Source organism: Callithrix jacchus, chromosome 8 (assembly GCF_049354715.1).
Source record: "Callithrix jacchus isolate 240 chromosome 8, calJac240_pri, whole genome shotgun sequence".
Lineage (NCBI taxonomy): Eukaryota > Metazoa > Chordata > Mammalia > Primates > Cebidae > Callithrix > Callithrix jacchus.
Genome location: NC_133509.1, coordinates 65,661,318 through 65,937,282, shown reverse-complemented (window position 1 = coordinate 65,937,282; position 275,965 = coordinate 65,661,318). Strand labels below are relative to the sequence as shown.

The window sequence follows — 275,965 nt, the reverse complement described above, 5'->3', positions numbered from 1 at the left end:
CCAATCGAAAAGTCAGCAACTACTCAGATGACAGGTGGATAAATCCACAAAGATGGGAAGAAACCAGCGCAAAAAGGAGGAAAACACCAGAAACCAGAACACCTTGCCTCCTACAAAGGACAAAAACTCCTCACCAGCAAGGGAACAAAGCTGGATGGAGAATGACTGTGATGAAATGACAGAATTCGATTTCCGAAGGTGGGTAATGGGAAACTTCTGTGAGCTAAAAGAACATGTTTTAAATCAATGCAAAGAAACTAAGAACCTTGAAAAAAGATTAGAGGAAATGATAACAAGAATGGATAACTTAGGAATATGAGTGAATTGAAGGAGCTGAAAAACACAACACGAGAACTTCGCGAAGTATGCACAAGTTTCAACAGCCGAATTGACCAAGCAGAAGAAAGAATATCAGAAGTTGAAGATCAACTCAATGAAATAAAACGAGAAACCAAGATTAGAGAAAAAACGCAAAAAAAAATAAAAAAAGTCTCTAAGAAATGTGGGACTATGTGAAGAGACCTAATCTACGTTTGATAGGTGTACCAGAAGGGGACGAAGAGAACGAATTCAAGCTGGAAAATACTCTTCAGGATATTATCCAGGAAAATTTTCCCCACCTAGCAAGGCAGGCCAACACTCAAATGCAGGAAATACAGAGAACACCACAAAGACACTCTGCAAGAAGAGCAACCCCAAGGCACATAATCGTCAGATTCACCAGGGTTGAAATAAAAAAGAAAATACTAAGAGCAGCCAGAGAGAAAGGTTGGGTCACCCACAAAAAGAAGCCCATCAGACTCACAGCAGATCTCTCGGCAGAAACTCTACAAGCGAGAAGAGAGTGGGGGCCAATATTCAACATCCTTAAAGAAAAGAACTTTCAACCAAGAATTTCATATCCAGCCAAACTGAGCTTCATAAGTAAAGGAAAAATAAAATCCTTTGCAAATAAGCAAGTACTCAGAGATTTTGTCACCACCAGGCCTGCTTTACAAGAGCTCCTGAAAGAGGCACTACACATAGAAAGAAACAACCAGTACCAGCCATTCCAAAAACAAAGAACCTTGAAAAAAGATTGGAAAAAAGATTAGAGGAAATGATAACAAGAACGGATAACTTAAAGAGAAATATGAGTGAATTGAAGGAGCTGAAAAACGCAACAACTTCGTGAAGTATGCACAAGTTTCAACAGCCGAATTGACCAAGCAGAAGAAAGAATATCAGAAGTCGAAGATCAACTCAATGAAATAAAATGAGAAACCAAGATTAGAGAAAAAAACGCACACTAAATGCTAAAGAGCATCAACAAAATGAAGAATCTTCATCAACTAACGGGCAAAACAGCCAGCTAGCATCAAAATGGCAGAATCAAATTCACACATAACAATATTAACCCTAAATGTAAATGGACTAAATGCACCAATCAAAAGACACAGACTGGCAACCTGGATAAAAAATCAAAACCCATCAGTGTGCTGTATCCAGGAAACCCATCTCACATGCAAGGATACACAAAGGCTCAAAATAAAGGGATGGAGGAAGATTTACCAAGCAAATGTACAGCAAAAAAAGCAAAAGTTGCAATTCTCATCTCTCATAAAGAAGACCTTAAAGAAACAAATAACAAAAGAGACAAAGAAGGGCATTACATAATGGTAAAAGGATCGATACAACAAGAAAAGCTAATCATCCTAAATATATATGGACCCAATACAGGAGCACCCAGATACATAAGGCAAGTTCTTAAAGACTTACAAAGAGACTTAGACTCCCACACAATAATAGTGGGAGACTTGAACACTCCACTGTCAATATTAGACAGATCAACGAGACAGAAAATCAACAAGGATATCCAGGGCTTGAACTCAGACCTGGAGCAAGCAAACCTGATAGACATTTACAGAACTCTCCACCCTAAATCCACAGAATATACATTCTTCTCAGCACCACATCACACCTACTCTAAAATTGACCACATAATTGGAAGTAAAGCACTCCTCAGCAAATGCAAGACAACTGAAATCATAACAAACCGTCTCTCAGACCATAGTGCAATCAAGTTAGAACTCAGAATTCAGAAACCAACCCAGAACTGCACAGCTTCATGGAAACTGAACAACTGGCTCTTGAATGTTGACTGGATAAACAACGAAATGAAGGCAAAAATGAAGAAGTTCTTGGAAACCAACGAGTACAAAGACACAACATGCCAGAATCTCCGGGACACATTTAAAGCAGTCTCTAGAGGAAAATATATAGCAATAAGTGCCCATATGAGAAGAGTGGAGAGATCCAAAATTGACATCCTATCATCAAAATTGAAAGAGCTAGAGGAGCAAGATCAAAAAAACTCAAAACCTAGCAGAAAACAAGAAATAACTAAGATCAGAGCAGATCTGAAGGAGATAGAGACCGAGAACCCCATCAAAATATCAGTAAATCCAAGAGCTGATTTTTTGAAAAGATCAACAAAATAAACAGACCACTATCCAGACTGATAAAAAAGAAAAGAGAGAACAACCAAATAGATGCAATAAAAAATGATAAAGGCACCACAGATGCCACAGAAATTCAAACCGTCATCAGAGAATTTTACAAACAACTCTATGCACATAACCTAGTAAACTTTGAAGAAATGGATAAATTCCTGGACACGTGTCCTCCCAAGCCTAAACCAGAAGGAAGCCAAAACTATGAATAGACCAATAACAAAGTCAGAAATTGAGGCAGCAATTAAGAGCCTACCACACACAACAAAAAGTCCAGGTCCAGATGGGTTCACAGCCGAATTCTACCAGACACACAAAGAGGAGCTGGTATCATTCCTTCTGAAACTATTCCAAATAATCCAAAAAGAGGGAATCATTCCCAATTCATTTTATGAGACCAACATCATCCTGTTACCAAAACCTGGCAGAGACCCAACAAGAAAAGAAAACTTCAGGCCAATATCCATGATGAACATAGATGCAAAAATCTTCAATAAAATACTGGCAAACCGATTGCAACAGCACATCAAAAAACTTATCCATCATGATCAAGTAGGATTCATCCCGGGGATGCAAGGCTGGTTCAACATAGGCAAGTCTATAAACGTAATTCACCACATAAACAGAACCAATAACAATAACCACATGATTATCTCAATTGATGCAGAGAAGGCATTCGACAAAATTCAACAGCCCTTTATGCTAAAAACCCTCAATAAACTCAGTGTCGGTGGAACGTATCTCAAAGTAATAAAAGCTATTTACGACAAACCAACAGCCAATATCATACTGAATGGGCAAAAACTGGAAGCATTCCCTTTGAAATCTGGCACTAGACAAGGATGCCCTCTCTCACCACTCCTATTCAATATAGTACTGGAAGTTCTAGCCAGAGCAATCAGGCAAGAAAAAGAAATAAAGGGCATTCAAATAGGAAAGGTGGAAGCCAAATTGTCTCTATTTGCAGACGACATGATAGTGTACCTAGAATACCCCATTGCCTCAGCCAAAAAACTCCTGAAACTGATAAGCAACTTCAGCAAAGTCTCAGGATATAAAATCAATGTGCAAAAATCACAAGCATTCCTCTACACCAATAACAGACTTAAAGAGAGCCAAATCCAAATTGGATAAAAATCCAAAACCCATCAGTGTGCTGTATCCAGGAAACCCATCTCACATGCAAGGATACACAAAGGCTCAAAATAAAGGGATGGAGGAAGATTTACCAAGCTAATGGAAAGCAAAAAAAAGCAGGAGTTGCAATTCTCATCTCTGATAAAATAGACTTTAAAGCAACAAAGATCAAAAGAGACAAAGAAGGCCATTACATAATGGTAAAAGGATCGATACAACAAGAAGAGCTAACGATCCTAAACATATATGGACCCAACACAGGAGCACCCAGATACATAAGGCAAGTTCTTAATGACTTACAGAAGGACTTAGACTCCCACACAATAATAGTGGGAGACTTTAACACTCCACTGTCAATACTAGACAGATCAACCAGACAGAAAATCAACAAGGATACCCAGGGCTTGAACTCAGACCTGGAGCAAGCAAACCTGATGGACATTTACAGAACTCTCCACCCCAAATCCACAGAATACACATTCTTCTCAGCACCACATCACACCTACTCTAAAATTGACCACATAATTGGAAGTAAAGCACTGCTCAACAAATGCAAAACAACTGAAATCATAACAAACAGCCTCTCAGACCATAGTGCAATCAAGTTAGAACTCAGAATTCAGAAACCGACCCAGAACCGCACAGCTTCATGGAAACTGAACAACTGGCTCTTGAATGTTGACTGGGTAAACAACGAAATGAAGGCAGAAATAAAGAAGTTCTTCAAAACCAATGAGAATGAAGACACAACGTGCCAGAACCTCTGGGACACATTTAAAGCAGTCTCTAGAGGAAAGTATATAGCAATAAGTGCCCATATGAGGAGAATGGAGAGATCCAAAATTGACACCCTATCGTCAAAATTGAAAGAGCTAGAGGAGCAAGATCAAAAAAACTCAAAACCCAGCAGAAGACAAGAAATTACTAAGATCAGAGCTGAGCTGAAGGAGATTGAGACACGAAAAACCCTTCAAAAAATCAATAAATCCAAGAGCTGGTTTTTTGAAAAGATAACAAAATAGACAGACCACCAGCCAGATTGATTAAAAATAAAAGAGAGAACAACCAAATAGATGCAATAAAAAATGATAAAGGGGAAATCACCACAGATTCCACAGAAATTCAAACCATCATCAGAGAATATTACAAACAACTCTATGCACATAAACTAGTAAACCTGGAAGAAATGGATAAATTCCTGGACTCCTGTGTCCTCCCAAGCCTAAACCAGGAGGAAGCTGAAACTATGAATAGACCAATAACAAGGTCTGAAGTTGAGGCAGCAATTAAGAGCCTACCTCACAAAAAAAGCCCAGGTCCAGATGGGTTCACAGCCGAATTCTACCAGACACACAAGGAGGAGCAGGTACCATTCCTTCTAAAACTATTTCAAACAATCCAAAAAGAGGGAATCCTTCCCAAATCATTTTATGAGACCAACATCATCCTGATACCAAAACCCGGCAGAGACCCAACAAGAAAAGAAAACTTCAGGCCAATATCCATGATGAACATAGATGCAAAAATCTTCAATAAAATATTGGCAAGCCGATTGCAACAGCAAATCAAAAAACTTATTCATCATGATCAAGTAGGATTCATCCCAGGGATGCAAGGCTGGTTCAACATACGCAAGTCTATCAGCGTAATTCACCACATAAACAGAACCAAAAACAAAAACCACATGATTATCTCAATTGACGCAGAGAAGGCATTTGACAAAATTCAACAGCCCTTTATGCTAAAAACCCTCAATAAACTCGGTATCGATGGAACGTATCTCAAAGTAATAAAAGCTATTTATGACAAACCAACAGCCAATATCATACTGAATGGGCAAAAACTGGAAGCATTCCCTTTGAAATCTGGTACTAGACAAGGATGCCCTCTCTCACCACTCCTATTCAATATAGTACTGGAAGTTCTAGCCAGAGCAATCAGGCAAGAAAAAGAAATAAAGGGTATTCAAATAGGAAAGGTGGAAGCCAAATTGTCTCTATTTGCAGACGACATGATAGTATACCTAGAAGACCCCATCACCTCAGCCCAAAAACTCCTGAAACTGATAAGCAACTTCAGCAAAGTCTCAGGATATAAAATCAATGTGCAAAAATCACAAGCATTCGTCTACACCAATAACAGACTTAAAGAAAGCCAAATCAAGAGCGAACTGCCATTCGCAATTGCTACAAAAAGAATAAAATACCTTGGAATACAACTCACAAGGAACGTAAGGGACCTCTTCAAGGAGAACTACAAACCACTGCTCAACGAAATCAGAGAGGACACAAACAGATGGAGAAACATTCCATGTTCATGGTTAGGAAGAATTAATATCGTGAAAATGGCTATACTGCCCAAAGTAATTTACAGAATCAACGCTATCCCCTTCAAGCTACCATTGACTTTCTTCACAGAACTGGAAAAAACCACCATGAACTTCATATGGAACCAAAAGAGAGCCCGCATAGCCAAGTCAATTCTAAGCAAAAAGAACACAGCGGGGGGCATCACACTACCGGATTTCAAACTATACTACAAGGCTACAGTAATCAAAACAGCATGGTACTGGTACCAAAACAGAGATATAGACCAATGGAACAAAACAGAGGCACCGGAGGCAACACAACATACATACAACTATACAATCTTTGATAAACCTGACAAAAACAAGCAATGGGGAAAGGATTCCATGTTTAACAAATGGTGTTGGGAAAACTGGCTAGCCATGTGCAGAAAGCAGAAACTGGACCCCTTCCTGACACCTTACACTAAAATTAACTCCAGATGGATTAAAGACTTAAACATAAGACCTCGCGCCATAAAAACCCTAGAAGGAAATCTAGGCAAAACTATCCAGGACATAGGAGTAGGCAAGGACTTCATGAACAAAACACCAAGAGCATTGGCAACAAAAGCCAAAATAGACAAATGGGACCTAATGAAACTCCACAGCTTCTGCACGGCAAAAGAAACAGTCACTAGAGTGGATCGGCAACCAACAGAATGGGAAAAAATTTTCGCAGTCTACCCATCTGACAAAGGGCTGATATCCAGAATTTACAAACAACTCAAGCAGATTTACAGGAAAAAAACAAACAAGCCCATTCAAAAGTGGGCAAAGGATATGAACAGATACTTTACGAAAGAAGACATATATGAGGCCAACAATCATATGAAAAAATGCTCATCGTCACTGGTCATCAGAGAGATGCAAATCAAAACCACATTGAGATACCATCTCACGCCAGTTAGAATGGCGATCATTAAAAAATCTGGAGACAACAGATGCTGGAGAGGATGTGGAGAAAAAGGAACACTTTTACACTGTTGGTGGGAGTGTAAATTAGTTCAACCATTGTGGAAGACAGTGTGGCGATTCCTCAAGGCCTTAGAAATAGAAATTCCATTTGACCCAGCAATCCCATTACTGGGTATATATCCAAAAGTCTATAAATCGTTCTACTATAAGGACACATGTACACGAATGTTCATTGCAGCACTGTTTACAATAGCAAAGACCTGGAATCAACCCAAATGCCCATTGATAATAGACTGGATTGGAAAAATGTGGCACATATACACCATGGAATATTATGCAGCAATCAGAAATGATGAGTTCGTGTCGTTTGTAGGGACATGGATGAATCTGGAAAACATCATCCTCAGCAAACTGACACAAGAACAGAAAATGAAACACCGCATATTCTCACTCATAGGTGGGTGATGAAAAATGAGAACACATGGACACAGAAAGGGGAGTACTAAACACTGGGGTCTATTGGGGGGAAAAGGGGAGGGCCAGTGGGAGGGGGAGGTGGGGAGGGATAGCCTGGGGAGAAATGCCAAATGTGGGTGAAGGGGAGAAGAAAAGCAAAGCACACTGCCATGTGTGTACCTGCGCAACTGTCTTGCATGCTCTGCTCATGTACCCCAAAACCTATAATCCAATAAAAAATTTAAAAAAAAAAAAGAGAGCCAAATCAAGAACGAACTGCCATTCACAATTGCTACAAAAAGAATAAAATAGCTAGAAATACAACTCACAAGGAACGTAAGGGACCTCTTCAAGGAAAACTACAAACCACTGCTCAACGAAATCAGAGAGGACACAAACAGATGGAGAAACATTCCATATTCACGGTTAGGAAGAATTAATATCGTGAAAATGGCTATACTGCCCAAAGTAATTTACAGAATCAACACTACACCCATCAAGCTACCATTGACTTTCTTCACAGAACTGGAAAAAACCACCATGAACTATGGAACCAAAAGAGAGCCCGCATAGCCAAGTCAATTCTAAGCAAAAAGAACACAGCGGGGGGCATCACACTACTGGATTTCAAACTATACTACAAGGCTACAGTAATCAAAACAGCATGGTACTGGTACCAAAACAGAGACACAGACCAATGGAACAGAACAGAGGCATCAGAGGCAACACGACATATCTACAACCATACAATCTTTGATAAACCTGACATAAACAAGCAAGGGGGAAAGGATTCCCTGTTTAATAAATGGTGTTGGGAAAACTGGTTAGCCATGTCCAGAAAGCAGAAACTGGACCCCTTCCTGACACCTTACACTAAAATTAACTCCAGATGGATTAAAGACTTAAATATAAGACCTGGTACCATAAAAACCCTAGAAGAAAATCTAGGCAAAACCATTCAGGACATAGGAGTAGGCAAGGACTTCATATCCAAAACACCAAAAGCATTGGCAACAAAAGCCAAAATAGACAAATGGAACCTAATGAAACTCCACAGCTTCTGCACGGCAAAAGAAACAGTCACTAGAGTGAATCTGCAACCAACAGAATGGGAAAAATCTTTGCAGTTTACCCATCTGACAAAGGGCTGATATCCAGAATCTACAAAGAACTCTAACAGATTTACAGGAAAAAAACAAACAAGCCCATTCAAAAATGGGCAAAGGATATGGACAGACACTTTACAAAGAAGACATATATGAGGCCAACAAACATATGAAAAAATGCTTATCATCACTGGTCATTAGAGAGATGCAAATCAAAACCACATTCAGATACCATCTCACGCCAGTTAGAATGGCAATCATTAAAAAATCTGGAGACAACAGATGCTGGAGAGGATGTGGAGAAAAAGGAACACTTTTACACTGTTGGTGGGAGTGTAAACTAGTTCAACCATTGTGGAAGACGGTGTGGCGATTCCTCAAGGCCTTAGAAATAGAAATTCCATTTGACCCAGCAATCCCATTACTGGGTATATATACAAAGGACTATAAATCATTCTACTATAAGGACACATGCACATGAATGTTCATTGCAGCACTGTTTACAATTGCAAAGACTTGGAACCAACCCAAATGCCCATCAGAGATAGACTGGATTGGGAAAATGTGGCACATATACACCATGGAATATTATGCAGCAATCAAAAATGATGAGTTCGTGTTGTTTGTAGGGACATGGATGAATCTGGAGAACATCATTCTCAGCAAACTGACACAAAAACAGAAAATGAAATACCGCATATTCTCACTCATAGGTGGGTGATGAAAAATGAGAACACATGGACACAGGGAATGCAGTACCAAACACTGGGGTCTATTGGGGGGAAGAGGGGAGGGACAGCAGCGGGGGGTAGCTGGAGAGGGATAGCCTGGGGAGAAATGCCAAATGTGGGTGAAGGGGAGGAAGGCAGCAAAACACACTGCCATGTGTGTTCCTAAGCAAATGTCTTCCATGTTCTGCACATGTACCCCAAAACCTAAAATGCAAAAAAAAAAAAGAAAAAAAAGTTATATCTTCCACAATGTTAACTATAAAACAGTGTCAGCTTTGAACCCTAGTTTAAGGAAATTTTGAATTTCGAAGGGAATAAAGAGCATGTTTTTGAAAAAGGCTACATATTTTTTCCATGAAAAGTAAAACATAAGGGCTAGGTGACAAGCAACTTTGTCTGTTATAGTGGTTCAGCTGTATGATCCCAGCTCTGCGTGTTACAGAGGCTGATTTGTCTTCCAGTAAACAAACTGCTTATCAACCACTCAGTATCAGCAGAAATAAAACCATCATCTTCCCCAAAAAACCATTGTTTCACTTTCTCCACTGTTTTTTTTTTTTTTTTCAGTATTTATGAAGCAATGTTTATTCTTCTAATATAGTGTAGGAAGAGAATGTAAAAGTCTTGCAACACAAGATATTGTTCTCACAAATCACAGGTTTGTGAGATGGATGGCAAAAATCTCATTGTTTTTAAAAAACCAAGCTGTTCTTCATGAGCAAGAACACTGAATTCCCTGGTTTTCTTCTTCTAGTCGCTACACCCCTGGCATCATAGCACTGCTGTCAGTCAACTGCATCCAGAAGGTGGAATAAAATGCCAAGTGATACTTTCGGCAGAATTCCAGAGATTTTCAGATGCTTTTTTCTTTTCCCTCTTAAAAACTGTGCCATATGAGTTAGGTTTATTTTGAAATGTCCATGAAAAAGAAGTCAGATATTTCTTAAAATTGGCCCCTCTTAGAGATTAAATGTTTCTGGAGAAGCTTCATATAATTCCATTTGTTTTTTAAACAAACCACACCACCAACCAGTCAGATGCAAAAAACAAAAAAACAATTATCCCACTTTAGCCACACAAGTAGCTGGGACCACCAGTGCATGCCACCATGCCTGGCTAAAGGAAGCATCTTTGATTCCTCTCTCTACATCACTGCCAATGTATCTCTACATACATTCCATCAATCCTCCATGGAAATGTTTCTCAAACTCCACTTTTCCTCTTTCTTCATGGGACACACCCTAATGGGTTAGCTATCATTTCACACAAGACTCCCATGGGTCTGCCCAATTTTCCCTCTCCAATTAATTCTCTATACTACTGCCACATGTATGATATCATGGCTGAATTATGTTTCCATAAAATTTGTATGTTAAAGGCAAGTACCGCAGAATGTGACTGTATTTATACACAAGGCCTTTAAAGAGGTGATCTTTAAAAATGAGATCATGGAGGGATCTTAATCCAATGACTGGTGTCCTTCTAAGAAGAAATCCTTATAAGAAAAAGAAAGAGACATTAGGGGCTCACAACACAGAGAAATGACTATATAAAGAGGCAGCAAGAGGGAGGCCATCTGCAAGCTAAGGATAGAGGCCTCTGAGGAAACCAAGTCTTCAATATATTGACATTGGACTTTCAGCCTCCAGAACTGTGGGAAAATAAATTTCTGTTGTTTAAGCCAACCAGTCCACAGTATTTTGGCAGCCCTAGAAAATTAATATATATGTTGTCTTCCCCCTTCCTGTCACCCTTAAAATAAACTGCAAGATAATTAACATGGCTATAAAGCTCTAGACAATTTGGTCCTATGCTTCATTAGGACCATGATTTGGTCCTAATCTCTTGCTTCATTCCTTTCCCTGGCTCTCTGTCCCTAGCTGTGCTCAACTTCTCCCAGTTCTCAAAGATACCTGGGGCCTTCTCACAAGGTGCTTCCTTTGCAGGGAGTACCAGCCCCCCACCTCCATTACCCACTTAACTTCAGGTCTCTGCTCAGAAGTCATTTCCTCAAGGAAATCTCCTTCACTCCCTAGTCTAGGTCAATTTCCTCTTCATATCACTAAATATGTTGTTATTATCTGCCTCATGTCTACTGTTTTTTCCACTAATTAGGAAGCTCCACAATAGCTGAATCACTACTGTCTGGTTTACTTTTCTATCTACAATGCCAGCACAGTACTTGGCACATAGCAGGCCTTCAACAGCATTAGTTGACCATAAGACTGATGCTCTTTCTTTTACTATCTACAGCTACTTCTGCTGAGAAATTGAGACATCAGTTGGCTTAGTTGGAGAAGTTACTGGGACAGAATCATAAGATGCCTAATATGCAGCTATCCTTCCTAGCAGACTCTATTTTCACTGGCACCCATAGTTTCCCAGGAAATGTAAAAAAGAAGAATGGCTAATAGACCTCAACATTCCTCTGTTAGGCCCTGCCCCATATGAACAGGGGGATCATGTATGCTGAGCTCTAGAGATATGCCTGTATCACAGGCTAGCTGAGAACACTTCTGTAAAATGCTACTCAGAGGAAGACTGTGAACTAGCCTAGCAAACACCACAGTATTTTGAACTGCAGCCAAGATCATCTACAAAAGTCATTCTTGGAATGTTAAAGAGGATAATTTAAAACTAAGAATGTAGTAGGAGGAACACATATTTTCAAATAGGAATCTGGAATGTTCTGCATGTTCTGACAATCTCACTGAAGTGAGAGGTCATTAGCTGAGTTTTATTCCAAAAGGAAGGGAACAAACAACTCCAGGGTGCTAGAAATGAAGGACTTCACAGAGATATAAGTTAACTCTCTTCTCTGAAAAATCATCTCTCAGAAGTTTTTCTTTTCTTTGGTGTTGCCTGGATCTTAAAATAGAGTAGTATACCTTTTCTCTCTCCAAGGAGCCCCAATATTCTATTATTTGCCATGAGAGAAAATCTTTGTGACCTACATCTTCTATGCAGGTCCCTGAGCCACCTTCTTTCTGGTGCCTACAGTGACTGAGACACAGGATTCCTAGTCCTAATGTATGAAGCAATGCCTGCAGAGGTCTTGCTTTAAGACAGGAGGAGACTGCCTTCATGCAAGATAATGGCTGGTTAGCAAACATAGGTGTGAAAAGGTCAACCAGTAGGTTGATTCTATGAAATCTGAATTTCAGTACCATTTCTCTTAATAGTTTTAAAAATTACTATATGCCAGTTATATTCATATGTTTTATCTCTTTAATCCTCATAACACTTGCAATGGAATATTAGGGAACTAGCAAAATGACAATACAGGCTGGTTGTGGTGGCTCATGCCTATAATCCCAGCATTTAGGGAAGCCGAGGTGGGCAGATTGTTTGAGCGCAGGAGTTTGAGGCCAGCCTGGGCAACAGGGCAAAACCCATCTCTACAAAAAAAATACTGAAGAATTAGCGAGGCATGGTGGCACATGCTTGTGGTCCCAGCTACTCAGGAGGATGAGGTGGGAAGACCATTTGAGCTAGGAGGTCGAGGCTGCAGTGAGCCATGATCATGCCACTGTACTCCAACCTGAGAACAAAACCTTGTCTCAAAAACAAAAAAAGATAATACAGATGTATATTTGTTAACATATTAGTTTATTGATATTGAGAATACTTAAAACAATTTTTTTTGAGACAGGTCTTGCTCTGTCACCCAGGCTGGAGTACAGTGATACAATCATAGCACACTGCAGCCTTGACCTACTGGGTTCAAGTGATTGTCCTACTTTAGCCACCCAAGTAGCTGGGACCACCAATGCATGCCACCATGCCTGGCTAATTTTTTAATTTTTTGTAGAGATGTGGTCTCAATATTGCCCAGGCTTGTCTCAAACTCCTGGGCTCAAAAAATCCTCCTGCCTTGACTTTCCAAAGTGCTGGGATTATGGGCATGAGCAACTCTGCCTGGTCAGAAAACATTTAAAACATATTAAATGTTAAAGGTTACCAAACAGAATGCATAGAGTGGGCCCATTTTTATAGAAATATACAAACATATTTAGATTTATATACCACAGCAAAATGTCTAGTGAGTCAAGCACTTTTTAAAAATCTCTTTAAGATAAATGGGGTATACCTGAAACAGGGACTCTAGTAGGACTGAGGCCATAACTTATAAAAATAGTAAAGCCAAGATTTAAATCCAGGTATTTTGAAGCCAAAGCTCCAAACCTATTTTATACTTTGCTAGATTACTCCCTCGGTCAATCTTGAAGCAGTGACTAGGCTTCTTTAGGGGAATGCTTTATTTATAAAATAAGGAAACACCCCACAATCCCTAAAGGTCTCATAGAAATGAGGTTCTGGTACCCAGATAGTGAACATTTTATGTCCAAATTGGGTATGGCCATAAAGACTCCTTACCTTGGTTAAGCCACAGTAGGCCTGAGTTGCCTTAGTTTTTATATTGTCCCTATGCCCAACTTAGGAGAAAAACAAAAATAAGCCACATTTGACAATGGCTGTCATAAAGATATCTTAGAGGATGAATATTTTTAAGTATAGGAGTATTTTTAAATATTTAATCTCATTCATCTGAATAGCTCTGGACCCTTGATAATTAAATCATAATCTCAAAGACCATTTTATCATATTATCTTAAGTTATTTCACATAGCTAGCCATATAAATTTCTCACATCCATCATACAGATTGAAAAAGAAAAGGGCATGTGATTCATAAAACAAGGGGCTCTGCATTTCTTTTGGCAATTGTGTTTTGAAATAAGGAAAGGGAGTTCGCTGGCAAGATGGCCAAATAGGAACAGTTCTGATCTGCAGCTCCCAGTGAGATCGACACAGAAGGTGTGTGATTTCTGCATTTCAAACTAAGGTATCCCATTAATCTCACTGGGACTGGTTGGACAGTGGGTGTAGCCCATGGAGGGAGAGTCAAAGCAGGGTGGGGCATCATGTCATCTGGGAAGTGCAAGGGGCCAGGGGATTTCTTTCCTCTAGCCAAGGGAAGCTGTGAAAGACTGTACTGGGAAGAACAATGTATTCCAGCACAGATACCATGATTTTCCCATGGTCTTCACAACCAGCACACTAGGAGATTCCCTCGTGTGCCTACACCACCAGGGCCCTGGGTTTCATGCACAAAACTGGGCAGTTGTGTGGGCAGACACCAAGCTAGCAGCAGGAGTTTTGTTTTTTGTTTTTTTTTTTCTATACCATAGTGGCACCTGAAACGTCAGTGAGACAGAATCCTTCACTCCCCTGGAAGCAGGGCTGCAGCCAGGGAGCCAAGTGGTCTGACTCGGCAGGACCCACCTACACAGAGCACAGCAAGCTAAGATCCACTGGTTTGAAATTCTCACTACCAGCACTGCAGTCTGAAGTTGACCTAGGACACTCAAGCTTGTTGGGGGAAGGGGTGTCCACCATCACTGAGGCTTGAGTAGGAGTTTTTCATTTCATACCACAAACAAAGTAACCAGGAAGTTTGACCTGGGCAGAGCCCACTGCAGCTCAGCAAGGCCTCTGTGGCCTGACTGCCTATCTAGATTTCTTCTCTCTGGGCAGGGCATTTCTGAAAAAAAAGGGAGCAGCCCCAGTCAAGAACTTATAGATAAAACCCCCATATCCCTGGGACAGAGCACCTGAGGGAAGGTGTGGCTGTGGATACAGCTTCAGAAGACTTAAACGTCCCTGTCTGACAGTTCTGAAGGGAGTAGTGTATCCCTTAGCACAGCATTTGGACTCTGATAAGGGACAGACTGCCTCCTCAAGTGGGTCCCTGACCTTCATGTATCCTGACTAGGAGACACCACACAGTAAGAGCTGACAGACACCTCATGCAGAAGAGCTCTGGCTGGCATCTGGCAGGTGCCCCTCTGGGATGAAGCTACCAGGGGAAGGAACAGGCAATAATCTTTGATGTTCTGCAGCCTCTGCTGGTGATACCCAAGCAAACAGGGTCTGGAGTGGACCTCCAACAAACTCCAGCAGACCTGCAGCTGAGGGTCCTGCAGAAAGAAAACTAACAAACAGAAAATAATGACATCAACATTAACAAAAAGGACATTCATTCAGAGACCCCATCCGAATGTCACCAACATCAAAGGCCAAAACCCATAAAGATGGGGAGAAACCAGTGCAAAAATGCTGAAAATTCCAAAAACCAGAACGCCTCTTCTCCTCCAAAGGATCACAACTCCTTGCCAGCAAGGGAACAAAACTGGATGAAGAACGAGTTTGATGAATTGACAAAAGTAGGCTTCAGAAGGTGTGTAATAACAAACTCCTCCGCACTAAAGGAGCATGTTCTAGCCGAATGCAAGAAAGCTAAAAACCTTGAAAAAAAGGTTAGACAAATTGCTAACTAGAATAACCAGTTTACAGAAGAACATAAATTACCTGAAGGAGCTGGAAAACACAGCATGAGAACTTCGTGAAGCATTCACAAGTATCAACAGCCATATCAATCAAGCAGAAAAAAAGTATCAGAGATTGAAAGTCAACTTAATGAAATAAAGCAAGAAGACAAGATTAAATGAAAAAGAGTGAAAAGAAACAAAGCCTCCAAGAAATATAGGACTATGCAAAAAGACCAAATCTACATTTGATTAGTGTACCTGAAAGTGATGGAGAAAATGGAATCAAGTTGAAAAACATTCTTTAGGATATTATCCAGGAGAACTTCCCCCAACCAAGCAACGCAGGCCAACATTCAAATTCAGAAAATATAGAAAACACCACAAAGATACTCTTCAAGAAGAGCAGTCCAAGACACATAATCATCAGATTCACCAAGGTTGAAATGAAGAAAAACATGTTAAGGGCAGCCAGAGAGAAAGGTCAGGTTACCTACAAAGGGAAGCCCATTAGAGTAACAACAGATCTCTCTGCAGAAACCCTACAAGCCAGAATAGAGTAGGGGCCAATATTCAACATCCTTAAAGAAAAGAATTTTCAACCCAGAATTTCATATCTAGCCAAACTAAGCTTCATAAGCAAAGGAGAAATTAAATCCTTTACAGACAAGCAAATGCTAAGAGATTTTGTCACTACCAGGCCTGCATTACAAGAGCTCTTGAAGGAAGCACTATATTTGGAAAGGAAAAACTGGTACCAGCCACTGCAAAAACATAACAAATTGTAAAGACCATTGACCATCTATGAAGAAACTGCATCAACTAACAGGCAAAATAACCAACCTAGCATCATAATGACAGGAGCAAATTCACACATAACAATATTAACCTTAAATGTAAACAGGCTAAATGCCCTAATTAAAAGACACAGACAGCCAAATTCGATACAGAGTCCAGACCTATCAGTGTGCTGTATTTAGGAGACCCATCTCACATGCAAAGACACACATAGGCTCAAAATAAAGGGATGGAGGAATATTTACCAAGCAAATGGAAAGCAAAACAAGCAGGGTTGCAATCTTACTCTCTGACAAAATAGACTTTAAACCAACAAAGTTCAAGAGAGACAAAGAACGGCATTTCATAATGGTAATGGGATCAATGCAACCAGAAGAGCTAACTATCTTAAATATATATGCACCCAATACAGGAGCACCCAGATTCATAAAGCAAGTTTGTAGAGACCAACAAAGAGACTTAGACTCCCACACAATAATACGGAGAGACATTAACATCCCACTGTCAATATTACACAGATCAACAAAAAGTACAGGACCAGACAAATTCACAATCAAATTCTACCAGAGGTTCAAAGAGGAGCTGGTACCATTTCTTCTGAAACTATTCCAAACAATAGCAAAAGAGGGAATCTTCCATAACTCATTTTATCATCTCTTCAGAGACACCATCCCTCAGAAACAATGTGACTCCCTATTTCTGGGTATATACCCAAAGGATTAGAAATTATTCTATGATAAAGACACATGCACATGTATGTTTACTGTGGCACTGTTCACAAAAACAAAGATTTGGAACCAACCCAAATGCTCATCAATGATAGATTGGATAAAGAAAATGAGGTACATATACACCATGGAATACTATGCAGTCATAAAAAGGATGAGTTCATGTCCTTTGCAGGGACATGGATGAAGCTCAAAATCATCATTCTCAGCAAACTAACATGAGAACAGAAAACCAAACACTGCATGTTCTCACTCGTAAGGGGCAGTTAAACAATGAGAACACATGAGCACAGGGAAAGGGGCATCACACACCAGGGCCTGTCTCGGTGTGGAGGCCTAGGGGAGGGATAGCATTAGGACAGATACCTAATATAGATGATGGGTTGATAGGTGCAGCAAACCACCATGGTATGTGTATACCTATGTAACAAACCTGCATATTCTACACATGTGCCCCAGAACTTAAAGTATAATTTTTAAAAAATAAATAAATAAGGAAAAGAAGAGATGACACTGGGATACTGCCTGAAAGACATGAAATGTAAAGTGAGCCATAAAAATAGGCCGATTCCAATGTCTAAAACTGATACTTCCTGTCCAACTGGAAAACAATAAGAAATATTCATTTTCAGGAAGACCCCTTACTAATTTTGTTTTTTTTGTTTTTTTGTTCGTTTTGGTTTGTTTAGATATGGAGTCTCACTATGTTCCTCAGGCTGGTCTCAAACTCTGAGGTTCAAGCAATCCTCCCACCTTGGCCTCCCAAAGTGCTGGGATTATAAGTGTGAGCCTCACTGCACCTGGCCATTAGTTATTTAAGGTCAAAACAGTTTGTTAAGTAAATTATCATTCTAGTCCTCTTGTTATCACTACGAGAAACCCACACTAAGTTTACAAATTATGTCTTCCACTTGATTTGCAGTGTCAAAGTAAATACCATAATTAGGAAACTCCTGTTTAGAAACTCAAAACCATGCTAATATTGCTTCTTCCATTTTAGTTGTAACATTCCATACTTAAATGCAAACTATTTTTCTTCTACTAGGTAGCAGCTATATATAATACACTGTGAAATAAGGTCTATCTCTTGAATCATCCATTAGACCTGCATTCTACGGTGACTATTGGGCACTTGAGTGTGACTTATTGAAATTGATGCATACTCTACAGATAAAATACACATTAGATTCTAAAGCCTTAGCACCAAGAAGGATGTAAAATACCTCAATATTTTTGTAATGATTACATGCTGAAATTCTAATATATTGATATATTTGAATAAAGAAGTATAAAAAATATGTACTATTAAAATTAATTCTATCTGCTTTTTACATGTAACTTCTAAAGAATTTTTAATGTGGCTCACACAGTATTTCTATTGGACAACACTGCTTTCACTTTTCACTTTACTTCGTCACACTCTAGAGACTTTGCCGTCACTCAGAACAGCTAAACCTCAAAGATTTTCTATTCCAACATCCCACACCTGACCATAGTCTTCTGTGTTTATACAAACACTACTACTCTGCCTGCACTAAGACCTCCAGTCCCTCCACCCTTTCTTTTCTCACCATCTCGCAAGCTCATTATGGCCTTGGACATCCCTTCTTCACCTAAACCCCCAGCAACACCACTTTTACTACTATCCGACTAGCACTCTCAAGCCAGCTGGCCTCCTCTCAGGGTAGTATTAACTTAGAAACCATCTGCCCTGAATATTTTGCAATCTCCTGCCCCTAAATCTAGGCTGGAGTCAAATGTAACAGAATGAGCAGCTCAGGATTTAAAATTTTCCTCAGGAGGTATTTTCTGTCTTCTCAGGATAGGGACCATAAATAAGTGGTCCCTAATCTCAAACAGATACTTAATACCACAGAATAATTTTTAATGTCTCATTACTTTCCTAGGAAATTCTACACCTTAATCACTCTCCAACATCCTGTGTCTGTTTATTCTCAGCAGATTACCTCGGGTCTGAATGTGCAGGGAAGCAAATCTATCCAAAGCCTTAACTCTTTTGCTCCTGCACAAAACTGATATTCTCCTCTTGTGCTCCACAGCCCAACCTTATCTCCTGAGACTGATCCTGAATCCAAGTCCTTTGATAATCAAGATCTATGTCAACTTCCCAGCCTCACCTTCTGCTTCTCCTCCAGGTATATCCTGCCTGCAGTTCTGGGAACCCTGTCCAGACGTGCAGAGGATCTGAAGCTTAATGTGGTGGATCATATCCAATAAAGTCACCTGCTGGGAGCAGACCCCAGGAAAGAGGCTCCTGAACAAAAACTGAATTCCCATTTCTAAGAATATTTTTGTAACAAGAACCCTGCCAAAGAGGAGAACCCAAGCCATAAACTGTGAAAGAAAGTTGTAAAGTCAGAAATAGACATGAAACAAGATGTGAGTTGGGGTCAGAGTGCTCCTCTTCTTGATCACCCCACAGCTGGCTCCTTGGTAGCATTCCAATCCCATTAAGTGTTACCCACAGAGAGGCCTTTCTGGACCACCCTCTCTAAAGTAGCCACTTCATTACCCATCACATTTCTATGTTTTGTTTTTTTTTTAAGTCCAACAGTGTATTTTTTTTTCCATAGGTGACTGGGAGGCAGGTGGCATTTGGTTACTACATGAGTAAATTTTTAGTGGTACATCGTAAGATTTTGATACACCCATCACCCAAGCAGTATATGCCGTACCCTATTTGTAGTAGTTTATCTCTTACCCCCTCCCATTTCCCCAAGTCCCCAAAGTCCATTGTATTATTCTTATACCTTTGTGTACTCATAGCTTAGCTCCCACACATCAGTGAGAACATGTAATATTTGAACATTCCTGAGTTACTTAGAATAATAGTCTCCAATCTAATCCAGGCCACTGCAAATACTGTTAATTCATTCCTTTTTATAGCTGAGTAGTATTCCATCATTATAGATAGATATAGATATAGATAGATATAGATATAGATATGGATATCTTACAGTTTCTTTATCCACTAGTTTATTGATGGACATTTGGGTTGGTTCCACAATTTTGCAATTGCAAACTGTGCTGCTATAAACATGCATATGAAAGTAACTTTTTTGTAAAGTGACTTCTTTTCCTCTGGGTAGATTCCCAATACTGGGATTGCCGGATCCAATGGTAGTTCTACTTTTATTTCTTAAAGAAATATTTTTCCATAGTAAATGCATACTAGTTTACATTCCCACCAGCAGTGTAGAAGTGTTCCCTGATAACCACATCCACACCAACATCTACTGTTTGGTTTTTTTATTTTTTCATTACGGCTATTCTTGCAGGAGTAAAATGGTATCGCATTGTGGTTTTGATTTGAATTTCCCTGATCATTAGTGATGTTAAGCAGTTTTTATGTTTGTTGGCCATTTGTGTATCTTCTTTTGATAATTGTCTATTCATGTCCTTAGCCCACTTTTTGATGGGATTTTTTTTTTCTTACTGATTTGTTTGAGTTCATTGTAGATTCTGGATATTAGCCTTTTGTCAGATGTAGAGATTGTGAAAATTTTCTCCCACTCTGTGGGTTGTCTCTTTATTCTGCTGACTGTTCCCTTTGCTGTTCCAATGCTCTTCAGTTTAATTAAGTACCAGCTATTTATCTTTGGGGTGTTTTTTGTTTTTGGGGTTTTTTGTTTTTTGCATTGGCTTTTGGGTTCTTGCCTATGCCAATGTCCAGAGGAGTTTTTCCAATGTTATCGTCTAGGATTTTTATAGTTTCATGTCTTAGGTTTAAGTCCTTACTACATCTTGAGTTAATTTTTGTGTAAGATGAGAGATGAGAATCCAGTTTATTCTTCTACATGTGGCTATCCAATTATCCCAGAACCATTTGTGGAACAGGGTGTCCTTTCCTCACTTCATGGTTTTGTTTGCTGTGTCAGCTATCAGTTGGCTCTAAGTATTTGGGCTTATTTCTGGGTTCTTCATTTTATTCCATTGGTCTATGTGCCTGTTTTTATACAAGTACCATGCTGTTTTGGTAACTATGACCTTTTAGTATAGTTTGAAATTAGGTAGTGTGATGCCTCCAGATTTGTTCTTTTTGCTTAGTCTTGCTTTAGCTATGCAGGCTCTTTGGTTCCATATGAATTTTAGAATTTTTTTTCATTCTGTGAAGAATGATGGTGATATTTTGATGGAGATTGCACTGAACTTGTAAATTGCTTTTGTCAGTATGGTCATTTTCACAATATTTATTCTACCCATCCATGAGCATGGGATGTGTTTCCATTTGTTTGAGTCATCTATGATTTTTTTTCTCAGTGTTTTGTGGTTTTCCTTGTAGAGTTTTTTGCCTCCTTGGTTAGGTATATTCCTAAGTATTTTATTTTATTTTATTTCTAGCTATTGTTAAAGGGCTTGAATTCTTGATTTGCCTATCCGTTTGGTCACTGTTGGTGTACAGAAGAGCTACTGATTTCTGTACAGTAATCTTGTATCTGGAAACTTTGTTGAATTCTTTTATCAGTTCTATGAGCTTTCACAGTAGCCTTGGATGATCTTTTGTATTTCAGTAGTGTCAGTTGTAGCATCTCCTTTTCGTTCCTTATTGAGCCAACTTGGATTTTCTCTATTCTTTTCTTTGTTAATCTTGTTAATGGTCTAAGAATTTTATTTATCTTTTCAAAAACAAACAGCTTTTTTGTTTCATTTATCTTTTGTATTTTTTGTTTGTTTGTTTGTTTCAATTTCATTTAGTTCTGATCTGGGTTATTTTCTTTCTTTTGCTGGGTTTGGGTTTGGTGTGTTCTTGTTTCTCTAATTCCTTGAAGTGTGACTTTAGAATGTCAGTTTGTGCTCTTTCACTCTTTTTGATGTAGGCATTTAGAGCTATCAACCTTCCTCTTAGCACTGAGTTTGCTGTATCTCAGAGGTTTTGATAGGATGTGTCATTACTGTCATTCAGTTTAAAGAATGTTTTTTTCTTTTATAGAAGCTTTTTAATGATAATTTTACTTATATTTTTATTATACTTTAAGATCTGGGATACATGTGCAGAATGTGCAGGTCTGTTACTAGGTATACATGTGCCATGGTGGTTTGCTGTACCCACCAACCCATCATCTAGGTTTTAAGCCTAGCATGTATTAGGTATTTGTCTCAATGCTTTCCCCTCTCCTTGTCTCTCACCCCCTTATAGGCCCTGGTGTGTGATGTTCCCCTCCCTGTGTCCATGTTTTCATTGTTCATCTCCTAATTATGAGTCAGAACATGTGGTGTTTGTGTTTCTGTTCCTTTGTTAGTTTGCTGAGAATGATGGTTTCCAGCTTCATCCATGTCCATGCAAAGGACATGACCTTATTCTTTCTTATGGCTACATAGTATTCCACAGTGTCTATGTGCCACATTTTCTTTATCCAATCTATCATTGATGAGCATTTGGGTTGGTACCAAGTCTTTGCTCTTGCTAACACTGCTGCAATAAATATACGTGTGCATGTGTCTTTACAGTAAAATATTTTTTTTTTTTGAGACGGAGTTTCACTCTTGTTAGCCAGGCTGGAGTGCAATGGCGTGATCTCAGCTCACCGCAACTGCTGCCTCCTGGGTTCAGGCAATTCTCCTGCCTCAGTCTCCTGAGTAGCTGGGATTACAGGCACGTGCAACTGTGCCCAGCTAATTTTTTGTATTTTTAGTAGAGACGGGTTTTCACCATGTTGACCAGGATGGTCTCGAACTTTTGACCTTGTGATCCACTCGCCTCAGCCTCCCAAAGTGCTGGAATCACAGGCTTGAGCAACCATGCCCGGCCAGTAAAATAATTTCTAATCATTTGAGTATATACCCAGTAATGGGATTGCTGGTCAAATAATATTTCTAGTTCTAGGTCCTTGAGGGATCATCACATTGTCTTCCACAATGGTTGAACTAATTTAAACTCCCACCAACAATGTAAAACTGTTCCTATTTCTCCACATCCTCTCCAACATCTGTTGTTTCCTGAGTTTTTTTTTTTAATTTTTTATTGTATTTTAGGTTTTGGGGTACATGTGCAGAACATGCAAGACAGTTGCATAGGTACACACATGGGAGTGTGTTTTGCTTCCTTTCTCCCCTTCACCCACATTTGGCATTTCTCCCCAGGTTATCCCTCCCCAGCCCCCCCCCGGGCTGGCCCACCCCTTTTCCCCCAAATAGACCCCAGTGTTTAGTACTCCCGTCCCTGTGTCCATGTGTTCTCATTTTTCATCAGCCACCTATGAGTGAGAATATGCGGTATTTCATTTTCTGTTTTTGTGTCAGTTTGCTGAGAATGATGTTCTTCAGATTCATCCATGTCCCTACAAATGATACGAACTCATCATTTCTGATTGCTGCATAATATTCCATGGTGTATATGTGCCACATTTTCCCAACACAGTCTATCATCGATGGGCATTTGGGTTGGTTCCAGGTCTTTGCTATTGTAAACAGTGCTGCAGTGAACATTCGTGTGCATGTGTCCTCGTAGTAGAACAATTTATAGTCCTTTGTATATATACCCAGTAATGGGATTGCTGGATCAAACGGAATTTCTATTTTTAGGTCCTTGAGGAATCGCCACACTGTCTTCCACAATGGTTGAACTAATTTACACTCCCACCAGCAGTGTAAAAGTGTTCCTATTCCTCCACATCCTCTCCAGCATCTGTTGTCTCCAGATTTTTTAATGATCGCCATTCTAACTGGCGTGAGATGGTATCTGAATGTGGTTTTGATTTGCATCTCTCTAATGACCAGTGATGATGAGCATTGTTTCATATGATGGTTGGCCTCATATATGTCTTCTTTCGTAAAGTATCTGTTCATATCCTTTGCCCACTTTTGAATGGGCTTGGTTGTTTTTTTCCTGTAAATCTGTTTGAGTTCTTTGTAAATTCTGGATATCAGCCCTTTGTCAGATGAGTAAACTGCAAAAAATTTTTCCCATTCTGTTGGTTGCCGATTCACTCTAGTGACTGTTTCTTTTGCCGTGCAGAAGCTGTGGAGTTTGATTAGGTCCCATTTGTCTATTTTGGCTTTTGTTGCCAATGCTTTTGGTGTTTTGGTCATGAAGTCCTTGTCTACTCCTATGTCCTGGATGGTTTTGCCTAGATTTTCTTCTAGGGTTTTTATGGCGCGAGGTCTTATGTTTAAGTCTTTAATCCATCTGGAGTTAATTTTAGTGTAAGGTGTCAGGAAGGGGTCCTCTTTCTGCTTTCTACACATGGCTAGCCAGTTTTCCCAACACCATTTATTAAACAGGGAATCCTTTCCCCATTGCTTGTTTTTGTCAGGTTTATCAAAGATTGTATGGTTGTAGATATGTTGTGTTTCCTCCAATACCTCTGTCTTGTTCCATTGGTCTATATCTCTGTTTTGGTACCAGTACCATGCTGTTTTGATTACTGTAGCCTTGTAGTATAGTTTGAAATCTGGTAGTGTGATGCCCCCCGCTGTGTTCTTTTTGCTTAGAATTGACTTGGCTATGCGGGCTCTCTTTTGGTTCCATATGAAGTTCATGGTGGTTTTTTCCAGTTCTGTGAAGAAAGTCAATGGTAGCTTGAGGAGGATAGCATTGATTCTGTAAATTACTTTGGGCAATATAGCCATTTTCACGATATTAATTCTTCCTAACCATGAACATGGAATGTTTCTCCATCTGTTTGTATCCTCTCTTATTTCGTTGAGCAGTCGTTTGTAGTTTTCCTTGAAGAAGTCCCTTAGGTTACTTGTGAGTTGTATTCCTAGCTATTTTATTCTTTTTGTAGCAATTGTGAATGGCAGTTCGTTCTTGATTTAGCTTTCTTTAAGTCTGTTATTGGTGTAGAGGAATGCTTGTGATTTTGGCACATTGATTTTATATCCTGAGACTTTGCTGAAGTTGCTTATCAGTTTCAGGAGTTTTTTGGCTGAGGCGATGGGGTCTTCTAGGTATACTATCATGTCGTCTGCAAATAGAGACAATTTGGCTTCCACCTTTCCTATTTGAATACCCTTTATTTCTTTTTTTTTTTTTTTTTTTGCCTGATTGCTGTGGCTAGAACTTCCAGTATTATATTGAATAGGAGTGGTGACAGAGGGCATCCTTGTCTAGTGCCGGATTTCAAAGGGAATGCTTCCAGTTTTTGCCCATTCAGTATGATATTGGCTGTTGGTTTGTCATAAGTAGCTTTTAGTACTTTCAGGTACGTCCCATTGATATCGAGTTTCTTGAGGGTTTTAGCTTAAAGGGCTGTTGAATTTTGTCGAATGCCTTCTCTGCGTCAATTGAGATAATCATGTGGTTTTTGTTTTTGGTTCTGTTTATGTGGTGAATTACGTTTATAGACTTGTGTATGTTGAACCAGCCTTGCATCCCCAGGATGAATCCGACTTGATCATGATGGATAAGTTCTTTGATGTGCTGTTGCAATTGGTTTGTCAGTATTTTATTGAAGATTTGTGCATCTATGTTCATCATTGATATTGGCCTGAAGTTTTCTTTTCTTGATGGGTCTCTGCTGGGTTTTGGTAACAGGATGATGTTGGTCTCATAAAATGATTTGGGAAGGATTCCCTCTTTTTGGATTATTTGGAATAGTTTCAGAAAAAATGGTACCAGCTCCTCTTTGTGTGTCTGGTAGAATTCGGCTGTGAACCCATCTGGACCTGGGCTTTTTTTGTGTGGTAGGCTCTTAATTGCTGCCTCGACTTCAGACCTTGTTATTGGTCTATTCATAGTTTCAGCTTCCTCCTGGTTTAGGCTTGGGAGGACACAGGTGTCCAGCAATTTATCCATTTCTTCCAGGTTTACTAGGTTATGTGCATAGAGTTGTTTGTAATATTCTCTGATGATGGTTTGAATTTCTGTGGAATCTGTGGTGATTTCCCCTTTATCGTTTTTTATTGTATCTATTTGGCTGTTTTCTCTTTTCTTTTTTATCAATCTGGATAGTGGTTTGTCTATTTTGTTGATCTTTTTCAAAAACCAGCTCTTGGATTTATTAATTTTTTGAAGGGTGTTTCGTGTCTCTATCTCCTCAGTACAGCTCTGATCTTAGTTATTTCTTGTCTTCTGCTGGGTTTTGAGTTTTTTTGATCTTGCTCCTCTAGCTCTTTCAATTTTGATGATAGGGTGTCAATTTTGGATCTCTCCATTTTCCTCATAAGGGCACTTATTACTATATATTCTCCTCTAGAGACTGCTTTAAACGTGTCCCAGAGATTCTGACATGTTGTGTCTTCATTTTCATTGGTTTCGAAGAACTTCTTTATTTCTGCCTTCATTTCATTGTTTATCCAGTCAACATTCAAGAGCCAGTTGTTCAGTTTCCATGAAGCTGTGCGGTTCTGGGTTGGTTTCTGAATTCTGAGTTCTAACTTGATTGCACTATGGTCTGAGAGACTGTTTGTTATGATTTCAGTTGTTTTGCATTTGCTGAGGAGTGCTTTACTTCCAATTACGTGGTCAATTTTAGAGTAGGTGTGATGTGGTGCTGAGAAGAATGTATATTCGGTGGGTTTGGGGTGGAGAGTTCTGTAAATGTCTATCAGGTTTGCTTGCTCCAGGTCTGAGTTCAAGCCCTGGATATCCTTGTTGATTTTCTGTCTGGTTGATCTGTCTGTTATTGACAGTGGAGTGTTCAAGTCTCCCACTATTATTGTGTGAGAGTCTAAGTATCTTTGTAAGTGGTTAAGAACTTGCCTTATGTATCTGGGTGCTCCTGTATTGGGTCCATATATGTTTAGGATCATTAACTCTTCTTGTTGTATCAATCCTTTTACCATTATGTAATGACTTTCTTTGTCTCTTTTTTTATTTGTTTCTTTAAAGTCTATTTTATCAGAGATGAGAATTGCAACTCCTGTTTTTTTTTGCTCTCCATTTGCTTGGTAAATCTTCCTCCATCCCTTTATTTTGAGCCTTTGTGTATCCTTGCATGTGAGATGGGTTTCCTGGATACAGCACACTGATGGGTTTTGTTTTTTTATCCAATTTGCCAGTCTGTGTCTTTTGATTGGTGCATTTAGTCCATGTATATTTAGGGTTAATATTGTTATGTGAGAATCTGATACTGCCATTTTGATGCTAGCTGGCTGTTTTGCCCGTTAGTTGATGTAGATTCTTCATTATGTTGATGCTCTTTAGCATTTAGTGTGATTTTGGAATGGCTGGTACTGGTTGTTCCTTTCTATGTGTAGTGCCTCTTTCAGGAGCTCTTGTAAAGCAGGCCTGGTGGTGACAAAATCTCTGAGTACTTGCTTGTTCGCAAAGGATTTTATTTTTCCTTCACTTCTGTAGCTCAGTTTGGCTGGATATGAACTTCTGGGTTGAAAGTTCTTTTCTTTAAGGATGTTGAATATTGGCCCCCACTCTCTTCTGGCTTGTAGAGTTTCTGCCGAGAGATCTGCTGTGAGTCTGATGGGCTTCCCTTTGTGGGTGACACGACATTTCTCTCTGGCTGCCCTTAGTATTTTCTTTTTTATTTCAACCCTGGTGAATCTGACGATTATGTGCCTTGGGGTTGCTCTTCTTGTGGAATATCTTTGTGGTGTTCTCTGTATTTCCTGCATTTGAATTTTGGCCTGCCTTGCTAGGTGGGGGAAATTTTCCTGGATAATATCCTGAAGAGTATTTTCCAGCTTGGATTCATTCTCTTCGTCACATTCTGATACACCTATCAAATGCAGGTTAGGTCTCTTCACGTAGTCCCACATTTCTTGAGAGACTTTGTTCATTCCTTTTTGTGCTTTTTTCTCTAATCTTGGTTTCTCGTTTTATTTCATTGAGTTGATCTTCAACTTCTGATATTCTTTCTTCTGCATGGTCAATTCGGCTGTTGAAACTTGTGCATGCTTTGCGAAGTTCTCGTATTGTGTTTTTCAGCGCTTTCAAATCATTCATATTCCTCTCTAAGTTATCCATTCTTGTTATCATTTCCTCGAATCTTTTTTCAAGGTTCTGAGTTTCTTTGCAATGATTTAAAACATGTCCTTTTAGCTCACAAAAGTTTCTCATTACCCACCTTCTGAAGTCTAATTCCATCATTTCATCACAGTCATTCTCCGTCCAGCTTTGTTCCCTTGCTGGTGAGGAGTTTTGGTCCTTTGTAGGAGGTGAGGTGTTATGGTTTCAGGTGTTTTCCTCCTTTTTGCGCTGGTTTCTTCCCATCTTTGTGGATTTATCCACCTGTCTTCTGAGTAGTTGCTGACTTTTCAATTGGGTCTCTGAGTGGACGCCCAGATTGTTGATGATGAAGTATTTCTGTTACTTGGTTTTCCTTCTAGCAGTCAAGCCCCTCCACTGTACGACTGCTGAGGTCCACTCCAGGCCCTGCTTGTCTGGGGTGCACCTATAGCGGCTGCAGAACAGTGAGGAATGCTACCAGTTTCTTTTTCTGCTATCTTTGTCCCAGAATGATGCCTGCCAAGTGTCAGTCTTCTGGATATAGAGGGGTCAGGGACCTGCTTGAGGAGACAGTCTGTACTTTATAGGAGCTCAAGTGCCGATCTGTGAGCTCTGTTGTTCATTCAGGGCTGTTAGGCTGCTACATTTAATTCTGCTGCAGCAGCGTTCATTAAAAAAAAAAAACCCTTTTTTTCTCAAATACTCTGTCTCAAAAGGTTGGGGTTTTCTTTATGAGTGTCCGTTGCACTGTCCTGCCCAGCTAGGAGGCAGTCTAGTCACAATTTGCCTGCCGAGGCTCCACCCTGCTGGTGTGAGGTCCGCCCTGTTGCTGTAGGCTCTGCCCTGCTGCTGCAGTCTCTGCCCTGCTGCCACGGGCTATACCCTGTGGCGGAGTCTCTCTGTTCTGGTGGGTTGCCTCGGCAATGGCAGGCTGCATCAGCAATGGGAGTGTACTTCAGTTGGGGTGGGTTGCCTCGGTAATGGCAAATGCCCCTCCCCCACCGAGCTGCACCGTCCTGGGTTCAGCTGTTCCTGCAGTGAAATTCTCCACCCGGAGCGTTTGGAATCGCTGTTTTGTTTGTCCCACTGCCCTGGCCCAAACGCCGTTTCCCTGGAATCTCCTGGCCTGGCTCACTGTCCAAGTCCCATTCAACCAGATGGATATGCCAATCTACCCTCTCAAGTCTCAGACTGCCGGTTCAACAGGGCACCTGGACCAGCGCACATTGTGCGGAGCGCTGTGGAGTGCCACTGCACTGCAGTGCCAGCTGCCGGCTGCACCAGCCACCAGCGGCACCAGCCAAAACCGCTACACTGGCGTCCCACGTCTCTTTTATAGCTTGGAATTTCCCCTTTCTGTGGGCAACAAAGATCCGTCTGGAAATGCGGCCGTGACTCACCCTCTGCGTGTTCACAGAGAGCTTCAATCCTGGGTTGTTCTCACCGTGCTATCTTGAGTCGGTCTCATTTCCTGAGTTTTTAATGATCACCATTCTAACTGCTGTGAGATGGTATCTCACTGTGGTTTTGATTTGCATTTTTGTAACGACCAGTGATGATGAGCTTTTAATCATATGTTTGTTGGCAACATAAATGTCTTCTTTTGAGAAGTGTCTGTTCATATCCATCACCCACTTTTTGATGCCGCTCTTTGCTTTTTCTTATAAATTTGTTTAACTTCTTTATAGATTCTGGATATTAGAACTTTGTTAAATGGATAGATTGCAAAAATTTTCTCCCATTCTGTAGGTTGCCATTCTCTCTGATAATAGTTTCTTTTGCTGTGCATAAGCCCTTTAGTTTAATTATATCCCATTTGTCAATTTTGGCTTTTGTTGCAATTGTTTTTGGTGCTTTAGTCATGAAATATTTTCCCATGCCTATGTCCTGAATGGTACTGCCTAGGTTTCTTCTAGAGTTTTTATGGTTTTAGGTATTACGTTTAAATCTTTTTTTTGTTTGAATCGGAGTTTCACTCTTGTTGCCCAGGCTGGAGTGCATGGTGCAATGTCAGCTCACTGCAACCTCCGTCTCCCAGGTTTAAGTGATTCTCCTGTCTCAGCCTCCTGAGTAGCTGGGATTGCAAACATCTGCCACCATGCCCGGTTAATTTTGTATTTTTTATTAGAGTCAGAGTTTCTACATGTTGATCAGGCTGGTCTTGAACTCCCAACCTCAGGTGATCCACCCGCTTCAGCCTCCCAAAGGGCTGGAATTACAGGCATGAGCCACTGCACCTGGCCACATTTAAATCTTTAATCCATCTTGAGTTAATTTTTGTATAAGGTGTAAAGAAGGGTCCAGTTTCAGTTTTCCGCATATGGCTAGCTAGTTTTCCCAGCACCATTTATTAACTAGGGAATTCTTTTCCCATTGCTTGTTTTTGTCAGGTAAGTAGAAGATCAGATGGTTGTAGATGCATGCTGTTATTTCTGAGGTCTCTGTTGTGTTCCATTGGTCTATATATCTGTTTTGGTACCAGTACCATGCTGTTTTGGTTACTACAGACTTACAGTATAGTTTGAAGTCAGGTAGCATTATTCCTCCAGCTTTGTTCTTTTTGCTTAGGATTGTCTTGGCTATACAAGCTCTTTTTTGGTTCCATATGAAATTTAAAGTAGCTTTTTCTAGTTCTGTGAAGAAACTCAATGGTAGCTTGATGGGAATAGCATTGAACCTATAAATTACTTTGGGCAGTATGGCCATTTTCACAATATTGATTCTTCCTATCCATGAACATGAAATGTTTTTCCATTTGTTTGTGTCCTCTCTTATTTTCATGAGCAGTGGTTTGTAGTTCTCCTTGAAGAGGTCCTTTGAATCCCTTGTAAGTTCTATTCCTGAGTATTTTATTTTCTTTACAGCATTTGTGAATGGGAGTTCACTCATGATTTGGCTCTCTGTTTGTCTATTATTGGTGTATAGGAATGCTTGTAATTTTTGCACATCAGTTTTGTATCCTAAGATTCTGCTGAAGTTGCTTATCAGCTTAAGGAGATTTGGGGCCCAGATAATGGGGTTTTCTAAATATACAATTATGTCATCTGCAAACAGAGACAATTTGACTTCCTCTCTTCCTATTCAAATACGAATACAAATACGAGAGACTTCCTCTCTTCCTATTCAAATACAAATACGAATTTATTTCTTTCTCTTGCCTGACTGCCCTGGCCAGAACTTCCAATACTATGTTGAATAGGGGTGGTGAGAGAGGGCATCCTTGCCTTGTGCTGGGTTTCAAAGGGAATTCTTCCAGATTTTGCCCATTCAGTATGATATTGGCTATGGGTTTGTATAAAAAGTTCTTATTATTTTGAGATATGTTTTACCAATACCTGTTTATTGAGTGTTTTTAGCATGGAGAGGTGCTCAATTTTCTCTATGGCCTTTTCTGCATCTATTGAGATAATCTTGTGGGTTTTTTTCTTGGTTTATGTGATGGATTACATTTATTGATTTGCATATGTTGAACCAGACTTGTATCCTAGCGATGAAGGTGACTTGATTGTAGTGAATAAGCTTTTCACTGTGCTGCTGGATTTGGTTTTCCAGTATTTTATTGAGGAGTTTTGCATCGATGTTCATGAAGAATATTGGCCTGAAATTTTCTTTTTTGGTTGTATCTCTGCCAGTGTTTGATATCTGCCCTCTTAAAATGAGTTAGGGACGAGTCTCTCTTTTTCTATTATTCGGAATGGTTTCAGAAGGAATGGTACCAGCTCCTCTTTGTACTTCTGGTAGAACTTGGCTGTGAATCCATCTGGTCCTGGGTTTTTTTTTTGATTGGTAGGCTATTAATTGCTGCCTCAATTTCAGAACTTGTTATTGGTCTATTTAGGGATTCGACTTCTTCCTGGTTTAGTCCTGGGAGGGTGTATGTATCCAGGAATTTATCCTTTTCTTCTAGATTTTCTAGTTTATTTTCATAGAGGTGTTATAGTATTCTCTGATGGTAGTGTGTATTTCTGTGGGATCACTAGTGATATCCCATTTATCATTTTTTATTGTGTCTATTTTATTCTTCTCTCTTTTCTTCTTTATTAGTCTGGCTAGCAGTCTATTTTGTTAATTTTTTTCAAAAAACCAGTTCCTGGATTCATTGAGTTTTTTCTTGTTTCTATCTCCTTCAGTTCTGCTCTGATCTTAGTTATTTATTGTCTTCTGCTAGCTTTTGAATTTGTTTGCTCTTGCTTCTCTAGTTTTTTTTTTTTTATTGTGATGTTAGGGTGTCAATTTTATATCTTCCCCAGTTTCTCCTGTGGGCATTTAGTGCTATAAATTTTCCTCTTGATATTGATTTAGCTGTGTCCAAGAGATTCTGGTACGTTGTGTCTTTGTTCTCATTGGTTTCAAACAACTTATTTATTTATGCCTTAATTTTGTTATTTATCCAGTAGTCATTAAGGAGCAGGTTGGTCAGTTTCCATGTAATTGTGCAGTTCTGAGTGAGTTTCTTAATCCTGAGTTCTAATTTGATTGCACTGTGATCTGAGAGACTGTTCATTATGATTTCCATTCTTTTGCATTTGCTGAGGAGTGTTTTACTTCCAATTATGTGGTTGATTTTAGAATAAGTGCTATGTGGTGCTGAGAAGAATATATATTCTGTTGACTTGGGGTGGAGAGTTCTGTAGACATTATTAGGTCCACTTGGTCCAGAGCTGAGTTCACGTCCTGAATATTCTTTTTAATATTCTGACTCCTTGATCTGTCTAATATTGACAGTGGGGTGTTAAAGACTCCCTCTGTTATTGTGTGGGAGTCCAAGTCTCTTTGTAGGTCTCTAGGAACTTGCTTTATGAATCCTGGTGCTCCTATATTGGGTGCATATATATTCAGGTAGTTAGCTCATCTTGTTTCATTGATCCCTTTACCATTATGTAATGCCCTTCTTTGTCTTATTTGATCTTTGTTGGTTTTAAGTCTATTTTATCAGAGACTAGAATTGCAACAGCTGCTTGTTTTTTGCTTTCCATTTGCTTGATAAATATTCCTCCATCCCTTTATTTTGAGCCTATGTGTGTCTTTGCAAGTGAGATGGATCTCCTGAACACAGCACACAGATGGGTCTTAACTCTTTATCCAATTTGCCAGTCTTTGTCTTTTAATTGGGGCATTTAGTCCATTAACATTTAAGGTTCATATTGTTATATGTAAAGTTGATCCTTTCATCATGATGCAAGCTGGTTATTTCGCATATTAGTTGATGCAGTTTCTTCATAGTGTCATTGGTCTTTATATATTGGTGTGTTTTTGCAGTGGCTTTTACCAGTTTTTTCTTTCCATATTTAGTGCTTCCTTCAGGAACTTTCCATATTTAGTGCTACCTTCAGGTAAGGCAGGCCTGGTGGTGACAAAATCCCTCAGCATTTGCTTGTCTATAAAGGATTTTATTTCTCCTTCACTTATGAAGCTTAGTTTGGCTGGATATGAAATTCTGGGTTGAAATTTATTTTCTTTAAGAATGTTGAATATTGGCCCTCACTGTCTTCTGCCTTGTAAGGTTTCTGCAGAGAGATCCACTATAAGTCTAATGGGCTTCCCTTTGTAGGCAACCTGACTTAACTGACAGGAGTTGTGATTTGCAGGAGAAAAGGCATCCTGGTTTTTGGAATTTTCAGCATTTTTGCACTGGTTTTTCCTCACCTTCATGGATTTATCTACCTTTGATCTTTGATGCTTAGGACCTTTGGATAGGGTTTTTGCATGGGTATCCTTTTTGTTAATGTTGATGTTATTGCTTTCTTTGTTAGTTTTCCTTCTAACAGTTAAGACCCTCTTCTGCAGGTCTGCTGGAGTAAGTTGGAGGTCCACTCCAATCCCTGTTTGCCTGGGTATCACCAGCAGAGGCTGCAGAACAGCAAAGATTGCTGCTGGCTCCTTTCTCTGGAAGCTTTGTCCCAGAGAGGCACCTGCTTGTTGCCAGCCAGAGCTGTCCTATATGAGGTGCTTATCAACTCCTGCTGGGACATATCTCCCAGTTAGGGGGCACAAGGGTTAGCAAGCCACTTAAGGAGACAGTCTGTCTCTTAGCACAGTTCAAGAACTGTGCTGGGACGTCCACTGCTCTCTTCAGAGCTGACAGGCAGGAACGTTTAAGTCAGCTGAAGTTGAGCCCATAGCTACCCCTTCCCCCAGGTGCTCTCTCCCAGGGAGATGGGAGTTTCATCTATAAGCCTTTGCCTTGGGCTGCTGTCTTTCTTTCAGAAATGCACTGCCCAGTGAGGCGGAATCTAGAGAGGCCATCTGGCCACAGCTGCTTTGCCACCCTGTGGTGAATTCTGCAAAGTCCAAACTTCCTGGTGGCTTCTTTAACACTGTGAGGGGAAAACTGCCAATTCTAGCCTCAGTAATGGTGGATGCCTGGCCCCCCACCAAGCTCAGTGGTCACTGGTCAACTTCAGACTGCTGTGCTGGCAGTGAGAATTTCGAGCCAGTGTTTCTTAGTTTACTGGTCTCCATGGGAGTGGGACCCACTGAGCGAGACCACTTGGCTCCCTGGCTTCAGCCCTCATTCCAGGAGAGTAAACAGTTATGTCTCACTGGGGTTCCAGGTGCCACTAAAAAAAAAAAACCTTCTGCAGCTAGCTCAGTGTTTGCTCAAACAGCCACCCAGTTTTGTGCTTGAAGCCCAGGGCCCTGGTGGTGTAGGCACATGAGGGAATCTCCTGATCTGTGTGTTGCAAAAACCATGGAAGAAGTGTAGTATCTGGGCCGGACAGCACAGTCCCTCATGACTCCCCTTGACTAGAGGAGGGAGGTCACCAGCCCCTTGCACTTTCCTGGTGAGGCAGCGCCCCACCCTGCTTCCACTCATCCTCCGTGGTCTGCACCCACAGCCTAACCAATCCAAATGAGATGAACCGGGTACCTCAGTTGGAAATGCAGAAATCACATGCCTTCTGTTTTGGTCTCACTGGGAGCTGCAGACAGGAGTTGTTCCTATTTGGCCATCTTAATTAGACTCCTCAAAGAATTTTTAAATTTCCAATTTGATTTCATTTTTGACTCAATGATCATTGAGGAGCAGGTTATTTAATTTCCATGTATTTGCATGGTTTTAAAGGTTTCTTTTGGAGTTGATTTCCAGTTTTATTCCACTGTGGCCTAAGAGAGTGCTTGAGATAATTTCAATGTTCTTTAATTTATTGAGGCTTGTTTTGTGGCCTATCATATGGTCTATCTTGGAGAAAGTTCCAAGTGCTGTTGAATAGAATGTGTATTCTATGGTTGTTGGATGAAATGTTCTGTACGTATCTGTTAAGTCCATTTGTTCCAAGGTATAGTTTAAATCTATTGTTTCTTTTTCAACTTTCTGTCTTGATGACCTGTCCAGTGCTGTCAGTGGAGTACTGAAGTACTCCAGTATTACCATATTGTCTATATCTTATTTCTTAAGTCTATTAGTAATTGTTTTATACATCTGGAAGCTCTAGTGTTAGGTGCATATATGTTTAGGATTGTGATATTTTCCTGTTGGACAAGGCCTTTTACTATTATGTGATGTCCCTCTTTGTCTCTTAATTGGTGTTGCTTTAAAGTTTGTTTTGTTTGATATAAGAATAACTAGCCCTGCTTCCTTTTGGTGTCCATTTGCATGAACTGCCTTTTCCACCCTTTACTTAAGTTTATGTGAGTCTTTATGAGTTAGGTGAGTCTCCTAAAAGCAGAAAAATAGTTGGTTGGTGAGTTCTTTTATCCATTCTGTAGTTCTGTATCTTTAAAGTGGAGCATTTTGGCCATTTGCATTCAGTGTTCTATTTTTGCTCTGGTTGGTCTGCTACTGAGAGGCAGTGCTTTCCAGAGAGCATCAACTGTGGTAGTATGAAAAGGAACCAGCAGTGATCAAGGCCCTAGAACTCCCAAGAGTATATGCCCTTTGTCTTCAGCTACCAGGAAGGGTAGGGAAGGCCCATCAGGTGGGGGCAGGGCTAGGCGTGTCTGAGCTCAAAATCTCTTTGGGCAGGTTTTGCTGCAGCTGCTGTGGGAGATGGGGGCAAGGTTGCCAGGTCAATGGAGTTGTGTACCTAAAGGGATTATGGCTGCCTCTGCTGTGTTATGCAGGTTGTCAGGGAAGTGAGAGAAAGCTGGCAGTCACGGGACTCGCCCAGCTCCCACACAATCCAAAGGGCCAGTCTCACTCCCACTGTGCCATCCCTAACAGCCCTGAGAGTCTGTTTCCAGGCAGTGAGCCAGCAGGGCTTGAAAACTTGCCCTAGGCTACCCACCTCCCAGCTGCAAAAGAACCAATTATTTCCAAGTTTAGTTGGAGACTTCTTTCTCCCTGTGGGGTCCCTACCCCCACACACCACCCTCCCACCCCCCCACCCCCACACACTGCCCTCCCACCTCCCCACCCCTACAAACTACCCTCCTACACCCCTACCCCCACACCCCTACACCCCTACACCTCTGGCTGCCCTTCCAAAATGATCCCTGTGGTGCCAGGCAGGAAAGGCCTGCGTGAAGAACCAATGAGTTCCCAGGACCTTTTCTGCTCCTCTACCATGGCTCTCTAAATTGCCTCAGCACCAGGTAAGGTGTGAAACTTTTCAGCAAACTAAATGTTCATTTTCCCCAGTGTGGGTGTGTGTTCAAGAGTGGAGGGTCTCCCTTTCCCAATTCCACAGTTTGGGCACTCACAGTATTTGGGGTCCTGCAAGACCCCAGGTCCCTCTCCCAGGTCCTGCAAGAGCAGTCTGCTTCCTTCAGAGGGTCTGTGGGTCCTCTTGGAATTCCTGCTTTGTTCTTCAAGTCATTCTGGAGTTAAAATCCATGATGCGAACCTCCACATGCTGCTCTGTCCATCTGAGTTGGAGCTGCAATCTAGTCCTGCCTCCTATCCACCACAATGATCTCACATTTCTGTGTTTTAATATTCTGCATAGCACTGTAATGCTAGCTGATGTTTCTCTTCTTTATGTGTTTATTTACTGGTTTAATGCTCAGTTCTCCCCACTAGAATGTAACCTCCATAAGAACACAGCTCTTATCACTGACTGTCTATACCCAGTGGCAAGAATAGCACTTCAAATACAATAAATACTTGATTCAGTATTGCACGAATGAATGAAATCTCAGGTATGCCTTGCATTGTTTTTAACAATTTCCAGGTGAGTGTGACTTCAAACAGTCTAGAACTCACTGGAGTGATAACCTGCATTGTGGCTGTCACTACGCTGGAATATGGAAGGTGGTAAGAAGTGACCTTGAAAAGTACAGAACCAGGCCAGACAAATGAAGCATTGCTCTCTTCAGCTTTGCCTTTAAGCACTCTGTTTCCAAGACCCAGAATATGCTCTCCCCAACATCCCTAAGCTATTGAGTTCAGGTATCATCTTTAATAACTACAGACATTAAGGGCAATTATTTTGAATTACTTATTTTATTTTCCCCAGTCTCAAATACTGTCTTACATACAATAGATACTCAGTAAATGCTTCATGAATTGCATTGCTCAGAGATTCACTCTAGCCTGCTGGACTTGCTGGTGTTCTCTACTACAACTTACATAATGCTAATATTAGCTGAGGAGAGAAAAGATCACCTGGTGGTCAGCAAGCAGACCATCTGGAGGCAAAACTCCTTTTCTGAGGAATTCAGAAGTAATTACATGTTCTTACTCCCTAAAGCTGGCATCTGGTACCAAGCTTCTTTCCCAAAAACATATAAGTAACTAGAATTTCTGTACACCTTCAGACTGCATGCATGTCAAAACTCATTGTGCAATTCTTATTGACATTAAGGCACCAAAATATCCACAAATGTAATTATGTATCATGACCTATGTGACTCATATCATCCAAATTACCCTTAAGCTCCTGTTTGAAGGTCCATAAATACCCCTAAGGAAAATCCCCTGCAGCACCCTCAGTCCTCTCTTGTTGAAGTCCTCACTGCACTCTGCTACAGTGTTCTTTCCATCTAATACAACTTTCCTTTTCAAACCTATACTGTTGTTGGTAAATTTTTTTTATCACCCTCATTTTACAAGCCAACACTTTTCATGGTGAGGCTCTGACATCTTGCCTGGCATTAGCTATTAATACATACCACGTGCCAGGCACTATGCTAAATCCTTACCTATAGGGGTTTGGGCCACAATCCCAAATGTTGAAATCCCAAAAGATCAAAATTCTGAAAAAATAGTTCTAAAAAAAATTTTTTTAAGTTCTTTAAAGGCATTTACACTTTCTTTTTTTCTTTTTTTTTTGAGATGGAGTTTCGCTCTTGTTACCCAGGCTGGAGTGCAATGGCGCGATCTCGGCTCACTGCAACCTCCGCCTCCTGGGTTCAGGCAATTCTCCTGCCTCGGCCTCCTGAGTAGCTGGGATTACAGGCACACGCCACCATGCCCAGCTAATTTTTTGTATTTTTGGTAGAGACAGGGTTTCACCTTGTTGACCAGGATGGTCTCAATCTCTTGATCTCGTGATCCACCCGCCTCCGCCTCCCAAAGTGCTGGGATTACAAGCGTGAGCCACCGCGCCCGACCGGCCTTTACACTTTTAAAAGATTTATTTGTGAAACATATTAGCGAGGTGCAGTGGTTCAGGCCTGTACTCCCAACACTTTGGGAGGCTAAAGCGGGGGAAATTACTTGAGCCCAGGAGTTCACTATCAGCCTGGGCAAAATAGTGAGACCTCATCTTTGCAAAAAATAAAAAAATAACCCAGTGCAGTGGCATGCATCTGTAGTCCCAGTGACTGGGGAGGCTGAAATGGCAAGATCGCTAGAGCCTGGGAGGTCAAGACTGCAGTGAACAGGAGCAAGACTGCACTCCACCACACTCCATCCTGGAGGACAGAGAGAGACATCGTTTCTTAAAAACAGTAACAATAAAACAAACAAACAAAACAAACAAAAATGATAGAACACTTTATAGGCTACTTTACACAGTAAAATAGGCAATAATAATGAAGTGGAAAATTTTTCCCAGGATTTTGTCAGCACGTACTCAGCAACTGTCCCTATTTTAAAACTGCCCATTTTTGCTAGTAACTGCCTTTTTCTGCTTCTGTACCTCAGCTTATTGCTTACTAACAGAAAAGCCTTAAGGAAAACCTGCTGCGCTGTCTAAAGTTCTGAGTTACTTCCCCTGCCCCTGTACCTATAAAAATTGTGTACTTTTCTTAGCTGGGATCTAGATTTTGGGGTATGAACGCTTCTGGGCCTGCCAGCCTAATAATTCCCTGAGTGCCCCTTGGGTTTCTTGTCAGGTAAAATTTTCCAGAACATTAACATACATATTTTTGCAAGCATAAACACTCAAGTATACTAAGGACAGTCACACAGGTACAATATTTATAAGCAGACAAATTATGTTCATAAAGAAGTAACCTATACAAATGCCGTCATCTGACATACTTACAAATGGGAGTTAGATGAAATTAACTCCTTGGTCTCATCCAACTATAAAAATTATATGCATCTATGAGTTTCACACATTTATTCAGCAATACCATCTGCTTCTGCATTTCTACGTATTTCAAACTGTGGTTATATCAAAACAACATAAAACTGTTTCCATTTCCATAAGTTCTTTTTTGAAATCACATGACTTGATTTGAAATATGGGAAGTAAGCTGAAAGAAGCCACATTACAAAAGCCACAGAAGAAAATTACTTCCTCAGATACACTCTGTATATTTCCTAACATTGTTTATATCATTGGTTTAATTACCTCTGGGAGGAAAATACTCACCATTAAGAATATTTCTGAGGAGAGTTATACAATAATCAAAGTTTAGGCTATCTAATGGTGGTACTAACCCTAGTATATATTTGAGGAGAAAAGTTAAGCACTAGTCCCAAATATATTTGTTACTTATGAATTTTAGAAATCATAGAATTGAGAAGCAGAGAGTGAGGGGAGAAGAGGAAAAAACTGGTCCAAATTCCTTTTTTTAATTGATAAGTTAGCATAGGAAGGAGCCCTTGGCTTTTCTTGGTGAAAACCTTTTGCAATTCATTTAACCTCTCTGAGTCTCAGTTTGCTAATCTTCAGAATTAGTGTGTTTGGACCAAATAATATCTCAGATTGCTTCCAAATCTGTGAATTAACCGCAAGAGTATGAAAGCCTGTCAAAATTCCTTTTAAAATGCAGTAGCAGGTTTGAAAACTCATCCTCAATCTGCAAAGATCAGTTCTTAGGTTGAAGGTAACAAGCCACAAATGAATTAAGAATTGAAATTTAAGCCTATTTTTAGTAAGGCTGCAATCTAGCAGTGAAAGCTTTAAAATTCTAAGTCTAACAAAGACTGGGTAATGGTTTTGATTCCTAAACTCGTCACCACCAAAGCTACACAGCGGTTCTGATATGTTTTCTCCATTGGTAATGAAGAGATGAAGAGGAAAGCAAGCAGGAAAAAAAACAGGACACTGAAGTCAGCACAGAGGAGGATCTAAAAAAATTTCACAGGTGAATTAGAGAGAGAAATATAGGAAATGTAGAACTCAGTCAGTAATTGTTCATAAATGCATTACCTTTGTTGGAAGATTTTTTTATAATGAGATCCTCTTCTAGGATGTAGTGACTAATTCTGGTTTTTTCCAACCATTCTACAACCATCATACAAATGCAGATTATTCTGCCTGTCAGTCTTCATCACTCCAAACTGAATATTCCAAATCTCTGGGCTGTCCTCATAAATTCTACTTTAGTGTGAAACTCAGTATTTAAGTTTTTCCTTCTAAGTATTTTCTCTCCAGCAAGATTGGATAGCTCATTTCCAGATTCTATTCCGGTCCCTGCCTGATATTACCACCTTCTTATGTGCCCAACACCATCCACCCATATGCTAATAAAATATCCTAGAGTTGAGGCAGAGTGGGTGCCTGGCAGGATGATCCAATAAAGGGAATTTTTAAAATCAGTGTTTAACAACTGAAACAAGCTTATTAACCTTGAAAATAAAATGACTTTGCTTATGCGATTCTCTCTCTCTCTCTCTCTCTCTCTCTCTCTCTCTCTCTCTTTCTCTCTCTGTGTGTGTGTGTGTGTGGGTCTCCCTTTAGAGATAGGGTCTCAGGCTGGAATGTGGTGACTATTCACCACTGTGATCATAGCACACTGCAGCCTCGAACTTCTGGGCTCAAGTGATTCTCCTACCTCAGCCTCTCCTCCCACATAGCTAGTGCTACTACAGGTGTACACCACCAAGCCTGGCCATTTTTTTTATTTTGGTCTCTAACTCCTGGCCTGAAGTTATCCTCCTGCTTTGGCCTCCCAAATCACTGGGACTACAGGTGTGAGCCACTGCACTTGGCCACTTACAAATTTTTTTAATGCATCTCAAAATGGAGAAATTATTTGAAGAAGTACTTATCACTCTTACTCTACCTCTATAGCAGTAAATTCCACAGAAAAAGGAACCAAAAAGAGGAAAAGACCTTACTGAGTATTTAAATAGTTCAAGCTTGGGGAGTAGCATCAGCAAGAAAAAAGACAGATGAGATGAAGGCACAGTGTCACTGATTTTGACAGCTGTTCCTAGAGAGAAGATTGATGTGTAGAGTCACTTTGGCCTGCTCAAGACCAATCTGGCATGAAGATACAGCTTCAAGGTAAGATTCTTTGGGCTAGCACGTTTATCCTAGCACTATCATCTGAATTGATCCTCTAGGCACATTGTACATCAGCTTCCCAAGGCTCCTGTGGCCTTCCCCTGCAGGAGTAGCTTAGTGTTTTCAATTGAACGTGGGGTCTTCCTGAAAGCCCTTTGTGCCAAAGGTACCATTACATCAAAGCCACAAAAATAACTATAAATCGGAGCGCTTTGGCCAAATAGATGGACATTTAGATTTTTTCAGAAATTCCTGGAGGTACTCGAGAGTTCATTACAGATGCTTTAGGGAGGAAAGAAATGTAGCCTGCAGCATTAAAAGGGGGCAATGAGGCTGTTACTGGACTTAATATAACAAGGTGAACAAAATAATAGGCAGAAAAATTATTGAGTACATAATATGTACCCTGAAGAAAGCTAAGTAATTTATATACATTATCTCATTTCGTTCCCATAAAAACTGAGGGGCTTAGCAGGAGAAAAAGTCTTAAAGAGTTAAGTCTAAACTTGCAGAGCTGGTAAGTGGTAGAGGTAGGATACAAACCCAGGTCTGTGGGATGCCAGAGTCTGAAATCTGCCCCGTTTATTTATTCTCAATTACTTTACAACCATTTTAAAGGTGTTTAAGGATGAAGAAATTTCCTGGTTATGTGCAATAAATCAGAATTCCTAGGAAACTTTATATGATATTCAGAATCACTACCAATGTTGATCAGAAACGTTTTACTATGATTTTGCCCATGTTCTACATTACTTTCAGATGTCCTTCTAGAGCATAGATGCACAACTGAAAAAAACAAAATCTTTCATATTCAGGTACCTAGTTTTTCATATGCACATACATAAAGAAACCACACACACAGAACACAGACACACAAATACTATACATAGACACATTCCACAGAAAAACAAACAAGACCAGAGACAGATACATACACAGAGATCACACAAATACATCAAGATACACATACATTGATCACAAACACACCTCTACACACAAACTCTGTGGATAAAAACACCACACTGACTTTGATTCCCCAGAACCAACATCAACACAAGACAGCTATGGGTTAATGGGAAAAAGGGCCATTATACCATACCAGAGTATAGCAAATAGATTATAATTATTAGACATTTCTATTTTTAAATCCCCTGTGTCATTTCTGCCTCTTGGAATACTTCATTGACCCTTTCTCCTCTTTAGAGCTCCTAACCACCTGCTGAGTTTTTTCTGTGCTGCCTGTCTTAAAATCATCCTCATTTTTCCACCCTCTTCTTAAGGCCCCAGGGCCTTCGCATAGCCTCTCTCTCAAGTTTTCATTCTTTCATTTGCCATTGCCTGTCCATGTCATACCCTGTAGACTCCACTTTTTATTCCCAAAGAAGACTATTAGGGTATTTTCCTGTAGAATCATTTTTCTATTTTAGAGAAATAGTTTGCAACTCCCTTAGAAGGCAGAATTAACTTAGGAGGTTGTCATTTTAAATAGCAGTTATGGCTGGGCAAAGCAGCTCATGCTTCTAACCTTAGCATTTTGGGAGGCTGAGGTGGGAGGATCACTTGAGGCCAGGAGTTCGAGACCAGCCTGGGCATCACAGCAAGACCCTTTTCTTTTCAAAAAATTTTAAAATTAGCCAAATGTGGTGCTGCACACCTGTGATCCCAGATATCTGGAGGCTGAGGTGGGAGGATTGATGAAGCCCAGGAGTTCCAGGCTGCAGTGAGCTAGGATCATGCCACTGCACTCCAGCCTGGGTGACAAAGAGAGACCCTGTCTCTAAAAAAAAAATAAATTAAAAATAAATAGCAATTATCTTACTTCTCTGTATATGTTCTTAGAATGTTTTTGTTTAGTGGGGAAAAAAGCATCATTAGTAATTTCCATTGCTTTATCCAATTTATCTAAAACCAATTTGCTGATATGACTGTTATAATAGTTATTTTCCAAAATTTTCTCAGGTTTATATTTTTGATAACATGGTATCCATTATTCAAGAAATTAGATATTTTAGATAATAAAACGCTCTGATTCATGGAGCATTATTAAAAACACTACTTACGAATTGCCAAGTTTCAAGGAAGTAATATAAAATAGTAGTAGAGTTTCCCACCTGGTACAAAGGAGGCATGGTAGGAAATATTGATGGATAAGACATGTAACCCTACAAAACCTCACTTTCCCCTCTGTTTAAAGATTTGCTTTGTAGGCTTTGCAAGGAAAAACAGAAATGATTTTTATAGAAAGCTCCTGCCATACCACAAATATTATATAAATATGAGTTTGGTGACTTTTCTCCCTTTTGTCCCCTCAAGTAACAATTAATATTACTGTTAATATTACTATATCTGGCCGGGTGCAGTGGCTCATGCCTATAATCCCAGCACTTTGGAAGGCTAAGGCAAGTGGATCACCTGAAGTCAGGAGTTTGAAACCAGCCTGGCCAACACAGTGAAACCCTGTCTCTACCAAAAACAAAAAAATTCGCTGGGCGTGGTGGCAAGTGCCTGTAATCACAGCTACTCAGGAGGCTGAGGCAGGAGAATTGCTTGAACCCAGGAAGCAGAGGTTGCAATGAGCTGAGATCACACCACTGCACTCCAGCCTGGGTGACAGAGCGAGGCTGTCTCAAAAAAAAAAAATTACTACATCTTACAATACAGTTCCCTTTTTGGTTGATGAGGCACTTCACAATTTTATGGTGGCTTAGGGCTCACATATGAATTGTAGTTCTTACTGTTACGTGCTGAATATAAGAATACTAGATAATGGTAGTTACTATATATAATTAGTTCATGAGGGAAATCTAATTTAGAACCCATGACTATTAATTTTTTTTTTAATTTTTTATTGGATTATAGGTTTTGGGGTACATGAGCAGAGCATGCAAGACAGTTGCGTAGGTACACACATGGCAGTGTGCTTTGCTTTTCTTCTCCCTTTCACCCACATTTGGAATTTCTCCCCAGGCTATCCCTCCCCACCTCCCCCTCCCACTGGCCCTCCCCTTTTCCCCCCAATAGACCCCAGTGTTTAGTACTCCCCTTTCTGTGTCCATGTGTTCTCATTTTTCATCACCCACCTATGAGTGAGAATATGCGGTGTTTCATTTTCTGTTCTTGTGTCAGTTTGCTGAGGATGATGTTCTCCAGATTCATCCATGTCCCTACAAACGACACAAACTCATCATTTCTGATTGCTGCATAATATTCCATGGTGTATATGTGCCACATTTTCCCAATCCAGTCTATTATCAATGGGCATTTGGGTTGATTCCAGGTCTTTGCTATTGTAAACAGTGCTGCGATGAACATTCGTGTACATGTGTCCTTATAGTAGAACAATTTATAGTCTTTTGGATATATACCCAGTAATGGGATTGCTGGGTCAAATGGAATTTCTATTTCTAAGGCCTTGAGGTATCGCCACACTGTCTTCCACAATGGTTGAACTAATTTACACTCCCACCAACAGTGTAAAAGTGTTCCTTTTTCTCCACATCCTCTCCAGCATCTGTTGTCTCCAGATTTTTTAATGATCGCCATTCTAACTGGCGTGAGATGGTATCTCAATGTGGTTTTGATTTGCATCTCTCTGATGACCAGTGACGATGAGCATTTTTTCATATGATTGTTGGCCTCATATATGTCTTCTTTCGTAAAGTATCTGTTCATATCCTTTGCCCACTTTTGAATGGGCTTGGTTGTTTTTTTCCTGTAAATCTGTTTGAGTTCTTTGTAAATTCTGGATATCAGCCCTTTGTCAGATGAGTAAACTGCAAAAATTTTTTCCCATTCCGTTGGTTGCCGATTCACTCTAGTGACTGTTTCTTTTGCCATGCAGAAGCTGTGGAGTTTGATTAGGTCCCATTTGTCTATTTTGGCTTTTGTTGCCAATGCTTTTGGTGTTTTGGTCATGAAGTCCTTGTCTACTCCTATGTCCTGGATGGTTTTGCCTAGATTTTCTTCTAGGGTTTTTATGGCGCGAGGTCTTATGTTTAAGTCTTTAATCCATCTGGAGTTAATTTTAGTGTAAGGTGTCAGGAAGGGGTCCAGTTTCTGCTTTCTGCACATGGCTAGCCAGTTTTCCCAACACCATTTGTTAAACATGGAATCCTTTCCCCATTGCTTGTTTTTGTCAGGTTTATCAAAGATTGTATAGTTGTATGTATGTTGTGTTGCCTCCGGTGCCTCTGTTTTGTTTCATTGGTCTATATCTCTGTTTTGGTACCAGTACCATGCTGTTTTGATTACTGTAGCCTTGTAGTATAGTTTGAAATCCAGTAGTGTGATGCCCCCCGCTGTGTTCTTTTTGCTTAGAATTGACTTGGCTATGCGGGCTCTCTTTTGGTTCCATATGAAGTTCATGGTGGTTTTTTCCAGTTCTGTGAAGAAAGTCAATGGTAGCTTGATGGGGATAGCGTTGATTCTGTAAATTACTTTGGGCAGTATAGCCATTTTCATGATATTAATTCTTCCTAACCATGAACATGGAATGTTTCTCCATCTGTTTGTGTCCTCTCTGATTTCGTTGAGCAGTGGTTTGTAGTTCTCCTTGAAGAGGTCTCTTACGTTCCTTGTGAGTTGTATTCCAAGGTATTTTATTCTTTTTGTAGCAATTGCGAATGGCAGTTCGCTCTTGATTTGGCTTTCTTTAAGTCTGTTATTGGTGTAGACGAATGCTTGTGATTTTTGCACATTGATTTTATATCCTGAGACTTTGCTGAAGTTGCTTATCAGTTTTAGGAGTTTTGGGGCTGAGGTGATGGGGTATTCTAGGTATACTATCATGTCGTCTGCAAATAGAGACAATTTGGCTTCCACCTTTCCTATTTGAATACCCTTTATTTCTTTTTCTTGCCTGATTGCTCTGGCTAGAACTTCCAGTACTATATTGAATAGGAGTGGTGAGAGAGGGCATCCTTGTCTAGTGCCAGATTTCAAAGGGAATGCTTCCAGTTTTTGCCCATTCAGTATGATATTGGCTGTTGGTTTGTCATAAATAGCTTTTATTACTTTGAGATACGTTCCATCGATACCGAGTTTATTGAGGGTTTTTAGCATAAAGGGCTGTTGAATTTTGTGAAATGCCTTCTCTACGTCAATTGAGATAATCGTGTGGTTTTTGTTTTTGGTTTTGTTTATGTGGTGAATTACGTTGATAAACTTGCGTATGTTGAACCAGCCTTGCATCCCCGGGATGAATCCTACTTGATCATGATGGATAAGTTTTTTGATTTGCTGTTGCAATCGGCTTGCCAATATTTTATTGAAGATTTTTGCATCTATGTTCATCATGGATATTGGCCTGATGTTTTCTTTTCTCGTTGGGTCTCTGCCGGGTTTTGGTATCAGAATGATGTTGGTCTCATAAAATGATTTCGGAAGGATTCCCTCTTTTTGGATTGTTTGAAATAGTTTTAGAAGAAATGGTACCAGCTCTTCCTTGTGTGTCTGGTAGAATTCGGCTGTGAACCCGTCTGGACCTGGGCTTTTTTGTGTGGTAGGCTCTTAATTGCTGCCTCAACTTCAGACCTTGTTATTGGTCTATTCATAGTTTCAGCTTCCTCCTGGTTTAGGCTTGGGAGGACACAGGAGTCCAGGAATTTATCCATTTCTTCCAGGTTTACTAGTTTATGTGCATAGAGTTGTTTGTAATATTCTCTGATAATGGTTTGAATTTCTGTGGAATCTGTGGTGATTTCCCCTTTATCATTTTTTATTGCATCTATTTGGTTGTTCTCTCTTTTATTTTTATCAATCTGGCTAGTGGTCTGTCTATTTTGTTGATCTTTTCAAAAAACCAGCTCTTGGATTTATTGATTTTTTGAAGGGTTTTTCGTGTCTCAATCTCCTTCAGCTCAGCTCTGATCTTAGTTATTTCTTGTCTTCTGCTGGGTTTTGAGTTTTTTTGATCTTGCTCCTCTAGCTCTTTCAATTTTGATGATAGGTTGTCAATTTTGGATCTCTCCGTTCTCCTCATATGGGCACTTATTGCTATATACTTTCCTCTAGAGACTGCTTTAAATGTGTCCCAGAGGTTCTGGCACGTTGTGTCTTCGTTCTCATTGGTTTCGAAGAACTTCTTTATTTCTGCCTTCATTTCATTGTTTACCCAGTCAACATTCAAGAGCCAGTTGTTCAGTTTCCATGAAGCTGTGCGGTTCTGGGTCTGTTTCTGAATTCTGAGTTCTAACTTGATTGCACTATGGTCTGAGAGGCTGTTTGTTATGATTTCAGTTGTTTTGCATTTGTTGAGCAGTGCTTTACTTCCAATTATGTGGTCAATTTTAGAGTAGGTGTGATGTGGTGCTGAGAAGAATGTATATTCTGTGGATTTGGGGTGGAGAGTTCTGTAAATGTCTATCAGGTTTGCTTGCTCCAGGTCTGAGTTCAAGCCCTGGATATCCTTGTTGATTTTTTGTCTGGTTGATCTGTCTAGTATTGACAGTGGAGTGTTAAAGTCTCCCACTATTATTTTGTGGGAGTCTAAGTCCTTTTGTAAGTCCTTAAGAACTTGCCTTATGTATCTGAGTTCTCCTGCATTGGGTCCATATATGTTTAGGATCGTTAGCTCTTCTTGTTGTATCGATCCTTTTACCATTAAGTAATGGCCTTCTTTGTCTCTTTTGATCTTTGTTGCTTTAAAGTCTATTTTATCAGAGATGAGAATTGCAACTCCTGCTTTTTTTTGCTGTCCATTTGCTTTGTAAATCTTCCTCCATCCCTTTATTTTGAGCCTTTGTGTATCCTTGCATGTGAGATGGGTTTCCTGGATACAGCACACTGATGGGTTTTGGATTTTTATCCAATTTGCCAGTCTGTGTCTTTTGATTGGTGCATTTAGTCCATTTACATTTAGGGTTAATATTGTTATGTGTGAATTTGATACTGCCGTTTTGATGCTAAGTGGCTGTTTTGCCTGTTAGTTGTTGTAGATTCTTCATTATGTTGATGCTCTTTAGCATTCAGTGTGACTTTTGAATGGCTGGTACTGGTTGTTCCTTTCTATGTGTAGTGCCTCTTTTTAGGAGCTCTTGTAAAGCAGGCCTGGTGGTGACAAAATCTCTGAGTACTTGCTTGTTCGCAAAGGATTTTATTTTTTCCTTCACTTCTGAAGCTCAGTTTGGCTAGATATGAAATTCTGGGTTGAAAGTTCTTTTCTTTAAGAATGTTGAATATTGGCCCCCACTCTCTTCTGGCTTGTAGTGTTTCTGCCGAGAGATCTGCTGTTAGTCTGATGGGCTTCCCTTTGTGGGTGACCCGACCTTTCTCTCTGGCTGCCCTTAGTATTCTCTCCTTTATTTCAACCCTATTGAATCTGACGATTATGTGCCTTGGGGTTGCTCTTCTTGCTGAATATCTTTTTGGTGTTCTCTGAATTTCCTGCAATTGAGTGTTGGCCTGTCTTGCTAGGTGGGGGAAATTTTCCTGGATGATGTCCTGAAGAGTATTTTCCAGCTTGGATTCATTCTCTTCGTCCCCTTCTGGTACACCTATCAAACATAGGTTAGGTCTTTTCACATAGTCCCACATTTCTTGGAGACTTTGTTCATTCCTTTTTGCGCTTTTTTCTCTAATCTTGGTTTCTCGTTTTATTTCATTGAGTTGGTCTTCGACTTCAGATATTCTTTCTTCTGCTTGGTCAATTCGGCTATTGAAACTTGTGCATGCTTCGCGAAGTTCTCGTATTGTGTTTCTCAGCTCCTTTAATTCATTCATATTCCTCTCTAAGTTATCCATTCTTGTTATCATTTACTCGAATCTTTTTTCAAATCTTTTTTCAAGGTTCTTAGTTTCTTTGCATTGATTTAATACATGATCTTTTAGCTCACAAGAGTTTCTCATTATCCATCTTCTGAAGTCTAATTCCGTCATTTCGTCGCAGTCATTCTCCGTCCAGCTTTGTTCCCTTGCTGGTGAGGAGTTCTGGTCTTTTCTAGGAGGCGAGGTGTTCTGGTTTCGGGTGTTTTCCTCCTTTTTGCGCTGGTTTCTTCCCATCTTTGTGGATTTGTCCGCTGGTCGTCTGCGTAGTTGCTGACTCTTCGATTGGGTCTCTGAGTGGACACCCTGAATGTTGATGATGAAGTATTTCTGTTGCTTGGTTTTCCTTCTACCAGTCTCGCTTCTTCGCTGTATGACTGCTGAGGTCCACTCCAGACCCTGCTTGTCTGGGGTGCACCTCTAGCAGCTGTGGCACAGCGAGGGATGCTACCAGTTTCTTTTTCTGCTATCTTTGTCCCAGGATGGTGCCTGCCTAATGTCAGTCTTTTGGATATAGAGGGGTCAGGGAGCTGCTTGCGGAGACAGTTTGTACTTTATATGGGCTTAATTGCTGAGCTGTGAGCTCTGTTGTTCATTCAGGGCTGTTAGGCTGCTATGTTTGATTCTGCTGCAACAGAGCTCATTTAAAAAACCCTTTTTTTTCTCAAATGCTCTGTGTTGAGGGGTTTGGGCTTTATTTTTGGATGTCCGTTGAGGTCCTGCCCAGCTAGGACGCAGACTAGCCACTGTTTGCCTGCCGAGGCTCCGCCCTGCTGTTGTGAGGCTCGCCCTGGCTCTGCTGTTTTGCTGTTCTCCGCCACACCCTGCGGAGGAGTCTCTCTGTTGTAGCAGGTTGCCTCGGCAATGGCAGGCTGCGTCAGCAGTGGGCGTGTATCTCAGTAGGGACGGGTTACCTCGGCAACATCTGGCTGCGTCAGCAATGGGCGTGTATCTCAGTTGGGGCGGGTTGCCTCGGTAATGGTGGCCGCCCCTCCCCCTCAGAGCATCTCGGGCCGTCTGCACGGGGCTTGTTTGAAATCGTGGTTTTGTTTGTCCCACTGGGCCAACCCTAACGCTCTGTTCCTGCAATCCCCTGGGCTGGCCCACTGTCCAAGTCTAGCTCAGTCTCAAGTCCAGCCCTCTCACGTCTCCGGTTGCCGGTTCAACGGGGCACCCGGACAAGCGCGCCCTGTGGGGAGCGCTGGGTAGGGCTGTCCGCCGCCACCCCGGCTGCCGGCTTCGCCAGGCGGAATATCTGCCTGGTGTCCCGCGTCTCCTCTTCACTTGGGAATTTCCCCATTCCGTGGGCAACAAAGATCAGTCTGGAAATTTAGCTCAGACTCACCTCTCCGCAGACACAACGAGAACTCCAATCCTGGGTTGTTCTCACAGCGCCATCTTGAGTCCTCCCCGACTATTAATTTGCAACACTGCTATTATTTTTGTTATTCAAGTTCATTTCACTTAGCAACTTTTGTCCTCACCAAGTCAAATAAGACTTATTCTACATTGCCTTATTCAAGAAGTTTTGCCTATCAAAAAGGGTCAGACTTCTGGTTAATGTCCAACTAGAAGATTTTTGGCCACATGAAGTGACTCATACCTGTAATCCCAACACTTTGGGAGGCCAAGTGGGAGAATCACTTGAATCCAGAAGTTCAAGATCAGCCTGGGCAACACAGTGAGACCTTGCCCCCCACCCCCCCAAAAAAAAAAAGACAAAAAATTTAGCAGGGCCTGGTAGTGTGTACCTGTAGTCCCAACTCCTTGGGAGGCTGAGGGAGGAGGATTCCTTGAGCTCAGGAGGTTGAGGCTGAGTGAGTTGCGATCACTCCACTGCACTCCAGCCTGGGTGACAGAGTGAGACCCTATCTCAGAAAAAAAAATTGACTTTTATCTACCTAATTATTGAACAATTGTCAAAATGTCACAACATTTCACTTCTTTTTCACATTTATTTGGTCTGTATATTTCTACTTTTGATGCTCAGATTCATCTGGTCTTAATTCCTCATGAAAACATAAAAGTGGGCCGGGCACGGTGGCTCATGCCTGTAATCCCAGCACTTTGGGAGGCCGAGGTGAGTGGATCACGAGGTCAAGAGATCGAGACCATCCTGGTCAACAAGGTGAAACCCTGTCTCTACTAAAAATACAAAAAATTAGCTAGGCATGGTGGCACGTGCCTGTAATCCCAGCTACTCAGGAGGCTAAGGCAGGAGAATTGCCTGAAGCCAGGAGGCAGAGGTTGCAGTGAGCCGAGATCGCGCCATTGCACTCCAGCCTGGGTAACAAGCGCGAAACTCTGTCTCAAAAAAAAAAAAGAAAAGAAAACGTAAAAGTGTAGACCTTAGAAAAATATTTGATTTGAAGAAATATTTTGCTTAACACTGTTAAAATATGATCATTTGGACTAGAACTATCACTATGTAAAAAATTACTTTTCAAATTTTTACATTTAACTTTTTCTTTTGCTTTTTCTTGTTATTTTCACTGTTTCTCACTCCACAGGTCACTATGGATCTGATCAACTCTACTGATTACCTGATCAATGCCTCTACTTTAGTAAGAAACAGCACTCAGTTTCTAGCCCCTGCATCAAAAATGATTATTGCCATTACTTTGTTCATTTCAACAATAATTGGTACCATCACCAACGGCCTCTATCTATGGGTGCTAAGATACAAGATGAAACAGACTGTCAATACTCTCTTATTTTTTCATCTCATTCTCTCATATTTTATTTCAACATTGATTATACCATTTATTGCCACCTCTCAACTTCAAGACGATCACTGGAACTTTGGAACTGCCTTGTGCAAGGTCTTCAACAGCACTTTGTCTCTGGGGATGTTCACCTCTGTTTTCTTTCTTTCGGCCATCAGTCTTGATCGTTACCTACTCACTCTTCATCCAGTGTGGTCCCAGAAGCACCGAACTCCACGTTGGGCTTCCAGCATCGTTCTGGGAGTCTGGATCTCAGCGGCTGCCCTCAGCATCCCCTATTTGATTTTCAGAGAGACACATCATGACCATAAAGGAAAGGTGACTTGCCGAAATAACTATGCTGTGTCTACTAACTGGGAAAGCAAGGAAATGCAAACATTAAGGCAATGGATTCATGCAGCCTTTTACATCAGCCGCTTCTTGCTGGGCTTTCTTCTGCCTTTCTTCATCATCATCTTTTGTTATGAAAGAGTAGCCAGCAAGGTGAAAGAGAGGGGCCTGTTTAAATCCAGCAAGCCCTTCAAAGTTATGATGACTGCAATTGTCTCTTTCTTTGTGTGTTGGATGCCCTACCACATATACCAAGGCTTAATTCTCATTAAGAACCAGTCACTACTTTTAGAGTTGACTCTGATACTTACAGTGCTAACCACTTCTTTCAATACTATCTTTTCTCCCACACTTTACTTACTTACTGGGGAGAACTGCAAAAAGGTCTTCAAGAAGTCCATTCTTGCTCTGTTTGAGTCAACATTTAGTGAGGATTCTTCTGCAGAAAGGACACAAACCCTAAATTCAGGAACCTATGTTTAAATTCTAGATTCTTAAACAAACATGCACTCTGTCAATTATACCACTAGAGATATACCTTTCGCTTTTGTATGCTGTAGTACCTGTATTAGAGAGATACCTAGGCTGTACTGTAGTTAGATCTCTGAGCAATAAAAGGGCTGCAAGAAACCAAGCAATTTGCAAGATCATGTTGCAAATGTAATTCTTTTTTTTTTTTTTTTTTTTTTGAGACACAGTCTTGCTCTGTCACCCAGGCTGGAGTGCAGTGGCACAATCTAGGTTCACTGCAAACACCACCTCCCAGGCTCAAGTGATTCTCATGCCTCAGCCTCCCAAGTAGCTGGGACTATAGGTGTATGACACCTTGCCCAGCTAACTTTTTTGTAATTTTACTAGAGACAGGGTTTCACCGTGTTGGCCAGTCTTGGTCTCAAACTCTTGTCCCCAAGTGATCCGCCCACCTTGACCTCCCAAAGTGCTTGGATTATAGGCATGAGCCACTGCGCCCGCCTGTGACAATTTTTACTCATTTTTTATTGTGGAAAAAATATGTGTAACATAAGATTTACCATTTTCACCATTTTTAGTGAACATTTCAGTGGAATTAATTATATTCATGACATTGTACAACCATTACCACCATCTATTTCTAAAATTTTTCATCACTCTAAGGACAAACTTTGTGCCCATTAAGTAGTAACTCCCTATTCCTCCTCCCCCAGTCCCTAGTAATCTCCAGTCTACTTTCTGTCTCTATGAATTTACCTATTCTAGATATCACATATATGAAATTATACAGTATTTACCCTTTTGTGTCTGACTTACTTTACTCGGCAAAATGTTTTCAAGGTTCATCCATGTTGTTACAGGTATCAGAACTTCATTCCATTTTTACAGCTAAATTATATTTGATTGTATATACCATAATTTTTAAATCCAGCCATCTGTTGTGTTGTTTCCACCTTTTGTCTATTGTCAATAAAGCCACTATTATTGTGAATAAAGCTACTATTAACATTTGTATATAAGTATTTGTGTCAGTCCTTGTTTTCAGTTATTGTAGGTATATACCCAAGGGTGGAACTACCGGTTCGAATTGTAATTTTATGTTTGCCTTTTTGAGAAATCATAAAGCTTTTCAATTTGTATCATGTTATATTCCAGCAATGTATAAAGGTTTTAGTTTCCCCACATTCTTGCCAAAACTTGTTATTTTTCTTTTTTTAATTACAGTATAGTCATTCTAGTGGGTTGAAGTGGTACATATGATTCCTAACCTTTGATGGTTTTTTTTTTGTTTTTGTTTTAAGAGTCGAGATCTTACTCTGTCACCCAAGCTGGAGTACAGTGGTACGACCTTGGCTCACTGCAGTCTCAAATTGCTGGACTCAATCATTCCTCTTGCCTCAGCCTCTGGAGTACCTGAGACTACAGGCACACACCACCATGTCCAGCTAAAACTTTTTATTTTTGAAGCTAGGAATATCAATTGCCAAATATCAATAATATTCATGGATTTGAATTTTCTGTCACAGAATCTTCTAACAAACAGACATTTGGACAAAGCTCCCTCATTATTTAGTAACAACTAAATTATTTAACTGGTATGAATAAAACTTAACATGGAGATGACAAGGCACTCATCTTGTTATATTCATGTTAAAGTAAAAAGACACTTCTACTTTAGTGTTTTAATTATTAAGGCATCTAAAGTGTCTTTTTCTAATATTTATAGAGTAAGCTATCTCCAAAATTTGGGGCTAAGATAATGTTCAAGAATCTACCTATTGTACTAGACTTAATTGTATAAATGCAATAACAATATTAATTTGTATTCTCTGATTTTTCAAGTTATGCTTCAAGATTTGTGTACTAAGTGACAGCACCTAAGTTATGTAGAAGCGCATAGTATCGCTCACCTATTATCTTTGTATTTAGTTCATCTATCCATCAATCAATAGATGTCAATCAGTAGGTAGTCCTGTCTATTCCAAATCAACTGAACTATCTAGTTAGTTTAACTGATACAATATGGAAATATTTAGGTTATCGTCATCCCACACTCAGTCCCTGAATATACCAGCATGCTTTGTACAAACCATCCCAAACCACAAGCATACAGCCTTTTATGCAGAAATCCCCAAAATGTAAGATATTATTAATTACATGGAGTTACAAAAAGAAGAAAATTAATCTTCATGACTAACTTGTCATAGAGAAAGTTAAAAGTAGTTTGATGTCCTAGAAGCCCTGCTAATTGACATGGTATCAGGGCTCCCCTAAGCAATTGGGGGCTTGGTCTCTCTTACTTGGAATGACAAAAAACTTTAAGTAGATGAAATTTTTAATTGCTGGCCCTATTATCAAGCTTTTTAAGCTTGAACAGTTATGTTTTGTTTTTTTCTTTTTTGGAACAGGAGAGGTGACTTGATGACCAGGCTGTGGCTCTGAGTGGAGCCGCAATGAGAAGGGGATGGTGCTTTTTCTGCCCCACAGTCTCCCAGGTCCTGACAAACCCACTGAAGTTTTATGCTGCAAGATTTAAGAAAGAAAATTATTGAATGGAACATAGGATTCTTTGAAACAAGATTTGGATTTTGGAAATCAAGCAGCTACAGAGAGTGCCTTTTGTCTACCTCCTCAGGCCTGCTACAATAGTCAACAAGGAACATGCCCTGGAAAGCATGGATTTTTGTGGTGTTTGTAAGCCATATGTTGTCATTCCTTACAGCTATCTATGTATGCTTTAAATTGGCTTTTTCATGAGACCTAGTTCGGGGGCTCCTTGAGGTATTTTTGCCATCTTTCTATAAATTGTAAACTCCTTGGGGACAGAAATAATCCTATCAATTATAATGTTTCTTTTCTATAACATTACACACAATTGATAACCAATAAAAGATATTTAATAAAAGTTGAGTTTTCACAATTATAATATGTAAAGCACTGTATAAATATAAAATACTGGGTTTTTTTAAAAAAGTCATTTTAAATGTAAGAAAACTGGGTATAATTAAAATTATTCCCAAATGTATTTTTAACTTACCAGAAAACTGGTTAATTTTTAGAAAACCTACTCATTATAGTTGCATTGATCTCATCAACTTTCTCGCTATTTTGAATTCTCAGGATGCAAGAGGATTACAAACAAAGAGATAGTGGCTTTGCTCTGTGGAACTGGTATACAGAGACAGCGTTTCAAAACAATGTGCCTATTAGCACCTAATTATACAAAGCTGCTTCACTATATCAGTATCAAACTGGTTCAAGAACAAAACACAAGGTGATTAGAGACACATTTTAATGCCAGCCTAAGTTCTTTCCTCAAGAAGCGGCTCTTTGCTTTGATGAGAAGGATGGGCTGCTCAGATGCTAACATGCATGAGAGGGGTTACAGTATAAAGTAGAATGCTGTGTACAATACAAATCTGGTTCCATATCCCTGAGAAATTAGGGGCAACAGTCATTTACCAGTATAGTGTACATACCTGACACTGTGGTAGGCTCTGGGGAAACAAGAGCAAATCTGACACAATCCTGTCCTAAAGAAGCTTGAAGTCTAAGGCAGTGGTTCTGAATTGGCTCCACATCATAATTATCTGGGATGCTCTTTTAAAATACCAGTTTCTAGGCCCCTTACCCAAACCAGTTAAAACTAAAATCTCCAGGGTCAGGACCCAGGAATCAGTATTTTTGTTTGTTTCTTCAGACAGTCTCACTGTTGCCCAGACTGGGGTGCAGTAATTCAATCTTGGCTCACTACAACCTCTGCCTCCCAGGTTCAAGCGATTCTCATGCCTCAGCCTCCCTAGTAGCTAGGATTACAGGCATGCATCACCACGTCCAGCTAATTATTGTATTTTTAGTAGAGATGGGGTTTTATCATGTTGGCCAGGCTGGTCTTCAACTCCTGACCTCAAGCAATCTACCCACGTTGGCCTCCCAAAATGCTGGGACTACAGGCGTGAGCCACTGTACCCAGCCAGCAATTTATTCTTAGATTAAGTCTAAAGTACAATCATGTTAGGAAACTTCAGTTTAGTAGAAAAGAAAAAGGAGTAAAATGGTAGTTGCATCCTTCACCAGTCAAAAAATTTTCCTGGATAAGGGACTGAGTCCTGCAGAATCGTGTTAGGCATATAAAGAAGAGGAAGACAGTTCCTTCAAAGAGAGGAAGCAGAATGATAAATGATACCAAATGCTGCTGCTGCTGTTGAGCACAAAATACCAGTAATTTGGTTTTCCTAAAACTGCTACTGCCACTGATACCATTTCTGCATTAGGTCTTGAACCACCCTGTTCCTGAAAGCTCTGCCAACAGGACAGAAGTCTCATGCAGAGCTTGCTTATTCACATTGCTCACTTCCAAATTTAGTCTTGCACAAGGAAAGAGGGGAAGCAGATAGTTTCTTCAAAGAGAGGAAGTAAAAGCCCTGGAGGGAAAGAGAGGACACTGCTATAAAACCGTACTACCCAAACTTCAATATGCAAATGAATCACCTAATAATCTTGTTAAAATGCTGATTTGATTCAGTAAATCTGACTTCAGTAAGTCAGAGTCTGCATTTCTAACAGGATCCCAAGGGATCCCATTGCTGCTGGTCCAGCGTAAGCCAAAAAGCTAATTGCAACATAGGTGTGAGAAGCAGGCTGGAAAAATGATCTGGAAAAGTCAACCAGAAATAGATCCTGATAGCCTATAAGAAGGAATTTGGACTTGATCCTAGACTTTATCTTGAGGGCATTTGGGAGCCAATGAAAGACCTTAAACCTGAGAGTGATAGCTTGAGATTTGCATTTTAGAAAGAAAGATTGCTCTGGCTACTACAGCAGAAAGGTCAAAACTAGAGGTGGGTAGTGAAATAGGACAGTGCCAAAGTAATCTAAGTACCAGATGATGTGGCCTACTAAGAAAATGTGTAAGGATCAAGAAAAGTCGAGTTCTATAAATTCTATTGGTTGAGGGGGAAGTTGGACAATTCCTGTGTCAATTACTGTTCGTGGTTGCAAACAGTAACTTTAATTCTGGCTGATTTAAGCAAAAACTGATTTATTAAAAGACATTAAGTAAATCACAGAATTATTAGGATGGCTGGAGAAACATTCAAGGCTCAGCTCTCAGAAACAATGCCCATAACATGCCACAAAACTATCCAAATCAGGAATTTGTCACTGGTGCTCCCTATTTTAGTAAATGATACCAAATGCAGCTGCTGCTGCTCTTGAGCCCAAAATACCAGCATTCGGTTTTACTAAAACTGCTAATGCCAGTGATACCATTTCTGCATTAGGTCTTGAACCACCCTGTGCCTAAAAGCTCTGCCAACAGGACAGAAGTCTCATGCAGAGCTTGTATATTCACATTGCTCACTTCCAAATTTAGTCTTGCACAAGGATATCTAGTCAGCATGCCTGTATCCTAGCTGCAAACGAGGCTGAGGAATTTAAGTTTGATTTCTACGTGGGTGAGAAGGGGTTACTCAAAATGTAGAAATTTCCCCACATACAAAAGCCATTCAAATGGTAGACTATGACAAATGTGCACATTTCTGTATTGGGAGACACCTGGTGAGTTCCACTTACAGAAATAAGAAAGAAGAAAGAAAGGAAGGAAGGAAGGAAGGGAGGGAGGGAGGGAGGGAGGGAGGGAGGGAGGAAGTCGCCTCACCGAGGAAGCACAAGAGAAAATGGAAGTCACTCTCCTAGACAAGGGAAGCCATTAGGGACTGTACTGTGCACTCTGGCCCAGTTACTGCACTTTTCCCATGGTCTTTGCAACCAGCAGACCAGGAGATTCCCTGAAGTAGCTACAACACCAGGGCCCAGGGTTTCCAGCACGAAACTGAGCCACAGGAGTTTTCTTTTTCATACTCCAAAAGTGCCTGGAATGCCAGCAAGACAGAACAATTCAGTCCCCTGGAAAGGGAACTGAAGCCAGGGAGCCAAGCAGTTAGTCCCACTCCCACTGAGCCCAGCAAGCTATGATCCACTGACTTGAAATTCTTGCTGCTAGCACAGCAGTCTGAGCTCCACGTGGGATGCCCGAGTATGGTGGGGGGAGGGGTACTAACCATTGTTGAGATTTGAGTAGTTGGTTGTACACTCACAGTGTAAACAAAGCCACTGGGAAGTTTGAACTGGGTGGAGCCCACCGGAGCTCAGCAAGGCTGCTATGGCCAGACTGCCTCTCTAGATTCCCTCCTCTCTGCACAGAGTATAGCTGAAAAAAGGCAGCATCCCCAGACAAGAAACTTTTAGATAAAACCCCCACCTCCCTGGGACAGAGCACATGGGGGAAGGGGTGATTGTGGATGCAGCTTCAGCAGACTTAAATGTCCCTGCCTGGCAGCTCTGAAGAGAGCAGCAAATCTCCCAACACAGTAATTGAGCTCTGATAAGTGACGGACTGCCTCCTCAAGTGGGTCCCTGACCCCTGTGTATCCTAACTGGGAGATACCACCCAGCAGGGCCTGACAGACACCTCATAGAGGAAAGCTCTAGTTGGCATCTGGCACATGCCCCTTTGGGACAAAGCTTCCAGAGGAAAAAACAGGCAGTAATGTTTGCTGTTCTGCAGCCTCAGCCAGTGATACCCAGGCAAACAGAGTCTGGAGTGAACCTCCAGCAAACTCCAGCACACCTGCAGCAGAGGGGCCTGACTGTTAGAAGGAAAACTAACAACAACAACAAAAAGGAACAGTATCAACATCAGCAAACGGGACATTAACTTGGACACCCTGTCCAAAAGTCACCAACATCAAAGACTAAAGGTAGATAAATCTACAAAATGGGGAGAAACCAGCAAAAAAAGGCAGAAAATTCCAAAAACCAGAACGCCTCTTCTCCTCTGAGGATCACAACTTCTCACCAGTGAGGGAACAAAACTGGATGGAGAATGAGTTTGATGAATTGACAAAAGTAGGTCTCAGAGGGAGGTAATAACAAACTCCTCCACACTAAAGGAGCATGTTCTAATACAATACAAGGAAGCTAACTAGAAAAAAGGTTAGAAAAATTGGTAACTGGAATAATCAGCTTAGAGAAGAACATAAATGACCTGAGAGAGCTGAAAAACACAGCACTAGAAATTCGTGAAGCATATACAAGTATTAATAGCTGAACTGATCAAATGGAAGAAAGGATATCAGAGATTGAAGATCAACTTAATGAAATAAAGCAAGAAGACAAGATTAGAGAAAAAAAGGGTGAAAAGAAACAAACAAAGCCTCCACAAATATGAGACTATGTGAAAAGACCAAATCTACATTTGATTGGTGTATCTGAAAGTGACAGGGAGAATGAAACCAAGTTGAAAAACACTCTTCAGGATATTATCCACGAGAACTTCCCCAACCTAGCAAGGCAGGCCAACACTCAAATTCAGGAAATACAGAGAATACCACAAAGATATTCCTTGAGAAGAGCAACCCCAAGAAACATAATCGTCAAATTCACCAAGGTTGAAATGAAGGAAAAAATATTAAAGGCAGCCAGAGAGAAAGGCTGGGTTACCCACAAATAGAAGCCCATAAGCCTAACAGCAGAGCTCTCTGCAGAAACCCTGTAAGGCAGAAGAGAGAGGGGCCAATATTCAACATTCTTAAAGAAAAGAATTTTCAACCCAGAATGTCATATACAGCCAAACTATGCTTCATACATGAAGGAGAAATAAAATCCTTTACAGACTCACAAATGCTGAGAGATTTTCTCATCACCAGGCCTGCCTTATGAAAGCTCCTGAAGGAAGCACTAAACAGGGAAAGGAACAACTGGTACCAGCCACTGCAAAAACATACTAAAATTGTAAAGACTATCAACACTATGAAGAAACTACATCAACTAATGAGCAAAATAACCAGCTAGCATCATAATGGCAGAATCAAATTCTCACATAACAACATTAACATTAAATGTAAATGGGCTAAATGCCCCAGTTAAAAGACACAGATGGCCAAATTGGATACAGAGTCAAGACCCATCAGTGTGCTATATTCAGGAGACCCATCTCATGTGCAAAGACACACATAGGCTCAAAATAAATGGATGGAGGAATATTTACCAAGAAAAGAAAAAGAAAAAAAAAAAAACCAGGGGTTGCAATCCTACGTTCTGATAAAACAGACTTTAAACCAACAAAGATCAAAAGAGACCAAGAATGGTATTACATAATAGTAAAGGGATCAATGCAACAGGATAGGCTAACTATCCTAAATACATATATACCCAATACAGGAGCACCCAGATTCATAAAGCAAGTTTTTAGAGACTTACAAAGAGACTTAGACTACCACACAATAATAGTGGGAGACTTTAACACCCCGCTGTCAATATTAACAGATCAATAAGACAGAAAATTAACAAGGATATCCAGGACTTGAACTCATCTCTGGACCAAGCAGACCTAACAGACATCTACAGAACTCTCCACCCCAAATCAACAGAATATACATTCTTCTCAGCACCACATTGCACTTATTGACCACATAATTGGAAGTAAAACACTACTTAGCAAATGCAAAAGAATGGAAGTCATAACAAACAGTCTCTCAGACCACAGTGAAATCAAATTAGAACTCAGGATTAAGAAACTCACTCAAAACTGCACAATAAACACATGAAAAAAGGCTCATCATCATTGGTCATTAGAGAAATGCAAATCAAAACCACAATGAGATACCATCTCACATCAGTTAGAATGGCAATGATTAAAAACTGGAGAGGATTTGTAGAAATAGGAATGCTTTTACACTGTTAGTGGGAGTGTAAATTAGTTCAACCATTGTGGAATACAGTGTGGCAATTCCTCAAGGATCTAGAAATAGAAATACCATTTGATCCAGCAATCACATTACTGGGTATTATACCCAAAGGATCATAAATCATTCTACTATAAAGACACATACACACATATGTTTATTGCAGCACTGTTCACAGTAGCAAAGACTTGGAACCAACCAAAATGCCCATCAATGATAGATTGGATAAAGAAAATGTGAAACATATACACCATGGAATACTATGCAGCCATAAAAAATGATGAGCTTATGTCCTTTGCAGGAACATGGATGAAGCTGGAAACCATAATTCTCAGTAAACTGACACAAGAGCAGAAAACCAAACACTGAGTGTTCTTACTCATAAGTTGGAGTTGAACAACGAGAATACATGGACACAGGGAGGGGAACATCATACACCAGGGCTTGTCAAGGGGTCGGTGGTTAGGGGTGGGATAGTACTAGGAGAAGTACCTAATGTAGATGATGGGTTGATAGGTGCAGCAAACCAGCATGGCACGTGTATACCTATGTAACAAACCTGCACATTCTGCACATGTACTCCAAAATTTAAAGTATAATTTTAAAAAAGAAAGAAACAGAGAGAGAAAGAGAGAGAGGGAGGAAGGAAGGAAGGAGGGAAGGAGGGAAGGAGGGAAGGAAGGAAGGAAAGAAGGAAGGCAGGAGGGAGGGAGGGAGGGAAGAAAGGAAGGAAGGAAGGAAGGAAGGAAGGAAGGAAGGAAGGAAGGAAGGAAGGAAGGAAGGAAAAGAAGTTCAGTCTTGGACATTGATATGGCTTGGCTCCATGTTCCCACCCAAATTTCATGTCATATTATAATCCTCATGTGTCTAGGGAGGGACCTGTAATCCCCACGTGTTAAGGGAGGAAAATAATTCAATTATGGATGATTTCCCCTATGCTCTTCTCACAATAATGAGTTCCCACAAAATCTGATGGCTTTATAAGGCAGTTTTTCCTGCTTTTGCATGCTTTTATCTCTCCTGCTGCCTTGTGAAGAAAAGTGCCTGTTTCACCTTCTGACATGATTGTAAGTTTCCTGAGGCCTCCATAGCCATGTGGAACAGTGAGCTAATTAAAACTCTTTCCTTCATAAATTACCTAGTCACAGGCATTTTTTTTTTTTGGTAGCAGTGTGAAAACAGACTAATACAGACATACTATGTTTCAGGTGCCTGCCAACTAAAGAATGACAAGGCTCATAAATTTAGAAAGGTGAACTTTATTTCTCATAAAAACTTGCAGCCCTCAGGATGGTCATTGTTGACAGGCTTTGAAGCATAGTCTCCAGCCAGAAGCCAGAAACAGGCACTTTAAAAGGTTGGAAGAGTAAGACAGGGATTTATGCTGAAAAGAGTAGCCAAATATACATTATTCAATAAGCTATAGGAGGAGTCCTGACTATTTATGAGAGGGGAAATATGTTCATGTGTAACTGAGCTTCATGCTTCTTCATGGAACCCACATTTCAAAAATGACGGCATTAGCATCATCTGAAAACTGAGTTTTAGGCCTCCTGATGTCAAAAAGTGAAGCAGAGGACACAAAAGCCCACACTGCATTCTCCATAGACTGGCCAAACCACTCCATGGTTAGTGGTCTCTTATCAGGAAGAAATGCTGGTTGGTCGTTTTGTTGAAACTGCAAGAGAGGCTGTGTTCCAAACATTGGTTGAAATCAAGGATGGAGTCTTTTGAAAGGACTAGTTTCTGTTTAGTCCTAAGTGAAGAAAGCCTAATGGCAGTTAGTGTAGGGGGTCATATAACAAGGTATGTCTGATCTCCCATCCCATCATGGCCGAGAAAGTTTTCAAGGTTTCCCTAGGGTCCCCTTTGCCAAGAGGGGTTCTGTTCAGTCAGCTTCGAGGCCTAGAATTCTAGTTTTATTTCTCATGCCTGAGGGATATTCAAATGGACTATCTGATAGGTACTGGATATCAGCAGCTAAAGTTCATGACATACATTTGAGCTCACAAGCATACGGAGCCTTTATTTCATTCAGACACCACTCAATTGTCACCTCTCCAAGAGGCCCATTGAAAACTGCTCCTTTTCACTGCTCTGTTTCTCTTTATAACCCTTTCAGTACGTGACATTATATTAGATATTTACTTGTGCATTATCTGTCTTTTCACTCCTTATAATATGCTTTATGAGCATAGTGACTTTATAGTTTTGTTCACTGCTGTATCTTTACAACCCTATTTGGCACATTTGTAGGTACCCAGTAGCTGTATTGAATTGGCCAAGCATGGTGGCTCATGTCTGTAATCCCAGAACTTTGGGAGGCTGAGGTGAGTAGATCACTGAGGTCAGGAGTAAAGACCAGCCTGGCCAACATGGTGAAACCCCATCTCTACTAAAAACACAAACAAATAAAAAATTAGCCAGGTGTGGTGGCAGGTGTCTGTAACTCCTCAGCTACTAGGGAAACTGAGGCAGGAGAATCACTTGAACCTAGAAGGTGGAGGTTGCAGTGAGCTGAGATTGCACCACCAGACTCCACCCTGGGCAACAGAGTGAGACTTGGTCTCAAAAAAAAAAAAAAACACATATTGAATAGATGAATGAATGAGCAGTAATTAAAGCCATGGGGATAGAGCCCTAACCTCTTGAAATCACCAACTTCAAAGATTAAAGGGAGATAAATGTATGAAGATGGGGAAAAAACAGCACAAAAAGGATGAAACTATCAAAGAACAGAACACCTATTCTCCTCCCAGGGATCACAACTCCTCACCATCAAGGGAACAAAAAAAGACAGAGAATGAATCTGACAAATTGACAGAAGCAAGCTTCAGAAGGTGGGTAATAACAAACTTCTCTGAGTTAAAAGACCATGTTCTAATCCAATGCAAAGAACTAAGAACCTTGAAAAAAGGTTAGATGAAATGCTAGCTAGAATAACCACCTTAGGGAAGAACATAAACAACTTGATGGAGCTGAAAAACACAGCATGAGAACTTTGCGGGGCATACACAAGTTTCAACAGCTGAATCAGTCAAGCAGAAGAAAGGATATCACAGATAGAAGATCAAATAAATGAAATAAAATGAGAAGGCAAGATTAGAGAAAAAAAAGTCAAATAAAAATGAACAAAGCCTCCAAGAACTATGGGATTATGTGGAAAAAACCTAATCTACGCTTGATCTGCATACCTGAATGTGACGGGGAGAATGAATCCAAGTTGGAAAACACTCTTCAAGATATTATCCAAGAGAACTTTCCCAACCTAACAAGGCTTCAACAGAGAACACCACGAAGATCTTTCTCAACAAGAGCAACCCCAAGGCACATAGTTGTCTGATTCACCGGGGTTGAAATGAAGGAAAAAATCCTAAGGCAGCCAGAGAGAAAGGTCGAGTCACCGACAAAGGAAAGACCATCAGACTCACAGCAGATCGCTTGACAGAAACCCTGCAAGCTAGAAGGGAGTGGGGGCCAACATTCAATATCCTTAAAAAAAAGAACTTTCAACCCAGAATTTCATATCCAGCAAAACTAAGCTTCATAAGTAAAGGAGAAATAAAATCTTTTACAGACAAGAAATTGCTGAGAGATTTCATCACTACAAGACCTGCCTTACAGGAACTACTGAAGGAAGTACTAAAAAGAGAAAGGAACAACTAGTACCAGCCACTGCAAAAACGTACCAAATGGTAAAGAATAACGACGCAATGAAGAAGCCATGTCAATTAACGAGCAAAAAAACCAGCCAGTAACAAAATGGCAGGATCAAATTCAAACATGACAATATTAACATTGAATGTAAATGGCCTAAATGCCCCAATCAAAAGACATAGACTGGCAACTGGATAAAAAGGCAAGACCCATCAATGTGCTATATTCAGGAGACCCATCTCACATGCAGACTCACATAGAATCAAAATAAAGGGATGGAAGAAGATTTACCAAGGAAATGAAGAGCAAAAAAAGCAGGGGTAGCAATCCTGGTCTCTGATAAAATGGACTTTGAACCAACAAAGATCAAAAGACACAAAGAAGGGCATTATAAATTGGTAAAAGAATCAATGCAACAAGAAGAGCTAACCATCCTAAATATTTATGCACCCAATGCAGGAGCACCCAGATACATAAAGCAAGTTCTTAAAGACCTGCAAAGAGACTCACACTCCCGCACAATAATAGTGGGAGATTTTAACACTCCACTGATAATATTGGACAGATCAACAAGACAGAAAGTCAACAAGGATATCCAGGACTTGAGCACAGATTTGGACCAAGCAGACCTAATAGACCTAACACATTCTTCTCAGCACCACATTGCACTTACTCCAAAATTGACCATAAAATTGGAAGTAAATCACTCCTCAGCAAATGCAAAAGAAGAGAAATCATAACAAACACTCTCTCAGAACACAGCAGAATCAAATTAAAACTCAGGATTAAGAAAAGCACTCAAAACCATACAATCACATGGAAACTGAACAGCTTGCTCCTGAATGACGAATGGTTAAACAATGAAATGAAGGCAGAAAAAAAAATGTTCTTTGAAACCAACAAGAATGCAGACACAATGTACCAGATCCTATGTGACACATTCAAAGCAGTATCTAGAGGGCAATTTATAGCAATAAGTGCCCAAATGAGAAACAGGGAAAGATCTATAATCGACACCCTATCGTCGAAATTGAAAGAGCTAAAGAAGTAAGATTTTTTAAAAAACTCAAAAGCAAGCAGAAGACAAGAAATAACTAAGATCAGAGCAGAACTGAAGGAGATAGAGACAGAAAAAAATCCTTCAAAAAAATCAATAAATCCAGGAGCTGGTTTTTTGAAAAGATCAACAAAATGGACAGACCTCTAGCTAGACTAATAAAAAAGAAAAGAGAGAAGAATCAAATAGATGCAATAAAAAACAATAAAGGGGAGATCACCATTGATTCCTCAGAAATACAAACTATCAACAGAGATTACTACAAACAACCCTATGCACATAAACCAGTAAATCTGGAAGAAATGAATACATTCCTGGACACTTACACATTCCCAAGACTAAGCCAAAAAGAAGCTGAAACCCTGACTAGACCAATAACAAGGTCTGAAGTTGAGGCAGCAATTAATAGCCTACCCACTAAAAAAAGCCCAGGTCCAGATAGGTTCACAGCTGAATTCTACCATACATATAAAGAGGAGCTGGTACCATTCCTGTTGAAACTATTCCAAACAATATAAAAGAGGGAATCCTCCCTAACTCTTTCTATGAGACCAACATCATCCTGATACCAAAATTTGGCAGAGACACAACTAAAAAAGAAAACTACAAGCCAATATCCGTGACGAACATCGATGCAAAAATCTTCTATAAAATACTAGTAAACCGAATCCAACAGCACATCAAAAAGTTTATCCACCATGATCAAGTAAGCTTCATACCAGGGATGCAAGGCTGGTTCAACACATGCAAATCTATAAACGTAATTCACCACATAAACAGAACCAAAAACAAAAACCACATGATTATCTCAATAGATGCAGAGAAGGCCTTTGACAAAATTCAACAGTGCTTTATGCTAAAAACTCTCAATAAACTAGGTATTGATGGGATGTATCTCAAAATAATAAAAGCTATTTACAACAAACCCACAGCCAATATTGTACTGAATGGGCAAAAATTAGAAGCATTCCACTTAAAAACTGGCACTAGACAAGGATGCCCTCTCTCACCACTCCTACTCAATATAGTATTGGAAGTTCTAGCCAGAGCAATTAGGCAAGAAAAAGAAAAAAGGCATTCAATTAGAAAAAGAAAAAGTCAAATTGTCCCTCTTTGCAGATGACATGATCATATATTTAAAAGACCCCATCATCTCAGCCCAAAACCTCCTTAACCTGATAAGCAACTTCAGCAAAGTCTCAGGATACAAAGTCAATGTACAGAAATCACAAGCCTTCCTATAGAGCAATAACAGACTTAAAGAGAGCCAAATCATGAGTGAACTCCCATTTACAATTGCCACAAAGAGAATAAAACACCTAAGAATACAACTAACAAAGGAGGTAAAAGATCTCTTCAAGGAGAACTACAAACCACTTATCAAGAAAATAAGAGAGGACACAAACAGATGGAAAAACATTCCATGCTCATGGTTAAGAAAAATCAATATTGTGAAAACGGCCATACTTTCCAAAGTAATTTATACATTCGACACTATCCCCATCAAGCTACCAATGACGTTCTTCACAGAACTGGAAAAAAACACTTTAAACTTCATATGGAACCAAAAGAGAGCCTGCATAGCCAAGACAATCCTAAGCAAAAAGAACAAACCTGGCAGCATCACATTACCTGACTTCAAACTATACTACAAGGCTACAGTAATCAAAACAGCATGGTACTGGTCCCAAAACACAAATATAGACCAATGGAACAGAACAGAGGTCTTGGAAGCAACACCACACATCTATAACTAACTGATCTTTGACAAACCAGACAAAAACAAGCAATGGGGAAAGGATTCCCTGTTTCATAAATGGTGTTGGGAAAACGGGCTAGCCATATGCAGGAAGCTGAAACTGGACCCCTTCCTTACACCTTATACAAAAATTAATGCCAGATGGATTAAAGATTTAAACATAAGAACTAACACCATAAAAACCCTAGAAGAAAACCTAGGCAAAACCGTGCAGCACATTAGGCACAGGCAAGGACTTCATGACTAAAACACCAAAAGTGATGGCAACAAAAGCCAAAATAGACAAATGGGACCTAATTAAACTTAAGAGCTTCTGCACAGCAAAAGAAACAATCATTAGAGTCAACCAGCAACCAACAGAATGGGAAAAAATTTTTACAATCTACCCTTCAGACAAAGGGTTATTATCCAGAATCTACAAAGAACTAAATCAGATTTACAGGAAAAAAAAACAAACCCATTCAAAAGTGGGCAAAGGATATGAACAGACACTTTTGAAAAGAAGACAAATATGTGGTCAAGAAACATATGAATAAATGCTCATCATTGGTCATTAGAGAAATGCAAATCAAAACCACATTGAGATACCATCTCATGCCAGTTAGAATGGCAATCATTAAAAAATCTGGAGACAACAGATGCTGGAGAGGATGTGGAGAAAAAGGAACACTTTTACACTGTTGGTGGGAGTGTAAATTAGTTCAGTCATTATGGAAGACAGTGTGGCAATTCCTCAAGGATCTAGAAATAGAAATTCAATTTGACCCAGCAATCCCATTACTGGGTATATATCCAAAGGATTATAAATTGCCCTATTAAAAAGACACATGCACATATATGTTCATTGTGGCGATGTTTATGATAGCAAAGACCTGGAGCCAATGCAAATGCCCATCGATGATAGACTGGACAGAAAAAAAATGTGGCACATATACAACATGGAATACTATGCAGCCATAAAAAACAATGAGTTCGTGCCCTTTGTAGAGACATGGATGAATCTAGAAACCATCATTCTCAGCAAACGAACACAAGAACAGAAAACCAAACACCACATGTTTTCACTCATTTGCAGGTGATGAACAATGAGAACACTTGGTTCCAGAAAAGGGAACAACACTCACGGGGCTAGTTGAGGGGGTGGAGGGGAGGGAAGAAGGGTCCAGTGGGAGGGGGTGGGGAGGAAGGGGAGGGGAAACACCGGGAGAAATGCCTAATGTAGGCAACAGGGGTTGGGGAGGGATGGAGACAGCAAACCACCATGGCATGTATGTACTTATGCAACAATCCTGCAGGATGCAGGATGGGCACATGTACCCCAGAGCCCAAAGTACAATTAAAAAAAAAACTTCTCAGGTTATCCTGTTTTATAGAGTGTTATTTGCTGTTGATGGGATCCTGACTGATACGGTCAATGACTATAATAATATTTATTATTTTCTTTTTAAATGAATGCATTTGTGTTTGTTTTTTGTTTGGAGACAGGGTGTCACTCTGTCATCCAGGCTGAAGTACCCAGGCTGGTCTCTAACATCTGGGCTCAAACAATCCTCCCATCTCTGCCTCCCAAAGTGGAATGCATTTGTGTATAGCATTTATCCATGGATTTCAAATTCAAAGAACTCTATAAGAAATTATTCCCATAATGTTTATTGATAGAAAGATATGGAAAAATAAATTTTAAGAGATTAAAATCAAAACTCTCATACAAATATAAAATCAATATTTAACAACTTTTTTCATTAATATTTAACTCAAGGAGAGAACCAGAATTAGAATGACCAGTTCAAAAGAGAACTCAAAGTCTGGGCATAGTGGCTCACATCTGTAATCATAGTACTTTGGGAGGCCAAGGTGGAAGAATTGCTTGAGGCCAGGAGTTCAAGACAAGCCTAGGCAACATAGCAAACCTTATCTCTATAAAATATTTTTAAAATATTAGCCAAATGAGGTGGCACACACCTGTAATCCTAGTGACTAGGGAGGCTGAGGTGGGAGGATCACTTTACCCCAAAAGCAGAGGTTGCAGTGAGCTAACATTGTGCCACTGCACTCCAGCTCAAATCTTTTGTAATTAAGAATTTCTAGTAATCTATATAGATAATCCCTACATAAGGAGATAGATTTTAACTTCTTGCGCCTTCAGTATGAGCTATGTTTACTGATCTGCTTCTAACAAGTAAAGTATGAGAAAGAGGAGGTGTATACAGGAGAAACCTTACCAACACTATCTTAGCCAGGTGATCAAGGGCAACATCATCAGCAGTAAGACAGTCGACAGCATGTACTCTTGATATAATGTGTTTAAAATGGCACTTCACTTCCGTGATCTTCCCCCAAACATCTATAATCTCTATGTATTTATAGAGGTTTTATATATATGCATATATGTAGTATATATGTATATTGAAAAAAATCCAATTCCAATAGAGGGGCATCGTACAATATGCTTGACCAGTGTTCCTCAATCTTAAAAACAAGGAAACTCTGAGAAATTATCACAGCCTAAAGAAACACAATGACGAAATGTAATAATGTAATGTTGTTACAGTAGCTAGTCAAACATGAACAGGGCGGAAGAGAGCTCCCCCGACCAACCAAACCAGGAATGTCAGATGACCATCAGCTGATGGATCAGACAGTCATTACACTGTAACAATAATAAATTAATAATAGTAGTAATAATTGGCTGCAGCCAGTGCCAGGGAAACGCAGTCTCCCTAGATAGAAAAAACCTGAAACTGGTGATCAGCAGCTTCTTGATAAAATCTCACAGCAGGAAGCTACCTTGGGGGGAGTTTTCAAGATGGCGCAGTAGGAACAACTCGGGATCGCAGCTCTCAGCAAATGCTCAGAGGGTGAGTCAAAGCCGCATTTCCAGACAGATCTTTGTTGCCCACAGAACAGGGAAAGTCCCAGGTGTAGGAAAGACATGGGACACAAGCGCAGCCGGTGCGGCTGTTGCGGCCGCTTCAGCCGGCGCCGCAGCGCAGGCACTCCCCAACAATCCGCACAAAACACACAAGCCCGGGTGCTCTGCTAAACTGGCAATCTGAGATTTGGGAGGGCAGATTAGCATATCCATCTGATTAAACGGGACTTGGACAGTGAGCCAGACCAGGAGATTCCTGGGAAGTGGCATTTGAGCCAGCACAGTGACTAGCTGCACGGGAAATCACACAGATCCCGGTGCTCTAACACCGGGCAACCGAAACACCTGGGAGAGAGCCATCCATTCAACCTAAAAAAAAAAAGAAAGGCGCTCTGAGGCAGGGAGCCAGGTGAGCGGGCTCGGCAGGTTTCACCCCCACAGGGACAAACAAAATGGCAACTCAAAATGCTCCACGTGGAGAGTTTCACTGCAGGCACAGCTGAACCCAGGACGGTGCAGCTCGGTGGGGGAAGGGCATTTGCCATTACGGAGTATATCCACCCCTATGGAGGTACACTCCCATTGCTGATGCAGCCTGCCATTGCTGAGGCAACACGCCATAACAAAGAGACTCTGCTGCAGGGCAGAGCTGGTGGCAGCAGGGCGGAGACTGCCGCGGAGCCCGCGGCTGCCGGGCAGAGCCCGCAGCAACAGGGCCCACAACACATCAGCAGGATGGAGCCTCGGCAGGCAAATAGTGACTAGACTGCTTCCTAGCTGGGCAGGATAGTGCCACAAACACTCATAAAGAAAGCCCCAACCCCCCCGAGACACAGCATCTGAGAAAAAAAAGGGGTTCTAAGAGTTGTGCTGCAGCAGAATTAAACGCACCTGCCTAACAGCCCTGAATGAACAATGGAGCTCACAGCTCAGCACTTGAGCTCCTATAAAGTACAGACTGTCTCCTCAAGCAGCTCCCTAACCCCTGTATATCCAGAGTCACCTCAAAAAGGACTGATCAGACTGACATTAGGCGGGCACCATTGTGGGACAAAGATAGCAGAAGAAGAAACTGGTAGCATCCCTCACAGTTCTGCAGCTGCTACAGGTGTACCCCAGACAAGCAGGGCCTGGAGTGGACCTCAGCAGTCGTACAGCAGAGGGGCTAGACTGGTAGAAGGAAAACCAAGTAACAGAAAGACCTCATCATCAACAATCTGGGCATCCACGCAGAGACCCAATCGAAAAGTCAGCAACTACTCAGATGACAGGTGGATAAATCCACCAAGACGGGAAGAAACCAGTGCAAAAAGGAGAAAAACACCCAAAACTAGAACACCTCGCCTCCTACAAAGGACCAAAACTCCTCACCAGCAAGGGAACAAAGCTGGACGGAGAATGACTGTGACAAAATGACAGAATTCGATTTCCGAAGGTGGGTAATGAGAAACTTCTGTCAGCTAAAAGAACATGTTCTAAATCAATGCAAAGAAACTAAGAACCTTGAAAAAAGATTTGAAAAAAGATTTGAGGAAATGATAACAAGAATGGATAACTTAGAGAGGAATATGAATGAAATGAAGGAGCTGAAAAACACAATATGAGAACTTCGCAAAGCATGCACAAGTTTCAACAGCCGAATTGACCAAGCAGAAGAAAGAATATCAGAAGTTGAAGATCAACTCAATGAAATAAAACGAGAAACCAAGCTTAGAGAAATAAGCGCAAAAAGGAATGAACAAAGTCCGAAGAAATGTGGGACTATGTGAAGAGACCTAACCTACGTTTGATAGGTGTACCAGAAGGGGACGAAGAGAATGAATCCAAGCTGGAAAATACTCTTCAGGATATTATCCAGGAAAATTTCCTCCACCTAGCAAGGCAGTCCAGCTCTCAAATTCAGGAAATACAGAGAACACCACAAAGATATTCCACAAGAAGAGCAACCCCAAGGCACATAATCGTCAGATTCACCAGGGTTGAAATAAAAAAGAAAATACTAAGGGCAGCCAGAGAAAAAGGTCGGCTCACCCACAAAGGGAAGCCCATCAGACTCACAGCAGATCTCTCGGCAGAGACTCTACAAGCAAGAAGAGAGTGGGGGCCAATATTCTACATCCTTAAAGAAAAGAACTTTCAATCAAGAATTTCATATCCAGCCAAACTGAGCTTCAGAAGTGAAGGAAAAATAAAATCCTTTGCGAACAAGCAAGTACTCAGAGATTTTGTCACCACCAGACCTGCTTTCCAAGAGTTCCTGAAAGAGGCACTACACATAGAAAGGAACAACCAGTACCAGCCATTCCAAAATTATACTAAATGCTAAAGAGCATTACATAATGAAGAATCTACATCAACTAACGGGCAAAACAGCCAGCTAGCATCAAAATGGCAGTATCAAATTCTCACATAACAATATTAACCCTAAATATAAATGGACTAAATGCACCAATCAAAAGACACAGAATGGCAAACTGGATAAAAAAACAAAACCCATCAGTGTGCTGTATCCAGGAAACCCATCTCACATGCAAGGATACACAAAGGCTCAAAATAAAGGGATGGAGGAAGATTTACCAAGCAAATGGACAGCAAAAAAAAGCAGGAGTTGCAATTCTCATCTCTGATAAAATAGACTTTAAAGCAACAAAGATCAAAAGAGACAAAGAAGGTCATTACATAATGGTAAAAGGATCGATACAACAAGAAGAGCTAACGATCCTAAACATATATGGACCCAATACAGGAGCACCCAGATACATAAGGCAAGTTCTTAACCACTTACAAAGAGACTTAGACTCTCACACAATAATAGTGGGAAACTTTAACACTCCACTGTCAATATTAGACAGATCAACCAGACAGAAAATCAACAAGGATATCCAGGGCTTGAACTCAGACCTGGAGCAAGCAAACCTGATAGACATTTAAAGAACTCTCCACCCCAAATCCACAGAATATACATTTTTCTCAGCAACACATCACACCTACTCTAAAATTGACCACATAATTGGAAGTAAAGCACTGCTCAGCAAATGCAAGACAACTGAAATCATAACAAACCGTCTCTCAGACCATAGTGCAATCAAGTTAGAACTCAGAATTCAGAAACCAACTCAGAACCGCACAGCTTCATGGAAACTGAACAACTGGCTCTTGAATGTTGACTGGATAAACAATGAAATGAAGACAGACATAAAGAAGTTCTTCAAAACCAATGAGAACGAAGACACAACGTGCCAGAATCTCTGGAACACATTTAAAGCTAACTCTAGAGAAAAATATATAGCAATAAGTGCCCATATGAGGAGAATGGAGAGATCCAAAATTGACACCCTATCATTAAAATGGAAAGAGCTACAGGAGTAAGATCAAAAAAACTCAAAACCGAGCAGAAGACAAGAAATAACTAAGATCAGAGCTAAACTGAAGGAGACAGAGACACGAAAAACCCTTCAAAAAATCAATAAATCCAAGAGCTGGTTTTTGGAAAAGATCAACAAAATAGACAGACCACTATGCTGATTGATAAAAAAGAAAACAGATAACAACCAAATAGATGCAATAAAAAACGATAAAGGGGAAATCACCACAGATGCCACAGAAATTCAAACCATCATCAGAGAATTTTACAAACAACTCTATGCACATAACCTAGTAAACTTTGAAGAAATGGATAAATTCCTGGACTCCTGTGTCCTCCCAAGCCTAAACCAGGAGGAAGCTGAAACTATGAATAGACCAATAACAAGGTCTGAAGTCGAGGCAGCAATTAAGAGCCTACCACACAAAAAAAGCCCAGATCCAGATGGGTTCACAGCGGAATTCTACCAGACACACAAAGAGGAGCTGGTACCATTCCACCTGAAACTATTCCAAATAATCCAAATAGAGGAAATCCTTCCCAAATCATTTTATGAGACCAACATCATCCTGATACCAAAACCCGGCAGAGACCCAACAAGAAAAGAAAACTTCAGGCCAATATCCATGGTGAACATAGATGCAAAAATCTTCAATAAAATATTGGCAAACCGGTTGCAACAGCACATTAAAAAACTTATCCATCATGATCAAGTCGGATTCATCTTGGGGATGCAAGGCTGGTTCATCATAAGCAAGTCTATAAACGTAATTCACCACATAAACAGAACCAAAAACAAAAACCACATGATTATCTCAATTGACGCAGAGAAGGCATTAGACAAAATTCAACAGCCCTTTATGCTAAAAACCCTCAAAAAGCTTGGTATCGATGGAATGTATCTCAAAGCAATAAAAGCTATTTACGACAAACCAACAGCCAATATCATACTGAATGGGCAAAAACTGGAAGCATTCCCTTTGAAATCTGGCACTAGACAAGGATGCCCTCTTTCACCACTCCTATTCAATATAGTACTGGAAGTTCTAGCCAGAGCAATCAGGCAAGAAAAAGAAATAAAGGGTATTCAAATAGGAAAGGTGGAAGCCAAATTGTCTCTATTTGCAGACGACATGATAGTATACCTAGAAGACCCCATCGCCTCAGCCCAAAAACTCCTGAAACTGATGAGCAACTTCAGCAAAGTCTCAGGATATAAAATCAATGTGCAAAAATCACAAGCATTCCTATACACCAATAACAGAAAAGAAAGCCAAATCAAGAACGAACTGCCATTCACAATTGCTACAAAAACAATAAAATAGCTAGGAATACAACTCACAAGGAACGTAAGGGAACTCTTCAAGGAAAACTGCAAAACACTGCTCAACGAAATAAGAGAGGACACAAACAGATGGAGAAACATTCCATGTTTGTGGTTAGGAAGAATTAATATCGTGAAAATGGCTATACTGCCCAAAGTAATTTACAGAATCAACGCTATCCCCATCAAGCTACCATTGACTTTCTTCACAGAACTGGAAAAAACCACCATGAACTTCATATGGAACCAAAAGAGAGTCCGCATAGCCAAGTCAATTCTAAGCAAAAAGAACATAGCGGGGGGCATAACACTACTGGATTTCAAACTATACTACAAGGCTACAGTAATCAAAACAGCATGGTACTGGTACCAAAACAGAGATATAGACCAATGGAACAGAACAGAGGCATCAGAGGCAACACAACATATCTACAATCATACAATCTTTGATAAACCTGACAAAAACAAGCAAGGGGGAAAGGATTCCCTGTTTAACAAATGGTGTTGGGAAAACTGGCTAGCCATGTGCAGAAAGCAGAAACTGGACCCCTTCCTGACACCTTACACTAAAATTAACTCCAGATGGATTAAAGACTTCAACATAAGACCTGGCACCATAAAAACCCTAGAAGAAAATCTAGGCAAAACCATCCAGGACATAGGAGTAGACAAGGACTTCATGACCAAAACACCAAAAGCATTGACAACAAAAGACAAAATAGACAAATGGGACCTAATCAAACTCCACAGCTTCTGCACGGCAAAAGAAACAGTCACTAGAGTGAATCAGCAACCAAGAGAATGGGAAGAAATTTTTGCAGTTTACCCATCTGACAAAGGGCTGATATCCAGAATTTACAAAGAACTCAAACAGATTTACAGGAAAAAACAAACAAGCCCATTCAAAAGTGGGCAAAGGATATGAACAGACACTTTACGAAAGAAGACATATATGAGGCCAACAATCATATGAAAAAATGCTCATCGTCACTGGTCATCAGAGAGATGCAAATCAAAACCACATTGAGATACCATCTCACGCCAGTTAGAATGGCGATCATTAAAAATCTGGAGACAACAGATGCTGGAGAGGAAGTGGAGAAAAAGCAACACTCTTACACTGTGGGTGGGAGTGTAAATTAGTTCAACCATTGTGGAAGACAGTGTGGCGATTCCTCAAGGCCTTAGAAATAGAAATTCCATTTGACCCAGCAATCCCATTACTGGGTATATATACAAAGGACTATAAATCGTTCTACTATAAGGATACATGCACACGAATGTTCATTGCAGCACTGTTTACAATAGCAAAGACCTGGAACCAACCCAAATGCCCATCGATGATAGACTGGATTGGGAAAATGTGGCACATATACACCATGGAATATTATGCAGCAATCAGAAATGATGAGTTCGTGTCGTTTGTACGGACATGGATGAATCTAGAGAACATCATTCTCAGCAAACTGACACAAGAACAGAAAATGAAATACCACATATTCTCACTCATAGGAGGGTGATGAAAAATGAGTACACATGGACACAGGGAGGGGAGTACTGAACACTGGGGTCAATTGGGGGGAAAAGGGGAGGGCCAGCGGGGTGGGGAGCTGGGGAGGGATAGCCTGGGGAAAAATGACAAATGTGGTGAAGGGGAGAAAGGAAGCAAAACACACTGCCATGCGTGTACTATGCAACTGTCTTGCATGTTCTGCACATGTACCCCAAAACCTAAAATGCAGTAAAAAATTTAAAAAAAAAAAAGAAATCTCACAGCAGGGTGCAGTGGCTCACTCCTGCATTCCCAGCACTTTGGGAGGCCAAAGCCAGCTGATCACCTGAGGTTAGGAGTTTGAGACCAGCCTGGCCAACATGGTGAAACTCTGTCTGTACTAAAAATACAAAAATTAGCCAAGTGTGGTGGCATATGCCTATAGTCCCAACTACTCAGGAGGCTTAGGTGAAATAATTGCTCAAACCCAGGAAGCAGAGGTTGCAGTGAGCTGAGATGGTTCTGTTGTACTCCGGCCGGGGTGACAAGAGTGAAACTCCAGCTCAAAAAAAAAAAAAAAAAGATCTCAGGAGCTGGGCAACTGGGCTCAGGCATGTGCACTAAAGAAGCACAGTAGCAGTGTTTAACTGGTACATGGCCTTCTAGGAACATTTGACTGGTAAGGGAAGAACACCTCAGGTGAGCATGCATACAACTCCAGTAAACACACTGTGCATGTGGCCCCTTCCAAGAGCAGGCAGGCCACTGCACATGCGGACAGCCCATCCCAAGGGAAGAATCGGGGAGAAAGGACCCAAGACTCAGGAAGTATGCCAACATATAAAACCCTATGTCAAAGGTCAAACGGTGCACTTGCCTCTCTCAAGTTTCCTGCTTGGCCCTCTTCCAAGTGTACTTTACTTCCTTTCATTCCTGCCTTAAAACTTTTTAATAAACTTTCACTCCTGCTCTAAAACTTGCCTCAGTCTCTCTCTCTGCTTTATGCCCCTCGGTCAAATTCTTTCTTCTGAGGAGGTAAGAATTGAAGTTGCTGCAGACCTGTATGAATTTGCCACCACTAAAACATGGCATTCTAGATGGGATCCAGAAAAAGGACTTAAGGAAAAAACCATTGAAATCTGAATAAAGCATGGAATTAATTAAAGTATCGAGTGGTTGTGACAAATGTACCATAGTAATTTGAGGTGTTAACACTAGGGAAAACTAGGCAAGGAGTATATGAGAACTCTCTATCATCTTTGCAACTTTTCTGTAAATCCAAATCTAAACCTACAAAAATAAAAACCTTTACCAAAAAAAAGAAAAAAGAGAGAGAGAGAGAGGGCAGGACACAGGGGCACAGGCCTGTAATCCCAGCACTTTGGGAGGCCAAGGCAGGTGGATCATTTGGGGCCAGGAGTTTAAGACTATGCTGGCCAACATGGCAAAACCCTATCTCTACCAAAAATAAAAGAAATTAGCCAGGCGTGCTGGTGTACACCTGTAATCCCAGCTACTCAGGAAGCTGAGGCACAAGAATCACTTAAACCCAGAGGTGGAAGCTGCAGTGAGCCAAGATAGTGTCACTGCATTCCAGTGAGACGCTGTCTCAACAACAACAACAAAAAATAAAGAGAGAAAGAGAGAGAGAACTATATATTTATAGTCAGGTAAAGAATGCTGAAATGAAATTCAAATGGATGCCAATATCCACAGGGTAATAATCAGTTGCATTCCACTAAAGACAATTTTACATTTTTATAGACAGGAATAATTTGAAGACAGAAGTTTACTTCTATCTCTGCTGAGTTGTAAGACAGCCTGGTCAAAGATAAATACTACATAGCCCTATAGGACCAGGTAATTCCCAGAGTCTCCAGCATTCCGTTACAATAATATCTAGAAATCTCTTTTGCCCAATTCAAAATCTGTCACAATTTCTTTTTTAAAAGGATACAGGGCCCAAATTACAAAAAGCCCTTAAAACAGACTGGCCTGACTTGGCAAAAAGGCTAACAGACATACACAAATATTCAAAATGTCATGGAAAGCATTGCTAAGTTATTACAACACTATAAACTGAAAAATAACCCAAAGATCAAGATAATTTATCAGCCTCCCCTGGGATACCCTACAAACTGCCAAAAATATATATCATTGCCTTAGAGTTAAAAGCATTTGTTTATGTTACCTAGGCAACACACTAGCAAATGGTACAGTAATAAAATAAGAATTTAAAAAGCAAATTGAATAAAAGAACAATCAATATTAAGTTTCAATCTAAAATCCATCTCCTTCCTGGTTATACAAACTATTCATCTTAAAGACAGAGTCAGCTATTAGGTGGAAACTCTCATTTTTCCAGGCCTTATATTTTCATGTGGAAGGACTTCTACAAGACTGATACTCCTGGACTCAGTCTCTGCCTATGGTAAGAAACAGCTCCATGACAATATACATAGTTGTGGCCCAGTTGAGGTGGCTCATGCCTGTAATCCCAGCACTTTGGGAGGCCAAGGCAGCCAAATCACGTAAGTTCAGGAGCTCAGGATGAGCCTAGCTAGGCAACATTGCAAAATCTTGACTCTACAAGAAATGCAAAAAAACTACACTTTTACAAATGTAGTTTTGTTACCATTATCTGTTCACCTCAGTAGATAACTGTCCCATATTCTTAAACTAAAATAACTGTTCTTGAATACACAGTTCCCTTGTGGGCTAGAAGAATGTGATGACAAAACATTCTTTCTTCCCAGCATGTACTGTCAGAATGAAGACTATTCTCAGCAATCAAACTGTTAACATTCCAGAAAATGTTGACATCACTCTGAAGAAACAGTTACTGTGAAGGTCCCCAGAGGGACCCTGCAGAGGGACTTCAATCACATGAATGTAGAACTCAGTCTCCTTGGAAAGAAAAAGAAGAGGCTCCAGGTTGACAAATGGTGGGGAAACAGAAAGGAACTGGCTGCCATTCACACTATTTGAGGTCCTGTACAGAACATGATCAAGGGCGGAACTCTGGGCTTCCATTACAAGATGATGTCTGTATACGCTCACTTCCTCATCAACATCATACTCTGGGAGAATGGGTCTTTTGTTGAAATCCACAATTTCTTGGGTAAAAAAATACATCCACAGGGTTCAGATGAGGATAAATGTTGTTTGTTCAGTATCTCAAGCCCAGAAAGATGAATTAATCATTGAATGAAATGACACTGAGCTTGTTTCAAGTTCACTTGCTTTGATTCAGCAAGCCATACCAGTTAAAATCAAAGACATCAGAAAAATTTTGGATGTCATCTATGTCTCTGAAAAAGGAACAGTTCAGCAGGCTGATAAGATCTAAGAGTTGTCCAGCTTCAGAAACAAGATGCCAGATGAATCCTAAAACTGATTTGTGATTTTTTAAAAAAGAGTGTTGCCCTGTCACACAAGCTGGAATGTAGTGGAACAATCACAGCTCACTGCAGCCTCAAACTCCTGGGCTCAAGCAACCCTCCTACCTCAGCCTCTCAAGGAGCTAAGACTACAGGCACGCACCAACATGCCTGGCTAATTTTTTGTATTTTTTTGTAGAGACAGAGTTTTTCTATGTTGCCCAGGCTGGTCTCAAACTCCTGAACTCAAGCAATTCTTCCTCAGCCTCCCAGGGTGCTGGGATTGCATGGGTGAGCCACCGCACCTGGCCTTATTTGTGATATTTTTATTATGGAATAAAACACCTATTGATTTGGGCCTTTTTCTTAAAATAAAATAATTATTCTTTACAACTATCACCCAAAATGTAACTGTTTCATAAAATAAGCCCTTATAATTAGAAAACTGGGTATACAGATGAGGGGCATATTTTGCCACTAAATTATCCTATAGAAGGTAAGTATTGATATTTCTCTGTCCATAGAAGCTGGAAGTAGTTATTGCCCTGGATCTTCTCCGTGTGTCCTTTCAGATCCACTCTCCATCTTTCCGTATCCTATTCTCTGTTCCAGGAAACTGTTCTGTCTGTACTGAATCAACCCTTACTCTAACTTCCAGCTGGGTGTAGCCAATGAGAAATGGCAATCAAAGGTAGGAGGAAAGGGAAAACAGGCTGCAGTTTGGCAGAGGCTGCATTTCTCTGTGGAAGGTCACAGGTCCTGTCAAGTTTGACCCACGGTTCTTGCTGGTTCTTGAAGAAACTTATTCCTTCCTCTTACCCCTTCAGAATGATAACTGCTTCTTCTTGTTGGTAGCCTTTGGTCCCTCACTATCCCCTGATGGTTTTCCTTAACCTTTTACATACCTAGTTAATTATCCCTTCATTCAACCTTCATCCAACTCTCTTCACTTTTTCTTTCTCTCTTTCTTGCTGTTTTTTTTCTTTCTTTCTCTCTTCTCTTTCTTTCTTTCTCTTTCTCTCTCTCCTTCCTTCCTCTCTCTCTCTTTTCTTTTCTTTCTTAGAAAGAGTCTCACTCTGTCACCCAGGCTGAAGTGCAGTAGTGGAATCTCAGCTCAATACAACCCCCACTTCCTGCGTTCAAGCTATTCTCCCAGCTCAGCTTCCCCAGTTGCTGGCATTATAGGCACACACCACCATGCCCAGCTACTTTTTGTGTTTTTAGTAGAGACGGGTTTTCACTATGTTGGCCAAGCTGATCTGAAACTCCTGAGCTCAAGTGATCCACCCACCTCAGCCTCCCAAAGTGCTGGGTTTACAGGCGTGAGCTGCCACACCTGGCCTTCTTTCTTTTTTCAATAGAGATGGGGGACTCACCATCTTGCCCAGGCTGGTGTCAAAGTCTTGGGCTGAAGTGATTCTCCAGCCTCAGCTTCCCAAAGTGGTTGGATTACAAGCAAGAGCCATCACCAAGCTCAGCCTCTCTATCTTTTGAAAGTGGGCCATCTGTTTTCTCTCAAGACAGCAGCTTTGACATTTTTTCCAGGCCAAAATTATATCCACCATTGTATAGAACTTTAGGAACCTATTTTTTTATTTATATGTTATAGTGGATAAAAGTGCTTCTTCAGAAATCCTAAAATCCACCTTCATATATAACCAGTGATTCATCCAAATACATGTCCTAATTTGCCCTTTCCCCAGTATAACCTCCCCGTTTGTTCTTTTGATCTCTAAATCACAGTGTCTTGGTAAATAATATAAAATACCCTACTCCACAAGCCCTTGCCATGGACTAAACCTTGAACAATCCCAACATTCAACACTTCTCAAAAGCCCAGTTGAGAAAATTGATTAGGATTAAGTGAAGTATACAAAGTTCATATATTAATCTCTAGTAGAGTAGGACTGTCACATTAGTATATTTTGACCATATTACATCTGAAGACTTGCTTTTATTTTGGGGTTATATCAAAGATTCTGATTTTATCAAGGAATAATTAAAGAAATTGCCCGATAAAATTTGATACTACATCTGCTGTAGGGACATCGTTTAGCATATTTTTCACTCTCTCCTGTGTTTAGTACTTGGGGTTGTAGTTCAGTGTCTTCCACAAAAAACTTTTCTCGCCCTCTTTGTTCTTAGTTCTCATTTGCCAAGCAACATCCTGATTTCTTTGTTACTCTCTACACATAAAAATAATATGCTGGTCATATCGATTTTGAGTATTTCTCATAGTTAATAAAGAGACTTGTGAATATGATCTAGCTCCTATGCTTAACCACAGGGGGAAGCATGCTGACCATGCCCTGTGTGAGAATTTCTACTCCATGTCATGGCAATATTTCTTTTTATAAATGACTAAATTAGTATTCTGGTTCCAACCCAATCTAATGTGCATTTTAGTTAATGTTAACCAATTTCTCCTAGTCATCTCCCTAAGCAATGAAAAAAATATATATATCTGGGCTTTGAACTAGAAGGCTAGATCCAGCCTTCCCTAAGATAAAATACCTACTTCTTCCAGTTGCACTTGTATTTATTAACATATCCCTGTGTAAAGTCTCAGGTAAGAGGCTCAGTTTAGAGCTAAATTTAAGAAAAATCTCTGCTTATCCCTAGAACTATGAAACAGATTATACTTCCCTTCCCTATCCTCTCCTATTTACAATCAGGAAGCTTAGCATCAACTCTAAGGCATCTTTTAGAAGTGGTTCTCAAACTTTTCATGTTTGTGAAATACTTTGAATGTCAGAGTTTAGGGCAGCCAACTTAAATGAATTAAATAAGTTAAAATAACTCTAAATTAATTATTATACCATCTCAGATGACCTAGAACCCATCCACAATTATCCCCTATCCATATGGCACCCTTTCAGCATTGCAAGTGTTTCAGAATTACCTCTGCTCAATAATTTCCCATACAATCACAAGGCAAAGCTCTCTTACATTCCAGTGAACCACTATCTCCTTCTAAAGCCAAGTTAATGATATGCTTTGCCTTTAGTTCCAACTTGAATCAAATTGTACAACCTGCAGCACCTCAATATTATACATAATGAACATAACTGTTTCATAACAAAAATTAAAGTTGTATATTTGTAAAAACTTTACTGCATACTATATCATTTCAGCACTCCAGTTGAGAACCACTGCCTTATCTGTTTTCAATTTCCCCCATTGTGGCTTACTGACATAATTCTATTTTCTTTATTCCTAATGCTTTAATTCACATTTTTACTATTTTATTGCATGCATGTCCTTCTTAAATTGTGTGTAGAATGAAAGAAAGTGTTCAAAACATAAAATACAGAAAGGAAATGCTGTCTTTGGTGGCTACTCTCTATCACCTTCTGCAAATAGAAGTAAAGAGTAAGTGAGCCACAGCCTATTACAGAACCTACAGCAATGTCCACGAGATCCTCACTCAACAGGAAGGTTTAAAGTAATTGGTCATTTTTGAGAAGCTAACCATTATCATCCAACTCCATCTATTCTACTCACAGGAAGGGTTTCCCAATTTGTTAAAGACACCCTCACTGTAGAAAGATCTCTGAGAACCATATACCCTATTTTCAATAGCCCTCCCTATTTCCTGCATCCACATATGAATGGACACCAAAGTCTTCTCTTATTCTGGGACATAGCTAAGGGTCTGTATGTCAAAGTTTCCTCCAGGCCTGTAAAATCAGAATCTGAGACACGGAGAGAAAAGAGACCCAATTGTTATAATGACATAAAGGTGCAGACATGAAGCAATTCAACTTGTCTGTGCTTTGCAGACAAATATCAACAAATGTTGGAACCCCTGCAACGCAACAATCAGAGATCATGTGAGATTTTCCTTTCTGTTTTTACTAAAAGTGTAAGCCTGGCTGCAAGATAACCAGCAAACAAGCAGCTTCAATTTTGTGTACAAAGGACTGTTGATTATGCATCGATTATTTTCTCCAGTCACACTACTTTGTATGGATAGCAACACTGTCAGTGATGTCATCTTTTTAAACAACAGACCAGAATGTATAGGCACATTGTGCCAACTGAGCCCAAATCAATGACCTGAGTAATGCAATTAGGGTAACGCTTTTATTCCTCATCTAAATCATCCAACCCCATAGAAAAATAAATGCTAATCTGATGCATGTTCACAGAATACGTTACAAGGGAAAGAAAATCAAGACCTTGTTTAGTTTTACTTACATTCTAATATGTACTTCCAGAAAATGCATCACAGAAGTTACATGAAATACATCAGAATAAGCTGTTTAATTTTTGTATTAGTAGCGGGCTAACTCATTAACAATTATACTTTCTTGGACAAGACTATTTTTAACAAGGATATCTTCTAAAAAATGATCTAAAGAATGTGTATTCATATAGCACAGCAATACCTTGGTATATCAACACCATGATTTGAATTCATATAGCATACAAATACCTTTTCACAACTGTGGAATGAGAATGATTTATGGCATTCTCAGTAGAGGAGGCAACATTTTTTATTGATTGGGATAAGGAAAACTTTGAAAGATGTGTATACAGAGCTTTTAGTTCCATCTCTGCTTGCTTTCTGATTTGTTTACTTACCTTCATAATGGGCATAACATGAATTTAAATACAGCAGATTTAAAATGTTTCAACAGTTGGAACTTTCTGAGTTGAAAATTTTCTTAAAAGGTGTGTAGGAAAGAGATCTAACGAGTCTTTTCAATCATTTAAAGTATACACGGAGGGCCTGCTACAAACTCCAGCAGATTCTGCGAGATTAGCGCTACACCGGCCTCAAAACCGCACATCCGGGACATCTGAGACTTAGGAAGAGGCCCCGCCCCTAGAAGGAGGGGCCCCTGAGAGATTGGAGCAGTCCCTTCATCGCGCCCCGCCCCGTCTGCCGCGTCAGCGCGTCGCGGGAGGGGCCTGTGGCACTAGGCCTCGTAACTGTCCGGAAGCTACGGCGGCTTAAACCATGGCTGAGGGCAGCCGTATGCTACAGGCCCGGGCGCTCCTGCAGCAGTGCCTGCACGCCCGGTTGCAAATTCGCCCAGCCGATGGGGATGCCGCGGCCCAGTGGGTGGAGGTAACGTCAGCCCGGCCGCTCTCGTTACCCTCCGGCGTGGGAGGCGGGTTTTTTCCCCGTTATCTCGGTAACTCGTCCCCTCCGCGTCTCTCTCTGAGACCTGCGGTCAGGCCGCGGAGTTGCCAGGTCAGCCCGACGCTGCCCGCAGTGGCCTGACTGGCTGCGCTTGCCTTTTCGGTCCTGCACCACCGTTCTCCAGCGCCAGTCGTAGCCCCCGAGAAGAGCGCGTTTCCCTGCTTGGGGGTACCACGAGGATATGAAACTTAGTTCAGTGGACTTTATGCCTCATGTCCCAGACAGCTTGAAGCTCGTGGGCTGTGTTGGTCAGGGGCAAGCTAGTAGGTCAGGTTTGATGCAAGAGTTCATGATCTGCTTTGACTTATAGTCCTCAGATCGTGTCGAACTCCTCCTTAGTTTGACTTGGTCTTAGCATAGAAATGAGATTTCCTTAAAAAAAAAAATTCTATTTCAAGAAACCTTTTTAAAATTTTGATCTATTTCCAACTGAGATACAAAGACCATTACTGTTATAACAATGTTACATGTCATCAAACACATCTCTCCAAAGAATTTAAAACATGTATGTCACTGAATTCCTTCGACTCTCATACATCCTTTACTTTTTAAGACAGCCTGCCCCCACTGCATACAAAAACAAAAATTTTAAGGCCTCTGACATATTTTTGGAGTACACTGAAATGTAAGAAAAAAATTAGTTCATAATTAAGACTTTTGTAGGTACTCACTTCAGTGTAGCAAAATTTCATTCGCTCATCTTTTCTGCTGAGTTTGGTCCTAGATCTAGCATTTCTTAAAACAATTTCAGTTATTATTTGATATTCATTTTATTTATTTATTTATTTTGAGACGGAGTCTTGCTTCATCACCCAGGCTGGAGTGCAGTGGCAGGATCTCAGCTCACTGCAACCTCTTCCCCTGACGCCTCCCCGCCCCCGAGTTCAAACAGTTTTCAAACTACAGGCGTGAGCTACTACGCCCGGCTAATTTTTGTATTTTTAGTTTTGGCTTGGCTGGTCTCGAATTCCTGACCTCAGGTGAGCCACTTGCTTCAGCCTCCCAAAGTGCTGGGATTACAGGCCTGAGCTACTGCCCTTGGCCTACTTATTATTTTATAAATAGCACCCGTGAATTGTATGATGTGTGAGCAATTATTCTAAAATCAGAATCGGTTCCCCTGTGCTAATTTGGAAATATAACCATAGAAATTCCTGTATTCTTACCTCTTTCCTTTCCCAGAAATTCGTTTTTCTTATTTCTTATTTTTGTCATGATTTTTTTGAGGTCGTGATTTCTCTTCTTTATTTGAAATTTTATTCTTTTATTTTGCAATCCTATCTAAAGAATTAACTGGCCAGGCGCAATAATCCCAGCACTTTGGGAGGCCAGTGGATCACTTTAGGTCAGGAGTTCAAGACCAGCCTGGCCAACATGGTGAAATCCCATCTCTACTAAAAATACAAACATTAGCTGGGCGTCATGGCATGCACCTGTAATCCAAGTTACTCAGGAGGCTAAGGCAGGAGAATTGCTTGAACCCAGGAGGCAGAGGTTGCAGTGAGTGGAGATCACGTCATTGCACTCCAGCCTGAACCACAGAGTGAGACCTCCTCTCAAAAATAAATAAAAGAATCATCCATTTTTATAGCTGCCTCCAGACATCATAAATTCCAAAGTATCAGTCATTTAGTTTCCTTCCATGCTTATTTATCTTTTTTATGTTCTTCAGGCTACATCTCCTTATGCAAAATCACATACATTATTGCAGGCATCCAAACTATCAGTTTGTGTTTATAAACTTAAAAACTATTTTAAAGCCTTTCCCTTTGACTCCTACACACATGACTAAATTAGTTTAAAGAGGTGACAAGTAATTTAGATGGTGAGAAAAATATAAATTCTTTTCTCTTACGTCTTTTCTACTCCGCTCTATTATTAAAAGTTCTTGTGTTTTTAGAAACAGCATTTTTATTGTCAATATTTGAAGGTTATTTTCTTTGCTTGTTCTTAGTTTCACTCATTTTAGAACTTTGCTGTCACAGACTAATGTTTTTCTTCCTGGTAAGTGAACTTTTTAAAGGTACAGTGAGAATTCTCTGTTTTTTTTTATATATTTGAAATGTTTTATACCAAAGAAGTTACAAGGAGAGTGATTTTTGACTTGAAGTCACAACTTAAGATCTGTTATGGAATAAATGAAAGACAGATACCTTAATGAGGAGATAATGTGGTAAGTGGAAAGAACAGGTATCTTTCTGCAAATGATTAGGTATTTAATTCTGACATTGCATGTGTCTGAATATAAATATGCTTAAGATTAAGGGAGACCTGTGGGGATCACTCCTGTGTGAGGCCCCTAGAAAATGGGCCTCACCATCTGGTGAGCTTGAGCCCGGACACAGATCCCCGGTTGGGGGAGTCGAGCTGAGGGAAAGCAGGAACCGAGAGAGGAACTATATGTTATTCAAAATAGTCAACAGTCATTACTTTATGGATATGAGGACTTGGGAGGCATTGTGGCTACTTTCGGCTTCTCATGGTTTATTGTCTCATTGTGTTCATTTTGGACCCCTGTTACCTCCATTGCAAAATATTAACTTAAATATTAACACTTGGTAACTTACTTACCGTAACTTACAGGGCATAACTGTAACTTACCATGGCTTACAGGGCGTGACTGTAATCTACTTACCTTGACCTATTGGGCGTAACCTACTTACTGGAAGTAACCTACTTACTGCGCTTAACTTACTTACTGGGTGTAACTTGCTTACTGTAACTTAAGTACGTTAATCTGGTGTAAACAACTTTAACTTCAGAAAAGTATATAATGAAACACATTGCAAAAATAAAATTGCTGCATGAGCATAGCGCATGTAGCCCTCCAGACCTCGCCTTTTCTATCTCCTTTTTTTTCTGGCACGCGCTCTCTTCCAGGTTTGGGACCCTCTCGCTGGATGAGATTCCCGGGCTCGCGTTCAGTTCACAACATAAGATTTTGATTCATAATGAAAACAATACTAGTGGAGAGGCCTGTGACAGTAGTGCAAATATCTGTAATAACTTGCCAGCTTCTCATGGGTATACAGTGGAGGCCCTTGCCTATTGTTTCAGTAGCACAATTGCATTTTTTAAAACTCACCTATTTTCCAGGTTGATAAATCAAGTGTGAGTGCAGAGCTGCATTTACATTTATCTAGAAAATTCTTTAGATAACTCATAGAGCCTGGAACATATAGTTGAATGTTAATGTAATCAACAGATAAATTGAATCCCTATCATATACAAAACAGCCTGTAAAGCGCTTTGGAAGTTAAAATGTGAAATAAATTGTGCCTCTGCCCTTAAGTTTATTTTTACATACTCATTTAATAAACACTAATATAGCAATTACTATGAACCAGGCACTGTTTTTGAAGTACAAGTATTAAGTCATTTATTCGTCCTAATAGCTCCTGGAGTCAAGGTTAATTTACAGAATCAAAAAATCTAATGATTCACTCAGAAGCAGAATCAAAGTCACTATTCAAGTGTCTCTTTTCTGTATAGTCTCTGTCCTACCTGATCTAAGAAATATCCAGGTCATTATGTAAAACAAGTAAGTCTATTTTCCTGATAACAACCAACCTTTTAATGTAGACCTTATTATCACAAATGCAGTTTTCAAGTCCTACTCATGTTTATTTAAAGAATTAACAACAACAACAGATAATTGGACAGTTTCCTGGAGTTTACAGAAATAGAATCAGACCCTTATTTTCATTATCAGTAAGTAAGTGGATTAGGGGAAATACAGATGATGTCAAAAGACATCAGTCACATGTTGTTTATAATGGGGTCCACCAAACAAAATGTTTCTTAGTCTCAGTCTGTCAGCCTTACTTACTGATGAAATGGCTGGTTGATAGTCTTAATGATGTTGAACGTTAACTTGTCTTCACTCCTCTTGGCTATATTTTAAACTTAATTTTTGAAAAAATAACTGAGATGATTGGAACTTGAAAAATATTTTGTTTTTTTCACATGAGAAATCTTTGGTAAAGTTCATTTTCTGTGCTTTTAACCTCTCTGTCTATAGTATTAATAGCTGTGAAATTTTACTCATTTAGCCCTGTATCTTTGTAGATATCGTTGTAATCTGAGTTTACTGGTGATTTCTTATAGGTTCAGAAAGCATTGGTGATCTACGTATGCTTTTTCAAGGGAGCTGATAAAGAACTTCTTCCCAAAATGGGTATGTGTTTGATTTTGTTGCCCTTTTTTTTTTTTTTTTTTTTTTTTGAGACAGAGTCTCGCTCTGTCACCCAGACTGAAGTACAGTGGTGCAATCTAGGCTCACTGCAACATCCGCCTCCTAGGTTCAAGTGATTCTCCTTCCTCAGCCTCCCAAGTAGCTGGGACTACAGGCGTGCACCACCACGCCCAGCTAATTTTTTGTATTTTTAGTAGAGACAGGGTTTCGCCATGTTAGCCAGGATGGTCTTGATCTCCTAACCTCGTGATCTGCCTGCCTTGGCCTCCCAAAGTGCAGGGATTACAGGCGTGAGCCACTGCACCCGGCCAATTTTGTTTCCTTTTTCAGAGTGAGAGGTCAAGTGCAGTGGCTAACACCTGTAATCCCAGCACATTAGGAGGCCTAGGCAGGTGAATTGCTTGAACCCAGGAATTGGAGGCCAGCCTGGGCAAAATAGTAAGACCTCTTCCCTACAAAAAAAATACACATAATTAGCCAGGTTTGGTGACCTGTGCCTATGGTCCTAGCTACTTAGGAGGCCGAGGCTGGAAGATTACTTGAGACCAGGAGGTCCAGGCAGCAGTGAGCCAAGATGGCACTACTTCAACCTGGACAACAGAGCAACACCTGTCTCAGAAAAAAAAGTGAGAAAGAATAGTAATGGACAAATGAACCAGAAGGGACAAGAAGCAACAGTCTTTTTTCCTCCCCTTTTATTTATTTATTTATTTATTTTATTTTTTTATTAAAGATGAGGTTTCTCCATGATGGCCAGGCTGGTCTTGAACTCCTGACCTCAGGTGATCCATCCACCTCGGCCTCCCAAAGTGCTAGGAGTACAGGCGTGAGCCACCGCGCCCAGCCTTCCTCCCCTTTTATTTTTAAAATAATAATTTTACACATTTGTGGGATACAGAGTGATAGTTTTATACTGTATACAATGTATAACAATCAAACCAGATAAGCATTATCCCAAACATTTGTTATTTGTGTTGTGAACATTTAAAATCCTTTCTTCTAGATTTTTGAAAGTATACAATAAATTATAGTTAGCCATATTTATCTTACAGTGCTGCAGAACACCAGAACTCATTCCTCCTATCTAGCTATAATTTTGTATCCATTAACCAATCTCTGCCCATCCTAAGAAGCACAATCTTAAATTGTGCTGATTAAGTTATTAATTACTTAGCTCTGTCAAGTGTTTTTGGCTTTAGCTATTTGCTTGTTTCAAAGTTTAAAGTAAGCAAGTATGGTGGAATTCTTTTGAAACATCGCAGCATTTCAGATGACTTACAAATTGATTTAGAAGAGTGTACACACATATGCATACACGCAATACACTTCAGCCAAGGATACAGAAACTTCTTGGAAATAGGGTGGTCACATAGGGAGAAACAGATGCTGCAATTCTTAATATAGTTTCCTTTATCCCCCAGGGTCCCTAACAGAGGAAGTAGATGATGTAGTATATATAAGATATGGGTCTCATCAAATCTGGACAACTCAAGCTTATATCATTATTATGGAAGAATTTGAATTAGCCATGTATGCACTTCTTTGTGGAAATAAGTATAGATATAAGGTTCTCCTGAATCTTGAGCCAGATTCATTGTCATCTTAGCCATACCTCCTCCAAGGACATAGAAAACAGAGTCAATGTTCAGCAGTCTCTGAACAGTAATTTATCTACCTGCAGCTTTCTAGTTTCCTGGACAGGCAATAGCATTGGACAGTGATATATATATATATACATACACACAGTATCTCACATGGCTATAGCATTTCAGGTGATAATTACCTAGGTTCAGATATACCAAATCAAATCATATACCCTCTCAAGACAGTATTTGGATATAGCAATTATGTCCAAAAACAAACAAACATCCAAACCTGAAATAAAAGAAGGTATCCTTAAAGATGGGAACAGGTTGTATTCTCCTCATTAGTAAAGGACAGCATCCATTAGTTGGATTAATAAGAATGACTAATTATACAAATATGCAGTTGAAGCCTACAGAAGTTAACCTAGAAGAATGTCAAGGGCAAATAGGGCAATGAGGAAGAGCTTGGACATAAAGCTAAAACTCCAAGAGGGAATTTTATACTGATATATCAAACATGTCTGACAACTTTGTCAAAAGATGAAAACCAGATTTAAGAGACTTTGATAGGTGAGAATAGAAAGCCAGTAACTGCAATAGTTTGAAATTTGAATCTAGAAGATAATAAGGAACCTTTGAAGGGTTAAGAACATAATGTTCTGATCTGAAGAAGAAAGTAAAAAATGAAAAACAAAGAACATAATGTAATGAGGACTCCTATTATAGAGAATAATTTGTCTGATCCTAATGCTAGAGTGTTAGACATTCTGTCCACTTTCCTAAATTAATATTTTGCCTTGGATTAAATCTTTTTGGGCCATAAAAAATGTAGAAATCTTCAAAAACAGGAAGTTTTTGTCATTCTGACTTAAGATTGACTTCCTAAAGTTGTCTTATGGAGTCTCAAATGGTTCTTCAGCATAATAGGATGAAATATGCCTACCACATCCAAACTGCATGTTGTTTTTTTAGTGATTAAATCCTGTGTGCTTCCATATCTGTCTTTGTGAGTTAACTTTAAATATATGCATAAGATTGTGGTAAATTTAAAACACCAAGGAATTCCACCCTAACTCTTGTAGCAGATAGTCTAACAATATCTAACATGATTTTTTATATCATGATTCTTAGTAAAGAAATATATGACTCTAAGAATCACATTCTGCTCATTTGACTTGTAAGCAAAATAAGTGCATCTATTATTGATAGCATTAGCTTGTACTTCCCTCTATTCCAGTAGGTTAAGTAAGTCAATGTGATGGGATTCTCTTAAATTTCACCTCATATTTATTACATAGATTCAGATATTTCCAATCAAAGCATATATCCCTTGAGAATATAATAATCAGTTACATCTATAAAATCCAAAATAGCATAGCTAACATAGAGATGTGTAGAATCTTCCTCAATTCATCTTCAATATAATTGGACTGAGAGCCAGAGACATGTCAAAGCTTAACATCCCATATACATCATTAAGAGATACTTGATTAATAACCTGTTTTAGAATATTTGAGTTTCCAACATGCCATTAATTCATTGTCTCGTTTTAATTCTGCTTACTGGTTCTACATTGTATTTATGTACATACTGATATTTGTATACCAACAGCATTAACTGAACTCTCAGGTATAGCCAGTAGAGGGAGGTACGTGGAAATTAATATATCGTAGCATTACCTCTCAAGCCTGTTATTCCAAAATTGCCTACTTAACTCTCACTAGCCTGAGGCCTAGAGAGCTAGATAGTGATTTCCAGTGCAATGTAGTGCTCCAGAAAGTTAAGTTTCCTTACAGGCAGTCAATAAAGACTGCTGGCTAAACAGCAAAGTCCTATGTGTAATAGAGAAAAACTAGAGGTATTAAAAAATAAATGTTAGTTAAGTGAAAATTGATGATGCTTAATGCCTAGCTTAGGAATTCATTTGAGAGTTGACGTTGGCAGGTATTTTCCAGTTTAATTCTATGATTTGTAGAGAGGGGCAACCACATGAATATTTACTACAGACTCTCTATTAATTAAAACCATTAATTACCCCAACAGAAAGCATGCCTTTTAAAACCTAATTTGAGGGCAGGTGTCTTGAGGTTTGTATAGTTCCTTCTACCATTTGTCCTCTCAGGACTATTCTTTGCAAACAGAGGTCAATTTATACCTTTATAGAGGTAGGGAGACCCTAAGTCTCTTTATATTAGATACTTCTTTTGCTTACTGTTTTGAAAATGGTTAATGTTAAGGTATAAAGGTGTTCTAAGTTTAGGCTTTTAGCTATACATGGATACTTACGGCGGTTTCAACACTTTTTATTAACTGTAAGAAATATCGGCCGGGCGCGGTGGCTCAAGCCTGTAATCCCAGCACTTTCGGAGGCCGAGGCGGGTGGATCACGAGGTCAACAGATCGAGACCATCTTGGTCAACATGGTGAAACCCCGTCTCTACTAAAATTACAAAAAATTAGCTGGGCACGGTGGTGCGTGCCTGTAATCCCAGCTGCTCGGGAGGCTGAGGCAGGAGAATTGCCTGAACCCAGGAGGCGGAGATTGCAGTGAGCCGAGATCGCGCCATTGCACTCCAGCCTGGGTAACAAGAGCGAAACTCTATCTCAAAAAAAAAAAAAAAAAAAAAAGAAATATCATAAATGCTATAAAAATAATATCACATTTTTATATGTATAGGAAGATAGTATAGGTAGCTTTATATCTTTTAATTTACTTTTTCAGTTGTACCAATGAATTTCTGATGATTCCTGCTTTCACCTTTACCCTTCTGTCATGGGTTATATTTATAAGATGATTAGTCCATATATTTATAAAATGATTAGCCATGTTAATATTGCCTTTAAGGTTATTAAACAACAAAATTAAGTGGTTTATAATGGGATTGAACCAGGAACCTTTGTCTCCGCTTAAAAGTCTTGGCAGCTAAGTTTAAAATAATAACTGCACTAAAATTTTTATTTGATATCCCACTATAAAGCACAATTTGGTGTGAGGAGGATTTATCCTCGTCTTTTTCTGTGGAATTTATTTATGAAATAAAAGGAACAGGAAGGTATAATATTCTCATGTATTCTCCCAGGAGAACAATATTTGAGGTTCCAGTGTAAGTTAATTTTTTAGACCTCTCTGGATGAATTTATTGTTAGGTGATCTTAACTGCCAAGTCAAATTTAAAATATCATACCATTTTCTGCATGAAATTTCTTTATTTTTCATGCTTAGATTATTTAGCTTAGTGAAGCAGTATTTTAAATCTAGAGACTGGGTTAGAAGTATGAGCTGACAAACTGAATTTTAAACATGAAATTTGCTGACTAATTAAAAACTTGATGGCTTTCTTCATCTTTGTTTTTCACTTTAAAATGTTTTGCCTTTCTTCCTTACCCAGTTAATACACTGTTAAATGTGAAATTAAGTGAAACAGAAAATGGCAAGCAAGTCTCTATATTGGATCTACCTGGCAACATTCTTATTATCCCTCAAGCTACCCTTGGAGGAAGACTAAAAGGAAGAAACATGCAATATCACTCTAACTCTGGAAAAGAAGAAGGGTTTGAACTTTACTCTCAATTTGTTACTCTGTGTGAAAAAGAAGTAGCTGCTAATAGCAAGTGTGCTGAAGCTGGAGTTGTAGTGGAACATGGCACTTATGGGAATAGGCAGGTGTTAAAGCTAGACACCAACGGACCATACACACACTTAATTGAGTTTTGAAAATGAAAACCTAGTTTCTATAGCTGTTTTCTGGTATGAAATGATCTAAAGTATAATTAGATTTTATTACCCTTCATCTTGAATATACTAATCTTCAGCATTTTTAGCTAAGAAAATCTTGGGTTTCATATATAATTCTATAACCTGCTTATCGGATGACTTTGCCAAGTCACCTAAACTCTGGATCTCAGTCGCCTTTTGTCCTACATTCCTCTACCCTTCTACTTGAAAATTTGAAATATGCTGTGTATTCACTTCATAGTCATTAAGGAAATGTTCTTAATTGTGTTTTGTTTTGTTTGAGACAGAGTTTTGCTCTTGTTGCCCAGGCTGGAATGCAATGGCGCGGTCTTGGCTCACCACAACCTCCACCTCCCAGATTCAAGCAATTCTCCTGCCTCAGCCTCCCGAGTAGCTGAGATTATAGGCATGCGCCACCATGCCTGGCTAATTTTGTATTTTTAGTAGAGATGAGGTTTCTCCATGTTGGTCAGGCTGGTCTTGTACTGCCAGCCTCAGGTGACCTGCCCACCTCAGCCTCCCACAGTGCTGGGATTACAGGCATGAGCTCCTGCACCCAGCCATCTTAATTGTTTTTAAAAGATTATGTGCAGTTTTAGCATTTTGCAATGTCTTATACCATCAAATTTGTATAGCATGTAATAAAAATAACAATTTCTATTAAAATTAGGTAAACTTCAGTACAGCCTAATTGTAAATTTGTTAATTTTATTTACTACTGCAGTTCTCTATATTTCCATATGTGATTCACCATTTCTTTTAATAATACACATGCAAATGTAATATAGATCTCCTCCAACCATCCTGTCCCACAGCACCCCCGAGTGAAGGTGGCTGTTTACAAGCCAGAAAGAAAGTAGTCACCAGAAACAGACCCTGACACCCTTATCTTGAACTTCTAACCACCAGAACTGTGAGGAAATAAACTTGTGTTGTTTAAACCACCCAGTCCTATGTTATTTAGTTAGGGCAGTCTGAACTATGACAGTGTTATAAGATAGACAGCTAGTAAGGTAAACTTTTCAAAGGCAAGAGAGGAAAATACACAAGAAATTGAAAAAATAATTAAGTCAATAAGAGGTAATATTCAGTTTTGGCAAACTCCTCTGACTTGGTTTGAAAAGGTGTTTTTTTTTAAAGAGTAAAAACCAAATAATTCTCATTGACAAAAAAGGTAAATAAATAAACATCCTAAGTAGCTGCTGAAATTTTTGTTGTGTCTAATGGTTTCTTTAGGTCTGTCTTCCTAACATACTTAAAATTTTTATCATGAAAAAATTCTATTTTCTCTATACCCTTCCTGTACTATTCTATTTTGGAACTAGAGAATCAATAACTGGCTTAGTAATTAGCTCATTGTCCTTAACTTTTGCTTTATTGATTCATGATACACTTATTAAAATGTAATAAACTATTCATAAACTTGCAAACTCCAGCTGTCTCACAGCTTCTCCAAAGAGGTATGTATGTCTTTCAAAAAGATTATGTTACCTATTTTAAAACATTTTGATTTTATTTGTAGGTGAAATGCTGACTCATAGCTCTTGATTGCTGTTTTAGAGTTCAGGCAGTCCTCTCTAAAAAATGTTCTTGAGGTACCTGGGAAGAGTAACAATTTCAGGTACATGAAGGGTTATTAAGCAGAAGGTCATAGCCATCTTTGCTTAATTTCCAGGGAGACTACAGCAAGGGAAAAGGCAAATGAAGTCGTGGATATGAAAATAGCTATACCTTGGTTTTTGTAGCTCTTCCAGCCCAATGTGTTCAAAGAATCTTCAATAGATATTCTACTTTCACAGTATATGTATGATGAGGATAGCACTGTGAAAAGTTAGACAATGCTTAAGGAATTTTCCCAAGGTCACACAAAGGGGAGGACTAATTTCTATTTTCTTGACTTTCTTGTAGTGAGAGTTGTTAAAAATTGAAATTGATCTTGATAAATTCCTAGCATCTCTCAATTTGGAACACTTGAGAAAGAATGGCCAATAAATTGGTTTATCTACTAAATTAGGAGCAGACAGGGTTGAACCTAATTTAGGCACTTTCCGCCTTTGTTTTTCTAAGATTCTAGAATCTTTCAAGTAGAATATCTAAATACAGGTACTATTTTATCTGCCAATTTAGAAACCTCTGGATTCAGTTATAGAAAATAATGTGTATAAGACACAATGGATATGGTTTAATAGCTTGAGTACCTTCATATAAAGTAAAATCAAATATACTTTTACCATTCTTTCATGAGTTCAAGTCATAAAGTAAAGTTTACCATTTATGAATAATATTGTACTAATGATGATTTCTTGACTCCATAATGAAAACTTATCAATATTATAAAATCCTTTGTGCCATTTGTTTTAGAAAAGAAATCACATTGATGTTATAATAGAACAATGTCATGTCAGATTTTTACTATCTGATTAACATTGCAGAGGACCTGATTTCTTATAATATAGTTAATTATATAGCAAAAAAAGATAATGAAATTCCAGTGTACTTAGAACTGTCTTGCCTATTAATTTATTGAAATAAGGCTAATTTCTTAAAGGGAAGAACTACTAGAAAAGTAACATTTTCATTCTGAAGTCATCCCTTGATGACTTTAAACAGTTATTTTGGTGGTCTTATAGTTATTCTCCCTACCTCCTGTTTCTCCTATGCCTATTCCTTTTCTGTAGACCATCTCCAAGGTTACATTCCCAGAACGTCTTTCTCTATGATATTCTACTCTTAGAAACTTTCATAACTCCTGTTTATCTACAGGACAAAGTCTAATCTTCTGAGATTGGTATCAGCATTCTATATGCTCCTTAGGAGTGAATGAAATAACTCAGGGAGATCTGTAGAGGACTAAAATCAAAATCTTATGAAATAACATGTAAAGAATGGGCAAAGTATGAGAGGCCAGAGGAGAAGATAGAGAGTCAGAGAGAACCAGAAAAGCGCATTGTTAAGCACATTCACTCAAGATGTAAACAGTGACAAAGTCAATGCTAAATAACAAAGAAAAATTGGATGAAATTAAATGTTTTCACAGCATACAGGGAATTGGGGTATTTGCAACAGTTAATAGTAGAGTTTCTTAATCATTTGTCCTGGGGTGGAGTGTCTCAAAGAGTGTCCATGTACCGGAATCACCTGGGGACCCTGTTCAGATGCAGTTTTTTGGGACCATCCCAAACATGCTAAATTCGAATCGCAGGAGTTAAAATCTGTCTAGTCACCAGTCTTCCCCCCGGGATGATTTTTGTGTACACTGGACTCCCAGAACCACTGTTACCCAGAATGAAGCCCAGATTTCTAAGGCTAGTATCATGGTTTATAATGTGGCTCCAGCTCACCTTTCTAACCTTTTCTCCCACTACTCCTCTATAAAAATTCTCCAGTATAGCTCTATTTGTACTTTTCTTATTGTTTTTCTTTTCTTTTCTTTTTTTTTTTTTTTTTTTTGAAACAGAGTTTCATTCTTGTTGCCCAGGCTGGAGTGCAATGGCACAATCTTGGCTTAGCGCAACCTCCACCTCCAGGGTTGAAGTAATTCTCTTAGCCTTCCCAGTACCTGGGATTACAGGTGTACGCCACCACACCTGCCTAATTTTATATTTTTAGTAGAGACAGGGTATCTCCATGTTGGTCAGGCTGGTCTCGAACTCCTGACCTCAGGAGATCCGCCCCTCTGCCTCCCAAAGTGCTGGGATTACAGGTGTGAACCATTGTGCCCAGCCTATTTTGTATTTTTCTTAGATCGTGCCCTTCTCTAACTTGCTCTTTTCTCTACTCTAAATTCATTATTACTCAGTGTCTTCTGACCCCATAATTTATTCTGCCTCTATCACCTTTGGCATTATGATTGTGCCAGTCTTGATACTTGTGATGTATTTTATATGATTAAGTTAATCATATGACTTTAATTTTTTATATTAATGTGTCTTGACCGCAAGAGTATAATATTGGGCATAGACAGTATAATGGTAGGCAGAGATAGTACAGTGTGTTAGTGTACATAATACAGTGTGTTTACACTATACTGTATCTTCCTACCATTATATCGTCTAAGCCCTATCTCTACTAAAAATACAAAACTTAGCTGGGCATGGTGGCAGGCATCTATAATACCAGCTACTCAGAAGGCTGAGGTAGGACAATCGCTTGAACCTGGGAGGTAGAGGTTGCACTGAGCCAAGATCACGCCACTGCACTCCAGCCTGGGGAACAGAGCAATACTCTGTCTCAAAATAAGAAAAGAAAAAAAACCTGTATTTGAGTCTTTTCATAAAGCAAACTTTTTTTTTCTTGCAAAACACCTCAAATTTTACTCATGGTACAAAAGTATTTAATAAGTGACATCAGTACAGAAAAACACAGAGCTTATAGCTTTTCCTTTAAAACCAGAATGGCCAAGTGAAAAGTCAGTACAGATTCTTATTTTTACTATTAAAAAAAGTCAAAGGGACACACTGGGAATTTGACTACTATGTTTTTTTCTTTCTAGAGATGACATACATGTTTTCTGATAAGTCATCTAACACACATTGCACTACACCAAAGCAGACAAACAGCCAGTAAAGCTGTGTTCTACCTGCTACTCATGCTGGGCTGGACAGTGGAACACCATCTTGGTAGGAGAAATTTTGACAGGAAAAAACTGCAGTCCCTACCTAATCCAGACAACCTAACAAACTGGTTTATACAGAAAGGATTTTCAGCAAACATGCATGCACACTAACATGCTATAAGAATATGTTTTAGTCTATTTATAGCACACTGCATACATTCATCGGTGCCTAGTAACATAGGAACGAACGCCAATGTAGAAAGCAGTTTTGCCTTCACAGCACTAATAACTAAAAAGCTCACCGCATATAATACTTTGATCTTTTACGTGGATAATCATGGAAGTTCCAAGATCACATCCACTAGGTTAGCCTGAGTATTCATGTATAAAAATATTTTTTTTTCAAAAATAATGCTTAAAAGAGACTTCTAGAAACAGTGGGGAATAAATCAGAACCAGAAGACAGTGACACTAGGACTGGAAATGTTAGGACTAGGGGTGGCTTTTCAAGTGGAGCTTTTATGCAGAAGACGTCTCTTTCTGTTGATTCCTACAGCCGAGAAAAGCTGTAATCACAGGAGAGTCCAAAATCTCAAGATAAGCTAGAGTAACACCCTAGATAAATGGGAACCCCACTGAGGCTGAAGTACGGAAACCATGACCCATGTGAAAAAAGGGGTGCAAGTGCACAAAAAGATTCATGCCAAGCCTGCTGGGACAGGGGGTGGTGACGACAGGTTAGTCCACACACACCAGCATGTATGCTAGGGAAAGCCTCCCCGCACCCCCCCGCCGCCCCAGGAGGAGTGCCTGACATGGGCTCACTCCAGAAGCGTGTGACTCAGAAGCTCCTGAGAGAGGTGACTACTTGAGGAGGAGAGGAGTACTATGGTAAATGAATTCAAGAAGGTGTTTCAGGAGAAAGAGGTCAAGGAGAGGTTAGGTCATTTTGGTTTTGACGTATCAATAGTTAACATACACGAAGAGTTACATAACAGAGTCAGTCTTTTTAAGATGTATTTCTGTCATCATGAGCTGAGCCTATTGGGCCGGTGATATCCAGAATGATCCCATTCATTGGCTGGAGGCAGGACCTAGTGCTGCAGATTGTTCGCAGAAGCTGGCACAGATGATGATTTGCACAAGGATGTCAACACTAAGCCACTGCTTAAATCCAGTCCTCGGCTTTCTTTTTCTGCTCTGTAGTCCAAAAACATTTCTTTAAAACTCTGAAAATCTGTAAAGGTGAGCAGCATGTCAAATATGTCAACAGCTACTTCATCTTTATGGTGCTGTAATGTTGTGGTGAAAGCTGCCATGTTGAATCCAGGAATTCGCTCCAGCAGCTGTTCTTCAATATATTTTTCTACCAGAGAAATGTATTCATTAAAAACAGGTGTGTAAGTGAGTTTATTCTCTTCCGTGTCTTCAAACTCCAGGTAGTACTTGTCCATGAAATTTCTCTGTAATCACTGGAACTCGTCATCCACGATAATGTCCAACCACAGCATCAAATTCTGCATCAGAGGCGGAAGAGAAAGCGCAAAGCTCTCTTCTTCTAAGGCATCCATCGCCCCCGCCCCGCGTAGGCTCCTACCCCGACCGCGGCCCAACCTACAAGCAGGGCGCGGCGGCCGGCCTGGTTAAGGCCTCTGAGCCAAGACCAAGACGGCTCACTGCCCGGTCGGGTCAGCGCCTGCGCGCCAGACCTGTCCCTGGGTACTCGGCTGCCGCCACGCGCCAGCCCGGCCTCTAGGCCCCGCCCGGCCCTCTGCAGTCGTCGACGCCGCCGCAGGTCCAGGCCTCGGTGACTGCTCTAAAGTAAACTTTTTATGACACAAAAATGTCTTAATTTATTTGGTTTACAAATCTGAATTTTGATGAAACAAGCTTTATTAAAACTCTTCTATATTTAATCACAAAATAAAGCAGTTATGTGGAATACATCACAAATAGCCAACTTTGAGATAAATATGACTCTACTTTTTACTGGACTTTTCCATGTGAATGAATTCTTCACACTGGGTTAGTCAGCATTTTTCTCTAAAGAAGCTTAATAAAATTTGACCTATTACATCAGCCTTTTATCTGAATGTGAAAAGAAGACTTTATGTGGAGAATGCCCCACACCCTGTACAACAGTATCTGAGAACCATTAGCTATTATTGCTATAAACATTTGATGTTGGGAAAGTAATTGTGGGCTTTTTTTTTTTTTAAAGAGAAGGTATGGAGTTTTTTTAGAAAATGTCTGATCATACTAGCAGAAATGTAATCCTTGGCTCCAACTTTCAGATACTGTTTACTTCAGCCTTGTACTAATGTAGACAGGCTAAGGCCACTTTCTATTCCTGGCATTCTTCTGATTTCCTTAGCAGCCCCAAGGTATGTCTATGAGCAAACATGATCTTTAAAGTTTAGTTTGCTCAATGCCTGCATTATCTTTTCTTCTGATTACATTCTGAAAGTCCTCAGGGCTTTTATTTCTTTTCTTTTCTTTTTATATTTTTTTGAGACAGTCTCACTGTTGCCCAGGCTGGAGTGATCTCAGTGTGATCTCTGCTCACTGCAACCTCTACCTCCCAGGTCAAGTGATTCTCCTGCCTCAGCCTCCCAACCAGCTAAGATTACACGTGCGCACCACCACCCCTGGCTGATTTAGCATTTTTTGTAGACAAAGGGTTTCACCATGTTGGCCGGGCTGGTCTCTATCTCCTGACCTCAAGAGATCCACCCACCTCAGCCTCAAAAGTGTTGGGATTACAAGTGTGAGCCACCCCACCCATCACAGGGCTTTTATTTCTTTCATTATATACACATTCTCCTTTTAAAACCCATATGTTGAAAATGTTCTAACACTTGCTTAATACTGCATCATAGATAGTTGCTTTCCACTTAAATGATGTAATCCTTATAAAGTGCAGGTTATCAGTGTAGCTAGGGGCTGTGTGAAATAGTTTAAAATATGACCACTAGCCCCAAGGAATTTACCATCTAGTAAGGGATATATTAGCCACAAAAATGCACTAGGTAGTATATGGTCTCTGATGTATAAACAATGCTATCAGTGAGTTTTATTAATAAAATTGCTGTGGAAGGAGAAGACACTTTTGGCTGGGGTAGTAAATCTCCATTAAAAAAAGGCATTGCTGGCCAGGTGTGGTGGCTCATGCCTGTAATCGCAACACTTTGGGAGGCCAAGGCAAGAGGATAGCTTGAGCCCAGGAGTTTAAGACCAGCCTGGGCAACACAGTGAGAACTTGTCTCAAAAAAACAAAAAACTGGATCTTTTATTTGTCTGTGTGTGTTTATAATCATTCTTTTCTTTATTTCTTATAAAATAGGCAAGAGATATTAACATCACTCATTGTAAAGAGCAATAAAAAAAGCCACAAGATTTAGACTAGGAGAGAAGATAGGTATTCACAGCTCCCATGAGATTTATACCACATTAAATAGACTTCAATGAGATTGTGTTTTAGTCTTGGACATATCCAAAACTGGATTTTTTTTTTTTTTTTTTTTTTTTTGAGACCTGAGTTTCGCTCGTTACCCAGGCTGGAGTGCAATGACACGATCTCGGCTCACCACAACCTCCGCCTCCTGGGTTCAGGCAATTCTCCTGCCTCAGCCTCCTGAGTAGCTGGGATTACAGGCACGCGCCACCATGCCCAGCTAATTTTTTGTATTTTTAGTAGAGACGGTGTTTCACCTTGTTGACCAGGATGGTCTCGATCTCTTGACCTCATGATCCACCCACCTCGGCCTCCCAAAGTGCTGGGATTATAGGGGTAAGCCACCATGCCCGGCCATGGATCTTTTAAATTAGAAGGAATTGGTTAGACTTTAATCAGATGAACTGAAAAAAATGTTTAGGTTTGTGCTCATTTGAACTACAGTTTCTTTTAATTCAACTAGTTTATGAGTTGTTCATAAAAATAACCACATTCTTCTCTCTTGAATTTTCATTTGGTTTTTAAAGGCTGAACCAAAAAGCTTCAGGATTTTCACACAGCCTTTTGCCATTTCATAGCTACATGTTTCCTTGGTGATTCCAGTGTTCATAGTCTGCCAGGTCCACTTGGAGCTGTTGCCACTCTGCATTCCTCCTCCATTGTTGGTAATATCCTTTTCTTCTTCTTCTTCTTCTTTCTATAAAGAAAGTGACTTATTTTCTCAGGATTCTGAGTTGGCAGAAGTTACTGCACGTATTAAATCTCCATTCACTAGTGAAAGAGAAGTATCTGATAATCTTTAAGCAATGATTAAATTTTGTGTCCTCAGTCACATTGATGTTAGATTGCATTTCTTCCTTTATAAATCTGGGCTGAATTTTAGTTTCAAGATGATTTCAGAATATTGTTTAAAATGTTACTCAATACCCTTGCTATTATCTCATAAGTAATATTGAGTGTACATATGCTTCAACAAGGTTTTTTTTTTTAAAAAAAAAAAAAAACCTCCCCCCTACTCCCGCCAGTAGTGGTATAAATTTGCTATTTGCTACAGTTTTCTAAAAATTTTGGCCAGACACAGTGGCTCACGCCTGTAATCCCAGCACTTTGGGAGGCCGAGGCGGGTGGATCACGAGGTCAAGAGATCTAGACCATCCTGGTCAATGTGGTGAAACCCGTCTCTACTAAAAATACAAAAAATTAGCTGGGCATAGTGGTGCATGCCTGTAATCCCAGCTACTCAGGAGGCTGAGGCAGGAGAATTGCCTGAACTCAGGAGGCAGAGGTTACGGTGAGATGAGATCATGCCATTGCACTCCAGCCTGGGTAAACAAGAGAAAACTCTGTCTCAAAAAAAAAAAAAAAAAAAAATTATCAGCATATTCTATTTTACCGAGATTTTTTTTTTTTCTTGAGATGGAGTCTCACTCTGCTGCCAGCCTGGAGTGCAGTGGTGTGATCTCGGCTCACTGCAACCTCTGCAGTGAGGTAAGTAAGGGCCTGAAAACCCTAGTGTAGAGCCAGCGGAATGTCAGATTATGGCAAAGAGGTCAAAGGATTGTTAAGAAGAGGCTAGGAGTATAGGTAAATTTATTAACGACAGGATGATATTTTAGAAGATAATACAAGAACAAGCTGATTAAGGGCAAACAAAAAGAAAAATGTGACTAGAGGTACTTATGAAGGAGACAGGGCATTGAGAAGTAACCAAAATTTTCAGGGAGATGAGAGATACAAGGAATATGAATGGAATTATAATGCTAATTTTTAGCTGAATATTGTCTGGGAGAGACAAAGCAAAGAAATTGAGAGATAGAAGAGATGCTAATACAATGAAAACACCAATTATGGCTGAAATTTTGTTTAAGAAAGATAAAGATGGTGATACAAATCAAACAAAACCACTGAATTTTGTCTTCATATTGTTTAGGGGAGATGAAGCAAAATTGAGATGATCTGGAAGCCACATGTAACATTAATGCAGCCTCTCCTTTAAAGTTTTTTATTTCAGGTTTAAACATTTTGTTGTGGGGAAAACAAATGGGCATCTTCTTCAACCCCAACATTCTCCAGTTATTTATCTTTAGGAATTGGAAATACATTAAGTGCCTGATCTTGGATATTCATACATTCAGTTCTAGTGCATCCCATTGTCCCAGCTTGGTTATTTATGTATTTATTTACTTTTTATTATTTTTTTAGTCAGTTTTCTGGGGAATATTTATTTTTAATATATAATTCCCATGCTATAAAATTCAGCACTTTAAAAATGTATAATTTAATGGCTTTTAGTATATTAACAAGATTGTACAATACTGTCTTACTGCATGATATTGCAAAAAGGTTGTAGAACGTTGTGCAACACCACTAATTCCAGAACATTTTCATTATTTAAAAAGAAACCCTGTACCCATTAAAGTCACTCCCCTTTTCCTCCCTACCTTCAGCCCCTGGCAACCATTAATCTACTTTCTGTATCTATTGATTTGACTATCCTGGACATTTTATATAAATAGAATCACATAATGTTGTCTTTTTGTGTCTGACTTCTTTCACTTAGCATAATATTTTCAAGGTTCCTCTATGTTGTAGCATGTATGAGAATGTTATTCCTTTTTGTAACTGAACAATGTTCCATTGTATGGCTATACCACATTTTGTTTATCCATTCATCAGTCAATATAGGCATACCTTGGAGATATTGTGGACTCAGTTCCAGACCATCAAAATAAAAGGAATAACATATATTTTTGGTTTCTTCGTGTATACAAAGGTTATATTTACACTATACTGTAGTCTATTAAGTGTGCAATAGATTATGTCTAAAAATGTACATATCTAAACTTAAAAATACTTTATTGCTAAAAAATGCTAATGACCATCTGAGCCTTCAGCAAGTTGTAATTCTTTTGCTGGTGGAGGGTCTTTTTGCCTTGAAGTTAATGGCTGCTGACGTATCAAGGTAGTAGTTGTTGAAGGTTGGGGTTGCTGTGGCAATTTCTTAAAATACGACAACAATGGAGTTTGCCATATCAATTGATTCTTCATAAAAGATTTCTCTGTAGCATGTGATTCTGTTTGAGGACATTTTACCCACAGTAGAACTTCTTTCAAAACTTGAGTCATTGATCTCAAACCCTGCCACTGCTTTGTCAACCAGTTTATGTAATATTCCAAATCCTTTGTTGTCATTTCAACAATGTTTGCAGCATCTTCACAGAGTAGGTACCGTCTCAGGAACCTACTTTATTTCCTCATCCATAGTAAGCAACTCCTTATTTGTTCAAGTTTATCATGAGGTTGCAGCAATTCAGTTCTATCTTTATCTTTAGGTTCCACCTCTAAATCTTGTTCTTTTACTATTGTCACCACATATGCAGTTACTTCCTCCACTGAAGTCTTGAATCCCTCCACATCATCCATGAGAGCTGGAATCAATTTCTTTCAAACTTATGTTAATATTGACATTTTGACCCCCTCCCATGAATCACAAATGTTCTTAATGGCATCTAGAATAGTGAATCCTTTCCAGAAGATTTTCAATTGACTTTGCCAAGATCCATCAGAGGAATTATTATCTACTACAGCTCTTTTTCTTTTTTGAGACAGAGTTACTCTCCGCCACCAGGCTGGAGTGCAATGGTGTGATCTTGGCTCACTGCAACCTCCACCTCCTGGGTTCAAGTGATTCTTCTGCCGCAGCCTCCTGAGTAGCTGGTACTACAGGCACGTGCTACCACACCCAGCTAATTTTTGTATTTTTAGTAGAGATGGGGTTTCACCATGTTGGCCAGGATGGTCTCTATCTCATGACCTTGCGATCCACCCGCCTCAGCCTCCCAAAGTGCTAGCATTACAGGCATGAGCCACCACTCACAGCCAAGATATATTTCTTAAATAAGACAACTTGAACGTCAAAATGACTCCTTGATCTATGGCCTGCAGAATGGATGTTGTGTTAGCAGATGAGAAAACAACATCCATCTCCTTGTACATCTCCATCAGAGCTGTTGGGTGATGAGGTACATTGGCAACAAGCAGTAATACTTTGTAAGGAATCTTTCATTTTGAGCAGATCTCAACAGTGGGCTTAAAATGTTCAGTAAACCATGCTGTAAACAGATGTGCTGTCTTGTAGGTTTAGTTCCATTTATAAAGCACAGGCAGAGTAGATTAAGCATAATTCTTAAGGGCCCTAGAATTTATGGAATGGTCAATGAGCATTGGCTTTCACTTAAAGTTACTGGCTGCATTAGCCATTAAGAGAGTGAGGCTGTCCTCTGAAGTTTTAAAGTGAAGCATTGAGTTCTCCTCTCTAGCTATGAATATCCTAGGTGGCATCTTCTTCCAATAGAAGACTGTTGTGTCACATTGAAAGTCTATTGTTTTGTGTAGCCACCTTCATCAATAATCTTAGCTAGGTCTTCTGGATAACTTGCTGCAGCTTCTATATCAGTGCTTGTTGCTTCACCTTGCACTTTCATGTTATTGGGTCCAAGGATGGCCCTGAAGGGCCTTTCTCCATGTCCAGCTTGGGCTCCAGGCTTAGGTTCTTGGCTTCCCTTGCTCAAAGAATTAGCAGAGAGCCTTACCCCACGGTGAGTGTTACAGTTCCAAACGAGTTCGCAGACCGAGAGAGTAAGCAGCAATGCAGTTTATTGAGCAAGCTAAGATAAAGCTTCTGCAGCCTGGAAGGGGACCCAAGAGGGTTGCCGTTGTTGGTCAGGGCTGCCTGGGCTTATATCCCTAAGAAATTTCCTCCCTTTCTTGATTTTTGGCCAATGGAAGGTGTATATTTTCAATCCGCCCTCCAAATGGTGGGTTTTTGGATCCTTTTCACTTGATTGGCTTGGCAGCTGAAGACTCTTGAGTTGCTGAGTATTTGCCCCCTAGTCCTGAGTGGGGAGAGGGCTTGTGACCATGAGTCACCTAATTTCTCCTTTCTGGTGGTTGTTTGTTTCCTAGTTTTCAATTGAACTGGCAGGCAGTATCAGGATGCAGTTAAACAGTAAATTTCGGTTGCTAACCCAAACTCTGAACACAACTTCCCAATGTGGTTGAAGTACCTTCGTTGATCTTTTCCCATGCTAGGGTTCCAGAAATTTCTCCATTGACTCAAAAGATTTTATTCCCTCATTATGGTGATAGGTTCTTTCCTTAAACTTCAAAAGCCAACCTCTGCTAGCTCCCAACTTTGCTTCTGCAACTTCTTATTTCTCTTAACCTTCATGGAGTTGGAGAGAATTAGGGCCTTGTTTTGAATTAAGGGAATGTTGTGGCTGGTTTGTTTTTTCATCCAGACTACTAAAACTTTCTCCATATCAGCAATAACATCATTTTGCTTTCTTTTATTTTTTTCCTTTGAGACAGGGTCTCACGTTGTCAACCAGGCAGGAGTACAGAGGTATGATTGCAGCTCACTGCAACCTCAAATCCCTGGGCTAAAGTGGTGATCCTCCCACCTCACCCTCCTGAATAGTTGAGACTGCAGGTACACACTACCTTGCCTAATTTTTTTTTGTTCTGTATTTTTTTGTAGAGACAGCTTCTTGTCATGTTACCCAGGCTCATCTCAAACTCCTAGGCTCAAGCAATCTACCTGCCACTGTATCCCAAAGTGTTGGGATTATAGGCATGAGCCACTGCATCTGGCCTCTCTTGCTTTCTTATAATTTGTCTTCACTGGAATAGCACTTTTATTTTCCTTCAAGAACTTTTTCTTTACATTTCATAACTTGGCTGTTTGGCCCAGGAGGCCTAGCTTTCAGCCTGTCTTGCTTTTTTTTTTTTAAATTCTTTTTTTTTCTTTTTTATTGCATTTTAGGTTTTGGGGTACATGTGCAGAAAATGCAAGATAGTTGCATAGGTACACACATGGCACTGTGTTTTGCTGCCTTCCTCCCCTTCACCCACATTTGGCATTTCTCCCCAGGCTATCCCTCCCCAGCTCCCCCCCCCCCGCTGTCCCTCCCCTATCCCCGCCAATAGACCCCAGTGTTTAGTAACTCCCTTCCCTAAGGTGTCCAGGTGTTCTCATTTTTCATCACCTGCCTATGAGTGAGAATATGCAGTATTTCATTTTCTGTTCTTGTGTCAGTTTGCTGAGAATGATCTTCTCCAGATTCATCCATGTCCCTACAAATGACACGAACTCATCATTTTTGATTGCTGCATAATATTCCATGGTGTATATGTGCCACATTTTCCCAATCCAGTCTATCATCGATGGGCGTTTGGGTTGGTCCCAGGTCTTTGCTATTGTAAACAGTGCTGCAATGAACATTTGTGTGCATGTGTCCTTATAGTAGAACGATTTATAGTCCTTTGGATATATACCCAATAATGGGATTGCTGGGTCAAATGGAATTTCTATTTCTAAGGCCTTGAGGAATCGCCACACTGTCTTCCACAATGGTTGAACTAATTTACACTCCCACCAGCAGCGTAAAAGTGTTCCTATTTCTCCACATCCCCTCCAGCATCTGTTGTCTCCAGATTTTTTAATGATCGCCATTCTAACTGGCATGAGATGGTATCTCAGTGTGGCTTTGATTTGCATCTCTCTAATGACCAGTGATGATGAGCATTTTTTCATATGTTTGTTGACTTCATGTATGTCTTCTTTTGTAAAGTGTCTGTTCATATACTTTGCCCATTTTTGAATGGGCTTGTTTGTTTTTTTCCTGTAAATCTGTTTGAGTTCTTTGTAAATTCTGGATATCAGCCAGATGGGTAAACTGCAAAAATTTTTTCCCATTCTGTTGGTTGCCGATTCACTCTAGTGACTGTTTCTTTTGCCGTGCAGAAGCTGTGGAGTTTCATTAGGTCCCATTTGTCTATGGTGGCTTTTGTTGCCAATGCTTTTGGTGTTTTGGTCATGAAGTCCTTGCCACTCCTATGTCCTGAATGGTTTTGCCTAGATTTTCTTCTAGGGTTTTTATGGTGTTAGGTCTTATGTTTAAGTCTTTAATCCATCTGGAGTTAATTTTAGTGTAAGGTGTCAGTAAGCGGTCTAGTTTCTGCTTTCTGCACATTGCTAGCCAGTTTTCCCAACACCATTTATTAAACAGGGAATCCTTTCCCCCTTGCTTGTTTTTGTCAGGTTTATCAAAGATTGTATGGTTGTAAATATGTTGTGTTGCCTCTGATGCCTCTGTTCTGTTCCATTGGTCTATATTTGTGTTTTGGGACCAGTACCATGCTGTTTTGATTACTGTAGCCTTGTAGTATAGTTTGAAATCCGGTAGTGTGATGCCCCCCACTGTGTTCTTTTTGCTTAGAATTGATTTGCCTATGTGGGCTCTCTTTTGGTTCCATATGAAGTTCATGGTGGTTTTTTCCAGTTCTGTGAAGAAAGTCAATGGTAGCTTGATGGGGATAGCGTTGATTCTGTAAATTACTTTGGGCAGTATAGCCATTTTCATGATATTGATTCTTCCTAACCATGAACATGGAATGTTTCTCCATCTGTTTGTGTCCTCTCTTATTTCGTTGAGCAGTGGTTTGTAGTTTTCCTTGAAGAGGTCCCTTACGTTCCTTGTGAGTTGTATTCGTAGGTATTTTATTCTTTTTGTAGCAATTGTGAATGGCAGTTCGTTCTTGATTTGGCTTTCTTTCAGTCTGTTATTGGTGTATAGGAATGCTTGTGATTTTTGCACATTGATTTTATATCCTGAGACTTTGCTGAAGTTGCTTATCAGTTTCAGGAGTTTTTGGGCCGAGACGATGGGGTCTTCTAGGTATACTATCATGTCATCTGCAAAGAGAGATAATTTGGCTTCCTCCTTTCCTATTTGAATACCTTTATTTCTTTTTCTTGCCTGATTGCTCTGGATAGAACTTCCTGTACTATATTAAATAGGAGTGGTGAGAGAGGGCATCCTTGTCTAGTGCTGGATTTCAAAGGGAATGCTTCCAGTTTTTGCCCATTCAGTATGATATTGGCTGTTGGTTTGTCGTAAATAGCTTTTATTACTTTGAGATACATTCCATCGATACCAAGTTTATTGAGGGTTTTTAGCATAAAGGGCTGTTGAATTTCGTCAAATGCCTTCTCTGCGTCAATTGAGCTAATCATGTGGTTTTTGTTTTTGGTTCTGTTTATGTGGTGAATTATGTTTATAGACTTGCATATGTTGAACCAGCCTTGCATCCCCAGGATGAATCCTACTTGATCATGGTGGATAAGTCTTTTGATGTGCTGTGGCAATCAGCTTGCCAATATTTTATTAAAGATTTTTGCATCTATGTTCATCATGGATATTGGCCTGAAGTTTTCTTTTCTTGTTGAGTCTCTGCCGGGTTTTGGTAACAGGATGATGTTGGTCTCATAAAATGATTTGGGAAGAATTCCCTCTTTTTGGATTATTTGGAATACTTTCAGAAGGAACGGTACCAGCTCCTCTTTGTGTGTCTGGTAGAATTCGGACCTGGGCTTTTTTTGTGTGATAGGCTCTTAATTGCTGCCTCAACTTCAGACCTTGTTATTGGTCTATTCATAGTTTCAGCTTCCTCCTGGTTTAGGCTTGGGAGGACACAGGTGTCCAGGAATTTATCCATTTCTTCCAGGTTTACTAGGTTATGTGCATAGAGTTGTTTGTAATATTCGCTGATGACGGTTTAAATTTCTGTGGCATCTGTGGTGATTTCCCCTTTATCGTTTTTTATTGCATCTATTTGGTTGCTCTCTCTTTTCTTTTTTATTAATCTTGCTAGTGGTCTGTCTATTTTGTTGATCTTTTCAAAAACTCAGCTCTTGGATTTATTGATTTTTTGAAGGTTTTTTCGTGTCTCTATCTCCCTCAGTTCTGCTCTGATCTTAGTTATTTCTTGTCTTCTGCTAGGTTATGAGTTTTTTTGATCTTGCTCCTCTAGCTCTTTCAATTTTGATGATAGGGTGTCAATTTTGGATCTCTCCACTCTTCTCATATGGGCATTTATTGCTATACATTTTCTAAATGTGTCCCAGAGATTCTGGCATGTTGTGTCTTCATTCTCACTGGTTTCAAAGAACTTCTTTATTTCTGCCTTCATTTCATTGTTTATCCAGTCAACATTCATGAGCCAGTTGTTCAGTTTCCATGAAGCTGTGCGGTTCTGAGTTAGTTTCTGAGTTCTGAGTTCTAACTTGATTGCACTATGGTCTGAGAGACTGTTTGTTATGATTTCAGTTGTTTTGCATTTGCTGAGGAGTGCTTTACTTCCAATTATGTGGTCAATTTTAGAGTAGGTGTGATGTGGTGCTGAGAAGAATGTATATTCTGTGGATTTGGGGTGGAGAGTTCTGTAAATGTCTATCAGGTTTGCTTGTTCCAGGTCTGAGTTCAAGCCCTGGATATCCTTGTTGATTTTCTGTCTGGTTGATCTGTCTAATATTGACAGTGGAGTGTTAAAGTCTCCCACTATTATTGTGTGGGAGTCTAAGTCTCTTTGTAAGTCGTTAAGAACTTGCCTTATGTATCTGGGTGCTCCTGTGTTGGGTCCATATATATTTAGGATCGTTAGCTCTTCTTGTATCGATCCTTTTACCATTATGTAATGACCTTCTTTGTCTCTTTTGATCTTTGTTGCTTTAAAGTCTATTTTATCAGAGATGATAATTGCAACTCCTGCTTTTTTTTGCTCTCCATTTGCTTGGTAAATCTTCCTCCATCCCTTTATTTTGAGCCTTTGTGTATCCTTGCATGTGAGATGGGTTTCCTGGATACAGCACACTGATGGGTTTTGGATTTTTATCCAATTTGTCAGTCTGTGTCTTTTGATTGGTGCATTTAGTCCATTTACATTTAGGGTTAATATTGTTATGTGTGAATTTGATACTGCCATTTTGATGATAGCTGGCTGTTTTGTCCGTTAGTTGATGTAGATTCTTCATTTTGTTGATGCTCTTTAGCATTTAGTGTGTTTTTTGAATGGCTGGTACTGGTTGTTCCTTTCTATGTGTAGTGCCTCTTTCAGGAACTCTTGTAAAGCAGGCCTGGTGGTGACAAAATCTCTGAGTACTTGCTTGTTCGCAAAGGATTTTATTTTTCCTTCACTTCTGAAGCTCAGTTTGGCTGGATATGAAATTCTGGGTTGAAAGTTCTTTTCTTTAAGAATGTTGAATATTGGCCCCCACTCTATTCTGGCTTGCAGAGTTTTTGCGAGAGATCTGCTGTGAGTCTGATGGGCTTCCCTTTGTGGATGACCCCACCTTTCTCTCTGGCTGCCCTTAGTATTTACTCCTTCATTTAAACCCTGGTGAATCTGACGGTTATGTGCCTTGCGGTTGCTCTTCTTGCAGAATATCTTTGTGGTGTTCTCTGTATTTCCTGGATTTGAGCATTGGCCTGCCTTGCTAGGTTGGGGAAATTTTCCTGGATAATATCCTGAAGAGTATTTTCCAGCTTGGATTCATTGTCTTCATCACATTCTGGTACACCTATCAAATGTAGGTTAGGTCTCTTCACATAGTCCCACATTTCTTGGAGACTTTGTTCATTCCTTTTTGCGCTTTTTTCTCTGATCTTGGTTTCTCGTTTTATTTCATTGAGTTGATTTTCGACTTCTGATATTCTTTCTTCTGCTTGGTCAATTCGGCTGTTGAAACTTGTGCATGCTTTGCAAAGTTCTCATGTTGTGTTTTTCAGCTCCTTCAATTCATTCATATTCCTACGTTATCCATTCTTTTTATCATTTCCTCGAATCCTTTTTCAAGGTTCTTAGTTTCTTTGCAGTGATTTAAACATATTCTTTTAGCTCACAGAAGTTTCTCATTACCCACCTTCTGAAGTCTAATTCCATCATTTCATCACAGTCATTCTCTGTCCAGCTTTGTTCCCTTGCTGGTGAGGGGTTTTGGTCCTTTGTAGGAGTCGAGGTGTTCTGGTTTCGGGTGTTTTCCTCCTTTTTGCGCTGGTTTCTTCCCATCTTGGTGGATTTATCCACCTGTCGTCTGAGTAGTTGCTGACTTTTCGATTGGGTCTCTGAGTGGATGCCCAGATTGTTTATGATGATGTATTTCTGTTACTTGGTTTTCCTTCTACCAGTCTAGCCCCTCCGCTGTATGACTGCTGAGGTCCACTCCAGGCCCTGCTTGTCTGGGGTACACCTGTAGCAGCTGCGGAACAGTGAGGGATGCTACCAGTTTCTTTTTCTGCTATCTTTGTCCCAGAATGATGCCCGCCAAATGTCAGTCTGATCAGTCCTTTTTGTGATGACTTTTTTGATATACAGGGGTCAGGGAGCTGCTTGAGGAGACAGTCTGTACTTTATAGGAGCTCATGTGCTGAGCTGTGAGCTCCATTGTTCATTCAGGGCTGTTAGGCAGGTACGTTTAAGTCTGCTGCAGCAGAACTCATAAAACCCCTTTTTTTCCTCAGATGCTCTGTCTCGGGGGGTTCTGGCTTTCTTTATGAGTGTCCGTTGCACTGTCCTGCCCAGCTAGGAGGCAGTCTAGTCACTATTTGCCTGCCGAGGCTCTGCCCTGCTGGCGTGGGGTCCGCCCTGTTGCTGCGGGCTCTACCCTGCTGCCAGCTCTGCCCTGCTGCCGCAGTCTTCGCCCTGCTGCCACAGGCTCCACCCTGCGGCGGAGTCTTTCTGTTATGGCAGGTTGCCTCAGCAACGGCAGGCTGCGTCAGCAATGGGAGTGTACCTCAGTAGGGACAGATTGCCTCGGTAATGGCGGACACCCCTTCCCCACCGAGCTGCACCATCCTGGGTTCCGCTGTGCCTGCAGTGAAACTCTCCACATGGAGCGTTTTGATCACCATTTTGTTTGTCCTTGTGGGGGTGAAACCCACTGAGCCTGCTCCCTGCCTCAGAGCGCCTTTTTTTTTTTTTTTTTTAAGTTGAGTGGTTGACTCTCTCATAGGTATTTCAGTTGCCTGCTGTTAGGGCACTGGGATCTGTGTGATTTCTCATGCAGTGACCCACTACACTGGCTCAAACACCACTTCCCAGGAATCTCCTGGTCTGGCTCACTGTCCATGTCCCGTTTTATCAGATGGATATGCTAATCTGCCCTCCCAAGTCTCAGATTGCCGGTTTAACAGGGCACCTGGACCAATGCATTTTGTGAGGCGTGTTGTGGAGTGCCGCTGCGCTGTGGCCTCGGCTGATGCAGCCGCACCAGCCAAAACAGCTGTGTTGGCGTCCCGTGTCTCTCCTACACCTGGGAATTTCCCCGTTCTGTGGGCAACAAAAATCCCTCTGGAAATGCGGCTTTGACTCACCCTCTGCGAGTTAACTGAGAGCTGCAATCATGGGTTGTTCTTACCGTGCCATCTTGAATCTCAGAACCCTGTCTTGCTTTTGATATGCCTTCCTTACTAACCCTAATTTATTTCTAGTTTTTGGTTTAAAGTGAGAGATATGTGACTCATCCTTTGACTTGAACACTTACAGCCCATTGCAAGGTTATTAATAGGCCTAATTTCAATATCATGTGTGCAGGGAACAGTGAGGCAAAAGAAAAGGTAGAAAGATGTGGGAATGGCTGTTTGGTGGAGCAGTCAGAACACATACAAAATTTATTCAGTTTGCCATCTTCTGTGGGTACAGTTTGTGATGCTCCAAAACAATTATGATAGTAACATCAAAGATTAGTGATAACATATCACCGTAACTGATAAAATAAATTTTAAAATGTTTAAAATATTGTGAGAATGGCCTAATTGTGATACAGAGACACAAAGTAAGCACATGCTGAGAAAATGGTGCCACTAGACTTGCTTAACACAGTTGCTACAACCTTCAATTTGTAAAAAAAAAAAAAAAATGCAGTATCTGTGAAGCACAATAAGGTGAAGTACAATAAAATGAGGTATGCCTGCAGACATTTGCATAGTTTCCACTTTTTGGAGTAATTCTGCTATGAATATTCAAGGTCAAGTTTTTGTTTGAATACATATTTTGAATTCTCTTGGGTATATAACTAGAAGTAGAGTTGCTGGGTTATATGGTAACTGTATGTTTAACTTCTTCTTAAACTGCCAAAATGTTTTCCAAAACAGCTGCATCATTTTATACTTTTGCTAGTAGTACATGAGAATTCCAGTTTCTCCATTTCCTCACCAACACTTATTTATTTTCCAGTTTTGAAAAATTATAGCCATCATAGTGGGTGTTAAGTGGTATCTCACTGTGGTTTTGCTATGCAGTTGTTTCCTTAATGACTAACAAAGTTGAAAACATTTTAATGTGCTTATTGCCCATTTGATATATATTCTTTGGAGAGATGTTCATTCAAGTCTTCTGCCCATTTTTAAATTGAGTTTATTGTTGCTTATAAGAGTTCTTTGGGGCTGGACATGGTGGTTCATGCCTAAAATCTCAACACTTCAGATGGCCAAAGCAGAAGGATCACTTAAGGCCTGGAGTTTGAGACCAGCCTGAGCAACATAGACTCCATCTCTACAAAATTAAAAATAAAAAACCTAGCCAGATGTAGCAGGATGCACCTGTAGTCCCAGCTATTCAGGAGGCTCAACTGGGAGAATCCTTTGAGCCCAGGAGTTTGAGGCTGTAGTGAGTTATGATTGCACTACTATACTACAGCCTGGGTGGCAGAATGAGACCCTATCTCTTAATTAATAAATAAATAAATAAATAAATAGAGTTCTCTCAGGCTGGGTGTTGTAGCTCACACCTGTAATCCCAGCATTTGGGAGGCTGAGGAGGACAGATCACTTGAGGTCAGGAGTTTTAGACCAGCCTGGTCAACAGGGTGAAACCCCATGTCTACTAAAAATACAAAAATTAGCTGGGCATGGTGGCAGGTGCCTGAAATCCAGCTACGTGGGAGGCTGAGGCAGGAGAATGGCTTGAATTCAAGAGGCAGAGGTTGTGGTGAGTGAGCTAAGATCGTGCCACTGTACTGCAGCCTGGGTGACAGAACAAAAAAAAAAAGGGGGGGGGTTATTTCTATATTCTCGATATTAGACTCATCTAATAAATATTGAAAATATTTTATTCTGTTTTATGGGTTATCTTTTAATTTTTTTGATAATGTCCTTTGAATTACAAAGGTTTTGAATTTTGATGAAGTCAAATTTACCGTTTTTTTTCCCTCTGTAGTTGCTTTTGATTTAGGTGTTATATTTAAGAACCCAGCAGCATGTTTAATAGCTCTCTTCTTGCTCTAAGTATACCCACAGACACTAAAACCTCCTAATAAATCTCTAATTCCAGTCAAAGAAGCAAGGATAGGCAATTAGAGGCCCCTGGCCATGTGGATGAGTAAATCCTGACTTATTTTACCCTCACTTAACCATGGCCAGTGCCATCATTTGGTTTCTCCCTAAAGGAAATCTGCCAGCAATTTTAGTTGCCATTTTGTATACTTACTCAACAAGTTTACATTGAGCACTTACTATGTGTCAAATACCTTTCCAAAGGAGGAAAAATTGCATCAGGAAATTACAAAGAGAACACTTTAAAAAATGTTTTGCCCTTTTTCTTTTTGTAAAAAAAAGCAATATAACAATTACAAAAATTGAAAAGATAAAAAAGCTACTAATCTCATGGTTCAAATACAATTATTTCATTTTGATTTATTCTCTTATAATTGTTCATAACCATATACATGTTTTAATATTAGCATAAAGGAATTTAATATTTTGCTTTTTAAAAACTTAATATTTTATTGTATATTAAAAAAATGTCTTTCTTGATTTTGGCTTCAGACAATATAAGGGAAAGGAAGCAGACAGCAGGAGAAAATGTGTAAGTCAATAAAATATTATTAAGATAAGCAAGTATGTTTTATAAGTAGATTTGTGCTCTGGTCTGTGAATGCTTGTAGGCTGGCAAATTGAATTCCAGAGTATATAATTTTATTCCATATTATTAACATTTTTCTTTTTCTTCCTGATCTATGACTCTGGCTCCAGTGATTACCTTAACCACATTTAATTTCTAGCTATTGTTCATGCTGGCCAGTTAAATATTTGCATCTAGATAAGGTTTTCTCCTTTAAGTTTGTAGCTAAACAACAAGTTTGATATATTAACTAATTTTTTTTTTTTTTTTTTAGAAACAGGATTTCACTGTGTTGGCCAGACTGGTCTCGAACTCCTGACCTCATAATCCACCCTCCTCGGCTTCCTAAAGTGTTGAGATTACAAGCGTGAGCCACTGCACCTGGCCTATATGAACTAATTTTTATTAGAATTTGCTTAAGAATAAGATGTCCCGAAGAAGATAATAATAGATCTATGATACATGAACATAGTAACTGATAATTTCTATAGGTATTTTTATAATATGTATATAGTTATATATAAAATAATTCAGCAAGAAAACTATTTATCAACTATGTAGCGCCATTTTGCTGGGTAAGTTCAATTTCTTGAATTAGACAAATAATCCTAAATTATGAATCTTATTACAAATTATTTAGGTCTTAATGTTATCTTGTGTGATTAATAGTCTGACATTTACCTTTTAAGTGGATGATCATCCATCATTAGTTTTCATAACAAATATATCTCCAACTGGTGAATAGCATTTCTGTCAGTATGGCGGGGGGGCTTATATGCTACTCCTAAAGAATGAAGCAACCCTAAATGAAAGCACTAACTGACTTTCTTAAGTTACCTATTAGCATGTAAACAGGCAACTTTACTAAAGAGCTTGCAGCTGAAGTTGAGGGTTTGTGTAATATTTAATTTAACATGGCTCTCCTCCTCAGTTCTAGCTCTGGCTTGACCTATCCCATTCTCTGGGTTTTGGCTCATTTTTAGAACTGAGCTGGAAGGTCATTAACTTTTGCTTCTTCACCTTGATAGATTAACTTTGTGATTAATTTGGTTTATGATAGTGTTTCCTGTGGTTCCCATCAGGGACTTTCTGGCAGGGGAACATGGACAAGCAGACCAAGGACTTGCTTTTAATTCCTTTTAGCCTCACTTTTATTGATTCCCCACAAATACCTCCTCCTTCCCACTTGTTAAAGTCTGCTATGGATCCCATTATCTAGAGCCTGCTGTCCCTGGCCACTGCAGGTGTGTTGCTGCTTGACCCTCCCCCTCTCCGTTGGAACCTTCCTGTCCTGCTGCTCAGTCTTTCAGGGTCACATCCTTCCTGCCTACCAAGGTGAAAACTATATTAAAACAATAGCCAGAGGAGATACACGGGGTTTTCTCTCCCACCCCAGGTTACAGCATCTTAACACTGACTTCCTGAAGTCTCTATCCCTTTTTTATGAAAACCAGAAGAATGATTTTCCTAAAATCAGAGGATAAAAAAGACAAACAACAACAAAAAGATAAAATCAGAGGATAACCCCTAAAAGACCCCCTAATACAACATGCTCATTTTCCATGGGAAGAAAACACAGCCCAAAGAGTTTAAGTGGCTTTCTTATAAAATATTACAGCAAGTTTGGAACAAAACCATAAAGTTTACGCACATGTAAAGCACTGTATTTCTTTATCTGATCAGAGAATGAGGATTTGGAAGGGACCTTTGGAGTCCTTACTAGGACGAACACAATTGCAGTCATTTCTACTGTAAAATGTTATCAAATACATAGTTGCAGATCTACCTTTGTTAAGTATTCCTGCTTAGAAATGCAGTCCTGAGTTTAACAGCTTCCTTCCAGGTTAAACTTGCTAAAAACTGTAGCAAGATCTTACCTGCCATCATAGGTGAAGATCTTGCTACTGTTTTTAAGTACTTCTTGAACTGAATATTTATAGTGGTAGTTTGCTACTGTGGGAAATCCTACCCATTGCCAAAAGTTCTCATGAGAAATTTGTGCTAAAAGCTGTCACAGATTACAGCAAGCTCAGCAGAATATTGACAAGTAATGCTTGATAGACCACAATGTGGAAAGCTGTATCACAAAGGGCCACAGATCTTTTGTTAGAGTAGGGTATCACTGTCATCTCAGGCTTCAGATCACATTGAAATCAACAGAGTGGAAGCTGTGCCCAACCCATGAGTTTTGTGACATGAGCTTGCCAAATGTAAACCCTAGTCTCCTCAGTGGTTCCATCGACAATGAGCAACCTGGCATGACTGGAGTAGATCACTAATAAAAAACTTCCAGAGCTGCATTTTCCAAAGTCTGATCCCAGGACATTAGTTCTAAAAGTTATTAATATGCATTCTTTTTGTTTGTTTGTTTGCTTGAGACAGAGTCTCGCTCTGTCACCCAGTCTGAAGTGCAGTGGTGCAATCTGGGCTCACTGCAACCTCTACCTCCCTGATTCAAGCGATTCTCCTGCCTCAGCCTCCTGAGTAGCTGGGACTACAGATGCATGCTAACACACCTGGCTAATTTTTGTATTTTTAGTAGAGATGGGGTTTCACCATGTTGGCCAGGATGGTCTCAAACTCCTGACCTCAGATGATCTACCCACCTCAGCCTCCCAAAGTGCTGAGATTACAGGCATGAGCCTCTGCACCTGGCCAATATCCATTCCTTTTTTTTTTTTTAAAGATATTGTATTCCAAATAAATTTGTGAACCATTGCATCAAATGCAGCCCACAAATATACATACTGACTCTCTAAGAAATGGCTGTAATATATTAATATATAGTACTTCTCAAAATTATTTAAGAATGTCTTTTTCAAAGGAACTCCTATTAACCTCTTGAGGGGTACAATCAAGAGGAGGGCCCTAGAGTTCCATGGGAACAATAGAATTCTATTGTTGGAGCAATATTGTTCTACCGTCATTGAATTTTACAATTTCAGAAATAGAAGTAATCTATCATTTTCAGTTTCCCAAATGTATGCTATTTGGAATCTAAAATCATCAAACTGGTTATATTTGAACAATAAATTGCAGCAGGATATCACAAAGCAAATTAAATGGGTAACCACTGGATTGCTTCATTGTTTTTACATATACCATTAAAATACCAACTGTTATACTTCTAAGAATGTTTAATTTATTGGTGAGAAAATGTTTCTGTTATACAAAGCCTAGAAAATGCAGTATAATGCTTTATAGTGATTAGTATAAAATAAGTAAGAAGTATATCAAATTCTCCATTCCTTCTTCAAATATCTGATGAGCATATTCCGTATGTTCATCAGATATTTGTGATGCATTCACAAGCTAAAGTTGGGAGTGGGGAGTTAAGTGCTTAATAATTCTAGCTATCATTTCACAGTGGAAAACATGCTAGTTATATATTATATCTCAAATCCTCAGAACACCTCAGGGAAGGAGATGGTATTCTCATGTTATAAGTGAGGAAGTTGGGCTTCAGAATATGAAGTAATTTTCCCTAGGTCATGCTTACTAAGTGGTGTAATTTGAATGTAAGTCACCAATTCCAAAGCTATGTTCTTTCTGCTACCCATAATACAGATTCTTTTTTGCGACTCAAAATTTCAATTTAAAATTAAACAAAGTATAATTAAAGTATAATAGTAGTTGAACAGTGGGACACATTTCCATTTGGTTAAGATAATAACCCTGGTGTTTGTGCTGCTCTTGTTTTTTCTCATTTTTTTCTCTTTCATTATGTCAGTTGTCAGCACCAGGTGGAAAAATTTGGATTCTACTTCTCTAGCTCTGACCCCTCTTCTCTAGCTCTGACCCCTCTTCACTAGCTCTGACCCCGCTTCACTAGCTCTGACCCCGCTTCACTAGCTCTGACCCCGCTTCTAAGCTGTAGTCCCTCATTTCTCCTTGGATGCCTTACTGTCACCTCAAATGTGAGGTGACACATTTAAGGTGACAGTAAGGCATCCAAGGAGAAATTAAATAATTTAATTTAAAATTAAACACATTATTTCCCCCTCCAACTTCTACCTTCTAAATTCATTCTTAGTCACTTAGCTTAAAGTCTGGAGCCATCTTTGAATCTTTTGTAAAACTAGTGGTTGGACTCAATGATACATAATATCCCTTCTAACTCTGAAATTCTAATGTTGTTATTCTTGTACCACATACTCAAGCAAAATGAATTTCTTTCTCTGCTTTAAGCCCGCTAAAACTATTTTCCAGAGTTTTTTCCATATCTAATGGCATATATCCTCCTCATCCATCCTTATGTGTCCTTCAAAGCCCACTTTAAATGTCATCTCTTTCTTTAAACCCTTCATGAGCCTCCCAACTGTACTTCACAGTAATTGTTCTCTCCTTCAGAATCCTGTAATAGTTTTGTTCCTTTTTTAGGGTACTTTGCAATACCCTATATACATGCATACAATATATATCTTGCATATTATTCTTTACCTATGCATATATACTGTATACATACACACCATATATATACATACATATGATAGACACACACTATATATATATATGATACATGTTTTGGGTACTACAAATAATATATACAACAAATATATATGATATATAACATATACTGTGTGTATATATAAGATTTTATAAAAATTAATATATAATAAATATAATATGTAACTAAGCTATATATTAGATGTATGTATGTGTATATAGGGTGATGTAGAAAATATATAATATATAACTAATGTATATAGTGTGTGTGTATTTAATCTATATAAAGTGAGTTAAGGGGGATGCTTGGCATGGGATGATTGGGTCTGAGCAGGGTGGGTAGGGTTTATAAGCTAGGCATGATCACAGGGTATGGGAGGGATGGTAAGGAAAGAAAGATGAGAGTGGGGCTTGAGATGGCTAATTTGGGGCTTTGAGAACCTTAGTGGGGTAAGGGCAGTATCTTCCAAAGGAAGAGATGGCACCTATGGGTGATTGCTCACATACAGCAGGGTTATTCAAAAAAGTAAGTATCTCAAGGATAATGGGAGCCAGGCTTCTCTCTGTAGGAGAAAGTAGTTATAAATGTGGAAGAGCAGAAACTAGAATGAACTGTATAATGCTGGATTGGAGGTTTTACTATGAACACATGATTTTTCAATATCTATTGTTAGACAAATATAGCTATAAATATGTAAGGATACATATAAAGATGTACTGTGTATGTGTATGAATGTATAAAAATATTTCCCAACTACATCCACTGAGACAGCCTGGGCTATGGATACCTTAATAGCAGTGAGCATACCTAGTCTGAATACCATTTTCCACTATAAGGAATCAGGGCTCTGCATAAATGGCTACATCCAAGGCTGGAGCAGGATAAGCCTGAAACATCTAATTGTGCTAGTAACTAGGGGAGTGCTGAAAGAATGATGGGGATGTATCAAAAGGGCACAGAATAGTAATCTGTTAATGTTGAATCTGGACAATGTGTATATGGTATTTAAAGCTCTTATAATTATTCTATATTTTAAAAATATTTTACAATAAAATGTTTACAAAATTTAAAGCCAGTACAGCAGCTCACACCTGTAATCCCAGCACTTTGGAGTCTGAGGCAGGTGGATAGTTTGGGCCCAGGAGTTCAAGACCAGCCTGGGCAGCATGTCAAAACCTTGTCTCTATAAAAACAAAGATACAAAAAAAATTAGTCAGGCACAGTAGTGCACCCATTGTCTCTGCTACTTGAGAGGCTGAGGTGGGAGAATCACCTGAGCCCAGGAGGTTGAGGCCACAGTGAACCATGATCAGACCACTGCACTCCAGCCTGGGTGACAGAGTGAGACCTTGTCTTCTTTTATATATATATATATGCTGCCAAAGCAGCACGAGACCATATATATATATATATATACATATAATTGCACTTTAGGTTCTGGGGTACATGTGCAGACATGCAGGATTGTTGCATAAGTACATACATGGCAAGGTGGTTTGCTTCCTTCATCCCCATCACCTATATCTGGCATTCTCCCCATGTTATCCCTCCTCAACTCCCTACTCCCTGCTGTCCCTCCCCTAGTCCTCCCTAACAGACCCCAGTGTGAAAAATACAGAACGCTCCACAAATTTGCATGTCATCCTTGAGCAGGGGCCATGCTAATCTTTTCCGTATTGTTCCAATTTTAGTATATGTGCTGTTGAAGTGAGCACGAGACCTTGTCTTCTTGTCTCAAACACACACACACACACACACACATGCACACAAGCACACACAAAACACAGAAGCTAGAATGAATGTGAGACCATGTCTTCTTGTCTCAACAAAAAAATTTACACACACATCACAGAAACTAGAATGAATGAGACTCCTACCCACCAAACTTGGGATAATTCAGCATCAAAATAAATAATGATAGAGACAGAATATTGGCTGGGTGCAGTGGTGTGCATACCTGTAGTCCAAGCTACTTACTTGGGAGGCTGAGGCAGAAGGATTGCATGAGCCCAGAAGGTCAAGCCTGTAGTGTGCACCATGATTGCACTATCGACATATGAATAGCCACTTAGTCCAGCCTGGGCAACAAAGGAGGCCCTATCTTAAGAAAAACAAAAAAAAGAGAAAAGAGAGAAAGAAAGAGATTATAATTCATTTAACAAAATAAAAACCTGTGTATCCATACTAATATAAATACATTAATTGAAGATTTGATGAGAACAAGATATTTACAAATATCTTGAAAGGAGAGTTTGAGTCTCCCTCACAAAATACTTATTAATTTACAAAGGGGAAAAAGAAGTAACTACACTGGAGAAGCCTAGCAGGCACTACTTTATTAAACATCAGTAATGAGAGAAGTTAAAATTGTGCCACCTGATAGGGTGCAACAAGAAGAAAGCAGCAACATTTCTGGAGTCCTGTCATACCTAGCTGAATGTAATCATGAGTAAATATCAGACAGACCCAAAGTGAAGGCCATTCTACAAAAATAACTGGCCAGGAATCTTTTAAAGTGTCAATAATATGAAAGTCAAGGCAAGACTAAGAGTTCACGTTCCAGCTTGAAGAGTGGGAAAGATACATGGTAAGTAAATACAATGCTTGATTCTGAACAGAATCTTTTACCATAAAGAACATTATTGGGACAATTGGCAAAACGCTGAGTTACATAAATGTTTTGATTTTGGTGGTTATAATGTGATTATGTAAAAGGTGCTTAGGGACAATGTGGCTTGGGGTCAGCAATTTAAATCTCAATTCTGGGAAAAAAGGTCTTTGTATTATACTTGCAACCTTTTTGTAAGCTGGAGATTGATTCAAAATAAAACTTGAAAAATGACATTCAAAACGCTGAGTGTAGTGGGAAAACGCATATGACCCGAGCTAAGAAGCTGTTAGTCTCAGTTCTGCCACTGACTTCGTATGTGACCTTGAGCAAGTCACTTTACCTCAGTCCTCAGAATCAAGGCTCTCTAGGGTCCCTTCCACGTCTAACACTACAGCATCTACACCCACAGCACTGGCCCCGCCTGAATTTCTCCAGGTCCTTTAGATGTCCCGGAGCTGCACCCAAGGACTCTGACTTGCGATAAAAACAGACAAAAATAGCTGTGGCCGGAATCGCCGGACTGAAAAACCGCTGTCCTAATCCTAACTTGGGCCGCTGTCTCCATCGTTCTATCGACGGTGAAGCAGTTACGCCTGCCAGAGTGGGCGCTCGATGGCTCGGCGGCCAGCTGGTGGGACGTAGGACAAGCGGCGTGGCGCAGGGCGCGCTCCCAATCGCTGGCTCCCACCGTGCTAGCTGCCGCGAGCTTTCCGGCCACGCCCCGCGAGCGCCCCTCCCACCTCACTGCCTCGCTGTCGCCGCCGCAGGCAAATGCGACTCTGCTGGGGTTCGCGGAGCAGCCGGTAGGGTGGCGGAACCCCGACGGGCGCTGAGCTGAGGAGGACCCCCTCCCTCCCCCAAAGGCAAGCAGTCGGGTGTCCGCGGAGCGGGGGCAGCTCCGGGCGCGAGGGGGCGGTATCTGGACTGCCTGTTGGCTGGGAGGGAGGACGTACCAGGGCCAGCAATGTGAGTTGAGCGCTCTGGGATCCCGAGGGTGGTCGCGGCAGCGATATAATCGCGAAAGAAGCCGGTGGGGGATATCGAGCGCCTAGGTATCCTGACCCGAAAGGCCGGACCCCGCCTACGAGGGGCTGACTGGGGCGCGGGTTCAGCGGATGGGCAGTGCGGTCCGTCCTTCTTCCTGGGCTCCGGGAGAGTCTGGCTTCACCTAAGCACAACAGGTAGGCGTGGACTCCAGCCAGCGGGAGCCCGGGACGCCCGGCGTGTGGGGAAGGTCAGGAGGTCGGAGCCCGCCTAGCCCGCGCGCCCCTCCCGGGACCCGCCCTGCGGGGTCCTCTGCGCCGCCAGTGGTCAGCGAGGAACGGGGTCCCGGCCTGGCCTTTGGGCGAGCTTCCTCAGAGGCCTGTTTGTTTTCTGCGGGAACCCTCAGGGAGTTCCCTCTCCAAGAAGGGAGTAGTGGAGAGTGTGGATATTTGCCTTCTAAGTGGAGAACTATTTTAGTTCTCTCCAGGAAAGAAAGCTTTTGCTGGGGTAGCATTTGCTTAGCGTGGGGAAACATTTTCTTTCACCCTACTCTCGGCCAACACGGCGTTATTTCGAGTGATTATAAAGTCTTTATAAACTTTATGAAGTGTTGTATAGCCCTTTGTTTATCACAATAATGGATACCTCTGGCAAGTTAGGATAGTTTTCTTGAATGTCAGGTCACATAATAGTAAAATGGCTTGAACCCCTATGTTAAAGGTCATAATTATCCATTGTTTTTTTGTGCATTCATTTATTGAACACATTTTCAGCACCTTTTTTGTGCTAGACACCCTTAAGGAATTTACAGCCTGAAAGAGATGTTAAAAGTTTAAGGAGAAATAAAGGGGCCCACAAGTACAGTTAAGAACTTAACAGCAAAAATACTAACTGAAATTACTTAAATTGTAGGGAAAGCAGAAGTGTAGTTAAGCATTAGATGTTAAGCATTAGATGGATGGGGAGAGGAGAATTTTATTTCATTTTCCAAACATTTTAGAAAGTATGTCTTTGAGAACGTGATTTTAGATAAAAGCATGGACGCGGAGGTTTATGTTACATTTTAATACCATTGACTTTTTTTTACTTAACTGGTAAACAGGCAGGATTTATAATATAAGAATAGTGACAGCTGGAGAATACTGGAGTATGAATTTGTTATGCCTTGGAATGCAGTTGTTTTACCTATATAAACTATAGAATAGGAAAAGACTCCTGAAAGTCAGGAAACATGAATTCCTGCTTAAGTTCCCTCCACTATTTATAGATGTTAGATTAGGTCACTTTTTCTCTCTCTCTTTTTTTTTTTAATCGTTGTATCTGACTTTAGTTACAGAAAATACATGACTCCAAGGTACCTTTTTAATTCTTAAATTATTAATTACAATTAACTACATTAATGAATATATTCTCTACAGAAAAAAATTACATTTTTTGTACTTGTTTGTAAGTAATGCACTTACCTTTCTTCCTGCTTTATTTCAAAAAGGTTGAGGCAGTTTAGAATAATCTTTCTTAACTATGAGTAGGCCTGTCGCGGTGGCTCACGCCTGTAATCCCAGCACTTTGGGAGGCCAAGGCAGGTGGATCACGAGGTCAAGAGATTGAGACCATCCTGGTCAACATGGTGAAACCCCATCTCTACTAAAAATACAAAAAATTAGCTGGGCATGGTGGCGCGTGCCTGTAATCCCAGCTACTCAGGAGGCTGACGCAAGAGAATTGCCTGAACCCAGGAGGCGGAGGTTGCGGTTAGCCGAGATCGTGCCATTGCACTCCAGCCTGGGTAACAAGAGTGAAACTCCATCTCAAAAAAAAACAAAACAAAACGATGAGTAACATAAGGGTTAAATTCTGGATTTTTTTTAAATTCTAAAATTATTTTTTTCTAAATCCTGGTTAGGCAATTTAACAACATTGCGTTTTTTTTTTTTTTTTTTTAAAGCTGTATTCGGTTGGATAAAAAAAAAAAAAGCTGTATTCAGTCTTACGTGGTTCATTAATTATCTCATAGTGTAATTGAAGAGTTTGAACAATCCTTTAATGAGACCACAGTCCTCATATAAATAACACTTCTGCTTTTTCAGGAGACATTGAGAAACTGTTATTAAATCTCATTTGAGAAATCAATTAACTGGGGCCAAAAAAATTAGTAAAGACTTGCCTATGTCACTTAATTAAATCCCTTATCTAGTTTTAGTGTTAAATTTTTGAATTAGAATAGTGCTTAGCAATCTATAGCCTATGTGTCAAATCTACATTGCTGGCAGCTTCATAAAAGTTTTGTTGAACACAACAATGCTCCTTTGTTTATGGTTGTTCAGTTATTGTTTTTGAGTAGTTGTGATAGAGGCTCCCAAAGCCTAAAGTATTTGTTGTCTGGTCCTTTACAGAAAAAAATAAGTGGACCCCTGAACTAGAACTCTCAATGCTTAAACACTAAATCTTTTGTAGGAGGAAATAGATTAAGTTCAGTTTTAATTCTTTTATTTTTATTTTTTTTTAGACAGGGTCTCACTCTGCCACCCAGGCTATAGTGCAGTGGCACGATCTTGGTTCACTTGCGGTCTCCACCTCCGGGTTCATGCGATTCTCCTGCCTCTGACTCCCAAGTAGCTGGAAATACAGGCATATACCATCATGCCCGACTAATTTTTGTATTTTTAATTAGGACAGAGCTTCACCATGTTGGCCAGGCTGGTCTCAAACCTCCTGACCTCAGGTGATCCCCCTGCCTTGGCCTCTGAAAGGCGCCCGGCCTCAGTTTTAATTCCTAATCTTGTTTTATCATTATAATGTCATGTAATTGTAGGATTCATAAATGCTTTTAGATCTGCAGTATGTAATGACAGAGGAGGGGAATGGTTTTGCTGCTCCCTTACCTAGTATAAAATTTTATAATTTCAGCAACTCTAGCCTTTTATAATCCATTTGCAAAGAGGAAGAGTTTTTATATGTTGCTCTAGCAACTCTCTAATTTTCAGTTTTCATTTAGATCTGGTATAGGAAATTTTTTTCATTTAGTAAACTTCTCTTTTTACTATGTTATTCATGGACTTTATCATAAGCAGCCGTGAGGTACCTTTACTCAAAACAGTTTTTTGTTTTTTTTTTTTTTTTTGGAGACGGGATCACTGGAGTGGAGTCAAGCAGTCCTTCCACCTCAGCCTCTGAGTAGATGGGACCACAGGCACATGCCACCATTCCCAGTTAATATTTTGTATTTTTTGTAGAGATGCAGTTTTGCTATGTTGCCCAGGCTGGTCTTGAACTCCTAGGCTCAGGGAATCTCCTCACCTCAGCCTCCCAAAGTGCTGGGATTAAAGGTGTGATCCCATCTGGCCTCAAAACCATTTTTTAAGCTGGAATCTAGTGATAATTCTAGTGGTTCCTAGTTGGTCATAAGCTCAGACAGAGTATTATTGGAAGTGTAACTGAACAAGAAATCAAACATGTTTACAGTGAGAACCAAATGGAAAGTTAGAACTTTTTAAACAGATACCTAACAGATTGAAATTGGAGTATATATCGTGACTCATGCTTGGGCTTTTTTTTTTTTTTTAAATAGTAGCAACACTGGCTGGGCATGGTGGCTCAGGCCTATAACGCTAGCACTTTGGGAGGCCAAGGCAGGTACATGACAAGGTTAAGAGATTGAGGCCATCCTGGCCAACATGGTGAAACCCCGTCTACTAAATATACAAAAATTAGCCAGGTGTGGTGATGTACACCTGTAATCCCAGCTATTCAGGACGATGAGACAGAAGGATCACTTGAACCCAGGAGGTGGAAGGTTCAGTGAGCTTAGATTGTGCCACTACACTCCAGCCTGGGCGACAGAGCTAGACTCTGTCTCCAAAAAAAAAAATTAGCTGGGCTGGGCACGGTCGCACACACCTGTATTCCAAGATACTCTGGAGGCTGAGACAGGAGAATTGCTTGAACTTAGGAGGCAGAGTTTGCAGTGAGCCAAGATCAGGCCACTGCACTCCTACCTGGCGATGGAGGAGACTCTGTCTCAGAAAAAAAAAATAGTAACAACACAAAGATACTTCTTTCTAGAAAAGAAGCATAGTATAGCCATATTAAAGCACTGTATTAGTTATCTGTTATTATCTGTATTAGTTATCCTAAGAAATTGGAGCTGGTTGTGTGACAAAAATGAAGGAAAACTTGGAGAAGGTGATAATTTTAAATATTTAAAGCTGTACATATACTTTTGCTAATCTTAAAACCATCAGCCAGTTGTGGTGGCTCATGCCTGTAATCTTAGCATTTTGGGAGGGCAAGGCAGCCAGATCACTTAAGTTGTCAGGGGTTCGAGACCAGCCTGGACAACATGGTAAAACCCCGTACCTACTAAAAAATACAAAAATATCCGGTTGTGATGGTGTACACCTAGAGTTCCAGCTATTTGGGAGGCTGATGTGGAAGAATCACTTGAACCCATGAGTTGGAAGTTGCAGTGAGCTGAGATCCTGCCACTGCACTCCAGCCTGGGTGACAAGAGTGAGACCCTATCTCAAAAAAAAAAAAAAAAAAAGATAAAAGATAAAAATAAAATAGTATGGTGCTAATTTTACTAAATTGTTTTATGTATATATTTTTTTTCAATAACTTAGTTGTCCTTTATTGCCCAAGTAATGCTTCTCAATGGGTAAATATGCAATAGCATTTATATACTTTTCTGTTGCATTTGGTGGTTTCTACATGTTGAATATATGCATATTTGTGTGTGTGTAAACAAAATAATACCTTACTCAAAAAAAATTAATCTTTTTTATGTAAATGTAATTACCAGAAAACTGAAGTTACCCATTGAATCACTAAAACTCTTTAAAAAAATATTTTGGGAGGAAATCGGAAAAAAGCAAAGCAGATATACATGTGTAAAATCCCTTAGTCCTAGTTCTAGAGACTAAAAGACTCTGAAAAGCTTTTTCTTAACTCATTTGGTACCAAAACATGGCCTGAACTGATGCAAAGGTATTTACAGTTATTATTTATCCCATCTTATGTGAATATGAATCTTCCTATCTTTTGCTGCAGAAATATCAGTTAGTTTGATTTATAGAGTGCTGTCCCAGACACATGTGGGGATTTGATGTAATGGATGATATGTCTACCTTATTCCATGGGTAGGACATGAAAGTGGCAGTCAGAAGGCAGAATAATACGGAGTTATTCCAGGGATCTGTACTCGCAAAGTTAAGAGCCTAGCTGGACATCTAGCAGGGAGTACGAAGCAGTACCTGCCAAGGAAAACCCTCAGGTAAGGCTCCAAGAGGTTAGAAAGTTAGCCAAATTTTAGGTTAGGTAGCTAAATTTTAAGAGGTAGGTTGTGAATTAAAAGTAGGAACCATGAGGAAGAGCCAGGATGTTAGACCATAGTGTGGATTAAGGGTGAGTCTGTGAATTCTAACTGGGATGTAAGAGACATGAACAATTAGAGGAGAGGGAAAATGAGGATTCTGAAGCACGTAGAGTCTAATGGCTAAACTTGGGAGTCCTAGGTAGCAGATTACACATGCAGCAGATCTAAGGATTGACTCATTTTGAAAATGGAGCAAGAATTTCTGGCCTTTCCTATAAATCCTGATGTGCCAGAGGAATAATGGCATCTTACACACTTTGCTCCTGTATTAAGTAGCCCGATACTGCTCTGCTTTTAAAAATATCTATATTAAATATTTGTCTCTTCCATCTGTTAGTTTCCTGCTCTCAGTGGGTTTGCTCTTTTAATGTGTTTCTCTGTTCTACTCTATCTAGAATCCAGATAACTGGATTATTAGTCATGTCTAAGTACTAAGAATGAATCGGCTTTGATGGATTTATGTCAGTAAAATCCATGGGTTCTGAAACTTGCTCTGTACACTGTTTTTTTTACTTCCTGTTACTGGAATTGCAGTTAAAGACCAAGTAGTGCAATTGCTAGCTAGTGACTTTCAGAAGGGTGTGGTGGGAGATACAAGAAAAGTAAAACTTTTTAACTTAAAATCTGCCTCTGGCATTCGTAAAGGTCCAGAATGAAATCTCCCTTCCATGTAGAGATTGGAGAGTTGGTGTGTGGAATGAAACATAATAAAAATAGTCAAGAGTAGCCGAAGTGTAAACTAATACTTTTAGTACTTATTTATTTACTGTCTAGATGGAAAGGGCTCTCTGAAAGCTGATGTCTCTGGAAGACTGATAAAGATCCTCAAATTACTGGAGACATAAAAGTGAAGTGAAGAGAAAGAACAACAAAATTAGAAGGATTGAATGTTTCAATGACTATGGCAATAGCTGTATTATAATACCAGTGATTACTGTAGAGACTATATGAAGTAGTTGAAGGAACATGGACATTAGACAGACATAGACATTACTGTCTTCTTCCACTTAAATAGCATTTCGGCCTTGGACAAATTTCTTAGCTCATTATATGTAAAATGAGAATAATAATATCTTAAGTTTCAGTATTATGAGGATTAAATGAGATAGTGAATTAAAAGGTTTTAGTAAGTAGATCTTCCAGAAATAAATACTCATTTTTCTGTCACTGACATATTAAAGTTAGTTCCTACTCCTCAGTCTTATCCCCCCCTCACTCCCCAGAACACTTCCTTTTACACTTCAAGGGTGTTCTGTTTCATCATCTGGCAGGAGAATTGCCAGAAGCAGTTATAGTCCAATTGGGGCTCCAACTGGTAGTCTCGCCATCCTGGAATCCAGCTTCTGCCATTTTTCTCATTCCTCACAGTAACGTGAAGTATTTTGGAAAAACAAAAAGAGGGCAGAGTAAATTCAGCCCCCCACCTATAACTCTTCACCCCAACTTATAAATTTCTTGTCCTGGTGTTAAATTCTTTGTCTTGGTAACTCCTGTTTTTTTTTCCTGTTCCACCCTGACTTCTCTATCCTAATAGGAAGTGCTCCCCATCAGATCTTAGAGGGGTGTGTATTTGCTGTTCATATTGCCTTGTATTATGCAGTGGTAAGAGGCAGCATTCTTCCTGTTCCTACCAAGTTTGCAGGCAATATTCTTGGCATCTTGGTACACTGAATATGTTTTCATTGTATATTAAAATTAGGTATTAGTGCTGTGACTGAGTGTGTCGTAAGTTAGATTTTATGGTATGAGTTAGAAAACATGGATTCATTTGACTGTGGGAATTCATCTTTCGAATTTCAGAAATCAAAATTTAAAATATATAGTGTAACAAGTGATTTTTAGTTTGTAAAGAATGTGTATATGAAAGTTACTTAACAGTATAGAATAACACAAATTTTTAAGTGAATTGATAAATCCTAATTATACAAAGTTAGAACTTTGTATATTTGTCTCACTCTATCATCAGGCTGGAGTGCACTGGTGCTATCTCTGCTCACTGCAACCTCTACCTCCCAGGTTCAAGCGATTCTTCTGCCTCAGCCTCCCGAGTAGGTGGGACTGACTACAGGCACATGCCACCACACACAGCTAATTTTTTTGTATTTTAGTAGAGACAGGGTTTCACCACGTTGACCAAGATGGTACTTTTTGTATTTTTAGTAGAGATGGGGTTTCACCATGTTAGCCAGGATGGTCTTGATCTCTTGACCTCTTGATCCGCCTGCCTCAGCCTTCCAAAGTGCTGGGATTATAGGAGTTGTGAGCCACCATGCCTGGCCATCTTCTCTCTTCTCTTTCCGCTCTCCTCTCCTCCCCTCCCCTCTTTCTTTTGTTTTGAGATGGAGTTTCACTCTTTTTGCCTAGGCTGAAGTGCAATGGCGTCATCTCCGCTTACCACAACCTCCACCTCCCAGGTTCAAGTGATTCTCCGGCCTCAGCCTCCCAAGTAGCTGGGATTACAGGCATGTGCCACCTTGCCCCGCTATTGTGTATTTTTAGTAGAGACCAGGTTTCTCCATCTCGGTCAGGCTGGCCTCAAACTCCCAACCTCAGGTGATCCACTTACTTCAGCCTCTCAAAGTACTGGGATTAGAGGTGTGAGCCACTTAGCCCAGCCTCATCTTCTTTCTTTCTTTACATCTTTATGAGAAAATTCTGTTTATATAGCTAATTTGATCCAAAATATTAATCAAAAATGGCCTCTTTTAAGTAGAAATATGACATTGATAGTCATTGCTAGTAGACGTATGACATTATATATCCTTCTACTAATAATAAACATTTCAGGCCAGGCACAGTCGCTTATGCCTATAATCCCAACACTTTGGAAGGCCAAGGCGGGTGGATCACTTTGAGAACAGCCTGGCCAACATGGTGAAACCCCATCTGTACTAAAAATACAAAAATTGGCACACACCTGTAATCCCAGTTACTTGGGAGGCTGAGGCACGAGAATAGCTTGAACCTGGGAGGCCGAGCTTGCACTGATCTGAGATCACACCACTGCGCTTCAGCATAGACAACAGAACAAGACTCTGTCGAAAGAAAGAAAGAAAGAAAGAAAGGAAGGAAGGAAGGAAGGAAGGAAGGAAGGAAGGAAGGAAGGAGAAAGAAAGAAAGAAAAAGAAGAAAGAAAGAAAGCAGGGAGGGAGGGAGGGAGGGAAGGAAATCATTTTATAGTATGATCAAAAAAGAAATTTTTTAATTTTTTTGACCTATACTAGTCTTTAATGATTAGTTTTTCAAATATTGTGCTCTATAATACACCAATTCTATGAGATTTTGGGCTGGGATAAAAAGAAAAAGATAGGGAGTAGGAGAGAGGTCTATAGTTAAAAATGTTTAGAAACATCAAAAGCTTTATCTGCACATCCTCTTGGCAGTACGTAGTGCACATTACCATGTTACATGTATGGAGAAACTGGTGAAGAAAACTGATAACTTGGCATTTCCCAAAACTGTTTCAACTTGGATTTCCCCCTCTTCCCACAGAATACATGTTGTCATTCTTTGGCAGTATTCCACAAAGTACTCTTGGTAAACACTGCTTTAACTAAAGGTTTCTCTTAACATGTAAAACTTCTGCACTTGTAGTTTTCTTTACTTTTTTTCCCCCATTAAGCCTTTTGTACTCCTGTGCATTTGTAGTTTTCATGACAGGCTAGTATTCTTTTGAATATGTCAAACTTTAACCATTTCTCTAGTGTTGGGCTTGTAAGTTCTTTTGAATTTTCACTGGAATTACAGTGCTGTCATTAATACTTTTATACTTACATTTTCCTTTCTCTTTTTTTTATTTGAGATGAAGTCTAGCTCTGTCACCAGGCTGGAGTGCAGTGACACAATCTTGGCTCACTGCAACCTCTGCCTCCTGGGTTCAAGTGATTCTCCTGCCTCAGCTTCCCGAGGAGCTGGGATTACAGGTGTGCGCCACCATGCCTAGCTGATTTTTGTGTTTTTAATAGAGACGGGGTTTCACCATGTTGGCCAGGATGGTCTTGAACTCCTGACCTCATGATCCACCCACCTTGGCCTCCCAAAGTGCTAGGATTACAGGCGTGATAGGATTACAGGCGTGAGCCACCATGCCCAGCCATATTTTCCTTTGTCTTATAAATTTTCAAAAGCTGGATGTTTTTGTCAAATGGTTTTGATACTTTTATAACCTCTGATAAATAATATTTTTTTCCTAAAGAGTTGAACCATTTTACTGCCACTATTCATATTAAACTATCAGCTTTTCTAAAATCTCAGCATTGGCTGTAAAAGTTTTTGCATTTTTATATTTAGATTTAATATACAGTTTTGAACCATTCAGCTAAATTATTTCCTATTGAGCTTAAATCATTATATTGTTAACATTTCAAATTTTTAACTGATAGCCAATTTACTTGTAGAGTTGTTATAGAGAATTCGAAAGACTAACGTTAAGTTCATACACAATAATACAGTAGGTTTGAATTTCATTGTCAAAAGATTTTTCTGTTTTCTCAGGGAGGTGATTTTTTTTTTTAGCCAAATTTTAAAATATGTTAGAAAGAAGGAAGCAAGATATTTTAGATTCAAAGATGGAATTGTTACAGACAAGATTTTATATTACCAAGTTATAACTGTGTTAAATAACTCTAACATTATAAATGACTTGCTTCTTATCTATTTACCCTAAAATTAGTAAAGTATACAAGTTAAGTGTCAGCAAACCAGCTTTAGGATCCTGCCTAGAGATATGTAAAGTACTGTAACAAAGGACTTCATCTTCTTTATACCAGGGCAGCCTTCTTTAAGCAATATCTCAAGTATGACCTAATGCTCTGTATAACTTGTGAGTTCCTATTTTTGTAATGTATAATTTTGCAAAGGCTAAATCACAAATGAAAATATGAGGTCAGGGTAGAATAATCTAGCTTCCTTCTAGATGAAAGGTAATTACTATATTTTGGGGAAAGATTTGGATTTTAGGATATATCTATATTTCTTGAAGTATGGGAGTTCTTGAGAGTTTGGTTTTTTGTTTACTTTATGCTTTTTGTTCAGAACTGAGGAACTAAGACAATAGAGTGAGTTGAAGCTGTTATGGTGTCTTTTAGAGAAGTAAAAGTCAAAGAAAAGTAATTGAAATTTAAGTATGAGACATGTCTCAATACTTCAGGCACTTCATACCTTCTGGAATTAGTTTCATTTACTGTTTAGTGACTTTGTCGTTTTGTGAATTATTTTCATGATCCAGAAGGAAAACACTAACAAACCAATCCAATAAGCCTGTCTTATCTTGTGTCCAATGTCCTCTTTGATTATTGTGATTTTTTCCTTTTCCCTCCTTGAAATGATATAATCATTTTAAGAAACTAAAATGGCCGAGAAGATTATGAATACTTTTTCCTTCCAATAAATTTCAACGTATGTTTCCATCTCTACCAAAATAGATCTGTAAACTCTAGAGAGAGAAAATTATATTAACACTTTCTATCAGGACTGGAATAATCAGCAGCCTGTATGTTTGTTTGTTGACATTGTTGGAGGTGCTTACACTACCTTGCCTAAATAAAACTGAAGTTAACTCATTTTCAGTTGAATTAAAACCAACCCTTGTTGATAATACAGTTAGTTTTGTTTGTTTTGAGACAGTCTTGCCAAGGTGGAGTGCAGTGGTGATCTGTGATCTTGGCCCACTGCAACCTCTGCCTCCCGGTCTCAAGGGATCCTCCAACCTCAGCCTCACGAACAGCTGGGACTGCAGGTATACACCACCACACCCAACTAACTTTTGTATATTTTGTGGACACAGGGTTTTGCTATGTTGTCCAGGTTGGTCTTGAACTCCTGGGTTCAAGTGATCTGGCTTCCCAAAGTGCTGGGATTACAGGCGTGAGCACCATACCTGGCCTGATAATACAGTTGTTAACTGCTCTTAGAGATGATTTTGGAGTAAGTTACTTCAGAAAAGAAAACTCTGACCCTGGAATATTGGTGACCTGCTGGTTCTTTTTTCTGTCAGTAGTCAATAATATACATAGTTGTTACTCTAGGCTAATAAAGTCACTAGGCTTAATACAGAGCCATTTGAAAGAAAAGAATACTATGCAAAGTGCAAACATTAGTACAGACATGCGCTGTGTCTGATATTTGAAGACTGGTACTTAAGTTGAATCGCATAAATTGTCAAGCCAGCCTTTTTTGACCTATAAAAATGGCAGTTTCATATAGTTTAACTTACTCATAGCTTAGTGGTTCTTAAAATTTTCCATTAAACTAGTTATTATCAGCAGAAGGGAGTGATTTTTGTTAAAGGATGTCTAGAAATGCATTGTCATTCTCAGGATTTCTTGAAGTCTCACATTTTATCTTGAAGTGTTTTATTAATTTTGCTGTTATGCATTAAATCTGTGTTTTAATATAACATAATGTTAAAAATTAATGCCTAGGGAAAACTTTAAGTAAAATTTGACCATCTAGTCTAAATTTGACCTCTAACATAGTAATATGCATCATAATCTGTTGGCGCACTGCTGGAATTATCCCAGTTTGAAAAGCATAATTTGGATGTTACCTTGGTACTTTAGATCTAGTTCACAGTGCCTTCTTTTCTCAATATAAAAACCTGTTGGATGAAAGTAGTGACGGAGTAACTAGGAATATCTATCGTATATAAAGTACAGACAGTTTTGAAAGAAGCAAATAGTGCCCAGAGAAATATCTAGTCTAAAAGCATTTAAGTACCTTTATAACTTAGTTCAGTTATTGGCTTTAGCGTAAGCATATAAAATGTTTGGCTGTAAAGTAATGGAATTAACATTCTTGTGTACCTTTTAAAAATATATTAATAGGGCCGGGCGTGGTGGCTCATGCCTGTAATTCCAGCACTTTGAGAGGCCGAGACGGGTGGATCATGAGGTCAGGAGTTTGAGACCAGCTTGACCAACATGTTGAAACCCAATCTCTACTGAAAATCCAAAATTAGTTGCACTCGGTTGCACATGCCTGTAATCCCAGCTACTCGGGAGGCTGAGACAGGAAAATTGCTTAAACCCAGAAGGTGGCGGTTGCAGTGAGCTGAGATCGCACCATTGCACTCCAGCCTGGAGAATAAGAGTGAAATTCCAACTCAAAAAACAAAAACAAAATATATATAGAGAGAGAGAATAAGTGATCATAACAGTACATATTAATATTTCTCCTTGGAACAATTTGCTTAAGTCTAGAAGTTGCTAGGTGCTAACAGCATTTTGACTAATACTTAATGCTATATTACATTCATGGAGAGGCATAATATACATTAACTTAATTAAATACCCTGAGAAATCTTGTAGGTAAAAATTCCTAACTTTGTCTTAATGCAAGATTCCCAAATTTATTACCAAGGAGCCTGATTATACTGTTTGAGTTCCATATATCCACAAATTATGTACAACATGTTTCTATCTCTACCAAAGTAGGTCTGTAAACTCCAGCGAGAGAGTTTTTAAAAAATGAGTGGCTTTGGGTTTTTTTGTTTTTTGATCATGGCTCACTGTAGCTTCAATCTTCTGGGCTCAAGTGATCTTCCTACCTCAGCCACGTGAGTAGCTGAAACTGCAGGTGTGTACCACCATGCCTAGCTAATTTTTTTTATTTTTATTTTTTTAGAGATGGGGGTCTCACTCTGTTGCCCAGGCTGGTATTGAACTCATGGGCTCAAGCAACCCTTCCACTTTGTCCTACTGAAGTGCTAGGATTATAAGTATGAGCCGCTATGTCCAGCCCCACTTCTCTTTTTTTTGGAGACAGAGGTTCACTCTTGTCACCCAGGCTGGAGTGCACTGGGGAGATCTCGGCTCACTGCAACCTCTGCCTTCTGGGTTCCACACCCCAGCCTCCTGAGTAGCTGGGAATACAGGCACATACCACTAGGCCTGGCTAATTTTTTGTATTTTTAGTAGAGATGGGGTTTCACCATGTTGGCCAGGCTGGTCTTGAACTCATGAACTCATGGCCGAGATGGGTGACCCACCCATCTTGGCCTCCCAAAGTGCTGGGATTATGGGCGTGAGCCACCGTGCCTGGCCTAACTTCTTACATTTTTGAGGGGCTTGATTACATGAAAGGGTGGCAGCATAGTATGTTGTGGTTAAAACACATATATCTAAAGTCAGATTGTTTAAGTGCACACCCAGGTTCTGTGTGACCTTAGGAAAGTTACTTAGCTTCTCTGCGCTTCAATGTTCTCATCTATAAAATAGGGCTAATAAAAAATAGCTGCTTCATGGACGTTTGGCAGATTATTCAAGAAAATAATGTAAAACACTTAGAGTACTGCTTAAACTCTTAATAAGTAGTCAGTAAATATTAGCTGCTTCTGTTAAATATAGCTGGCATTACATTTGGAGCAGCAGTTTTATGACCTCGTTTTATCAAGTAGCAATTAACTATATTTTGAAAAATATATTTAAATATATTGACATATATGTTCACTTGCAGTAAACAAATCACCTTATAATGTCAGCAGAAACATAAGGGAAACTAAGAGAAAAATTAGAAAAATAAGCATTCCTCAGGTATATGTACGGTTGCGATTATATTAAAACATAGAACAGATAACATTGAATTTCTATCCATCTTCCTGAGGTGAGACTTCAGGTAAGAGTGGGAGTGTCTGTTTGCAAAATGTCCTTGCTTATCACATTGGTAGTACATATGTGGAGCTCTCAGGTGCATTTTAGGCTCGTGAGTTTAGATGTGAGATTACCAGTATGAATTGTCTACTTCCTTTAGGAGTAATTTTACGTAAGGAATGTATTGAGGGCATTAGAGATGACTTTTTGCCCTGCTTATGATCTCAAGCTTTTTACTGAATTATTTATTATCACATTGTGTTAGCTATTTTGCTTCTTGGTAGATCATTTTACACCACAATATTGCTGCTGCCTGAGGGGGGAAAAATGTCTCTTCAACAGTCCAAATGACTTCTAGAAAGGGTAATTTGATTCTAAAGACAGGTTTTTGACTTGCCCCGGTTTTAATAAGAAATTTTCTCTGTGATACTATGGTTATTCCTCCCTCCACCAAAATCATAGATACTAAGTGCAAACTTGTACTTGGTAGGTTTCTTCCAGAAATTATTTCCGTAGCAGTTATTAACTTTATCTTTAATTGTGAATATTTTGTCTAGGTCATTTTCATAATTTAAGAAAGGAAAGGAGTGTTTTTTAAAACAAGCTAGAATTTTTGTTGCTTCAGTAAAAATGAATGTTTACCAGCATTGTTTATAGTTCTTTTTTTTTTTTTTTTTAATTTCCCGAGAGAGGGCCTCACTCTGTCTCCCAGGCTGGAATGCAGTGGCATGATCTTGGCTCCCTGCAACCTCTGCCTTCCAGGCTCAAGTGGTTCTCCTGCCTCAGCCTCCCATGTAGCTGGGACCACAGGTGCACACCAGCATACTTGGCTAATTTTTGTATTTTTTGTAGAGACAGGGTTTTGCATGATTGCCTAGGCTGGTCTTGAATACCTGCCTACCTTGGCCTCCCAAGTGCTGGGATTACAGGTGTGAGTCACCACACCTGGCCACATTGTTCATATTCTTTGTTCTGTAAAAGTGACATTTTTTAAAATGACCTAAGATTTTCTTTTTCTCTCTTTCCTTTTCCTTCCTTCCTTCCTTCCTTTCTCTTTTTTCCTTTTTCTTTCTCTCTCTCTCTCTCCTTCTGTCTTTTCTCCCTTTCTTCCCTTTCTTTCCTTTCTTTTGGTGGAGACAGTTTCCCACCATGTTACCTAGACTGGTCTCAAATTCCTGGTCTCAGCAATTCTCCTGCCTGGGCCTCTCAAAGTACTGGGACTACAGGAATGAGCCACTGCACATGGCACTGGATACAGATTTTTTTCTTTTTTTAAATTTTGAGACAGGGTCTCACTCTGCACCAGACTGGAATGCAGTGGTGTGGTCATGGCTCACTGAAGCCTTAACCCCCTGGCTCAGGTGATCCTCCTACCTTAGTTTCACAGGTAGCTAGGACTACCGGCACGTACCACCACGCCTAGTTTATTTTTTGACTTTTTGTCAAGACACGGTCTCTCTGTGTTGTCCAGGCTGGTCTCAAACTCCTGGACTCAAGTGATCCTCCTAACCTCCGCCCCCTGAAGTGCTGGGATTACAGGTGTGAGCCACTGTGCCTGGCCCTGGACCCATATTTTAATGTGCAGTCTTCTTATGTTTAAATGTTAGTCCTAATACATTGCAGGCAGTCTTGACCAACTGGGAACCAGTTTGTGACTACTGTATTTTAAAGAGACCCTTTTCAGTTATATTATAATTATGATGACCTGATACTCTTAAGTAATTTTAAACACATAAACCCTTGAGAACAACCTGAAAAAAAGAAAAGCCTTTCCCATGTCTGTCATCTAATTTTCTTTGTTTTTTTTTCCTTTGAGACGGAGTCTTGCTGTTGCCAGGCTGGAGTACAATGGCGCAATCTCGGCTCACTGCAACCTCTACCTCCTGGGTTCAAGCGATTCTTTGGCCTCAGCCTCCTGAGTAGCTGGGATCACACGCGCATGCTACCACACCCAGCATGGTATTTTTAGTAGCATGGTATTTTGTATTTTTTTTTTTGAGACGGAGTTTTGCTTTTGTTACCCACGCTGGAGTGCAATGGCGCGATCTCGGCTCACTACAACCTCCGCCTCCTGGGTTCAGGCAATTCTCCTGCCTCAGTCTCCTGAGTAGCTGGGATTACAGGCACACGCCACCATGCCCAGCTAATTTTTTGTATTTTTTACTAGAGATGGGGTTTTACCATGTTGACCAGGATGGTCTCGATCTCTTGACCTTGTGATCCACCCGCCCCGGCCTCCCAAAGTGCTGGGATTACAGGTGTGAGCCACAGTGCCTGATCTGTCATCTAATTTTCTAATAGATTTCTCTTTGGTTACAGGCTTCTCTGTAAAAGCATGAGATGTGTTTAGGGAAATGTGAGATATGTATTTTAAATATTTTAGTTAAATTAGCAATAGCATTTTATCTATATTCCTATAAAATTCCAATTAACTTGTTTCTATTTAGGGACATTAGTGAATTGGAATACTCATCTTTTGTGTATGTATATGGTACCTTCTATATTCTTTAATGTTCCTGATAACTGCTACTCCTGTAAGTAGTAGTATTTTTTAATAGTCAATTTGTGTTTTATTTATTTTCTTAAATAATTTTTTTCTACTTTTTATTGTGCTTTTTAAAATGCAGAAAAATGAAAAGTAGTGAAATGATCACTTATGTACCCACTACCTATATTTGGTTTAACATTTTGCCATATTTTATGGTTGAGTTAGTGATGTACTTAACCATTTGAAAATGTACCTCCTTTAACTTTGCAATAAAGTTGCAATAAAGCATGTACCTCCTAAAAATAAAAAATTCTGTCTAGTAGTCAGAATGCCATCTTATAAATTCGTATGTAAATATGAATATATATGTACATACATACGTTTATATGCTGCATGTGCTCTGCAACAGCACTAAGGTGTACCCAGGAGATGCTGATGAGTAGACAATTTTTAAAACTCTGTGTCTTTTGTTGATTGTTTGCTACAGCAAAATTAAGGCTACATTGAATGTAGGTCAGAGCAGCTATGATCTTTATTGCTATAATTCCTGGACAATACCCATTTTGGAAAGTTTGCTTTCACAAGACTTTCACAGATAAGCCTAGTTGAGATTGGACTCTCCTAAACTCCTAGCCTGAAACTACAAGCAGTTCCTTTATTAGGCTGGGGGACCAGATGCTAATGGACTTAAGTCCCTCTTGTATCTCCAGGTAAATACCAGGGCGTGTACCCAGCTAAGCAAAGGCCCAGAGAGATGGCAAGCTTTAGCATTCTAGTAGAAGGTCTGGATATTTGGTGTCATTTGTTAATGTGTACCTATTACCCATTTTAGTAAGTTACTTAAAACTACAAAGAAAACCTAATATGGAATCAATAGTCTAGCTAATCTTAAAATTTTCAGAATTTTAGTGGAATGTCTCTTCCATTTAGCAAGTTTGCATACTAGTGCCAATAACGATCCTCTATTTTACCTGTCTGCATGAGTACAGAATACAAAGGTGGATGTTGTCAGTATTAACTAGAACATTATTGGGATTTTCCCAGATTCACCCTAGAGCAGTTATAAAAAATATATACATTTTATTATGTTTTTACTTTGCTGTGGAAGATTTCCAATATTATGATTGCCTTCCTTTTTACTCCCCTTTTAAAATATGTTATTTTCCTGTATTTATTCTTAGGTATATTGACCGAAGTTTAATGAGAAGAACTGTGACCAGCTAGGAGAATCACTGCAAGGAATGGAATTAGCTCATAGCTTATTGCTGAATGAAGAAGCATACAGTCAACTAGGTGAAGTTCAGAAGGCAGAGTTTATTTTTGAGTGGTTGAGCTATTTGGAGAAGCTGTTGTTAGCAACCAGCAGGGTGGGTAAAATGACAACATCTGTTTTTTTGTTTAAGTGCCCATGTTTACTTCCTTTGGTTTGCTTTTTTACTTTTTTCCATAATAACCTAATTTAGCTTTAAATGTTAGACTTTGTTAAAATTTAATGAAACATAGTACATTTTTTGTTCCTTCATTCAGAATTTTTACTATTAAGGGCCAGACGCGGTGGCTCACGCCTACAATCCCAGCACTTTAGGAGGCCAAGGCGGATGGATCATGAGGTCAAGAAATCAAGACCATCCTGGTCAACATGGTGCAACCCCGTCTCTACCAAAAATACAAAAATTAGCTGGGCTTGGTGGTGCATGCCTGTAGTCCCAGCTACTCAGGAGGCTGAGGCAGGAGAATTGCTTGAACCCAGGAGGCAGAGGTTGTGGTGAGCCGACATCGCACCATTGCACTCCAGCCTGGGTAACAAGAGTGAAACTCCGTCTCAAAAAAAAAAAAGAATTTTTACTATTTTAAGAAGTTTTCGCTATACAGAAAAGCAGAAAAATTAGCTAATATATTTGGCATTACTTTTAAAATATATGAAACAACAACTACTTTTTATTATACTTTGTTTCTGTTATCCTCTGCATCTGTGTTCCTCCATGTACATAAAGCCCTGGTATAGTCTGGTGCTAAACAATGTAGTGGGAGTTTTACCTTAAAAAGGTATGAAGACTTAAGGTGTATGAATTCAAGAGCCTGTGGTTAAACAGATTCTCTCTTATGACATGAGTAGAAAAAAGGAAAACTGATCACTCATGCCCTTCATCCATATTCAGCAATTAATAACATTTTCCCATGTTTGGTTGATTAATTTACTAAGCCATTGAGGTGGCACTTTACTGCTAGCATACATCTCCTAAAAATGAACTTTTTTTTTTTTGAGACGGAGTTTCGCTGTTGTTACCCAGACTGGAGTGCAATGGCACGGCTCACTGCAACCTCCCCCTCCTGGGTTGAAGCAATTTTCCTGCCTCAGCCTCCCAAGTAGCTGAGACTACAGGTCCACCATGCCCAGCTAATTTTTGTATTTTTAGTAGAGACGGGGTTTCACCTTGTTGACCAGGATGGTCTCGGTCTCTTGACCTCGTGATCCACCTACCTCGGCCACCCAAAGTGCTCCGTGCCCAGCCAAATATGAACTTTTTTTTACATAATCACAGTACTTTATACAATGCAGAAGTGGTACAAAGACACTATTCATGGAGACATTTAGAATTTAACAAAAGACATTTTATTTGAATTTAAAATAATAGCCTTCTAAAGACATTCTTATTCTAAGACAACAGGGAGCTATGTGACTCTACTTATCAAATATTTGACAAGTTTGCTGATCTTTAAGAGAGAAAGAAAAAAAAGCAACTTTTAGATGTGGGGAAAAAAATTAACAAAAGACATTTCTATATACTGACAAATATTTTATTGTAGAATTTTAGGCCTCAGTGAGTACCTGAGTACCATTAGCTTTGTAATGATACTGTACTCCTTATTCAGATAGCAGACAAGTAAAATGAAATAACATTATTAGCATTTGTATACATAAGCTTGCAAAAAAGAAAATTGCATTACACTTGGGAACGGATCTGAATAAAACAGGTAACCATTACAAGGTTAGCTCTGGTTATGGATTATAGGTTACTGCTTTATGCAGATATATATGGGGGAGATGTAGGCTTAATAATTCAGATGCTGTAGTTGAAAATACAAATTGGAGCATGCTAATGCATGTTTGTAGACCCAGTTACTTGGTAGGCTGAGACAGGAGGATTGCTTGAGTTCAGGAATTTGAGACTGTGTAGTGAGTGCAGTACTATGAACACTCCTATGAATAGCTATTGCACTCTAGCCCAGGGAATATAGTGCAACCTTGTGTATTAGTCTGTTCTCACACTACTGTAAACCGCTACCTGAGACTGGGTAATTTATGAAGAAAAGAGGTTTAATTAACGTACAGTTATGCAAACTTAATAGGAAGCGTGACTGGGAGGCCTCAGGAAACTTACAATCATGAAAGAAGGAGAAGGGAGAGTGAGGACCTTCTTCAGATGGTGGCAGTAAGGGTTTAAGAGAAGTGTCACACACTTTTAAAGCATCATATCTTGTGAGAACTCACTCACTGTCACAAGAACAGTATGGGGGAAATCCACCCCCATGATCCTTTCACCTCCTAGCAGGCCCTTCCCCTGACACATGGGATTTACAATTCAACATGAGATTTGTGTGGGTATACAGAGCCAAACCATATCACCTTGTCTCTATTAAAAATAATACAAATTTGCTCTGCCTTTCAAATGAAAGAAGAAAGATGTAGAATTAATAGAGCCCTTATATTTGTTAGCAGAGATTATAGTGTAATGTGGTTCAGAATTTTTAGAGGGATTTTTGGAGTTATTAGCAGGGCAACAAACTACCTGTTAGTCTGTCATAATGACCACACTGCCAACTTATCTGTAACTTCTAGTCAAAATAAATTTGTATTTTTCAAGGGCCTTTTTAGTTCTTAAATATATGAAAGAAAAATTATATTCAAAGATTATGTATAATTATATTGACTTTGAATTGTTCTTTGTGTTACCTTTTTTTCTAGAATGATGTAAAGGAGAAACAGAAGACTCTTGTTGAACAGCTCCTCTCCTTGTTGAATAGCTCCCCAGGGCCTCCTACCCGCAAACTCCTTGCTAAGAATCTAGCCATACTTTATAGTATTGGAGATACATTCTCTGTTTACGAGACAATCGATAAATGTAATGATCTTATTCGTAGCAAAGATGATTCTCCAAGTTATCTTCCCACTAAGCTGTAAGTGAAACATTAAAACAGAACTGAAAACAAAATATTACTTCCTATTGTATCATTTCTGTGAAGTACCCACAGTACTTGACAGTTTCTTTAAAACTGAATGCAGGCCAGGCACGGTGGCTCACGCCTCTAATCCCAGCACTTTGGGTGGCCGAGGCAGGTGGATCATGAGGTCAAGAGATCGAGACAATCCTGGTCAACAAGGTGAAACCCCGTCTCTGCTAAAAATTCAAAAATTAGCTGGGCATGGTGGTGGGCACCTGTAGTCCCAGCTACTCGGGAGGCTGAGGCAGGAGAATTGCTTGAACCCAGGAGGCGGAGGTTGCGGTTAGCCGTGCCACTGCACTCCAGTCTGGGTAACAACAGCGAAACTCTGTCTCAAAAAAAAAACAACTGAATGCAAACTCAGTTTTACTCATTTTTAAAATCTAACTTAAAGAAACTACCACTTTACATATTGATTGCTGAGAAACAATTCTTCTACAAATACTTTAGACATATTTGAAGTCTAGATTTGAGATTCAAAACATCTTCCTAAAATTTTAGTAGTTGAGTATTTAAGAAAGATATTTTAAATTCTTCACGTTTTTTGGATGTTTTTACAATTTATTCATTCTTAATCATAAAAATTGTTAATAAATTTCATGTAGAAAAGTACTCTTCTAAGATCCTAGAAAGAACAGCTTACTTTCTTTCTCTGTAGGATTTGGTTCATTTTATTACCTGTTATTTTTTAAAAGGCAATGAGCCGTGTAGTATTTCTTTTTTTCTTCTGAGATGGAATCTCACTGTGTTGCCCAGGCTGGAATGGCAGTGGCATGATCTTGGCTTGCTGCAACCTCCGCCTCCTGGGTTCAAACGATTCTCCTATCTTAGCCTCCTGAGGAGCTGGGACTACAGTTGCATGCCACCACTTCAAGCTAATTTTTGTATTTTTAGTAGATACAGGGTTTCACCATGTTGGCCAGGCTGGTCTCAAACTCCCAACCTCAAGTGATCCACCTGCCTTGGCTTCCCAAAGTGCTGGGATTACAGGCGTGAGTCAATGTGCCTGGCCACCGTGTTATAATTCTATAGTTTTTCTTGGTCTAATTTTTACCTTATAACAATAACAACGTATTCCCCCATAATGTTTTCAGATTTCAAACTTGATAAGAACATTATATATTGTTTTTATTTTTATCTTTAAGCTTATCTTTTGATTAATATATGTAGATTAGTTCTGTTGAAATATCTTGCAAAATTTTGTTTTGTAACAAATTTGAGGGTGTGGAATCTTTAGGCTGAGTAGTAGAGTAATCACAGATTGACACATCCTTATTATTGAAAGTATAATTATTTCATATTCATGTTAAGTGTCATGCCTTAGGATTTAACCACAGAATAGATTCTTGAAAATTTTATCCTTTCAAAGTAAAATTTAAAATAGTCACTTTTCAACAAATGATGCCAGTATAACTATATGTCCACATGCAAAAGAATGAATTTGGAGCCTTCTATCATACCATATGGAAAAAACTCAAAATTGATCATAGATGTAGGTGTAACTGCTACAACTATAAAACTCATAAGAAAAAACATGGGGGTAAATCTTTGTGGCCTTGGCTTAGGCTGCATTTCTTCGATAAAGCACCAGAAAGCACAACTGACAAAAAATAAATGAGACTTCATTACAATTAAAAATGTTGTGTTTCAAAGGATAATACAAAGAAAATGAAAAGACAACCAAGAGAATGGGGGAGATTTTTCAGTAGTTATCCTTATTCTAATTTTTTTAATTTCTATTTTTTCAGCTGTGACTAACTGAAAATTTAAATGTTGTTTCAGTGCTGCTGTGGTATGTTTGGGTTCCTTGTACAAGAAATTGGGTAGAATACTGGGTAACACCTTTACTGATACGGTGGGGAATATTCTTAAAGCTATGAAGAGTGCAGAGGTAAGTAACTACAAGTTCAGCCAAAGAATGAAAAGATAGCATTTTATTGGTTTATGCTTTCCTGGGCAATTAAAAGAGCTTTACATATAACAGACATGCATAGATATAAATATAAATATACCTATAAATTAAATATTTCTACGTGATACACAATATATACTCTGTATATTTAATCCCTGTTAGAAAAATAGTAATGCAGTAGATTTTCATGTATTCATATAAACCCAAGCGGGCAAAAACTAAGGTATTCCACTGATAGGCCCATCCCTGCACTATTCTCTTACTCTACCTTTTCTATCTGATAGTACTTTCGGGCGTTCTCTTACTCCACCTCTTCTATTGATGGTACTTACAGGCGTCACCACAAGAGCTTGTCACCAGGGACTACATAGTTGATAAACACTGTATACCTTATGGATAGATAGATGAGTTACTGTACTAGCATCCGAAGGTAGTAAGGAGTATAATCCGAGGGGAAAGGGTGTAGAGGATATGTGACCAAGATCCAGATGACCTTTTAATTGCCAACAGAGTGTATTTTTAACTGTATCTTCCTTATTTAAATATTTGTGTCATTTACTACTCTGGAACACCTTTTGTTTTTGAGAATATCTCTTCATTTGACTTCTAAGATACTATAATCTCTTGCCATCTGTAGTTTTACTGGTGTTGAAATTAAGGCATTTATATGTTTGTTTAGCAAAAGGTTTAAATCTGTGGTCCCAATATGTAAGGACAACTTCGCATCTTTATATATAAAGACATGGACATGGTAGTTTGCACCCATAATCTCAGCTACTTGGGAGGCTGAGACAGGAGGATCACTTAAAGCCAGGAGTTTGAGACCACCCTGGGCAACATGGGAAGACCTTGTCTCTACAAAAAACATAAATTAGTTGGTGTATGGTGGTGAGCACCTATAGTCCTAGCCCCTCAGAAGACTGAGGTGGGAGGATCACTTCAGCCCAGGAGTTCAAGGCTGCCGTGAGCTGTGGTTATGCCACTGCACTCCATTCTGGGTGACAGAGCAAGACCTTACTGCTTAAAAAAATGTTCGTTTAAAAATAAAAATCTAAAAACATCACACTGGTTACTCTTATTACCTTATTTACAAAAATCATCTAGAAAACAGCTCTGAAGTAATTTATAGAAATGTTGGTTGGACAGTCACACATTTTTTTTTAAAACATAACAAGGCAAAATATGGGAAAATTCCAATAAAAAATAGGTTAAATTTTAAGAAGGATGTAGCTGATTCAAGAATTTTAAGAAGTGAAGACTAACATAAAACTGGTGAGAAAATTTGCTCATCAGATCACTTCTTAGCAATAGTTTCCCAAAAGACTGAAGAAAATGATTAAGGAGTTTTTTTTAACACCTGTAAATCTGGTTTTATTTAAAAGCAGATAGTAAGAAATATTATTTACTGAGATATAGCCATTTTAAACTTTCTTCCTCCTTGTTGAGTGCAGTGGCTCACGCCTGTAATCCCAGCTACTCGAGAGGCAGCTGGGGCAGGAAAATTGCTTGAACCCAGTGAACTGAGATCATCGTGCCAGTGCACTCCAGCCTGGGCGACAAGAGTGAGACGCTTGACTCAAAAAAAAAAAAAAAACAATTTGTCTTCCTCCTAATTCCACTAGTTAAGTTGTAACACTCTTTAGGCCCCGTGGTTAATAGAGGATTATTGTATATTTATAAAAATGTTTTATTGATAAGTATTTTGTTGCTTCCCAATTTAAAAAAATTTTTTAACTAACATCCTTGAGCCATATCCCCTACTTTTGATCTTTGATTTGGTTGATCAGGTATCACAACATTTTAGAGAGATTCATATCCACCAGTGATACACAATATTTGAAACTGGAATAAAAGTTAAGTTCAGAAGTTTCTTGTTAGCACCATTTTATTATGTTCACCTATGACTTTTAAGTGCCTTTTAATGGTATTACTATGAAATGATTCTTGACGCTGATCTTTGTCTTCCTCCAACTTTATCTACCTTCGGTGACCTTAACTTCCTGGGTGGGATATAGATATGATTTGGGGCATTTAGTAAAACATTAATAAAATAAGCAGCTACTATTTTTTTCTTTTTTCTCTCTCTTTTTGAGATAGTGTCTGGTACTGTCACCCAGGCTGAAGTTCAGTGGTACAATCTGAACTCACTGCACCCTCTGCCTCCCACTGCACCCTCTGTGTCCCAGGCTCAAGCCATCCTCCCACCTCAGCCTCCCAAGTAGCTGTGACTAGAGGTGTACACCACTACGCCTGGCTAAAATTTTTTGTAGTTAGGGTTTTACCATGTTTCTCAGGCTGGTCATGAAGTCCTTAGCTCAAGCAGTCAGCCCACCTTGGCCTTCCAAAGTGCTGAGATTACAGGTGTGAGCCACTGTGCCCAGCTAAGCAGCTGCAATTTTTTGAGTGTTTACTGTGTGCTATGCATTGGGGTGAATTTTACCCATGAGGTTCATCTTACCCTCATTTTATAGATGAGGAAGTAAGTAAGAACAACTTAAAGTCACAAAGTTACTGAGGGTCACAGAAAATTTCACACCCAGGTTTTTAAAAATTCGAATTCCAAGACTTTTAAATTGTGAGTTAAACTATTCCAACCAAAAAATGCTAATAAAATAACATAGCTACCAAATCTATTGAGCGTTTGTTGTATGTCTGGGGTTGTTGTAAGCACTTTGCATGTATAACTCATTTATTCCTTACAACAGCCTACAAGGTAGATTCTATTACCTCTATTTTTTTATGAATAAACAGATTTGCCCAAGGTCCTATCTGATAAATTCTAGTAAATGGCAGAAATGACAGACCCTGCCTTTTTTTTTTTTTTTTTCAGACGGAGTCTCGCTCTGTGGCCCAGGCTGGAGTGCAGTCGTGCAATCGCAGCTTACTGCAACCTCCACTTCCCGGGTTCAAGCAATTCTCCTGCCTCAGCCTCCCAAGTAGCTAGGAATACAGGCATGTGTTACCAAGCGCAGTTAACTTTTTGTATTTTTAGTAGAGACAGGGTTTCACCAAGTTAGCCAGGATGGTCTTAATCTCCTGACCTCATGATCCTCCAGCCTCGACCTCCCAAAGTGCTGGGATTACAGGAGTGAGCCAATGCGCCTAGCCTCAGACCCTGCATTTTTTTTTTTTTTTTTTTTTTTTAATTTTTTATTGGATTATAGGTTTTGGGGTACATGAGCAGAGCATGCAAGACAGTTGCGTAGGTACACACATGGCAGTGTGCTTTGCTTTTCTTCTCCCCTTCACCCACATTTGGCATTTCTCCCCAGGCTATCCCTCCCCACCTCCCCCTCCCACTGGCCCTCCCCTTTTCCCCCCAATAGACCCCAGTGTTTAGTACTCCCCTTTCTGTGTCCATGTGTTCTCATTTTTCATCACCCACCTATGAGTGAGAATATGCGGTGTTTCATTTTCTGTTCTTGTGTCAGTTTGCTGAGGATGATGTTTTCCAGATTCATCCATGTCCCTACAAACGGCACGAACTCATCATTTCTGATTGCTGCATAATATTCCATGGTGTATATGTGCCACATTTTTCCAATCCAGTCTATTATCAATGGGCATTTGGGTTGATTCCAGGTCTTTGCTATTGTAAACAGTGCTGCAATGAACATTCGTGTACATGTGTCCTTATAGTAGAACGATTTATAGTCTTTTGGATATATACCCAGTAATGGGATTGCTGGGTCAAATGGAATTTCTATTTCTAAGGCCTTGAGGAATCGCCACACTGTCTTCCACAATGGTTGAACTAATTTACACTCCCACCAACAGTGTAAAAGTGTTCCTTTTTCTCCACATCCTCTCCAGCATCTGTTGTCTCCAGATTTTTTAATGATCGCCATTCTAACTGGCGTGAGATGGTATCTCAATGTGGTTTTGATTTGCATCTCTCTGATGACCAGTGACGATGAGCATTTTTTCATATGTTTGTTGGCCTCATATATGTCTTCTTTCGTAAAGTATCTGTTCATATCCTTTGCCCCCTTTTGAATGGGCTTGTTTGTTTTTTTCCTGTAAATCTGCTTGAGTTGTTTGTAAATTCTGGATATCAGCCCTTTGTCAGATGGGTAGACTGCAAAAATTTTTTCCCATTCTGTTGGTTGCCGATCCACTCTAGTGACTGTTTCTTTTGCCGTGCAGAAGCTGTGGAGTTTCATTAGGTCCCATTTGTCTATTTTGGCTTTTGTTGCCAATGCTCTTGGTGTTTTGTTCATGAAGTCCTTGCCTACTCCTATGTCCTGGATAGTTTTGCCTAGATTTCCTTCTAGAGTTTTTATGGTGCCAGGTCTTATGTTTAAGTCTTTAATCCATCTGGAGTTAATTTTAGTGTAAGGTGTCAGGAAGGGGTCCAGTTTCTGCTTTCTGCACATGGCTAGCCAGTTTTCCCAACACCATTTGTTAAACATGGAATCCTTGCCCCATTGCTTGTTTTTGTCAGGTTTATCAAAGATTGTATAGTTGTATGTATGTTGTGTTGCCTCCGGTGCCTCTGTTTTGTTCCATTGGTCTATATCTCTGTTTTGGTACCAGTACCATGCTGTTTTGATTACTGTAGCCTTGTAGTATAGTTTGAAATCCGGTAGTGTGATGCCCCCCGCTGTGTTCTTTTTGCTTAGAATTGACTTGGCTATGCGGGCTCTCTTTTGGTTCCATATGAAGTTCATGGTGGTTTTTTCCAGTTCTGTGAAGAAAGTCAATGGTAGCTTGATGGGGATAGCGTTGATTCTGTAAATTACTTTGCGCAGTATAGCCATTTTCACGATATTAATTCTTCCTAACCATGAACATGGAATGTTTCTCCATCTGTTTGTGTCCTCTCTGATTTCGTTGAGCAGTGGTTTGTAGTTCTCCTTGAAGAGGTCCCTTACGTTCCTTGTGAGTTGTATTCCAAGGTATTTTATTCTTTTTGTAGCAATTGCGAATGGCAGTTCGCTCTTGATTTGGCTTTCTTTAAGTCTGTTATTGGTGTAGACGAATGCTTGTGATTTTTGCACATTGATTTTATATCCTGAGACTTTGCTGAAGTTGTTTATCAGTTTCAGGAGTTTTTGGGCTGAGGCGATGGGGTCTTCTAGGTATACTATCATGTCGTCTGCAAATAGAGACAATTTGGCTTCCACCTTTCCTATTTGAATACCCTTTATTTCTTTTTCTTGCCTGATTGCTCTGGCTAGAACTTCCAGTACTATATTGAATAGGAGTGGTGAGAGAGGGCATCCTTGTCTAGTACCAGATTTCAAAGGGAATGCTTCCAGTTTTTGCCCATTCAGTATGATATTGGCTGTTGCTTTGTCATAAATAGCTTTTATTACTTTGAGATACGTTCCATCGATACCGAGTTTATTGAGGGTTTTTAGCATAAAGGGCTGTTGAATTTTGTCAAATGCCTTCTCTGCGTCAATTGAGATAATCATGTGGTTTTTGTTATTGGTTCTGTTTATGTGGTGAATTACGTTGTTAGACTTGCATATGTTGAACCAGCCTTGCATCCCTGGGATGAATCCTACTTGATCATGATGAATAAGTTTTTTGATTTGCTGTTGCAATCGGCTTGCCAATATTTTATTGAAGATTTTTGCATCTATGTTCATCATGGATATTGGCCTGAAGTTTTCTTTTCTCGTTGGGTCTCTGCCGGGTTTTGGTATCAGGATGATGTTGGTCTCATAAAATGATTTGGGAAGGATTCCCTCTTTTTGGATTGTTTGAAATAGTTTTAGAAGGAATGGTACCTGCTCCTCCTTGTGTGTCTGGTAGAATTCGGCTGTGAACCCATCTGGACCTGGGCTTTTTTTGTGAGGTAGGCTCTTAATTGCTGCCTCAACTTCAGCCCTTGTTATTGGTCTATTCATAGTTTCAGCTTCCTCCTGGTTTAGGCTTGGGAGGACACAGGAGTCCAGGAATTTATCCATTTCTTCCAGGTTTACTAGTTTATGTGCATAGAGTTGTTTGTAATATTCTCTGATGATGGTTTGAATTTCTGTGGAATCTGTGGTGATTTCCCCTTTATCATTTTTTATTGCATCTATTTGGTTGTTCTCTCTTTTATTTTTAATCAATCTGGCTAGTGGTCTGTCTATTTTGTTGATCTTTTCAAAAAACCAGCTCATGGATTTATTGATTTTTTGAAGGGTTTTTCGTGTCTCAATCTCCTTCAGCTCAGCTCTGATCTTAGTAATTTCTTGTCTTCTGCTGGGTTTTGAGTTTTTTTGATCTTGCTCCTCTAGCTCTTTCAATTTTGACGATAGGGTGTCAATTTTGGATCTCTCCATTCTCCTCATATGGGCACTTATTGCTATATACTTTCCTCTAGAGACTGCTTTAAATGTGTCCCAGAGGTTCTGGCACGTTGTGTCTTCGTTCTCATTGGTTTCGAAGAACTTCTTTATTTCTGCCTTCATTTCGTTGTTTACCCAGTCAACATTCAAGAGCCAGTTGTTCAGTTTCCATGAAGCTGTGCGGTTCTGGGTCTGTTTCTGAATTCTGAGTTCTAACTTGATTGCACTATGGTCTGAGAGGCTGTTTGTTATGATTTCAGTTGTTTTGCATTTGTTGAGCAGTGCTTTACTTCCAATTATGTGGTCAATTTTAGAGTAGGTGTGATGTGGTGCTGAGAAGAATGTGTATTCTGTGGATTTGGGGTGGAGAGTTCTGTAAATGTCCACCAGGTTTGCTTGCTCCAGGTCTGAGTTCAAGCCCTGGGTATCCTTGTTGATTTTCTGTCTGGTTGATCTGTCTAGTATTGACAGTGGAGTGTTAAAGTCTCCCACTATTATTGTGTGGGAGTCTAAGTCCTTCTGTAAGTCATTAAGAACTTGCCTTATGTATCTGGGTGCTCCTGTGTTGGGTCCATATATGTTTAGGATCGTTAGCTCTTCTTGTTGTATCGATCCTTTTACCATTATGTAATGGCCTTCTTTGTCTCTTTTGATCTTTGTTGCTTTAAAGTCTATTTTATCAGAGATGAGAATTGCAACTCCTGCTTTTTTCTGCTTTCCATTAGCTTGGTAAATCTTCCTCCATCCCTTTATTTTGAGCCTTTGTGTATCCTTGCATGTGAGATGGGTTTCCTGGATACAGCACACTGATGGGTTTTGGATTTTTATCCAATTTGCCAGTCTGTGTCTTTTGATTGGTGCATTTAGTCCATTTACATTTAGGGTTAATATTGTTATGTGTGAATTTGATACTGCCATTTTGATTCTAAGTGGCTGTTTTGCCTGTTAGTTGTTGTAGATTCTTCATTATGTTGAAGCTCTTTAGCATTCAGTGCGATTTTGGAATGGCTGGAACTGATTGATCCTTTCTATGTGTAGTGCCTCTTTTAGGAGCTCTTGTAAAGCAGGCCTGGTGGTGACAAAATCTCTGAGTACTTGCTTGTTCGCAAAGGATTTTATTCTTCCTTCACTTCTGAAGCTCAGTTTGGCTGGATATGAAATTCTGGGTTGAAGGTTCTTTTCTTTAAGAATGTTGAATATTGGCCCCCACTCTCTTCTGGCTTGTAGTGTTTCTGCCGAGAGATCTGCTGTGAGTCTGATGGGCTTCCCTTTGTGGGTGACCCGACCTTTCTCTCTGGCTGCCCTTAGTATTCTCTCCTTTATTTCAACCCTGTTGAATCTGACGATTATGTGCCTTGGGGTTGCTCTTCTTGCGGAATATCTTTGTGGTGTTCTCTGTATTTCCTGCAATTGAGTGTTGGCTTGTCTTGCTAGGTGGGGGAAATTTTCCTGGATGATGTCCTGAAGAGTATTTTCCAGCTGGGATTCATTCTCTTCGTCCCCTTCTGGTACACCTATCAAACGTAGGTTAGGTCTTTTCACATAGTCCCACATTTCTTGGAGACTTTGTTCATTCCTTTTTGCGCTTTTTTCTCTCATCTTGGTTTCTCGTTTTATTTCATTGAGTTGGTCTTCGACTTCAGATATTCTTTCTTCTGCTTGGTCAATTCGGCTATTGAAACTTGCGTTTGCTTCGCGAAGTTCTCGTATTGTGTTTTTCAGCTCCTTTAACTCATTCATATTCCTCTCTAAGGTATCCATTCTTGTTATCATTTCCTCGAATCTTTTTTCAAATCTTTTTTCAAGGTTCTTAGTTTCTTTGCATTGATTTAATACATGATCTTTTAGCTCACAAAAGTTTCTCATTATCCATCTTCTGAAGTCTAATTCCGTCATTTCGTCACAGTCATTCTCCGTCCAGCTTTGTTCCCTTGCTGGTGAGGAGTTTTGGTCCTTTCTAGGAGGCGATGTGTTCTGGTTTCGGGTGTTTTCCTCCTTTTTGCGCTGGTTTCTTCCCATCTTTGTGGATTTGTCCGCTGGTCGTCTGGGTAGTTGCTGACTTTTCGTTTGGGTCTCTGAGTGGACACCCAGAATGTTGATGATGAAGTATTTCTGTTGCTTGGTTTTCCTTCTACCAGTCTAGCCCCTTCGCTGTACGACTGTTGAGGTCCGCTCCAGACCCTGCTTGTCTGGGGTGCACCTCTAGTAGCCGTGGCACAGCGAGGGATGCTACCAGTTTCTTTTTCTGCTCTCTTTGTCCCAGGATGATGCCTGCCTAATGACAGTCTTTTGGATATAGAGGGGTCAGGGAGCTGCTTGAGGAGACAGTTTGTACTTTATAGGGGTTTAATTGCTGAGCTGTGCACTCTGTTGTTCATTCAGGGCTGTTAGGCTGCTATGTTTGATTCTGCTGCAACACAGCTCATTAAACAACCCTTTTTTTTTTCTCAAATGCTCTGTGTTGAGGGGTTTGGGCTTTATTTTTGGATGTCCGATCAGGTGTCCTGCCCAGCTCAAAGGCAGACTAGCCACTGTTTGGCTGCCGAGGCTCCGCCCTGCTGTTGTGTGATTGGCGCTGTTCCTGCCGGCTCTGCTGTGGTCTCCGCCACGCCCTGCGGCGGAGTCTCTTCGTTGTAGCGTGTTGCCTCAGCAACGGCAGGCTGCGTCAGCAGTGGGCGTGTATCTCAGTAGGGACGGGTTGCCTCGGCAACGGCTGGCTGCGTCAGCAGTGGGCGTGTATCTCAGTTGGGGCGGGTTGCCTCGGCAACGGCTGGCTGCCTCAGCAGTGGGCGTGTATATCAGTTGGGGCAGGTTGCCTCCGTAGTGGTGGACGCCCCTCCCCCACAGAGCGTCTCGGACCGTCTGCCCGGGATAGTTTGAAATCGCGGTTTTGTTTGTCCCACTGGGTATCCCAAACGATCTGTCCCTGTCCCTGCAATCCCCTGGGCTGGGCTACTGTGCAAGTCTCGTTCAGTCTCAAGTCCAGCCCTCTCAAGTCTCAGGTTGCCGGTTCAACAAGGCACCCGGACAAGCGCGCCCTGTGGGGATTGCTGGGTAGGGCCGGCCGCCGCCGCCCCGGCTGCCGGCTTCGCCAGGCAGACCTACTGCCTGGCGTCCCGTGTCTTTTTATACTTGGGAGTTTCCCCGTTCTGTGGGCAACAAAGATCAGTCTGGAAATGCAGCACTGACTCACCGTTTGCGAATTCAACGCGGGCTCCAATCCTGGGTTGTTCTCACAGCGCCATCTTGATTCCCCTCCCAGACCCTGCATTTTTAATAGGTTAGCTTAGACTATAGCAGCTGTTTATTGAATGCTTAATGGCATGCAAGCTTTGTCCTAGGCACTTTTCATATAATTTTGTTTAATCTTCACATCAATCCTGTGAAATTTGTATCATGTTGAAATTCAACATGATATACAAATAACTTTTCAAATAATACTTTATAAAATAGTAATTATTGTTTCTTGTCAGAATGGGTTGGTTAATATGTGTAGAATCTGTATTTAGCATGAGAGACCAATATCAATGTTTAATCCTGTTCTTTGAGTGAAATTATTTTTTCTGTTTAATTTTTTTTTCATTTTGGTAGTCTCAAGGTCGATATGAGATTATGCTAAGTCTGCAAAATATATTAAATGGACTGGGAGCTGCCGCTGCACCTTGTCACAGGGATGTTTATAAAGTTGCTAGATCCTGCTTAACAGATAGATCCATGGCTGTTCGTTGTGCTGCTGCAAAGGTAAGATGATCTAATAAGCAGACTTTTAAAATTAATTTAAAGAAAATTAAATCAGATTATCTTTGTGAAAGCGTTAGTAAAAGCTATATGATCTTGGTAGTTACCCAGGATACGAAGGTCAGGTTTCCAGAATCTTAAGTATTGATTACTCTGCTATGTTTTTCTCCTTAATTGTGTAAATTAAAATTTACATGTGAGGTTTATGTTGTTTTAAAGTGATTTTTTGTTTTATTTTTTATTTTATATGTATATATTTTTGAAATGGAGTTTCATACTGTCACCTGGGCTGGAGTGCAGTAGCATGATCTGGGCTCACTGCAACCTCCACCTCCCAGGTTCGTGCGATTCTCCTGCCTCCCGAGTAGCTGGGATTACAGGTGCACACTACCACACCTGGCTGATGTTTTGTATTTTTAGTTGAGATGAGGTTTCACTATGTTGGCCAGACAGATCTTGAACTCCTAACCTCATGATCCGCCAGCCTCAGCCTCCCAGAATGCTGGGATTACAGGCATGAGCCACCATGCCAGGCCTATTTTATTTTTAATTTATACCCTCTTAACATAGTTGCTTAGAAAATACAATAAAGTTTTTTAATGTTAGAATTATTCTCCCAGTTTTTCATAGCCAACACATTGATTCTAAAGGCATTTTTCATAAGCTATGCAGTTAGAAGTGGGTTCTCCTCCCACCTTTCTAAGTTCATTCTCTTCTGTAATATAATCTTTATGACTTTTAATAAATATTAATTTGTTGTCCTATAATCATAATAGATATTTTGAATTTGTGTATAATTTAGACCCTGATAGTTTCTGCAACTTATATAGCTCTGAACCTAACATCTGTATTTTATTTTTCATTAATTTCTGTTTGTCCAATTGAATAGTGTCTCCTTGAACTTCAGAATGAAGCCATCTTTATGTGGAGTACGGACCTGGACAGTGTAGCCACACTGTGTTTTAAGTCCTTTGAAGGTTCCAATTATGATGTGCGGATTTCTGTTTCGAAGCTACTAGGCACAATATTAGCTAAAGCTACAATTTCTAAACATCCAGGAACAGGTAAATACATGTAATTATTTTTAGACTATCTTCTATAATTTCTTTTTCCCAGTTGATACAAACAAGTATATATAGTGCTACTCATTATAAATCAATTTTAGGCCGGGCATGGTGGCTCATGCCTGTAATCCCAGCACTTTGGGAGGCCAAGATGGGTCAGGAGTTTGAGAACAGTCTGGCCAACATGGTGAGACTCATCCCTGCTAAAAATACCAAAGTTAGCTGGGTGTGGTGAAACATGCCTGTAATCCCAGCTACTCGGCAGGCTGAGGCAGGAGAACGGCTTGAACCCAGGAGGCAGAGGTTACAGTGAGCTGAGATTGTTCCACTGTACTGCAACCTGGACAACAGAGAGAGAATTCATCTCAAAAGAAAAAATCAATTTCAATTCATAAACATTGATGTAGGTCCTGAAATTAAAATTTACAAGAACTCTTGAAGTGTGGTGTGCTTCCTTTTACATTATGGCTTTTTTGTGTATGTAACAGGGTCTCGCTCTGTCACCAAGGCTGGCGTGCAGTGGTGCCATCTCAGTTCACTGTGACCTCTGCCTGTTGATCTAAAGTGATCCTCCCACCTCAGCCTCCTGAATAGATGGGACCACAGGCTTGCACTGCCATGCCCAGCTAATTTTTTATATTTTTTGTAGAGATGGGATTTCACCATGTTAGCCGTGCTAGTCTCAAACTCCTGAGCTCAGGCGATCTGCCCTCCTTGGCCCCGCAAAGTGCTGGGATTGTAGGTGTAAGCCACTGCGCCCCAGCCATGGCCTTTTTTTTTTTTTTTTAAGTAATTGTGAAGTGTTATCCAATAAAAGATATGACCTAAATACTGAAATTTTTTTTTAAAGCAGCATACATCTGACTACATATATTTGTTTTGCCATTTTTTAGGTTGGTACAACAAAACATATAACGTAGATAATTCTAGATATTTGAAGTTTATTATATTTGGACAGTTTTGCTTTGTGTTAGTGATTTTTTTCTTTTTTAGACAGTGTTTTGCTCTTGATGTTCAGGCTGTAGTACAGTGGCGCAATCTCGGCTCACCACAACCTCTGCCTCCCAGGTTCAAGCGATTCTCCTGCCTCAGCCTCCTGAGTAGCTGGGATTACAGGCATGTGCCACCACACCTGGCTAATTGTTGTATTTTTCATTGGACAGGGTTTCACCATGCTGGCCAGACTGGTCTTGAACTCCTGATGATAGGTGACCTGCCCGCCTCAGCCTCCCAAAATGCTGGGATTACAGGCTTGAGCTACTGCGCCCAGCCATGTTAGTGATTTTTGTTGTTGTTGTTGTTTTTGGAGACAGGGTCTCACTCTGTCACCCAGGGTGTAATGCGGTGGTACAGTCACTGCTTACTACTTTCTCTGCCTCAACCCCAGAATTAGCCATTTTTCCAAGGAGTTCTGCCTTTGAATGTTTTCAATAGTAAAATAGAATATATGCTGAGTGTGAGAGAGTCAAAGTGACTTTATGAATTTTGGGCTAAAAACATGGGAAGTACAGAGTTGTCATCAACTTATACGAGCAAGTATGCAAGTAGAGCAGGCATATATATGTGTCAGAGAGGAGGATCAAGCACTTAAAACAATTTGGAACATTAACTAGACATCCAAATAGAGATATCAAATAGGCAGCTGGATATGAAAATCTGGTGTCAAGGAGAGAAACCTGGACATCAAATTCATAAATTTTAGGAATAAATTAATAGTGATCGTTCAGGAATCATTAATACAGACATGGAATTTAAGCCATGAGATTGGATTTATTTTAGGAATAAATTAGTAGTGATTATTTAGGAATCTGTAATATAGAAATAGAATTTAAGCCGTGAGATTGAATAAGACCACAAGATGGTGAGTATACCTAGAGAAGAGCAGACCAGGTACTAGGCCATAAGTTTTCTCTGGAAGAAGACAAGGAACTATCAAAGAAGACAGAACAGAAATTTCCAGTGAGAAGGAAGGAAAGAAAGCATGCCTTGTGGTCTTACTCAATCTCATGCCATCTTAAAGTATTGCCACACACGTTAGATTGTAATTATAAATGATAATTTTACAGTGGAAAAATGTGACAGACTTAACTTTGTGCAAATGTTCAAAGCTGGTATCACCTATGTAGGGTCAGACTTGAAGTACACCTGGAAGTGGTTTTTGATGTTATGCATTAAGAGGATATAACATCACTTTTGTAGTTCTCTGTCACAAATTTGGAGGAAATGCCAGACAAACTCATACCAAGGGCCATTCTAGAAAACAACTGGCCATAAGTGTATTCTTCAGAAGTGAGAAAGTAGTGAGGAAAACACGATGAGTCTAGGTTAAAGGTGCAGTCATGCATAGCTTGATAATAGGGACGTATTCTGAGAAATGCATCATTAGGTGATTTTGTCATTGTGGGAACATTGTAGAGTGAACTTACGCAAATCTACATGGTATACCCTACTGCACACTACGCTATATGGTGTAGCCTATTGCTCTTAGGCTACATACCTGTACAGCATATTACTGTACTGAATACTGAGACAACTATAATACAATGGTATTTGTGTATCTAAACGTGTTTAAACATAGAAAAGAGTATAGTATAAATATGATATAAAAGATAAAAAATGGCACACATATGAGGCTCAGACAGGTAGATTGCTTAAGGTCAAGAGTTCAAGACCAGCCTGGCCAACATGGTGAAACCCTGTCTCGACTAAAAATGCAAAAATTGCCAGGGCGTGGTGGTGTGCGCCTGTAGTTCAGCTACTCAGGAGGCTGAGGCATGAAAATCACTTAAACCCTTTAACATGGGAGGCAGAGGTTTCATTGAGCTGAGATCATGCCACTGCCCTCAAAATAATAACATTTAGCTTAAAACACAGATACATTATACAGCCATACAAAAATATTTTCTTTATATCCTTGTATCCTTGTTCTATAAGCTTTATTCTGTTAAAAAAAAAATTTTTTTTTTAACTTTCAAACACACATTAGCCCAGGCCTACACAGAGTCAGACCATTAATCTCACTGTCTTCTACTGTCACATCTTGCCCCACTGGATGATCTTCAAGGGCAGTGACTCACATGGAGCTGTAGTTTCCTGTGATAGCAATGCCTTCTTCTGGAATACTTCTTAAAGGGCCTACCTGAAGCTGTTTTGCACTTAACTTTTTATAAGTAGAAGTATACGCTAAAATAATGATAAAAATACAGTGAATACATAAACCAATAACAATTGTTTATTAAGTAGTATATACTTTACATAATTGCATGTGCTATACTTTTACATGACTGGCAGTCTAGTAGGTTTGTTTACATTAGTATCATCACAGACATGTGAGTAATGTGTTGGAATGCCATGAGGCAAAAGGAATTTTTTAGCTCCATTGTAATCTTACAGGACCACCATCGTATATGTGATCTGTCATTGAACAAAATGTCCTTATGTGGTACATGACTATGTATGGAACTTTATACTATTCTTACAGCTTTTTTCTAATTTTTTAGTTTTTTCTAGTAAAAAGTTTAAAATATATATTTATGTATATCCAGATTCTGTTCACTCCACTTCACATTAACCACCTTGATCCAAGTCACTATCATCTCTTGCTTAAATTAATAAATCACTCCTAATGGTTTTTCCTGCTTCTGCCTTTACCCACCTCTACAATCTGCTCTCAACACAGCAGCAGAATGACAGGTGATATTACTCGTCTCCTCAGGGTCCTCCCCTGGTACCTCATTTCAGTCACAGCCTTATTATAATGACCTACAAGGTCCTATATCTTCTGCCCCCTCCCCATCCTTACACTCTGACCTGTCTCCTACATACCCCCTCCCCTGCTCCATCCACATTGCTCTGTGTCAACTCACCTGGCATCATATAAATAGGATGTCATAGATGTTTCCTTTGCCTAGAACACTTTTTCTGCAGATACCCTCATGACCAATTTCTTTCCTACATTGAAACTGTTAAAATGCCACTGTTTCAATCTATCTTACTCCAATAATCCTATTTCAAGTCACAAACTGCACTTTCCTCCACCCCGGTATTCTTGACCTCATTTTGCTCTACTTTCTACATGGTTTTTAATCACTGTTTAATGTATTTATTAGTCATTTATTACATGTATTGTTGTCTTTTCTTAGAATTTATGATCCACAGAGCATGGATTTTGTACTCTTCAATAATGTGTCTTTCCCAAATGCCAGGTTAGATTTTTGTTTGTCTCAGATTGTTTTCTTTACGCTAGGGAATAGGTTTTTTGGTTTATAATTATAACAAAAGTTTATTTCTGTACTCTTCTAGAGGGTCAGAGCTTGTGACCATTAATTTTCAAGGGAGAAAATTATTTTTTTTTAGGGAGATACTATTGTCTGTATATTCACAGGGAGAAACCCAGCTATGTCAAACAGCAGTCAGTCTTAAACATTCTGCCCTAATTAATCTCTTAGTTATTGTAGCCTAAGAGCCAGCCGAGTAGTTTTAATGAATTTAGCTTTGATTTCTTCAGAGACTGAAGGAATAGCAAAAGTTGTATTGCCAATAGATAATTTTAAAAATAGGACATGGTGGTTAGTTTATATGAATTTCTTTGAGAGTTGTACAGCATTTGGAAAAATAAAATTATGATTTTGGCATTTTCAGTGTTTCAGAAGAATTTTTTCAAAGCATTGTACAGCATTTTCATTTGTGGAGGACTAAGGCAGTCTTATTTATATTTTCCCCTGTTTTAGAAGACAGTGTTAACTTCTTTGAGGAAAGGCAGCAATAGATCATGATCTTAGTCATAGTCTTTAAGATGTTTTTGACGTGCACTTCAGGGTCCATTCTGATTTGAGATTTGACCTGTGAAAGCTTGTGTGACTTTGTGTATTACTGTGTAGACTGTTCTGTAAATTTTGCATTTTGTTTGAGTTTTTATTTTAGTTTCTATTAACGTGCTGGCTTTTTGCAAATCAAGAACATGTATTAAAATTTAGTCTATAAAATACGAATCACAGTTTTGTTTTGTTCCTTGTCATAGCAGCCTCACGTCAAAGCATTCGCAGAGTATCTCTGGAGGAAGTTCTGGAATTACTAGGAACAGGGTTTCTACGTGGAAGTTCAGGATTTCTTCGAGCCAGTGGAGATATGCTGAAAGGAACCAGTTCAGTCAGTAGGGATGTTCGAGTTGGAGTTACTCAGGTTAGAAATCACAAATCAGTATGTAAATCTAACTCTGACTGGTGTATAATGGAAGTTTTAGTATCTGCCTCCACAGAAATGGCACTATGCAAGGTCATCTATGCTCTCATATCTATAAATAAGTATAAACGATAAGGCCAAATTTTTTTTTTTTTTTTTTTGAGACGGAGTTTCACTCTTGTTACCCAGGCTGGAGTGCAATGGCGTGAACTCGGCTCACCGCAACCTCTGCCTCCTGGGTTCAGGCAATTCTCCTGCCTCAGCCTCCTGAGTAGCTGGGATTACAGGAACGTGCCACCATGCCCAGCTAATTTTTTGTATTTTTAGTAGAGATGGGGTTTCACCATGTTGACCAGGATGGTCTCAATCTCTTGACCTCGTGATCCACCCCCCTCAGCCTCCCAGAGTGCTAGGATTACAGGCATGAGCCACCGCGCTCAGCACAAAACATTTTTTTAAAACTAGGGTAGAAGTAAGAGAACCTATCATCTGTTTTAAGTTGCTAATAATGAAACATTTTAATTTTCTTTGAAACACAAACATTTTTTGTTTCTAGCTCTTGTGCTTTTATGTGTCTTGTGGTTTAACGTGTTTTCCATTGTATTTATTTGTGTTCATACAGTTCAGATTTAATCTATTAGGTACATATTGTTTAGCATGGGTGAAGTAACCATTTTATATTATTTTAACCCTTAAGGATTACAGCATGTAGTTTTCTTCAGTGCTTACATTTTTGGTCCTAAACAAATTTTAAGAGGGCAAACTCTTGGAAAAGTTATTTTACAATAAAACAATACAGAGATAACTGCCTTTTTTCTTTGGATTCTCTTTTTTCTAAACACTGTATGGTTCAAAGCAAACTTGTACTTTTGAAAAATTCACATATATCATAATTATTTTATACTGTATATAGTCTTCATGAAAAAATGAGCTTCCCATATAATTGTAATTAAACCGTATGTTTCTAAGGAACAGATTATTTAAGAAAACGACTTGACTTTTTATCTCTGACAAACCATTAATGTACATGAAAATAAAAAACTAAATTCCCTTAGAGTTATAGTGTTAGAGCATAGTTAATTCTTATAATGTGTTTATATTTTTAAATTGAGATTTCTTGTTCAGAATGTTAAATCTCTTGGAGCCATTCACAGAAGCCACAGACACATTTTACTTATTAGCTGGGTATACTGACTATCCTGAAACTGCACAGTCTGACCAAAATAAATCAGGGAGGTAACATAAATTTGAAAGACTATGTACTTCAGTTCTGGCTTAAAACAAAAACAAAATGATGCTGTGTTTATATATTTTGAGTGACTATAAATTAGGCACTCGAAATTTATAGGGAATAAGAAAAGCATTCCCCTAAATGCTGCATATTTTATGGGAGGAAAATACAGAATTAAAGCAATTTAATATTGAAAATAAAATTCTTTTCCTTTTTAGGCTTATGTGGTATTTGTTTCAACACTAGGAGGAGCTTGGCTAGAGAAAAATTTTGCTGCCTTTCTTTCTCATGTCCTAAGCCTTGTGTCACAGTCACACCCTAAAACTACCCAAACTCAGATTGATGCTGTCTGCTGTCGCCGTTGTGTTTCATTTATTCTTCGAACTACTATAGGAGGTCTACTTGGAGAAAAGGCTCAACTTGCTGCTGTAAAGGATATTTTCCAGGCCATCTGGAAGCTAAAGAAAGTTATGGGTATGGATCTACTAAGACTGTTTAATAGTGCTAATGGAATTGTTCCTTTGGGAAAGCTAGACTGATGTATAATACTGTATTAATACAGAAACCTTGAAGGCTGATAGAAGTTCTTCAGAATTCAGATTGTACTTCCTATAAAGTTAAGATAAATTATTTTTGAAACAGTCTCAGTTCCTGTACCATCTTAATTCTACTCCGCCTATCTTGAATATCAGTAATGTTGGATATTAAGTATCAGTAATGTTGAAATAATTTTTAGTTTCCCATGAGTTTTTTTTTTTAGTGCCACTTGCTATGGGAGTAATACAGATGGGATCTCTGATTGGAATGCTTGAACTAAATTGGTTATAGTACTTCATTTCTTTCTTTATTGATCCCAGTCCCCATTTAAACATTTTAATTATCGCCTCAAGTATTTCATACATATCAAGTGTGTGTATTAATTTTCCCCATTATACTTTTTTACTCTTCACACCCCTTTCAATATATTTTAATGCAGTAGTGATGCATAGTTAATTCTTGCATTTCTATCAGATGCCGTAATGAGTGATGGTAATTTGGATACCCGGCTTGGTTCCACAGATGTAGCAGCTAGCCAGCATATGCTGGTTTGTGCTTTGCAAGAACTTGGAAATCTCATATACAGTCTTGGTACCACAGTGGCACCTTTGCTACAGGATTCAAGTACAGGTATATCTGTTCTTTGTGACTCATTTGAACACCTTGGTTTCCCTTGTACACTAGATAACTTTGTTCCAAGGAAGGAAATCTTCATATAGCTGACTTAGAGATTCCATTATAGATTTATTAGAGATGTTTTATGAAAAATTTATAATCAGGATTATTAAAAATATGTACATTGTTTAGTTTTTTTCCTTTCATAATTAAATATTGTTCTCTAAGTCTCCACCCCACGCCCGATTCTAGAGACCTATAACATAGAAAAACTTACAGAGAAGTAAACCTGAACACTCTGCATTTGCAGTGAAAACATAAGTACAGTACAGGTAATTCAGTTCCTCAAAGGTCTTTCAAGCAGTGTTTTTTTCTTTTTTTAAAAAGTTATTTAATCACTTTATAATAGCTTTATTAAGATATAATTCACAACTAGGCACAGTGGCTCCTGCCTGTAATCCCAACATTTGAGGAGGCCAAGGTGGGTAGATTACTCGAGGTCAGGAGTTCAAAACCAGCCTGGCAAACATGGCAAAACCCCATCTCTACTAAAAATACAAAAATTAACCAGGCATGGTGACACATGCCTGTAATCCCAGCTACTTGGGAGGGTGAGGCACGAGAATCACTTGAGCCCCAGAGGCAGAGGTTTCAGTGAGCCAAGATGATGCCATTGCACTCCAACCTGAGCAACAGAACAGAGACTGTCTCAAAAGAAAGAAAGAATTCACTTACCATGAAGTGTATACTTATAAGGAATATAATTCAGTGTTTTTGAATATATTTGCTATACTGTACAGCCACTACCACTGTCTAATTCCAGAGTCTTTTCATTACCCCAGAAAGAAGTCCATTAGTTGTCATTCCCATTTTCCTGTCCCCTCGCCCCTGACGACCATGAATTTACTTTCTGTCTCTATGAATCCACCTATTCCAGATATTTCACGTTAAAAAAAATAATTCAATATGTGGTCATTACTGACTGGCTTCTTTCTAAAAATCACTTTTAAAAATCATTTTTTAGACTAGGTATGGTGGCTCACACCTATAGTCCCAACACTTTGGGAGGCCAAGATGGGAGAATTGCTTGAGCTCAGGAGTTCAAGACCAGCCTGGGCAACATAATGAGAACTCCTCTCTACTAAAAATTTTTTTAAAACTTAGCCAGGCATGGTGGTGTGCACCTGTAGTAGTCCCAGCTCTTTGGGAGGCTGAGGCAGGTTTATCACATAAGCCCAGGAGATTGAGGCAGCAGTGAGCTATCATCATGCCACTGCATTCCATCCTGGGTGACAGAGTGAGGCTCTGTTTCAAAAAAACATATCAAATAGATCATTTTTTATGGCTTTTATCCTTTGTGGTACACATTTCCTTTTAACTGAGAAACTTTATATTTGTGTTTATACGCGATTTAGATTAGATCTGGGCACTTATTTAAATAGCATTTAACATGAGACATATGTTTGATGAAGATTTATGTTGAATCACAGCAAATATAGCATGTTTTAAAATGATGGTGGCAATTATTTCACTGTCTTTGTTGTTACATGATTAGTAGCCCACTAAGGACCCAGCAAAACCTTGATTTTAACATTTTGCTCTTAGAAGAGCAACATGGTAGATAGAAAGTATATTAATTATATAGGCTGAGCACGGTGGCTCATGCCTATAATCCAGTGCTTTGGGATGCTGAGGTGGGTGGATTACCTGAGGTCAGGAGTTCAAGACCAACCTGGCCAACATGGTGAGACCTCGTCTCTACAAAAACAAAAATTAGCCAGGTGCAGTGGCATGCGCTTGTGATCCCAGCTACTCAGGAGGCTGAGGTGGGAGAATCACTTGAACCCGGCACGTGGAGGTTGCAGTGAACCAAGATTGTGCCACTGCATTCCAGCCTGGGCAACAGAGCAAGACTCTGTCTCAAAAAAAAAAAGAAAAATTATGTAGATAAATGTACTAGAAGGTTTAAAAAATAAAACAGGGGCAGGGTGTGACTTTTTTTTCTTTGTTTTTTTCAAGGCAGGGTCTCAGTCTGTCACCCAGGTTGGAGTACAGTAAGTGATACATTCTTGGCTCACCCACCTCCCTGGCTCAAGTGATCCTCCCACCTCAGCCTCTCTAGTAGCGGGGACCACAGGCATGTGCCACCATGCCTGGCTAATTTTTTGTATTTTTGGCAGAGACAGGGTTTTGTCATGTTGCCCAGGCTGGTCTCAGATTCCTGAGTTCAGGCGATCCACCGCCTTGGCCTCCCAAAGTGTGGGGATTACAGGTTTGAGCCACCACACCTGGCCAGGGTATAACATTTCTTTTCAACATGTTATTTATTGATAATTTAGTACCAAATTAATAGTCTATCTGAAGCTAAAATAGGCAATTGGCTTATTTAGGAAATAAAGTTTTTCTTTTGTATACGGACTTAATTTAGGGCAATTTTCATTAGATATATTAGTAGAAGTAATTCTTAGGTTAAAAATTATTTTGAATAGGAATGGTGAGAAGGAAGAAAAATGAAATTAAAAGAAAAAGAAAATTATTTGTAATTATGTATTTTTCTATTATAATTTGGCTCTTGATAAAAATATATATCTGTGTAGCTATATATTCTTTTGACTATTTTATACTCAGGTGAGTTTTATCTGTGCACCTAAGTCATCATTTGTTTATTCTATTTTTCCAGGCCTTCTTGAAAGTATCTTGTCAGTTATTCCTCATCCTAGCATTTCTGTTCGACTAGCAGCAGCTTGGTGTTTACACTGCATTGCCGTGGCATTACCTTCCTGCCTAACACCTCTCTTGGATCGTTGCCTTGAACGGCTTACTGGACTAAAGGCTTCACCTGAAACAGTAACTGGCTTTAGTTTTGCTGTGGCAGCTTTGTTGGGAGCAGTAAAACATTGCCCTTTAGGAATTCCTCATGGAAAAGGCAAGGTAATAATTTCATTCTCTATGTAAAGTAATGAGGTACTTTTCGTTAGAAGTATCTTCACATAGTAACAGAATTTGTTACCAAATGCTTTATTTTACTGTATATGTAGCCCTGCCATATATAAGTACATTTAAAATTTTGTTGTAGAGGGTAAATAGAGCTGCAAAAGAAATCTTTTAATAATTAAGCTTAATATTTGATAATTTAGTTAGTGGTGTATTGTGATACTACTTTAAAATTATTTACATATCATAAGATAAAGTAGATAAATAATTATGGTAATGTTCTTGGGAACCAACATTTTCAATATAAGTAAAAAGAGCTATAACTGTAGAATTGAAGTTAAGTAAAATTCCCATACATTAGATTTGAATTGAAATTATCAGTATGAACTCATTTTATTTTTTTCAAAAATATTTATATCCTCTTTTTGTACAGTGAAAAGGCCTAAGCGCAATGATAACCCAGTGTCAGGAACACCCCTAGTGCCCAGATTGTAGCTCTAAATACTGTTTGCAAAGAAAAAGGAATCAGGACTCCATGGAGCAGTAGCTGGTTTCAGATCTGGGGCGGGAAATCCCCAATGTAAACATGGGTATTTTGTCATGCCAGAAAGTAAGGACGTCATCAAGGAATACTGTGTTCATTTTAAAAGGAGGTAACTTAAGGGGCTCCCACTGACCAAAGACTGCATGATACATACATCAAAATTAATAATTACTACAACGAATTAAAGCATACCAGATAATATATCAAATTTCATGCATTCATAATGATATTCAACTGCCCAATTGTATTCCTACCAAAAAATGTCATTTTCTGAGTAAATTTAAAATCCAGCACTTCCAGACAAATAAATGATAGAAACCTAGTGAATAAATAACCCAGTTTTAACATACAAAGAATTTTGAAGAGAATTAAGAAAAAAAATTCTTTAATAAAACGTAGATAATACAACATAGGCAAGCATGGTGTTTGAATTTTGTCTCTTTTTTAATAGCTAGGAAATGTAAGTTGTCAAGAGAATATTATTTTACAGTAGAAGCCCTTACAACCCATACCTCTCACAAACTCATAAATATATTTGAAAAATACGTCACCATTATTCCTTTCTTTCTCATTGCCATGCCTGTGTCATTATGGAATTTGATTGTATGTCCTCCACAGTGTAGGCTCTGCAAAAGACCATTCCATAACTTGAGCAATTCCAAAAAATTTTGAGTATTGCCAGTGCTGTTGAAATCAGGCAGTTGACAACTTGAGATTATTTATTTAAATTAATTATTTTAGTTATATTCTTAACATACCACATCTTGCTGAGCAAAGACTTGTCATTGAATATGTTTAATTAAAACTATCCTCAGATCACATTAATTCAGACAAGGTTCCCATTCCCGTATTATATTAGGAATTTCTTTCTGAGAGAATATTGACTTGTTCTGATTTGACTAGAATGGTTTGTTTTGTCCCCACTCTTTGAGTGCTCCCTATTGGTTATATAAGCTGCAGGGAATCCTAAATTAGTAGTAAGTTGGTTGGCTGTTTTAAAATACGCTAGCCTTCCTCTTTAGAAAATTTATATGCCAACTTGTAATACTTAATGCTTTTTCAGTGGTGATTGGTAGTAGATGTTTTCTCATATTAGATGTTCTCTGGCCTTTGTACTACGTAAGCATACATTATCCATAAATGTGAAATGTCTGGTTCTTCCTCTCTATTGTTTTATAACACTGCCTATTTCATGAACTACTTCTTTTTTTTTTTTAAACAGGGTCTTGCTTTGTCACCTAGGCCAGAGTGCAGTGGTGAGATCATAGATCACTGCAGCCTCCAATGCCAGAGCTCAAGCAATCTTCCCATCTCAGCCTCCCAAGTACCTGAAACTACAGGCGCATACTACCATGCCTGGCTAATTCTTTTTAATTTTTTTTGTAAAGATAGGGTCTCACTCTGTTGACCAGGCTGGTCATTTTTTTTTTTAATTTTAATTAATTAATTTATTTTTTGCAAAGAGACATGGTCTTGCTCTGTTGCCCAGGCTGCAGCACAGTGTTGTGATCCTAGCTCACTCCTAGGCTGGTCTTGAACTTCTGGCCTCAAGTGATCCTCTCACCTTGGCCTTCTGAGTCTTTGGGATTATAGGCATGAGCCACTGTGCCCAGCCTCGTAGACTTTCTTTAACTATAACATTTTAATAAATCTTACTCTTCAGTGTGACACTGTTTTGACTACCTCTAACCACTATGGTATACTACCTCTCAGAAAACTGTTATCAGCCCAGAAGTATAAAAGTAGTATGTAGCATTTTTAAGAGAGAGACTCCTGTAAGAAAACTTTTTTTTGAGTAATTACTTATTTAAAAATATAGTTGCTTAAAACTATGTAAATTCAAATCTATACAGCTATACTTGAATAATCTTACATTGTTGTCACATGTGCTTTACAAAAGATTATGGGATTGTTGTGTACTACCTCTTATACCAGTATTTAACCTTGAAAACTTAATTTTTTATAGTTTCCTTTATGACAGTCCTATTATGTAGTCTACATGAATGACAATTATTTATTACTTACATTTATTTTATGTAAGAATTAATTTTTCAAGAGATTATTAGCTGCTATCATTTAGTAATTTAAAAATTGACATGCTTTTTTTAAAACTTGTTCTTCTGTATGTAAATAGATTATTATGACATTAGCAGAGGATTTGCTGTGTTCTGCTGCTCAAAACAGTCGCCTTTCAGCTCAGCGCACACAAGCTGGATGGTTGCTGATTGCTGCTCTGATGACATTAGGTAACAGTCTGTAAAAGGTTTACATACTTTGAAAAACTTTGTGTTTTCTAAGTGAAAGGATTCTTGTATGTAATTTGATGAGACTAACTTTTAATACATACCAGAATTTAAATAGCCACACAAACATTTTTCTTTTAGTAGTCACCTTAAAAAGCCATTTACTTTCTTCATTGCTTACAACCTTTTGAGATCTCTTTTGATTTTTTCTTCCAGACTAGATTATAAGCCTCAAGTAGGATAAGCCGATTTACTAATCATCTTTCAGGCTTAACTCTGAACAACTGTGGCTTTTTCAAAAATCATTGACATCCATCTTCAGAAAAAAAATTTTCCACAATATAGGTAAAAGAACATATCCATAGCCTGGGAATTCAGTTCTATAATTGTTTGAGGATTCATAACGGCCAGTAAGGTTGCTACATTGAAGGGGATGGGTTTCACTTAAATTACATTTATTAAAAATCAAGGCTGGGAGCAGTGGCTGACACCTGTAATCCCAGCACTTTGGGAGGCCTCGGAGGGTGGATCACAAGGTCAGGAGTCGAGACCATCCTGGCTAACATGGTGAAACCACGTCTCTACTAAAAATACAATATTAGCCAGGCATGGTGTCAGGCGCCTGTAGTCCTAGCTACTCAGGAGGCTGAGACAGGAGAATCACTTGAACTGGGAAGGCAGAGGAGCTTAGATCATGCCACTGCACTCCAGCCTGGGTGACAGAATGAGACTCTGTCTCAAAAAATATGAGTAATTGTTTTACTCATGACTATTTATATCTTGTAAATTTAAAATTTGATTTTATTTTTGAGACAGAGTCTTACTCTGTCATCCGAGCTGGAGTACAGTGGCATGATCATGGCTTACTGCATCCTCAACCTCCTGGTGATCTCCTCCCTAAGCCTCCGCAAGTAGCTGGGAACACAAGTGTGCAACATCATGCCTGGCTAATTTAAAAAAATTTTTTGTAGAGATGGGGTCTCACTGTGTTGTCCTGGCTGGTCTTGAACTCCTGGGCTCAGGCAGTCCTTCCACCTTAGCCTCCCAAAGTATTAAGATTATAAGCGTGAGCCACTGAAACTTTATTTATTTATTTACCCAGTCTTATGATGCTAATGAAACAATTTTATTGCTTTATCACAGCTATATTTTAAGTCTCTACTGTCATACGAATTATAGCTCAGAAATAAAAAAACTGGCTGAGGCCAGGCACGGTGGCTCATGCTAGTAATCCCAGCACTTTGGGAGGCTGAGTTGGGTGGATCAACTCAGGAGTTCAAGTCAGGACTCAAGTCAGGCTGAATTGGGTGGATCAACTCAGGAGTTCAAGTCAGGAGTTCAAGATCAGCCTGGCCAACAAGGTGAAACCCTGTCTCTACTAAAATACAAAAATTAGCCGAGCATGGTGGTGTACACCTGCAGTTCTAGCTACTTCGGAGGCTGAGGGAGGAGAATTGCATGAACCCAGGAGGTGGAAGTTGCAGTAAACTGAGATTGCACCACTGCACTCCAGCTGGGTAACATAGCAAGACTCTCCCTCAAGAAAAAAGAAAAGTCCAGGCGCAGTGGCTCACGCCTATAATCGTAGGCGTGAGGGAGGATTGGGAGGCCTAGGCATGCAGATCATAATGAGGTCAGGAGTTCAAGACCAGGCTGGCCAGTACGGCAAAACCTCACCTGTACTAAAAAAATACAAAAATTAGCTGGGTGTGGTGGCATGTGCCTGTAGTCCCAACTACATGGGAGGCTGAGGCAGGAGAATTGCTTGAACCCAGGAGGCAGAGGTTGCAGTGTGCTGAGAACACACCACTGCACTCCAGCCTGGGTGACAGAGCGAGACTCCATCTCAAAAAATAAAAATAATGAAATAGAACAATTGGCTGGATTTGGCCAGTAAATCATGTTGACACCTACAATTTGACCTAAAGGAGCTTAAATTAGAATAAACAATCTTAAATGAAGAACTGCTTTAAGTAGTGTTCCTAAGATTATTAAAGAGATTTATTGGACTAGATCAGGTTTAGCCTCAAGGAGCCAAATTTGGCTTGCCACCAAAATTACTTATTCAGCCTGTGAGCTAAGAACAGTTTTTATATTTATTGATGGTTGGGGAAAAAAAGATATTTTGTGATACGTGAGAATCATGAAAGTCACATTTCAGCATTTATAGTTTTATTGCATACAACCACATTTACTTGTTGGTGGATTGTCTGTGTGACCTTTAGGTGCTACAGTGGCAGAGTTGAGTAATTACAACAGGAGGTACATGGCTCTCAGAGGCTCAAATGTTTACTGTCTCCCCCTTTACAGAAAGTATTTGTTAGCCCAAAGCAGAATCATTTCACACTGTTCTGGGAATAATGTAGTTAAGCTTTTATTTGCTTATTGCTGGGTGTTCATGCCTGCCGTATTGATGTTCTTGGTGAATTAAGGAGGAAATAAACTACTTAATAAGCGCTGTTTTGACAAACGAGATTTAAAACAAGGTAATTGTGTTGGAGGAAGACAACAAGAGGTCCTTTCTCCTGAACATCATATTTTACTTCATAGTCACCATACAAAAAGGTACTAAAAGTTTTAATTAAGGTTTTATTTAATTATGGCATTTTCTTGGGTTTTATTCAATTTTTTTTTTTTTTTTTAAAGTCTTCCATGAATGTTTATTGGGCAGTGGAAGAATAAACACCAGGTATAGGGCTGGAGGAGGCGAGATCTGGAGGCACGGAGGCGTCCTCGGTCTCCGAGGTTGAGACTCTGCCATTGTTTTCCAACACTGGTGCGCGCGCGGGGCTGGCTTTACCAGCGTTGCACTGCTCCTCCCCTTGGCCCGTATCCTGTGCTTATGCCCTGGAACTCCCAAACTCGTCCGTCTTTATCAGCTCGGAGTGGCCCTCACGCGGCCCGCTGCAGCCGCTCCGCCTCCTCCTGCATGCCTATGTCGAGCAGCACGGTCACGACGAGCTTGGTTGCCTGGTCCTCGCGGTAGAAGGCGACCAGCTTGTCGGTGAGGTCCACGATGTCCAGCTGCCCGAGCACTCCCCTCGGGATGCGCTGAAAGCCCTCGCACAGCGGCACGGTCCCCAGCTTCATCTTGAACTTCTTGAGCTCCTCTGGGGTCAGGTTCTCCAGCACCTCCAGGATGGCGTCGCGCTTCTTTACCATGGCTCAGCCTTGCGCCTCTCTATTCATTTTTCTTAACTATTCTTTCCCTTTAGTATCTATTTTTATTCTTATTTATTTATTTATTTATTGAGACAGGGTCTCACTTTGTCACCCAGGCTGGAGTGCAGTGGTACGATCATGACTCACTGCAGCTTCAACCTCCCCAGGCTCAGATGATCCACCTACCTCAGCCTCTTGAATAACTGAGACTATATGCACCACCACACCTGGCTAATTTTTTGTGGAGATGGGGGTTTTGCCATGTTGCCCAGGTTGGTCTTGAACACCTGGACTCAAGTGATCCACCTGCTTTGACCTCCTAAAATCCTGGGACTATAGTAATGAGTCACTGCACCTGGGCTATTATCAATTTTTAGAATGGGTTAGTATCATTAGCAGCTTTCAAGGGGAACCAGTGAAGTTTTTGTTTTTAGGTATCATTATGAACTCATGGAATTCTATATATTTATATGTTTTAATCATTTGCGATAATTATTCCTTTCAATCCTCAAATTGTCTTATCTTTGGTCATTGGGAGTTGCTTCAAGTTGGTTCATTTGCTCTTTTAACATGAACCTAGTATTCTTTGAGAATGTGTTTTTAGATGTAAGATGTCCCAGGATTTATATTGTACATTTCCTGTCCTAGGCTTGCCATTAGCCATTTCTCCAAAGAGCCTTGATTCCTTTTGTGGGAAAAGGTTTTGTGGGTTTTTTTTTTTTAAAGAAACAAGGTCTCAGCCTATTACCCATACTGGAGTACAGTGACAGTATCATAGCTCACTGCAACCTTGAATGACAGGCTCAAGCAGTCCTCCTGCCTCAGATTCCTAAATAGCCATGACTATAGGTTTGTACCACTACATCCAGCTAATTTTTTTTTGAGACGGAGTTTCGCTCTTGTTACCTAGGCTGGAGTGCAATGGCGCGAACTCGGCTCACTGCAACCTCCGCCTCCTGGGTTCAAGCAATTCTCCTGCCTCAGCCTCCTGAGTAGCTGGGACTACAGGCATGCGCCACCATGCCCAGCTAATTTTTGTATTTTTAGTAGTGAAAGGGTTTCACCATGTTGACCAGGATGGTCTCGATCTCTTGACCTTGTGATCCACCCGCCTCGGCCTCCCAAAGTGCTGGGATTATAGGCATGAGCCACTGCACCCAGCCTATCCAGCTAATTAAAAAAATTTTTTTTTGTAGAGATGGAATCTTGCTTTTTACCCAGCTGATCTTGAACTCCAGGGCTCAAGTGATGCTACTGCCTTGCCTTTCTAAAGTGCTTGGATTACAGGCATGGGCCACAGTGCCCAGCTGGGAATGATTTTTAGATAGCAATCTTAGTGCTCTGTTAATTTTTGCTTTGCATTTCAAACACATCTCTGTTTTTATCATTCCCTTTACTATTTATAAGTTTCTTTCCTATTTTACTCTGAACTAATGTAAATACAAGTAAACCACATTCATTCCTTGAATGTGAACTACACACTTAAGCCTTTTTTGATACACTTCCTAGTTTATCTGATGCCATATAAAAAAACTTGGATTTATCTACAGATTCCTTCATATCTTGTCTCTCTTTGGATGGTTCATAAAGTGTGTGTGTATTTTGTGTTTGCTAGATACATTATAATATTTATATATTTATTTATTTATTTATGTAAAGAAAGGATCTTGCTCTGTCTGTTGCCCAGGCTAGAGTACAGTGGCACAATCAGAGTGTAGCTTGCTGCAGCTTTGATATCTTGGACTCAAATGATCCTCCTGCCTCAGCCTCCCAAACAGGCATGTGCCCAGCCACACCCAGCTAACTTTTTACTTTTTTGTAGAGTTGGGATTTTGGTCTGTTGACCTGCCTGGCCTCAAGCAATCCTGCAGCCTCAGCCTCTCAAAGTGCTGGGATTACAGCCATAGCCACCATGCTCAGCTTTAAGTGCTATTCTGTGTATAAACTCAATATAATACGCCTCAGAAACTGTCCTTTGAATAAAATACTGTTATTCTCCCATTTATGGATGAGGAAATTGAGGCACAAAAAGGTTAAGTAACTCATCCAGGTTTATTCAACTAATAAGTGGATGGAGCCAGGATATTAACCTAAGCAGTCTCCCTCCAAAGCTAAATGCACTTCTGAGCTATGGGTTTGGAACAGAATAAAGACATAAAGTCAGTGGAATGTGGGAGTAAGAAGTAGAGAGTGCTTTTTGGAGAAGTTTAAGGTAACCCCAGAAATTTAAAGAAAAGTTACTTGGGGAGAAAAGCTATGGGTTTTGGTTTTTATATATCTTGTATATCTTAGTTTTTTTTAAATTGATAATGTTATAATTGAACATTGTTTTGTATTACTACTAGGTTTGTGTTATGATTCCTTCACTTCATAAATGTTGCTCTGAAATCTTTTTTTCACAAAAAGTGTTCTGTTTAGGTATTTCATATCTGATTTTTGACCTGGAACAAGTTGCTGTTAGAAGTTAGCATTATTCTGAAGATCAGGAATACAATGGGCCAGGTGCAGTGGCTCACATCTGTAATTCCAGCACTTTTTGAGGCTGAAGTGGGTGGACTGCTTGAGCCCAGGAGCTCAGACCTGCCTGGGCAACATGGCAAGATCTCATCTCTTAAAAAAAAAAAAAAAATACAAAAATTAGCTGGGCATGATGGCACATACCTATAGTCCCAACTATTCAGGAGGCTGAGATAGAAGCATCACCAGTGAGCTGTGATCATACAGCTGCACTTCTTAACTCCTGTCAGGGGGACAGAGCAAGACCCTGTCTCAAAAAGGATACAATATTGTTTGTTACTATAACAGTTGTACTTTGCATTATGTGGTCTATTACAGCTTTTCAGAGTACTTTGAAGTGCATTCTGTCATTTGGACCTGACAAGCCCTTAAAGACAAGCATTACAGGGTGTTTTAGCTTCATTTTATTTGCAGATGAAACTGAGTCTTAAAGGGGACATAGCAGTAGTGGAAGGGCTGACACTAGAGCCCACGCTGTACCATTAGTTCGTTGTTTTTCCTTTCTGTGCTCCAGCACCTTCAGATAATAATTCATTTAGTAATAGATTAATTTGGAACCCAAAGATGAGAAAGGGGACAAAATATTGCAATAATAAATTAAAATGTTTAGGGAGAAGTTCCTGCTTAATTATATAATTTTAAAGAGTGACAACCTTAGGTTCTCTTACAAGTGACAAGTTGAATAAATTACAGGTCCTGCAGTTGTTAGCCATCACCTTGCTCGAGTTCTCCTGTTGTGGAAGTGTGTCTTTCCAGCATCTCCTAAAGATCTAGAAACAGAAAAGAGCCGAGGAGATTCATTTACATGGCAGGTAACCCTGGAAGGACGAGCTGGTGCGCTGTGTGGTAGGTTGGATTTAGTCTTTTCTCTCTGTTTCCTTTGGTTTTGTGCCCACCTGTGGTACTTAACATGTACTTGTATGTTTTATTTACCAAGGGTAGAGGGGATATGCCTCTAGTTATTTTTTTATAACTGAACAAAAAATTTGTAATTGATTAGTTGGTAATGATAACTGGTGTATGATATAATAAACCAGATTTGAGAATTCTTAAGATACTAATGGTTTATTAGGTGCAATCCAGTTAAAAACTATTAACATTGTTTTGTCTTAGGTAAGCATTCATTCCTCTTTTCAGAAATACTAAGATTTGGTTTAATTACCATTGATTAAGCATGGTTTCCCTTTAGTCTATTCAGTTGACCCTTGAACAGCATGGAGGTTAGGGATACCAATGTCCTTCGAAGTCAAAAATCTATGTCCAAATTTTAACTCACCCAAAGCATATCTGATATCCTACTGTTGACCAGAAGCCTTGCTGATAACATAGTCAGTTACCACGTTTTTTTTTTTTTTGGTCTTTTTGAGACAGGGTCTCACTGTCACCCAGGCTAGAGTACACTGGGGTGAACGCAGCTCACTTCAGCCTTGGCCTTCTGGGCTCAAGTGATCCTCTCACCTCAGCCTTCCAAGTAACTGAGACTGTAGGTGCATGCCACCATGGCCAGCTCATTTTTAAATTTTCTGTAGAGATAGAGTCTCACTATACTGCCCAGGCTGATCTCAAACCCCTGACCTCAAGCACTCCTCCCACCTTAGCCTCCCAGAGTGTTGGGATTACAAGCATGAGTCAACACACCTGGCCCCACATATTTTATATGTTGTATATATTATATACTGTATTCTTAGAGTAAGGTAGAGAAAAAAATGTTATTAAGAAAATCTTAAGGAAGAGAAAATATATTTACTGTTCATTACATGGAAATAGATCATCATAAAGGTCTTCATCCTCATTGTTTTTATGTTGAGAAGGCAGAGGAGGGGTTGGTCTTCTTCTCTCAGCGGGGGCAGATTCAGAAGGTGGAGCAGGTGGAAGGGGAGGCTGGAGAGGTAGGCACACTTGGTGTGGTGTCTACTGAAAAAAATCCACGCATAAAAGGACCTGTGAAGTTCACATTTGTGTTGTTCAAGAGTCACCTGTATGTGGAAGTTGTACCTTCTACAATATATAGACTGTGATGAGATGCTTGGTTAGACATGGAAGCATTGATTTTGATTTTGTTTATTCATGGTATTTTTACTCTTAATGAAAAACCACTTTTGAAATTGATCTTGGCCAGGCTCAGTGGCTCACGACTAATCCCATCATTTTTGGAGGCCAACGTGGGTGGCCTCAGGAGTTCAGGAGTTCAAGACCAGCCTGGACAACATGGTGAAATCCTCTCTCTACGAAAATACAAAAATTAGCCCGGCATGGTGGTACATGGCTGTAGTCTGGGGTGGGAGAATCACCTGAGCCTAGGAGGCTGTGGTGAGTTGTGATTGCACCACTGCATTCCAACCTGAGATTCTGTCTCAAAGGGGAGGGGGAAAAGAAGAATTGATCAATCTGACTTTTTTTTTTTTTAGACGGAGTTTCACTACTGTTGCCAGGCTGGAGTGCAATTGCGCAAACTCCGCTCACTGCAACCTGCACCTTCCAGGTTCAAGCAATTCTCCTGCTTCAGCCTCCCGAGTAGCCGAGATTATAGGCATGAGTCACTACACCCAGCTAAATTTTGTATTTTTAGTAGAGACAGGGTTCTCCATGTTGGTCAGGCTGGTCTCCAACACTTGACCTCAGGTGATCTGCCTGCCTCAGCTTCCCAGAGTGCTGGGATTACAGGCATGAGCCACCATGCCTGGCCCAGTCTGATTTTAAAGTACTCATCTTATTCTACATAAAAAGTAATTTATTATAGAAGGTTATTTATTTCAGGCTGGGTGCAGTGACTCATTCCTGTAATCTCAGCACTTTGGGAGGCTGAGGCATACAGATCAGTCACTTGAGGCTAGGAGTTTGAGAGTAAGCCTGGCCAACATGGTGAAACCCGCCTCTCTTATAAAAATACAAAAATTAGCTGGGTGTAGTGGCACACATTATTTGTTTCAGATAACATTTGTAAAAGCCTAACATTTGAAAGTCAGTGTGATTCCTTGGAAGTAGCTATAGAGCTGGCAAACTTGAGAGTCTATGCTGTTTTTGTTTTTTCTTCTGAGCTTGAGGGCTGAGTAAAACCCAAGGACAGCAACATTTTGTGTATACGGTTATTGCTCAGTCTTAGTAATCCAGGGAGTTTTTAAAAAAATTTTTAAGTGTGATTTAGGAGTAGAAGGCACTATATTCCTTTTTATACTAGAGTTTCAAGATTTTTTTATTTTAGCAAATTGCTTTGTTACTCTAATAACAATGCTAATGTTGTACCATAATCAAATGTACCTTTCATGGTTGATTACAGTATGCCGAAGTAAAAGCCTGTTTTCTTTTTCAGCTATCAAGAGCTTTGTTTCCCACTGTGGTGATCTCCTTACTGAGGAAGTAATTCAGCGTCTTCTTCCACCACTTCCTTGTGCTGTGGATTTGCTAACTCAGTAAGGATCAACTATTTAGATTTGATAAAATTTTCTAAGAGGAATTAATTACCCTCTGATTCTGTAATATTCCTTAAGTACATTAATAAGGCAAATTTCTATAGTTGGTGAATGATTTTGTAGAGGAAGGTAATCAGTTAGTTATGTGATTTTTTTTTTTTTAAGGCTAGGATCTTGAAAGAAAAATATATATTAAAAGGGAAGGAAAATTTTGGGGGAATAATGTGCCTTCCATACAGGCAGATTTAACAAGAAATTAAATATTAAGCCTCTTAACCTTTTCAGGTATGCATTTTATTGGTTTGTTAGTGTATTTTGTGTTCGTGAGAACCAGATACTTGTTAACAGTTTCAGTTTTTTGTTTGTATTTTTCATAACTTTGAGTTATACATATATGATTAAAACATAGGGAAAAGCCAATATATAATGTGATCACTTGTAATTTCCAAATTAATAAAACATGCAGAAAGTTCTTTGCAAAGAGCATCTAACGATTAAACTTTATATATACAGAAAAATACGTTTAAGATATGGCTTATAACATATAATAATAAAATGTGCACTTGTGAATCCAACACAGGCTGAGCAGAGGTTTGTGAATGTTTCTTCCAAAGGAGCAGACAGTAAATATTTTAGGATTTACAGGCTATGAAGTCTATGTTGCAACTACTCAACTCTCATTGTAGCTCAAAAGCAGTCATAGATAATATTATGGTAAATGAATGAATGAACAAATGTGGCTGTGTTCCAATAAAATTTTTTTTACAAAAACAGGCAGTGCATCATAATTTGGCTACCACTGGACTAGAGTGTTAATGATACTATTGAAGGTATCTATGTGCCCCTCTTCAGCACCATTCTTTCTGCCTTCCTTTAGAAGCAGCCACTAATCTGAGTTTTATAGTTGTCATTTCCTTGCATTTTAAAAAAGTGTATCACATATTTTTGTTTCTTAAAATAGTATGTTGTTTAGGTTTGCTTGGTTTTGGTCAGGCAAAAATTATTGTCCTGTTTCTGGTACTTGCTTTTGTTATTCAACATTATGTTTCTACGTTTTACCTGTGTTTAAGTTCATTCATTTTGGTTGCTGTATAATATTTAATTATGTACATATACAACAACATATTGATTCTCTTGTCCATTGGCTTCTGGGTTGTTTCCAGTTTTCTGCTTTTAAAGCTAATGCTATGACCATTCTTACTCAAGTGTTTAGGCCTCTAGGGTATATACCTAGCAGTGAAATTGCTATGCTAAAATGTATTTCTGTGTTCATCTTCAGAAAATAATGCCAAATTATTTTTCAGTGTTCTGTATTTCTAACGATAGTGTAAGTACCCTTTGATCCACTTTTTTACCCACACTTACTCAGATATCAATTCCACCCCATCCAATAGATATAAAATGGTATCTCATGGTTTTAATTGTATATCAGTTTCCTGACACTTTAAGTGTAATTTTATGTATTTGTTTTTTTCCTCAGTATTCCCCCTCCTCTTCTTATAAAATGCCTGTTCATTCATACTGTTAACCTATTTTTCTTTTAGGTTGTCTTTTTGTTGCTGATTTATAAGAACTTTTTGCTTTTGTTTTTGTTTTTAGAGTCTTGCTCTATTGCCCAGGCTAGAGTGCAGTGACATGATCTTGGCTGACTGCTACCTCCGCCTCTCGAGTTCAAGCAGTTCTCCTGCCTCAGCATCCTGAGTAGCTGGTATTACAGGCATGCACCACCATGCCCAGCTAATTTTTCTATTTTTAGTAAAGATGAGGTTTTCACCATGTTGACCAGGCTGGTCTCAAACTCCTGACCTCTGGTGATACACCTGCCTTGGCCTCCCAAAGTGCTGGGATTACATGTGAGCCACTGTGCCCGGCCAGGTTGTTTTTTTTGTTTGTTTGCTTGTTTTTTCAGACAGAGTCTTGCTGTTGCCCGTGCTGGAGTGATTTGGCGTGACCTCCAGTCACTGCACCCTCTGCCTCCTGGGTATAAATGATCCCCCAGCCTTGGTCTCCCATGTAACGGATTACAGGCATGCACCACCACGCCTGGCTAATTTTTGTATTTTTAGTAGAGATAGGATTTTGCCATGTTGGCCACACTGGTTTTGAACTTCTGGCCTCAAGTGATCTGCCCACCTCAGTCTCCCAGACTTCTGGGATTATAGGCATGAGCCATCGTGCTCAGCTTTTTTTGTTTAAAAATTCTTTCTGGCTGGGGCAGTGGTTCATGCCGGTAATCCTAGTGCGTTGGGAGGCCAAGGTGGGAGGATTGCTTGAGGCCAGAAGTTCGAGACCAGCCTGAGCAACACAGGAAGGTCTTATCTCGACCCAAACAAAAGAAAAGTCAAACATAGTGATGTTTACTAGTAGTCCTAGCTACTCAAGAGGCTGAGGTGGGAATGATTGCTTGAGCACCGTAATTCAAGGCTGTACTCATGTTTGTGCCACTGCTCTCCAGCCTGGACGACAGAGCAAGACTCCAGTTTAAAAAAAAAAAAAAAAAAAAGCCTTACTGCAAAGTTTTATTTTCTTATATTTTTCTCTGAAATGTTTGACGGTTTGTCTTTCATATTTAAGTAATCTGAAACTGATTTTTCTATTTGGAGTGAGCTAGGGATCTTATTTGTGCTGCTGTGTTGCTGTCACAAAATACCTGGATAATTCATTAAAAAGCAGATACTTATTTCTAATAGTTTTGGAGGCAGGAGTCCAAGATCAAGACACCAGCAGATTTTGTGTCTGGTTAGAGTCTGCTGTTTACCTCCAAGATGGTTCCTTATTGCTACATTCTCTAGAGGGGAGGAACTCTGTCTTCTTCACATGGCAAAGGGATGGAAGGGCAAAAAAGGGGATAAACTCCCTCCATGAAGCCCTTTTATGACATTAATCCATTTGTGAGTGCTTTGCCTTCATGACCTGAACATCTACCTAAAGGCCCTACCTCCCAGCAGTACTGCATTGGGGATTAAGTTTCTAGTACATGAATTTTGGAGGACACATTCAGACCATAGCAGGATTCTATTTCATTTTCTTTTTAAATGTAGATAACAATTGCCCCATACTTCTCTAAAAAAAATTCGTATTTCCTTCAGTGATTGCCATTCACTCTTGTCATGTATTATATTCTCATTTATACAAGATCTGTGTCTGTGCTCTCTATTGATGTGTTTATTTATATGCCAACATGTTATCTTTATAATAAATTTTATATTTATATGTTAGATTGAGCTTTTTGACCTTATTCCTCTTTAGACATATTTTGGCCCTTCATGCACTTTTGATCTTCTATTGAAATTTTATTTGGGGCCGGATGAGGTGGCTCAGGCTATAATCCCAGCATTTTGGGAGGCTGAGGCAGGCAGATCATTTGAGGTCAGGAGTTCAAGGCCAACCTGGCCAACATGGTGAGACCCCATCTGTACTAAAACAAAATATATATATACAAAAATTAGCTGAGTGTTGTGGCACACACCTGTAATCCCAGCTACTTTGGGAGGCCAAGGCAGGAGAATCGCTTGAACTTAGGAGAAAGAGGCTGCAGTGAGCCAAGATCATGCCACTGCACTCCAGCCAGGGCGACAGAGTGAGACTCCATCTCAAAAAAAATAAAAGAAATTTTACTTGAGATTGCATTGAATCTCTGGATAAATTTGAACATAATTCATAGTTTTACAACACCCGTGAACATACTATTATTGAGGTGTTTTACAAAGTTGAATTTTTTTTAAGTAGGTATATAGTGTGTGTTTATTGCTGCTGTATAGCAATGTATTTTTATCCAACCACTTTGCTGAATTTTCTCATGTTAAACATTTATTTGTAGATTTATCTGGATTTTTCCTTTTACAATATTATTTCTCTGTTCCTTATGTGCTAACTATATTAGATAGCTGCCATTTAAAACTAAATTAGAAATGGTTAGATAAAGGGAATGCTTTTCATGTTTTACTGATAAGAATGATGTTTCCTCCAGCTTTTTTAATAGATACTCTTATCAGATTAAGAGAGTAACCTCCTATTTCTAGTTTGATTTGGTGAAAGTTTCTTAAAATGAACGGGTTTTACACCCCAACATGGGTGCAAGTCTAGTCTCAGATCCTTGTGTTGGTACTGATACTAGTGTTGGTATTGATAAAGGGGCTGGTTGGCCATACCCCAACAGAAAGTCTCTTTCTATAAGTCTAACAATACAAATTATCTTTATCCTGATATAAGACTTATTATACTTACCTAAGTAAGTAGCAGAAAGGCCCTGCTGGGACTGTAATCTGCCCTGCTAATGAAAGGAGAAACCAATAAAAATGCTTTTCTAAATTGTTTTGTTTTATTCATCTTTTTTAAAAAAATATGCACAGATTTCTCTGAACTAAATTTTATTATATTTAAAATAAGTGAATGTTGCAGGATCTTTAGAAATATAATTTTCTAACATCTTGTGAATATGATTGAAAGATTTTTTATATGTTAGCTATTTATTTCTGATCTGGCCTTAGAGAAATAAAAAAATGCCACGGATTTATTCTTAACTTTGGTAACTAAAAAATTCTACTGAAATAAAGGTTTTTGTTTTTGTTTAGAGCCACTGTTTCAATCTGTTGCCCAGGATGGAGTACAGTGGCGCAGTCATGGAGTGCAGTGGCACAGGATGGAGTTTGAGTCACTGTATCCTCAAACTCCTGTGCTTAAGTGATCATCTGGCCTCAGTCTCCCAAAATGTTGGAATTACAAGTGTGAGCCTCCATCACTTCTGGCCTTACCCAGGTGTTATAATTATGTTTGCTGAATAGTATTTACCAAACTGAAAGATACTAAATGGAATCAACATTTAAAAATAATGCAATGATAAGTCAATAGATAACTCTCCTTTCTTCTATTAAAAATAGCAAAGCATTAGTTTCTAGAAATTACAGTTAGTTAGGCATGGTGTCTCATGCCTGTAATCCCAACACTTTAGGAGGCCGAGGTGGGCAGATTACTTGAGCCCAGGAGTTTTAGGCCAGTCTGGGCAACATGGCAAAACCCCATCTCTACAAAAAAATACAAAAATAAGGCAGACATGGTCTCCCACACCTGTGGTCCCAGCTACTTGGGAGACTGAGATGGGAGGATCACTTGAACCCAGGAGGTTGAGGCTGCAGTGAGCTGAGATCACACCAGTACACTCCAGCCTGGGTGACAAAGCGAGACCCCGTCTCAACCACACCAAAAAATGACTCAACATCGCCAGAATTTATTAGAGAACCTGGGAACCTCATGCTGTAACAGTTTAGCAAATTTACTCCAGTGACATAATAAAAGTAATTTCATTGAATTTCTATATTGCTAAGGATGAAACCCATGCTGTAGTTGATTACGTACCTTGTTAAGAGTAGTATTCTTAGCAAATGTTTGTTGAATGAATGAGCATTGGTAAAGTGATGTCTTAGCACCAATAGGAAAGGTGAACAGAAGATGAAGAAGAGTACGTGAAAATGAAAGGAGAGAGTAAAGAAAGATCGTAAGATATTTTGTGGTCAGGTGTGGTGGCTCGGGCCTATAATCCTAGCACTTTGGGAGAATGAGGTGTAAGGATTGCTTGTGCCCAGTAGTTTGAGACCAGCCTGGGCAACATGGCAAAACCCGTCTCTACCAAAAATACAAAAAAATTAGCCAGGCATGGTGATCCACACCTGTAGTTCCAAGCTACTCAGGAATCCAGGGTGGGAGGCTGGTTTGAACCTAGAAGACAGAGATTGCAGTGAGCCAAGATCATGCCACCGTACCCCATTCTGGTTTACAGAGCTGGACCCTGTCTCAAAAAAGAAAAATCAAGCAGCACTAATGTTTGTTAATAAGATATATAACTTACATGTTAAGATGTTAAGCTGTCAGTTTTTATATATTGTTATATAACTTAACCACTTAAAATGTACTTTTCCTTTTATTTTAAGGCTTTCTTCAATACTAAAAACATATGGAAGCCCTTTGAAAACACCATCAGTGGTTTATAGACAAAGACTTTATGAACTGTTGATTTTATTACCTCCTAAGACCTATGAAGGTATGTGCCTTAGACCAAAAGGTTTTGTTGTTCGTGGCTAGTATAGTTCCCGGAAAGTTATTGTTACTCATTAAGTACTTAAATGAATTATAATGGCAGTTATTTAGTGCCTTGTTTCTAGAAGATATAGAGAAATCAGTTCTAATCCAGGTGTTCACCATTTTATGGTAAATAAATACATTTGGGGTTTTGTTTTAATTTTTTTTGAGACAGGGTCTCACTCTCTCACCCAGGCTGGTGTGCAGTGGTAAGCAATCATGGTCACTTCATTCTTGACCTTGGACTCACATGACCTTCCTACCTCAGCCTCCTGGGCAGCTGAGACTATAGGCACACCACCACGCCCAGCTAATTTTTTGTATATTTGGAAGAGATGGGGTTTTGCCATGTTGCCCAAGCTGGTCTCAAACTCCTGGGCTCAAGGAATTCTCCCACCTTGGCCTCCCAAAGTGCTGGAATTGCAGGTGTGAGCTATTGCACCAAGCCTAAAATATGTTTTTTTAAAAAAACCACCTTCTTAAGGCCAGGCAGTATACTAGAAATTGTATCTATCATATCTTGTTTATCCTAGGATGGTATAGTGAGGTAGTTACATTTTTCTTATTTCAGAGATAATGGTTTAGGTTACAAAACCCAACTCAACAATACATATCTGGTAAAGAGTAGAGTCAAGATTAAAACATACGTTTGCCTCAGGCTATGCTGCTGCCTTTTCTTAGTAACCTGTTTAGAGACTTCACAGTCATATCTTAGTGATATGTCTGTCTTACTCTGTGCCATCTATCAATAAAAAAAGTACTTGTTAGATATCTAGTAAAAAGCTGAGAGATAATTTCTACGTTCCACAGCTCAGATAACTGTTCGGTTGTGACAAAAGCCGTTTCCTTCAGAATTTTACAGTAGTACCTTTGAATTTATTTTCAGACTAAAATATACTTTTTTTTTAAGACAGAGTCTTGTCTGTTGCCCAGGCCTTGAGCACAGTGGCGTGATCTTGGCTCACTGCAACCTCTGCCTCCCAGATTCAGGTGATTCTCCTGCCTCAGCTTCCCAAGTAGCTGGAACTACAGATACGCACTACCACGCCTGACTAATTTGTGTTTTTAATAGAGATGGGGTTTCACCATGTTGGCCAGGCTGGTCTCGAACTTTTGACCTCACATGATCCACCCTCCTCAGCTTCCCAAAGTGCTGGGATTACAGGTGTGAACTCCTGACCTCAGGTGATCTGCCCTCCTTGGCCTCCCTAAATTCTGGGATTGCAGGCATGAGCGACTGTGCCCAGCCAAAAGGACTGCTGCTCAACTCTTCATTAAACATTTAGGAATACAAGAATCACTACTTAAAATCTACAATGTATCTTCTGATAAGTTATAATGTAAGTCTTTTTTTTTTTAACATATATATGAGGCCTCACTCTGTCATCCAGGCTGGAGTGCAGTTGTACAATCATGGCTCACTGCAGCCTTGACCTCCCAGGCTCAAGTGATCCTCCCACCTCAGCCTCCCAAGTAGCTGGGACTATAGGTGTATGCCACCACTCCTGGCTAGTTTTTTGTTTTTGTTTTTTGTCATTTTGTAGTGACTGGGTCTTTCTGTGCTGCCCAGGTTGTTCTCAAATTTCTAGGCTTAATTATCCTTCTGCCTCAGCCTCTCAGAGTGCTGGGATTACAGGCATGAGCCACTAGGCACGCCCTGATAATGTAAGTCTTACCCTTTAAAAAACTTGAATTAGAGGAAAAAGTCTTGAAGTCTTCTACTTTTTTTTTAACTTGGATTTTCTCAGAATTGGAGTTTGGAAATGCAATCAGGAGTCCTAAAGGAATAATGAATATGTGTGTGTGTGTCAAATCAGTTGCAGAGACAAAATCAGGGCTTACTATGAACTTCTGGAGAAAAACTCTAGGCCGGGCACAGTGGCTCACACCTGTGATTCCAGCACTTTCAGAGGCTGAGGCAGACAGATCATTTGAGGTCAGGATTTCGAGGCCAGCCTAACCAACATAGTGAAATCCTGTCTCTACTAAAAACTACACAAAAAAATTAGCTGGGCATGGTGGTGCATGCCCGTAGTCTAAGCTACTCAGGAGCCTGAGACAGGAGAATCACTTGAACTTGGGAAGCAAAGGTTGCAGTAAGCTGAGATGAAGCCACTACACTCCAGCCTGGGCAGCAGAGTGAGACTCCATCACAAAATAAATAAAGTTCTGATTTTCATCAGTCGCTCCAATGTATTGTCAAAGAGTCAGTTTCTAGGGCATAGTAAGTAATTGCTTTTGTCACCTGGAATGTATTTAAGAATTGAAATAACTTTTCTTCATGATTATACAGCAGATGTAGACTTAGAGTCTTAGCGTGACTTAGTTTTCCAAAGGACTGGAGTGAAAATTGAGTTCTTAGTTTTTATTTCCTGTCTTAGTTTTGGTATGGATTTCTTTTCAAATATTTTAATATTCTCTACACTGAAAATAACTCATCAGCAAGTCAGTGGTACATTTTATGCAAAAGTTTATTTGCATTTCAAAATTATCTTAATTACCTTTAGATACTTTTTCCAGGGACAGTTAGGCAAGTAAACACTTTAACTGAGAAGCAGAGATTTTCTACTATTTTCACACACAGCTGTAGGAACAAACATACCTTGTTTATTGTACTATCAACAGAATTATTTTCCTAAGTGTCATATGCTGGTTGTTAAATGTAGACATTCCTTTGAGCAGCTCTCATTTGCTTGATTAAGACTTCACTGATCCTGTCTACTCTTTCTAATTCCTGTATGTAATCTCTCCCTAAATTTAATGGTGCTTATGTTTTTATCTTTTATGAAGCATAATAGTACCTATGTTCATATTATATGTATGTATTGGTATCCCATAATGTATACCTTCTTGAAAGGAAGATTAAATATAATAAAAATTTTCATATGGCTGAAAAAATAATAATAAATATAAAAATTTTTCTCTATAGCATATTAAACACAATTTAGATGAATGAATGATTCAGCATGGTGGTTAAAAGCTCAAATTCTGACGGCCGGGTGCAGTGGCTCACGCCTGTAATCCCAGCACTTTGGGAGGCTGAGGTGGGCGAATCACGAGGTCAAGAGATCAAGACCATCCTGGCCAACATGGTGAAACCCTGTCTCTACTAAAAATACAAAAATTAGCTGGGCATGGTGGCACATGCGTAGTCCCAGCTACTCAGGAGGCTGAGGCAGGATAATTGCTTAAACCCAGGAGGCAAAGGTTGCAGTGAGCCAAGATCGCACCATTGCACTCCAGCCTGGCACTTGGCGATGGAGCGAGACTCTGTCTCAAAAAAACTACAACAACAACAACAACAAAAAAGCTCAAATTCTGGAGCCTGATTAATTGGGTTTCAGTCTGGCAGCTATGTAATCACTATATGATCTCTGGCAAGTAATAAATTATCTGTTCCTTTTTCCTTACCTGTAAAACAACATACTAACCTGACCTCATTAGGTTACTGTGAGCATTATACATAAAGCTTTTAGGAAATTTCCGAACACATATTTAGTATTCAGTAAGCCAAGCACTGTGTGTAATCTCAGCTTTTGAGGGGGCTGAGACAGGAGGATCACTTGAGGCTTGGAGTTAGAGATTAGCTTGGGCAATATTATGAGGCCCCATCTCTGAAAAAAAAAAAAAAAAATATATATATATATATATATATATAAACTTCAATAAATATTTGTTGTTGGCTGGGCATAGTGGCTCATGCCTGTAATCCCAGCACTTTGGGATTTGAGGCGGGCAGATCACTTGAAGTTAGGAGTTGGAGACCAGCCTGACCAACATGGAGAAACCCTGGCTCTACTAAAAATACAAAATTAGCTGGGTGTGGTGGCACATGCCTGTAATCCCAGCTACTCTGGAGGCTGAGGCAGGAGAATCACTTGAACCCAGGAGGCAGAGGTTGCAGTGAGCTGGGATCATGCCCTTGCACTCTAGCCTGGCCAACAAGAGTGAAACACTGTCTCAAAAAATAAAAAATAAATAAATATTTGTTGTTACTGCTGCTGATGTTACAGAAGGTGATGGCAAGTAAACCCTTCCTAACTCATCCTGACACTTCTGATTGGTGGGTATCACCCCAGTCCTCATTTCATCCTGATGCAATTGCCCAAAGAAACACTTGGAATGGTATAAACATTTCTCTAAAGGAATTTTTACTCATTCCTGCAGTACTTAAGTTACAAACTGGCAAAAGCCATTTAAGCGCTCTGGATAAAATGTTTTGATAATCCAACAGAAGTTAGGATAAAATATCTTTGAGGTGATCATTGCAGTCAGTGTGATAAATGGATTAGCTTTTCAGTGTATTTGTTAAAGACAACCATATGTTGTCTCGAGTCTTATGGGAGAACACAATACCCATTTATGAACTAACCTGCACCCACCCTGCCCCCCCACCAAAAAGAAAAATGAGCCACTTCTAGATCCAACTACCACTTTATATTTTTTTAAAAGTACAAATAGAACACATTATACCTGGGGCATATAATCATAAAAATTCAGACTGTAGAAAGTTGTACAAAACAAATAACCTTGTTTCTTCAAATAAATTACCCATGGTGGGGGGAGGTATAGGGAAAATATTAAATTGAAAGAGACAAGATAAACTAGCCGCAACGTGTATACCTTATTTAGATCTAGATTCAAACATGGAAGCAGGCAAAAACAGGCATTTATGAGATAGCTGTAAATTTGAATGCTGAATGGGAATCTGATTTCAGTGTTTTTTTTACAGTATGAGATTATGATGGTAGGATTATGTTCAAAATAAAACATTTCACTACAGTGATGTACAATGAAATATTTATGGATGAAATGATGTGCTGCCTAGGGTTTTCTTCAAAATAATGTGGAGGAATGTGGGATCAGGAATGGGGATGTAGATGAAAGGATATTGTTCCAGCTGGTAAAGATGAATAATGAACATATGCTGGAAGAGGTGGGGGCAGGCATCTTAGTACTATTATATCTTCTATTTATGTTTGAAATTTTTTATAATAATATGTCTAAGTTTTTTCAGACTAATTTTTTCTTTTTTTTTTTTTTGAGACAGAGTCTCATTCTGTTGCCCAGGTTGGAGTGCAGTGCCTCAATCTTGGCTCACTACAACCTCTACCTCCTAGGTTCAAGAAATTCTCCTGCCTCAGCCTCCTGAGTAGCTGGGATTACAAGCACCTGCCACCATGCCTGGCTAATTTGTGTGTTTTTAGTAGAGATGGGGTTTTGCCATGTTGGCTAGGCTGATCTTGAACTCAAGTGATCTGCCCGCCTCTGCCTCCCTAAGTGCTGGGATTACAGGTCTGAGCCACCACACCCCCGGCCTCAGGCTAATTCTTATAAATTTTTTCAGACTGCTTGTTTTAAAAAAAAATCTGCTTTTGTAAATCTTCTTTTACATCTATTTTTATATTTCATGTCATGTTATACCATAAGGTATGTATATAAATACACATCCTTTGAGATGATCTTTTAGTATCCATTCTTTTTTTTTTTTTTCAAGATGGGGTTTCACCATGATGGCCAGGCTGGTTTTGAACTCCTGACCTCAGGTGATCCACCCATCTCAGCCTCCCAAAGTGCTAGGATTGCAGGTGTGAGCCACCACGCCCAGCTTAGTATCCATTCTTAACCTTACAACTAGCAATCTAGTCACAAGGAGCCAGTCCTAGAAATGAGCCAGTCATTTCTAGGGCAATTTTCAAGAATGAAAAATACAATCTTCAGCTGTGATATGTTAAAGTTGGCCAGTGGGTGCATTAAAGCTAAACCTGAGTTTTAAGCCCCATACTCTCACCAGATAACCAATAGTACTAATTGCTCTTTTTCTGTGACTCAACAGGAAACATCTGTGCTATCCTCAAAGAGCTGGCTGCAGACTTGACTGCCCCTGATATCCAGGTGGCAGCATCTACATTTTTACTTCCACCCCTCTGTCATCAGGATGATCTTTTGATATTAAGTCCTTTGCTACAAGAAACTGACCATAGATTTATTGAAGAGCAAGTATGGCCATTTTTTAATCTTGAGTAGATTCAATCTGTGACCAGTGATTTTAAAATCTCACATAGTTTTTTTTCCTTTTTAGCTCCTGCTTGGTAATGGTATTGCTTGCGGAAGTCTTGAATATGACCCTTATTCTGTTTATGAGAAAGACGTAGAGGGATATTCAGTGCCTAAGCCCCTACCTCCAGCACTATCAGTTATTGGTTCTGCAGCCAAACTCTTTGGGGTTGTATGTGCTCATGTGGGAGTAACTCAAAGGTAAACATCTTCAATCTTTCAGTGAATGCATAATAGAGAACTGGTGGGTAAGAAGAATGTTGCCAGAAGATCTCATTAGCTTAAATGATTTCTTATAAGTGACAGGTAAAGCGGAAATGAAAGTTCTTGTTTATTCACTTGGCTAATATTTAATAAGAAATGATTACATGCCTAAAATCACTAGAACTATTGGGGTACACTACTTTGCCCACATTTAGCTTATCATCTATCAGAAAATATGAATGAAAAATTATAGTGACATAAGAATATTGATTTATGGGCAGTTATTACAAAGACATATACTAGGTTTTTTCCATGACTAGGTCTCATAGGCTTTCTTACTTTGGAGAACTTTTTGGAACCATTATAGGTCCAGATATTTGTTTTCAGTTGGGTGGATTTTAAATGGTTTTTATTAGTTCACTTAAAATGAACTTTAGACCAGTGGTTCCCAACCATTTAGGCACCAGGGATCAGTTTTGTGGAAGACAGTTTGTCCATGGGGTAGGGGTAGGGGGAGGTTTCAGGATAAAACTGTTCCACCTCAGATCATTAGGCGTTGTGAGGAGTGCAAAACCTAGATCCCTCACATGTGCAGTTCACAATAGGGTTCATGCTCCTGTGAGAATCTAAAGCCCCTGCTGATCTGACAGGAGTGGGGCTCAGATAGTAGTGCTCGCTTGCCGGCTGCTCACCTCCTGCTGTGCAGCCCGTTTCTAACAGTCTGTTCACCAGTACCAGTCCATGGCCCAGGGGTTGGGGACCCCCTACTTTAGAACACACACACACACATGCACACACAAAGGTAGTGGATATTTATAATTAACTTGATTGTGGTCGTCTATTTGACAATGTATATCTGAGCAAAGCGTCATTAAAAACACCATGCTGTACACCTTATGTATATATGCAGTATTTATTTGCCAATTATACCTCAGTAAAACTAGGGGGGAAAGGGTATGACTAACAATATTAATGCATATTATGTAGGGATTTCCATCTTATGCTATCGTGTGTGAAAAATTAATAAATACGAGATGTCCTCCCCAAAAAATGAACTTTTGTTTTGAAAAACCAAAGGCTGATAATAATTTCTTGTTGAGAATGATAGTTTCTTAATTAGTAACTGAATATATACATTTCTCAGGCATAAAAATCCAATATCCAGGAAATTCTGTTACTGTCTAAAAAACTAAATGGGAAGTGAATCCTCTCATAGGCTATTCTGGCTAATAGTTTACAAATCACTATTATCCACACTGATTCATTCATTATTTCTTCCTCTCTCTCAACCAGCAACAATGCATTTGACTAGATCATAGCTTTTATTACATCTTCTTATCCAGTTATATCTTCCAGAGGCTACCAGTTAGAGAATTTACGTTGATCTCTTTGATGAAGACTTAGAAAAATATTTTAGTTTCATCAGCAGTGCCTCTCTGAAACAGGTCTTGTGATAATTTGCTTTTATTGCATAGAAAAGTGAATGAAATTTATATTGATTTTTACTAGCTTCAATTTCAAAAGATAATGTTTCTCCCAGAGGTAGCATTTTCTGTATATACTGTTAACTATAAGGTTATAGTTATTCTGTTAAGAATATGTGACTGAATTTTTAATGAATAAAAAATAAGAGGAAAATTACAGTGGTTTGGAATATTCACAGAAAGATACATGGAGAGGATGAAATTTGAATTAGTCTCTAACTACCTTTTTATAAAGCATATACTTTGAAATAATTAATTTGGATTAATATAACAATAACTACTATGGATGAAACAGGGCTGGCCTTTTAAGCAAAGGATTTAAATTAAGCATGCTCTTAAATGGCTCCACTATCTTTGATGGTGGAAAAGCAAAAAAGAAAATATGCTTTTTACAGCCTTTGCTCTTAAAAATGTGATTATATTATTCTAGAGAAGTTTTCTTTTTGGATTTATTGCCTAATTGTACTTTCAGGAAGATGCTTTCTTATTAAGATTAATGAAATTTTTAATGGGCTCATACTTTTTGTATCCCCACCTCAATTATAATAGTAATAGTCAATATTCAAGGAAGGGGAAGTTTTGTTTGTTTTAATAAAAACATTGAGAACAGATAAAAGCAAACCCTGTCACTCTGTTTGAATTCTAACTGAATAAAAATGATAGGTGGCCAGGTGCAGTTGCTTACACCTATAACCAAGCACTTTGAGAGTCCAAGTCAGGCAAATTGCTTCAACCCAGCAGTTCAAGAGCAGCCTAGGCAATGTGGCAAAAGCCCTTCCCTCAGAAAATACAAAAATTAGCTGCGCATGGTGGTGTGCAACTGTAGTCCCAGCTACTCAAGATTCGGAGGTGGGAGGATAGCTTGGACTGTGAGGTAGAGGTTGCAAAGAGTCAAGATCTCGCCACTGCACTCCAGCCTGAGCAACAGAGTAAGACCCTGTCTAAAAACATATATATGTAAGTATATATAGAAGTGGTCTGGCAAGATCCCACATACACAAAATGGGTCATAAGCAATTATGTGATTACCCTAAGGTTGGACATAATATGTATGTCATATAAATTAATGCACAATTTATTGTGTAAGTAATTGTCTTTTAAATTAGTTGATTCTATTCTAACTATAGGAGTCTAATGCAAAAATGTTTAAAGGTTAGAAAGTCAAGGTATTTTATACACAAAAGAATAATATTGATCTCAATCATGTACTGTTTGTGGTTCTTTTTTTTTCTTTGAGACAGCTCAGGCTGGAGTGCAATGGTATAATCTTGGCTCACTGCAACCTCTGCCTCCTGGGTTTCAAGAGATTCTCCTGCCTTAGCCTCCCAAGTAGCTGGGATTACAGGCATGCATCACCATGCCTGGCTGATTTTTGTATTTTTTTGTGGAAATGGTTTTTCATCATGTTGGCCAGATTGGTCTTGAACTACTGACCTCAGGTGATCTGCCTGCCTTTGCCTCCCAAAGTGCTAAGATTACAGGCATGAGCCACTGAGCCCAACCTGATTGTGGTTACTTTATTTTTTTGTTTTATTTTGTTTTGAAACAGAGTTTCACTCTGTCACCCATGTTGGAGTGCCGTGGTACCATCTCAGCTCACTGCAGCCTCCGCCTCCTGGGTTCAGGTGATTCTCCTGCCTCAGCCTCCCAAGTAACTGGGACTATAGGCACGTGCCACCACGCCCGGCTAATGTTTGTATTTTTAGTAGAGATGGGGTTTCGCCACATTGGCCAGGCTGGTCTTGAACTCCTGACCTCAGGTGATCCACCCACCTCAACCTCCAGAAGTTTTGGGATTACAGGTGTGAACCATTGCTTCTAGCCTTCATTTGTGGTTGCTTTTAAATCGATTTTCACCTAATTGCAAAGAATTTCTTGATTGACCTGAGGATTGTTCCACCCTTGACTTGCACATTGGAATTACCTAGACAAATTTAAAAAATACTGAAGATCCTGGTTAGTATGGTATACATACAGTGGTGGTGGGTGCTGAAATTTTTTAAATGCCTTAGGTGATTCTGTTAAATGGACTGCTTTAACAAGTGATGTCTGTCACTTGTAAACAGATGGACAGAGAGGAAAAGCTTAAACAGTTGTAATTCTCAGTATTAAAATTTTGCCATTATATATCCTCTGTCAAAAGAGTGTGTACTGTGTATACACTTTGTCTAAAGGGTATATAAATGTAAAATGTATAATGTAAAATAAATCAGCATTTTCAAATGTTACATCTTCGCTTTTTATTCAGTTAACTGTATTTTTATTCCATCTAGACCCGAAACTTTTAGTATCTATCATTTCATTCCAAAATGATAATTACATATTATAATTGATACTACTAACAGTACTAATTGAGTATTACTAAGAATAAGTTATTTCCATCTTCCTGAAGATCAGAATCTTTTTTTGAGATCTGTAAAGGAATTGGTTTCATGTATCTTGGATCCTTGGTTAGTTAGTAGTGTATTCAGTCTCTTTCAGGACCAGGGGGCAGAGGATGAAGAAAAATATTTTGGGCTCTTGACAGCCCTGTTTTGTAGTCTTTGTTCCATGAATGTGGTCAAGAAATAATAGAATAGGTCAACTTATATACAGTATAACAAAATTCTTAATGCTTAACAGATGTAGGATATGATCTAATAATGACATTATAGATTTTTAAACTTGTGAGCTTGATCATACGGTTGTTCTTAATTCCCCTTTGTTGTCCCATTTATCCTCCATAATCTTCCCATAGTGTGCTTTGGGCATAAATAAATATGTTCTTGGAGGCTGGACGCGGTGGCTCAAGCCTGTAATCCCCAGCACTTTGGGAGGCCAGCGTGGGTGGGTCACAAGGTCAAGAGATCGAGACCATCCTGGTCAACATGGTGAAACCCCGTCTCTACTAAAAATACAAAAAATTAGCTGGGCATGGTGATGCGTGCCTGTAATCCCAGCTACTCAGGAGGCTGAGGCAGAAGAATTGCCTGAACCCAGGAGGTGGAGGTTGCAGTGAGCCGAGATCGCGCCGTTGCACTCCAGCCTGGGTAACAAGAGTGAAACTCCATCTCAAAAAAAAAAAAAAAAAAATGTTCTTGGAAAAAAATGCCTTAAATATGGACTTAAACAATGGGCAGAAAACTTTTGTTTTGTTTTAATTTGTTTGAGGCAGGGTCTCAGTATGTGACCCAGGCTGGAGTGCAGTGGTGCAATCTCAGCTTACTGCAGCTTCAGTCTCCCAGGCTCAAGCAATCTTCCTGCCCCAGCATCCCAAGTAGCTGGGTCTACAGGCAGGCACCACTACACCTGGCTAATTTTTTTTTCTTTTTAGTGGTGATAGAGTCTCACTGTGTTGCCTAGGCTGGTCTTGAACTCATGGATTCAAGCAATCCTCTTGCCTCTGCTGCCCAAAGTGCTAGGATTACAGGCGTGAACCACCGGAAAAATTTTTGTGTGCAAGATATTTTTCATGTTATTTATAATAAGAAAAATTAGAAATAGCCTAAATGTCCCAAACTAGAAAGTTGGTTAAGTAAATTACATTGCCAGAATATATAACACTACTTACAAAACAACCTACTTACAAAATTAATTCACTATGATAGTTAATAAGATGGGAAAATCTCTGATAATGTTATTTGGGGCGAAAAACATTATTTAAAAAGTATGTACAATACAGTCTCTGTTTTCTAAAAATTCATATGTCTGAAGGAGAAAAGAGAAGAATAAAGATGTCAGAATGTAAATGGTGGCTCTTACAGGTGATGGGATTTAGGGTAAATTTTATTTTTCTTTCGTGTGCTTTTCTGAGTTTTTTATATTTATTATGATGAACACAACCTTGAAATAAGGAAATAGGTACTTTTCTAAGTATTCTTAGTGCTCCACCAATTTTTATTACATTTTATTTTAATTTTTGGAGATGGAGTCTCACTCTGTCACCCAGGCTGGAGTGCAGCAGTGCCATCTCAGCTCACTCCAACCTCCTATACTGGGCTCAAGCAATTCTCCTCCCTCAGCCTCCCAAGTAGCTGGGACTGCAGGCACGCACCACTATGCCTGGCTAGTTTTTGTATTTTTAATAGAGATGGTGTTTTACCACGTTGCCAGGCTGGTCTCAAACTCCTGACGTCAGGTATCTGCCCACCTCTGCCTCCCAAAGTGCTGGGATTACAGGTGTTTGCCACCACACCTAGCCTTTATTACATTTTATAAATTGATTTTATACATACTGCTTTCCCCAACACATAGCCTCATACCTTCCTTTTTACTCTTTAACTTCTTGTACAATTGGATTTAAAGGCACGATCCTCATGTCTATTCTGATTTGGTAACAGAATTGCCTTTTACAGGACAGCTTGCCTTGTAGCCTTAGCAGAATGATGGAGATCTAGTTTTAAAGGACTTGGGGATATTATTGAAAGTACATTAAGGTCAGATAAAAGTATATGCATATTTTCATGTTCAGCCAGTCATGCCGTGTTTAATTACGTGATGCCATTGTCGTTTATGATTGTTCAGCAAGCACATCTGACTGCCTACTACATGCCAAGCACAAGATGTTAGGGAGATGAAGATAAAATTAAAAGCTTTACTCTTACTGCCATCAAGATAATTTACAACTGAAAAAGTTATCTTCAATATTATTTCAGATTTCTCATTTAAAGGGAGAAAAGAGGGAAAAGGAAAGTATGGGGCATAGAAACTGTTTTAAAAGATAAATTGATGTTAAGATGGGGTGGTTTATTTTATAGTTACATATATTTAATCTTGACATAAGGAATTAAAACCTCTGTGCTATAAGGACATGAAATATTATGTATATTTATCTTAATTAGAATTGTGAAAATGGAACATTTTTCTCACCAGTAGTAGAGTGGTTGAATAAATTTCTGTGCATGTGCATAATGAAATTTGGATTCACAAACGTTTTAAACAAAGAAAAATAACCAGGCACAGTGGTTCACCCCTATAATCGTAGCAATTTCAGAGGCTGAGTTTGGAGGATCACTTGAGCTTAGGAGTTCAAGACAGCCTGGGCAACATAGTGAGACCTCATCTCTTTAAAAAAATAGGAGAGTGTGAAAGTGTGTTCCTGTAGTTCCATGTACTCTGGTGGCTGAGGCTGAAGGATCACTTAAGCCCAGGAGGTCAAAGGTGTAGTGAGCTATGATTGCATCTATAGCTAACCAGAAGCAGCATAGCTCTTTGAGTCTCAACTGTGCTTTGAAAATATACTTGGGATAATACTATATGTAAAACAGTTTTAACCCTTTCTTTTTTCATTTAATATTACCTTTTTTTTTTTTTTTTAAGATGGGGTTTCACCATCATGGTCAGGCTGGTCTTGAACTCCTGACTACCTCGGCCTCCCAAAGTGCTAGGATTACAGGCATGAGCCACCATGCCCGGCCCTTATTATTGCCTTGTTAGCACTTTTTAAATCATTTTTATTTTCTTACATTTTTCTTTCTTTCTCTGAGACACGGTTTTGCTTTGTCATCCAGGCTGGAGTGCAGTGGCATAATCATAACTCACTGTAACCGTGAACTCCTGGGCTCAAGCAGCCCTTCTACTTCAACCTCCTGGGTGGCTAGGACTACACAGTCTTGTGCCAATATGCCTGGCTAACTTTTTAATCTTTTGTAAGACAGGTCTCACTGTGTTGCTAGGCTAGTCTTGAACTCCTAGCCTTAAACAATCTTCCTGCCTCAAATTTGTAAAAGGCTATGTGTTACATATAAATTTTTGTGGAGTTATATCAATATTGAATATATTTGTTGGTATTAACTCAAATTTTAGTTTTCCAATTACTGGAATGTGCAGCCTCACACTAGAAATTACTGCAGTAGTTTAAAGAACCTAAAGTGTGAGGTTTAAATGGTATTGAGAGGCCAGGTGCAGTGGCTCACTCCTGTAATCCTGGCACTTTGGGAGGCCAAGGCATGCAGATCACTTGAGTTCAGGAGTTCAAGACCAGCCTGGCCAATATGGTGAAACTACTGCTGTTCTACTAAAAATACAAAAATTAGCCAGGTATGGTGGTGTACACCTATAATCTCAGCTACTTGGGAGGCTGAAGTGGGAGACTCTCTTGAGCCCAGGAGGCAGAGGTTGCAGTGAGCCAAGATGGCACTACTATACTCCAGCCTGGGTGACAGAGTGAGACTCCGTCTCAAAAAAACAAATCTTACCTACTTGCTTTTAAATCCTTTTATTTCTGATTGTAGGCTTCTTATATTGGAACAGCTTTTGGACCATATTAAGCACACAAAAGGAGCTCGTCAGCAAGTGGTTCAGTTACATGTTGTTTCTTCAGTTTCTAGTTTTTTGAAGGTAATTTTTTTTTAATTTAAATAGTTGTTTAATTTTCTAAAAAATTTGTAGCCAGTGAAGTTTGTCAGAGGACAATGTTTTTAAAATGCTCTTTTTTCCTTCATTTTTCTTAATCTCCTGATCAAAAGTTTTCAGTATTTGGAATTCTCTTCTTACTTTTTGTCCACATAAAGCATGTTAGAAATCAAACCTATAATCTCTGCATAGAGCCATGGATTAACCTACTTATCCTGATATCCTGAGCCAAGGATTGATGGACTATAGCCTGTGGACCAAATCCAGCTCGTTGTTACACTTATGACTTACCATCTCTGTGTACAGTAAAATATAATAGACTTCATTAATCACTTACTTTATGGACATCTCTGTTAATGTTCTTTCAAGGAGATTTATACCTTAATGATAATTGATTGCCATATTACTGCTGGGAGGTGTAAAATTCTAAAGTGCTTTGTAAAAAAAATGAAATTATATTTGTATTAATTGGTGTGGATTTTTGTGTTCTGATTTGTTTTTAAGTAGTAATCCAAGTACGAACATATTTAGATTTGGTTAACCAGAATATACATTCCAAACTGGACATGAGAATTTGCTACAATTATAAGTTTGGGTTGTTCTTTACATATTTCAGTATGTGGCTGGCTCCAAGGGATGTTTAGGTCCAGAAGAAATGAAAAGATTTGCCCTAACATTAGTTACAGGAGCCCTAGAAAGTCCCAACCCCTTGCTGAGATGTGCAGCTGCAGAGGCATGGGCTAGATTAGCCCAAGTGGTTGATGATGGAGCTTTTACTGCTGGATTAGCTCAAGTTAGCTTTGACAAGTAAGTGAATTTCTTATTTAATACTCAGGGGCTGTATTTCAAAACTGGGTATAGCTTGCTGGTTTGTTGGAAGTGGTAAGGTCTTCATTCTGAGATTTAAGAAAAAAAAATTGACAAATGTTGACTGCTTTAAAATAAAGAAAGGAAAAATTGGCCTGCTAGTCTTGGTTCATAAAAAACTATTACTATTTCAGCTGTAGTCTTTATATAATAAGAGAAAGATCAGTATCTATATGAATGATATAATTGATCATCAATGGAATGGGATCTAGGATAGTGAAATATAGTTTTATAGTGTAAAATATATATATAAGTACTAAGAACAAGCTATAGGAAAAGTAAAACGCTGTAGGCTGCGGATCAGCAAACATAAACTATACTTTCTTTTGTTTTTGAGACAGAGTCTTGCTCTGTCACCCAGGCTGGAGTACAGTGGAACGATCTCAGCTCACTGCAACCTCCACCTCCTGGGTTCAAGCAATTCTCCTGCCTCAGCCTCCTGAGTAGCTGGGATTACAGGTGCGCACCACCATGCCTGTCTAATTTTTGGTATTTTTTTAGTAGAGGCGGGGTTTCACCATGTTAGGCAGGCCAGTCTCGAACTCCTGACCTCATGATCTGCCCGCCTCAGCCTCCCATAGTGCTAGGATTACAGACATGAGCCACCATGCCTGACCGGTACTTTTATCTCTATCAGATCTGTAACTTTCAGTAGGTTACTTTATTCTCTCAGCCATTGTTCCTCTATTCCAGGAGGTACTGCGCTACCTACTTGTTAAGGTAAATGAGTTAGTAAATATTAAAGTAATATGGGAAAAAGGCCTACAAATAAAACTGTGGTTATATTCGTTATATATGTATAATTGGTTATATTAGTAGTGGGGGTAGTAGTACTGATAGCACTTTGACCTTAGAATATACTGAATATGTGTGTCTGATTTGAAGTCTGGAGTCAGGTTATTAGCTTGGCTATAATCCCAACTCTACCATTTAATAGTGGGTTGCTTTGTGAGAGCTGCTTGAGCTATCACTTTGGTCTCCTCATCTATAAACAGGAACTAAGAATAATAGTATGAACTTCAGGGTTGCTGGGGGGATTGAAGAAAGACTAAATGTAAACCACTTAAGTGAGCACACAGTACATAGAAAATTCCTAATAAATGTTAACTTCTCTTACATTTATTTTTATTTATTTATTTTTGAGACAAGGTCATGCTCTGTCACCCAGGTTGGAGTACATTGGTGTGATCATGGCTCACTGCAGCCTCAAACTCCTGGACTCCAGCAATACTCCAACCTCAGCCTCCCAAGTGACTAGGACTACAGGCTTGTGCCACTGTCCAGTTAATTTTTTTAAATATATATTTTTTGAGACAGAGTTTCGCTCTATCCCCAGGCTGGAGTGCAGTGACGTGATCTGCAGTCATTGACAATCTGGTTCAAGTGATTCTCCTGCCTCAACCTCCCGAGTAGCTGGGATTACAGGCATGCACCACCACACCCAGCTAATTTTTGTATTTTTTGTAGAGACAGGGTTTCACCATGTTGGCCAGGATGGTCTCGATCTTCTAACCTTGTGATTCACCTGCCTCGGCCTCACAAAGTGCTGGGATTACAGGCAAGAGCCACTGGCGCCCACCCCCCAAAATTTTTTTAATAGAGACAGGGTCTCACCATGTTGCCCAGGTGGTCTCGGTTAAAGTGATCCTTCCACCTTGGCCTCCAAAACCACTGGGAGTACAGACGTGAGCTACCGCACCTAGCCTATTTACTTTTAAAATCAAAGTTAAATTGAAACTCTATGAAATTAAAGTATCTCAGCGTTTGTTTTTAAAATATAACTTAATCATAAAGTAATAATGCTTGTCTTTAAAACTTTGTGCATGTATATATGAAAGACATTGAAACTGTTCATACTAAGCTAACCATTAATAATATAAAGACATTTTGATTCAAAATATTTTCCTTTGCTAGATGCCTTTCAGATTACTTCAGAATTTTTCATTAGTTAGCTGAAAAATATATTTCTAAATTTTACAACTATCCATATAAAAAGTTTTGCCTAAATGACAATGTACATTAGCTTTTGTGGGTTTTTTTCCTTTTGCAGTGATTGCAATTTATTTCTATTTTCATATTTACAGATTGAAATCAGCAAGGGATGTGGTTACTAGAACAGGATACTCATTGGCCTTGGCGTCCCTGCATAGGTATTTAGGAGGAATAAGTTCTCAACACCTAAATTCTTGTGTTGGAATCCTGTATACTTTGGCTCAGGACAGTACTTCTCCTGATGTGCAAGTGGGTACCTCATGTGATACTTCCTTGAAATTCATGATTTGTAGATGATGCAGATTATGTTATATTGACCATTAATATGATTTGGAAATTTGCAAATATGGTTTTCCCCCCACAGTAAGTGTCAAAGCCATTGTTAACCTTGATGGATTTGTTAAATTAAAATCTTCCCTCACATTCGGAATGTCTGTAGTCAGTTTCAATGTGTTTTTCTGAAAATGTATCTCTGTTCCATCTTAATAATAGCATTGGGCTGGGCATGGTGGTTCACGCCTTAATCCCACGCTTTAGGACGCCAAGGTGGGTGGACTGCTTGAGCTCAGGAATTCAAGACCAGCCTGGGCAACATGGTGAAACACTGTCTCTACAGAAGATAGAAAAATTAGCTGGGCATGATGGTGCATATCTGTGGTCTCAGCTACTTAGGAGGCTGAGGTAGGAGGATGGCTTGAGCAGGGGAGACAAAGGTTGCAGTAAGTCCAGATTGTGCCACTATGCTCCAGCCTGGACAACAGCCAGACCCTGTCTCAAAAAAAAAAAATAATAATAATAATAATAATAATAGCATCTACTATTTTAAAGAGCTTAATAGGTACCAGGTGTTATGATACATTCTTGTAAGTCTCATAGTAATTCAGTTAGTCCTCATAATGGTTTATTAGGGTATATAGTCCATTATGGGGAAATAAAACGGAGGCTTGAGAAGCTAAGCAACTTGCTCACAACTGAAAAGTTAATAAATCATGGAATCAGATCAAGAACACAAGTCATGGACTACAAACTCCTGTTCTTAACCACTTTACCACATCGTTGTACATATCTTACTCATTTCTGTCAATAAAATCATCATTCTCCTATCTTAATCAAATATGGAATGGTTTTTATTTCTCCTGTTCTTTTACACCCTTTCTGTCATTGTATCTGTCTCCCTTATTAATGTGTGCCACATTACTGTCATAGCTTCCTAATTAGTCACATTTTTAGGTTCTTTTCTAATTCTCTCTAGAGATAAGGCTAAATTCATTTTCCTACAAGATTTTCATCTTGCCACCTTCCTGCAGAAAAGCTTGACAAAGTGCTTATTGCTTCTTTAATCAACTTCTTTATATCAGTCTCATCAACTGACCCACAGACGTTTTCTGTTACTACCTCAAACTGTTGACTTCTACAGAAGATCTACCTGCATGTCATTCTAATGTCTACATTTACATTATTTTCTTTTTCCTTCTCTCCTTACATGCCTGTTTGATATTCCACGTTTTAGTCTTTTAAGATCCGGTTTAGCCAGCATCTCATCAAGCTTTAATCCAGTTAGCTTTCTCTCTCTGAATTACCATATTGCTGCTCACCTCCTCCACTTCTAGTACTTGACTAAATTGACATACAAGATTTCCATTTTTCACCCATCCTTAAATATGGTACTTTTTGCTTCTATTATATTCCTCTTCTCTCTCTTCAAGAAGTCTGTTCTGAATGCACATAGTTTTATATTTAATACCTTTTTTGCTGATTTAATTCATATACTTCTTTCCGTGGCTTCCAGTGTCATCAATTCTGAGTTTTCTTGATTGCTCCCTCTCACTTAACAAATAGAATCTCATTTTTGCAGCATTCAAAGTACTATAAGTGTTCTTGCACATCCATTGATAAGACGAATAAAACTTTTTCATTTTCTGAAAGGAAACCTTTTAATTTACGACTTACTATGGAACATTCAAACATACACAAAGTTAGAAAGTCTACTATAATAAAACTGTTAAACTCATCACCTAACTGCAGTGGTTATCAGTATATGGCCAATCTTTTTTCATATAAACCAGAGAGAGAGAGAGAGAGAGAGAGAGAGTGCGCGCACGTGCGCGTGCGCATCTGTCATAAATATACATACCTATATACAAACAGTACATTAACCATCACCTGAAATCAAGAAGCAGTTTATTATCAATACCCCAGACACACTTCTCATATTGTCTTCTAGTTAACTACCTACCCCCACTAAGGATAACCACTCCAATTTGCAGTAGCTTAAATTAGTTTTGCCTGCTTCTATACTTTATATAAATAGAATAATACAACATATATTCTTTTCTGTCTGGCCTTCTTCACTTATGTTCAAGTGATTTGTCCATATTGATGTTTGTAATTGTAGGTTTGTTGAATCTTTTTAAAGACTCAAATTTTCATTCTTTCTATAGATGAAACAATTTCTCAACAAACTAAATTCGATTCAAGCTGTTAGCTAAAGGACCATTACTTGGAATTCTTAATGGCGAACTGTTATCTAACTATATCATTCTAAGTTGGATGATTGCCTCTGAGTTGGAAGTCCTCCATTTCTCTTTCCACATTAGTAGTATACACATTTGCTGTTACTTTATCACTTACTTCAACAAAAGAACAATTTGATGTATTTTATGTTTCTTAATGCTGCTGTAATGTTTTTAATTGTTTTTCTTTGTCATTACAGACCTGGGCATTACATTCTCTATCGTTGATCATTGATTCTGCTGGCCCACTCTATTATGTGCATGTGGAACCTACCCTTTCTCTTATTATAATGTTGTTGTTAAATGTGCCTCCTACTCATGCTGAAGTTCACCAAAGCCTTGGTCGCTGTTTGAATGCCCTTATTACCACGTTAGGTCCAGAGCTACAAGGTGTGCATAGCTGCTTTTATGCTGTTTTACATGAAAAAGAATACACATAAAAATGAATTCAGTTCCTAGTCTGTATGCTTGGCATATGATAGGTGCTGTATGGTTAGTTAAATGAATGTGTAGATACCATTCAGCCTGATTTCTCTTATCTTTGAAAAGACAGAGTGCAGTATTTAGACAATTACATATCTCCTAAAGATGCCTTCCTTAACATTAACATGACAAGAGATGAAGCAGAATCATCCACAGAGCTCTGATCTCTATTTAAGAAGTAATCCAAAATTTCAAATATTCTGAGCTGTTCAGATTGAGCAGTATTGCATGATTATAACATATGAAAGTAATTCTTAATTAATGCAAGGCTAAGTTTATTGGCGATTTCTAATTCCACTTTTTATGAAAATTTGGTATGACCTACTGATAGTCATAGGTTCTTTTTTGCCTAATAATTTGTGTTGTAATAAATTTTTCCAATTAAGAATAACTAAAGTAGGCCAGGTGTGGTGACTCACAGCTATAGTCCTAACACTTTGGGAAGCCAAGGCAGGGGAATCACTGGAGCTCGAGAGTTTGAGACCAGCCTGGCCAACATGGTGAAACCCCATCTCTAATAAAAATACAAAAAATTAGCCAGGCATGGTGGCGTATATCTGTAGTCCCAGCCACTCAGGAGGCTGAGGCAAGAGAATCATTTAAACCTGGGAGGCAGAGGTTTCTGTGAGCCGAGATGGCGCCACTGCACTCCAGCCTGGGTGACAGAGTGAGACTCTGTTTCAAAAAAAGAATAACTAAAGTAATCTAAAAACCTGTCACTTAGATAATCCCTACTTTTGTAGAAGAGATTATACGTCACAGATTCATAAACTTAAAACTGGAAGTAAATTTTAAAACCTGTAATATATGTTTAAAGAATAATGATTTTATAGGCCAATTATTAAAAGCTTTCTGCTTTTTATTTTAGGTAACAGTACTTCAATTTCTACCTTAAGGACTTCCTGTCTACTGGGTTGTGCAGTAATGCAAGATAACCCAGATTGCCTTGTTCAAGCTCAGGCCATCTCTTGCCTTCAGCAGCTTCATATGTTTGCTCCACAACATGTCAACTTGTCTAGCCTGGTTAGCTGCCTCTGTGTGAGTATAAAATTGTAAACATGTTCTTAGCTTCTTTTATTTGAATTTTAGATTTATTCCAGTACACATTTTAATTATCCTCTAAACTATGTACAGAGTTATATGTTATATACATAGCTATTTCACCTCAGTTCAAGTCTTTTTGGGGAGTAGGGGGCAGCTTTCATGTAATCAGCTCTTAAGTCTCTTACATTAATTCATTTTTCTCCCATTAATGTTGAACTTAATATTTGGAATATTCATAAATCAATAAACACATATTGGTGCTTATAAGGTCCCATATACTATGTAAATGCTGTAGGACATGCAAAACTTTATGTGGTCACCTGTCTTTTTTTTTCTTCTTTTTCATCTATTCTAAGTTATTACAAAGTTCTTTACATCCGTGATGGAGAAATAACACTTTTCCTTAATATTTCAGCAACATATGCATCAACATCTGGCTTCTAATATTGTATCTACTGAATGTAGAAAGATAAAGGCCATCAACCAGAGGTTCCTTAGAAGTGATTTATGGTCATTGGTTTTAAGATTTCCCCTGACTGGGTGCAGTGGCTCACGTTTGTAATCCCAGCACTTTGGGAGGCCAAGGCGGGCGGATCACCTGAGGTCAGGAGCTTAAGACCAGCCTGATCAACATGGTGAAACCCCGTCTCTACTAAAAATATAAAAATTAGCTGGGTGTGGTGGTGGGCACCTGTAATTTCAGCTACTCTGGAGACTGAGGTAGGAGAATTGCTTGAACCCAGGAGGTGGATGTTGCAGTGAGCCGAGATTGCACCATTGCACTCCAGTCTGAGCAACAAGAGTGAACTGCGTCTCAAAAAAAAAAGATTTTATTCTGTCACTAGTTTCTATGGACTTGCCTTAAAAATTGAGTTGCATTTGGAATTATAAGTTGGCACCATTGCTTTTCAACTTTTTCTACTCCTACAGTGTTCATATCACACTCCCATTAGTAACATGACCTGTTAAGAATCATTATGTAGACGTTTCATTTTCAAGCTTGAGGCAAAATATGCAGCATTTCAGAGCTTTAAAGAACCTCAGAATCTTAAAAATATGTCACATAGATTATCCCTACTTTTGTAGAATGATGTTTGCATTATTAAAACCAGTCTTCCCAATAAAAGATAACCTGAAGACCAAAAAATTAAAATAACACATCTAGCACATCTAGGTGGTGGCTAAGTCTAGATTGCAGGTTTCTGGATTCCTCATCCAGTCCTCATTTCATTATTCCATACTACCTTTACAGATTTTATGGATAGACTTTATCTCAACTCTGCCATCTCCTAGCTATATGCCTTTAGGGAAGTCCCATAATCTCTTCGAGCCTTAGCTACCTTGTCTGTAAAACATGAGGATTATGCAAAATGCTGCTTCTAAGGGCACATGTCACAGGCTTTTAATTAGTACGCAATAATGGTAGTTGCTTTTGCTGTCTTGACATGTGCCTTCAACACACAGTGTATTAATCATTATATTAATTATTGATGCTGATAGTCATATAACACTTTATTTTTTTTTTAGAGACACAGTCTCACTTTGTCACCCAGGCTGGAGTGTGGTCGTGCAGTTACAGCCTGTAGTAGCCTCAAACTCCTGGGCTCAAGTGAGCTGCCCCCTCAGCCTCCCAAGAGCTAGGACTTTAGGAATGTACCAGCACACCTAGCCAATTTTTTTTTTTTCTTTTTTTGTAGAGACAGAGTCTTGTATGTTACCCAGGCTGGTCTTGAACTTCTGGCCTCAAGCCATCCTCCTGCCTCAGCCCTACAAAGTGCCGGGATTACAGGCATGAGCCACCATGCCTAGCCCAATAAAACTTTAAAAAGAGAATGTGACTGACTTCCCGACAGAACTTTTGTTCCTGTATTTTTTAGATCTTGGTCAATCATGTATTAGGGAAAACAGCACTTACAGGAAAAGGATTTTACCTATACCATTCAGGGACTCTTCTGCAGGAATATTACTTTTTATATTTGAATAACCATTACTAAAACCAGTTACTGAAATAGTTTTCACTCCTTTGCATGTTGATCTTTTACTCTCCATTAAAATTTAGTGATACTGCTATTTTTTTCCTCTTGTCTTATAGCAGGTTTCCATTAATTACCTTTAAATTTTCTTCTTTACCTGATACACGAATTCTTTTATTAACTAAAGTTTAATGATAAATGAAGAGCAAGACTAACCCATTAATTCATGATAATTAAGATCTGATCAGCTGGGCACAGTGGCTCACATCTTAATTCCAGCAGTTTAGGAGGCCAAAGTGGAAGGATCATTTGAGCCCAGATGTTTGATACCAGCCTGAGGAACATAGTGAGAGCTTGTCTCTACAAAAAATTTAAATAAAATTATCCAGGCATGGTGGTGCTCACCATGTAGTCCCAGCTACTTGGGAGGCTGAGGTGGGAGGATCACTTGAACCCAGGAGGTTGAGGCAACAGTGAGCCATGATTGCACCACTATACTCCAGCCTGGGCAATGGAGCTGTCTCAAAAATATAAGTAAATAAAATTTGATCAAACTCATTAACTTTTTTTCTTTCCCAAATCATAAAAGGGTACATATTATTTCAGGAAAAACAAATAGGCATCAAAAAAGTTATATATGTAAAAGAATAGAGATTATTATATTATCAGACTTTTCTTTTGGGTACATCCAGAGCAAGTGAGAAAATCTGAAGTAACAGTTACAAATCTTACTCATGTTAACTCATAATATTCAAGGTATAAAATGATTTGTTAATACACAATCACATAGAATAAATTACTAACCAAAATATTGAGACACTAAATTGATATAGTGATAGTAATTAGTAATTTATTCTGAATTTATTAGGTTGAATTTATTATATTTTAGAGTATTCGCCAAAGTAAGGAAATTGCATTTCATCATTAGGCAAAAGTCTTACTGGAAAGTATTTTCTTCTAACTGCATGTTCTTCGACTTTCATTCTGAACTTGGCCTTAGCTACACTTGCAATTCTGAATACTCTTAGTTTTAAAACTTGGCTTCTAAGAGTTAAACTATAATTACCTTCTGATGAGGTAAATCATTAACTTTGCCTCTTGTTGGACACCTGTTCGTGTGAATGTAATCCAGATCACTCCTCTCATACTCATGTCTACTTGATTTGGTTTGTTACTGAGGCTTAGTCATAGATTCCAAAGGAAAACCTAAAATTAATCACATGTACATTTTTAAATTATATATTTACATCTTGGAGTTCTTGAGTTGACTATTTTCAAGAACTTGGCTTAACTCATTTTGTTAAGTTGGAAAATAAAATATTTGTGGCAAATTTTTAAGCTGAAGCTAAGCAAATTTGAATGATAACTATCAACATTTATATTTTAATGCTTAGCTGACTGTTGTCAAAGTCATCCTATATCTTTTGGTTTTGTCATGACTGGTGTGTCATTTGTTTTTGTGCAGGAGATCTTGTTGGATAATTCTGTGTTGGTAGGTCCCTGACCCTTGATTCCTAACGTCTTTTGAGTTTTGCGGTGCTATTTTTTTGTGTCATTTTTTTTGGTTGTAGATGTTTGTTCTCTTCTGCATCTCTTTGTTTAAGCGAACCATTAATGCTAAGTCCAATATGTGTAGCATGTTTCTTGATGTTTATTTGATACCAGTATAAGCAAATCCTTCCTAACCTTCTCCAGCTGGTGCTCTTTCTTTGTACTAAATTTGGTATCATTTTGATTTAATATATTGATTTCAGAAAATGATTGTAGTTACAGTTTTACTTGGTTTCTGTATTTTGCCTGCTTGCTTTGTTTGTCTTAAGCCACTCTATTCCTTTTCCCAATACAAATGCTGGAGAATGACATGGAGACCTTAAGCCTCCCATTTTGCTTTGTGTGAAAGCCTTCAATCTTTTTTCTACCAAACAAGTAAAGGGTACTTCTAAGCATGCTTTTTCTAAAACACGTTTGACTAGCCTGAATAAATGCTGCACCTGCTTTGTATCATATGCTTGTGAAACTCTGGTTGAAATAACTAGTAGATTTATTTTCTTTAGAATTGTCTTGTAGAGTGCTTTTTTTGTCATTGTTCTTAAATACAACAGTAATCTTGGGCACAAATAAACTTAATCTTTTTATATTTTAACTTCCTTGTTATCCTAACCTGCTAACAGTATGATTTCTAAACATGGGAATACATTATACCTTGAGACTTTTCTATGAATGGCATTTCTCTGTATCCACTTTTGGGTTCATAATACAGCTTGAAGGTATAATAGAACATATTTACAATACTGTTCCTGCACTCTAGCCTGGGTGATAGAGTGATATCCTGTCTCAAAAAAAAAAGCTGTTCAATGATGATATATTCACAGTTTTTTTCTGGCATTTTTGGCTTCTGATAAAATGTAGAATTTGTCTTTGCATGTGTTTCTTCTTATATATCCTTTTTTTTTTTTTTTTGAGACACAGTTTCACTCTGTTGCCCAGGCTAAATTGCAGTGGCATGATCTTGGCTCACTGCAACTTCCACCTCCCAGGTTTAAGCAGTTCTCCCGCCTCAGGCTCCCAGTAGCTGGGATTACAGGCATGTACCACCACACTCAGCTAATTTTTGTATTATTAGTAGAGACAGGGTTTGACCATGTTGGCCAGGCTGGTCTTGAACTCCTGACCTCAAGCGATCCACCCATCTCGGTCTCCTTCAGCGTGAGCCATTGCACCCAACGCTTTAACTCCTGACCTCAAGTGATCCACCTGCCTTGGCCTCCCTCAGGTGTGAGCCATCACGCCCGGCCCTCTTCGTATATGTATATAAAAAATTATATATATATATATATATTTTTTTTTTGAGACGGTATTTCACTCTGTTGCCCAGTCTGGAGTGCAGTGGTGCAATCTTGGCTTACTGCAACCTCCGCCTGCCAGGTTCAAGCAATTTTCCTGCTTCAGCCTCCCAAGTGGCTATGATTACAGGCACCTGCCACCATGCCTGGCTAATTTTTTTTATATTTTTAGTAGAGACGGGGTTTCATCATGTTGGCCAGGCTGGTTTCAAACTCCTGACCTCAAGTGATCCGTTCACCTCAGCCTCCCAAAGTGCTAGGATTACAGATGTGAGCCACCATGCCCAACACTCTTCTTACATATTCTTAATAGTTTTTACCACCTTTTATTTCATCCCAAAATTTAGCCTCTGCTCTTTACAAAACTTCAGTCCTATTTTTCTTACATATGCCAAATCTAATCATCACTATAGAATTATGCCATTATTTCTCAAATTTTGCTTTGAAGATCACTATCAAAATATACATATTTATTTTGTAGACTGTACCAAACTGATCTTTACTTTCATGGTTAGTACAAAATTAATTTAAAATCTAATCTTTATTTCATAAATGAAATCACTAAAAATTTTTGTCCATTAACCTTCAGCTTGTAACTGAAGTATTATTACCAGTCTTATCATTTGCCATGGGTAGATGCAGCCTATTGAGATTTACATTGCATCTTAAGATGTGTACATATATGTATTCTATTAATACATAAATATGTATGCATATATATAAAAGTTGGTGTTCTGTAACACTTGTCTCTAGAGAGCATTTTTGGTGAATGTTTTCTGCCTTTATTTGAAAATGCATCTACTTACTCTGTATGTTATCTGATTAAAATATTATTGTTAAGAGACTGCACTAATAATAACTAACATTTATTGAGCATTTACTATTTGACAGGTACTGTGGTAAGCACTTTGCATTTATTTTGTGTTAATATCATAATACCCTGAGAGATACGGTAGTGTTACAAAGGAGGAAACTAAGGCACTATAAAGAGGTTAAATAATTTGCCCACAGTCACACAGCTAGTAAGTGGTGGATCTAAGACTCAAACTGAGACATTTTGACTCTGGAATGTCCATTTTAAACAATATGCTGTATTGCCTATATGGATTTGTATAAATTTCTGCTTAGAGAATGATAAAACATTACAGTATAGTTGCATGAACACAAATGTATGAAATGCAACTAAATCCTTTCTGTTGTAGTTCTTTTTACTCATATAAATTCTACCTTTTGACACTGATCTTTGCTTATATTTATGAGTAATGCATAATCTAGTACACATATTACCTATTAAGCTGTTTCTAAGTTATATAATCAGAATGTATTCTAGCATAGTTGCAAGAAGTTCCTATGTATGCATAAATTGTGTCCAGCCTACTGATGGGCTGGACAGAATCAGGAATGGGTCCAATGAATGTCTGTTACACTTACTGAGTGCCAACAAGAATTTTAGCTCTGTCATTCCTCAAATGTTATTTTTTCAGGTGAATCTTTGTAGCCCCTACTTGTTACTGAGAAGAGCAGTACTGGCTTGCTTACGTCAGCTCGTACAAAGAGAAGCAGCTGAAGTTTCAGAATACGCTGTTATGCTTGCTAAGGATAGCAGAGAAGAGTTGACCTCAGGTAATATCTCTTGATCAATATTGTGTCCAGCTCAAATGATAATTTTTATCTTAAAATTTCCACATATACGTGAGTTTTAAAACAATTTAAAAGTTATTATGTGATATGTCTTAAACCTGCTACAGGAAAGAATTGCCATTATTCCAACCAGTGATGTTACTGGTTTAGAGCAGTGGTTCTCAAACTGGAACTTCTTAGAAATGCAGATTATTAAGACCCATCCCAGACCTACTGAACCAGAAATCTGGGAGTATTACCCAAAAATCTGTATTTTTAAATCTATATTTTTACAGTCTTTATGTTAGTACAGCTGTGTGCCACATAATGGCATTTTGGTCAACAACAGACCCCATATACAACAGTGGTCCCATAACATTATAATATATCATATTTTTACTGTATTTTTTCTATGTTTTGATACACAAATGCTTACCATTATGTTATAATTACCTATAGCGTTCAGTACAGTAACTTGCTCTACAGGTTTGTAGCCTATGAACAATAGGCTATGCCATATAGCCTATGTGTGTGGTAGTCTGTACCATCTAGGTTTGGGTAAGTACACTCTGTGATGTTCACACAACAATGAAATTGCCTAACAACACATTCTTTAGAACATAATCCTATTAAGCCATGCACAAGTCTGCTAAAGTTTGAGAGCTACTGATCTAGAGCAGGTTTTTTCACAGTAGTCAAATGAAATTGGATTAGCCCTTAAGTAATTTATCACACATGCCTCTGTTCACCCCAAAATCTCAATTTCATAAAATTTATTATATATGAGTCTGCTACAAGTTAAAGAGGATTTTTTAATGCCTCTTCTTTTACATTTTAGAGCTGAATTAAAGGATTTCTTAGCCAGTAAGATATAAGTGTGTATCACTTCATTTTAAAACTATTATATGAATTACCTGAATTTGAGTATGAATTCAAAGAAACTATTAACCTACAAAAATGGTAATAATAGGCCAGGCGTGGTGGCTCACAGCTGTAATCTCAGCACTTTTTAAGGCCAAGGAGAGAGGACAGTTTTAGGTCAGGAGTTCAAAAACAGCCCGGGGGCTAGGCACACGAGATCATGCTTATAATCTCAGCACTTTGGGAGGCCAAGATAGGAGGATGACTTGAAGTCAGGAGTTCAAGACCAGCCTGGTTAATATAGTGAGACCTCGTCTCTATTTATAAAAAATTATGTGTGTGTGTATATATATATATATATATATATATATATGCATCTATAAAAAGAATAACCTGGACCACATGGTAAGACCCCATCTCTACAAAAAATTTTAAAATTAGCCAGGCGTGATAGTGCACATCTGTAGTCCTAGCTACTAGCTAATCAGGAGGCTGAGAGAAGAGAATTGCTTGAGCCTAGGAGTTTGAGGGTGCAGTGAGTTATTATACCACCACACTGCAGCTTAGGTAACAGATCAGAACACTGACTCAAAAAAAAAAAAGGTAATGTCTTACACTTTGGCCGGGCACAGTGGCTCCCACTTGTAGTCCCAGTACTTTGAGAGGCCAAGGCAGGCAGATCACCTGAGGTCAGAAGTTTGAGACCAGCCTGGCCAATATGGAAAAACCTCATCTTGACTAAAAATATATATAGCTGGGTATGATGGCATGCTCCTGTAGTCCCTGCTATTTGGGAGGCTGAGGCACAAAAATCACTTGAACCCAGGAGGCAGAGGTTGCAGTGAGCTGAAATTGCTCCACTGCACTCCAGCCTGGGCAACAGAGCTAGACTCTGTCTTAAAAAAAAAAAAAGTAATATACTTACATTTGTAAAGTTTTTATTTCAAAGTACTGTCATACATTTAGAAAGTCATAGACTTCATAGAACTTTTCAGTATCTTAAGCTTCATAATATATTTTACTGTCAGTAATCTATGCTCTTTAAGTAATGGTGTTATACTTACATTAAAATGTTTAGGGAACTGGGCCAGATGTGGTGGCATGTAATTGTAGTCCCAGCTTCCTGGGAGACTGAGGCAAGAGGATCACTTTAGCCCAGTAGTTCAAGGACAGCCTGATCAACATAATGAGACCTTTTCTCTAACAAAAACAAAAACTTTTGCTTCAGCTTGAATTAGTCAGCATGGCTGGGCTGCTTTACAGGCATACCTAGGAATATTGTGGGTTTGGTTCCAGACCATGCAATAAAGCAAGTCAGGAATATTTTTGTTTCCCAGTGCATAACAAAGTTATCTTTATACTATACTATAGTCTGCTAAATGTGAAATAGCATTATGGCTAAAAAAGCGATGTATGTACCTTAATTTAAAAATTCTTTACTGCTAAAAAATGCTAACCGTCATCTGAGACTTCAGCGAGTCATAATCTTTTTGCTGGTAGTTGGTCTTGTCTCCAGTGTTGATGGCTGCTTAATCATGGTTGTGGTTGCTAAAGGTTTGGGGTGGCTGTGGCAATTTCTTAAAATGAGACAGCAATGAAGTTTGCCGTGTCCATTGACTTCCTTTCATGAAAGATTACTCTGTAACATGCAATATTTTTTTATAGCATTTTACTTACAGTAGAACTTTCAAAACTGGGTTAATTCTCTCAAACCTGCTACCTCTTTATCAACTAAATTCATGGAATACTGTGAGTCCTTTGCTATGATTTCAACAATGTTCACAGCATCCTCACCAGGAGTAGATTGCATCTCAAGAAACCATCTAGAATGATAAATCCTTTCCAGAAGGTTTTCAGTTACTTTGCCCAGATCCATCAAAGGAGTCACTGTCTGTGGCAGCTGTAGCCTTACAAAATGTATTTTTAAAATAAGATTACTTGAAAGTCAATATGACTCCTTAATCTGCAGAATGGATATTGTGTTAACAGGCATGAAAACAACATTTATCTCTTCGTACATCTCCATCAGAACTCTTGGGTGATTAGGCACATTGTCAGTGAGCAGTAATGTTTTGAAAAGAATCTTTTTTTTTTTTTTTTCTGAGCAATAGGTCTTAACAGTGGACTTAAAATATTCAGTAAACCCTGTTGTAAAAAAAGATATGCTGTCATCCAGGCTTCATTTGTTTTTTTTATAGAACACAGGCAAAGTAGATTAGGCATAATTCTTTTTTTTTTTTGAGACAGGGTCTCTCTGTTGCCCTAGCTAAAGTGCAGTGGCACGATCTGGGCTCACTGTAGCCTCTGCTTTCCAGGCTCATGTGATTCTTTCCACCTCAACCTCCTTGGCAGCTGGAACCACAGATGAATGTCAACACACCTGGCTAAGTATTTTTTTTGTGCTTTTATGGAGATGGGAGTCTCGTTGTTGCCCAGGCTGGTCTTGAATTCCTGGGCTTAAGTGTTCTACCTGCCTCAGCCTCCCAAAGTGCGAGGATTACAGATGTGAGCCACTATGCCAGCCAATTAAGCATAATCCTTAAACCATGGGATTTTCGGAATGGTCAGTTCACACTGACATTAAAGTCACCAGCTGCTTTAGCTCATCACAAGAGAATGATCCTGCCTTTGAAGCTGGGCATTGGCTTCTCCTTTCTAGCTATGAAAGTCCCAGATGGCATCTTCCAATAGAAGGCTATTTTATATACTTTGAAAACCTGTTGTTTTAGGCCCAGCGCTGTGGCTCACACCTAGAATCCCAACAGTTTGGGAGGCCGAGGCGGGCAGATCACTTGAGGTCAGGAGTTCAAGACCAGCTTAGCCAACATGGTAAAACCCATCTCTACTAAGAATACAAAAATTAGCCGGGTGTGGTGGTGGGTACCTATAATCCCAGCTACTCAGGAGGCTGAGGCATGAGAATAGCTTGAACCTGGAAGGCAGAAGTTGCAGTGAGCCAGGATCACACCACTGCACCCCAACCTGGGTGGCAGAGCAAGACTCAGTCTCCAAAAAAAGAAAAAAGAGAAAAACGGTTGTTTTGGCCTTAGCTAGGTCTTCTGGCTAACTTGATGAAGCTTCTACATCAGGATTTGCTGCTTTATCTTGCCTTTTTTTTTTTTTGAGATGGAGTTTTGCTCTTGTTGCCCAGGCTGCAGTGCAATGGCATGATCTCAGCTTACCACAACCTCTGCCTCCCAGGTTCAAGCAATTCTCCTGCCTCATCCTCCCGGGTAACTGGGATTATAGGCATGTGCCACCACGCCTGCCTAATTTTGTATTTTTAGTAGAGACCGAGTTTCTCCATGTTGATCAGGCTGGTCTCAAACCCCCAACCTCAAGTGATCCACCCGCCTTCGCCTCCCAAAGTGCTGGGGTTACAGGTGTGACCTACCACGCCCGGCCTTTGTCTTCCATTTTTATGTTATGAAGACAGCTTATTTCCTTAACCCCATGAACCAGCCTCTGCTAGTTTTTACCTTTTCTTCTATAGCTTGCTCTGGATCAGGCTCAGTGCTGTGGCTGATTTGAACTTTTTTTTTTTTTTTTTTATCTCTCGAGATGGAGTCTTGCTCTGTCACCCAGGCTAGAGTGCAGTGGCATAATCTCAGTTCACTGCAACCTCCGTCTCCCGGATTCAAGCAATTCTCCTGCCTCAGTCTCCCAAGTAGCTAGGATTACAGGTACCTGCCACCATGCCTGGCTAATTTTTGTACTTTTAGTAGAAACAGGGTTTCACCATGTTGGCTAGGCTGTTCTTGAGCTCCTGATCTTAGGTGATTTGCCCACCTCAGCCTCCCAAAGTGCTGGGATTACAGGCATGAGCCTGATTTGAACTTCTATCTAGATCACTAAAACTTTCTCCATGTCGGTTAACAAGGTTGTTTCTCTTCCTTATCATTTATGTGTTCACTGGAATACCTTTTTCATTTCCTTCAAGAACTTTTTCTTTGCATTCACAACTTAGATAACTGGCATAAGAGACACAACTTTTGGTCTGTCTTGGCTTCTAACATGCCTTTCTCACTAAGCTTAATCATTTGCAGCTCTTGATTTAAAGTGAGATACATGTGACTCTTCCTTTCACAGGAACACTGTGAGGCCATTGCAGTGTTATTCATTGGCCTAAATTCGATGCTGTTGTGTTTTGGAAAATAGAGATTAATTAGAAGGAAAGAGATGGGGAATGGCCAGAAGAGAGAGAGAGAGAAAAGGCATGGAGCAGTCAGAACACACACAACATTTATTGAATAAGTTTGCTGTTTTACATGGACATAGTTTGTGGCACTCCAAACAGTTGAAATAGTAACACCAATTGACTGGGCACAGTGGCTCAAGCCTGTAATCACAGCACTTTGGGAGGCCAACACGGGTGGATCACAAGGTCAGGAGTTCAAGACCAGCCTGGCCAAGATGGTGAAACCCCATCTCTACTAATAATACAAAAATTAGCCAGGCATGGTGGTGGGCGCCTGTAATTTCAGCTACTCAGGAGGCTCAGGCAGGAGAATTGCTTGAACCCTTGAGGCAGAGATTGTAGTGAGCTGAGATTGTGCCACTGCACTCCACCCTGGGCAGTAAGAGGGAGACACCATCTCAGAAAAAAAAAAAAAATCACTGATCACAGATCACCATAACAGAAATAATGATTTTTTTGAACCCAAAAGAATTATGCAGTGAACATGTGAGTTCATCTACTTAATGTCCTTATGACACTCATTTTATAGACATCTCTCTCCATATACACACATAAACCTTTTGCCAAATCATCTTAAAGCAGGCTGCAGACATCACACTGAAATTTACATTTCCCAAGAAGGATATGGTTTGGTTTATGACCCAACTGAAATTTCATCTTGAATTATAATAATCCCCAGGTGTTGAGGGAGGGACCTAGTGGGGGATGATTGAATCATGGGAGCAGTTTCCCACATGCTGGTCTCGTGATAGTGCATTCTCATGAGATTTTTTTTGCCCCTTCACTTCCTTCATATACACTTTCACCTGCTGCCATGTAAAATGTGCCTCTTCCCTTTCCACCATGATTGTAAGTTTCCTGAGGCCTCCCTAGCCCTGCGGAATTGTGAGTCACTTAAGCCTCTTTTGTTTAATAAATTACGCAGCCTCACATATGTCTTTATAGCAGTGTGAAAACAGACTAATAGAGTAAATTGGTACCAAGAGTGGGTCACTGCTATAAAGATACCCAAAAATGTCAAAGCAGCTTTAGAGTTGGGTAATAGACAGAGGTTGGAACAGTTTGGAGGGCGCAGAAGAAGATAGGAAGATGTGACAAAGTTTAGAACTTCCTTATAGACTTGTTGAATGGCTTTGACCAAAGTGCTGATAATTATGTGGATAATGAAGCCCAAGGTGGTATGGTTTCAGATTGAGTTAATGAACTTCCTAGGAACTGTAGTAAAGGTCATTCTGCTATGCTTAAGTAAAGAGACTGGCGCTGTTTTGCCCCTGCCCTAGTTATCTGTGGAACTTTTTACTTGAGAGAGATTATCTGAAATTGGAGTTTGTGTTTAAAAGGGAAGCAGAGGCCAGGCACAGTGGCTCATAACCTGTAATCCCAACACTTTGGGAGGCTGAGATTGGTGGATCACTTGAGTTCAGGAGTTCAAAACAAGCCTGGCCAAATGGTGAAACCCCATCTCTACCAAAAATACAAAAATTAGCCATGCATGGTGTTAAGCACCTATAATCTCAGATACTGGGGAGGGTGAGGCAGGAGAATCGCTTGAACCCGGGAGGCAGAGGCTGCAATGAACTGAGATTGCACCACTGCATTCCAGCCTAGACAACAGAATAAGACTCAAAAAAAAAAAAAAAGGTGGGAGAAGCAGAGCATAAAAGTTTGGAAAATTTGCAGCCCAAGGATGTGATAGACAAAAAAAAAACCCCACTGAGCGCAGCAGCTCACGCCTGTAATCCCAGCACTTTGGGAGGCCAAGGCGGGTGGATCACAAGGTCAAGAGATCGAGACCATCCTGGTCAACAACCCCGTCTCTACTAAAAATACAAAAATTAGCTGGGCATGGTGGTGCGTGCCTGTAGTCCCAGCTACTCAGGAGGCTGAGGCAGGAAAATTGCTTGAACCCAGGAGGTGGAGGTTGCTGTGAGCTGAGATCGTGCCATTGCACTCTAGTCTGGGTAACAATAGTAAAACTCGGTCTCAAAAAAAAAAAGGAAAAAAATGTTCTGGGGAGAAATTCAAGCTTGCTGCAGAAATTTTCGTTAAGTAACAAGGAGTCAAATGTTAATCTTAATTGCCAAGACAGTCGATAAATGTCTCCAGAGTATGTTAGAGACCTTAGTGACAGCCCCTCCCAGAGGCCTAGGAGGGAAAAATGGTTTTGTGGGTCAGGCCCAGGGCCCCCCTGCTCTGTGCAGCCTTAGGAATTGTTGCCCTGTTTCCCAGCTGTTCCAACTGTGCCTAAAAGGGGCCAAGGTACATACAGCTCAGGCCATTGCTTCAGAGGGTCCAAGCCCCAAGCCTTGGTAATTTCCACATGATATTGGGCCTGCTAGTATGCAGAATTCAAGAACTGAGGTTTGGGAACTTCCACCTGGATTTCTGATGATGTATGGAAATGCCCAGATGTCTAGGCAGAAGCTGCTGCAGGGGTGAAGCCCTCATGGAGAACCTCTGCTAGGGCAGTGCAAAGGGGAACTGAGGGGTTGGAGCCCCCACACACAGTCCCCACTGGGGTACTGCCTAGTGGAGCTGTAAGGAAAAGGACACCATCAAGGCTGGGCGTGATGGTTCACCCCTGTAATCCCAGCACTTTGGGAGGCCAAGGAAGGAGTTCGAGACCAGCTTGACCAACATGGTGAAACCCCATCTCTACTAAAAATACAAAATTAGCCAGGCGTGGTGGTGTGGACCTGTAATCCCAGCTAAACAGGAGTCTAAGGCAAGAGAATTGCTTGAGCCTGGGAGGCAGAGGTCACAATGAGCCAAAATCATGCCATTGCACTCTAGCCTGAGTGACAGAGTGAGACTCCGTCTCAAAAAAAAAAAGGAAAGAAAAAGGGGGCCTCCAGACTCAAGAATGATAGATCCACTGACAGCTTGCACTATGTGCCTGAAAAAGTTGCATACCCTCAACGCCAGCTGTGAGAGCAGCCAGGGCAGCAGGCTATACCCTGCAAAGCTGCAGGGATGGAGTTTCCCAAGGCCTTAGGAGCCCACTTCTTGAATCAGTGTGCCCTGGGTGTGAGACATGGAGTCAAGGAGATCATTTTGGAGCTTTATGATTTCATGGCTGCCCCACTGGATTTTGGACTTGCATGGGTGCTGTAGCCCCTGTGTTTTGTCTGATTTCTCTCATTTGGGACAAGAGCATTTACCCAATGCCTGTACCCCATTGTATCTATAAAGAAACTAACTTGCTTTTGATTTTACAGGCTCATAGGCCAAAGTGACTTGCTTTGTCTCAGATGAGACTTTGGACTGTGGACTTGAGTTAATGCTGAAATGAATTAAGACTTCTGGGAGATTGTTGGGAAGACATGATTGGTTTAGAAATGTGGACATGAGACGTGGGAAGGGCCAGGGGTGGAATGATATGGTTTGGTTTTGTGTTCCCACCCAAGTCTCATCTTCAAATATAATCCCCAGTTGTTGAGGGAGGTACCTGGTGGAAGGTGATTGGATCGTGGGGCCGGTTCCCCCCATGCTGTTCTCATGATAGTGAGTTCTCACAAGATCTGTTGGTTTTACAAGGGGCTCTTCCCCCTTCACTTCCTTTACACGCTCTCTCTTGCTTGCTGCCATGTAAGATGTGCCTCTTCTCCTTCCACCATGATTGTATGTTTCCTGAGGCTTCCCCAGTCATGTAGAACTGTGAGTCAATGAAACCTCTTTTTTCTTTTTTTCTCTCTCAGAGTCTCATTCTGTTGCCCAGGCTGGAGTGCAGTGGCACAATCTCGGTTTACTGCAAGCTCCACCTCCCGGGTTCAAGCGATTTTCCTGCCTCAGCCTTCCAAGTAGCTAGGATTACAGGCACTTGCCACCACGCCCAGCTAATTTTTTGTATTTTTAGTGAGATGAGGTTTTGCCATGTTGGCCAGGCTGATCTTGAACTCCTGACCTCGGGTGATTCGCCTGCCTCGCCCTCCCAAAGTGCTGGGATTACAGACGTGAGCCACCATGCCTGGCCTGAAACCTTTTTTAAATAAATTACCCAGTCTTGGGTATGTCTTTATAGCAGTGCGAAAATGGACTAAGGCAAAGGACATATCCATAGATGATCGCAACACTTAAGAAAATCAATATTTACTGTCCTCATATACTTTTCCCTAGTCATCCAAATGTCCTTTATGAGTCCTCCCCTTCCCCGCTACCTAAATCTAAGATCCAGTCATGACTCTTTAGCTGCTATATCTTCTTAGACCCCTAATCTGAAACATTTCTACCACCTCCTTCTGATCTTTAAAAGATAACTTCTTTTTTAAAACAGTCTAATACCAACAAAACAAAACACCCACAAAGGCCAGGCACGGTGGCTCACGCCTGTAATCCCAGCACTTTGGGAGGCCAAGGCCAGTGGATCACCTGAGGTCAGGAGTTCGAGACCAGCCTGACAAACGTGGTAAAACCTCATCTCTACTAAAAATATAAAACAAATTAGCCAGGCATGGTGGCACACACCTGTAATCCCAGCTACTGGGGAGGCTGAGGCAGGAGAATCACTTGAACTTGGGAGGCAGAGGCTGCCACTGCACTCCAACCTGGGCAACAAAGCAAGATTCTGTCTCCAAAAATAAATAAATAGAATAGTCTACTAGTAATATAATCTTTGAAATCTACCTGTTTTCATAAATGCTAGATGAGTTAACTCTTCAAGAGAAAATGTATTTGTCCTTTTGGCACTTTCAGAATTAAAGATAATAGTTGATGCTAGATCAAGGATTATATTTCCCCTTAGAGGTGTTACTTCATAGTAGTGAGAATATTGTATAGTGATATATGTTTATTCAGTAGTCCACAATAGCTTAATTGGAGTAATTAAACAGTGTTTTTCATATAGTGTTTTTTTCTCTTTGGGCTTTATCTCATGTTAACAAATTTTAAAACTGTATATCAGAATGAGGAAAACTTAATTATGTTTATTTAAAATTAGAAAATAATTATACTAAGAAGCACTGGCAGCCAGGCACTGTGGCTCAACACCTATAATGCCAGCACTTTGGGAGGCCTAGGCGGGCGGATCACTTGAGGTTAGGAGTTCAAGACCAGCCTGACCAACATGGCGAAACCCCATCTCTACTCAAAATACAAAAATTAGCCAGATGTGGTGGCAGGCAGCTGTAATCCCAGCTACTTGGGAGACTGAGTCAGGAGAATTGCTTCAACCCAGGAGGCGGAGGTTGCAGTGAGCTGAGATCGTACCACTACACTCCAGCCTGGGTGACAGAGCAAGACTGTCTCAAAATGGGGAAGAAGCACTGAATAAAACATATAAGTATTGGACACTAATTGTGTAAAAATTTTTACGTGATTAAGAAAACATAATAATTCTTAATACTTTCCTTTCAATGACATTACATAAAATACGGCTATATAGGATCATAAATAATCCCAAAATTCAACAGAATTCAAGTGTGAACTAAAATGGATCTCAGTAGATTAAAACGTGGTATTTGGGCTAGTTCTTTGGTATATATTTTTGTCTACTATTTGAATAACTACTGAATTTGTGAGCTTCTGATATGGTAGTTTTGCTTTCTATATTACTTAGATCATTGTTTTTCTTCTTGTCAGATGCTAACATCAGAGAAGTCGGCCTTGAGGGGGCATTATTGATATTGCTAGACAAAGAGACAGATGACAAATTATGCCATGATATCAAAGAGACTTTAAATTATATGCTTACATCTATGGCTGTGGGAAAACTCTCCCTTTGGTTAAAGCTTTGTGAAGATGTACTTGCTGCATCAGCTGGTAAGCGTTGGTCATTATCAGTTAAATAATAAAATTGAAATTTAAGACTTTACATAAAATTGTTTACTGCTGAGAACTCATCAGTCTTGTCTAGCTGGATTCTGATTGTCTGATTGTTTCTTTCTTCAGATGAAGATTATATTTCTAGTGTTTTAGAATTCTCTTTAATTTGAACAGTATAAATCTAATACTTAAGCCTGCTGTTTTTCCCTTTTGCTGTCTTAGATGACTTTCCTATGTAAAACAAACCAAAAAGTAGAGTTATTATTTATGCTGTAAAAAGTGGGACTTAATTCATATTGTCCCCATCATTTCTATTCATACATACAATAAATATTTGAGACCAGCTGCGGTGGCTTGTGCCTTTTATCCCAGCACTTTGGGAGGCTAAGGCAGGCCATTAGCTGGGCTAGGACTACAACTCACGCCTGTAGTCCTAGCTACTCAGGAGGCTAAGATGGGAGGATTGCTTGAGCCCAAGAGGTAGAGGTTGCAGTGAACCAGTATCACACCACTGCACTCCGGCCTGGGTAATAGAGTCAGACCCTGTCTCTACATACATACATACATACATACATACCCACCCCATGCCACACATTATATGAAATTGTTTAGTCATCGTAAGAGAAAATTCTTCAAAGTTATGACATTCTGAGCAAGCCAGTTTCACTACATATAATGTTAATTTCAAATAGTATTACAAAACAGTGTTATTGCCGTAATGTCTTTAGTAATGCAAGATAATTGTTCATGAGAACGTATATGCAAATCTTTAATATTTGTATCCTTGGGGTAAGAGAGAAAATAAATAAGAGGAATAAAGAAGAGAAAAAACAGTTCTTTTCCAAGAACTGTACAAAATTTACCTGATTTAATCTTTTAACTCATCCTGTACATAGGCAATTTTATTCTGTTTTATAGAAAACAGGCCCGGAGAGGTAACCAACCCGAAGACATAGACAGATTTAGTCCTATGCCTACATAACTTTTAAAATCCACAAGCTTTCCACTGTAGTTCAGTGCTCCCAACTCCGTTGCCCAAGCCTTAAAATTTAAGGTAGCTCTCATGTCTGAATTGTGTGATAGGAAAAAAGTTAAATAAAATCCCTGGAATGTTTTGTATTCTCCTCTTTCTATCTTGATTCTTACTGGTTCCTCTCCAGTGACTGTACCTGCTGTTAAACTATTACACTATACATGTTTTATTTCTCTAATTCTCTCTTCTGTCCCCACTACTCAGAAATTGCAAGGACTTCTTTAAAAGAAAATGTTGCCTGAGTCCAGGTATTCTAGGTGAGCCATGATTGTGTAACAGAGCAAGATCTTGTCTCAAAAGAAAAAAAAAAAGAAAGAAAAGAAAAGAACATTTATATGTGCATAGATAGACTGATTACATTTTTCTGATGTCTCACTTAACTTTCTTAAATTTTACATTCATATTCCCTGAACTTGCTCTATTTTATCTTGCCATTAATTCTTCATCTTCTGTGCTTTGGCTCCATACCTTCTCAGGAAAACACCTTCCAGGCTCTGTTAACTTTGCCTTAACCTTATTTATGACATCTTTGCTATTCTAACATGCAAAAAATGTTGATATATGGGATAATATAAGAAAAGTAGTTTGTTTTGTTTCATAGCGTTAGTTCCATTTTCAGTTCGTAAACAGTTGGTAAGCTTAACAGTTAATAAGTAGAGGAAATAATTCACTACTCAGTGACTCTAGCTATCAGTACAAATTTGATACTGTAATAATAGCAATGGGTCTACCCTAAGAAAAATACTTTCAGACAGTTTGAGTAGATTCAGGAACCTTCTTAAATCCATGAAAGGCTCCAGAGTTAAAACAGCCTTCCCAATGTATCCCATACATATTCCCTACTAGAGAATTTTGAGTTTACTTAAGTACATCCATCTGCATGCAGGGGATTGATAACAGCTTTGTCATTTTGACCTGGAACAGTTATTAAAGCATCTCTTTTAGACAACTGCAGTTATTAGACCTAATTATTTGATATTGTTAAAAAAAGTGACCAATAGCAATTGATAATTGATCAGTAACAATTCTAGTCTGAATTTGAAGTCATTTTTCTGTTCCTTTTAATATAAATATATATGTGTGTATATATATATATCTTTCAATTGATTATAATTACATTTGTTCTCCTTGAATAAAAGATTTTACAGCTCTAACTTGTGTGGATACAATGCAAGAAGAAGAAGGAGATAAAGGGGATGATGCCTCAGTCCTGACCACCACACATGATGAAAAATCCCATCCTTTTACCAATCCCCAATGGGCTACTAGAGTCTTTGCTGCTGAATGTGTCTGTAGGATAATTAACCAATGTGAGAATGCTAACAGTGCACATTTTGACATTGCTTTAGCACAAGAAATGAAAAAAAGAGATTCAAGAAGTAAGTGACATAGTAATGAAAACACCAAATGATATGTGTAAACATGCTGTCTGCTTATGGTTTTAATATTAATTTTAAAAATGAAACTAGTCAGACACAGTGGCTCATACCTATAATCCCAACACTTTGGGAGGCTGAGGCAGGAGGATCCCTTGAGCCTAGGAGTTTGAAACCAGCCTGGGCAACAATGGAACATTGTCTCTACTAAAAAAATATTTTTAAATTAGCAGGGCATGGTGGTGTGCACCCATAGTTCCAGCTACTTGAGAGGCTGAGGCAGGAGGATCACTTGAGCCCAGGAGTTTGAGCTTGCAGTGAGCTATGATCACATCACTTCATGTTTAAATACATTTTTAATGATTAAACTTCTTAAATTGGCATTCACTTTAATGAACATGTGCAATGAGTTAAGTTTATAGAAAATAATTATTTCTTGGGAAATAGTATAAACATTAACTAGTTCTCAAAAATTATTTCCTGGTTTGTAACTTGGGCTAGTTTTTGCTTATAGATTATTTTAGCATCATAAATATTAACTGGAACACATTTGAGCCTTTCTCCTTGTTAAGTAAACCTGATTTTTTACAAAAACAGTAAGACCATTTTGACCACCTCTTACTGTTCAAGTGTATTATTTTTACCTATTTATGTTTGATTTTAGGGTTTGATGTCTAATTTTTCAAATTCACTTAAGCTCATGTTCAAAGACACAATACATAATATATGTGTGTGTGTGTATATATATATATATATATATATATATATGGTTGTTTTTGTTTTTGTTTGAGACAGAATCTCACCCTGTCACCCAGGCTGGAGTGCAGTGACAGCTCATTGTAGCCTCAACCTTCCAGGCTCAAACAATTCTCCCACCCCAACCTCCCGAGTAGCTGGGACTATAGGCATATACCGCCATGCCCATCTAGTTTTCACTTTTTTGTAGAAATGGGATCTTATTATGTTGCCCAGGCTGGTCTCAAACTTCTGGGCTCAAGTGACTCTCCCACCTCAGTCTCCCAGAGTGCTGGGATTATAGGCATTAGCCACTGCACCTGTCCACAGTGCGTATTTCTAAATGCCTTAGAAGTATTCTTTACCAGACAATAGAATTACAAAGCAAAAGGTTGCTATTTCCAGTCTGAGTATGATTTAGTTATCTCTGGTTTAATTATTTTTTAAGTACACATTTTTTGGGTCTCCTTATGATGAGCTCTGTACAGTTTATAAAATATACATGCTGTAGATACTTACTGATTCCTGTGCTCTCAGTTACAGTTGTGTTTGGCATTTACTAAGATATGTTGATTTCTTCTGTTAAACAATTTTCTTATATTACTCCACAGGAGATTTATTATACCAAACAATGTGTTACAGGAATGAAAGGAATTCTCATTTATCATTTCTACAGCTAGAAATGTTCTTTATGCTCTCCTCATTTCCGTGTTTGGCAAGATATGTATAAATAAGACACTGTAGTAGATATAGAGAGCCACATAAAACTTTTTTTTTAAAGGAACATTACATCTTAGCTTCAACTTGACATAAAGAGAATAAATTTCTGCTTTATTAATCAAAGCCCAAAGTCTCCTCAGTACCAACTAATGTGTTGTTATCATAAAATCTGAACAAAATTTTTATTGAAGATACTGTTAGGACTCTTAAAAGTTGCTAATTCTGCCCTGAGTAGCTGTATATAATTATTAACTTTGGAACAGTTTTTTTTGTGTATTTGGACTGTACATTAAATCCAGCTTTAAAGTATGTAGTTAACAAACAATAAAAACAGTGTATCAAGTCAGAGGTACTTAAAGTCTAGGTTATAAAATTAGAGGAGGAAAGATGATCACTTAATGTAAGTCTTAGTTCCAGCACATTTTTTTAATATTTTCTAATCTTCTTTTCTCTCAATATGTTTTTTAATCTTATAGGTGATTTTTTGGTGTTGCATCTTGCTGACTTAATTCGCATGGCTTTTATGGCTGCCACAGATCACAATGACCATCTCCGTCTATCTGGCCTTGAAATGCTGTTAGTTGTTATTCGGCGATTTGCAACTGTTCCAGAACCAGAGTTTCCAGGTCATGTGATTCTGGAACAGTATCAAGCCAATGTAAGCACTTTCTGTTAGAGAATTTTATTATTAAGCACACAGATAATAAGTCCATAAGACTAGGTGCAGTGGCTCATACCTGTAATCCTAGCATTTTGTGGGGTTGAAGCAGGCGGGTAGCTTTGAGCCCAGGAATTCAAGACTAGACAACATGCAAAACCCCATCTCTACCAACAAAAACAAAACTAGCTGGCATGGTGGTGTGTACCTGTAGTCTCAGGCTGAGGTGGGAGAATCACTTGAGCTTAGAAGACAGAGGTTACATTGAGCTGAGATTGTGCCACTACACTCAAGCCTGAGTGACAAATCCAGACGCTGTCTCAAAAAAAAAAAAGTCTGTGAAACTGTCTGAGGATGGGAAAGTTTAAAAGAAGAAAGGGGGAAAGAGAGAAAGGAAGGGAGGGAGGGAGGAAAAGAAGGAAGAGATCTGTCTATGAACCTAATTGGGATGTCACCTCATAAATTAGTGTATATCTCTGCTAACATATCACCAGTATAATCCATATATAGAAAGCACATATGTTTGAAGAAATCTTACAGCTAATACGTTATAAAGCTTCAGATCAAAGCAGAGTACATAAAACAGGTCTTTTGGGCACTGTAGTATGCCTGTAGCTCCTTAGGAGGCTGAGACAGGAAGAACACTTTAGCCAGAAGTTCCAGTCCAGCCTGGGCAACCTATGGAGACGCCCATCTCCAGGAAAAAAAAAAATTCTCGTTAAAGAAAACAAAAACAAAAAACAAGTGTTTTATAACCTTAAAGGTTAATTTTCATAATATATATAACCTCTTTCATTTTTTTTCTATACTTAGGAAGCGATTCAGATTTCTGTGGTGTTTTGTTTTTGTGTTTGTTTTTGAAACAAGGTCTTATCCTGTTGCCCAGGCTGGAGTGCAGTGGTGTAATTTGGGCTCAATGCAACCTGAAGTAGCTGTAACTACAGGTACACACCACCACACTTGGCCAATTTTTGTATTTTTTGTAAAGACAGGGTTGTACCATGTTGCCCAGGCTGGTCTTGAACTCTTGGGCTCAAGTGATCTGTCTTCCTCCAAAGTGCTGGGACTACAGGCATGAGCCACCAGGCCCAGCCCAAGGATTCAGGTTTCTATTACTGGTTGCGTAATCTTTTTAACTGATTGTTTGACTGGTCCACTGAATAATTTAGGAAGATCAAGGAAGAAAACAAAATCAGCAGCTTTCTTGTAATCCTCTAGCAGTATCATCCAAAGAGATATCTCATTATGTTCAGAAGTAACTTCTGATGGCTAGCAGTTAGGGATACCAGAACAGTTCATCAGTTGATTAGCAGTCTTGATCACTTCATTCAGCTAATACCAACATATACTTACGGACTAAGCAAAATGAAGCAATTAAATTTACGTAGAACTATCATATTAGAATATTATAATTCACCCTAATTAAGAGGAGCTCTGTTATATTTTTAGCCCTCTTAGAACTGTTAAGTGCTGGAAATACAACTCAAGTAGAAAAGAAAAATTATTATTAGCAATCTCTTAGCTGTCTCTGCTTTCTTCCACTGTGGCCTTATTCTCAGGTTTATTCTCTCTATGTGATATCAGGATGGCTTTCTTAGCACCCAGGGACTTAAAAAGATACAGTGCTTCTCTCCCAGTAATCCCAGTGAAAGTCTTGAGAGCTTTCATTATCCCAGCATGAGTCCCTGGAGCCACGCAATGCTGTCACTCCAAAATAGCAACATGGATTAAGAGTTGGGGAGAGGCTGGGCGCAGTGGCTTACACCTGTAATTCCAGCACTTTAGGAGGCCAAGGTGGGAGGATCAACAGGAGTTTGAGACCAGACTGGTCAACATGGTAAAACCCTGTCTCTACTAAAAATATAAAAATTAGCTGGGCATGGTGACATGCACCTGTAATTCCAGCTACTTGGGAGGCTGAAGCAGGAGAATTGCTTGAAACCTGGGAGGCAGATGTTGCAGTGAGCCGAGATTGCACCACTGCACTCCAGCCTGCCTGGGCGACACAGTGAGACTCGTCTAAAAAAAAGAGAGAGAGAGAGTTGGGGAGAGAAGATTGTTTCCCAAAGGAAAAATTGGGATGCTGTTATCCAAAACCAGGGGAAGATATATTGGGTAGGCAAAACAACAGTTATTCATAATACCTGTTATAAATAAATCATTTAAAATAACTTTAAAAAGAGGGAAAACTTGGACTGTCTTACTTATCGATGTTTGATATGTCATATAATTTCTTGCCAGGTAGGAGCAGCACTTAGACCAGCCTTCACTTCAGAGACACCACCTGATGTCACTGCCAAAGCATGTCAGGTAAATGGTTAAAAGATGAAGCTTAAGAAATAATCTTGGGAAGCAATCCTGTAGTTTGTATTTTTAACCATTGTTTTTCTTTATAGTTGTCTTACTGGCAATCACAGCTTACATTTTTCTTCTCAAATATAGAGAACTTCCTCTTTATTTTTGACAACTGCATGATAATCCACTATATGGATATGTTACAATTTATTTAATCAGTTTCATATTGATGGACATTGGGGTTTTTTGTCTTTCCCTATTAGAATAGTGCTGTATGAATGACCTTGGGCATGGGTCATTTCACTGGGTATAAGCGTATCTGTGAGATAAATTTCTCAATATTGAATTGATGGATTTAAGAGTGTATTAGAGGTATTTACCATTTAAATTTCCACCAGCATTGTACAAGTACCTGTTTTGCCACAGTCCCAGCGACATCGTGAGTCATCAAACTTTTAGATTTTTGTCTATATGATAGAATAAAAAGACTGTCTCAGGATAGTTTAGATTTATATTTTAAATGAGATTGAGCACTTTTTCATATACCTAAGAGCCATATAGTATAGAATTTTAAACAGTTGCTTATCTCAGACTGCGTTGTCAAACACTTAATATCTAGCCCTAGGCCAGGCACAGTGGCTCACGCCTGTAATCCCAACACTTTGAGAGGCCAGGGCAGGCGGATCACTTGAGTTAGAGGCCAGCCTGGCCAACATGGTGAAACCCAGTCTACTAAAAATACAAAAAAGTAGCCAGACATGGTGGTGGGCACCTATTGTCCCTGGTACTTGGGAGGCTGAGTGGGGAGGATCACGTGAACCTGGGAGTTGGAGGCTGCAGTGACCTGAGATCATACCACTGTACTCCAGCTGGAATGAATAAATTAATTATAAATTTAGTGGGAAAAACTAATTTTAGTCAGTTCTTTCAATTTTCTTTAATTGTACTTGGGAAATAGTTGAGTGCTTTCAGAGAACTATGTTAAATGTTTTAGGAATCTCTGTTATAACTTTCTTGTGTGTGTTCTTGCTGTAAGCTACTGGAAATATTTTATGAGATGAGACAAAAACTAAATAAATACACAGAAGAGGAAAAATAAATTTTCCTTAGAAAAAGAGAAATATCAGCTGGGGCATAGTGGCTCATTCCTGTAATCTCAGCACTTTAGGAGGCCAAGGCAAGTGGCTCACTTGGACTTAGGAATTCAAGACCAGCCTGGGCAACATAGGGATACTCTGTCTCTATAAAAATTAGCCAGGCATGGTAGTGTGTGCCTGTGGTCCCGGCTACTTAGGAGGCTGAGGTGGGAGGATCCCCTGGGCCAGGGAGGTAAGGGCTGCAGGAGCAGCGATGGTGCTACTGCATTCCAGCCTGGGCTACAGAGCAAGATCCTATCCCTAAAAAAGAGAGAGCAGTATCATGGCATCTGGAAAAACCATAGCTTGAGTGTTTGGCATTGTAGAATTAATGATACTTTGTTTTTAAGATTAAAAATACACTGTCTTCAAAACAACCAAAAATTTTTGTTGGAGTTTTATGATTTTATAGCTTCGTTTCTCAATATTAATTCATCTAGAGCTGTTCAATTTATATACTCATTAGCACTGGTTTCCTTCCTTCAACCTGAAGACTTCATTCCCTTTGGAAATGCTGACTTTGACTAACATCAGCCTCCTTCCATAGGATTTCTTGAAAGCAATAGCAATATAGTCTCAGTGTCTAGATTCTTGACATGTAAGTGAGCTCTGCTGAACTCACAATGGAGATTTTTTTTTTTTTAGAGATAGGATTTCTTAGTACTACAGGTGCACATCACCACGCCCAGCTAATTTTTGTATTTTCTTTTAGACAGAGTTTTGACATGTTGCCCAGCCTTGTCTCAAATTCCTGGGCTCAAAAAATCTGCCTGCCTCAGCCTCCCAAAGTGCTGGGATTACAGGCATGAGCCACCACACCCAGCCAAGGGAGATATTTATAATTTTAAAATATAACTTTTAATTTCTTGAAAACTAGGTTTGCAGTGCCTGGATAGCAAGTGGAGTTGTAAGTGACCTTAATGATCTACGAAGAATTCATCAGTTGCTTGTCTCATCATTAACAAAAATACAGGCTGGAAAAGAAGCTCTAAGTCACTTATATAATGAAAGTGCTTCTACCATGGAGATCTTAGCTGTGCTTAAAGCCTGGGCAGAGGTTGGTACTTCTTAATTTATAATCAATTCTGGAAATTGTTAATAAACACCTTAGGCCATAAACTGAAATTTACTATTTAAAATCAACTACAAAGAAATTCATTCTTAAGGTAAACAAAAAGAATTCCAACATGTGATGTATTTATATGTTAATATGTTGGTCAAGCATTTTTAAAAGTCTTCCATGGTCTGTTATCTTCTACTTTAAGCAGTGCCACTTATGAACCAGAGAGACTTTACAGTAGCCAGTGGAAATCAATTTTTATTGAATCTTGAATTCTTGGAAATTTGGGTCTTCTTATATGTTCTGTCAACTCTGTAGCATGTAGTTTAATGTTTTTTAATGCTCTTTTATAGAATGATTTTTTAATACTAAGTAGTAGTTATTTTCCAAGAATAAAGAAATCTTATAGTAAAATGCTATTTACTTTCCTAGTGAAGAAAGGTATGTTATTTTTATATTTATTATGCAATGTTTAAGCATTTGCAAAAGAAAAGGTAATGATATTTATAATGAATCTACATATACCCATCATCCAGCTTAAGCAGTTACCAAACATGACCAATCTTGGTTCATGTATCATTTTTTTTTTTTTTGATACAAAGTCTTGCTTTGTTGATGAGGCTAGAATGCATTCGAGCAATCTCCGCTCACTGCAACCTCCACCTCCCAGGTTCAAGCGATTCTCATGTCTCAGCCTCCCAAGTAGCTGGGGCTACAGGTGTGAACCACCATGCCCACCTAATTTTTGTATTTTTAGTAGAGACAGTGTTTCACCATGTTGGCCTGGTTGGTATCGAACTCCTGACCTCAAGTGATTCACTCGCCTTGGCCTCCCAAAGTGCTGGGACTATAAGCATGAACCACCATGCCTGGCCCAGTTCACACATCATTTTAATGATGGTATGTAACCTCAGATTTTATCTAACAGATTAACCAACATGTACAAAAGGGTTTCCTCCAGTAGAGATATTTTAAACCGGAAAGTTGTAGAATCTTTATTTTTGTCATTATTTAGGACATCCTTCATTAGGAAGTAGTTGTGCCAAGATTCGATGAACTGTACCTGGCCTGGTGCAGTGGCTCATGCTTATAATCCCAACACTTTAGGAGCCCAGTGCAAGAGGATTATTTGAGGCCAGGAGTTTGAGATCAACCTGGGAAACATACTGAGACCCCCATCTCTATATAAAATTTTAAAATTAAATAAAATAGACTGGGCACGGTAGCTCATGCCTATAATCCCAGCACTTTGGGAGGCTGAGGCAGGCAGATCACTTGATGTCAGGAGCTCAAGACAGCCTGGTCAACATGGTGAAACCCCATCTCTACTAAAAATACAAAAAGTAGGCAGGCGTGGTGATGCATGCCTGTAATCCCAGCTACTTGGGAGGCCGAGGCAGGAGAATCGCTCAAACCTGGGAGGTGGAGGTTGCAGTGAGCCAAGATGGCACCACTGCTCTCAAACCTGGGCGACAGAATCGTCTCAGAACAATAAAAATAAAATAGACTGGGCCAGGCACGGTGGCTCATGCCTGTTATCCCAGCACTTTGGGAGGCCGAGGTGGACAGATCACCTGAGGTTGGGAGTTTGAGACCAGCCTGACCAATATGGTGAAACCCCATCTCTTTAAAAAAAATAAATAAATAAATAAATAAAATAGACTGGATCTAAATCTGTGCTTTTGCTTAAGCCTGTTACCTACTCTTATTTCCTCAATAAAGATTAATAATGACTGACCAATATATTTTTCATAATTGAGGTCCATAATCCCTTATCTGAAGTCTTTGGAGCAGATATATTTGGAATTCAGACTTCAGGAGGTTTTAGAAAAGTAATACAGTGCATATTTCATATCTGTCTAGGAAGTCTGGGGCAAGAGTCTATAATCAAACACATTAATGTTTGAATATTCATACTGTGTTGTGTTTATAGATATAAATGGCCTCACATACGTTCAGTCAGTTTTGCCACCAGATTAGTTTGCCAAAAACTTAGGTTTTTTCAGAGCTTTTTGGATTTTAGAGTTGTAGATAAAAAGATAGTGCATGTTATATACTGTGTTGCATGCTTTAATATTCTATAATCCATATTAAATTTATTTGTACACTTTTTATAGAGATTTAGTAATATGTTTGAATGAAAATATTTTCACTGTTTCAGTTCAGAGATGGCTGCCTGTAGCCATATGTTAAGATGGCTTATTAGGCCATACCAGGTTAATGAGAAAGAGTGTGGTGATACAGTATTATGATTGTAAATGTGAGAAGTGGCATTATATTTACCAGATATTTGTTATCCCTAATGCATCTCATTGAAGATAGTATTTTTGGCTCTTTCTACCCCAGTTTTCTGTGTGTAGTTACACACACAGGCCTTTTTTGATATCAGTGCATTTCAAATCCAGTATGCTCAAAGATAAGTCTGCCTCTTCAGGAAGATATAAAAATTTTCTAGCACCTTTTCAGCAGATAAAAGGTTTTCCTGTTTTTAAATTAACAGGTCTACATAATTGCTGTGCAAAGACGTAAAAACCACAGACAACCTTTGAAGACTACCACCTGTTTAGAAGACAGTATCAGATATGGATCATGTTCATCAGATGGACTGCTTGACTTAGTCTACACAGATATTGGCACACTAAGCAGACTCTGGCTTGCTGCACTTCAGGATTTTGCTCTTTTAACTTTGCCTTCAGAATTTGCTTCCCAACTTCCTGCTGAAGGTAAGGAGGTAAAATACTTAGATAAGTCCTAGAGTGGCAGAGTGGCAGTAACATATTTTCTTTCTTTTTTTCGAGACGAGGTCTTACGTTGTTGCCCAGGCTAGAGTGCAGTTGCACAATTTTGGCTCACTGCCACCTCAACCTCCTGGGCTCAGGTGATCCTCCCACCTCAGCCTCCCAAGTAGCAGGGACTACAGACACATACCACCACACCCAGATAATTTTTGTACCTTTTGTAGAGATGGGTTTTGCCATGTTGCCCATGCTGGTCTCAAACTTCTATAATCCCAGTACTTTGGGAAGCCAAGGCAGGCGGATCACTTGAGGTCCAGAGTTTGAGACCAGCGTGGCCAACATGGTGAAACCTCATCTCTACTAAAAACCCAAAAATTGAACGATCAAGATGGCCGATCGCTAACATCCCGGGATTGCAGCTCTCAGGGAAGGCGCGGAGAACTAGAGGACGCCACACTTTCAGACAAAGTCTGGTCGCTCACGGAGCAGAAGATCCCCCAGTGGTGGAAACACACGAGTCGTCAGCGCGACTCTCGTGGTCGGCGCAGCGGTTCCGCCGGCACCTCGACGCGGCAGCGCTCAGCGCAGAGTAAACGGGACCGGTTCCCCTTCTGACCGAGGTTTGGAGCCCCGGGAAGGCAGAGTCGCCCACTACGGAAACAAGAAGGAAGCCCGACAGGAGAATCCTGGGCAGAAAAGCACCATCAGTTTTAAGGCCGCTGCTCTGGCCCTGGGAACTAACAACCTGGACGTCCACTCAAGAGACTTAATCTGAAAGTTGGTAATTTCAAAGACGACAGGAGGATAAATTTACAATGACGGGAAGAAACCAGCATAAAAAAGCTGAGAATACTCAAAGTCAGAACGCCTCTCCCTCTAAAGATGATCACAGTTCCACATCGACAATGGAACAAGGCTTGATGGAGAACGAGCGCCTCCTGATGACAGAATCACCTTCAAGGAATGGATAATAACAAACTTCGGTGAGTTAAAAGAACATGTTGTAGCCCAACGTAAAGAAACTAGGAACTTTGAAAAAAAGTTTGATGAAATCCTATTGAGAATAGACAACTTAGAGAGGAGTATGAGTGAATTAATGGAACTGAAGAATACAATACAGGAACTCCGAGAAGTATGCACAGGTTTAAACACTTGAATTGTTCAAGCAGAAGAAGGGATATCAGAGGTCAAAGTCCAACTTAATGAAATAAAACGTGAAGAAAAGATTAGAGAAAAAAGGATAAAAAGGAATGAGCGAAGTCTCCAAGAAATGTGGGACTATGTGAAAAGACCAAATTTACGTTTGATAGGTGTACCTGAATGCGACGGAGAGAATGAATCCAAGCTGGAAAATACCCTTCAGGATATTATTTAGGAAAATCTTCCTAAACTAGCAAAGCAGGTCAACATTCAACCCCAGGTAATACAGAGAACACCACAAAGATATTCCTCAAGAAGAGCAACCCCAAGGCACATAATCGTTAGATTCACCAGGGTTGAAACGAAGGAGAGGATACTAAGGGCAGCCAGAGAGAAAGGTCAGATTACCACAAAGGCAAGCCTATCAGACTTACAGCAGATCTCTCGGCAGAAACTCTACAGGCCAGAAGAGAGTGGGGGCCAATATTCAACATCCTCAAAGAACAGAATCTTCAGCCCAGAATTTCATATCCAGCCAAACTAAGCTTCACAACTGAAGGAAAAATAAAATCTTTTATGAACAAGCAAGAACTCAGAGATTTTATTACCACCAGGCCTGCTTTACAAGAGCTTCTGAAAGAAGCATTACACACAGAAAGAAACAACCAGTATTAGCCTTTCTAAAAATACACCAAAAAGTAAAGAGCACCAACATAAAGAAGAATTTACACCAACAAATGGATAAAACAGCCAGTCAACATCAAATGGCAGTAACCCTAAATTTAAATTGACTGAATTCCCAATCAAAAGACACAGCCAAAACCCAACGGCATGTTACATCCAGACCTGTTTCACATGCAAGGATACACAAAGACTCAAAACAAAGGGATGGAGAAAGATTTACCAACCAAATGGAGAGCAAAAATAAATGATAAATAAATAAAAAGCAGGAGTTGCAATTCTTGTATCGGATAAAATAGATTTTAAAGCAACAAAAATATAGTGGTAAAAGGATCAATGCAACAACAAGAGCTAACGATCCTAACACCCAGATAGGAGACTTAGATTCAATGAGACAGAAAATTAATAAGGATATCAAGGACTCGAACTCAGATGCAGAACAAGTAAACTTAATAAATATTTATAGAGCTCTCCACTTCAAATACACAAAATATACATTCTTGTCAATACCACATCACACCTACCCATTAGTTTAAATGAAACATTGATTGGCCATTATTTATACCCAATTTTTTTCAAAATAAAGCAATATTTCCATTTACTCTCCCTCTTTCTCTTTCTCTTTCTTCCTCTCCTTTACTTATTTTTTTTTTTCTTTCCTTTTCTCAAAAAAAAAAGAAATCAACTTGTAAACCTCTAGATCCAGGTCGGCAATGTCTCTTTCATTGCTTGATTTCCTTTCTTCTCTTCCCTCCCTCCCTCCCTCCCTCCCTCCCTCCCCGCTTCCTCCCTTCCTTCCTTCCTTCCTTCATCCTTTCCTTCCTCCCTACCATCCTTATTCCCTTCCTTCCTGCCTTCCTCCCCCCCAATAAAAAAAAAAAAAAAAACCCAAAAATTAGCCTAGTATGGTGGTGAGTGCCTATAATCCCTGCAACTCAGAAGGCTGAGGCAGGAGGATTGCTTGAACCTAAAAGGTGGAGGCTGCAATGAGCTAAGATTGCACCACTGCACTCCAGCCTAGGTGATAAGAGTGAGACTCTGTCTCAAAAAAAAAAGAGAGATACACCCACCGGCAACTTGTTTTCATTATCAAGAGATAACTACCATATTATCATACTTAATAATTTTTGCCAATCAGATGGCTATGAAATAATATTTCGTTTTCTTTTTTTTTTTTTGATTGTGATCAAATTTTATAATTAAACCTAATGAGGGCACTAGACACTTCTCAAGTAAGAGTGTGTCAATTACAGCGCTCCCCTACTCTAAGTATTCACAAGGAGACAGATAAACAGTTTTTTTATTCCTCCTCCTCCTCTTCATCTTTCTCTTCCACTTTTTTCCAGGCAACTTTATCAGGACCCTTTGCACCATCAAACTTTCCTTTCGACTTATAGTCAACAACATTCTTCTCATACTTCTCCTTCAGCTTTGCCGCCTTAGTGATGTAAGGCTGCTTTTCGCTGTCATTTAGGTTATTCCACATCTCACTCAGCTTTTTTGCCACATTTCCAATAGAGATGCCAGGGTTTGTGGATCTGATCTTGGAGCAGAATTCTGAGCAGAACAGGAAGAAACCAGATGGTGGCCTTTTGGGGGCATTAGGATCCTTCTTCTTCTTACCTCCCTTAGCTGGGCCATAATCCTTCATTTCTCTATTATAGTGCACTTTATCCGCCTTTGCCATTTCATCAAATTTAGATTTCTCTTTCCCAGACATTTCTTCCGCCTCTCAGAACATTTCTTGGAAAATTCTGCAAAATTGACGGGGACCTCTGGGTTTTTTTCTTCTTATGTTCTTCTCTGCACGTCTGCACAAAGAAGGCATAAGCAGACATCTTGCCCTTTGGTTTCTTGGCGTCACCTTTAGCCATCCTGACTGTATTGTTCACTAGTCTCTGTTTTATTTTCTTATTTCCTTGATTGAGAATCTTTAAATTGCTTCTTCCATAAATAACCTAATCATAATCTTTGGCTGCCTGTAGCCGTATATTAAGATGGCTTATTAGGCAATACCAGGCCTAATACTATCTGCTATTTGCTATTTTTTGTTTTCTTCCTGATTGTTTAATCCTTTGTGTGTATATATATACACAACACTGTTCCTTTATGGTTGCATGTCTTGTATTTCCTCTTAGCCTGTAACTTGTCCTTTTCTTTTACCTTTTTTAAACTAATGTAAGCTGAGTGTGATGTAGTTTACCTGTAGTCCCAGCTACTGGGGAGGCTGATGTGGGAAGATCCCTTGAGCCCAGGAGTTGGAGGCTGCAGGCAGCTATGATTGTGCCACTGCACTTCAGCCTGAGTGACAGAGCAAGTCCCTCTCTTAAAAAAAAAGGAATGCAATCGATCACTCGTTTATGGTTTATGTTTTTGTATGTTACCAGATATATTTTTAAACGTAAGATCATAAAGACATACAAGCTTTACAGTTTTGCCTTCTACATTTTGAACTATGGTAGAACTGGAATTTATTTTGTGTGTGGAATGGGGATAGGATTCTTATTTTTAGTCAGTTACTAATACTGCATTTTATGGGTTGGTTACTTTGTAGCCACCCTTAATCTTCTTCATGTTATTCCACAATGTCTTGGCTATCATTGTATTTTTACTTTTTTTTTTTTTTTTGAGATGGAGTTTCGCTATTGTTACCCAGACTGGAGTGCAATGGCATGATCTCGGCTCACCGCAACCTCTGCCTTCTGGGTTCAAGCAATTCTCCTGCCTCAGCCTCCCGAGTAGTTGGGACTACAGGCATGCACCACCATGCCCAGCTAATTTTTGTATTTTTAGTAGAGACGGGGTTTCACCTTGTTGACTAGGATGGTCTCGATCTCTTGACCTTGTGATCCACCCATCCAGCCACCCAAAGTGCTGGGATTATAGGCGTGAGCCCCCACACCCAGCCTGTATTTTTACTTTTTGATAGGAATTTTAGGATGAGCCTGTAAAGTTCTGTTAGTTTTGTGTGTGTCTATTTGGTTTGTTTGTTGGTATGTTTGTTTTTAGAGACAAGGTCTTGCTGGGTTGCCCAGGCTGGAGTGCAATGACTGTTCACAGGAGCAATCATAGTGCACTATAGCCTGGAACTCCTGGGCTCAAGTGATCCTCCCACCTCACCTTCCAAAGCAGCTGGGACTATGGTGTACATCATGGTGCCCAGCCTGGTTCTATTAGAATTTTCATTGGAATTATGCACAAAAAGATATGTGGAGTCTTTGTTGTACTTTTCAGTAGCATAAAAGTGGAAACAAAATAAAAATCAACTTATTTATTTACACAACAGAAAAATGAATTGACAGACATACAGCAACTATAAGTAAATCTTAAAAACATAATGTTAAGTGAAAAAAAACTTTTTTTTTTAAGATGGAGTCTGGCTCTGTGGCCCAGTCTGGAGTGCTTGATCTCACTCACTACAACTTGCACCTTCCAGGTTCAAGCAATTCTCCTGCCTCAGCCTCCTGAGTAGCTAGGACTATAGGTGTACACCACCGTACCCAGCTAATTTTTGTGTTTTTAGTAGAGATGGGGTTTCTCCATGTTAGCTAGGCTGGTCTCGAGCTCCTGACCTCAGGTGATCTGCCTACTTTTTGATAGGAATTTTAGGATGAGCCTGTAAAGTTCTGGATGCGTAATAAAGGATGCATGTAAGCCAGGCATGGTGGTACACGCCGGTAGTCTCAGCTACTCAGGAGGCTGAAGTAGGAGGGTCATTCGAGCTGAGGAGTTTAGGGGCAACATGGACAACATAATGAGACTCCATCTAAAAAAACAAAAAGGATACATAAAGTATGATGCCTTTTAAGTAAACTTTTAAATACAAAAAATAATAGCATGTGTTATTATTGAATACATACATTATTGTGAAAGTATAAGACCATATCTAGGAGTCATTCTTACTGACTTGAGAAAAGTAGTCATGGAAGGAGGAGCAAGATTTAGTGGCATAACAAACTCTTAGGTTTTTTAAGGAAAAAATTGGTTGGGTGCTGAGACTTATGCCTGTAATCCTATCACTTGTGCGGGCTAAGGTGGGCAAATTGCCTGAGCTCTTGGGAGTTCACTACCAACCTGGGCAACATGGTGAAACCCCATCTCTACTAAAATACAAAAAATTAGCTGGGCGTGGTGGTGCACACCTGTAGTCCCAGCTACTCAGAAGGCTGAGGTGGGAGAACCACTTGAACCCAGAAGTTGGAGGTTGCAGTGAGCCAATATCATGCCACTATACTCCAGCGTGGGCAACAGAGTGAGACTCTGAATTTTAAAAAAAAAGAGAGATACTTAAGAAAATCAGAAATGTTCATGTCCATCTTAGAAGTGGTTAAATGTGTATTGGTATTTATTTTAATCACACATATACATATATTTTGTTTTAAAATATTTATGATTGAATTATAAAAAGATACAAATTAGGCTGCAAACTTTTTATGATCAGCCCTATGACCTATCAGTTTTACTCCCAGGAAAAATAAGAACATTGGTAACAAAATATTGATAACATAGCAGCATGAATGAATCTCTAAAAATGTTGTTATTTTGTTAACAAAATGTTAGTTACAAACAAGTAGATACTATATATGTGATTCTATTTATATAAAGTTCAAGAATAGGCAGAATTAATCTGTGCTGATAAAAATTAGAAAGTTGTTGCCTTAGAGTATAGGGAACTGACTAAAAAAGGGTACAAAGGAACTTTCAGATTGATGGAAATGGTCTATATCTTGCAACAGAAAAAAGAGAAAATATATTGGAAGCTAATCTCTTTTATTTCTCCTGAAACTGTCTGCTTTAGGTGGTGCTTTTTACACAGCAGAGACTAGTGAAAATGCAAAATTGCATTATTACAACTCTTGGGCGCTTATCCTCCATGCTACAGCATTGTGGCTTACAAGCACGGGCTTTGTTGTTGCTGACCCAGATGAAGGAGCATCTCATCTCTCCAGGCCTGTAACACCAACTTCCATGTGTCAGGGTTCATCATCTGGGGCTACCATAAAGTCCCCTGAGGATGTCTACACTGATAGATTCCATCTTATTTTAGGTCAGTTAAACCACTTATACAACCCTGGAGGGGTTATTCTTTAATTTAGCCTTATTTTATTTTTAGAGATAGGATCTTATTTTGTTGCCCAGGCTGGAGTAAAGTGCCATGATCATAGCTCACTGCAGCCTCCAACTCATGAGCTCAAGTAATCCTCACACCTTAGCCTCCTGAGTAGCTAGAATTATAGGCATATACCACCACCCCTTGCTAATTATTTTTTGTAGGGACAGGATTTTGCTGTGTTGCCCAGGCTGGTCTTGTTCTCCTGGCCTGATCCACCCACCTTGGCCTCCCACTTGCTGGGGTTACAGGTTTGAGTCACCATGCCTGGCAACTTCTGTCTCTCTAGATATATATAAAATATCAATATACTGAGGTTTTCCCCCTTGTTGTCAAAGATTGGAAGGTTCTAGAAAACATGCTTAATATTGCAAGCAAATATTAAAGATAAAAATAAGATTTTTAGATTTATGATGCTTAATTAGCTCATTTTTTAGCCTTCTTGGAACTTTATTTTAAACATGAGATATATTTCTAAGATAATTCAGTGAGCTTCTAGAATAAATGGAATACATTTTTTAACATACTTAACCTATTTCTGAGAAAACAAACTATATGACCATTACTTATCAAGAAGTTATTGATTAAATGAGGTTTTAAAAGTAAATGATTAAATTAAGTAAGATTATGGTTCCTGGGTTTCTATTATTCATTCCCAGGCCAGACATGACCAGATTCCTGTATCTTGAGCATATTAAAAACTTGTTTTCAGTTGCCATAGGATGAGAGCTTTTTAAAAACAAACTTTTATAGAATGAAGGATTGCAGATTTACTACAAGCATAAGCTATTCAATTCAACTGAGTTCAGATTTTTGATGCACCTAATTATGACTGACCTTGAACAAATTAAATTACTAAAGCTCACAATTATTGTCAATTAAAAATAATATATAAATTAGTTTAGGTCTCTGCTCATCTATCTCAGAATTAGTGTCAATAATAGTGCCTACTTTTCAACTATTAGGAGAATTTAATCAAAAGATGTATGTAAAAGCACAGTGGTTGATACATGACAATCACTCAATTAATTTTAGCCAAAGTAAAGTTAGGAACTCCATATGTTTTCTGGTGCAATTTTATTGTAATTTTTGCAGCTTTGAACTGTTTCATAGCAACTAAGCAACTAGTGCACAGGCCTTGTTTAGATTATTATTTTTGTACATGTAGATAGAAACAAACTATTAAGTGACTTGCTTTGTCATTTAATTGTTTAATCTTCAATTCATTGTGATTTATTTGCATTACCTTCTTACTGTGTTTATATCTTACCAAAATAATAGATTAATTACTTAATTTCATAAACTAATAATTTGAAAGAAGCCTCCTCTTTTTTGGTTTCCACAGGAATCAGCGTGGAATTTCTATGTTCCTTACGTTCAGACGCAACTATGGAAAGCATAACTGCTTGTTTACATGCATTGCAGGCACTTCTAGATGTACCTTGGCCCAGATCAAAAATTGGCAGTGATCAGGTGATTTCTCTGGGTTTTTTTTTGTTTGTTTGTTTGTTTGTTTGTTTTTGGTAAGGCTTCTGCAGACTTTAAGGAAGAGAAACATGTTCAGGTTTCTATAGTTAACAGAAAGTAAACGCAGAGAAATTTTTTTAAAAACTGTACAGCCGCACAGCTAGGCCTTTGAACCAGAATGCCATAACATATGTATTGACCCAGAAGCAGTCATGCACAAAAGTGACTCTGCCACTTTTCTGTCTCTGCTTCTTTCTGCAGTGATGGGAAGGTTCTGTATTGCATTGTCCAGGACAGTAGCCATTAGTTACATGTGACATTTATTCTTTGTTTCTTTTTGCTTCTGCATACCCTGTTCTTTGTATATATACCTATATCTTATATTCCATTCTCCAAGAGAGAATCTAATGAGTTGATGTACTTACTGTCCATTACAAAGTACTCCAATTGGCTGAGTTCTCCCTCCAGGTCTTTTTAAGAGATTGCTTACTAGCCTATAGATGGAGTCTGGCACTAATATCCAACTTGGATGTGGCCATAGGAAAAGGATTCCTGTACAAAGTATGGTACTTCTTTGACTGCTTTTCTCAAGGGCAAGTATGCATTGGGCAGATACTCATGTTTTATCCAGTATATTACTTTTGTTATTGACACTTGGATGTTAAGATAAATGAGTAGTATGATTTCCTTTCCACAGACTGTCTGTTATTTAAGTGTTTAATACTAACTTTTATTAGATTTAAAGGTTGCTGACTTGGATTGGACTTGAATAAATCTTAAACCCTTTGTGCTTGTTTTCTCTGTTAAAACAAGTATTATAATGACAGATTTACTTTATTATTTTCAAAGATGAAAGAAAGCAACCAAGACTAATCAATATAAGAGAGAAGAGAAAATGGAATATTTCTATAGTATATTTTATTGTGTAGTCATTCTATGCTTATTTGCTCACAATTACTTTTAAAGTCGTTACTTCTCCCTCATTATTTATTATTACTAGAAAACACTCTTAATAATATAAATCTGTGAATCTACATGTCAGTCATATATTCTTTTAGCCAAATTTCCCATCTTGTTTTAGAAATTTCCTTTTCTGTTTTGTGTGAAAATGATCTTTTGTCATAACACCATCTCCCACAAGATTTGACAGAACGCAATCTGGAGTTGATTTTTTCTTTAATTTTTATTTATTTATTTTTGAGACAAAGTCTTCTTGTTGCCCAGGCTGGAGTGCAGTGGCACAATCTCAGCTCACTGCAATCTCTGTACTCTCCTGCCCCCCAGGTTCAGGTGATTCTCCTGCCTCAGTCTCCTGAGCAGCTAGGATTACAGATAACTGTCACCACGCCTGGGTAATTTATGTATTATTAGTAGAGACAGGGTTTCACCATGTTGGCCAGGCTTGGTCTCGAACTTGTGGTTTCATGTGATCCACCCACCTCTGCCTCCCAAAGTGCTGGGATTATAGGTGTAAGCCACCTCACCTGGCCTCTGGAGTTGATTTAAAATGGAGCAAGTGCTACTTTATTGTACTAATACTTTCGTTTTTTTGTGAGCAATTTGTTACATTCTCTTTTTCTGAATTTTTTCATGGCATTTAGCATTGTATTTTTTACAGAAGAAATGTATAATTTCTAATACAGTGTCCTCTACATATTTTCTGTGATAGGACTTGGGTGTAGAATTGCTAAATGTTCTACATCGAGTAATTTTGACCAGAGAATCACCTTCTATTCAATTGGCTTCACTTGAAGTGGTAAGGCAGATTATCTGTGCTGCTCAAGAACATGTGAAGGAAAAAAGACGAAGTGCAGAAGGTAAATGTTAATCTTTAATGCCAAGTTAACCAAATAGCATCATTCTTTTGTGAAGTATTATTTAATGTATCTATATGGTTTTCATAATCTTTTGTGTGTGGTACAAATAAAACATGTCTAGGCATGGCCTTATTTTACTTTCTGTGCTCTACATTTAGAGAAACTTACCTAGTAATAAACTATAGAAGTGATCCCTGAAAGTACTGTCTATGCATGGCTTTATTGATTTATTTTGGGAGACAGGGTCTTACTCAGGTTGCCCAGGCTTGAGTGCAGTGGCACGATCTTGGCTCACTGCATCCTCACCCTTACAGGCTCAGGCGATTCTCCCACCTTAGCCTCCTGAGTACTTGAGACTACAGGCACACGCCACCGTGCCTGGCTAAGTTTTTGTATTTTTTAGTAGAGACAGGGTGTGGCCGTGTTGCCCAGCCTAGTCTCTCAAACTCCTGGACTAAGGCAATCCACCCACCTCAGCCTCCCAAAGGGCTGGGATTACAGGCATGTGGCACCACGCCTTACCTGGCATGGCTTTAAATCCTCTCATTTACCTCTATGTTAGTTTAGATATTGTCAGTATTTAAACTACTATTCTTTTGGGGAAATGAGAATTTTAACAAAATCTGGAAGAAATAAATCCCTTACACTACCAGAATACTTGCTTTAGCTGTGTTTACCAATGTGAATGGAAAGAACTTACCTTTGCAGATTGTTCATTTACAAGTCTAATATGGTATTAAATAGTTTACCACTTAAGATTATAGTTGACTACATATTTTAGAAAACCCAATATAACAGTGGATTTAAATCCCAAAGATGTATTTGCTCATCTGAAAAGGCAGCCAGAGGTAGGCAGTCTAGGGCTGGTATGGTATCTTCTTAAAGATGTTAAGGACATAAGTTTCTTTCTGCCAAGCCACCATCAATACCTAAGGTCACAAGGTAATTTCTGGAGCTCTAGCTATCAGGTTTACAGTCTTGATAGCAAGAAGGAGTTAACCAGGCGATATTGTAAGGGTGACAGAATTAAAAAGACTTCTTTTGACCTATTGCAATAAGAAGTCATAATAAAGATGATTACTTTTACCTTCATAACTTCTTTCTCTCTTGAGTCTTTTAACACCCAAAATTTAGTCATTAAATGTATTTCCTGGCTGAGTGTGGTGGCTCATGCCTGTAATTCCAGCACTTTGGGAGGCCAAGGCGGTTGGATCATTTGAGATCAATAGTTCAAGACCAGCTTAGCCAACATGGTGAAACCTTGTATCTACTAAAAATACAAAAATGATCCAAGCATGACGGTGTACGCCTATAATCCTAGCTACTTGGGTAGCTGAGGCAGGAGAATTGCTTGAACCCAGGAAGCAGAGGTTGCAGTGAGCCAAGATCACACCACTGCACTCCAGCCTGGGTGACAGAGTGAGACTCCATCTCACAAAAATTAAAATAAAATAAATGTATTACCTGTAACAGGATTGAACTAAATTGCCATCTACCAGAAGCAAAGCAAGTATAAAGTATTTATTAAACACTATTCTTTCTGTCTTTTAGTTGATGATGGAGCTGCTGAAAAGGAAACTCTGCCAGAGTTTGGAGAGGGAAAGGACACCGGAGGACTTGTGCCTGGGAAGTCTTTGGTGTTTGCAACACTGGAATTGTGTGTATGCATTCTAGTTAGACAGCTCCCAGAACTAAATCCTAAATTGACAGGTAGTCCAGGAGTAAAAGCTACAAAGCCACAGATGCTATCAGAGGATGGAAGTAGATTGGTTTCAGCTGCGTTGGTTATCCTTTCTGAACTTCCTGCAGTGTGCTCTCCTGAAGGTATGCTGTGGTATGTGATTGATTTACTTGACCTAGAAGAGAAATGGTTTTAATGGATAATGGAGTCTAGCTGCTTTCTTTTTAAATGAATGCTGATCCAAACATTTGAGTATTGTCTTTAATCCTCTAAGATTAGGATTACATTTTAATAAATTGTTTTACTAAAAGAGTGAAAATATAGAGGGCTAGGCGTGGTGGTTCACACTTGTAATCCCTGCATTTTGGGAGGCCATGTTGGGTGGATCACTTGAGGTTGGGAGTTCTAAACCAGCCTGATGAACGTGGTGAAACTCCATCTCTATTAAAAATACAAAATTAGTCAGGCGTGATGGCACATGCCTATAATCCCAGCTAGTCAGCCTAAGGCAGAAGAATCGCTTGAACCCAGGAGGTGGAGTTTGCAGTGAGCCAAGATAGCACCATTGCATTTCAGCATGGGTGACGAATGAAATTATGTCTTAAAAAAAAAAAAAGAGTGAAAAGATAGAGACAACAAATATTATAAATAGATACGCTCTTCTATGATTGACAGAACTTCTGACTAGTCAGTGGCCGTTATTAATGCTTGGGCATGTTTTGGCATATAATTTCTGACAGACTTTTCCAGCCTCAGTGATGGCAGAAGTTTGTCATTATATCTAGTTCTGTTTAGGATTGACTCATACTCTTTTTTTCTTGTTGTTTGACACAAGTACTTTCTCTTGTCAGCTAGGCTGTAATGCAGTAGGACAATCATAGTTCACTGTAACCTCAAACTCCAGGGCTCAAACAATCCTCCTGCCTTAGCTTCCTGAGTAGTTAGGACTCAGGCCTGTGCCATCATACCTGGCTTTTAAAAAAAATTTTTTGTAGAGTTGGGATCTTGCTGTGTTGTCCAGGCTGGTCTTGAACTCCTGGCCTCAAGTGATCCTCCCTCATTGGCATCTCAAAGTGCTGGAACTACAGTTGTGAGCCACCATGCCCAGCAAGTCCATACTCTTTAACATAGCATTTAAGGTTCTGTGTGACTTTGCTAAATTGTTACCTTTTCTCGATTCCTTCTTTGTAAATCCTAAACCCAGGAGGCTTCATTGTTCATCCTTGTTCTCTGCTACCAGGTTATTTGATCTGGAATGACCCTTTTTAAAGGGTAGAGATGAAGTCTCACTGTGTTGCCCAGGCAACATTGTGAATGTTCTTAATGCCACTGGATTGTACACTAAAAGTGGTTAAAATGATAAGCTTTATGTTATATGTATTTTACCATGGTAAACAATAAATGAAAATAAATTTATCAACTGCCAAATAAAACAAAAACAGCAAAAGCGTAGTGATACTCATACAATTTAAACATCATCTCCATTTATAACCATCAATCCTTAATCCATCCTTAAAAATTTTAATAAAGCTACTTACATTATTTTAACAATTATAATTCTTTATTAGAAATCATCTTTTAAAAGCTCAAAATATAACGTCTTACTCCGGGATGATTTCTTTTTAGGAACTATATATATATTATATAATATATATATATGTATCTTAAAATCCAGTGTGTTTTTAAAAGTTTTGTATCTTACAGGAAGCATCTCAGTTCTCCCTACTATATTGTACCTCACAATTGGGGTCCTCAGAGAGACTGCTGTGAAGTTACCTGGGGGCCAGTTATCTTCAACAGTTGCAGCTTCCCTACAGGCTCTAAAAGGAATACTATCTTCTCCAATGGCCCAGGCAGAAAAGAGCTATACTGCTTGGACTGACCTTCTTCGAAGTGCTTTAACAACAATTCTTGACTGTTGGGACCCAGGTAATTAAGGCTGTGTGGAAGCAGTTCCGTTTGTTTTAAAAAGTGAGAAGAGTTTTTTGAGGATAAGATAGTTGACTTGATCATATTTGGCCATATCACCTAGAGGAAACCATATTCAATACTAGTGTTTAGAGGATATGTACAAGTAGATAGAAAGTTGGCTGGGCACGGTGGCTAACACCTGTACTCCCAGCACTTTGGGAGCCAAGGCAGGTGGATCACCTGAAGTCAGGAGGTCGGGACCAACTGGCCAACATGGTGAAACCCTGTCTCTACTAAAAAATACAAAACTCAGCCAGGTGTGGTGCCACATGCCTGTAATCCCAGCTACTCAGGAGCTGAGATAGGAGAATTGCTTGAACTCAGGTGGCAGAGGTTGCAGGGAGCCAAGATCATGCCACTGTACTCCAGACTGGATAAAAAAGCGAGACTCGATCTCAAAAAACAAAAAGAAAGCTGTGTTCTGGGGCCAGGCGCGGTGGCTCACCTCTAATCCCAGCACTTGGGGAGGACGAGGCTGGCAGATCACTTGAGGTCAGGAGTTCAAGGCCTCCCTGGCCAACATGGTAAAACCTCATCTCTATTAAAAATACAAAAATCAGCCAGTTGTGGTAATGCATGCCTGTGGTCCCAGCTCATGGAAGGCTGAGGCAGGAGAATTGCTTCAACCCAGGAGGCAGAGCTTATAGTGAGTTGAGATCATGCCACTGCACCCCAGCCTAGGTGACAGAACAAGACTCTTGTCTCAAAAAAATAAAATAGAAAAGTTGTGTTCTGATTTTAGCCCTTAATGCAGTTAAATGTCAGGCAACTGATATGCTGACAGTGAAAGACCTTCAGATGTAATAGTATGTTTAGTAAAAAAATGTAGTATGATCCATTCTGGCCAACAGAAGTGTTTAATACAGTATACTGAAAAGTATGTAAGCCATACAAAAAGACCAATCTGGTTCATTATGCCTGGTGACTCACCAACTTACCCAGTTTTTCTGCACCTTAGTTTTCTTATTAATAAATGGGGATATTATGTGGCAAGAAATTGTAAGAGCAGTAACTTAATATGTGAAAACATCTCACTTATTACCTGGCATATATCAATAAATAATAGCCAGTATTATTTTCAACATCCATTAAAATTTCTCTTATTTTGTGAGGTTTTTATTTTCATTCGTATATTGTAGTGATTATAAAAAGTCTTTAGACATATTATACATTTTCCCTGCCTTCCCAGTTTTGTTTATAAATGTTACAATTAGCCATATTTGGTTTTACACACAAAATGTTTTCAACTGAAATCGGCATTTATTGACCACCCCCTTTGCGCAAAGTTGGAAATCTAGAGGAGTTTGGCTCCTATAAATTTCTATAGAGTGTGATTAATACCTTAAGAATCTCCCAAAGACAATAGTAATGTCTTAATTATCACTGCATTTCTGGTACAATAAAGAAAACTTCTAATTGGTTTACAGAAAATGGGAGTAATTAGTACTATTTGAGTGAAATCAGGTAGAGTGTCACAAATAGGATTCTCTAAAAGTACTCACTGTCAGGGAGTTAGGGGAGTGAGAAGTTTATTAAGAAACAACATCTGTGAAGGGAAGAGGGAGGGGAAGGCAATATTGGGCAAAAGAAGTCAAACTGTGACAGTTTCCCAACAAATCTCAGTAAACCAGTCTGGGGCGCTCTGGAGCCATATTGTCCATCAGAGTGTCTTAACATATGACAGAAATGGCCTGGACTTCTAATATGGGCTGCTCCAGGAAGGATTTGATCTCAGGTAGGACAGCTATCTCTAGCTGAAGCTGACCCAAAAGGAGCTTAACCCTTGTTCACACTTCCCACAGCTGGGCAGCACGTTCTCCCTTATAGGGAATCTCAGTGGCATCTCTGTATCCACCGCTAGATTCTCTGAGAAGAATCAGTCTTAAAGGATTACAAAGTTTTCTCCACATGGACATTGTAGAAATGGATTCTAGGAATCGCTTGAAACTGGGAGGCGGAGATTGCAGTAAGCCAAGATCGCACCTCTGCACTGCAGCCTGGGCAACAGAACAAGACTCTGTCTCAAAAAAAAAAGAAAAGAAATGGATTCTAGGTACAACAGTTTGTCCAAAAACTTGGAAAACTATAGCTAGGGAAGCAAGTAGAACAATGAGGGAGTGTGGATTTGGATAGAAGAGTATAAGAATGGTGAATGGCGATTAGTAGAGAAATGAAGTTGGATGGTAGATGGGGTCATATTATGGAGGGTTTGGGATGATTTGGACTGCCTTTATTAGGCATGTGGAATCATGAAAGGGTTTTAAGAAGGGAAGTAATACGCTCAGATTTGGTTTTTTTGTTTGTTTTTTTTTTTAAGATGGAGTCTGTCTCTGTTACCAGACTGGAGTGCAGTGGTACAATCTCAGCTCACTGCAACCTCCACGTTCAAGCAATTCTTCTGCTTCAGCCTCCCAAGCAGCTGGGACTGAAGAGGAGTAAATAGATAAAGTGGTATGGATAGCCTGGTGCAGTGGCACATGCCTGTAGTCCCCGCTACTCAGGAGGCTGAGGTGGGAGGATTGCTTGAGCCCTGGAGTTCTGGACTGTAGTGCACTAAGCTGTTCGGGTGTCTGCACTAAGTTCAGCATCAATACGGTGACCTCCCAGGAGTGGGGGACCACCAGGTTGCCTAAGGAGGGGTGAACCAGCCCAGGTCGGAAACAGAGCAAGTCACAATTCTTGTGCTGATCAGTAGTAGGATCGTGCCTGTGAATAGCCACTACACTCCAGCCTGGGCAACATAGCAAGACCCAGTCTCTAAAATTTAAAAAAATGGTATAAAAAAATTTTTAAGTGGTATAGATAAAGAGGAGTAAAATTATGAAAAGTAAAATGTTAAGCATTTTTCAACAGAACTTACTGATAGTTTGATTTAGGAGTTGAAAGGGTAGGATGACTTGAGCATTCAAATACGATTAATAGAAATAACCAGTGAGGGTTTTTAGGAGAAGATAGTGAGTTGATTTGAAATGCCTAGAGGATCATCAAATGCCCTGGAGCAGATGGGTAGAGGTGCAGAATTCAAGAAAGTAGTCAGGGCTAGAGATACTTTTTGGACTATATATATATTTGGGAGCTGTCAGCGTAACCTGTGGGACAGTTGAAATCACCCAACTTGAGTTTATGGAGCAACAAGAGGACCAAAATCAAGATGAGAAATTCAGAAGATAATGTGTAGTTACAGAAACCAAAGAAAAGAGAGTTTTTAATAGAGAAGGAGTGGTCAACAGTATAAAATATTGTAGAGCGGCCAAACAGCATAGGGGACAGAGCTCAAGTGTTGAGGCACAAATGAGGTGTAAGGAATGGGAAAGATCAAGTACAGGCTTCTCTTGACAGGAAGAAGAGAAATAGCTAAACAGAAAGTGTAAGGTCAAGGAATAACTTTTTTAAAGATGACACTCAAGCATGAGTTCCTATTTACAGGGGGTAAAAAGGAGGTGGACATGGGTTGGAGTTAGAAGTATTACAAAGGAAAGCAGCATCCCTGTCCAGGCAGAAGGAATAAAATTTACAGACATTTAAAAGGATTGACCTCTGCCAATATGAGGAAAGAACAGGAAATAATGATGGAAAATAATATAACTACAGGTTTTTATGTTGAGAGTTGGCCAATCAATATGTCTCGAGCCTATAATCTCAGCACTTTGGGAGGCTATGGCAAGAGGACCACTCGAGGCCAGGAGTTCAAGACCAACGTGGGCAACACAGCAAGATACTATCTCTACAAATAAAAATAATTCATGTTGAGGGTTATGATGAGTTTGCCTCTTTCATCTCTCTCTCTCTCACACACACACACACACACACACACACACACAAAAGGGTGGGTGTTTTTTATTTGGATGTGTATCAGGGAATTGAACTACAACAGGATTTAGGATTTAGACTAGCTACTGAGAGAAATTAAGGAGTTGATCATGACAGATTAAATGTTAAATGTTTGCTACCCAACAGATTGCCCCAAAACTTAGTGGCTTAAAAGAGCAAACACTTATTATCTGACAGTTTCTATGGGCCCAGGATTAGGAGCAGTTTAGCTAGGTGGAGATGACTCATTCATATGGCTATTGGCAAGAGGCCTCAGTTTCTGCCACATAGGCTTTTCGTGGGGCTAATGCTAAGTGAATCTTGCATCTATCCTAGGTAAAAGAGATAAAAACTAAAGGGATTTTAGAAGAAATGGTAAGAGGAACCCAGGAGAACTTTATCTTCCTGAGAATAAAAAGACATTTTTACCAAACAGATTAGCTGACTCTGTTGCAGTTTCAAGTTGCTGTAAGTGGTTAAAAATAACTTTTCTGTAAGGGAAGCAGTATAGCATTGTAGTTAACAGTACACTCTATAATCAAAATTTCTGCCTTACTAATTGTGTGACTTGGACAAATGACTGAATATCTGTTTCTCGTCCATAAAATGGGGGATGTAAGACTACCTACCTCATGGTGCTGTTAACCCATGTTGATTAATTATTTAATGTATATAAGGTGCTTGTAACACTGCTACATGTTAATTTTAAATATTAACTGTGTACTTATTTTACCTTAAAATCATTCATGTCTTGGCCAGGCGCAGTGGCTCACGCCTGTAATCCCAACACTTTGGGAGGCCGAGACAGGTGGATCACGAGGTCAAGAGATCGAGACCATCCTGGTCAACATGGTGAAACCCCGTCTCTACTAAAAATACAAAAAATTAGCTGGGCATGGTGGCGCGCGCCTGTAATCCCAGCTACTCAGGAGGCTAAAGCAGGAGAATTGCTTGAACCCAGGAGGCGGAGGTTGCGGTGAGCCGAGATCACGCCATTGCACTCCAGCCTGAGTAACAAGAGCAAAACTCTGTTTCAAAAAAAAAAAAAAAATCATTCCCATCTTGTATTAAATAAATCTTATTCATCCATAAAAGTTTGCTTTCATTGCTACTGTGCCTCTGGAGTGTAGTCAGCTCAGATATTATCTCCTCAAGGCTTTCTCTGACCACCCAGTATAGACTGTCCTGGGTTACTTTCTATGTTGTTTGTTTGTTTGTTTTAAAGAGACGGGACCTGCTATGTTGCCTAGTCTGGAGGGCAGTGTCTATTCATAGGCACGGTCATTGTGCACTGTAGCCTCAATCTCCTGTGCTCAACCAGTCCTTTCACCTCAGTGTTTCAAGTAGCTGGGACTACAGACATGCACCACTGTTCCTGATGTGGTGGGGTGTTTTGTTTTGTTTTGTTTTTGAGACAGTCTTCCTTTTCCACTCAGGCTGGAATGCAGTGGTGCAATCTCAGATCATTGCAACCTCTACCTCCCCGGTGTCAAGTGATTCTCCTGCCTTAGCCACCCGAGAAACTGGGATGACAGGGGCCCGCCACCACTCCCAGCCCATTTTTGTATTTTTAGTAGAGACGGGGTTTTACCATGTTGGCCAGGTTGATCTCAAACTCCTGACTTCAAGTGATCTGCCCTCCTCGGCCTCCCAAACCGCTGGGATTATAAGCGTGAACCACCATGCCCGGCCAGTTTTGTAATATATTTTTATATGCTTAGACTTTAACACTAGCTGAAAGTCTTTATTTGCTTCTCAGTTTATAATGTATCTTCTCTATAAGATGTGCCTAAAAGAGGGCTGGCACACTTAGGTACTTGTTGAATGAATGTGACCAAAGCTACAATGTATGTCATTTCTTCATAAGTAACAAGCTATCCTTAAACAATTCAAGTAGTTGGCCGGGCGCGGTGGTTCAAGCCTGTATTCCCAGTACTTTGGGAGGCCGAGGCTGGTGGATCACGAGGTCAAGAGATGGAGACCATCCTGGTCAACATGATGAAACCCCGTCTTTACTAAAAATACAAAAAGTTAGCTGGGCATGGTGGCCCGTGCCTGTAATCCCAGCTACTTAGGAGGCTGAGGCAGGAGAATTGCCTGAACCCAGGAGGCGGAGGTTGCGGTGAGCCGAGATCGCGCCATTGCATTCCAGCCTGGGTAACGAGTGAAACTCCATCTAAAAAAAAAAAAAAATTCAAGTAGTTGAATTTGCCACACCTTTCCTTTTTGAAATGCAGTGATTTTTTTTCCACAGCAGCTTCATTAAAATTATTTAATGAGAATATGACTGGAAAATAAAGGTAGATTACTTCTAATAAAAAATTTCTTCAAATGATTGTGGCCTACACAGCTGTTTTCAGGTTTTTCTCTACTTTTGAGAAATCATATGTGTAAAGTGCTAAGGTATTTTCACTTGATACATGTATTATCAAAATACTTTAACAAAGAAAATATAATTATCCAAGCATTTCTGTGTTGCTTCACAGCAAAAATAATTAACATGATAGGTAACATATAGTGATCATCAAGTGTAGCATACTATTCTAAATGCTTCACATAGATTAACTTATTTAATCTTCATAACCCTATCAGTGTGAGTGCTGCTATTATTCCCATTTTACAGATGAGAAAACTGAAGATGGATTTAGGTGTCCAAAGTCACACAACTAATAAGTATGTATTCCTAGTAAATGTATATATTTACTGATGTCTTTTCCTTTAAAGATTATCATTACTTTAGTAGTTCTTAGCTCTAGAATTATTTATAATGCACATCTTAAAATGTACATTTGCCAGAGTTCTTAATCAGCATTCATTGTGTCTATTGTGTATACAAAACTGTTACTACCAAACTGAAGACAACTTGATGCAGGTGTATAAAGCAGTCTATATGATCTGTTTCTAATAGAACTTTTCTTTTTAGTTGATGAAACACACCAAGAACTTGATGAAGTCAGTCTACTTACTGCTATCACAGTGTTTGTTTTGTCTACCAGTCCAGAAGTAACTACCATCCCATGCCTTCAGAAGCGCTGTATTGATAAATTTAAAGCTACTCTTGAGATAAAAGATCCTATGGTAAGTGTCTTTTAACAGAAAGATGTTTGTGATAGGACTATGGCTAGGCTTTTGCAAAATTTTATTTGTGATTTGTTGACTCCAATAGGAAGTATTAGACTGTAAATTTTTGTTTTTAGATTTGGATTAATTTCTGTTCCTAGAGTGACAGAGCCCAATAACAGTAGTCTTGTTCTTCAGCCCTAAGGGTAGAGGATAGTGGCAGAAGAGGAAATGTTAAAAAACTAAATTTGAAATGGAGGAGTCTTAAGATTGATGTAGCACTAGAACTTTATAAGGGACTTGCAAGATATTTGGTAGTGTATTATAGTGGATTTTCTTTAAAACAAAAAAACGAGAGAGAGAAAGGGAGGCCGAGCACTGTGGTGGCTCATGCCTGTAATTCCATCCAGCACTTGGTAGGAAATGGTGGGTGGATTGCTTGAGACCAGAAGTCCAAGAGCAGCCTGGGCAGTATGGTGAGAACCCATCTCTACAAAAAACAAAAAAATTAGCAAGGCATGGTGGCACAGGCCTGTCGTCCCAGCTGCTCAGGGGCACTGAGGCAGTAGGATCACTTGAGCCCGGGACCTTGAGGTGCAGTGAGCTGTGATCATGCCACTGCACTCCAGCCTGGGCAACAGAGCCAGACTATGTCTCAAAAGAAAAAAAGACTCCAGAACATACCTTCAGTAATATGATTATGAAATAACAGGACCCATTCCAAAAGCAATACATGCAAATTGATTCCATTCCTTTATGGCCCATTCATTTGCTTGAGTAATGTCCTATTTTTTATGTGCCACTAGTTGAGTTCATAACAAATGATCACACATATATCTACTCCCGAAGATACAGGAACCAGGTTTTCTCTCAGAAAAAATAATTATTAAAATACCATTACAGTTAATAAAAGTTGACTTATATATTTGATGTATAGTCATTTCCTTTTATCCTCTGTCTTTTTTGCCTGTTGACTGCAGCTTTGTATATCAGTCTCCAAGTGGGGGCTCTGATGCATGGTGATTATTAGTATGGTCCAGACATGGTTCCTTGAAACACTTAGACCATGACATTTGAACATCAGATATGTCACTTTTGTCTAAAACATTTCTGAAATCAACAATATCTTTCAGGATTGTATGTGTTTTGTTGTTTTGGGTGTTTTTTTTTTGTTTTGTTTTGCTTTCTACGCATAAAAATGTTAAAGGAGGGTGTGTTTTTGTTTTTGCTTCACATTATGGAGAAAGACATGAGGGGAGAAACAGGAATTAGAGAAAAGAAGAAAAAGTAACCACTCAGTTTGTTTCCCTGTTGTACTTATACACCTTTTTGCCATTCCAAACTGTCACAACCACTGTTAGCACAGAAGTTTGATTGCCTGTTGGCCCTTGGACTTTCAAAATTAAAGATAAATTAGAAATAAATTTAAATGCCTTTGCTACTTTAAAGAGCAAAGAGTCCTCAGGTACTTTTTAAAAAATATATTTATAGTATTTGCTATTCTTTTCTCTTACCTGATTAGGTACAAATCAAGACCTACCAGCTCCTACATTCCATCTTTCAGTATCCAAATCCAGCTGTTTCCTACCCTTATATTTACTCTTTAGCATCCTGTATCATGGAAAAACTACAGGAAATAGACAAGAGAAAACCTGAAAACACTGCTGAGCTTCAGATCTTCCAAGAAGGCATAAAGGTCTTAGAAACACTGGTTACTGTTGCTGAAGAACACCATCGTAAGTGTCAGCACTAAATTGATACTAACTCAGAATCTCTACAAAAATCAGGATTTCACTGTTACTTAAATTACAAAATGCTTAATCACATTATATCTGTATTTCACATTCATTGAAAGGTGTTATGTTAATCCCAAGTATTGATATTATTTAGTATTAATTTAGAAGAGATTGGACGAATTGTTTTCTTCAGTGGGGAAAAATGTATACAGATCAAGTGCATTTGCAGCCTTAATATTATAAATATTTATGTCCCTGAACTTCTATCATTTGTTTACTTTCTAGGTTCTCAGCTGGTGGCTTGTCTTTTGCCCATCCTCATTTCTTTCCTTTTGGATGAAAATGCTCTGGGATCAGCAACTTCCATAATGAGAAGTTTACATGACTTTGCTCTGCAAAATCTCATGCAGATTGGACCTCAGTATTCATCTGTTTTTAAAAGTTTAGTGGCTTCTTCTCCAGCCCTAAAAGCCCGCCTTGAGGCTGCTATAAAGGGCAATCAGGAAAGTGTCAAAGTCAAGATACCAACATCTAAATATACTAAGAGTCCTGGAAAAAATTCGAGCATCCAATTAAAGACCAGTTTCATCTGATGTTGTTTTTTTGGAATAGTAAGCACCTTAATATTAATACTTGATTATTTCCTTCTCTTTGGGGACAAAAGTGACATGTTAGACACAAGTGCTCTTGGAGGTCTAGTTGATTGTTTTACCTTAAATAGCTGTGACTTTTCAACAGCATACTTAACATTTTTTTGTGTTGGTGGGGGGGCTGGTTTTTTTTTTTTACATTTAAAAAGACAATGGAGCTTTCTTACCAGGAATTTTAAGCAAGTGCTAAAGAACTAAACTTACTAACCAATTCACTGCTGTAAAAATGAAATGGATTCCTTCTAACAGTTCATACACATGTGGCCTACTTAATACTGTGACAGATAAAAATATGGCTCTAGCATAAATGATCTGCACTAATATTGTATCCCAATTGCTGATTTAAAATTCTGCCTTGGCCGGGTGCCATGGCTCACACCTATAACCCTAGCACTTTGGGAGGCTGAGGTGGGTGGATCATGAGGTCAGGAGTTCAAGACCAGCTTGGCCAAGATACTGAAACCCCATCTCTACTAAAAATATAAAAATTAGCTGGGCACAGTAGCAGGTGCCTGTAATCCCCAGATACACAGGAGTCAGGCAGGAGAATCACTTGAACATGAGAGGCGAAGGTTGCAGTGAGCTGAGATCTTGCCACTGCACTCCAGCCTGGGTGACAATAATACAAATTATAGCTTTACAGTGTAGCATAAAATTTGGTATCGATATCACAGTTTTTCACCATCCTTTGGTTTAGTTTTTATTGGCTTCAGAAAATGGAAGTTTGACTCATCTTAAATAGAATAAGGCATCTCCACTATTTTTTAAATGGATTTTTATGTTACCTCTGTTTAACCAATTTTGTTCATTTTCATTTGTGGCAAACATTTAATCAGTGAGTTTTAATATAAGTTCATATCTATATTGTATTTAAATCAACTATGGGTTTATATAAATACCAAGCTTATTACAACAAATTTAGGTTATCAGTGAATACAAGAATTTTTTTTTAACATGAAACATATTTTATTATAGAGAAAAGATTAATGAGGCGAGGCATGGTGGTTCATGCCTGTAATCCCAGGACTTTGAGAGGCGAGGTGGGCAAATCACGAGCAGCCTGGCCAATATTGTGAAAACCCATCTCTACTAAAAATACAAAAAAATTAGCTGGGTGTGTTGGTGGGCACCGGTAGTCCTAGCCACTTGGGAGGCTGAGGCAGGAGAATCGCTTGAATGCAGGAGGCAGAAGTTGCAGTGAGCCAAGATCGCACCATTGCTGCACTCCAGCCTGGGCGACAGAGCAAGATTCTGTCTCAAAAGAAAAAAGATTAATGATAAAATCATATTGGTTAAAAATATTTTTAACCCTGCTCATGATCATTGATTCTTCTATTCAGTATTACACTGTGTGAATCAAGCACTATGTCAAAACAGAGTATTTCCCTGTTAAAAACTACAAACCGAAGTGATAGGGGCATGTCAGAATTGAGAAAACACTTTGAAGCAAAAGCAATGTGATATACTCTATTTTATTATGTTTGTATATAAATACTATTGTAAATTGTTCAGAGTGACAACATTTGACAAACTCTTAACACTACAGTCAGTTTTTCTAAATTACATAAATAAAGCTAATTTTCTTTATCACTCTTGAATTTTTTAATTATTTTACCAACAAAAGATTGCAGGTTGGTTTCTCTTACATGGATTCCAGAAAATCAGCCTTTTTTCTCAGACGGGCCCTTTCTTTGGAGCATACTTTGTGTAGTTTAGATTCTCTGTCTCTTCCTAAGTGTTCCATTGAGTGTATATTTCTTATTGTTCCCTTTACCTAAAATGTCGTTTTCTCTCCCCTCTTCTGTCTGGTGATTGCCCACTCCTTTTCGGCCTGGCTTAAATATAACCTTTCCTTGGTAACTCTCCTTAACTTCCTCTTCTACCAAACAAATTTAACTGCTTCTTCATCTGTGTTTCTGTAGTGCTTAATATATTCTATGCATAAAAATCACATTGCAATTTGATTTTGTTTTGTTTTCTTTTTTGAGCCAAGATCTTGTTCTGTTGCCCAGGCTGGAATGCAATGGTGTGAACACAGCTCAGTGTAGTGTTGACCTACTAGGCTCAAATGATCCTCCTGCCTCAGCCCCTGAAGTAGCAGGGACTATAGATGTGTGCCTCCAAGCCTAATATAAAAAACTTTGTAGATAAGAGGTCTCACTACATTGCCCAGTCTGGTCTCAAACTCCCAAGCTCAAGCCATTCTCCTGCCTTAGCCTCCCAAAGTGCTAGGATTACAGGTGTGAGCCACCACGCCCGGCCCACATTGCATTTTAATTTTATCTTGTCTCAGACTGTGCCTCTTCAAAGGGAGAAATAATGTCTTCTATAACTGGCTCACTTAATAGCTATTGAATTGCACTGGTACAGGATGGATCGGGACTCAACTTCTTTGCCAAGCCAAATGCTGAACTAGGTTATTCTCAGGATGTAACTAATTAATTTGACTTAGGGATTTTTAAAAATTGTCTGTTTTAGCTGTTTCATTTACTTTGCTCTTAAACATTAAGAATTCTACTCATTTGGTAGCGTAATGTCCTGAATATTTTGGATTAAAGGTGCTTATATGAATGTCAATAATTAGGAAAAAAAATTTATGTCCAGTGTCATGGAATTAGGAAATCTGAGCTATTATTAAATATATTGCCTTATTTAATACAACATTGAATTATTAAATATATCCTCCCAGCCAGGCGCTGTGGCTCACACCTATAATCCCAGGACTTTTGCAAGGCAGGCAGATCACCTGAGGTCAGGAGTTTGAGACCAGCCTGACCTAAACCCCATCTCTACTGAAAATAGAAAATTAGCTAGGCATGGTGGTGCGCACCTGTAATCCCAGCTACTCAGGAAGCTGAGTCTGGAGAATCACTTGAACCCAGGAGGCAGAGGAAGCAGTGAGCCAACATGGTGCCATTGCACTCCAGCCTGGGCAACAAGAGTGAAACTCTGTTTCCAGATAGATAGATAGATAGATAGATAGATGGGCAACAAGAGTGAAACTCTGTTTCCAGATAGATAGATAGATAGATAGTGTGTGTGTGTGTGTGTGTGTGTGTGTGTCCTTACCGATAAGGAAATTAAGGCTTAACAGCTAGAATATGAACCCATCTTTCTGATCCAAGCATCCATGCTGGAGACAAAAAAACTGCTCTGGCAGTCCCAATTCCATCAAGGTATAGCTTTTCTCCTCTTTGAACACTCTGGGCTCCCTCAGGAGCCTTCCTCATTCTTTGTTGAAGATACTTTCAATTACATTTCTCCAAATTACAACTAAAAAGTCTCTGGCTAATACATTAGGAAAAAGTTTTTTAAAGTATCCTCTACAGTTTCTATGGGAATAGATTATATGCTTAGATATTGACTAATCTAATTGTAATAAAGCACTTGCCTGTAAATTAGCTTGGTAACGCTTTACAAATTAAAAATGTTGATTAGCAACTTGGATGAAACCATCAAAATGGTATAATACTTGTCTTGAGCTTAATTTTTCCTAAGATAAGAAATAGAGGCAAAGCTACTAGTTAAGTCATTCTATTTAGCCCATTGCTTAAAAGCTTTTACTTATATAAAACAAATTTCAATATCAACTTAAGGAACATTAAGGCCTTTGAAAAAATACAAGTAACTACTATAAAAGAGGTATGATTGTGAGGTTTCGGCTTAAAATTTATTTATTTTTAAAAAAAGGAAGTATGAGTATAGTGCTATGGGAGGCCAGAGAAGAAAACTGGAGCTTCCAAGATCAATTTTATGGAAAGTAACATATGATACAGGCCTAAAGAATAGCACTTGATGGAATAGATACATAACCCAAGAGTCCGTTTATTAAACCAATATTTAAAACTGTTTAATTACATATGATATGTAACCCCAAAATTATGACCTATTATTAGATAAAATGCTGAAATGTATTCACAACTACAGAGTTATGTACCACCTCTTTACCTAAAACTTTGTTTTTTGTAACATGGAGTCTCGCTCTGTCACCTAGGCTGGAGTGCAGTGACACAATCTCAGCTCACTGCAACCTCTGCCTCCCAGGTGCAAGCAGTTTCTCCCTCAGCCTCCCAAGTGGCTAGGATTACAGGCATGCCCCATCACGCCTGGCTAATTTTTGTAATTTTTTCTTTAATAGAGATGGGGTTTCACCATGTTGGTCAGGCTGTTCTCGAACTCCTGACCTCAAGTGATCTGCTGGCCTCGGCTTCCCAAAATGCTAAGATTACAGGCTTGAGCCACCTCACCTGGCCTGGTCTACTTTTTGTGGTATTAGTAAAAAAGAAGGTTAAGCTCAGTGACTCACGCCTGTAATCCCAGCACTTTGGGAGGCGGGTTCGAGACCAGCCTGGCCAATATGGTGAAACCCCAATCTCTACTAAAAGTATAAAAATTAGCCGGGCATAGTGGCATGCGCCTGTAGTCCCAGCTACTCAGGAGGCTGAGGCAGAAGAATTGCTTGAACCCGGGAGGCAGAGGTTGCAGTGAGCCAAGATCATGCCTGTGCACTCCAGCCTGGGTGACAGAGGGAGACTCCATCTCAAACAAAACAAAAAGAATAAAAAAGAGAAAATGGAGGCTGGGCATGATGGCTAACGCCTGTAATCCCAGCACTTTGGGAGGCCAAGGTGGGCAGATCACGAGGTCAGGAGTTCAAGACCAGCCTGGCCAACATGGTGAAACATCATCTCTTTAAAAAAAAAAAAAAAAAAAAGGTAAACAGTAATGCTCAGTGGGACAAGAAAGGGAAAATTTTGGCTATTTTTTTGAGATGGAGTTTTGCTCTTGTCCAGGCTGGGGTGTAGTGACACAATTTCCAGCTCACTGCAACGTCTGCCTCCTGGGTTCAAGTGATTCTTCTGCCTCAGCCTCCCAAGTAGCCAGGATCACAGGCACCTGCCACCATGCTTGGCTAATTTTTTGTATTTTTAGTAGAGACAGAGTTTCGCCATGTTGGGTAGGCTGGTCTCGAACTCCTGACCTCAGGTGATCTCCCCCACCTCGGCCTCCCAAAGTGCTAGGATTACAGGCTTGAGCCACTGCACCCAGCCATTTTTGTTTATTTTTAAAGAGGCAGCCTGTTTCTTTCATGAACCATATTCTGTTTTTTTCATGCTTCAAGAGTGATCAGTTATGGCTTGCAGCACTGCACAGATCAGTGGTATAAGCATACATCTCAAATGTGATAACTTCAGAATCCAAGAGAATTGTCCCAAGGGCTGGACACAGTTGTTCACACTTGTAATCCCAGCAATTTGGGAGGCTGAAGCAAGAGGATCTCAAGCAGAGGAGTTCGAAGTTACAGTAAGCTATAATTGTGCCACTGCACTGCAGCCTGAGCTATCAAGTGAGACCCTATTTTAAATACATACATAATTTTTAAAAAAGAATGATTCTAGAGCAGCACTAGCACCTCCTCCAGGAGACTTGCTGTCAGCCAGCCCCCTTCTCCACAGTAACCATGTGCAACCGAAAGGCCATGATCACAAATGGGGATATGTCAGAAGAAATGCAACAGGACTCAGTGGAGTGTGCTACTCAGGCGCTGGAGAAATACAACATTGAGAAAGATATTACAGCTTATATCAAGAAGGAATTTGACAAGAAGTACAATCCTACCTGGCATTGTGTCGTGGGGAGGAACTTCGGTAGCTACGTGACACATGAAACCAAACACTTCATCTACTTCTACCTGAGCCAAGTGGCCATTCTTCTGTTCAAATGGTTAAAAGCATGGACTGAAAAGGCCGGGTGCAGTGGCTCACACCTGTAATCCCAGCACTTCGGGAGGCCGAGGCAGGCAGATCACCTGAGGTCAGGAGTTCAAGACCAGCCTGGCCAACATGGTGAAACCCCATCTCTACTAAAAATACAAAAATTAGCGGGGCATGGTGGTGCACACCTGTAATCCCAGCTGCTCGGGAGACTGAGGCAGGAGAATTACTTTAACCTGGGAGTTGGAGGTTGCATTGAGCTGAGATCAGGCCATTGCACTTCAACCTAGGCAATAGAGTGAGACTGTCTCATTAAAAAAAAAAAAAAAGCATGGACTATTGTGCCACACACGCAGTGATCCATCCAAAAACAAGGACTGCAGCCTAAATTCCAAATACCAGAGACTGAAATTTTCAGCCTTGCTAAGGGAACACCTTGATGTTTGAACCTTTGTGTTTTGTACAGGGCATTCTCTGTACTAGTTCATTGTGGTTATAAAACAATTAGCAAAATAAAAAGAATAATTCTAGGCCCAAGTTATATCCTCCATGATGACATATACCATGTTTTCTCTGATCTGTATCCCAGTAATAAGGAGTACGGTCAATCCCTTCCTTTTTACAACCTGCAGGCATTTCTTCATTATCCCAGATACGTGTCAAGCCTCCCACAATCTCACCAACATTCAGCATTAACATGTTGACAGATTTGGTAAGACAAGAATGCTCAGGATGTCCCTGCATATAGAAGGACTTGATCACAGGAAATCAACATAGCAAGATTGGTTCATTAATGGAGTTGTCGTCAGTCTCAGGAACTTTGGGGATATTTTCTCCAAATTCCTAGGAAGTTCCATATCTTTTGTTTATATTGTGTTTTAGCCACACCATAGCATCTGTTTAAAAGGCCATTTGGTGGGCTTAAAGTATGGGTTCAGGTTATATATTCATTGCCAGTGACTTCAAGACTACCACATCACAAGCCAAGTCCTCCAGTGGGTGCAGGAGGTCCTCAAAGACCAGCTTCCACATGAGTATATTCAGCGGAGTGCCTTCAAATTCTGGATGCTCTGCCCTGTATGACTACGCAATACAAAAATCATCTGGGGCTGGAATGCATGTCTCCTTGTAGGACTAAAAAGAACTGAGTCAGAAATGCCAGGCTAGCGCAGTAGCTCACGCCTGTAATCCCAACACTTTGCGAGGCTGAGGTGGACGGATCACCTGAGGTTGGGATTTTGAGACCACCCTGACCAACATGGAGAAACCCCGTCTCTACTAAAAATACAAAAAAACTAGCCAAATGTAGTGGCGCATGCCTGTAATCCCAGCTACTCAGGACACTGAGGCAGGAGAATCACCTGAATCTGGGAGGTGGAGGTTGTGGTAAGCCAAGATTGCGCCATTGCACTCCAGCCTGGGCAACAAGAGCAAAACCCCATCTCACACAAACAAAAAAATGCCTCTCCCTTGGGCTGAGCACAGTGGCTCACTCGTGTAATCCCAGCACTTTGGAAGGCCGAGGCAGGTGAATTGCTTGAACCCAGGAGTTCGAGACTGATCATGATAGGAAGCAGAGAAACTCTAGGCAGACAGTGGCAGGTCCTTGATGAAGCTCCACCCTCAAGCCGAAAAGTCTGAGACTGAGGCCCAAAGTGAGAACTTCCATCCCTGTTTTCCCACTCAAATGTTGCCTTTTCCTAAACTACCCATGGCCCTGCCCCCTCATCCTGTGCCTATAAATACCCAGACTCATCCGGCAGAGAGGAGAAGCAGCTGGACATGGGAGGGAAGTGGCTTGACTTCAGAGGAACAGCTTGATGGTGTAATTTCAGAGAAGAATCTGGCTGAAGACGGCCGGACTTCAGGGGAAGAATACCTACCCCCTACTCCCTTTTAGCTCTCCTTTCCACTGAGAGCGATTTAGTCAGCAATAAAATCCATGCATTTACCATCTTTCAATTTGTGTGACCTCATTTTTCCTGGACGCCGGACAAGAGCTTAGAAGCCACAAGTGCGGATCCAAAAGGGCTCACTGAGCTGTTAACACTTGAGCTGTCCATGTACAGCAAAGCTAAAAGCACTGTAACATGCCCTCTGAGGCTTCAGGGGTTGTGGGCACCACCCCCCAATCCCCACAGTTGCTGCCATGGGGCCTCAAAAGCACTCACTCCAGCTTCTACACCTGCTCACCACACTCCCTCTCATGAGGGTGGAACGCAGCAGGTCCAAGTGAGTGGAGTTGGCCCCTACCAGCACCAAAGTGGACAGATAGTTCCAGCAGTCATGCACTCCAGTTCCCACCTCTTTTGCTAATATGCTCCCTCCCATGAGGAGTTGAGAGCTGCAGGCTGAGTAAATGAGGCAACCCTGTTGCAAGTCCTGCAAAGGTGTCAAGGAAATATCCTACCTACTTCAAGACCAGCCGGGAAACGTGGTGAAACCCCATCACTACTAAAAACACAAACATAGGGCCGGGCTTGGTGGCTCACGCCTGTAATCCCAGCACTTTGGGAGGCCGAGGCGGGTGGATCACGAGGTCAGGAGATCGAGACCATCCTGGTCAACATGGTGAAACCCCGTCTACTAAAAATACAAAACAATTAGCTGGACATTACAGGTGGTGCATGCCTGTAATCCCAGCTACTCAGGATGCTGAGGCAGGAGAATTGCCTGAACCCAGGAGGCGGAGGTTGCGGTGAGCTGAGATTGCGCCATTGCACTCCAGCCTGGGTAATGAGCAAAACTCCGTCTCAAAAAAAAAAAAAACACACACACACAAACATAAGCCAGGCATGGTGGCACACACCTGAAATCCCCATTACTCGGGAGGCTGAGGCTCAAGAATCACTTGAACATGGGAGGCTGAGATCACACCACTGCACTCCAGCCTGAGTGACATAGCAAGACACTGTCTCAAAAAAAAAAAAAAAGGCTCTTCCACCAAATAGTCAGGCTTGACGAGTATAACACCAATGTGGGCAGCATAGTGAGACTTGCTCTCTATTGAAAAAAGAAAATCTACCAGGGACAGTGGTGCAAACCTGTAGTCCAAGCTACTTGAAGGGAGGATGACGCAGAAGAATTGCTTAAACCCAGGAGATGGGAGACTGCAGTGAGCCACCATTGCAATAGTGCATGCTAGCCTGGGCAACGAAGTGAGACCCTGTCTCAAAACAAAGAAAAAGCGTAGCACCACCTTCTACCGGCATTTGCATATTTTTAGAGGAGTAACTTCACAGTACCCCCATCAAAGAAGTGCTCTCTAAAATGCCGGTAGCCATGGATTGTGCTTTTAGGAGTTTGAACATGTTTTATCCGAAGATAACATGTGTCTGTTGATCTGGATGTCAACAGCAACCAAGAGTCTTCCGAAACATTAATTTTAAGAGAATTGCCTTTTCTGCAGTATCCTGAAGAATTCCCTTTATCTTTATTATAATACTAGATTTTCATTATGAGGGAAGAAATTCAGCCCTCAAACTACTGAACTATTTTAAAAACCACTAAACTATGATAATGTTATTGTAAAATTGAAAATAGGTGAAATAACTGTGTATGCTTTAAAAAAAGTATAATGCTAAAATGTTGTCATTTCGGCCAAGCATGGTGGCTCACCCATGTAATCCCAGCACATTGGGAGGCTGAGGCAGGCAGATCACTTGAGACCAGGAGTTTGAGACCAGCCTGGCCAACATGGTGAAACTCTGTTTCTACTAAAAAAATTAAAATTAGCTGGATGTGGTGGTGGATGCCTGTAATCCCAGCTACTTGAGAGGCTGAGGCAGGAAAATTGCTTGAACCCAGGAGGCGGAGGTTGCAGTGAGCCGAGATTGTGCCACTGCACTCCGGCCTGGGTGATACAGTGAGACTCCATCTCCAATAAATAAATAAACAAACAAACAGTTGTCATTTCTGGTGGTTTAATGATTGCATTACCTTGCATTAGGCTGTAGTCGTAATGCTTCAATTCTGTCCCTATGTATCTTTCCAGAGCTCATTATTTATAACTATAAATTCAAGGTAATTATGTATACTGCATCTTATCCATCAATTGAATATACTTTCCTCTTTAAAAATTATTTGTTAGCTCTTTTTTCCTTTTTTTTTTTTTTTTTGAGACGGAGTCTCACTCTGTCACCCAGGCTGGAGTGCAGTGGTGCAATCTTGCCTTACTGTAGCCTCCGCCTCCTGGGTTCAAGCGATTCTCCTGCCTCAGCCTCCCAAGTAGCTGGGTTTACAGGCACCCATCACCACACCTGGCTAATTTTTGTATTTTTAGTAGAGATGGGGTTTCACCATGTTGGCCAGGCTGTTCTTGAATTGCTGATCTCATGTGATTGCCTGCCTAGGCCTCCTAAAGTGCTGGGATCACAGGCATGAGCCACCATTCCTGGTCTAATTTGTTAACTCTCGCAAGACCTCAGTTATTCAAGAGAAATTCTCTCTGTTTGCTAGAAATATAGTTATCCAGTGGCTGGCTGGCTGGTGGTGATTAATTAATGAATTATACTTTATGTTGGCCTATCTGTTTGCCAGCCTATTTAATTGATGTCTGGGCTTATTAGCTTTGAGGAAATTTTGTGTTGTGATATAGAGCTGTAATATATCTAGTATAGACCACAAATACGATCCAGGTTGCATAAATCAAAAAGTGTAGCTTCCTTTAATTGCCTTTCTATTTTGTTAGGACTCTTGTGCTATCAACTGGGGCATTATAAAATTATGATTCCACAATCTACTTGAGGAAAATTCTTATGTCCACGTATCACCCTTTAAGCAGACAGTGTAATTCAAAAATTAACATTTTTAAATGATTCTTCCTATTCCAGTATTCTGTTATTTTTGAGATAATCAGAAGTGATAAGCTGGGCATGGTGACTCATACCTTTAATCCCAGCACTTTGGGAGGCTGAGGCGGGTGGATAACTTGAGGCCAGGAGTTCAAAACCACACTGGCCAACATAGTTAAAACCTCTCTTTACAAAAAAATTTAAAAAGTAGCCAGTCGAGGTGGTGCCTGCCTGTAATCCCAGCTACTTAGGAGGCTGAAGCAGGAGAATTGCTTGGGAGGCAGAGGTTGCAGTGAGATGAGATCACACCACTGTACTCCATCCTGGGAGACAGAGCAAGACTCTGTCTCAAAAAATGAATATATAAAAATAAAAAGTACAAAAGAGGTTATTGCTGCCAATGAAAAAAGTGTCGACAATGTTTTGCTTGACTGGATCAAAATTTAATATTTTTCCTGGAAAAATATCTAGAGGCAAAAAACTTTATAAGCAGAAAAATAGATATAGACACAGAAACACACACACATCAAAAATATCACACTGCTCTGTAAAATATTCCAAGAAAGAACAAAACAAATGAGATTTTTTTTGTAACAGCAAAGTATGCCGGTGACACAGCAAAAGCAGCTTTGCTAGTGCTATTATTAGAGAAAGTACAAGTGTCCCCAGAAAGAAAACATGCATATCCAACCAAAACTGAGGGTTTCTGCTGAACAATGAAGCCTATAAAGCCCAGTATTTCTCTGTTGATTACTTCTTTCTGATCTTGTTTAGGAAAACTTTGGGACTTCTATTTTATATTTAAATGATGAAGGAGCGCTCACCACTCTCTGAATTGCCAGGGTAACTGGGCTTCCCATATCCTTTCCCTCTCTAGTCGTGTCAAGTATTAGAAACACATAATCTAGATTTTTGTTTAAACACAAAAACTCCTTAAAAATAGATTTTCTAAATTATGGAAATGCTTTTGTTTCAGTGGTCAACAGGTCAATTGTGAGTCAACATCAAATGAGAAGTGGTTCATATTCTCCACTTCATATTCCACAGTCAGCTATAGTTACTATCCTTTGCTACAGTTTTTATTGCAGATGCTTTCTCTTTTCAATAATAATGTGATCATTCTGATTCTCATTGATGTATAAAAAATTCTGAAAACTTCTACAATGAATATGTTCCTTTAGTTGATTGATCTGTATTCTAAACAGGACTGGGACTTCCACAAACTACCCTAGAGCCTGTCTCTAAGCAAGCACATGCCTAAACCATTTAGAACATTTTTTTTTTGGAGATAGGGTCTCACTCTTGCTCAGGCTGGAGTGCACTGGTGTGATCACGGCTCACTGCAGACTTGACCTCTCTGGGCTCAAGTGATACTCCCAGCTTAGCCTCCTGAGTAGCTGAGACTACAGGCATGCACCACCATGTCTAGCTAATTTTTTGTAGAGACAGGCACACATATTACCCCTTAAGCAAACAGTGTACTTCAAAAACTAACATTTTAAAAATGATTCTTACTATTTCAAGTATTCTGTACTTTTTGAGAAAGTAAGTCCTAGGCTGGGCATGTTGGCTGAATGCCTGTAATGCCAGCACTTTGGGAGGCTGAGGCAGGTGGATTGCTTGAGGCCAGGAGTTGAGACCAGCTAGGCCAACATGGTGAAACCCCATCTCTACTAAAAGTACAAAAATTAGATAAGCATGGTAGCTAATGTTCACCATGTTACCCAGGCTGGTCTCAAACTCCTGGGCTCAAGCCATCTGTAGGCCTCAGCCTCCCAAAATGTTAGGATTACAGGTGTCAGCCAACATGCCCAGCCCATTCTATTTTAAAAGATTGGAAGTTTTCATTGTTCTTCCCTGATAACCTGTCAACATATCTCAGTGTGTGAGATACAAAAGGATTCTTTTTTTTTTTTTTTTTTGAGACAGAGTCTCAGTCTGTCACCCAGGCTGGAGTGGAGTGGCAGCATGATCTCAGCTCACTGCAACCTCCACTTCCTGAGTTGTTAGAAACAAATTTCTGGTGCCACAAAAGAAATAGCACTCAAACATAAACTTTCTCAGCAAGGCAAATTTAATTCTATAGAAGAGGGTGTCTCACAGATGAAGCAATGATAAGAGCACTGTGAACAAAGAAAAGCAGAGGTTTTTATTTCTAATGCAATGGGTTTCTACTACTGTGTCCTGTCTCTGTTGGCTGGAACTGGACCACACAGTCTAAACTGGTCCCAGTTGGCTAATGTGAAGGGTGCAGGGAGGGAGTTACACTGGTGGGAAGGACAGTTTCTGCAGAAGGAACCATTGCAACAGGAGGCGTAATTTGCAGAGTGAGTGGAAGTGGGCCCTATAGATAAGGACTGGCAGGGAAGTTGCTTACTGAGACCACGGCAGGGAGACACAGAGTAAGGAAGTCTGGCCTTGAAAGGAGGAAACAAAAAACAAGGAAACTTAAGCTAAACCTTTGAAGAATAACTTCTGACTGTATTTAACAATTCCCCCTTTTTAATTTTTACAGTACTTCTTCATACCTTTTTAACATAATTTGACTCTGTTGTTCTATTTGGTCTTTTAAAAGAAAAAGCTCATTTGAATATGGAGGAGGAGGAGGATTGAGGGAGGTTTTGGTGAGAGCTGTTTCAATAAGCCTTTGTATTAATCCTCGGGAACAGGGTATAACACAGCATCCTACAAGAATAAGCAATCCTATTCCAGTGGCAAGAGAGGGGAGGATTAAGGATGTAAGTCGCTTCCATTTGCTGAACATTTTTCCCTTTAAAATGGTGAAGGGATCATTTAGTCCAGAATTTTTAGTTAATTCATTGGATAAAGCAGGTTCTTGTAAGGCCCTTGTTATGCTCCCACTGGGGCCAGTGTTGTTTGGGATGAAGGTACAACACTGAGTTTTAATCATAACAGAAACACCATCTTTTTCGGCTAATATAATATCTAGGGCCATTCTGTTTTCCCAGGCCCTCTGGCTAGTAGGCCCCAATTGTTGTGCTATTCCTTTGACAGCATCCCTGGTGTAATGAATAAACCACTACTGATTATAATAAATGTAATTTATCCAATCCACATTTTTAACAGTTACTCACCAAAATATTGATTCAAATCCTGCTGCTATTTGATCCCAGGCTTTGAATTCATCTGGTAATCCTTGTGGAACTTGAGTACTGACTGTGTAAACATAGGGGGTCAAAGAACCCATGTGGGGCACTCTTCTTTTACAATTTTCTTTCCTATTGTGTTGATGGAATGCTAGGGTGAAAGGGACAGCCAATTTGACTAGAGCACATGTGCCGCTCCAATTATTTGGCAGAGTACTCAGCAATAGTCCACTGCAGTAACACCATGCATCTGCTCGGGGATGAACAAGCAGAGTGATTGGTAAGCTCTTGAAAAGGCTTGGGTTCACTGCACCCTGTTAAGTCTCCAAAGACTAACTTTACCCCCTGCCATGAAAGGCATGAAGTGAAGTTAACATCAGGGGCTGACCCACAGGGCTCTTGATCTCAGGGAAGAGCAGTGAAAGAGCCTCCCATGACTCACTGCCCCAGATTGTGGAGTTCTGGAAGAGAGCTACCATACAGCTCATGCCCAGTCCATGAGAGGATCACCCAAATGGAAAGGGGACAATTTGAGTCTCTGGCCTGCCTATCGCACAAGCGTAACAGTCGCTTTTGTTTAGTGTGCAAACAGAATATTTAATCCATTCCAGCCAAGCATTTGTGTCCTGATACTCTGTTTTAATTGCTATAGTTTGTTTTAAATCTTTAATCTTTACAACAGCTACTTTGGTTTATCATTGGGTATATAACAAGAAAAGGTTTGGTTTGCAGAGAACGTAGGAGAGGGAGAAGGGGGTGCAGGAGGTGGGGAAGCAATTAAGCGTATTTCTTTTTTTTTGAGACAGAGTCTCACTCTGTCGCCCAGGCTGGAGTGCAGTGGTGCAATCTCTGCTCACTGCAACCTCCGCCTCTTGGGTTCAAGTAATTCTCTGTCTCAGCCTCCTGAGTAGCTGGGATTACAAGCACCCACCACCATGCCTGGCTAATTTTTGCATTATTAGTAGGGACAGGGTTTCACCATGTTGGTCAGGCTGGTCTTGAACTCCTAACCAAAGTGCTCGAATTACAGGAGTGAGCCACCAGCACCCAGCCAGTGAAGCACACTTCAAAGGATCTTATGGGGTCCTTCCCTGAGACTTCTCCTCCTTTACCACAGAAACAGCTTAATGAAGGGCAAGAACTCTGCGGAGCAGAGATGGTAATCTGTACTGGATTATATTGGTTCAATTGACAATTGGGAGGGGCAACTCCTTTAATAAAATGAATATGTGAGGTGTTTTTTTGCTTTGTTT

The 275,965-nt window shown here is 39.5% G+C and overlaps 4 protein-coding genes, 1 long non-coding RNA gene, 1 other non-coding gene and 5 pseudogenes across 57 annotated transcripts; 5 read left to right on the top strand and 6 right to left on the bottom strand.

Annotated features, from left to right (window-relative positions):
• The first annotated feature begins 51,749 nt into the window (after nt 1-51,749).
• On the top strand, nt 51,750-52,902 carry GPR33 (G protein-coupled receptor 33). The gene has a single exon (XM_002753807.7). The coding sequence runs from the start codon at nt 51,750-51,752 to the stop codon at nt 52,770-52,772; it is 1,023 nt and encodes a 340-aa protein (XP_002753853.3). The 3' UTR covers nt 52,773-52,902.
• Nucleotides 52,903-79,802: 26,900 nt separating this feature from the next.
• Nucleotides 79,803-80,464, top strand: LOC108593448 (large ribosomal subunit protein uL6 pseudogene; annotated as a pseudogene).
• A 4,909-nt stretch (nt 80,465-85,373) lies between these two features.
• On the top strand, nt 85,374-96,289 carry DTD2 (D-aminoacyl-tRNA deacylase 2). The gene is made up of 3 exons (XM_002753792.7): nt 85,374-85,489; nt 89,672-89,741; nt 94,735-96,289. Exons 1-3 carry the CDS (start codon nt 85,379-85,381, stop codon nt 95,058-95,060), a joined length of 507 nt encoding a protein of 168 aa, XP_002753838.1. The 5' UTR covers nt 85,374-85,378; the 3' UTR covers nt 95,061-96,289.
• A 4,326-nt stretch (nt 96,290-100,615) lies between these two features.
• On the bottom strand, nt 100,616-101,318 carry LOC144577381 (ADP-ribosylation factor-like protein 2-binding protein pseudogene; annotated as a pseudogene).
• A 2,339-nt stretch (nt 101,319-103,657) lies between these two features.
• LOC144577382 (uncharacterized) lies at nt 103,658-126,047 on the bottom strand. Of its 2 annotated transcripts, none has more exons than XR_013521132.1 (3): nt 125,841-126,047; nt 124,254-124,373; nt 103,658-103,787 (listed from the first exon to the last, which is right to left on the bottom strand). It is a non-coding gene; the product is annotated as an uncharacterized LOC144577382 (long non-coding RNA). The 2 variants fall into 2 exon arrangements; XR_013521131.1 differs by lacking the exon at nt 103,658-103,787 and adding an exon at nt 123,347-123,459.
• On the bottom strand, nt 123,885-123,991 carry LOC118145254 (U6 spliceosomal RNA). Its single transcript, XR_004730382.1, has one exon. It is a non-coding gene; the product is annotated as a U6 spliceosomal RNA (small nuclear RNA).
• HEATR5A (HEAT repeat containing 5A) lies at nt 125,663-262,688 on the top strand. 50 transcript variants are annotated; one of them, XR_013521128.1, is made up of 37 exons: nt 125,663-125,750; nt 143,503-143,688; nt 146,289-146,500; nt 148,328-148,436; nt 158,333-158,482; nt 159,369-159,543; nt 164,567-164,724; nt 166,174-166,429; nt 166,967-167,122; nt 169,788-170,038; nt 172,720-172,831; nt 179,201-179,353; nt 181,818-181,917; nt 187,845-187,954; nt 193,829-193,992; nt 194,075-194,250; nt 201,950-202,055; nt 202,687-202,877; nt 205,022-205,178; nt 207,643-207,832; nt 208,794-208,963; nt 212,408-212,434; nt 215,270-215,408; nt 226,042-226,221; nt 228,397-228,636; nt 230,565-230,746; nt 232,988-233,056; nt 235,055-235,234; nt 237,738-237,960; nt 244,595-244,843; nt 246,252-246,379; nt 248,043-248,190; nt 249,742-250,014; nt 251,576-251,800; nt 258,576-258,730; nt 260,320-260,448; nt 260,734-262,688. XR_013521128.1 is itself a non-coding variant. In XM_078334734.1 (37 exons), the coding sequence occupies exons 4-37, from the start codon at nt 148,422-148,424 to the stop codon at nt 261,039-261,041; spliced, it is 5,730 nt and encodes a 1,909-aa protein (XP_078190860.1). In that variant the 5' UTR covers nt 125,663-125,750; nt 143,503-143,614; nt 146,289-146,500; nt 148,328-148,421; the 3' UTR covers nt 261,042-262,688. The 50 variants fall into 50 exon arrangements, 47 of the variants coding, with proteins under 47 accessions (XP_078190860.1, XP_078190859.1, XP_078190863.1 ...); XR_013521127.1 differs by having other exon boundaries at nt 164,564-164,724; XM_078334734.1 differs by having other exon boundaries at nt 143,503-143,614; nt 260,235-260,448.
• LOC100386566 (pyrin domain-containing protein 1) lies at nt 175,581-176,010 on the bottom strand. Its single transcript, XM_002753791.6, has one exon. The coding sequence runs from the start codon at nt 175,988-175,990 to the stop codon at nt 175,721-175,723; it is 270 nt and encodes an 89-aa protein (XP_002753837.1). The 5' UTR covers nt 175,991-176,010; the 3' UTR covers nt 175,581-175,720.
• Nucleotides 248,322-248,400, bottom strand: LOC118145191 (small nucleolar RNA U3; annotated as a pseudogene).
• A 3,730-nt stretch (nt 262,689-266,418) lies between the features above and the next one.
• LOC100394050 (dynein light chain 1, cytoplasmic pseudogene) lies at nt 266,419-268,774 on the top strand (annotated as a pseudogene). The gene has a single exon (XR_013521130.1). The product of XR_013521130.1 is annotated as a dynein light chain 1, cytoplasmic pseudogene (transcript).
• Nucleotides 267,317-267,844, bottom strand: LOC144577380 (asparagine--tRNA ligase, cytoplasmic pseudogene; annotated as a pseudogene).
• Nucleotides 268,775-275,965: the final 7,191 nt, after the last annotated feature.

Coding starts and splice junctions, on each gene's coding strand:
- GPR33 (XM_002753807.7), top strand. CDS start 51,750: ATGGATCTGATCAACTCTACTGATTACCTGATCAATGCCTCTACTTTA.
- DTD2 (XM_002753792.7), top strand. CDS start 85,379: ATGGCTGAGGGCAGCCGTATGCTACAGGCCCGGGCGCTCCTGCAGCAG. Junction 85,490..89,671: donor CCGCGGCCCAGTGGGTGGAG/GTAACGTCAGCC, acceptor GATTTCTTATAG/GTTCAGAAAGCATTGGTGAT. Junction 89,742..94,734: donor AGAACTTCTTCCCAAAATGG/GTATGTGTTTGA, acceptor TTCCTTACCCAG/TTAATACACTGTTAAATGTG.
- HEATR5A (XM_035260287.3), top strand. CDS start 143,563: ATGGAATTAGCTCATAGCTTATTGCTGAATGAAGAAGCATACAGTCAA. Junction 194,251..201,949: donor CATGTGGGAGTAACTCAAAG/GTAAACATCTTC, acceptor TTCTGATTGTAG/GCTTCTTATATTGGAACAGC. Junction 246,380..248,042: donor CAAAAATTGGCAGTGATCAG/GTGATTTCTCTG, acceptor TTTCTGTGATAG/GACTTGGGTGTAGAATTGCT.
- LOC100386566 (XM_002753791.6), bottom strand. CDS start 175,990: ATGGTAAAGAAGCGCGACGCCATCCTGGAGGTGCTGGAGAACCTGACC.